General features: G+C 37.8%; 1 protein-coding gene across 3 annotated transcripts; it reads left to right on the top strand.

The window, feature by feature from the left end:
- Positions 1-151,099: 151,099 nt before the first annotated feature.
- Positions 151,100-276,441, top strand: LGR5 (leucine rich repeat containing G protein-coupled receptor 5). Of its 3 annotated transcripts, XM_063075560.1 has the most exons (18): positions 151,100-151,311; positions 209,116-209,187; positions 228,807-228,878; positions 237,946-238,017; positions 251,997-252,212; positions 253,963-254,034; positions 256,782-256,850; positions 258,435-258,506; positions 261,742-261,813; positions 261,969-262,037; positions 262,178-262,249; positions 265,077-265,142; positions 266,117-266,188; positions 270,012-270,083; positions 270,890-271,015; positions 272,032-272,177; positions 274,305-274,388; positions 275,357-276,441. In XM_063075560.1, exons 1-18 carry the CDS (start codon positions 151,100-151,102, stop codon positions 276,439-276,441), a joined length of 2,721 nt encoding a protein of 906 aa, XP_062931630.1. The 3 variants fall into 3 exon arrangements, with proteins under 3 accessions (XP_062931630.1, XP_062931632.1, XP_062931631.1); XM_063075562.1 differs by lacking the exon at positions 251,997-252,212; XM_063075561.1 differs by lacking the exon at positions 258,435-258,506.
- Positions 276,442-288,358: the final 11,917 nt, after the last annotated feature.

The following is a 288,358-nucleotide window of genomic DNA, read 5'->3' as shown; positions in this document are numbered from 1 at the left end:
ATTGCTTACAGTTTCAGAAGCTGGGAAGTCCAAAGTCCAGGGAACACATCTGGTGAAAACCTTGTTGGTGAACAATGATGCAGGGGTCTCACATGGCACAATGGTGCAGAAGAGAGAGAGCTCCTCATGTGTTCTCCTTTTACAGCCCTCAGAACCATGCCCATGACCACCATTAAACCATCAACTTATTATTCCACTTACTAGGAAGTTGTCCTCACAATCTAATCTCCTCTATAAGGCCCCAACTTTCAATTACCATAAAAGGATTTCCCACCCTGTTAACACTGTCACAGTCCATCCTCTTAACATTAAGTTTCTAATACATGGACTTGGGGGGACACAATTCAATCCAAGGCTGGAAGCAATGTAAAAAACAAAACAAACAAACATTGAGTGTAGTTGCAGGGGGCAGACAGTTAGGCAAAAGAAAGGAAAGCAATAAAAGAGAAGGTAGAGCAATGGTGGAATTCAGCAGAAGGGGTTCTGTCTCCTGCACCCCCTCTCCCTTTCCCTCACCCTCTCCTTTTCTCTCTCTCCCTCCCTTTTTCTCTCTCCCCCCACTTCCTCCTTTCTCTCCGCCTCTCTGACTTCCTATATCTTTGTCTCCTTTAAGGCTCCAACCTGTCTCTCCTCTACTTGAGAACCTTGTCTCATGGTGAGCCGTTCTGGTTCTTCTGCTCTTTACTTATGACTCTTGGTGCTATGGGAGTCAGGAAGGGAGGTAGGGTCATTTTACAAAGCAGTATCTTCTCATCTAAATCCTACAATTCCTAACTGATTTCTCTGCCCCCAACCTGGTCCCTTACCAATCTGTTCTCCACACCACTGCCAGAATGGTCTTTCCAAAATACAAATATAATTACATCATGACTATGCTAGAAGTCCTTTGAAATGACTTATGTAGAAGACCCTAAGCAGGGTAGCAAAGTGTCATCAGTGCTATCATATAGCATTAAAGGGTATAAACTCCAATTTCATCACATACCAGTTGTCTGGTAAGTGCTCAGCGTCACATCCCCTACCCTCCCTGCTTCTCAGTTTCTCGTCTGTATAGTTGAAAAAGCCTGGCACATAGTAAACACTCAAGAAATACTTTCTAGTATAATCCACTCAATGATATGTTTGAGTATCTGTGTCTCTATCTATAGCTATATATACACCTATATCTATGAATCTGCCTGGAGCATGGTGGGACCTAGACCCTGTTGTCACTCTTAATGAAGGCTTGTCTGTAGGCCACTCCCTCGAATAGGGCTATATTCTCTCAGAAATATGCTCCAGAAGGCATTTGTAGATAAACTTTTCAAATACTCTTAAAAGTAAATATGTTCAATAGACACACAGAATGTCACAGATTTTAAAAAGGGAGAGAGCCTCAAGCCAAACTTTTTATTTTATTCAACCAGTACATACAAATATAGTTTTACTATTTACCTATGGCTAGTGTGACTATATATCCCAGTTTGTTTGAGATGGCCTCAGTTTATGCCTTTCATTCTGGCATAATTATTAATAGTACACTCTTTCACTTTCAAACGTGTCCCGATTTGGACAATCAATTATTTGGCCACTCTATGTGTGGCTCATGCTCATTCTGATTGGTCACGGTGTTTTTTTTTTTTTTCTGATTGGCTAGTCCCTGTGCAATACCAGTTGTTACATATTTTTTAAATCAGATATGCCTAATGAGGTAATTGAGGCATAGAGAGGTGACATGGTTTCTTCTCTTATACGTTGAATTAAAATCAAATGATTAAGTACCTAGAATAAGAAAAGTGAGAAGGACAATACAAAATACAATCTACTTCACCCCCTACGCACTGACCTGAAAAGAAACAAAGACCTGGGCAATTCTGATTCTCCCTGGTGATACTTTCCTCAGTCCCATTCTCTTTCACCTGGACTCTCTCTTTCCTGGTTTCTTTCAAGTTCAGTCACTTTTGAGAATATTTGTTCATTACTTTCTTCCCTTTCTGAGCCCATAGGAACTTAAGATGCTAAACTAGTTACGCCCAGTTGTCACAGACATTTTCTGTTCAAAAGTGGAAACTTTATTGTCTCCTTCATATGAACATCCTCTACTGATTTGCAGATTATTTAGCTAGAAATGTCTTCTACTTGACCAGCCACAGATTCCTTCAAAGAGCACATTTTCTTGGAAGGCAGGCCATGAAAATGAAGTTCTGTAAGCATCATCCTTGCCATGTCCATAAGGCTGTCCTTCTTAGACTAAAAGGATAGTGAGAATTGTGCCACTTGATCATTTGGTGAAGTGGAAAGGTTTCCTCTGCAGAATATTTAATGAGATTAATGCCAATTGAATTCACATGTAAGAAAAGCTGTGCATACATTCAGGATAAAGTGCTTCCCAAGAATATGATCTTAAAGAAGAGCTTTTTTCATAACTACACTAGGAAGCTTAAAGAGTTAAAAGTCTAGGATCTAGAGCCCTGAGTCCCTGTTGGTGTTTACTTTATGATTTTCTACAGATAAAGATAGAGCTGTGGGGTTCAGATTGGGACTTAACTAAGTCATTTGAGCCCTAAAAAGACTTGTGCTTAAAAGTTTATTCATCTTTTGTCTATTTCTTACCCCCAACACAAAACATATTCTGATGAACACAGCAAAATCTGTGGGGAGTTGAATAGTGATGAACAAACCCAAGTGCAAATAATAATAACTACCATACATTTAACACTAACTGCACATATTGGTAAACCATTTAATTCAATCTCCACGCTAAAACTGGAGCAGAATCTATGGGCTAAAGAGTTGCTTTCTGCTATAGCAAAGTTTGATGTCAGACTATTGACATACTAAGAAGCACATTCTAAAAGATTTTTATTCTGCTTTGAAGTAAACAAATGTCAGACACTGTTATGATTACAAAAGTCTGGAAAACCAAATCACATGTAATAAATTTTTTACTACTATGCTTCCAAGACTAGGGTATTGATATAGGTAAGGTATTTCTTAAAAGAAGACTTCTCAACAACCCCAGTCAATAATCATAGGTTAAGATTTCAAAATGGATTCAATGATTAAATGAAAGAATTTTTGCTTATCCTTCAGTGACAACTCTCTCAAAAGTGCACTTTTAGAGATGTATGTCTTAAATCAGCCACTTAAGATATCACCGTGCAAACTGTTTGCTGCTGGTCCACAATGAAGTAACAAATTTACACCAGAATGTAAATCAACACACTGCTACCTTCATTAAGAACATCTTCCTACCAAAAAAAAAAAAAAGAAAGAAAGAAAATGTTAGTTGAATTAAACTGTGTGCTTAACAAAGAAGTTGATCTACATGCTAGTGCTGGTTCCTGATTTTATTGCAACTAGTAGCAAAGTTTGCAAATTGATAGTAGTTTACACAGCACAGTTAGAGTAGCATGTTGTGAGAAATCGTTTTCTGTATCATTTAGAAATTGTGTTCAGCTGCTAATAACAGAGACCCAGCTATAAAAACTTAAGTGAATTAGGAGATTCTTCTCTCACATAAAAGTTGTGAGAGACCGTATAGGACTTTTATGCCCATCAGAAGCTTTCTGTCAGATCCACCAAGTCATTAGATTGGATGGACCCAGCGGCATTCCATAACAAGATGCCAATGGTACATCTAGGACCAGGTACTTGTGGGGCCTTAAGCAAGCTGACCAGAAGCTGCCCTAGACTGTCATGTCATTAACCACTGTCACACCAGCATCTCTCTCTCAGCTCACACTTATGGCTCCATAGGGTTTTCATTATGATCAACCAGTGTAGGAGGAAAATGGCCAAGCTTGGTTCACAAACTGATCAGCTCAGTATGTGAGTGTCAGCCAAAAATGGATGGCGACCAGTTTATGGCCCCATTCAGGGTGGCCCAGAAAGACAGTAGTGAGGGAAACCCTCCCAGTGCACAGGACTTCCAGTAGTTGACCTGGTCATTCACTTTACTTGGAAAGAGAAGGGGCTGGAGGCAAGAACAAATATGATATAAAGAATAAAGAATAAGACTGAAGACAAGGAGGTCTGAGAAGTATGTGGACAGATCTATGGGAGTGGGCACGAAGTATTACATGTTACCCACCAAGAGCACCTAACACACAGAAGATAATCAAGTAAATAGAACGATTCTGCCAGTGGACATGAGCAACCTCTGTCTTTGGTCATATGGATAGGATAGCCCTGGTGGCAGGAATGATGACAGGAGCCTGACTGCATGAGTTCCCACTCATTAAGGCTGATCTAGATATTGCTTCTGCCTAGTGATCTAACCTGCCAGCAACACAGACCAATGCTGAGCCCCCAGTATGGCACCACCTCTCAAGGAGACCAACTTGGTGGCAGGTTGATTACATTACATTACAGTTCTTTCACACTGAAAAATGCAGTAATTTACCTTAATTAGAATCGACACATATTCCCAGTGTGGGTTTGCCTTTTTTGCGTGCAGTGCATCAGCCAGCATTATTATCCAAGTGCTTACAGAAGTTTGATCTTCTGACTTGGGATCCCACATAATATCACAGGGGACAAAAGGATCCACTTAAAATCAAGGGAAGTTAGACAATAGGCACATGATCATGGGATATTCTGATCTTATCACATATCAGAAGCTACGAGTATGATAAATATGAAGAACGGTGTTTTGAAGGCAAAGTAGAGTTAAGAACTTAAAGAAAATACCCTGCAAGAATGCAATGCTTTTCTGCAGGAGGCAGTATTTATCCTAAACCAACAGCTATTCCATGGTGGTGTGTCCCCATTACATAGACAACATGGAATCACAGGGTGAAATGGAATGGTTCTGCTTGTCATCATTCTTGGTAAATCACTTGAGAAATCTATGCTTCCTATCCCCAGAACTCTAGGGTCAGAGGATCTAAAGCAGGGGTTGGCCAACTATGAACCTCTCAAACCTGGACCACGGGCAATGAATGACTATTAAATTTTAAAAGGGTTTGGAAAAGAAGAAGGAGAAGAAAATCTTATGTGGTCTGAAAAGCTCAAAATATTTTCTATCTGATCCTTTACAGAACTGGTCTAGAGGGCCTAGTTCCCAAAGTAGGAATGCTTCCACTAGGGGAAACACCAAGAGTTCTGACAATTCTAAGTTACAGCAGTTGTCCATGCACTTTGGGCAACTTGTGAGAAGAAACCAGCAGGAAAGAAAAGGAGTCACAATCCTGGCAAGAGTAATTCACCCTAATCATCAGGAGGAAGTAGAGCTACTGTTATACTGTGGGAGCATGGAAAGATAAAATCAGTTCCCAGGGGGCCGGCCCTGTGGCTCACTTGGGAGAGTGCAGTGCTGGTAGCACCGAGGCCGCACGTTCGGATCCTATATAGGGATGGCCGGTGTGCTCACTGGCTGAGTGTGGTGCAGACCACACCGTGCCCAAGGGTTGCCATCCCCTTACCGGTAAAAAAAAAAAAAAAAAATCAGCTCCCAGATTCTAGTGGGGAGTCTTTTGAAATTCCCTGCCTATTTTTATAGTAAATAGACAAGTACAGCAGCCAGAGCCTGGAAAGGACATGGTGACTGGGGGCTCAGACCGCTCAGGGATGAGGATCTTACCTCACCCAAACCAGCAGAGTGCTAATTAAGAGAAGAGGAATCTAGAATGGGTGATAGAAGAGGGAGACATGAGTGTCGTAGTAACCCTGAAACCAGCTTCAAGGGTGAAGGCTGTAATCTTCCTCCTGTAAGTCTCTCCTAGGAAAGAACTGTGAAAGAGCTGTTCCTACATGGGATGAGTTTATAACACAAAACAAGAGCTAAGACACAAAGGGAGGGTGCCTTGGCCAAGCTCCTTCCTATTCAAGAACAACGCTCATATAGACAAGGGTATCTAGCATTTCCACAACTGCCTCTACAGCTCTTCCGTTAGAGTTTTTAAGGACAAAAATAAAGAAAACAACTCTGTGAAATGTTTATATATTTTTTATTGAGGTATGATTTACATACAAGAAAATGCACAAATTTCGAGTGTACAATTTGATGAACTTTGACAGATATATACAATCATGTAACCACACTCATAAGATAAAGAGCATTTTCCTTCACCCCAGAAAGTTCTCTTGTGCCCCTTTTCAGGCAACTCTCATCCTGTAGAAGAAACTGCTCTCCTGATTTCTCTTACTTTAAATTAGATTTCCCTGTTCTACACACTGATATAAATATAGTCACCAACATCCTTTCAGACCAGCAAATGCTACAAGGATGCTTGTGATTGGTTTTATTTGGGTTCCCATTAATCTATCAAGTTAGACCCACCCCGAGAAGTTTTTGCTTGTCCTCCATTGACCCACCGCTGCTTCAACATGAACAGACACAAAAGGTTAATGAACTAAAGCAAATCTTTTGCTTATGTGTACCCCATACAGCAACAACATCTCTTTGTGATCAGAAAAGAATAAATCAGGACATTCAAACCATGAAAGATTGATATTTCAAAAAGTAATGATATTGTTTTAACATGAGCTCTAAAGCAGAAGCCTCCGTCTACATCTTAGTTCTATCCCTTACCATATAGGTGACTTGAGCAAGCTACTTCTTTCTCTGCCTATTTCTCATCTGTAAAATCATCAGTATTATAATGCCACCCTTATAGAGCTGCTACGAGGATTACATCTGTTGGCTTACAGAAAGCATTTACCATAGTGCCTGGCACATAGCAAACACTCAGTACAAGTGTACTTCAAAAAATTCATGGAAAAATAGAATTGAAAGGTAACATGAATCTTTTCATGAACTTTTTGAAGTACCCTCAGACACTTTAGCTATTAATACAGATACAATTAATATGTGATTTTGAACATATCAAATAAACATATTTTACTTTTATATTATATGGAAGTCAGTGTATCCATGGAACATAAAAACAGGTCAAAGATTTAAGAAAAAAGGCAGAAAATCTGCCTGTTGTGATTAGTTATATCACACTAATTCAGCCTCAGTAAAACAGATTTCTAGTGTTAGAAATGGAAAAACCTAAACATTAATGTGTTTAAGCTTTCTGTTATCCACTGGACATCAGGATATCAGATAAAACCTCACCCATTTTGTCTCCACATTTCAGTTTTCTAAAGCCTTTCTCTGACAATTCAGGCCTCAGCCAGGGTGCTTCCCCCAGCAGTCCTCTTTAACTGTCCTTTTCTGAACATAGCTATGGTATCCATTTTCGTTAGCTATTTCTCTCGTTTCATTTGTTATCTTACTTTCATGGAATCTTGCCCTTGCTATATACAATATAATTCTTGGAATCCATGTCCCATAATCAAGTTGCCTGCAGAACTGAGTCATAACAATGTCCTTTTAGATCTTCTGATATCTAAAAATAAAATTAAAAATCAAAAGCATATTAAGACAGATAGTACCTTCTAGCAGGTTAGTGGTTACAAAATAGGAATTAGGTTGATGTATCATTCTTGGAAAAATTTCCCATATCTTATACTCTTCAGTCCCTCTGAATAATTGTTCTGTCTTCAGTTAATAAAAATATTTTATTTTTCCCTTAAGAGATCTTTTATCGGCTTGTACAAAATACAGGCAAGATCAAACTTGGTTACCTTTGATTTTTCCATCTTCTTTTTATTTATGTTTTCTATTAAATATGTTAAAAACCTAGAACAAATACGTTCCTCTTCAAGATTAAGATTTTTATCCCTGCGTTAAATATAGTTTTCTTAATATTTTAACCAGGTGAGCACAACTCAACCAATTCCTCAATATTCACAAATTCACTTGTAACAGAAGGGTTACAAGTGGTTTCATTTATTAGCATTAACTTCTATCTGTTCTCAGAAAAGAATTTTTCTACATCTGGTTTGTTCTAGCTCCCTTTTCTATGCCTCTTATTCATATTTCCATTGTCATACTCTGTTTTATGCAACCAGATTAAAACATCACAGTGCCTCTTTACCATGCAACGTTGTCTTCCCATTTCTGCACTATGCACTTTTTTCTTTTAATAAAATCTTGGCCTGCTGAGCTGTATTCCTGGAGCATCAAGCCAGAAGCTCTTGTTATTTTTTCCAGTTATTTCTTCCAGAATATATCACATGTTATTTTACTCTTGAAGCTGACATCACCCTCTTTCATCCCTAGCAAGGAATGGCTCAAATATGCCTCTTGGAGTCATTCTTAGTTATTTGATAATCAAAATTCCCATAGCATAATCCCCAGACAGCCCATCCTGATTTATCTTTGGAATCTTTTTAGGATGATAAAATGTTGCTGAAATGATTCCATGATGTCTTTGTTTCATGGCTTCCAATACATTTTCCCATTACCATTTTGGCCTTCTCTTTCTTTATCTAGATCTCAGGAGGTATGAGAAGGGACCTGAAGAAAAATAAGCTCTCATGTCCCAGTAAAAGATAAACTTTAAATAGTTCTCTTCACCCATATTGACCTTATTCTTTTCTTTTCTCTCTTTTTTCAAGCATTAATTCCCCCTCTCCTGGATTGTTTTAGTGGATGTGAAGTCTACCCTGACAAATGCCATGAGCCATCCCTCTGTTTTGAAGTCCTTTAGCATTTACATCTAAAATATGGAACACACTGCTGTGTATTTGCCATAACAATATTGCTAGAGTTGCGTGTGTATGCAGATGATCTTTTTGGCTCATTCACTGATGAGTTAGTTCTTCTTTTGCATCTTGCTTACTGCTTATACAAATGCTGGGAATGCAACTACTACCAAATAAAAACTTGAGGTATTGTATTTAATTGATCATTTATCCATTCATCCAACATTTGTTGAGCACCTAGTCAGTGTCATTCACTGTATTAGCTGCTGGGTGTACAGATATCAATCAAGTGGTCCCAGTTCCCAAAAGTTTATAGTCTGGAGAAGAAAAGAAAAACAAGAAAATTAATTGGTAGTCACAACAAAGAATACAAAAACCTATAAGAAGGTATAGAATTATAAAAGAAGAACCCCTAAATCAGTATAGAAATAAGGTGGAAGAAAGAAAGAATGGAAAGAGAAGGACCAGTAAAACTTAACTAGGCAGAATGAAAGGGGGACAAAGTGCTCCAGGCAGAATGCAAAGCAGGTAGGGGCACTAAGGTTTCAATGGAATGATTAGGGTGATACATGTGGTTCCATACAGCTGGAGAGAAGAGTTTGGGGAAATGGTGAAAGATGAATCTAAGAAGATGGCAAGAGCCCGATCACAGGGGCTTTGTATGGCATGTGGAAGACTTCTGTCCTTTGTCCTGCCCCACCACTCGTCTATGGTTGTAGTCACTACATTTCTGACTAGCATCAGGAAAGTGGTTCCAGGTTATGTCTGCTTATCAGGTTTCTGCTCTCCAATATTTGAAACTCCTTTGATTCCAGGATGTACCCTCAATCTCACACTCCATCTCTCAGAATTATCCCAAACAGAGTTGTCAGATTAACTATATTCTTGTATTTTTTCTTTCACCTGCCTGCTTTAAAATCTTCAGTGTCTGATTACCTACCAAATACAGCAGAAATCTTTACCATACGACTGCAAGTGAATCTTCACTATCATTCTTATTTCTCCCTTAACACACTGTTTACAAATGAGTGTATGGTTTCCCAACTCCATTCCCTCGCTCAAGCAGTTCCTCCCACAAGGTCTCTCCCATTTTCCATCCACTCAAAATTTTTGTCTTCCCAATGTGCCTTCAGTGTTAATTTCTCTTCTGAGAATCAGCAGTGCATTTTATTTCTATTATCTTCCACTCTTTATTGTACTCTACTCTGTAGTTTTATGTATTTATTTTATCCATTTGACAAAAATGATTGCTCCTCAATGGTAGAACTGTGTCTTGGCCACCTTTTTTATTTCCCACTGTACATAGCACCATTTCTTAAGCAGGGAGCAAGATAAACATTAAATTGGAACATACTAAATTGATGACTCAGTTAATCTACTCTTTTCCTCCTAAATGATCATAGTAGTTACTTTATTACCTCAAATTCCTTTACTATGTTATTTACAAAGAAGATAGAGGCTGATGATTTATCTCTATTTTATAAAAAAAACAAACATTTGAGTATTAAGGAATTAAGAAATTTACTTAAGTGATTTGGGACTGCAATCCAAGCTCCTGAGACCAATACAGCGTTTAGACTACGCTACATCTAAAACTCTTTTCCTTGAAGAGATTAAAAGATAAACTTTTTAAAAATATATTCAGGATTATTTTTACTACAATCTGTCATCAATACTGGGAGGAAAGACCATGGAAAAGTTGTTAAATGTCAGTAAAACAATAAGTTAGATGGCTTTTAATTTTATAATTCAGAGATATGTAAGCTTCGATTAAAGGGATAGAAAGTTAAAAGGTAGTTTTGAGTGGCCTAGGTTAATTTAAACTGATTTTGGTTAATTTACTGAAAATCAATTTATTCAAAGTCATTTCATCACATGGCAAACCTATCCAAAGACCATCTAGAAGAAAATGTCAGGTTATTTTTCATTCATGATGGTTTCACAGGAAACATTTTTATTTGAATATGCAAATAATTGTCATTTTTTAAGCTTTACAGGATCTAAGTTTTCTGCTTCCAAAGTTACTGCCACTTCCACATGGAAATTCAAACAGCTGCTATTAACATGGATGTAATAGAATATTCTGGGCTGGATTTGAGTTAAGCATCCTTTAGGAGGACTCCAAGAGTCAGGCCACAACACCCCCTAGAGGCTTCGTATGTGCTCTGAGCAGTCCAAACTGTTTCCTGACATGGAATGTCCAGAGACCCTGATCTGCATGGGATCAGGAGCTCTGTGGAAAACAATGCAAACCTGCTGGCAACTGGGGTTCAGGTGTGTTGATTCTATGGAACTGAAGTTCTCTGAAAGAGACCAGACTAGAGAAAGAGATAGTGGAGCATTGAGGAAAACAGGTTCTGAGGACTGTGACTGACCATTGGGTCTGTGCAGGTCAAAGCCTAGGCAAATGGGAACAGAGGTCCAAAGGGCTAACAGCAACCAGCAGAAAGGGTGGCAGCGGATCGATGGTGCTCGCTGGAACAAAGTGTTCATGGAACGTGGCTATAAGAGCAGAGAGCATTGCATAGGGAGGCCGCAGTTCTAATTATTCATGAGACCCTCCTAAGACTTCTCCCTGGGGAAAACTCAATGAGGGGAGAAAGACTGGCTTTCCAACCAATGTTCAGAGAATGGATTTACACACACATACACACACACACCCGCCAGCTAGAGAAAATACAAGTTGCATGAGTGAGAAGCATCAAGCTGAAAGGAAAGGAACAAACCTTTAAAAAATTCAAATCATGTCACCAATTCAGCTCCTACCAGTCTTTTCAACAAAAGTGTGTACTCATGTAAAAATAAAAACAACATATACCGGAAAGTCTGTATATTCTCACACATGGGAGGGAAGGAGAAAGGATGCAGATGTCCTAGCCAGGGTTGGAAACAGAAGCGTGGTGCCGATTGGGCCATGCCAGGAAGCTGTGCTCACCCTCAGGGGATATAATATTTTGGGGTTATTCAGCATGAATTTGTTAAAGGGAAATACCACTGAGAGGAGTGACTTATCAACTCACTTGATGAGAAGTGATGTATCTGAGTTCTGAGATTCAGAGAGGGCAAGATCCAGAGGGTACCAAGTCTGGAGCAACGGGCACAAAGACCCTGAAATAATGACAACAACCACTGGCTGGGTATGCTCTAAGTTCTTTGCATGTACTCATTTACTCATTTAATCCTTACAACAACCCTATGAGGTAAGGATTATTATTATACCCAATTTTACAAATTGAGAATTGAGGCAGAGAAAAGCTGAGTAACTTGCCCAAAGTCACACAGGTAGCATAGTTGAGATTCAGACCCAGAAGGTCAGGCTCCACAGTCCGTGCTCCTTACCCTAATGCCCTCATGCCTCTGAGCCACAATAGAGATCCTGATGTTTAAAATCATAGGATTCTAATGATGAAAACAATAGTGGACTTACATCATTAAGTCATAGAATATTACAGAACAAAGAGAGTGAATAAAAAACAAATAGAGCTAAATGCACCAACCTGAGAAGATCTCAAAAAATAAAAATATTTACTCTTTTCCTCCTAAAAGTGAAAAAAAATCAAGTCGCAAAATGGTACATGCAGTGTAATGCCATTATGCAAAACAATTCTATGTGTTGTTTGGGTAGGTAAAGATATGTGGTAACATTCTAAGGACAGAAATGAGAATGGTAACCACCAGATTCCAAGTGCTGGTGAAGGAAGGAAATTTGAATGGAAGACTACCTAAGGAGAATCAATCTGTTTCTCAATATTTTATTTATTATGTTGGGTGATAGGTACATGACTGTTCTCGCTATATAAACCTTCTTGTATGTCTGAAAATTTCTTAAAATAAAGAAATGATTTAGTCTCAGAATAGATGGTAATGCCATATACATATTATGTACATGTATTTCCATTCAAATAACTACCCTATGTTTCTCTTCTCATGTCTGTCTTTTAGAACGCCTTTCCTTCAATGGAGCAAGAGAAAAAAATCTCTTGAAAAGAAAGCTATAGTTGCATATAATGCATGCGCTGGGTGTCTTCCATTCCACTTGCCATACTCTGTACCCTGCTCTGTGCATCTGAAGGCAGACCTGTATCCACTGCATCAACAGGACTTCCACACCCTCTGGGCTCTAGTTGGGTTCAGCTGAGGGTGAGCCCCCAAGAAATCAAAGGGAAAGGGGAAAATGAGGTGATGGTATTTATTCCCTTTTCTCCCTTCTGCTAGGTTGCCTTAACTTTGTGGGCCCCTCCACCAAAGGTCATTGCTCTGCTCAGCACAATTCAACACAATTCTCTCTGCCTTCTGGTTTCTGCTAGTTTCAGCAACTGCCCTGTGCTTCCCCCATTTATGCCTAATAGTAGTAGAAACAGAGCTGCTGTTAGCCCTTAGTTCCTGTACTATCCCTTGTAAATAGCCCATTTTAAAAATAAACGCTCCTTGAGTTGTTTCTTATATTCTACTACTAGTTCTGTTTTCCTACCTTTAGATATTTTATACTTTACATATTCTTTCACTCCCTCAAAAATAATGAGAATATATAGATATATCTTTATATATTCATGTATGTATGTACTTATGTTTTTTATTTTATTGTGGTAAGAACACTTTACATGAGATCCAGCTTCTTAAATTTTAAGTGTTGATATTGATATTGACACTGTTGATAACTATAAACACAATGTTGCACTGCAGTCTCCAGAACTTATTCATCTAGTATAACTGAAACTGTATACACCTTGAACAGTAACTACCCATTCCCCCCTAACCTGCCCCTGGAAACCACAATTCTATTCTCTGTTTCTACAAGTCTGACTATTTTAGATACCTCATATAAGTAAAATCATGCAGCATTGGTTCTTCTGTGATTGACTTATTTCATTTAGGAGAACGTCCTCCAGAATCATCCATGTTGTTGTATATTGCAGAATTTCTTTCTTGTTTAAACCTTAACAATATTCCATCAATGGATATTGATCCATTGATACATCATTAGATACTTAGGTTGTTTCCATATCTTGGTGATTTTGAATAGTTCTGCAATAAACATGAGAGTACTAATATCTCTTTAAGATCCTGATTTCAATTACTTTGGATACATAACCCAGAAGTGAAATTGCTGGATCGTATGGCAGTTCTATTTTTAATTTTTTGAGGAATCTCCATACTGTTTTCCATTACAGCTGCACCATTTTACATTTTCATCAATAGTATACAAGGGTTCCAACTTTTTCCACATCCTCATCAACACTTGTTCTGTCATTATATATATAAAATAGCCATCCTGACCGCTGTCAGGTGATATCTAATTGTTTTGGGGTTTTTTTTTTTTTTTTTTTTGGCATTTCCCTGATGATTAGTGTCGTTGAGCATCTTTTCATAAACCTGTTGACCATTTTCATGTCTTCTATGGAGAAATTTCTACTCAAGTTCCTTCTAATTTTTAAATCAGATTATTAATTTATTTTCTATTGAGTTGTAAAACTTCCTTATATTTTTCAGATATTAACCCCTTGTCATATATATGGTTTGCAAATATTTTCTCACATTTCTCAGGTTGCCTTTTACTCTGTTGATTGTTTCCTTTGCTGTCTAGCTTTTTAGTTTGATGTAATCCCTCTTGTCTATTTTTGCTTTTGTTGCTCATGCTTTGGTCTCATATGCAAGAAACCATTGCCTAGACTGATGTCAAGAAGCTTCCCCTTTTTGTTATTCTCCAGGCATTTTATAGTTTCAGGTTTACATTTAAATCTTTAATCCATTTTGAGCTGATTTTTGTGTATGACGTAAGAGTCTAATTTCATTTTTTTTGCAAGTGGCAATCCAGTTTTCTGTACACCATTTGTTGAAGAGACTGCCCTTTCTGCATTGTCTATTCTTGGCACCCTTGATGACCAGTTGACTGCATGAGGGTGGGTTTATTTCTGGGTTCTGTTTTATGTTCCATTTGTTTATGTGTCTGTATTATACTGTTTTGATTACTATAGCTCTGTAATATTTGAAATCAGGAAGTATGATGCCTCCAGCTTTGTTCTTCCTACTCAAGATTGCTTTGGCTATTCATGATCTTTTGTGGTACCATCTGAATTTTAGAATCAGTTTTCTATTTCTGTAAAAAATGCCACTGGGATTTTACATGAATTTTATTGAATCTATAAATAGTTTGGAGTATTACGGACACTTTAACAATCCTGAGTCTTCTGATCCATGAACACAGGATGTCCCTCCATTTATTTGTGTGTTCTTTAATTTTTTTATCAGTGTTGTGTAATTATTAATGTACAAGGCTTTTACCTTCTTGATTAAATTCATTCCTAAGTATTTTATTATTCTTTTCATTGCTATTGTAAATGGGATTATTTTCTTAATTTCCTTTTTGCGTAGTTCATTGTTAGTGTATGGAAACACACCTGATCTTTGTATGTTGATTTTGTATCCCTCAACTTTATTGAATTTGTTATTGGTTCTAGCAGGTTTGTTTGTTTTATTTTTCCTGGAGTCATTGTACCCACATGTGTGATCATGTCATCTGCAAACAGAGACAATATTATTTCTTCCTTTCCAATTTGGATGCTTTTAGTTTCTTCTTTATACCTAATTGCTCTGGCTAGAATTTCCAGTACTACATTAAATAGAAGTGACAAGAGTGGGTATCTTTGCCTTGCTCCTGATCTTAAAGGAAAAGCTTCCATTTTTCCATCTTTAGCATGATGTTAGTGTTTGGCTTATCATATATAGTTTTTATTATGTTGAGATAAATTCCTTTTATACCTAGTTTATTGGGAGATTTTATCATGAAAGAGTTTTGAATTTTGTCAAATGCCTTTTCTACATCTATTGATATTATTATATGTTTTTTTAAAATCCTTAGTTCTGTTAATGTGGTATATCACATTAATTGATTACCATATGTTGAACTACCCTTACATCCCAGGCATAAATCCCATTTGATTATGGTGTATAATTCAATTAATGTGCTGTTATATTTGGATTTCTAGTACTTTGTTAAGGATTTTTACATCTATGTTCATCAGGGATATTGGCCTGTAATATTCTTTTCTTATAGCATATTTGTCTGGCTTTGGTACCGATGTAATGCTGGCCTGATACGATGATTTTAGAAGTGTTTTCTTTTCTTAACTAATTGGGATAGCTTAAGAGAGATTGTTGTTAATTCTTCTTTAAATGTTTGTTAGAAGTCACCAGGGAAGCCATTTGTTGAGACGTTTTGATTACTGATTCAATCTCCTTATTCATTGTTATTCTATTCAGATTTTCTATTTCTTCATGATTTAGTCTTGGTATGTTTCTAGGAATGTGTCCATTTCTTCTAGGTTAGGTTATCCAATTTTTTGGCATATAATTATTTATAGTACTCTTTTATACTCCTTTTTATTTATACAGCATCAGTTGTAATGCCTTTAATCTCTGATTTTATTTTAGTCTTTCCTCTTTTTTTCTTAGCCTAGCTAGGCGTTTTTCAATTTTGTTGATCTTTTTAAAAACCAGCTCTGAGTCCATTGATTTTTTTTCTATTGTTTTATAGTCTTTATTTTGTGTTCCAATTTTTATTTCCTCCCTTCTGTTAAATTTGGCTTACTTTATTCTCCTTTTTCTAGTTTCTTGAGGAGAAAGTTAGGTTGTTTATTTGTGAACTTTCTTCTTTTTTAAGGTATGCGTTTATTGCTATGAACATCCTTCTTAGTACTGTTTTTGCTGTATCCTATAGATTTTGATATGTTGCATTTTATTTTTCATTTATGTCAACATATTTTCTAATTTCTCTTTTGACTTTTTCCTGACTCATTCAAGAGTTCAAGAGTATGTTGTTTAATTTTCACATATTTGTGATTTATTTCAGTTTTCCTCCTGTTAGTGATTTCTAGTTTCATTCCATTGTGCTCAGAAAAGGCACTTGGTATGATTTCAATCTTCTTAAATTTGTTAAGCCTTGTTTTGTGACTACATGTGATTGATTCTGGGAAAATTTTCTGCATGCACTTGAAAAGAACATGTATTCTGCTGCTGTTAGTTGGGATATTCTGTATACGTCTGTCACAGTCATTTGGTCTATGGATTGTACAAGTCTGTAGTTCCTGTACTGATTTTTTTTTTTACCTATTGTTGAAAGTGGGGTATTAAATCTCCTACTAATATTGTAATGCAGTCTATTTCTCCCTGCAGTTTTGTCAGTGTTTGCTTTATATGTTTAGGTGATCTGATGTTGGGTGAATATATATTTATAATTGTAATATATTCCTGGAGATTTGACCCTTTAATCACTGTGTAAAATGACCTTCTTTGTCTCATGTGTCCATTCTGAGTTAAAGTCTATTTTGTTTAATATTAATATAGCGACTCCTGCTCTCGTTTGGTTACCATTTGCATGGAATATCTTTCTCCATTGTTTATTTCAGCCTCAGTGTGTCCTCAGATCTAAAGTGAGTCTCTTGTAGATGACATATAGTTTAATATTGTTCTTTATCCATTCAGCCATTCTATGTCTTTTGATTGAAATTTTAATCCATTTACAGTTAAAGTAATTATTGATAGCGAAAGATGTGATATTGTTATTTTGTTAATTTTTCTGTCTTGTATTTCTTTTGTCCCTCTACCTCTTTTGGCAGTCTACCTTAGTGATTTATTTATCTTTTTGTAGTGAGTCTATTCTTTTCCTATTTTCTTTAGTGTATCTTCTATAGGTATTCTTTGTGGTTACCATGAGGCTTATATAAAACATGTTATAACAGTATATTTTATGCTGATAATAGTTTGACTTTAATTATTTACAAAATCTTCAGACTTTTACTCCTCTGCCACACACACACTTATTATGTTATCAATGGCAAAATTTACATCTTTTTATATTGTGTATTTACTGACAAGTTTTTTGTAGTTCTAGTTATTCTTAATATTTTTTTCTTTTAACTTTTATACCAAAATTAAAAGTTATTTACTCACCACCATTATAATATTACAGTATTCTATATTTGATATTTGTCTATAAATTTTATGTTACTACTTAGCATTATTTTGCTTCGACTTGAAAAACTTTCTTTAGCATTTCTTGTAAGACACATCCAGTGGTGATGAACTTCCTCCACTTTTGTTTGTCTGAGAAAGAATCTATCACTCTTTTAGTTTCAAAGAATAGTTTTGCTGGGTATACTATTCTGGTTCACAGTTGCATTTTTGCTTTTGGGTTTTTTTTGTTTTTTTGTTTTTTTGTTTTTTTTTCCCCAGCACTTTGAATATATCATCCCACTCTTTTCTGAACTGTAAGATTTCTACTGAGAAATTTACTGATCATCTAATGAGGGCCCTCTTGTACTTAATGAGTCACTTTGCTCCTGCTGCTTTCAAAATTCTCTCTTTGGCTTTGACTTTTAAAAAATTGTTTATAATGTGTCTTACACATTTCTTTTCATTCATCCTTTGATGAATTCAACTATGGGATCCTTTGGGCTTCATGAATTTGGGTATTCATTCCCCCTTCCCCAGATTTGGGAAGTTTTAGTCCATTATTTTTTTAAATAATCTTTCTGCCTTTTTTTCTCTTTTCCTTCAGAGACTCCCATAATCCTTGTTGGTTCACTTGATGATGTCCCATACTTCCCTTAGTCTTTATTCAGTCTTTCATTTTTTCCCGTTTGCTTTTCTGACTAGATAATTTCATATTACCAATCATCAAGTTCACTGACTATCTTGTGCTTTATCAAGTCTACTATTGAAGCTCTCTAGTGAATTTTTCAGTTCTTGGCTGTTTTCATACTTTCATTCTCTTTGTTTGTATTTGCATTTTGTTCATATATAATTTTCATATATAATTTAATTGTCTGTCTGCATCCTTTTGTAACTCACTGAGCTTTTTAAGACTAATATTTTGAATTCTTTGACAAGCAATTTACAGATCTCCATTTTTATGGTGTTGTTTACTAAATATTTATTTTATTCCTTTGATAGTATCATGTTTCCTTAATTCCTGTGTTTCTTGTTGCTTTGTATTGGTATCTGTACATTTGAAGAAATGATCACTTCTCCCAGTCTATAGACTGGCTTCAACAGGAAAAGACCTTCATCATCCAGCATGGGTAGAGATTCTGGGAGCCTCCAAAACCTTTTGTATGGATGTGTCTCTTATGAACTTCTACATGTAGAATTTTTTTTTTTTTTTTTTTTTTTGTCTTTTTTGTGACCGGCACTCAGCCAGTGAGCACACCGGCCATTCCTATATAGGATCCGAACCTGCAGCAGGAGCGTCACTGCGCTCCCAGCGCTGCACTCTCCCGAGTGCGCCACGGGCTCGGCCCTACATGTAGAATCTTAATAAGAGGTATTTGGGGGTTTTTTCCAGAAGCCCATAATCTCTTGCTCTCACTGTCGCCCAACTGCTGTACTACTAACCAGGATGTTGGAGGCATGTTCCTTTCCTCTTCACACTTACCTGTGGAGAAGCTGCCTTAAATTCTGAACCTCCTTCCAATCTTGTATAGCTGTACTGGGCATAGCAAGCCACTCACTCCTTTTCCTTTGTTTTTAGCTGTCCCTATACCAAACTATGGCAATACTGTCAGCACTTTGGGTGAGGCAAAACAGAAAATGGCCCCTCAGACAGTGCACTTAAAGGCTGAGAAGTTAGAATCATGATCCACTCCTTTTCCTCCCTTGTTGGGAAGAAGTCTCAGATTCTGTGCCTTCTCTCAATCTTGCAGAGCTGTGCTGGCTGCAGTAATCATCCCACACCTTTCTCTTCATCCTTAACTTCCCCCAGGTGTACAATCTGTTCTAGTTTTGTTAGCACTCCATGTGAGGTGAGCCAGAAACCAGCCCCTCAGGAGGCATGCTGAGAGAGAGGGATGTTGAATGCAGGTTCCTCTCTGTCTTTTCTCCCCAGGGCAGAACTCACAGGCAGAGGTGATCTCTCTTCCTGCAGAGCTGTGCCATCTTGCAGGAGCGGCTGATGCAGGTAAAATGAAATTTCTCTTCTTATTCACCTCAGTGTGGTTCTGTTTTGTGCTAGTCTGGAGTACTGCAATGTATTAACTCTCATGAATATATTTTAGTCCATATTTTGTTGTTAAATTGATGTTTCTGTGGGGTTACAAGGGCTGATACTTCATAGTCCATCATTTTGCTGACATCACTCCATTTATTCATTTATTTAACAAATATTTACAATATGCTAATCAGGTGCCTAAAGGCAAATGATTTTTTAAATTGTTATCTTTATTATTATTAGGCCACAGGCTATCTTCAAAGATGTCACAATCAGTGAGAAAGACAGATATAATCAACTAATTCTTTATATTATCATATTATATAGTATATTATTCTTAAATTTAATATCACAGTATATGCAAACTGATATAAAATTCTCAAGAAGGAAACACTAAATTTTAAATTATTATTAAAGTCTTCTGGAGCAGTACTCTTCCAAAAAAGTTAACATACAGCTTCCAAGACTTTCTTGTTACAAAGTTTTCATGCTGTATCAAATATTTTACCAATTTCTGAAGTTTCAATCTAAGAATATGCTGACAGAAGTGAGACACCAGCATACACACAGGAACAGCACAAGGAGACTGTGATTCTTTTCACTTTAGTTTTATAGTCACCTGCTTTAGCTTGTCAATTATACCATAAATATCTCTATTGACATAAAAATGTGACACCTTCCTGACTGGTGCATATCATTATCTTAAAGAAAATAGGCTTTAGTTTAAGGACCAGAAAAAAACTTCTGTAAAATATATCAGTCAGTGTCTAGTCAGGATAACAGAAGCCACTCTGAGCATTTCAAATACAGGGAATTTAATGTAGAAAACTAATTTAAAAGCTTTTGGTAGAGCTACATAAGCCAAAAGAGATAAGTTTACCCAAAGATCAGTAACCATAGGGAGTCACTACCATACCTAAGGCTAGAAGAATGAAAGGGAAAATAATAGTACCAAGGTACTGAGCACACCCTTACTGCCAGTGATGCTGTTGGAGCCTCTGCCACCAGAGCCTGATCAAATATCCACTGCCACTGCTCTTGGGGTCACACTGAATGAGCAAATATCCACAGTTCACACTGGCCAGTGGCCTCAGCTGCCAGAGGCACCTGACAGAAGCCAGGAGAGAAAAAAATGGCTTCTGTCTTCTTCCCAACCCCAATCACCTGCCAATGACTCCTGTCAAAACTTGTCAGGAAGACAAGGGAGTTCAGGGAAAGTAGATTACAGGTTTCAGTCCTAAAAGTGGGGAGGAATAGGAAAGGGCTGGGATAGAACAGAGATATTATTCATCCTCAGCAATTAACTAAAGTGATATTTTACACTTCCAGAAAAAGTTTATTTGCCTTATTAAAAACAAGAAAGGAAAAATTAGTTTAAGAACTATAGTTGCTTTTTAATTACCAAATAACATTGTTTGGTTGATAACAAGATTTTATTCTTTCCTCTATCTCCCATCCAATCACAGAACTAAATATATATATATAGCATATATTGAAATTTATCTTTTATATATATATATGCTATATTTATTCACATTTCAGTATTATCTTTTATCTGAAAGATTAAATTAGGGTCAGAAATAGGGTAATTTATTATCTCCTTATTACCTTGAATTCTCAAAGCCAGACCAAAATGCTGACATATAGTAACAAAAGTTTTACTCTTACAAATACTTCTTAAGTAAACAACAAAGTATACAAATTTAAGAATGCTATAGAACATTTCCTCCACCTAAATAAATTATAAAAATAATATATTTCCAAGTTTAAAAACCTCTGACTTTAGTGGTTACTTTTACAAATTTTTCATATTATCATTAAATGGTAGAAAAATTTTCAAGATCTCTTGTTGACTCTTTAATCTTTCATTCAAGGGATTTTTCATCAAGTCTGAATTGGCATTACATTTCATTTTCTTTCTAAGTAATTTTGGAAATGACTCATGTTTTCTTTCCTCTCTTCTACTTTTATTAAAGGCCTACGATAACCATAATGAGGGGTAATTTAGGAATGACTCTTCAAAGACTATATATAGTCCTTTGCATTGAATGCATCTAAGAGATTGAAAAAGATGAGGCTGAAGACTGGAAAGTATCTTTTGGATATGGAAACAAGAAGGACATTGGTGACCTGCCCAGCTTCAGTGAGTAGCAGAGTGTGATAGTAAGAACTCAGGGTCTGAAGCCAGGCTGCCAGAGTTTGAATCCTGCCTATACCACTTGCAATATCTTTGATATAGTGCAAGTTACTAGTTTCTCTGTGCCTCACTCTTCTTACTGTACAGTAGATATAACAGTACCTGTCTCATAGGGTTGATTAAATGCATTAATTCATTTAAAGCTCTTAGAACGTATAGCAAATAGTAAGCATTCATTAAATTTTTATTGTCACTAGTATTAATGTAGCAGATTTTTAAAAAGTCATACACTGCTGTTAGAAGCACACAGTGAAGGTCAATTTGGCATTTACTTGTTAACTCAGTAATCCTGTACCTGGAAATTTGCCTTACAGATAAACCTGCTCAAGTGCAACATGGCATATACAATATTGTAATCGCAGCATTGTTTGAAATAGATAACAATTAGAAACAAAACAGGGAACCACTTATATACACTAGTGTACATCAGCAAAGAAATACTAAACCACTATATAAAAGGACTAAAGAAGTCTTCAGTGTTCTGATATAGAAGATGTCAAGATATATCATGATGTGTAAAAAGCAAGGGGCTGGTTTCCTGTCTGGCATTTAAAAAGCTGGAAGTTTCCACTCTGTCCTAACATGTAAAAAGCTAAACAAACCAAAAAATTAATAAGTCTGCCTAGGTCCATCAGACATGTGGGGTCATGGGTCAAACCACTGTCCCCAAAATTGTAGAGACTGATAAGTGAATGCAAAGAATCATGGCTTGTTAGAACAGAAACCCATGAACACAAATCCTCATAGGAATCAGTGCTGGGGTAAGAAAACCTGAGCTATAACTGACAAATTGCTGGAGGCTCAGCATTGACAAGATAATAACTCTAGGGGGACCTGGTCATAGGGAGTCCCCACATTTTTGTGAGTTTTTCCTTCAGACACTCAACCAGATATTCACAGTAAATATTGGAGAAAAATCACGTGTGCTTCCAGCAAAGGAAAGAGAAAAGAAATTATTTTGAAATAAGCCATAGAATTCTGTTCTTCTTAACAAGAACTGCCCTAAGGAGAAACTACTTGCCAGATCCTAACCTGCTGGGGTTTTATTAGAGCCTAACTGATCTGGAAGAAGGGAAATATCCAACTCCAGCCCATTCTAGCCAACTTATTCCACCTAAGGGGATGGGGAAGGACTGAGAAGCACTTGTGAAGTTTGCAGTCCACAGGTACAGGCTCATTAAGACTGAGACCTATTCATGGGACTTGAGAATACTTTCCTCCCCCTACACCTTACTACCACTTCACTAAAGGCCTATTTATCAGAGTTTTTTTCACTCATACATCATGCCCAGCTCCCAAGAAAAAAATATATTAAACATACTAAAAGGCAAAAATCACATTTTGAAGTGACACAGTAAGCATCAGAACCAGAATCACATATGTCAGGGATGTTGGAATGATTAGACCAGGAATTTAAAACAACTGTGATTAAGATGCTAAGGGCTCTAACGAATAAAATGGATAGCATGCAAGCACAGATGAGCAATGTAAGCAGAGAGTAGAAATTCTAAGAAAGAACCAAAAATAAATGGCAGGGATCAAAAACACTGTAACATAAATGAAGGATATCTTTGATAAGCTTATCTGTAGCCTCAACACAGCAAAGAAAAGAATCTCCGAGTCTGAAATTATCTTAATAGAAACCACCAAAACTGAAAAAGAGAAAAAAGACTGAAAAAACATAAGACAGTACCCAAGAACTTTGGAACAACTACAAAAGGTATAGCATATACATAATGAGAATTTCAGGAGAAGAAAAAGAGAAACAGTAGAAATATTTGAAACAACAATGACTAAGAATTTTCCCCAAATTAGTGTTAGACACCAAACCACAGATCCTGGAAGCAGGATAAATACGAAAAAACACCTTATACCTAGGCATATCATTTTTAAACTATAGAAAATCAAATATAGGGAGACGGGGGTTTTCAAGATTGCGGTGGCTGCGGCGCTTGGTGCGGAGTAGCTGAGGTGGAAAAGGCAGCCACTGGGCCTCAGGCAGCCGGGAAACTTGTGGACCTTCCTCTTGCCATCTCTTAAGGGAAGACCGCTGCTGGTGGCCGGTCGTGGGGGTGACCGCCACTTTGCCCTTGGCAGGAGAGGCTGCCTCATTTACAGGCAACAGCTTTGAAGTGTGGAGCAGGAAAAGAACTGTTTCTTAGCTGCAAAAGCGAGTCTCGAAACAGGGAACACGGCGCCAGGGCTGCTGTGGATGCAGACAGGATCCCGGAGGCCGGGGCCGCGCTGAAGGCGGCCAGCTGCCCTATTCAGGATTCGAGGTTTCAGGCCACCATTGAAGAAGATTCCTGGGAGCACCCGAGCCGCGCCGCGACTGAACAGCCTGAGGTGGCAGCGGCCGAGAACGGGGAAAGCGGCAAACCAGAGGCACAGAGTGAGCGCCCGACCCGGCACAACCATGTGAGTGACCCCTGGACAAGCCCTGTTTGGGGGGCTTTCCGGAGCCTGCGGGCCAGCCTCCCCTCCCACTCCCTCCGCGGTTCTCTGACGGGTTGGTGGCGTGGGGCATCCCCGGCCAGTGTCGGGAGGGCAAGGAAGTACGAGAGGGCCGACTGTCACTCCACCACACCCTGGACTCCAGCGCCTGGTAAACTTCCTGTTCCTGGGAGGCAGATACCATTTCTGCAGCCACCAGTTCGGAAAAACGCCTAACCAATTTCTGGTTGGGAATAGTGTGGTAGGAGAGTTCCCAGGTCCGCTTGAACCTGCCGGAGAGCTGGCTGCAGGCGGGCGCTAGACTTGGTTTATACCGTGGGGATACAAAGGTGAACAAGTCCCGAGAAAGATCTACACAGTGCTACAAAGGCACCCAGAGCGACCGGTCGTCTGTGCCTAGCAGAAACCTGGTAGAGTTCCTGGGCGAGGCGGTGCCGAGCAGGGTCTGGAAGGCCCAGCTGATAGACGAGGGTTGCAGAAGACATGCCCCAGCCCAGCACAGTGTGCACAGAGTGGGCAGACGTGTGGCCAGGGAGGCGGAGACTCAACAGAAACCACACACCCTGTGGGGTCGCCACTGCACGATCTAACAGCCTGGGCCAGAGCACAAGAACAGGGAGAAGTCCTGCACAGGAAGTGAAAGCTCAACAGTGATCACACACCCTGTGGTACGTGATCCACCAGCCCAGCAGAGTCCAAGCTGACCAGAAAGGTGGCTCCCCGGAGAAGCCCTAGACCCGAGGCAACCACACACACAAGGCACTAGAGGCCAACTGAGCAGCCACAGAGGTAGCCATATGAAATTGGCAACCACAGCAACATCCTAGTTAGTCATTAGTCTCAAACAAGTGGACTGTGAAACCCCCTGCCACAATGAATAAACATCAAAAAAAAGATACCAGAAATACAAAAAATCAAGAAAGTACACCACCAAAAGTTAATAAATCTCAAACTCTAGATCCTATAGAACAAGAAGCCCTTGAAATGACTGACAAGGAATTTCGAGTGATAATTCTAAGGAAACTGAATGAGATACAAGAAAACACAGCTAGACATCATGATGAAATGAGGAAAAGTATACAGGATCTGAAAGAGGAAATGTACAAAGAAATCAATGTCCTGAAAAAAAATGTAGCAGAACTTGTTGAACTGAAGAAGTTATTCAGCGAAATAAAAAACACAACAGAGAGTTTAACCAGCAGGCTTGTCGAAGTTGAAGAGAGAACCTCTGAACTTGAAGATGGGCTGTTTGAAATAACACAAGCAGACAAAAAGAAAGATAAAAGAATCAAGGACATTGAAGAAAATCTGAGAGAGATATCAGATAACCTTAAGCGCTGAAATATCCGAGTCATGGGTATTCCAGAAGGGGAGGAAAATGGAGATTCCATTGAAAACATATTCAACAAAATAGTGGCAGAAAACTTCCCAGGTATAGGAAAAGTCACCGATCTTCATATCCAGGAAGGTCAATGATCTCCAAACGTATTCAACCCAAAAAGGCCTTCTCCAAGACATGACATAGTCAAACTGGCAAAACTCAGAGACAAAGAGAGAATCTTAAAAGCTGCAAGAGAGAAGCGTCAAATCACCTATAACGGAGCCCCAATCAGGCTAACATCAGACTTTTCATCACAAACCCTAAAAGCTAGAAAGGAATGGGATGATATTTTCAAAATACTAAAAGACAAAGATTGCCAGCCAAGAATACTCTACCCTGCAAGGCTATCCTTCCGAAATGAAGGGCAAATAGTAGATTTCTCAGACAAACAAAAACTGCGGGAGTTCACTACCACACGACCACCCTTACAAGAAATCCTCAAGGGAGTAATGGGTTTGGTTCCTGAAAAATAACTACCACTGCCATAAAAACCCAAGAAAAATCAATACCCACTAGTATAATAAAAATGGCATTCATGAAGAGAAAACAAGCAAACAAAAACACTATCTACAACCTAAGGAACCAACAAACACAGAAACCAAACAGTAAATCAGAAAGCAAGGAACAAAAGACACCTAAGACAACCAAACAACCATAAAACGCTAGGAATAAATCAACACCTTTCAATAACAACCCTTAATGTAAAAGGCTTAAATTCCCCAATCAAAAGACACAGACTGGCTAACTGGATCAAAAAGGAGGACCCAACTATATGCTGCCTACAAGAGACCCACCTCACCCATAAAGATTCACACAGACTAAGAGTGAAAGGATGGAAAAAGATTTACCATGCAAACAGAAAAGAAAAACGAGCTGGAGTAGCTATTCTTATATCTGACAAAATAGACTTTAAACTAAAAACCATAAAAAGAGACATGAGGGACACTAATTAATGATAAAAGGACTGATCCATCAAGAAGACATAACAATCATAAATATGTACACACCCAATGTTGGAGCAGCCAGATTTATAAAACAAACTGTATTAGACCTAAAGAAGGAAATAGACACTAATACCATAATAGCAGGGCACCTGAACACCCCACTGTCAATATTAGACAGATCATCTAGGCAAAGAATCAGTAGAGAAACACAAGATCTAAACAAGACTCTAGACCAATTGGAATTGGCAGATATCTACAGAACATTCCACCCAACAACTTCAGAATATTCATTCTTCTCATCAGCACATGGATCACTCTCCAGGATAGATCACATATTAGGTCACAAATCAAGTCTCAATAAATTCAAAAAAATTGGAATTATCCCATGTATCTTCTCAGACCACAATGGATTAAAACTAGAAATTAATAACAAACGAAACTCTGGAAACTATACAAACACATGGAAATTAAACAGCATTCTACTTAATGACATATGGGTCCAAGAAGAAATCAAGCAGGAAATCAAAAAATTTATTGAAACTAATGAAAACAATGATACATCATACCAAAACCTGTGGGATACTGCAAAAGCAGTATTGAGGGGGAAATTTATTGCATTAAACGCTCACTTCAGAAGAATGGAAAGATGGCAAGTGAACAACCTAACACTTCACCTTAAAGAACTAGAAAAACAAGAACAATCCAAACCTAAAGTTAGCAGACGGAAAGAAATCATTAAGATCAGAGCAGAACTGAATGAAATTGAAAACCAAAAAACAATTCAAAAGATCAATGAATCAAAAAGTTGGTTTTTTGAAAAGATAAATAAAATTGACAAACCATTAGCATGGCTAACAAAAAAAAGAAGAGAGAAGACTCAAATAACCAAAATTAGAAATGAAAAAGGCGATATTACAACTGATTCATCTGAAATACAAGGAATCATTCGAGACTACTATAAACAACTATACGCCAACAAATTTGAAAATCTGGAGGAAATGGATAAATTTCTGGACACACACAAGCTCCCAAAACTGAACCGTGAAGACGTAGAAAATTTGAACAGACCAATAACAATAAAGGAGATTGAAGCTGTTATCAGAAGGCTCCCAACAAAGAAAAGCCCAGGACCAGATGGATTCACAGCAGAATTTTACCAAACATTCAAAGAGGAATTGACACCGATTCTTTACAAACTATTCCAAAGGATTGAAACAGACGCAAATCTCCCAAACTCATTCTATGAAGCAAACATCATCCTGATACCAAAACTAGGTAAAGATACAACCAAAAAAGAAAACTACAGGCCGATATCCTTGATGAATATAGATGCAAAAATCCTCACTAAAATACTAGCAAACAGAATACAGCAACACATACGAAAAATTATTCATCACGATCAAGTGGGATTCATCCCAGAGATGCAAGGTTGGTTCAACATACGCAAATCAATAAATGTGATACACCATATTAATAAAATCAAACACAAGGACCATATGATCATCTCTATAGATGCTGACAAAGCATTTGATAAAGTTCAGCACTCATTCATGACAAAGACCCTCTATAAGTTAGGTATAGAGGGAAAGCATCTCAACATAATTAAAGCCATATATGCCAAACCCACTGCCAATATCATCCTGAATGGGGAAAAGCTGAAAGCTTTTCCTTTAAGAACAGGAACTAGACAAGGATGCCCACTCTCACCACTCCTCTTCAACATAGTGTTGGAAGTACTAGCCAGAGCAATCAGAGAAGAGAAGGAAATAAAGGGCATCCAGATTGGAAAAGATGAAGTCAAACTGTCCCTGTTTGAAGATGACATGATCCTATATATCGAACAGCCTAAAACCTCTACAAAAAAATTCTTGGAATTGATAAATGATTTCAGCACAGTAGCAGGATACAAAATCAACACACAAAAATCAGTAGCATTTCTTTTCTCCAATAGTGAACATGCAGAAAGAGAAATCAAGAAAGCCTGCCCATTTACAATAGCCACCAAAAAAATAAAATACTTAGGAATTGAGTTAACCAAGGAGGTCAAAAATCTCTATAATGAGAACTACAAACCACTGCTGAGAGAAATTAGAGAGGATACGAGAAGATGGAAAGATATCCCATGCTCTTGGATTGGAAGAATCAACATAGTGAAAATGTCCATACTACCCAAAGTGATACACAGATTCAATGCATTCCCCATCAAAATTCCAAAGACATTTTTCTCAGAAATGGAAAGAACTATCCAGACATTTATATGGAACAATAAAAGACCACACATAGCCAAAGCAATGCTGAGCAAAAAAAATAAAGCTGGAGGCATAACACTACCTGACTTTAAGCTATACTACAAAGCTATAATAACCAAAACAGTATGGTACTGGCATAAAAACAGATACACTGACCAATGGAATACAATAGAGAATCCAAAAATCAACCCACACACTTACTGCCATCTGATCTTTGACAAAGGCACCAAGCCTATTCACTGGGGAAGGGACTGCCTCTTCAGCAAATGGTGCTGGGATAACTGGATATCCATATGCAGGAGAATGAAACTAGATCCATACCTCTCACCGTATACTAAAATCAACTCAAAATGGATTAAGGATTTAAATATACACCCTGAAACAATAAAACTTCTTAAAGAAAACATAGGAGAAACACTTCAGGAAATAGGACTGGGCACAGACTTCATGAATACAACCCCAAAAGCACGGGCATCCAGAGGAAAAATAAACAAATGGGATTATATCAAACTAAAAAGCTTCTGCACAGCAAAAGAAACAATTAAAAGAGTTAAAAGACAACCAACAGAGTGGGAGAAAATATTTGCAAAATATACATCTGACAAAGGATTAATATCCAGAATATATAAGGAACTCAAACAACTTTACAAGAAGAAAACAAGCAACCCAATTAAAAAATGGGCAAAAGAGCTAAGTAGGCATTTCTCTAAGGAAGATATACAAATGGCCAACAGACATATGAAAAAATGCTCAACATCACTCAGCATCCGGGAAATGCAAATCAAAACCACATTGAGATACCATCTAACCCCAGTTAGGATGGCTAAAATCCAAAAGACTATGAATGATAAATGCTGGCGAGGCTGCGGAGAAAAAGGAACTCTCATACATTGTTGGTGGGACTGCAAAATGGTGCAGCCTCTATGGAAAATGGTATGGAGGTTCCTCAAACAATTGCAGATAGTTCTACCATACGACCCAGCTATCCCACTATTGGGAATATACCCAGAGGAATGGACATCATCAAGTCGAAGGTATACCTGTTCCCCAATGTTTATCGCAGCACTCTTTACAATAGCCAAGTGTTGGAACCAGCCCAAATGCCCATCATCAGATGAGTGGATGCGGAAAATGTGGTACATCTACACAATGGAATACTACTCAGCTACAAAAACGAATGAAATACTGCCATTTGCAACAACATGGATGGACCTTGAGAGAATTATATTAAGTGAAACAAGTCAGGCACAGAAAGAGAAATACCACATGTTCTCACTTATTGGAGGGAGCTAAAAATTAATATATAAATTCATACACACACACACACACACACACAAAAACCGGGGGGGGGGGGAGAAGATATAACAACCACAATTATTTGAAGTTGATACGACAAGCAAACAGAAAGGACATTGTTGGGGGGGAGGGGGGAGGGAGAAGGGAGGGAGGTTTTGGTGATGGGGAGCAATAATCAGCCACAATGTATATTGACAAAATAAAATTAAAATAGAAAAATAAAAAATTAATTAATTAATTAATTAATTAATTTTAAAAAAATTTGTGGGTTACAGCAAAAGCAGTATTTACAGAGAAATTTATAGCATTAAGTGCATATATTAGAAAAGAAGAAAGATCTAAAATCAATCACCTAAGCTTCTAACTTAGGAAACTAGAAAAATAACAGCAAATTAAATAAAAATAAGCAAAAGAAAAGAAATAATGGAAATTAAAGAGGCTTCCAGTCAAGATGGCAGAATAGACAGTCCCCAGTGTCACTCTCTCGCACAAATCAACCAATTTACAACTATTAAAAAGCAATGACAGCCAAGCTGGGGCTGCTAGAACTCAGGGGAAGAGGAGGAAAGACCTATGGAGTGCATGAAGGCGGGAGAAGCCACGATTAGAGAGGAGAAGCCACGATTAGAGAGAAAAAACTGCTCCGACCATTTCAGGCTGCAGCTACTTTAAGGCTGGAGCTGCTGAGTACACAGAGCAGGAGCCAGCACAAAGCCACAGCTGTGCCCTTCCAATGAAGTTGCTTGGAGGCAGCAGGGGAGAAGAGGGCCTTGGTGACCCCCAGGCCAGCAGTACCACCAATAGAGTTCCTGTGGACCAACATAGGACCAAAAAGCCACAACAACTGAAAAAAATAGCTACTCAGAGGCCAGTGAGTCACTGCAAAGGACTGGAGCATGGCCCGTCCAATGGGAAGTGTTTGGAGCATAGGTGGTGGGACAGACGGGCCCACTGAGGGAATGCTGGGGCACAGCAATGATAGCAGATCTGCCCCCCAATCAGTGCAGGACCTCTCAGAGGAGACTGGTCAGGAATACTGAATTACAAGGGGTGTAATTTGATGAAAAGACTCAGGCCCAGTCCAGTGTTTCTATATAACCCAGGTGCATCAGATTTCAGCAGATCCGGAAGTACCTATAAAGTCAACTATTAAAACCTGAGCTGCACAAAAAGCCTTCCCTAGGGAATCAGCACCAAAGCAGCAATTTAGCTAAACCACAGAGCTCAAGTACTGGTCCCCACAGGAAGTTCCCCCATTTTAGAAGTAAGCAAAGGACAACAAATTAATTCCAGTGCAGAGTTTAAGTGGGGGGAACAGAAAATAATCCAATGTAGAACGGAAAGAAAAAACAAAGTACCCACAGCCAGAGAAAAAGTTTGATGACTACTAAAGGTCTCATTTCACCAAAGAACACCTATAACACCTAGAAGGACTGTAAGTTCCCTGGGCTACCAAACCAGGAAGCAAGGAAGGCCAGGGACCTCAGCCATGTCCCTCAGCCATGCCCCCCCAACAAGTGCAATCACCCCAGTTATGACCACTGAGCCACCACAGAAAAAGCCCTGGGCTCTCCTGAGCCAGGGCAGCAGGGGGCCATGGGCCTCATCCACACACCACCGTCCCCCCACACTCAACCAGCGCAAGACAACTAGAAAGCCTCAGCAAGAAGGGCCCTGGGTTCATGAGCTGGGATGGTGGGGGGGCAAGAGCTGTTGCTACACCCTCTTGACATCTGCACCTAGCCCGGCAATGACCAAGCCTCTGCTGGAAGCTCATGGGACTCCCCTGTGGGAATGTGGGGGAGTACCACAAGCCTGAATCCCACCCCTCCTCCTTTCTCCTTCTTCCATTCCATTTCCTTCCCTTTTCCCCTCTCCCTCTCCCTCCCAACTGCTCTACAACATTGTAGAATGTAAAAAAAAAAATTAATAAAATTTTTAAACAAAGAAATTAGAGAAGAAATCAATGAAATTGAAAGCAGGAAATTAATAGAGAAAATTAATAAAAGCAAAAGTTGTTTCTTTAAAAAGATCAGTAAAATTGATAAGCCTCTATCAAAGTTAACTAAGAAAAAAAAGAGAGGACACAAATTATTAATATCAGAAATGAAAGAGGGGATATCACTACAGATCCCAAGGACATTAAAAGTATAATTAAGGAATTCTATGAACAACTCTATGCCCACAAATTTGATAACCTAGACAAAATGGGCAAATTCCTTGAAAGACACAATCTGCCAAAACTCGCACAAAAAGAATTAGACAATCTAAATAGGCTTATATCTATTAAATAAATTGAATTAGTAATTAATAATCTACCAAGACACAAAGCACTAAGTCCAGATGACTTTACTGGTAAATTCTACCAAACATTCAAGAAAGAAATTGTTCCAATTTTGTACAATATTTCTACAAGACAGAAGCAGAGAGCATACATCCTAACTCATTCTATGAGGCCAGCATCACTCTAATGACCAAAACCATAAAAAGACATTGCAAGAAGAGAAAACTACAGACCAGTATCTCTCATGAACATAAATGCAAAAGTTCACAACAAAATAGTAGCAAACTGAATCCAACAATGTATAAAAAGAATTATATATTACAACCAAGTGGAATTTATCTCAGGAATGTAAGGTTGGTTCAACATTTAAAAATCAATTAATGTAGTTCATCACATCAACAGAGTAAAAAAGAAAACTCACATGATCACATCAATAGATACTGGAAAAGCATTTGACAAAATCCAGTAACCATTCAACAGAAAAACTCTCAGCAAACTAGGAGTAGAAGTGAACATTCTCAACTTGATAAAGAATATCTGCGAAAAACCCTACAGCTAACATCATACTTAATGGTGAGAAACTCAAAGCTTTCCCACTAAGATCAGAAACAAGGCAAGGATGTCATTTTCCATCACTCCTTTTCAACATCATACTGGAAGTACTATTTAACACAATATGATAACAAAAGGAAATAAAAGGTATACAGATTGAGAAGAAAAAAATAAAACTGTCTTTGTTCCCAGATGAAATGATCATCTGTGTAGAAAATCCAAAAGAATCAACAAAAAACTTCTGAAACTAATAAGCAATTACAGCAGGGTTGCATTATACAAGGTTAATACCAAAAAAAGTTTAAAAATTGCTTTTTTATATACCAGCAATGAACAAGTGAAATTTGAAATGAGAAACACAATACCATTTACATTAGCACATAAAAAATAAAATATGTAAAACCTAACAAAACATATACAGTATCTATATGAGGAAAACTACAAAATTCTGATGAAAGAAATCAAATAAGTAAATAAATGAAGAGATATTCCATATTCACAGATAAAAAGTCTCAATATTGTCAAGATGTCAGTTCTTACCAACTTGATTTATAGATTCAATATACTCTCAATAAAAATCCCAGAAAGTTGTTTTGCGAATATATACAAAGCAATTCTAAAGTTTATATGGAGAAGTAAATGACCTAGAATAGCCAACACAATATTGGAAAACAAATTTGGAGGACTGATACAATCCTGTTTCAAGACCTACTATAAAGCTACAGTAATCAATACAGTGTGGTATCAGTAAAAGAAAAGACAAGTAAATCAATGGAACAGAATAGAAAGCCCAGAAATAGACCCACATACATGCAGTCAACTCTGACAAAGGAGCAAAGAAAACACAATGGAGAAAAAATAGTTTTTTTTCCACAAATGTTGCTGAAACAACTGGACACCCACTAGCAAAAAAGTTAATCTAGACACGGTCCTTAAAGCCTTCCCAAAAAATTAATTCAAAATGGATCACAGATCTAACAATATAATGCAAAACTGTAAAATTCCTAGAAGATAACAAAGAAGAAAATCTAAATGACCTTGGATTTGGCAGTGACTTTTTAAAATACAATGCCAAAGGCAAGATCCATGAAAGAAGAAATTGATAAGCTAGACTTCATTAAAATTAAAAATTTCTGCTCTGTAAAAGACAGTCAAGAGAATAAAAAGACAAGCCACAGACTAGAAGAAAATGTCTGCAAAAGACATATCTGATGAAGGACTGTTATCCAAAATATTTAAAGAACTCTTTTTTTGGGGGGGGGGGTAGCTGGCAGTGCAGGGTTCCAAACCCTGGACCTTGGTATTATAACACCGCACTCTAACACTGAGCTAACCAGCCAGCCCCCAGAGAACTCCTAAAATATGAAAACAAACAATCCAATTTTAAAAATCGGCCAAAGACATTAACATACATCTCATCAAAGACATACAGATGGAAATTAACATACGAAAAGATGTCCCACATAATAGGTCATCAGGGAAATGCAAATTAAAACAACTAGACACCACTATATATCTACTAGAATAGCCAAAATCCAGAACACTGATAACAAAAAGTCCTTGCAAGGATGTGGAATGACAGGAACTCTCATTCATTGCTAGTGGGAATGCAAAATGGTACAGCCACCTTCAAAGAGAGTTTGGCCGTTTCTTACAAAATTAAATATATTCTTACCATGTGATCCAGCAATCATGCTCCTTGGTATTTACCTAAGGAGCAGAAAACTTACGTCCATATAAAAACCTATACATGGATGTTTATAGCAGCTTTATTCATAATTGCTAAAACTTGAATAAATAAACTGTGTTATATCCAGACCATGGAATATTATTCAGAACTAAACAGAAATGAGCTATCAAGCCATGAAAAGACATGAAGAAAACAAATGCATGTTACTAAGTGAAAGAAGCCAATCTGAAAAAGGCTACATACTGTATGATTACAACTATATGACATTCTGTAAAAGGCCAAACCAGGGAGATAGTAAAGGGATCAGTGGTTGCCAGAGGTCTGAGAGGAGGAAGAGATGAACAGGTAAGAACAAAGGATTTTAAGAGCAGTGAAACTATTCTGTATGATACCACCATGGTGGATACATGTCATTACATATCTGTCTAAACACGTAGAATGTGTACCAAGAGTAGACTACACACTATGGGAGATAATGACGTGTCAATGTAAGTTCATCAGCTGTAACAAATGTACCAGTCTGGCGGGGATTTTTGATGATGGGGGAGGCTATGCATGTGTGGGGGCATGGGAAATCTCTGTACCTTTGACTCAATTTTGCTGTAAAACCAAAACTGCTCCTAAAAAAATAAAGTGTATTTATTAAAACTAAAAAGCAAGAGATGGGGAACTATATAATATGTTACCTTTTTGTTTAATGAAGGAGAAAGAAAAAAAAAGTGATTTCTCCTGGGATTTGTTGTCCCAACATAGATGTTATTTGCTATGGTTTGAATGATGATGTCCCCTCCAAAATTCATGTTGAAACTTAATCCTCAATGCAACAACATTAAGAGGTGTGGCTTTGGGGAGGTGATTAAGTAATGAGGGCTCTGCCCTCATGAAAGGTTTAGGGCTTTATAAAAAAGCTGGAGTAAACTAGCTTAGGCCCTTTCTGCTTATCCACTCTTCTGCTGTGTGAGGACACAACATTCATCCTCCTCTGTCCTTCCATCCCTCTGCCATGTGAGGACACAGCATTCCTCTCCTCTGGAGGATGCAGCAACAAGGCACCATCTGGAAAAAGAAAGCAGCCTTCACTGGACACCAATCCTGCCAGCACCTTGATCTTGGACTTCCCCGTTCCAGAACTACGGAAAATAAATTTCTATTGTTTATAAATTATCCAGTCTGCTGTATTTTGTTATATCAGCACAAACAGACTGAGAGATTATTCAATGATCAAATTAATTCTACCACAACAGTGTTTAGAAAAATTAAACTATGGCATTGGCGTTTGCCTGAGACAACAGTTATTTATTCTCACCATGAAGAGAGCTTTTTTTTTTATTGATCTCCTTTCATTTCATCAATCTAACTTCTTTCCAGATCTACATTCCTCTTTCCATCCTTCCCTCCTCTGCTCTGTTCTCTTAATAATTTTCTCACTGTCCTGTTTTTCCTTTACAACCACCCATCCCTCATGCCCACAGGCATTCCTGAGCCACACGCTTTTTATCTAGAGGATTATAAAAAAGGCTTATATTCAAACTATATACAAATTAATGGGAAGATAGTAAAGTGTGATGGTTGATAATATAGGTTTTGCAATCAGAGTTACTAGCTGTGTCATTATGGGAAAGCATACTCAGTTTTGTCTCAAAATGGTGATAAAAATCATTTTGATCTCCACAGGATTGTTGTGAAGATTATATGAAGAATATGTCAAGTACCTGGCATAGAACCTGGCACATAGAAGACATTTGAAAAAAATCAAACTTGTAGTAAAACATTCACTGAAAAAATAATGATTGTCTCTGATGTCATCATAAACCTTGTTCCTTACTGTCTGGAGAACATCAGACTAATCCTTCTGTAAATGCTTAAACGGTAAAGTTACAACAATAAAAAATAATAATAATAAGGAGAAAATAAAGGAGAAAACCTTCTCCAGAGAGAAGAAAGAGCAAGAGTAAGAGAGCAAGAGAGTAAGTCAATTTAAAATGTCAAAACTGGGAAATAAAAGGAAAAGCAGCTCTGCTGAATATAATCCAGACCCATAAGTGCATTATAGGAAGGAGGAAAGAGATAAACCCCTCAATCAAGCTCAAATCATGCTCCAGCTCTGGCCAGATCATTATGGTCGGCTGATGTGTTTACAAGAAATGTACAAGTCTGCGTTAGTTCCTAATTAGGTTAGGATGGCTGCCAAAGAAAGTAGTAGTATTTTTAAATGTAAAGTTATGGGTACAAATGGATATCAAAAGCCTTGACACTTAAGTGGCCATGACAATAGCTGCCAACTGAAGCTATATAATTGGTCCCCGAAGGTTGAACCAGCAGCTTGTGTTTCATTCTCATGGGAAACTTTTCTCAAAGAATTACAGCCCCTAGAAAATGGTACAATGTCAACTCATTAAATTCACTGACACTATTAACTTGGGTTGGAATGAAGGCAAAAAGTAATTGATTTAAAATAATTGTGGATTTTTTGGTGTGCAATTTATCTCTAGCACTCACCTGCTAAGAAGGCCCTTTGATAGTGGTTTCTTTGCAAATCTCTGATGTCTATTCAGAAAGAAAGAAAATTAACTGCCTTTACACAAAATGTGTACCACTTTTGATAAATAAGCCATTCTGATAAATAAAATAATTGACTGAATTATCCAAATCAAATTAAATCATTCCTTCAGTTTAACTTATTCTCATTAACCAGGTAAATAAGCAATAAGAATAGACCATTTGGAATCATAATCAGTGGCACTGTCATCAGTGAATGCTGCAGAAGGAATTCTCGCAGATCACAAATCTAAACTCAATATGTCTTATATTCCAACAAAATTTCATCAAATGGCTCAAAGAATCCATTTTTACACTACACTGCCAAGGAAAAAATGGGAAATTTTTGAAGTGTCTGGAGAGCAGAGAAATCTTCTTGAACCACTCTTGCCAATTAGCACATTTATTTTATGCGAATATCATTTTTTGGCCATTTATTTTCCCTAGTTCAATGTTTTGCCTTTAATGAGCCCTAAGAATATTTATTGACAGTGGCATTTATTGTTAATGAAAATTCCTTCTTTCCTCCTGCAGAATTCAGTGCTGAATCAAAAGTAGCAAGTAGAATAACATGCAAATGCAAAGCACCATGATTTCCCACTCCAGAATTATACCAGGCAGCCCACTGGAGTACTGCATTTGTTTTAGAAGGGTATATTGTCAGCAATGTAAAAACATCGCTCTCATGTTCAAGGAACATGCCTACTTAAATGAGATACAATCCAGCCCACCAAAGCGAGGGGATTCCTTTAAACTCGATTTCACAGTTCTCAGGAAAGAGAAGAGAAATAAGTGACCCTAGAACTGAAGAAACGGACTTATAATCATTCTTTACCTAGAATAGTGGTTCTCAACCAGGAGCTATTTGCCCTTCACACACATTGGGCAACATCTGAAGACATTTTTGGTTGTCACAATTGGGAGGATAAGAGGTACTACAGGCATCTAGTGGGTATAGGCCATGAATGCTGCTAAGCATTCCGCAATGCACAGCTCCACCACCACCCCACCAAAAGAAAAAAAAAAATCAGCTTGTCCAATATGTCAATACCTTGGAAAGCAACATCCCTGAGACACTCTAGAGGTACAGTACTACAAGATATGGAAATCCAGTGATTTCACTTTTATTTTTATCAGCATCATCATCCAAATCTTTGAAGCATTATCCTAACATCAACAACAAAGTTGCTCATGTGGATTGAGCAGTTTCTTTACACAGTGTGTTAACTAAGCATTTTCATACACTGTTTAATCCTCCCAACAACCCAACGAGGAAAAAACTGTTGATAGTCACTATTTTACAGTTAAGAAAACTGAGGCATAGGGAGATTGGGATCCGCACATTCACAAAGCTGCAAAGGAGTAAGATGCAAACCCAGTTCCATCTACCTTCAGAAGCAAACCCTTCTTCTTCATTGCCTTCCAAATTAGCAACATGAATAGAAACCTGAGGAAAAACTTTACAGGCAAAAAGAGAAAAAGACAAGATTTTTTTTTATGAGCTGCTAGATGAGGTTAAATCATACTTAGCCTTGACACCCCAGTACCAATATTAAGTCCTCAAAAGGAGCTGAGCGCTTTTTTTTTTGTCTTATTTTTTATTTATCTTTGATATGTAATTGTGGTCAAGTTTAATAGGGTCTACTTGTTTATTGAAATACTAAATGTAATATGTAAATGTAAAATATTAAGTGTAATGTGTAGTTTGGCTTCTGTTGGAGTAGTCAGAATTCAGGAGATACGTGTGTTAGAAATAAATATCCTTTAATTCAAGGCATTGTTTCTTTATTCCCAGAACAGAGATTCATTTTAAAAGTGCTAAGGTATAGAAGAAATGATTTAACTAAATAATCAAACATGAATTAAAAGGTGTTGAGAATTACTGAGGCAAACATTATGACCTTTTTTTTTTTTTTTTCTTTTTTAACACATGGAATGACTAGAACAGCCCAAGTTGCATATACTGAATTAGCCCAATTTCCACTGCGGGATTCTCCAAATCTCTCTAACCTAATTTCATAGTAAAGAAAAAAAAAATCCATTTCTAAAAAAATTCAAAACTGACTTGTGTATATAAAAGGCTAATATTTTCCATGGAATCTCGAAGCAGCATTTTTGACTTGAAGATGTTGAATGGGTGGGTAGCAGCAGGCTCACTCTTCTGTTTGGTTTTGTGTAGGAGACCCAATTAGAACTACTCTAAACCAGCTTTGGCATAACTCAAGTTAGGCTAAACAAGACAGTAGGGTGGGACCTTAGAGTGCCAGCATTTAAAGGACACACACAAACACAACTGTGATTTGAAATAGAAACAGAGCTACTTGTGGCCATCTGAAACTGAATGAAGAATCCTTCGTCATAGATATGGGGGCAGAACTGAGGGACTGCGAAGTATGGAAAAGTTATGTAAAAGGAAAAGGGTCAAAAATACTCTTCACAGGAGGGCAATGAGTGGTTGTTTCCAACCAGCTGGTAAGAGCATACAGACAAGATAAAGAGCAGAGTTGATGCACCACACCATCGCTGGGACTTTAACTAAATGGTTAATAAAAACACAGTGATGGTAATTTTTAAAGTGTTGTGTAAGAGTGATGAAAAAGGGCTCGTGAGACTGGAACTGCGAGACAAGCGTTTCTAAACTATGTAGGTCTGCTCGATTCCAAATGAATTTTCATCATTCTGTGATTAGTCTTCCAAAGTCCTGAGTCCACCATTAGCCCTTGTACATCACTCTCTTACAGCCCTTACCACCCAGGATTGCATTTGTGTACTAATTTGTCTGCTTCGTTAGGCTGTAAATCTCTTGAGAGCAGGATCTAGGCCATGTTCATATTTTTATCCCCAGGACATAAGGTGTCATTTGGCAATGTAATATGTGCCCAAGAGAATATTGACAAATGAAGTAATGTCATCTTGAAGGGAGATCCTAGAAAAATGCAACAAGTCTGTTAGTGTTAAATATCTTTTATTAGTAACTTGTATGAGGGTATAGAAGATTTGGTAATGTTTTTAAATGGCACAAGAATGGAAGGGTTAGCAAAATATGTTGGATGACAGAAATAGAATTTTAAAAAATATCTCCACATGCTTGACTATTGGGCCAAAACTAACAAGATGCAATTTAGCAGAGATAAATGTAAAATCCTGCACTTGGGTTCAAATACTGAATTGCAGAAATACAAGCCAAATTTGTCTTAGTTTAGTAGTATTTTATGTGACAAAGCTTCAGGGACTTCACTGAAAGAAATGTTAATATGATCCAAGTGCGTGATTTGGCTGCTAGAAAAGCTAATGTGATCTTCGGCTGCCTTAGCTGAAGTAAGCTATCTACGATATGCAGCCTGGCTATTAGAAAATGGTTTGAGTGGCGGAGTAGCACATAGAACAGAAACGGTAGAGCACCTGCTGCACTCAACATGGTCATGCTACATCAGCGCCCTGTGTTCAGCTCTGGGTACCATATTTTAAGAGACATATTGAAAAACCACAGCATCTGACCAAGATTCCTGCCAATTGGAAAAGGCTCCAGAAACCAAATCTTATGCTCCTATGCTGGACAGCTGAAAAAACTTGGAATGTTTAGGCTGGAGAAGAAACGTCTTTCCTTAAATATTTTGATGGCTGAATGGGGAAAATCTGCCCCATTCCCTGCTTTGAAGTCTTTATGACTAAGATCACCTGGCCACCATTTTTTTTACACCCATTAAATATCTCTAATGTGCACTAGGTGGAGACGTGAATCCTGTTCCCACAAAGGAAAAACTTAAAAACCCTGGTTTAGTAATTTGGTTGTGTCAGTGTCAAATGAAATTGTTGGGGATCCCATACTGATTTTATGGACTCTTACCCCTGTGACCAATCACCAATTTCCCATTTAAATATCTAAGTCCTTTTTTGTTCTCCATGCTCTGATCATCTTCCTGGCAAGGTTACTATCTACCTTCCTCTGACCTGGATATTTATTTTTGATCTTTTCAAAGGCTCTCTGTCACTCTGCTAGGGTAGACATCACCTTTAAGACCTCCTCTTTAGGTCACCATTGACCTTGAGACTGTGTTCCACCTACCAGGCTTGTGAACATATCCAATCTCCAGGTTCTACATGCTCCCTCAATGGCTTTCCCTCTGCCTTCCCATGCTGATAATCTGTGTGACTCAGAAGGCTGAATAGGACACATGGAGAGAAAGTAAAATGAAGTTTGTTTTCATTCAGTTACAGTAAGATGTTTCTAATAACCTGAACTTTTTAGAAAACAGGATGAGCTTCCTTGTGAGAGAGAAAGTTCATTATCATCAGGAAATGTTATGGAGCCTGGTAGTAATTGGTCTACAATGCCACAGAAGGATTTCTGCATTATTAGCAAACTAAACTGAATTGATTCTAAGGCACAGTTTCTCAAGCTTCAGTGTACCAAAATTCAGCTAGGAAGCTTGTTTTGAAAAAATGTAGTAATGCTGTACCCCACAGATATGTACAATCAATTACATTTCAAAAAAGAAGTAAAAATAAAAACTAATTTTAAAAAATGAGGAAAAGTAGAAATCCCAGAATTCAGTAAGTCCAGGTCAGAATCCAAGAATCAGCATTTCTGACAAATCCACTCTTCCCCACCCCGTACCCTAGGTGAGTCCAATGAATGTGAAAATGAGTCACACTTTTTAAAACATTCTTCACAGGAAGGATGCCAGCATTTACTGAAAACCTACTCTGTGAGAAGAACTGTATATGTTTTTTCTTAATTAAATCTTAACCAGTTCCGTGGGAGTTATGGCATAATTATTTAAAAACTGGATTCAAGAACCAAGCTTCCAAGGTTCAAATCTTGGATTCTCTACTCCCTAAGTCTCTCTTTGTCTCAATTTCCGTTTCTGATAAAGGAGGTTTCATATTAGTAACAACCTCATAGAGCTGTTATGAGCATTAAATCAGTCAATTCATGTAAAGTGCTTAGAACAGTGCCTGGCACACAGGGAGCATTCAATTTGCTATGAGGTGCTGCTATAGCTCCCCCATTTTACACTTAAGAAAACTGAGGCTGAAGGAAGTGGAGTTAGTTTCCCCCATATCCCTCAGCTAGTGATTACCTCAGTCTACCTGTCTTCAAAGATTATACGTTAACTGTTTCTCCCAACTCTGTGACTCTATAATCCTATCTGCCAAAGAGATCAGTATTGATAGTTTTGGGTGGAAACTAATTCTAAGACGTCCACATGTATATGGGGAATAGACACATACCTATCTAAAATTCTACCATAAATGATTTTACAGATGACAAAACCAAGGCTCAGAGAGTGAAGTGATGTTGACAAGGATCCACATCAAAAAAATGGCAGAGTCAAAATGTAAACCTATATTTCTTCTGCCACTAAATCAGGGCAAATCTTTTCTCTACTCCACACTACCTACCCTGTGGCTGTAACCTAGAGTGAGTCACTGACCGCCTGGAAAATACTCCTCATTTTAGTAAACACACATGTTTTAGAAACAAAGGTAGGAAAAAAAAGTGGAATGCAGAGTGGAACTAGTTCTTGTATAGAGACACTGCCACCCACAAACATGGTAACAGCATATTTCCTGATAAATATTTATTTGCTGTCACATAGTTGCAGCCTAAGAGATTTATCTAACAATTGACGTCTCAAAAGTAACCAAAAGACAGCAATGGGGGGAGGGGGAGGATGACTCAAAAAACAAGGCAAACAGTAAATTGGCATAGAAAGGACTGGCTTTGAAAACAGGCAGCCTTATGTTTGAGGCCTTGCCTCTGCCATTTACCAGCAGTTTACTTGACCTGTCTGAAATTCAGTTTTCTTATTCACAAAAATGGGGGTGACAATGTCTACCTTGCAGAATGTGAGGATTAAAATGACATCATTTCAGGTAAAACTCCTAGCACAGTATTTGCCACAAGGAAAGTTCTCAGTGATGGTGGCTGCTAATCTAAATCTCCAAGACTGTCATGACAGGGAAAACAGCATCATCTCAAGAAAGCGGGGAACCCATGGAACCATGTGGGCAGGGAAAAGGAAGTTCAGAATGCTGGTGGAGAGGGTATACAGACAAGTTAACAGTCTGCATGCACAGCACCAAACCTTGTGATAGAGCTCTTCTTAGGAAAGAATTTGTAAGACCCAAAATTACTGTGGTTCTCTGCCGAATCAGGCATTTCTTTGTAAAATTTCTTAGTATGATTATCTTAATAGCATGCAATCACTTCATATAATCTCATCTAGAACAAAGAGCTTGTCTTACACATCTCTCTATCCTTAATGCTTGTTCAGTGTCAGTACTCAAGAAAAGTTTTATTGAATATATGAACACAAGGATGAATAAATGAATTAATTAATATCATTCAGCCTACCACAAAAGAAACATAACATATACAGATTCTTACCGAATACATTCAGATTTTCTAACCCAGGAGTCAGCAGACTTCTTCTGTAAAGGGCCAGGTAGTAAACATTTTAGGTTTTGAGGAGCATATATTTTCTGTCATATATATAAGAAAGCAGCCATAGACAATACGAAAATGAATTATAGTGTCTCTATGATTTATGGACACTGACATTTGAATTGCATATAATTTTCATGTGTCATAAAATATTCTTTTTATATTTTCTAACCACTTTAAAATGTAAAAACTATTCTTAGCTCACAGTCCATACAAAAACAGGTGGGCTGTAGTTTTTCTACTCCTAGATTTCAACCTAATCCACAAGCATCAGTGAATGTTTCCACACAAAGCCACTTCCAATTATTTCCAATAGGATTGAATCTAAAGTCATTTCTCCAAAGTTTCCCAATCCTTTTTTACACAGAACCAACTTCAAAATACATACAAATGGTAACTATATACTAGTTTTCAACCTCCTGTTAACCTGCTATGCCTGCATCATGACACAACCATGATGGTCTGTATTGCAAATATTATTGCAAAAGCACACTCTGTTAATTGATTTATTTCCTTAGACTTAAGCATTTTTTTCCTCTAAATGATCTTGTATTGGAAAATCAATGGTATTCCATGAATATGAGGGTCATAAGTACACATCAGTATCTTCCTGACAGAGTTTAACCCTCAATATATTTTTTGTTCATTTTAAACTCATGCACAGAATCTAAAAGAATTAACTATATATGTTTACAGAGTTCAGATAAGCATCCACATTGTTATTTATACTGAATTTCTGTTATCTCTGGCTCTGTCTCCTACAAAATGTCAATGCAGGAAAAAACAGGAAAAGGATATCTGTGAGATTTAAATCTCTGCTAATCTAGTCAAATTATATATTGGCTATTAAAAGCAAACTGAAAACCAAAACTATAAGTAATGAGACAATCTTTAAGTATTTTAAAAATCTAACAAGTACATTCTTATCACATTGTGTTTATTTTTATTTTAAAATAAGGTTATTTATGGTTTGCTAGGGGAAAAGCATAATCTTACAAGGGCTAATCTTAGTATCTAAAATATAGAAGGAGAGAAAGAATTCCACTTAAAATGATTGTCCAGAGCCCATGTCAACATCACTGCTGACTCACCTAAACTCTGGCAACTTGGAACCTCCTGAGTCACAGTTTCCTTTGTTAATTTCTCATAAAAATTATTTTGGTCATGCATTGGTGATTCAGAGAATATTTAAATGCCACATTTGTATAAGGCAGAAAGTACGGATGAAAGCCAAGAAAAAAGAAATAGTCTCATTGACCAGAGGTTGTGTTTTTGACCTGAGTTGGGACTGGCAATTCCAGATTCCTACCATTAGATAAGTCACCAAGAGTCGGTCTTCATGGTTCTTGTTGCCTGGTGCTTGCTCGCTTTCAAATACTAACTCAAGCGACCACAAATAGATAGATAGAAGATATAACAACTAACACCTAATAACCATAGTTATCTAGTGTTATAATAATTTTAGAGCTGTAGCCTCCAGGAACTCCAAAAGTTCATAGAATGGTTATCTTTCTTCTCTTGGTTCCTGAAATCTTAGTGTACCTGTTGGGTTTTAGCATTTATTTTTTTACGTAGAGTTCCTGACTTTCTAAGTCCTAAAATCTTAATGTGTTTTACATGATCTGTTTGCCTTATAAATATTGATGTTTTTTACTAATGTAATTATTTGAAGTAATATTACTCATTATAAAAAGTTAAATAATAGAAAGATAGAAAAACGAAAGTTAATAATTTCCTCTAACCCCCAACCAATCGCATCCTGAGAGATCGCCATTGTTATCTGTTTGGTCATACATCAACATATATCCCCACATATTGAATTTTATTTACTTGATTTCTGACAAAATTCACATTGCTCTTATTAATAATAAGTTACTTTGTAACTTATTTTATTTCACTTAAAAACATATCTTAGGCATGCCTTGTATGAATATATATATATATATGAATTGACCTTATTCTGTTTGGGTGGCTGCATAATATTCCACAAGTATATTAAATATTTTCGATCATTCTTTAAATTGATGGACAGTCACATTTTTCCCCATGTTTTTCACTACAAACATCTATATGCATGTTTCTTTATGTACTTATGCAGATATTTCTTAGGACATAGCTCCAAAAGAGGAATTTGCTGTCAAACAACATTTCTGAAAGGTTAAATTAGCTCACTTCAGGTATATGTGAAAGTTGATGTTATCAAGTTCTTTAATGTTTTCCAATATGAGATAAAAATTTAATTTCAGTTTTGCTTTAGTATGCATTTCCTGAACTACTAGTGAGATTGATCGTATTTTCAAATATTTATTGGCCACTTAATTTATTATTCTTTTTCAATTAGATTGTCTTTTTCTTATCAATGTGTGGTAACATTTTATATGTTTGAGATAGTAACCCTTTCTCTGTTATTAATATCAAAAATATTTTCTCTAAATTTATCATTTGATTTTTTTTTATGATGTAGTTCAACATATAGAAAAATACAATTATTTTCTATAGTAATACATCTATCTCTTTCTTTAAAGTTTCTAGTGTTCTTCCTTTCTTAATTTTTCTTTTACTTTTCCTTTTCACTTTTTTTTAGAACTAGACCTTTAGAATATCTAGTATTTACTTTTGTACAAGACATCACATAAGGATCTAACTTTGTGTTTCCAAACTAGATTGGGAAGTCAATTCTGTCACTATCATTCGTTAAATGTATCCTTCTTCTACTAAATTGAAATGTCATCTTTATAATGAATTAGGCTCCATTCCTTGCATTCCTGGAACAAAACTTACTTCATTTTATTATTCTTTTGATACACTGCTAAATTTGATTTGCTTAAATAGATCTACGTCTGTAATTTTTATACCATCAGTATTGTTTTGATAGTAAGGTTATACTGGCTTAGTAAAATGGTGTGTGTACTTTTTCTGTGATCTTCAATAATTGAATTCTGCATGAATTATCTCTTTTTGAATGCTACCTAGAAACAAATGTAAAACTGTCTAGGTCTAATGTGTTTAAAAATCCTGAGAGATCTATATATGTTATCTTTTATAAATTTATCTTCAAAAATTGTTCTGTTTAGATCTCTATCTTTTCTTGGGTGAAATCTAGCATTTATATTTTGCTTGATAAATCTTTTTGTTTTCTTTTTTAATTTATAACCAGACAGTTTCACATAATAGTCTTAAAATTCTATTAATCTTGATGACATCTATAATTATATTTCCTTTAGCATACGTAATATTATCTTTTTTTTTTTTTCTTCTTAGATCAGAAATTCCAGGAAGGTATCTATTATATTTTTAGTAAACATATAGCAAATAATAACTGGGAAAATAAATAATAAACCTTGTGAAGTTAACAATCCCATATATATGAGCTAGACAACTTGGCGTAGTCACCAAAAATGTTTTTTCTTGATTGATATAGTAAAAACTCAGCCCAAGCAATGAGAGAACGATAAACCAGTTTAATTCCTTAACCCAGTGAGATAGACTTGGATTTTATTTATTTATTTTGGTCAGCTGGGAGGATTCTACATGGTCATTTCCACATCATGTTACAACAGGATTAACACTACAGGTGAGATAGAGCAATCTAAATAAAAGGAAAGGCAGCCTGCCTTTCTAAAATACACTTGGGGAATTGTTTTTTTCTTGCCCAGGCCTGAGAAATCTTGTCATGGTTCTAGAGTGTCTTCTAGGCCCTTCTTATAACATTTCTACATTTATTCTGTCACAATTGTTCAATACCTGTTGCCCATTGTCTTAAATGCTTCTGTATAGCCACTGTCCAAACAGATGATATAACAAATGATTTAAAAACAAAACCAGGAGGAAATCATGCAGATCAAAGACAAAACCTCATCTTCATGAATAAACAACAGTAGTGAAAATCTTGGTAATGTTCCTGCAGCTTTATCTGGATAACAACCAAAATGAGGAAGTGAGAATACAAATGTTCATACAATCTTACGGAAAAAAACGATTGTTTTTAGCCATGATAGCAAGTAGCTCTCAGAACAACTTTTAAATCCGTTCAATTGATCAATGACAGTTTTACCTCAATTAAAATGCTGTTGAAAACCAACCAAACAATAACCATCCCTCACTTCTCAAAGTCAGCCAAAGAGAAACAGACTCACTCCAATAAACGTGCCTCTGAATGCCAACCTATCAACAGCAGTCTAATCCAAGTAATCATGCTTGAACTGAAGATGTCAATCTTCTCATGCCTCTCAAAAATAATCTAGTTCTTGAACCCAACACTGTCCAAAAACACTGATTAGATGAGCAGTCTACTCTTCTCAGCAAGACTGTGCCTGATTGACATAGCTCTCCCTTACTTTAAGCAATAAATTTAGTTTTGTCTTTGTATTTCAGATATTAAGAAGTGATCCACTCTTTGATATTTAATAAAGATTTATTTAATGCTAAATATTGGCATTAAAAGCAAACAAACAAACAAAGATAAGGCAAGTTTGCTGCTCATCTGTGAATCCAGAGAGCAAAATGTACAATATTTTCAAATGCATTTAATGGCCCTGTATATCCCATAAAGCAACAAAGACAAGCATAAAAAAGATAGAGAAGCATAGGAAAAAAATCACTGACTTGATACATAGCTGATTAAAATAATTCTAGGCTCCTGGTCAAGATAGTGGAGTAGACAGTTCCCAGTTTCACACTCATCAACCAATTTACAACTATTAAAAAGCAGCAATAGCCAAACTGAGGCCACTAGAGCTCAGGGGAAGAGGAGGAGATACCTACAGAATTCGTGAAGTCAGGAGAAGCCATGATGAGAGAAAGAAAGGATCACTCCAGCCATTTTGAATCCTGGCCACTTCCAAACTGGAGCTAGTGAGCACACAGAGCAGGAGCTGACAAAAGCCACAGCTGTGCCCTTCAGATGAAGTTGCTTGGAGGCAGCAGGGGAGGAAAGGGCCTTGGTGGCCCCCAGGACAGCAAGACTACTGACAGAGTTCCCGTGGACCCACATAGAAGCGAGGAGCCACAACAACCAAAAAAAGGAGCCACTCAGAGGCCAGTGAGTCATTGCAAGGGACTAGCGCACAGCCTGTCCCATGGGAAGTATTTGGAGCACAGGCAGTGAGGGAGATGGGCCACCAGGGGAACATTGGGGCACATCATGGACAGCTGATCTCCCATCCAATCAGCACAGGACCACTCAGTGGATACAGATCTGCAGGGGGTGCAGTTTTCTGAAAATATTCAGGCCCAGACCAGAGTTTCCACACAACCCAGGTGTACCAGAACTCACAAGACTCAGAAGTCAACAATTAATACCTGAGCTGCACAAAAACTCTTCCCCAGGGAATGAGCAGCAAAGCAGCAGCTTAGCTCAACTACAGGGCTCAAGTGCTGGTCCCCACAGGACGTTCCTCTATTTTAGAAGTAACAAAGGGCAATAAATTAGTTCCAGTGCCAAGTTTAAATGGTGGGAACAGCAAATAATCCAACACAGAACTGAAAGAAAAAACAAAATACCCACAGATCAGAGACAAAGTTTGATACTAACTAGTAAAGGTCTAACACCACCAAAGAGCACCTATAAAACCTAGAAGGACCAGAAACCTCCTGGGCTCCCGAGAAGGAAGGAGGAAGGGCTGGGGGCCTCAGCCATGCCCCACCCCTGACATCCAAAACCAGCCCAGCAATGACCACCACACCATCACAGGAAGCACCCCTGGCTCCCAAGCCAGGGCAGTGGGGGACCGAGGGCTTTGTCCTTGCCCCCTACCAACACTCGCAACCAGCCCAGCAACAACCACCAGGCCACTGAAGGAAGGGTTCAGGAGTGGAGACAGTGGGGGACCGAGGGCTTCAGCCACACCTCCCTGACATCTGCATATTATTTATGGGAAACACAAAGCTTTAACAGATGGATAAACTTGACAAAGTTTTTATTTTTTGTGCTCTTTTTCATTTCCCACATCCTCACTCTAGGCACATGAGGTACTGTTTGTCTGCTCTCTTTGTCTCTTTGTCTTAACTGTGGTCCTAACTTAAAACGTTACTTGACTTTCAACTAATCCCCATAAGAAGGACATAAAGCTTCCAATCAAAAACATTTATTGGGTACTCACAATGTATCAGACCCTATCCCTTTCAGACAGATTCTCAATGACTCAAAGGCACTTAAAGCCCAAAGTAATAAATTCATTCATGAAACATTAAACACTGATGTATCTGGTAGGGAATGTATCTGGAGGCAGGGAAACACACAAATAGCCATAATAGTGTTTGTGAACTTTAGTAAATTACATATGCCTTATTAAATTTCAACCTACTTCTAACCTCTCCAAGAACAAGCTTTTAGGAGGAAGTAAATTATCCCTTTCACATTTCTGTGTGTCTATATGTGGAAGGGGAAGTTAAGGGTGAGGGGGACTTTAAGTTTACCATAGTCATGGCAGAAAACAACAAATTTGGCTGGTATGTCCTTTGGTATCATTATCAGAAACAGGTAAAAGTTAGGGGTCTCTCCGGTCTCATATTATTTTGTGTTTTATGACTGTCATTATTCTCCATGTATAAAAAGGGTTATAACAGTTATCTCCCTTTTGACCTCAAGTTTCTTTGCATAAAGATAAAAAACTCATAATTATGTTAATATAGACATAGTTTTCTAATTCCGTTTGCCAAGTTACTGCTGAATTCAGTCCCATTTGATGGTGAAACTTTCTTCACTATAAAAATGCCAGTTGCCATTATCTTTACTACAAAACTAGCCCTAAAATTTGTTTTTTAAACTGTAAAGGGAAGCAGTTCAACTTGTATGGGCTAGAATTAATTTTTTAATACATTTGATATCTCCTGAGTTGTTAAAATTTATCTCCTTAATAAAAACATTTGCCTTGCAAACCTACATTTATTTACTAAATGATTTTTTAAAGTGTTCCCCCTAATTTTTCAGCAAAATAGACTGTGTGATTCCTTAAAATGGAAAGTCAATGCCTGAATCTCAAAGCTTCTTTCTCCACTTCTGAAGTTTTTCTAAGACAGAAGTTAAGGTCCGCAAAAGAATCTCAGGCATTGCCTGGCATCCATCCCTCCTTCTTTCATTTCCTCCCTTCCTTCCTTTTTGAAGCATTGGCAGAACTGGTTTAATTTCTTCTCATAAAAAAACTGGACCACAGAAAACACTCTGTGTGTGTGTGTGTGTTTGTGCGTGTTATCGGCTTATTATTATATTTTTGTTACTTTTAAATGGAGATAGCTCCATTAGACGAAGATAGCGCCATTGTAAGGGTAATCTAAGGCAGGAGTTGCCATCCCACCAAGTAATTAAGCTGTTCACATAACAATGTTGTTTCGGGTGGAACCAGATCATATTTTTTGAGAATATTTTGTTCTGTTACTCACTATATGGCTCTAGGCAACCACTGAAGTTCTATCAGTCTCAGTTTCTCCATCTGTAAAAAGGAAATAATTTTTCTATGCAATTTGTAATTGTCAGCACCTAATGTGGTCAAACATAACAATGTATGCAAAAACACTTTATAAAGTTTAAAAAAAAAATTTTTTTAAATACAAATGCTCTTTTCCAGCATACATGTGGCAAGCTTTGGCACAAGGTATGTAGAGGAAGGGGATTAAAATTTTAAAGTAAGACAATTAAGATGCACAGTAGTTTCTCTGCTAGATGGCTTAGAAAATAAATTATACTGCTACTATTTTTGTTAACACTATTACTGAAGAAGGATTCAGACTGTGAGTTTAAGAATTCAAAGACAATTTGCAGTAGGTTGATTTGTCACTCCAGACAGATATACACTAAGCAGTTCAGGAAATATATACTGTGTATTCCTGGGTTTCTGATCAAGAGACATTTTAATTTATTTTATACATTCTTTCAACTGGCAGGAGTTTTTTTCATCTCCTTTTTTAAAAATTATGCATACGTGTGGGATACAATGTTGATTTTCAATAATTGTGTAGATTGTATGGTGGTTAGATCAGTATAGTTAGCTTTACCATATTTCAAATTTATTATCACACCAAATTGACCTTTATCAAATTCTTTCTGCAAAATTCTATGACATCTCTCTCAGCTTCCACGGTATGTTTGTACAGTTAAGTCTCTGTCTATGTCAGCACTTTTACTATGTATTTGTGTTTTAGGAGTTTAAAGCTCATCCACACAAATTAACTAAGGCTGAAACTTGGCAGACTGCTTAGAAGCACATTTTGTTTTCACCAACCTTCAAGAAAATCCATATGGCTATTTCTAAATTCCTGTGTATCAGGCTTAAATAAAATAAATCCTGGTCAACATGAGACACTTATTTAGGCTAAATCACTTCAAAAACAGTTTTTTGCTTATTTTTTTAATGCAGTTATTCCATGACTGGCTCTCATCTCTTCTCCAAGTCCCTCGGCCCCCTCCTGGGTGAAGGGCTTGGTCACAGTGGTAGCTGGCCTGGCTGACTCCTGCAGCCCAGCACTTCTGGTCATGAGATGCATAGCTAATGTTTCATGCTGTCGTAGGACCGTAAAGTTTTTTGGGAGCTGCCAGCGGAATCGTCACCCTGGAGATTTCTTTGGCCCAGCACTACTCCTCCTCTGTCCCACCTCAAGGCACATCCCTTTCAGTATTGTGGTCACATCTATAAGCCCCAGAAGGCAGCATGTGAAAAAATTACCGCTCACCCCTAAAGGAAGAATTGACTCTACTCTGACAAATCAGGCCATTGCTTGAACTGTTGGAAAAGAATTCTCCATGGGTCTCTCATGTTTCTGCATATCTTGCAAATAAGGCACTAACTGCTCTTTGTTCCAAACTACTTTTTCAAGGAGTTTGTATTGTGAACAGCCTTAGAAGACAGAGAGATAGTGTCTCCCTCTGTGGGAAAGGGCAGGCATGCTCACTGTCCAGCATAATAAATGTAAGGTCTCCCTCCAAAACAAAGGGCAGGCATACTTACAGACCATTATTAAGGATTCGGGCTCCTAAACTTAAAGCTCCTCTCCTGCATATTCAGGTATCATCTGGCTCTCTTCCTATTCTCCCTGTGAGAATTGAGATTCGGGGAACCTGCACTTAAGTGCTGACTCTCTGGCAACTGCTATTGTTGTAAGTCATAAATTGTCCTTCATCTCCAACCCAGGAGTCTCATCTCTTCAAACAGCATTCATAAAACTGTAGCAGGCTTTGCAAGTAGAGTGAAACTCAGACCCTTCATGGTTCTTGTCATGAACACTGGCTGTCTCTTCTATTAGAATATAAGCTTCAAGCAAGCTGAGGCCATGTCTATTTTATTTATCACTGTATCCCCAACACTTAGACCAATACCAGGTAAATAAATGATGTTTGATAAGGATTTTCTGAATAAGTGTGTGGTAGAGATTAAAATTCAAAAGAGGGAGGGGCAATCTCTGAGGATTCCCTGGGGATAAAAGGCCTAATGAAGGAAGCGAGGCTTCAGCTGGACTCTGATACCTTCCCTGCATCCAGTCCCCCCTTTACTCTGCTGTGAGAAATTGAAAATATCACTGAGACAAAGCCTCTCCCAAAACACGTTTGTCTTTTAGATTGCTAGTGGAAACACACCGTATTATCTTTACCGCTTGGCTTCTAGTAGATGACAGGATGGAGCCTCAGAGATTCTGAATCCTCTAAATTAGCATAAGGTGGGATTTTTCTTCTTCAGACAATCTCTGCATCTTAAATGTTTCTGCTCTCCCTCCCCAGATGGCAGAGTGGGAGCAGCAGTCAAGTAAATGGCAGGTCATTTACACTTTACCTTAAAAATTGTCTGTCAAGGCACAACTAGGTCCTATGGCTTTAAAATACTGAAAGTATTTTTTTCTATATCTTTTTTCCCCCAAATTTAGAAAGAATTCCTTCCCACTGGTTCTTTGGTCTGAATTCAAGACAATGCATAATTTAGTACACTATTTTCAGAGGAAGATATTAAATTCCTATAAAGAATTTAGGGGGGTTGAGGCTAAGCTGGCCATCCTTTTAAAGTGAGAAGGGCCAGTGTTCTATGTTCAAGAGCAGCCACCAAGTTGGACAGAGGCAAAAGAGGATGGTGTAGTTGATGGAGGCCAAAAAAGAAAGGCCTTGTGTGGCCTTGAGCAGGACATTTGGTGTGGAGCAGCAAAAAAGCCCATGTGGGAACTTTCTATCTTTCTTTTTTTTTTTTTTTTTTTCCCCGCAGCTGGCCCTTGACCTTGGTGTTATCAGCACCACACTCTAACCAAGTGAGCTAACCAGCCAGCCAACCATGTGGGAACTTTTATCTCAATTCTCAAATCTTGCTGGATTCCTATTATTATTGAATCAAGAATTTCCTTAGGATTCATGGCATAGAAAGAGCAGAACTTGTCAATATTCCTCAAGCCTTCCACTGTTGCCATTATTTTTAAATTCTCAGATGGAAACCCTTAAACACTCACATCTTGCTCCAAACTTACAAAAAGGTGACAATAATGCACTCGTGGCTAGGGAGTCCATGAATGCCCTGTTTTCAAAAACAGGACTTCATCCCCATCAGCAGTTGTCAGTCTCATGTTTTAAATCTTTACAGATTCCAACCTGAGAATAGCAAATATTTGATGAATTAATTCTAAGTTAAAACAGAAAAGGTTTGACATGGATTCAGTGTTCATAGCAGAGAAGGATTAATAGCACTTGGTGTGAAGAAAGCTCAGGCCCAGGCAGGTGGCGGGCAGGATTCCATTCAGCACAGACAACATACCTCAGCCAGGCCCTGTTTACCCAAACCCTGGCCAGCTCTTCACCAGACACAGCCAGTTGGAGCAAACCAAGCTAAATGGTGTGGTGCTTTTCTAACGAGGGTAATAGGAACAAGAATGAACGAAGTGAATTTTTTCTTGTGGCCAAAGCAAGTCTAAGTTATGAACTCAGACCTCCAGGGGCGAGAGAATTATTTTCTCACCAGCTGCCGCTCCACTGCCCCTCACGCGAAGCCTCATAACGTGGCCATGCATGAAGTGCTGTTAAAAGTGATGCCAGGAGTTCCCTTGAAAATGGTTTTTCATTCTGGGCAGTGGAGCAATCTCTGGGTGTGAAGTCACGTCTGAGGTTTACAAGCTATTGCTGACATCAGTGAAATGCAGCATTTCTTTTGCTTCTTTCAGTGTCCTGTAGGCATATTGGCATTCAATAAATGCTTCCTAAAAATATCATCTGGCAAACACTCATGTCTTGTTCTTAAAGGCTTACGTACATCATTGACAGAGTCATTTTAGAAGGTTGCTATAAAAATGTAAGTGCATGCATTCATCAAATCAAATTGTTTCACTTTAATTAATATGCAGGATTCTTTTCCTCTGTCCTAAAGCATAACTTATATTCCAAAGACTCAATTTTGAAGCTTTCATGTGCCCCTACGTGACTCTACACCTCTCTAAAACTAAGCCCAGGATATGTAGATCTGTGTGTCAGGTTTCCTAAAATAATGATTGAAACATAAAGAGCAGACCACTTAAGAAGTCTTCAGCAGGATATTTTGCCAATTAATTTGTCAGTTAAACAATTAAACTTGCTTATATTCCCATCAGGTGTCAGGAGACTCAAATGCTGTCTTCTTGGGGTATGAGTAGAGTACAAAAATTGACTAGATCTATTATTTGAACCAGGCTAAAGGGTGGTAATGAATACTGTAACGAATGCTAATGTGGATTGTTGAATTGTGCCCCCCAAAGTTCATATATTAGAAGCTTAATTCTCACTGTAACTGCTGAGAGTGGGAAATCCTATTATGGTAATTGAAAGGTGTGGCCTCAAAGAGGTGATTAAATTGTAGGACTGTGCCATAGTGGATGGATTAATAATGGTGGTCAGGAGCATGGTTCTGAGGGCTTTAAAAGGAGAGCGCTTGAGAGTTTCTTGTTCTCTGCTCTGCCATTTTCTGCCATGTGAAACCCCTGCGTTGCTGTAAAGCCTCCACCAAAGAAGACCCTCACCAGATATGTTCTCTGGACTTTGGACTTCCCAACCTCCAAAACTGTAAGCAATAAATTTCATTTTCTTTATAAATCACCCAATTCCAAGTATTGTGTTAAAAGTGACAGAAACGGACTAATACAAATGCCTTATTTAAATGGGGTTAAATGTTTACTAAAGAACATTTGTCATTACAACAGTGGGATCCATAAGAGAAGATATCAGTGGAGGTAAGAGTAATTCCTCATTGCCACGCTCTCTTCCCAGCCGCATCCCAACCCCAGGCAGCCAATAAAGAGAGAACAGGAGTAAGAATAAACAGAATGCCAGTAAGAAGAAAGGAAGAGAGGAAACAAGGTGATTGGCTGAAAAACTGTTTGCAGAATACCTGCACTGGCTGGCTTTCTCACCCTCTCATGCACAGCAGAGACATAGACACCCAAGTTAAAGCAAAAAGTTATGCTGTGAAGAAATGGAGCTATCTGTCTGCTATGGTTTGAATGTTTATCCCTGCCAATGCATATTGAAATTTAAATGCCATTGTAGCAGTATTAAGAGGTGGAACTTTTGAGATTTGATTAAGCTGTAAGGATCCACCATCATGGGTGGGATTAATGCCATCATAAAAGGACAAGTTTTGTCCTTTTTTGTCTCTTTGCCCTTGCCTTCTGCCATGTGAAGATGAAGCCTTCCTCTTCTCTGGAGGACATAGTACTCAAGGTGTCATCTTGGAATCAGAATCACCAAACCTGCCAGCAACTTGATTCTGTACTTCCCAGACTCCTGAACTATGAGCAAATAAATTTCTGTACATTATAAATTAATTACCCATTCTCAGGCATTGTGTTATAGAAACACAAAAAGGATTGAGACTTAAAAGAACTAGGACTTCAAAATAAGGTACTGAAGCCACGGAATAGAGCTCTCATTGTTTTGGCAAGTTTTGTGGGATCAAAGTGAAAGATTTTGCCTTCCTGCCCCAAGACTGTAGTGAGTTTTAACAGTCAACAAGCTGTCCACATTACACAGAGCTCAGTCAACTCTCTCATTCAGGACACAGTCTGGTAAAGTCAGGTAGACAATAAAGCACTTATCTATATAAATCAATCTAATCCTTTATTTGTAAATATGAATAGAAAACCTAGAATCATCAGAAATATGAGAAAAACCATCAACACCAAAGAGAAGAACCATGATTATCAAATAGAAATAATTCCAGAAAAAAACAAAATAATTCGAGTTCAATCAAGAGAATTTTACATTAGAATTACTAAAGATATAAACTACCATGAACAATTAACCATCAACACATTGTATAACCTAGAAGAAACAGACAAATTCCCAGAAACATAGAACCTACCAAATCTAAACCAGGAAAAAAAAAATGACTTAAACAGACCAATAGGAGTAAAGAGATCAAATAAATACTCAAACACCTCCCAACAAAGAAAAACCTAGGGCCAAATGACTTCACTGGTGACTTCTACAAAACATTTAAAGAAGAATTAACTCCAATCTTTCTCAAACTGTTCCAAAATATTGAAGAGGAGGGAAGACTTCCAAACTCGTTTTATGAGTCCAGCATTACCCTGGTACCAAAGCCAGAAAGACAGACTAAAGCAAAGCAAATTACAGTACAGGATACCTGATGAACATAGAGGCAAAAAATCTTCAACAAATACTAGCAAATCAAATTCCACAGTACATTAAAAGCATCATATGCTCTTATCAACTGGGACTTATCTCTGGGATACAAAAATGATTCAACTTACAAAAATCAATGTAATATGCCATATTAATAAAATATGAATAAAATAAAATAAATAAATAAAATAATAGAATAAAATAAAAAATCCTGTTTGTCTCAACATGCACAGAAAAGGTGTTTGACAAAATTCAAAAACCTTTTATGACAAAAACGTTCTACAAACTAGGAATAGAAGGAAATTATCTAAATATATTAAAAACTGTGTATGAAAAGCCCACATCTAACATCATATGGTAAAACACTCAATGGTAAAAAATTGAAAACTTTCCCTCTAAGATGAGGAACAAAATAAGGATGTCCACTCTTCTCACTTTCATTCAACATAGTTCTGGAAGTCCTATCCGGAGTAATTAGGCAAGACCAAAAAAAAGGCATTCAAATCATAAAGGAAGAAATAAAATTGTCCCTGTTTGCAGTTGACAAAATCTTATACATGGAAAACCATAAGACTCCACTAAAAAACTATTAGAGTTAATAAATATACTCAGTAAATTTTCAGGATGTGAAATTAACGTACATGTATCACTTGTGTCTCTATACACTACCAAGGAACTATCTAAAAAAGAAATTAAGAAAAAATTCTGTTTACAATAGCCTCAAAAAGAACAAAATACTTAGGAACACAATTGATCAAGGAAGTAAAAGACCCACACACTAAAAACATTAAAACATTCATCAAAGAAATTAAAGAAGACACAAATAAATGGAAAGATATTCCATGTTCATGGGTAGAAAGAAAAGACCCCAAATAGCCAAAGCAAACTTGAGCAAAAAGAATAAAACTGGAGACATCACACTTCCTGGTTTCAAATTATATTACAAAGTTCTAGTAATCAACACAGTATGGTACTGGCATAAAAACAGGCACATAAACCAATGAAACCGAATAGAAAGCACAGAAATAAACCCATACATATATGGTCAATTAATTTTTGACAAGAGCACCAAGAATACACAATGGGGAGAGGATAGTCTCTTCAATAAATGGTGTTGGAAAAATTGAATATGCACATGGAAAATAATAAAATTGGGGGCCCACCCAGGGTCCTGAGGCATGAAGCCAAGGGCCACCTCCTTCACCCACAACCCAGCACACCACGGAGCCCACCTGAGGTCCTGAGGTTTGGAGCCAAGGGCCGCCCCCTGGCCTGCAACCAGGCAATAAGCCCAACAAAAACACCACTTCCACATAGGGGATTCACCATAGCCACAGCTGCTTCAAAAGAAGCTCAACGTCACAGCAGTAGCCACACAGCCACTGTGCAGATGGCCCACCAGACACTCAAATGCATTAACACAGGAGAGTCACCAGCAGAGACCAAAAAAAGAAGAGGACATCTCTCTCTACAAAGCCCACTCCAGAGTAATAGAAGAAGCATCTGCTCTACGATAAAAGTGGGGAACCTTAACATCCCTCTCTCAGCATTGGACAGATCCATCTAGGCAACAAATCAACACAGAAACTGTTCATCTTTCAGAAGGAGAGAACAAGTCTGGGGTTATTAGGGAGAGAGGGGGAAGGGACATAAAGAATAAGTACAATATGTAATAATGAATATGCTCATAATATTGATTTGATCACATATGCTGTACACAGGTGATGGTAGTCAATATTGTACCCCAAAGTATGCATAATCAATTATGCTTCAATAAAAAAAGAATAAAATTGGACTCTTGTCTGACACCATACACAAAAATCAATTCAAAATGAAATAAATATTTAAACTTAAGACCTGAAACTGTAAAACTTCTAGAAGAAAACATAGGGATAAAACTTCTAAGCATTGGTCTTAGCAATGATTTTTCAGCAAAGTAAACAATCAACAAAATGAAAAGGCAACCTATGACATAAGAGAATATATTTGCAAACCATATGAATTATTTCATTTTCTGTTGCTTATCAGAGAATACCTGAAACTGGGTAATTCATTAGGAAGTGAAATTTATTTCTTACAGTTTTGGAGGCGGGGAAGTACAAGGTCCAGGGGGCACATCTAGCAAGGGCTTTTCTTGGTAGTGGGAACTCTCTACATGGTCCCATGGTGATACAGGCAATCACATGGTAAGAATGACAAGAGTGCTTTCATGTGCTCTCCTCAGAGAGCCAACAGTCTACCCCAAGATAACCCATTAAACCATTCACCCATTACTCCATGAATGGATTAATCCATTCACAAGGACATGGTCCTCAAGATCCCATCACCTCTTAAAGCCCCTATGTTTTAAATACCATACCTGGATTTCCCATCCTCTTAACACTGTTACAGTGAGGATCAAGTTTTCAACGCATGAACTTATGGAGGACACATTCAATCCATAGCACTATCTGATAAGGATTTAATATTTGAAATATATAAGAAACTCAACTCAATAGAAAAAAAAATAAGCTGGTTAAAAAATTGGTGAAGGACATAAATAAAAATTTCTCCAAAGAAGACATACAAATAGCCAATAAATATATGAAAAGGTGTCCAACATCACTCACCATCAGAAAAATGCAAATCCAGCCCAAAATGAGATATCACCTCACTCCTGTTAGAATAGCTATTATCAAAAAAACAAAAGATAGCAAGTGTTGGCGACAATGTAAAGAAAAGGGAACCCTATACTCCACTGCTGGGAATGTAAATTAGTACAGACTGTAAATTAAACAGTCTGAAGATTCCTCAAAAAGTTAAAAATAGAACTGTGATATGATTCAGCAATCCCATATTTGGATATTATATCCAAAGGAATTGAAATCAGGATCCTGAAGAGATGTCTGCACTCCCATGCTCACTGTAGCATTATTTACAATAGCCAAGATATAGAAACAACCTCAATTTCCATCCACTGAACACTGGATAATGAAATTCTAGAACAGACACACAATGGAATATTATTCGGCCTTCAAAAAAAGGGGGGGGGAATCTTACTCAGCCCTAAAAAAGAAGATTTGTGAAAATATGGATCAATCTGAAGGGCATTATGTTAAGTGAAATAAGCCAGACAAAGAAAGATAAATACTGTATGATTTCACTTATATGTGGAATTCAAAATAGTCAGATTAACAGAAGCAGAGAATAGAATGGTCATTGCATATGGCTAGGGGGAGAGGGACGTGTAGACTTTTGGTTAAAGGATATAAAGTTTCAATTATGCAAGATAACTCTTAGAAATCTACTATACAGCACCATACCTATAGCTATATTGTATATTTAAAATTTGCTAAGAGGGTAGAACTTATGATAAGTGTTCGACCAAAAAGAAAATCAGAAACAATAACAATAATCAAGGGAGTGATATATACCTACGGCCTTGATCACAGTGATTGTTTTACAAGTGTATACTTATCCCCAAACTCATCGAGAAGTGTACGTTAAATATGTTTGGCAGGTTTTTTGTATGTCAATCACATCTCAAAAAAATGGATCAAAAAATTTTAAATAAAATAACCAAAAAATAAAATAAAGTAAGAAAATAAAATGGTCCTGAAATCAGAAAGTTTTCTCTGAGGGGTTAGATGAGGATGAAGGTAAAAAAAAAACTTAACTTTCCCATGTGTACACCTTTATATTGTTTAGTTATTTCTATGTGCATATATTACATTTATAATAGCAATTTTTCATACATACACAAGTAAGAAACAGTGGATGGTGCTATCTAGATAAAGTAGGCACAAAAATAGCAACTACACACCAATTATGACCAAAGGAAAGCTAGAATTCTTAGAAAGTAGAAGCAATCTTCCAAACAAAGATTATTACACACAGATCAACCAACAATTTTTACCCATGGAAAGACTTTAAATGAAACCAGTAAGAATTTCTTTGTATACTCTAGGTGTACATCTGGACAAAGGAGAGGACTTAGCTAGACAATTTTGTGAATTCCTTAGAAATGCCAGGATAAAATATTCCTTTGCGTACTAACCTGATACCCTTCATGTTCAATAACATCTATCTAACATCCCTTTGTAAATTTCTTTTTAGCATATTGATGGATGCCATATAAACACATATGCAGATAATAATGCTGGATTTTAATGCCAGTTTCTTTCACGAAGCTCAAATTCCCTTTCAAACATCATCTCAGTCCAATTTCTTATTTAAAAATTATACTAGGCCAGAGGCAGAATATATTCTTCTCTCATGACATGCTCCCTTCTCTCTCTCTCTCTCTCTCTCTCTCTCTCTCTCTCTCTCTCTCTCTCTCTCTCTCTCTCTCTCCACTTTCTTCCTAGGCTTACTCTTTTAGAAGCTTTAAGAAAAACAAATCTTGATTATTTTGAAAATGTCAAAAAATTTTAAGTAAAATCTATTATAACATTTATTGCCCAAGTCCGGGAAGTCAATTAACTACAATTTTACTTTTGGTTTTAAGATGCCATAAACTGTAGCCAAGATTAAATTTCTGCAATCCAAATTAATTTAGCTTTCAGTGGTTGTTCAAAAGGAAAACAAAGAGGACAATATTGGTGACTTTAGCGTGTTATCTTTGTAATACACATCAGGTTACAATTTTTTGTTTTCACATCATTAACAAGCATTGTTCATGCCGTGATCAATGTTTATGTTATTTGTCTTGCTTTTTTAAAAGACCACAGACAAAAGGCAAAAGTGACTATAGTAATACTGAGAAATTATATAACCAAAGATTTTGTGTCATGAGACATAGCTACTCTATTTCCAAAGACATAAAAAAGTTACATGAAAAGCTTGTTTTCCAGCTAATATTTGATATGAAGATCTTAGGACTGGACATGACTACTTAGAAGCTTGAAATAACAACAAGAACAATAACAGTAAGCTCTAACTGCAAACCTACTCTGTGCCGGATACTGTCCTAAGCTCTTTGCTTTCATATCTCATCAGTCTTCACAATCACCCTACATTAGATAAGAAATATTTTCCCCAATTTACATATAAATAAATTGAGGCTTAGAGTAATTTAATAATTTACACAAGGTTTTACAGATAGTATGTGGCAAAGCCAGAACTTAAACCTAGATCTGCTTGATTCCAAAACCCATGCATTAACCACTTTGCTAAACATAAATAGGTCATGAATGGCATCCTATGAATATTAGAAGAGTGATACTTTAATTGCTTATCATCTATTACCTAGAATGAGCACTTTACTCTGAGCTCAAGATATACAACATACAGTATGTCATTTTAAGAAATATTTATTCAGTGTCTACATTGGCAAAGCACTATACTAGGAAGTGTTAAGAGGGGCTATAAAGACAGACAGGTTAGGGGTAGCTGATCTGAATGAGTTTGCAGTCAGTGAGGAAGAAAGTCATTCTGACACAGGTAGAATTAAATACATGGAAAAAGAAGCATGAGGTCTCAGAATGTAGAGGAAGGCTTCACAGTAGAAGTTTAAGCTGGACCTCAAATGGTGTATGGAATTTCTTAACATGCAGGATCAAAGAAAGGCACACAGACTGAGAACAGAACATTATTAGAGGCTAAATACCATTTTTGGCTTTACTCTAAACTCAGTCATTCATTCACCAATAAGCATCTATCAAGCACCTGATGTATACAAGGCTGGAGGCACAGTCATAAGCTGGACAAATCCCTTGCCTACATGGAGCTTACCTTCTAGCAGCCGGAACAAATAACAAATGAATGAATAAATACCTATGCTCCATCTCAGACTCTATGACATAAGCACTCTAATGAAAGGAGATAGTGTGGTCTGCAACCAAGGCTCTCTGAGAAGACAATCGAGCAGCAACTGAATGGAGAGAAGGAAAGAACCAGTCTATAATTTGGAAAAGGAACATTCCTGGCAGAGAGAACAGCAAATTCAAAGCTCCTGCGGCATAGCACAGGATCTTGGCCCATTCAAGGAACAGCAAGTTCTTCTGTCGCTTCAAAGAAAAGTTGAGAAGATGTGAAGAACTCAGAATGTATTAAGTCACAAAGTGCAACACCAGACCCAATTTCTCCAACTTTGCTTTCATGTTTCTCCCTAGCTCTCCTTTCACAAGATGTCAAATTCCTCAGATTTTCTTCCCCAATAAAAATTTTGAAAAAAAGGGATTTTTAGGGGCCTCTCTAGTCTAATTTATTTACCTTAACAAAGTAGAGGGAAAGACTCAGAAACCTCCTCTTTGGGTACCATAAGTACCAGATGATTATATGGCCTCAGTATTAAAATCTAGTAAGAATGATTACAGTTTCCTAGTCTAAGTGGCCATCAATGGACGAATGGATAAAGAAAATGTGGTATATATACACAATGGAATACTATTCTGCTTTTAAAAAAGAAGGAAATTCTGTTATTTTATGACAACATGGATGAACCTGGAGGACATTATGCCAAGTGATGATATAAGCCAGGCACAGCAAAACAAATACCATATGATCTCACTTATATGTGGAATCTAAAAAAGTCAAAATGTGTGGAATCTAAAAAAGTCAAACTCATATCAGTAAAGAATAGAATGATGGTTACAGATGCTGGGAGTGGGAGGAGGGAGGGAGTGGGGCACTGTTGGCCAAAGGGCAGAAAATTTCAGTTAGACAAATGGAATAAGTTTTGAGATCTATTGCATAGCAGAGTGACTGTAGTCAATAATAATGTATCATATATTTCAAAATAACTTAATGCATTTCAAATGTCTCACCAAAAAGAATGGTAAGCAAGTGAGGTGATGGATATGTTAAATTAATTTGACTTAATCATTCCACATTGCATAAATATAGTAAAACATCACATCACATTGTAACACTTAAATGTATACAATTATGATTTGTCAAGACAAATAATATTAAATCTTTTTTTTAATCTTTTAATATTTTTTTAAAATATTAAATCATATTTTTAAAAAGAACTATTCCCATTTTCTTTGAAATGTGCTGGAAAAGTGATGCCATCGGAAGGAGAAGCAATGTTTATTTATCACCTTTGGGACCCTTGGTCCACTCTTGCACAGCTCTGACACTTAATTTCTCTGGCACTGTTCATTTGGTCATGGTTACTTAGCTATGCACATTATATATTCGGGACTGTCTAGAGAACAGCTGACCAGTGACCACTTCAGGCTTCCTTAATGGTTCTATTTGAGAAACTACTGAGAGATGGAAATGAATAATTTAGCACATGTGGTTAAGGCACAATTTGCTACAGATAGTAAACCCAGAAGATGTTCTATTTCTGAATAAAGATAATATGCGATTTATATTTTGTAGGGTGTAGATAACTACCTATACATTGTAAGGCTATGGGGAAATTTATTAACCATTTTGAAAAATGGCCTGGAAATGACATCTTAAGGATGATCATTAGGAAGTAAAATTCACATCCTCCGGTTTTCCCATTGTGCATCTATCAGGTGTGGATCTTTGATAGACAATCCAATTATTTAAGCATGAAAGGGTAGCATGCAATATTGCTAGAGTTAGTAACCAACTTTACTCCCTTACTGGAAATTACCTATCTGTCTGTCTTTCTGTCTATCTATCTGTACATCTATCTATTTTAGACTCAAGGAATAGACTATACATATCCAGATATGTAGATATAAATTGACGTCATAAAAAGGTATTTATGATGTAATTAAAATGTGTCTTTTCTGATTAGAAAAAATTATAAATATAATTATGTATATTAAAAATACTAAATACTAGAAATACTAAAATATTAAAATATATATTTTACAAAAGACCTCCAAAGGAAACAGTAACAGTTCTTTAGCTTTTCTTACCTGATACTGGACATGACATGTAGTTCAACTCTTGTCACCTTTTTATATGAGGGTCTTCCCACTGTTAAAGAATGAAGAACGCAGAGGAGTAGAAGACTGCTGAGGGCATTCAAGCCCTTGATAATGGGCAGCATGGCAAAACAGCCCACAAACTGCACATGAAAATGTACAGCAAATTCTATTATTCAATATATCCACCTATTGGGATCTTCTGCCATATATTAAAACATCTATTTTGATAGTTCCTAGAGAGGTGGACCAGACAGACTTTCTATTTCCTTTCACTTCCTTCAGGAATGAAATAAGCATTTGACACATTTGTTGACCGTCATTCCATGTTCCACCAACAGGAGTAAATGGGCCAGTCGGGTGTGTCCATGCAATGCAACTATCAGTTATAACTCAAGTGAATTAATGTCCTTTTGTGCCTTTGTTATGTTCAATATTATGACCCACTTTACTGCTGCAGGATAAAATGGTTTCTTTGCAACTCAAAGAAGGAAAGCCCGCTTCAGGCCAAAGTTTAAGGGAGGAGGATCTTTTTCCAAGATTGGTCGTTTAAGCTCAAAGTCTCCAGAAATCTGGTAGGTATATTTACCCCATATTCTATGTCTTATTAGAAAAATCTTAAAATATCAAGTGTTTGGGATAGTTCAAGCTCTTTGGAGCTTTGGATTACAGCATTTCACGAGAGGAAGAGCGTCATCTATAAGAGGAAGTCAGCACACATCAAACCAGAGCAGTGGGAAAATAAAAAGGAGTAAGAAGTGTTGACAACAGATTTATTTTTCAGAACTGTAAAACCTGGGTGTCTGATTCTCAGTAAAAACAGTGCATATAATTAACTGCTCAAATTCACAAAGAAGCAGAATATGTTTCATGATCTCTAAAAGTAAGCACCTCAATATAGAAAATAAGCAACTGAAAAATAAACCATTTAAAAATATTTTTATGAAGTTCTTAATCTATAATTTCTTGTGTCTTCTTGAACTAAAACTAAGAAATAATGTAGGGAGGTCACAATAAATTCTGTATTTTGAAAATAGTAAAATCTACTATCTGGGCTAAATACATAAATGGATAAATTATATGTTTTAAAAGCCGGAAATATTCAATCAATTATCTCTTTGTTTACAATGATCAATAACTAAATAAGCAATATTTCAAAGAATAGCTTCAATCCTACTTACAATCCCTTAAAAAATGAAGATCTTCTTGGGAGGTATATTTCATAATTAATTCTGTACTGCTGGGATAGGTATTTTTCATATAATTTTAGCGTATCTTAGTAATACATTAGAATGACAGTTTGCATTGAACTGTCGCATGTTTCAATGAACCCTCAGTCCTGGCCAAACAAGGATAGTTGTTTACCTACAGCTAAAATCTGTATAAAAGAATCCCAATATGATCTCAACAACAACTTTTATAAGACTCCATCTGAAAACTAGATTAACCAAATGTTTGAGGCCTGCATCTCTCTCATAACAAATACGTAGGCTACATCTATGATTGGATAACAGAACTAATGCAAGTTGACAGGAGTTTAAGGTAAACTTGGAGAATAAGAAGGTAGATAATGCACACCAAGGAAAATGAATTTCCACAATAACATTCTTTTCTTCAGTATTCATAAAATATTCTTCAAACTGAGAAAATGTTGGTCCCAGATTTTTTAGCGTAGTACAAACTAGCCTTAACGATATGGAAAGAGTAATGAAAGCACTGAGATTTCCATAGGAATATCAGGTTTTCCTGCATCACATTGATGCATTCAAATGCTTAACGATGGACTTCTAAAATATATTCTTACCACAGGCTATTCCCTAAAGGGAATTACTTGGAAATCAAGGTTATCCATTTTAAATGAATTTGACAATAATAAACTGTTTAGTAGTTTTATGGTTAACATAGACAATAATTTCCAGAGAATTTTTGGACCCCCAGCTAACAAGCATAGCCAATTTTTTGAGAAGTCTAAATAATGTGCAACTCCTTCAGTACCTGATGCCAGCGAATCTATTACTTCTCCGCTTAAAGCCTTTGTTGTATCTGCTTTTCATTTAAGCTCAGGAGAAAACATTTTGTTTCTGGAATTGTTTCTTGGAAAAGGGCATAAGTTGCTCCCTCGACTATTCAGTACATTACCAAAACCTAAAGGCTTTACTTCCTTCGCTTGCTGCAGCACCATGTATCGCTCACTGCCTGAAAATACCTTACGTGTGGCCTTGTCATTTGGCAATGAAAACAACTGATCAAGCAGTGATGAAAGATAGACGTTTAAAAGAAAGCAATCGATCTAATTTCACCACTAACCCTTAAACAGGGTCCAAATAAACTTGACAACACATCCAATATACGTAGTATATTAACAGGGAAAATACTTAGTAACACAGGACACATTTCATCCAAGTACTTTTCAAAATAAGAAGCTTATGCCAATGAAAGTAATGAACCCTTTCTTATATAGGACCAAAGGGAAATCAGGAGTTGATGTGAAGGACACTTACTCAAACACTAATCTGTTTTTGATTATTAATGTGTTGCTCATTGTAAGACAAACAGACGTGGCAAAATTGAGAAAGGAAGAAAAAAGACTTCAAAAATTGAATTCTGTTTTTCCCAGATAGTCTAAAAGATTATTTATTATGTGGTTTTTAAACTAATTTTTTCTGGTACTTCTAAAGTTCCTTATGGAACTTTCAAATACTAGCTGAATACATTTCCATGTGGCTAGCTATCTGGTATACCCAGAAAAACAGACTGGCACTGGGAGCCAAGTATAGATAGGCACATAAAGTTTGTTAAATTTCAACTTCCCTTGTGTTCCAAAAAGAGACATGTGATTTAGTTTTATTACCTACATGTAATGTAAAGTCTGTACCAAAACCTAACAATTGAGAGAAAATACATGTTTTAAATACAGTCCACTGACCACTGTTTTCATTCCAGTAATATAAGTTTCTTACATTATATAGGTTTACAAAACACTCATATATACATTATTTCACTTGATCATCACAAAATCTTTTAAAGTAAAAAATATTATTATCTTTATTTTATAAATGAGGAAATTAAGGCTTACAGCTCCCATAATAGACACTTTTTTATACCTAATTCAACACTCATCCCACTACACCATGCTATCTCTTTAACAAGAATATCATACATTTACTGAGTGTCTAATATGCAATAAGCACTGTGCCAGGGAGCTGGCAACACAGTGAGAAACAAGAAAACTTAAGACCCTGTCCTTAGAAGACTTTTAATAAAAATTATTGAAAGGGGGAAGGATGGTAACGGAGAAATTGATAAAGGGCCATGAAAAATGATACATCATATAATGTTGAATATACTAATTATTCTGATTTGAGCATCACATATTCCATACAGGTATTGATATTCAACACAGCACCCCACAGATATGTACAATCAACTATGTTTCAATAAATAGATAGATAAAAATTATAATGTCTCCTTAGCCAAAAGTAAAGACCTTGGAAAAAACCACTAAGTAAGAAAAAAGAGAGCGAGAAAGATTATGGATAGACCTCTAGAATTTTTGTTTTTGTTTATTTGTTTTCCATTTTAAAACCATTACTGATACCATTTATAAACCAAGGAAATACAGATACATACACGTAGATAGAGAAAATGCCATACAAGGTTCTAAGTAGTCATTTAACCTAAAAACATAAAGTCATACACCAACTACAACCGTGCATATACATGTATATTCTATATGCATAGAGTAATAAGAATCTAGTAATCAGTAGATGGAATTTAGAAGGAACACATGGGAATATAGTCTTATTGACTAACATCAACAGACACATCATTTCACGGAATATAAACAGTTTAGCAAGATTAGGCCAGGGTTCCCCGGGTAAACAAATTACATCTCATAATGGCTGAGGATATGAACTATTAGAAATTTACTAACTAGTTAATTGGTGCTTTTCTTAGTAAATAACCTCATAAGTGAACTAGTCCACTTAATCCATCAAAGGTGTGAATCCTACTGCAGATAAAGGGAAATACCACCTAAAATCAGGTGACCATTGCTAATTCATATTCATTTTAATGGGTTAGCATTTGATCTTATCTGGCACTACCAACACAATGTTACAAATAGGCAGCTATATTCCCAGGTGAACTATCTCCATAGGGCAAATTTACAAACTAGTTGCTGCCAGAGCTTCATTACTAATGAACTTACCACTGAAGAAGTATTTCTTTAAAACACAGTACTGTTCTATTACAAACATTCTATCTCAATTTTTCTGATGATTAAAGGGGATTTTAATTATACAATCAATGAGAAAATAGATAGAAACCATCTGGACATTCCTTCGTTTTCTGCCAAAGAATTTTCTTTTGTTTTACATATCAATGACTTAAGCTAACAAAGGAATTTCAGTGCCAGTCATTTGTCCTTGGCAGGGCTGGATCTTTTTTATGTTATGAAAGATCTTTTAATTTACTGATTAAGAGGCAAATTATCCCACATGGTCAGAGAATTAACCTCAATATTTTCCTACACATAAAGCTAAGAACAAAGAGTATTTTTTAATTACTTGACCTTTAAAGCATACAAACTTTAAATCCTTTTGTGCTGTAATGTTTTTACTAATCAGGGTGGTCAAAACTCAAAAACACTTTTTCTTTTTTAGACCCTGATGGAAAATACTTAATCAGTAAAGTGCTGAAAAAATATTGTTGGTTTTCAACAAAATAAAAGAATGGAGAAGGAGATAGCATTTTTAAAAAACCAAGAAAGCCTCCTAGAAGCCACATTACTATAATATTGGGAGGCCAGTCTGTATAAATTAAACCTTCAGGGAATTCTAGCAGAGAAGGATTCTTAGGAATAACTGTCCAAATTCAAGCTCTGACTGTGAGGAGCAAGGGTGGATGACTCAGGAAAGCAAATCAAATATTAGGACAAAAACCAATGATTAGAAACCAATCTTCACTTACACCACTTGTCCTAGAATGGAAGAAAAGGTGGCATATTTTAGTCATAGACTGCCTAGAACTCGGTTACATTTCTGTGATGAGTACTGTAACTCTGACTTTGAAAGGTGGATCTTGTTTCTTGAATCTATCTGCACTTTTTAAGGAAATGTGAAAAATATAAAATAACTCCCTCTGTGAAGGCAAAGAAGCAATAAGATTTTTTTTAACATTCTATAGAGGTATTTAGTAATAAGCAGGATTTGTTGATTTGACAAATGGGTATAGAAAACCAGTAGCTTCTGGGACTTGGAAATATACTGGCCAAAGAATATTAAAAAATATTCAAGAATACAATAGGGGGAAAAGTCACTAGTATGAAAGTTTGATTCACAGCGATATATTTTAGAGATAATTTATGGGACTGACACATAGAAGTTTTTGAAAGACTAGCTTCTCCAGGTCTTTATCGTCACGCCACTTAACTGGGTCCTGAACATAAAACAAAAGCCATCTTGGACAGTTACAACATCTAAGCCACATTCTTGTTTCCTAGGAAGTAAAGGCTCTGCACTTCCTCCCTGCTCAGCCCTGATGTTCAGGATAAAGCACCCTTACATACCCAGGGGGTGTGAGACTTTAGAGGAACAGAAATTATTCTCACTCAGAATATGCAGAATTCCTCCAAATTAAACATTTAGAACCCCATATTGAGATTTAAACCCATAAACTCTGATTTCTGGCAAGAGGCATACCCCCTCGATTTACAATTAGTGTGGGCAGGGAAAGTTTGTTAAATTTTATTTCAGACATTGTATGATAAAAATGTTTATTTAATACTAGGTGCTAGACATTCTGCAAATTGTTTTACATGTATTGTGTTGTTTAATACTCACAAGAAACCTAGTTCAATATTATAATAATCACTATTTTATAAAAAGAAGAAAAGAAAAATGTCACAAAAAGTATCCTTCCCCCTGATCCTAGGAGGGATGAAAAGTTGGAACCATCCTAATTGTCTACTCAGCCAAATTGGACAGAGAGATGAAGAACATAAGAACTAGCAAGAATTACACTTTGCATTTCACGACTACCTATTAAGTAGGACTGATATTATTGTAGAAATATTTTCTAGGAAAGGAACTCAGTTTCCTAAAATTCCAGTTCCTTTTTTTAAGTAGAAGAAAAAAGAGAGAGCTATACATTTAATATGTTAAAAATTGTTTTGTTTTGTTTTGTTTTGTTTTAAAAAAGCTCTTAAGACAAAGCAAAGGCAGAAAGCTAACCTAGAGTGACACGCAGTGAGCTCATGACGCCCAGATGAAGGCCAAAGTCCTGAAACCAGATAGTTCGCCTAATTACTAAACTTCATCTTATTAATGTTATTTTCTGGGATGTTATTTCTCTCTCTCTAGACATTTTACTGAGTATTGACTTAATTTTTCCTGGATCAAGTGAAGTTATTTGCTTGAATTGGTCACCCCTATTTACTGAAAACCAGACAATTTACATGTTTCACCATGTTTGATATAATAAATCAAATTATGAACGAGTGAAGCTAACTTAATAGAAGAAAATGAGATCTTGCATCCTTTGAAGATATAATGAAATTGAGTTGTTCATTTTCTCACTTTCTCCCCTGACCCAAAGCATTACCACGAGACCATTCCAAGCCACCTGAAAACCAATAACTAGGCATTTTTTATGTGCGGTAAGTTTAAACTCTGTCCATGACATAAGGAGCACAGGAATATCTTTAGCTCCGGTTTCCAGGAGCTGGGAGAACACCAGCATCCCTCCACCAGTCAGAAGTTACAATAAAAAGTTACGATGCCTTGTCTATACCCTTACAGGGTTGGTGGGCTTCAATGGGTTTCCTCAATTAAAATAGCTTTCAAGGAGATAGTAATCTGGCTGTGACATCAGGCACCCCCATTGAGCAGAAAGACTGAGAGATGATGCCATATTGTTTGCCATCTCTTTCTTGTCTGTGCTTACTCTTTCCCAACACTTCTTTTTCAGTCTAACCTAAAAAAGACACTATGAACCCACCATTAGAAAAGGACATACTTTAAGTTATTGGTTTTGCCATGTTGAAAATTTTGCATTGATTAAGTCACACTCTTTCAACCTTATAATAAACATCATGAATTTGTAGCAGTCTCCTGGTGTTGACAGTGGTCTGTGTTCATAGGCTACTTGTAATCACTAGAGAGAAGATAACTGTCCCACACAAGGACCAAGTACATGGCATTGGACTTGTTGACATGGTTTTATAATTATTTGAGCTAGCCAACAAAAGATATATCGTATCCAATTAAAATCCATAGTGTTTATTATCTACTACATGTATGGCATTGTGATTTTTTTTTAATGTATAGGCTTGCTATTTTTGTGTCTGTTTTTAACTTTCTCCATCTTAGACTTACTGCTTCAGAAAGAACCCAGACCACAGTCAGCAATATTTTTCTGTAAAGGGTCAAATAGTAGGTATTTTCAGTTGTGAAGGCAAATCTATTGTTGCAACTACTCACTCCACCATTGCAGCACAAAAGTAGCCCTAGACAATATGTAAACAAGTAAGCATGGCTGCATCCCAATAAAACTTTATTTACAAAAACAGGTGATGGGCCAGATTTGAGCTGTGCACCATAGTTTGCTGAGCCCTGATCTAGGCCAAAAGATTAATGAGGGAAGCAAACTACCTATTTGTATACCCCTAACATTTAGCACACAGTCGGTATTCAAATATGTTAACTAAATGAATAAAAATAAATTTTCAAAGGACCAAGAAACTATTCCAGATTAGTTATAGTAGCAAATACATAATGTTCCACAACTGTCAGTATGGTACAAAGTAGCTTGTACGTAGAGAAGCATTTACTGAATAATTGCAACTCAACTTTACTTCATACCAAAGATCAATCTCGGTCTTTTATTCTTGATTTATCCACTGGATTTTCTTTTGGGAATTTATTCTTGTTTCTAAATATCATTAAAAGATGCATTAAACTTAGACTGTGGCCCTGCATATATTTGCTCCGTTAAAAAGTGCTCCAAGTAGAAACAGGCATATTGAAGAGCTGTTTCTTTTGCGTGTGTTCCCACTCACATGTTTTAATTTTTCAGTTTAATCAAGGCAGGTAGGCTGCCGTATGGTTGATTCTTGACAACTCCTAGTGGTTTGAGCTGAAACTTTGGCTGTGGCTTTTGGGGGGGGGGCGGTAAATGAAGGCAGCCAATGTTTTGGCAAAATTTGACCCTCCATCCCCAGAGAAATTATTGAGTTTTTAGAACTTGTTTTCAGACCAGTTGTTCCCAGAAAGGATTCATAGCTTCCATTCCCTTTCAAGAATTCTCCATTTTTTCAGTCAGCTATCATAGCTGATTGCTTACGGACAGAAGGAAGTTCTTAATTTTCAGTAGGAAATAAATAACATGGCATTGCGAACAAGCCTTATGAAATGATAAGCATAATTCCTTTTAAAAGGAATTTTCACAACTTCCCCTATCAGAAGAAAGATGACCAGATGCCAAAATAAAGGAAATTAGGGTTATAATTACCCAATATAAATGATTTTTCCTCTGGTTAAACAGAGAGATGGTGATTTTAAAGGTTTATAACCAAAATTTGTCATAAGCAGAGGCTTATATAGTTTTTTTATCTTAAAACTCAATTTTGGGGGTGGGGAGGGCAATGTATCTGACTTTCATTCCTTTTTCTAACATATCTTTTTTAAAAATTATTACTATAATGTCTTTTCTTCAAACAATTTTATCCAGAGGCTTCATAAATGGGAAAATTAACACTGCCTTAAAAAAAAAGTTGTAACTACCTTATCCTAATACTCATAACATTCAAGCCCATGCCCGGCTATTGTAATCACCTGGTCAGCTTTTAAAGAATACAGATGAAGGGGCCCCATAATGGGGTCAGGCTGGGGAATCTGTTGGTTTTGATTGGGACACTCTCCAGGTCTTGCTGATTTTAGCATTTCAGATTTTGGACCCCCTGCACCAGAAAACTCTTTCCCAGCAAGACTGTTGCATCTGGTCAAGACTTTAATGATGATCAGAAAGGCCCCAGATTTCTTTCCTCAGCAGTTGATAGATTTTCTTTTTATCCTTTTGATCTTCACCAAAAATGAGGTGCCAGCCACAAAATCCTGTTTACTGCTGCTGTAAGCCCAGCATCTGTCTTAACAACCACAGACCCTCTTTAATTTTGTAGCTTTTCCAGTCTTTGAAGACAGAGGCTGATGTGCACACACAAAAGTGTACTTTTCATAAAGCCACAAAATAAATTGACTATTTCTAGTTCTGATGTTAAAAAAAAAAAAAAAATGAGTCAGTTAAAACATCTCATGCCTTGATTACACACATCAGTATGTGAAAATGTTTATGAAACCTCCTAAGTATGAAATGTAATGCAACAATGTGTAATTCCATCATATTTGTGAAATTCAGATGGATAAGCACTGTGATTAAAATGAGGCAAAACAACAATAAATGTTTACGGAATGTCTGTGTGTGCCAGGCATTGAGGAGATAAACAAAAACTTTTATTTAAAAAAAAAAAAACAGTTTTAGCAAGTACCGTAATTAATTAATCTATTCATTTAATTTCCCAGCAAGTAGTTATGTTCCCCCCAAAAAATATATTAGCAAAGCATATTATTTAGGTGTGGTAATGGTTGTTTTCTCTTTCTTGTATTGCTAAGATTTTAAAGATTTTTTTTATTATTGCAGACTCAATAAAACTGTGACCTGTGTTTCATATTTTAGATAGCTGATCTTATGTACTTTTGATAGTTAAATCAAGTTTTCAACAAGATTGATTTATTATCTCCATGGAAAGTTTAAGAATATGTGCTCTTCTCTTCCCCAGGCTCCTAGGCTTAGCTTATGGGAGACTTTATGCTAATAGAGATCAGTTAGAAAGTTAACATAACTTTTCTGAAGCAAGAGACGAAGGCTGTAACCAAGCTTATGGGAGAGTTTATGCTGAGAGATCAGTCAGAAAGTTAACATGACTTATCTGAAGCAAGAGACTAAGGCTGTAACTAAGACAGCAACAGTGAAGAAAGGGTAGGGAGGCAGCAGAGAAGAGAAAGAAATTAGTACAGCCATGTACCTCACAACAACGTTTCAGTCAACCACAGACTGTACATAAGATGACGGTTATACCATACAGCGTAGGTGTGTAGCAGGCTATACCAACTAGGTTTGTGCCAGCTCACAAAACAATGAAATTCACCTAACCATGCTGTTCTCAAAACATACCTCCATCATTAAGCAATGCATGACTGTATGTCTCCAAAATTTTTTCTGGTTGGCAACGTGGGAGAGTGTGGTTAACAGCTACCAAGGTGGAAAATACATAAGTAGCATCTCTGGTGTGACACAGATGAGGAGAAATGATCACTTCAATCATAAACACATTGTGTAATGCCTTCAGGATCAAATGCTCTCAGGTGAGATGTTGGACTGGTAGAAGAAAATAACACCCCTATTTAAATTCTCAAGGGTAAGGGCAATAAGTATGTATAATTATCATCTGTCAATTACAAATTTTAAGACTAAATAAATTAATTTTTAAAAGAGTAAGGGCAGATCCAAGATAGGTAAAAACGCTCTAAGGAATCTGTATCAGCTATCTGTTTGCCACAATAACGCTGTGTAATGAACAGCTACATAACTCGATGGCTTAAAATGATAGGCACTTACTTAGTTTAAGACTCTGGGGGTGAGTGGATGGTTCCTCTAGTCTTGGCTAGGCTTACTCATACTTCTGTGGTCAGATGCAAGCCTGGTCAGGTTGGCTTTGCTGATCTTGGCTGGGTTTAAAGCTTTAGCTGCAACAACTGGGCTGACTCAGAACTGCTAACGTGGTCTCTTATCCTCCAACAGGCTCATACTCAAGGCAGTGGCAAAGTTTGGTGAGAGAGAGTAAAAACTCATGAGGCCTCTTGAGGCCTGGCTGAGAACTGGGCACAGCTTCACTTCTGCACACTCTATTGACCAAAGCAAATTATAGAGCCAATTCAAATTCAAAGGGTAGGGAAACAGGCTCTACCTGTTGATGGGAGGGAGTTCAAAGCCACATTGCAATGGGCATGGATACAGGGAGGGGTAGAGAATTGGGACCATTTCTGCAATCAGTGTATCATAGACCATAACCCATTTTTTATGATACAAGATGTTTCTGTCTCCTTACCTTAGAAAAAGAGAATCAGAGATCCATAAAAATTTACAGCTGAATAAAATTTTAGTAGCTATGCTTTCAATTCCTTTCATTTCCCAGAACCTGAAGCATAAGTTTTAATGACTCATAATCAAATCCTGAATAGTTATAAAACCAAGATCAAAATATAGATTTTCCAAGTTCTAAAACCATGCTCTTCCATCATACCTTGTCACTGGTTTCTGAGAGAGTCAGCCTCTTAAAATAATTTGTATTAATAACCTTTTGCTCTGCATGTATTTTTTCCAGAACAGTATTTGGAAGTTTATAGTTTTTTAACCCAAATAACAAAACCTTCATTTGCAGGAAATATTATGAATACAAAGAAACTTTTTACAAATAACTCCTTCTATGAATCATTATCCATCATTATTTAACAAGAAATATAAAGATAATCATGATTAAATATAATGACTATATTGAAAGAAAATTATATAAATGGATGTATTGTTACTTATCAGTTTGACTCTGTACCACTTGGGTTAATAATTTTCTACAAGAGTAGAACATAAGCCATTCTAATCACTTATTTAAGAAGGTTTCTAGAAACACTTTCTGACCCATAAATGTGTGCTGATCACGCTATTTCATTTTTCCAGTTTATTTAGTTTTAATAAAAATTAAGGAACTCTTAATCAAGAGTAAAATGTAAGTTAATAGATGATGACAAGTGTCAACCTGACTTCTCATGCATAGAAAACTAAGAATATGGAGTCTTAGTCTTTTCTACCTAAGATGTACTTGACTATATTACATAATCAACTTCTATAAACAAGGCTCAATGAGAATAAAATCTGTTTAGAGTAGCTTTTTCTTCCAACTAAAAATGTGGAAATAACTAAATAACTAAACTATAAAACAAGAAAATTATTAAATTCTAGATATTCCATACAAAGGAATATCAAATTAATGACAAGGGAAAATGCTCTAAAGATAATGTTAAGGTCAAAAAAAAGGAAGGAAGGAAAGAAGGGGGGAAAGAAGGAAGGGAAAGAAGGAAGGAAAGAAGGAGGGAAGGACGGAAAATGTTTACATATAGCATAATCCCAGTTTCTAAAATTTATACAATAAAAATACTGGAAAGATCCATAAAAAAATATGAACAATGATTTCTTTGAGTGAGGGGATATAAGTGATTCATATTAGTACTTTCTTCTTTATACACATGTATTTTTTTAATCAAATCAAAATAAGTAAAAAAAATTACATTATTTTAAAGGTTAGTAATTGAAAAACAAGAATGGAAAGTAAACTACAACATTAAAGTGATTGCAAATATTTAAAATGTAACAAAATCTTTAAAAAATAATATATTTGAATAAAATAATTGCTTAATAAAACATTTCAAATGAACTTTGTTTTTAATCATTATCCTACATACAAAATGAGTCATGAAATCATAATAGAATGCATGACCCAACAATCCTGCCTCACAGATAAGAAGTTGATTCATGCCCAGAAAGAATAAATGACTGACTTACCCAATAATACAGTCAACCCACTTCAGAATCAAGACTCCCAGTCTAGCCACGCTCTATTTTACCGTCTGCCTCTCTAAATATGCCAAAAAAGGGAAAATAAATTAAAATACTGAGAGTTAACATATAATGCAGAACCCAGTTCTTTTCAAATGAGATTGCCTTGCAATATGAGGTGAGCAACCTCTCATTTATCAGTACTGTATTTTTCCAGAAACAGTTATCTCTAAAGTTCAGCGGTTTTGTTTTAAAACACTCTTACTTTTCTAGATTTGCATATTGGCAATATTTTGATATTATTTGACATTTTTCCTTTTGATAACAAATCAGTTTCCTGCAGTGGCCTTACTTTAGGAAGAAAAAGTAACACACAAAGCTAAGAACTGAAACAGCTATTCCTTACTTACTAGTAAAAGAAATACAGTACACACCTTGGGAACAGAGGCCAGGTCTTGTCATTACAGAATTTCTATGCTGTTCAAATAAAAAGATGCATATGACATGGTGCCTGATTTCAAAGGATACAGAGTAGCAAATACATAAGATGAACAAATCTAAATATCTAATGTTCAACATGAAGACTATAATTAGTAATAGTGTATTGTATTCAGAATGTTTGCTAAGCTTCCCTGGTGGTCTAGTGGTTAGGATTCGGCGCTCTCTCTCAGAATGTTTGCTAAATGTTTATAGCCACTCTTGCTATAGGGAGAAAAATGGATTACTAGGTGAGATGATAGATATGTTCATTTACTTCACTGTTGTAACAATACTCCTGTATATATGTATCTCATAACACCACATTGTATACTTTAAGTATACACAATAAAATTTATTTTTTAAAAAATCTGTCTCATGTTCACGTAAAATTCCAGTGTATGTGCTCCTGATCTGAAGGTGGCTTTCCTTTATGTGATGATGCAGGGATACAGGCTCTTTCCTCTTTGCTTGTCTGCCATTCACTGGGGGCCTCACAGTCCTCTGATGTTAACTGGTGAGTGAGGAAAGATAGAATTGAAAAGGTCTGCCACTTCTTAACCTCCTTAGTTAAGACATGATGTAGCTCTTGTCCCCTTACCCACTGGTGAGAACTAATGGCAAAGTCCCAAGGGCTGGCTGAGCACTTCCCAGCAACAACTCAACACTGTGGAAGGTAGAACACACATGTCTGGCAAGCAGCTGGTCATTCCTGCCATAGGATTTTTGGGGTTGGTTGGTTGGTTGGTTTGAGCAAGGAAGGTGAAATGACTTTTCTTTTTCCTTACCGTATTAAAAAAATCTAACTGATTGAAGATCTAATTGATGATCCTCTGGGTGTTAGAAAAACTTGGTATTTACTAATATGTCTCTTCAAACCTTAGATTTCCTACAGAGGTGTATGCTTTTGAAGCTAGAATGCTTTACTGCTATTAATTCGAACAAATTATTCTTACATTTTGCTTCTTAGAGCTACTTCATAGTTAAAACCACCTTGTGTGAAACCATTTGGGCACAAGACTAAGTTAACACCCTTTTGGGGGCTTATCCATTCATACAACAAACATTCATGGAGAATCCACCGTGTTCCAGGACACACACTGCTCCGCAGGAAGCAAACACAAGAGAAGATCTTCCAGGTCTCCAGAGGCAGAAGCTGAATTCTTTAATAAATCTAAACTGAGATTCTTAGATTTGAGACCCCAAACCACAAAAGTATCAACATAGCCAAGCATAAGCTGTAGGGAGAAGAATGGCAGAGAGTGAGGCTGGTGCTGGGAATGAAAGAGAACCAGACATCATACTTACTTCAGATGTAGATTGGACAACACTCTGTTACCAAAACAATGACTCAAAGGGACCCAAGACGGGGAATGGGATGAGTGATGGTGCTCTTAATGGAACTAGAAGTGACCAGCAAATGATAGACTTTTGAGAGAGAACATGAGTTTTATTCGAGTGTGTTGAGATAAATGTCGATTATATAAAAATTCATCTAGATATAAGGAAAGTTATCTACCCAGAAGTAATTAAATGCAGTCTAAATTCAAGTCTTACTATATTTTCCAAGCTTGTTTTCTTAAATTAGTATGTAGAGGGGAAAAGTAGTGATAGAAAATGAAAAAAGAAAAGACAGACAAAGGTAGATAATATCATTGGGTCTTGATATTAGATTTGGCAAGATTCAGTCCTCCTTTTCAGAGGTTCTAACTGCATTTTGCAAATCAGGCTAATATCTTTCTTTTTATAACAAAATCACCTGGCCTGGCCTTAATGCAGACGTTGAAACTATATCAAACATTTTAAAACACTTATCAAAAGGCATACTGCCTTTTAGAGACCACCTACTCTTAAAACAAACCAAACAAAACAAAGGTGCCAGTTTAAAGCAAGCCTGGCTTCATTTTAGGTTTGGTGTAAAACCATCGATATTGTGGTTCTGCTTTATTTCATCTCTGGTTTCAACTCTGATTTCAACTGTACACTGTTTGCAGTTATTCAAACCCACATATCAGAATCAAAATTTAAGGAAAGGAACAAAACAATCTATATTAATGAAATTTTTTAATGAGCCTAATTTAAATTTTTCTCAACTTAGGCAGCCACGTTTTCATTGTTTTATTTTGTAGTCATTAATAATAGCAGTAAACACCTGTGCAGTGCTTACAACATGCTAGACACCATTCCTACGCTTTTCACATATTAATTCATGGAATCTTCACAATACCCCATGAGGCAAAGACTCTAATAACCACCATGTTAAAGATGAAGAAACTGAGGCACAGGCAGGTTAAGTAACTTGCAAAGGGTTTCACATCTAACAAATGGCAGAGAAAGGATTTAAACCCACGTGCTCTGGCTTAAGAACCTGTCCTAATAACCCCTAAGGTATATGGCCTGTCTGTCTTACAAATAGTATTTCTCTTTTGCTGTCCTTTGTATTTGAAGATTTGCCCTAACTGAAACCCTTGGGGCATAAGGTACAAAACGCTTTATTTACATGGTATACTAATCCAAACTGTCCTTACCAACCATCCAGTTAAAGACTAGTGACTGCTGAGAGTTAACTGGACGCCTCTGCTGGGGAGAAAAGGGAAAAGATAATGGAGAGCAGGGACACTCCGCCTCACGCTGCTTCCCCCTCCTTTCCTGTAGCACTAAGCTGGTAATGACTGCCTGCTCGAGAAAGGCAAGAGAAGCTGACAAGAGCCATGCAGTCACCATGCTGGCAGTTTCACACTAAGAATCCCCTTTTCACAGAGAGAAATCTGACTCAAAGCAGATAAGTAACTTGCCCAAAATAATGGAGCCAGAATTTAAACCCAGCTCTGTACAACTCCAAAGCCCATGCTCTTTCCACTCTGTGAAGAAGAGAGCTTGGAAGGCAGGAAGAGAACTCTCCTGGTGATATCTGTATGTCTCACTGAATCTAAGCTTTCCTTCTGCAAAAATAACACAATGAGCAATTTTCAACATTGTTTCCTGGTTGGCAATATATTGAGAAGTGGCTTGTAAAAGGAATCTCTAGGCAAGAGAAATTCAGCAAACTGTAGATAGTTGATACAGCAATGACGGCCATGTGTTTCATTAACTGCTTAGGTTGGCCTAGACTTCTTTTTTTTCTAAGTGTCTCTCAGTGTGAACATAGGTTCATTATTGACAGATATTTTCATTTTAAATATTTTCATTTAAAACAGTCACTTAAAATTTAAAAGGCTATGATTATTATCTCCAGATTAATATATAATGGGAAAGAGTCAGTTGCATTCCTAACAAAAAATAAACAAATAAAAAGCATCAATTTTTAAATTTAACAAAAGGTCTGCATAGGATTGTTGTAAAAATAAATGGGATAATGTGTTTAGAGAGCACTTGGCACAATGCCTGGTGGGTTATAAATAACCAATAAGTGGTAGGGATTTTTGTTAGGAAAACACCATAAAATTCAAATATTAAAAAATTCGAAGCACTACTTACCACAAATTTGTTGCTTCTTAAAATGTTTTGATAATATTTTAACCAATTTAAATTAAAAGTTTTAACTATTTCATGTACAGAGCAAAGTAACAATACTTTTTCCATTTATTTTTACACACAAATACATAAACAAAGTATTTTAACAGATTTTTTATTGCCTATATTTATAAAATAAGAAATTTTTAAAAATTAATCATTGGTACATGGAATAGCCAGATTCTAAAAGTAATAGCAAGTAATTCCAACTGTTCTTCTCAAACTAATATGGCATCACTTTCTGCATTTTTTAAAAATAGCTTCCAGAGATCTCAAAAACATTTTTCTATAGCCTTTTACTGTTCTCCAAGACTATGAATACTTAGAAAATGCTGGTTTAAAAAAAAGAAGGTTCTGAACATATTTGTAAGCAAACATTCTTGTAGTGCAATCATTCGAGTCACAAGAATTACAATGACCACACACATCCATCAAAGCCATAGTGGTTTGCGGGCTGTCTAAAACACTCTTGAAGAAAAGAGAAGGAACAAGATTCTGTCGCATTTGTGACCTCTAGAGGCCAACATGAACGTGATCTATTTTATTCATTCAACAGTGCCTCCAAGTACAATCTTCAAGAGTTTAAGATTTATAGGCATTACAAAATTGAGTAAATTCAAGAGAAGTTCCATGTTAGGTGGACATGTTGCCCTGAGCTTACAACCACAAACCACAAATTAAAGTTTTAAATAATAATGTGAAAGAGCCTCAGACATTTGGAAAACCTTCATGGAAAATGAAAACCTTGCCTTCTTCCCAGTGGAGCTGTCCAAACTAATTATTTAGTGTGAGTAATCACCATATTGAGGAAGAACACAGTGAAAGGCACTCGCTGGATCCTGGGGTCAAACTCAACTCTAATTTTTTGCTGGTTAGGTGCTCTGCAAAGATCATTAACCTCTCTGAGCCTCAACGTCCCCATATATAAACTAAGTAGGCATAATAAACCTACTTTATAGTGTTGTTTGTAGATTAAATGAGATAACATGTGTTCTGAATGTGTTTAGAAAATCGCCACGTACTTAAACAGTGACACAAATTTCATTATCATTATACCACTATTTGTTCAAATGTTTCCTTTTACCTCTAAATTATATACTTTTTTACCACAGTAATAGAACCAAAATAAAATATTGGTCTAATAAAGACTTCTTTGAAAAAAAATTTTAAAGGAAGTCTTGTTGCACTCTCCCTATGTTGGGCGATTGCACAACACCCCTAATAACACCAAGTAGAATCAATCAGGCATGGAGCAGCTGCAGTTTAGCTGCCCAATTAGATTTATTCACCTTTGTCTTAAAGATGGCAGTTACAGTGTTAGGGCATTTCTTCACTTCTCACCATGTTCAGAAATGGTACCCACACACATTGCCATTGTGTTCAGGAGCTTTCTTCAAGGGCCAAACCTTCCAAACCAGCTTCTTTTACAGTGGGAGTGCAGTCTGTATTGTTGCATGTTGGCATGCTCATATAGTCCATCTATCGTGTAGGAAAGGTCTAATAGAAGATGGCTAAACTGTTGCTGCAAAGCCCCCTTGTCCTTTCTTTATTCCCATAATGCAACAGTCTAATGATAGATGCCTCCACTGTGAACCTTCTTTCACCTCACAGAGCACCTTAGGATGTATTCGCTCGACCATTGTAACTATGTAGTCTCTAACTTCAATGCCACTCCCAGTCCCTTAGCTGTCAGCTCTCTCTCCCATGCCTCATAACTTTTTGTTAAATCTTCACTATTCACCTCAAATCTGCTCTACTAAAGCCTCTTCTAGTCTCAATAACTACCGCTTTCATTTTAGAGAGAAAGTCATTGCCTTCCACAGGAACGCTCTACACTTCCCACCATCTACTCACCAGTACGTCTGTATTCTCTCTTATTCCATTCTTCCCTCCCACCTCAATGTTATCTTCAAAGGTTATCTTCCACCTGAAATGAGCCTACACTCCACATCACATCCTAGATTTACTGATGTTTCCATCACAATTAAGTTCAACTGCCAGTGAAAGAATCACAAAATAATAGTGGCTTTAATAAGATAGAGATTTATTTCTCTTTTGCAAAAATTAAGATTCTACATTATTAAATCAGGGTAAATCTAATGACTGCAGTTTTCAGAGATATGGCTTCTTCTGACTTATGTCCCCACTATTCTCATCTTGGTCCAAGATAACTATTGAAGTTACATCCTAAGTGTACATTCCAGTCAACACACAGGACATCTGCCTTCCTCCCATTGACCAGAACCTAATCACAAGGCCCACCTAGCTGCAAGAAAGAGAGAAAATGTGTTCTTTATTATGGAAAATTATAAGCACAGCTAAATATTGGGGGGAGGAGTGAGTGAAAGAATGGATATTGGGGAACAAGTAACAATCTCTACCACACTCTCCTCCTGTTTTCTCATGCTCTTTCTGTTCATATTTTCTCTTCCCTATATCTTCTAACTTCACCTCTCTGTTGGATCTTTACATGAAGCTGTTCAAACAGCTTCCTAAATCTTGTGTCTCTAGCTACTACTCTCTTCTTTCCTCTTCACCACCAAGATTTTTGAAGAATTTTACTCTCATTGTCTTCACCTCCTCACTGTATTCACTTCTTAGACTATAGCAATCTGACTTATGCTGCTGTTGTGGTTTGACTTGTGTTCCCCACAAAAGATATGTTGGGTTCCTAACCCCCTGTTACTGTGAAAGTGACTTTTTGGAAACTGTCTTTGCAGACTTAATCAAGCTGAGCTGAGGCCATGCTGGATAAGATTTGGCCCTAAATCTAGTGACTGGTGTCCTTATAAGAAGACCATGTAAAGACACAGGGATGCAGAGACACAGAGAGACAGTGCTATGTGGCAAAGGAGGTAGAGACTGGAGTGATAAATTTACAAGACAAGGAACATCAAGAATTGCCGGTAAACACCAGAAACTAGGAGAGAGGCAAGGAAGAGAGAGAGAGCACGGTCCTGCCGACACCTTGATTTTAGACTTCTAACCTCCAGAGTTGTGAGATAATAAATTTCTGTTGTTTTAAGCCACTAAGTTTGGAGCACCTTTTTATGGTAGCCTAGGAAACTAATACAACTCCAACTGCTACTCTGAAAAGCCCTTATGAATATAATAATGGTCTCTTCATTGCTAAATACAGTGGGCACTTTTCAGAACTTTTAAAATTTGATCTCTCTCTACAGCGTTTGACAAAATTGTTCACTCCCTGCCTTTGGCTTTTAGGCTTTTAGACACCACTCTACTGGTTTCCTTGTATCTCTCAGGCAATTCCATCTCAACCTTTCTTTTTCTTCTTCTTCTTTTTTTTTGGGGGGGGGGCAGCTTGCCAGTATAGGGATCAAACCCTGGACCTTAGCGTTATCAGCACCGTGCTCTAGCCAACTGAGAAATCAGCCAGCCTCTCCATCTTCCTTTCTAAATCTTCTTCTTTGGCTCATACCATAAATATCCTTGTTACCTTCTCCCAATTTAGCATGTTAATTGAAGTGAAATAAGCCAGTCACAGAAGAGCAAATACTGCATGATTCTATTTATATGAGGTATCTAACATAGTCAAACTCAGAAATGGGGAGTAGAATTGTGGTTGCCAGGGGCTGGGAGGAGGCAGAAACAAGGGGTGCCTGTTCAATGGCTGTAAAGTTTTGGTTATGCAAGATGAGTAAATTCTAGAGACCTGCTGCAAAACATTATGCCTATAGTTAACAACACTGTATTGCACACTTAAAATTTTGTTAAGAGAATAGACTTCATGCTAAGTGTTCTTACCACAATTAAATAACTAAAATGTTAACTGAACCAAAATACATTTCACTTGCCTCATCTTGCTCCCAAATTTCCAGTGAAATTAGTACAATAACATAACATTTTAAAATCTAATTCATTTATTTATTCAGCAAACATTTATTAAGTTTCTATAACGTTCCAGGCACTATGCTAGGTACTGGGGATACAGTGATGAACAAGACAGATTAAGTACCTGACCTCATGGAGCTTAATCTTTGTGGGAATGTAATAAGAAATAGCCAAAAAATACATAAGACAAAGTGTGATATATAACATAAAGAAAACAGATAGGATGATGATATTGTGCAGGGGCCAGCAAATTTTTTTCTGCAAAGAACCATATAGTAAATATTTCAGGTTTGTAGGTCATATGGCCTCTTTTGCAACTATGCAACTCTGCTGTTGTAGCACAAAAACTATAGGCAACATATAAATGCATGTCTGTGGCTCTGTTTCATTTATAAAAACAGGCAATGGACTGGATTTAGTCTGTGGGCTATAGTTTGCCAACACTTGAAAAAGAGAAAAATTGGAATAGGTCAGTTTACACGTAAAAGTCAAAGAAACCTCTCGAAAGGGTGGCATTTGAACTGAGATATGAAAGGGGAAAAGAGCCACTCCTACTTTCCATAACCTACAAATCTTTGGATGGCTAAGAGAAGAAACAATTTTTTTTTTTATTTTTCTGTTGTTTGGATCTCAAAGATGTGAATAACAACCCACATAGTTTATAAAATTCATAACTCCAAATGCTAGACAGACATCAACTCCTGCAACTCCAGAGAGGGAATTCACAAAAAGAGAAAAGTGATTCAATTTATGAAAAAACTTAGTAGTTTTAACAGAGGATAGGATCAATCTAAAGAACTAGATAAAAATTCCCCTTCAAACAGGCTTACTGGAAGAAATGAGAAAAAGGATTACAGAATTTTTTAACCTGTATTCTAAGCAAGAATTGAAAATATACTGAATCTTATAAAAGAAGAATAATTTAAAGTACATAAAGATTATTTTGTATCAGAATCTTTATTAGCATAGAGGCATCAAATTTCATAGTAGGTTACTACAGAAAATTAAATCAGTGTATCTTTTGAAAACAGATGCAAAAAAATAAGCAATATGAAGAACAAGAGATACAATTTACTTACAGTAGAAACCATAGAGAAATATAAGAGATAAAGGTAAAGAAATAATCATTAGAAATTATAGAATAAATGTTCCTTTTAGCTGAGAAGTCTTGTTTCTTCAGCCTAAATGGATCAATGATTACTAGACCAAATTCATGTAAAAAGAAACAAACTTAAACATTCACTGATAAAATTGCTGAATTTTAAGGCTTTAGGAAAATAAACCACTGGACGTACATCTAAACTGGAAAAGGGAATGGGGCATGGAGGTAGAGTAGGGAGAGAGCAGATAATGCCTAAAGAGAAAAATGTTCAGAAACAGACTTCTCCTCTACCACACTAAATACTTTAAAGGACAAAGATTATGACCCAGGGATTCCATATTTATTCAAATTATCGTTGATGTCTATGGGTAAAAGGATCTGCTAAAGGTTCAAGAAGTATGTTACTTTTATAAAATAATTACTGTAAGAAGTACTCCAACCATGTGAGATTTGAACCAATGAATGGGGGAAAAAAATACCAAAAAATAACATTAAAAACATGAGTGAACAACTGTAACAGGTTTCCAAATGTGGGTGCTACATTGTGTCCCTTTGCACAAGACAGTAAATTTTGGGGGTGTTTTGTTGCATAACAATAGATCCCCAAATAGAAATTAATGTAGCAAAACATAAGGTACTGCCTAATTGTAATTAATGTTACAATAAAACTGTTCAAATGTAAAAAAAAAAAAAAAGTCTTAAAAGATATGATAGGATGCTAACAAAATGTATTAATAACATTCTGGATCTAAAACCCCAGATTCTTTCGACAAAAACTCAAAAGTAGGAGGAGACAGAAGGAATTAAAAGTGTAATGCATTTCTCAACTTATATAAGGATGAAAATAGTTACTATTTTATTCTTGACATTGATAGAAAAATTCATATTTGATTTATTTTTAAAAAATAGTTTTATCGTGCTTCTGATTTAAAATAAGTAACTACTGTACTAATTGTAAAATAATCATGTGTTCACAGAATACCAGTCCAATTAGATGCTCTAAAGAGTAAAAGTCTTTCAATAAGTTTAGAAAATCCTATCACAAATGATATTGAAAAGGTTATTTTCATCCATGTCTCCTTGTTCCCCTGCACAAGATTTCCTCTGGAGCATATACCCAGACACAGAATTGCTGATCAACAGGTTTGTGCACACGCCGTTTTCCTAAATACTTTCAAAATGATCTCCAGAATGGCTGCACCAGCTAATTCTTCATTCCGCAGTGATGAAGGGATCCTGATTCCCACAGCCTGATGGTACCCACCTAATATTCTCCAACCTTTTAATCATTGCCATTTTCGTGTATAGAGTTTTAATTTGCCATTATCTGAGCTGAACTTCACTTCATAAGCTTTTTAGTCCTTTTAGTTTTCCCCTTCTTTGAATTCTTTATATTCTTTGCTCATTCTTTTATTGCATTATCTGAGTTTTTTATTGTTGATTTGCAGAATTTTCCTATATATTAATCCTTCATTGGTTGTTCACATCCCAAGTATGTTCTTGCAATCTGTCTGTAGTGTCCTACACAAAACAGAAATACTTAATTTTGATGTCATCAATTCCACCAATTCCTTTTTATGGTCTGTGCTTCTTCTCATTTTCTTTAAGAAATCCTTTCCCACTCTATTGTTAAAAAAAAAAAAAATTCTCAAACATTTTTTATAATAACCTTATAGTTTTTTCTTTTTTTTAGATATTTATTCCAATGGAGGATTATTTTTGTATGTGGTATGACTTTAGGTTTTTGTCTCTAAATATCTTGCCAATTTTCACAATAATGTTTGCTAAATAACCTGCCACTTCTTCAGCGATCTACCAACAATTCACTAAGTTCCATATACACATGAATTTGTTTTAGATTCTATTTTAATATCGATTTGGCATTTTTAGAATCAGTATTACACTGATTAATTATAGTTTGGTAACATAGCTTAATGTATGATAAGGAGTTTTCCCACTTAGCTCTTCTTTTTAAGAATTGTTTTAGTATTTGTGGATTTGTGTGTGTGCCCAATTCACTTCTGTTGGATTTCTTATTTTAATTACATTAAATTTGTGCTTCAATGAGGGAAGAATTTATATTTTTATAATGTTAAATCTTCCCTCCATGACATGGTATTTCTCTCTACCTAATCAGGTCTTCTCTTCTGTCCTTTAGTAACATTTTTAAATGTTTTCCATAGTAATCTTGGCACTTTTAGGTCAATTCCTAGATACTTTATAGATTTTTTTGCTATTAAAAATGATCTATTATATTTTCTAGTTGGCTATTGTTATAAAAGAATTCTATTAATTTTTACTCATTGATTTGTGCTCAGCAAGTACGCTGAACGCTCTTTTTAGCTTTAATAGTTTGTTGATTCTCTTGGGTTTTCTATGTAAGTAATTAAATGATCTGCCATACTGATAGTTTTGTCTCTTCCCTTACACTCTTATTCCTTATTTCTTTTACTTCTCATATTTCATTGGTCAGAACATTCAGTACGTTTTCTCAAACAGAAGGGGCCAAAGCAGGCATCCTTGTTTGTTATTTACCTTAAAGGAAAGGCTTCTTAAGTTTCTCCATTAAGTACGGTGTTTGAAAACTTTTACCAGATTGGCCACTTAGGTAATACAGCATCTAATCATGCGTTTATTAATAAAGAAACTGAAAACATGTTGAGAGACAGAATTTCTTGCCAATATAACTCTAAGCTCCAGATTAAACTAAAAGTCTGAATCCATTTTCCCAACTTAAAAGTTTTAATTGTGCTTTTACCTCCCCCAGGTTTTCTCATTTTCTTTTGCCAAATTTTGGTCAGAAAAATAGTATGTAAGAGTATTAGTAGCCATTTGAAATAGGATTAAAATAATTTATGGTTTGAATTATAGACATACAAGTTCTGTACCACTGCCTATGAGATATATAACTAATGTAACTGGTTTTTACTATAATATATTAAATTGTTACATTTATATTTTGAGGGAAGATCAGTATTTGAATTCTATCTCTACCCAAGAACTAACTAGCTATCTGATTATAGGTAGATTATTTAATCTCACTAAGTTCACTTTCCCTTTCTGTAAAATATGCATTACATACATGTTGGCTCATAAGGTTGTTGTAATAGGAATAATAATAATACTTTCCTTATAAGATTGTTATGAGAATTATATGATCTAGTGATTACAACACTTACAATGCCTAACGTAAAGCTATTGTGCTATTATTTCACAGACTTGTTGAGTCTCACAAAAACTCTGTGAGGCAGACAGAGCATATATTAGTAAGTATTTTTACTCAGTAAAATTAAATTCATAGACAGGGATAACATTCAGTGGACATAAAATGGTGCATTCTTATGAGGTGTTGAAGGGTTGAAATACATACATACGGCATGGAAAATAGTCACTGCCCAAGCACCCCAAGTGGCCACTTCTCCATCTTCTCCCCTGGAATGCATGGACCCTCCATGACCCAGCAACTAAAAGGCTATAGCCTGATTTAGCAGAAATTTAAAGACTGATTAGCAGAAAGGGCAGACAGGTTGGTGACTGTGACTACTAGATTATTAAGTATTTTGAATATCATCTTTGTTTATTGTAAATGTCAAACCTGAGATTCAAACACAGGTTTTTACGACACCAAGTTCATTTTATTTATTTTATTTTATTAAGAATATTCATGGATACGAAGCTAATTGTCACCCCTCCTGCCCATGATGTGAGGGCCAGATTTGCACTGGGGGGGCATACCCACCACCAAAACTTACCAAGTTCTAATTCACATGATGGGCTAAATAATGTGGAAAAACAATGGACTGTAGTTTCAGTGTATAAGCTTCTCCAGTAAAAAATGTGAGAGAATCCAGAAGATGAAAGAGAAGATCACTTATTGCCTTCCTATTGGTAGAATTCAATCAACCAAATAACAAGTTTTAGAAGTTCAATATAATAAAGGCTGAACTTCAATAAAATATGCATATGCCATATTTATTATAAGGTCCTTTTTTATTTTATAGCAAAGTTGAACATTCTACAATAAAATATGAACTTGTTATTCCTTTTATAGTTGCTGTTGTATCAAAGCCATGTAAACATCCTGTAAAGGCAGTTAGGGTCACAGTAACAACGACGTGTTTAGTTGTACATTTTAACTTTGAAGTGTTGCATTTTCAGCATAAATTTTAAAAGAAATTCTGGAATAGAAAAAAAGATGAAGACATATTACCATGTTTTAAACTTCCAGTATTAAAAAGGTTTTAGGTATAAATTACCTGTAGGACAAAGTAGCTAGAGCTAATTCAGAGACCCTCAATTACTACATAACAATAGGAAGCACTAGCCAACCTCTTGTGGATTTTAGGTCAATTCCACTTACTAGAAACTACAGCATTTGTATTATAGAAGTGGAATTTAAAACTAAGTGCCTCATTAAATAAAAATTCTTGTTACATCATTTTCAAAGAGTTTATAATAATAAGTAAAAAGTAACAAGTAAATGTTCACAGGTGGTCTTCAGCTTAACACCACTTTAGGTTTAGAAAACAGTAAACTGGTAACTTGTAATTCAGAATACATTTTCTGGTTTTAATAATTTCTACTTTATTTTCTGGTTCCTTGTATATATGTCATTGCCCACTTAAAATTATAGAACCTTTCAAATCAAGACCAAGATAATATTTTTTACTTTTCCTCAGAGGACCTAGCACACTCTGCTATTAATGCAGGCATCAACTAAAAATAAGTGCATAGATGAATTAATTAACAAGCAACTAGAAAAAAAGAAATTGATTAATGATAAGATCTCTAAGCCAGCCAAATTCAATTTCTCAATTAGTATCAATAAATATTTATTCATCCTCTACTCTGGGCCAGGCAATTTAATGAAAGTATGAAATCTACAGTTAATACAAATTAATACAATCAGCTATGAATAGCGGGGTTTTTTCTGATGCATTTTAAGTTCCCACATCTTTGGAGTAGAAAAACATATCCTTGTTAATTTCTTATTTGATATTTAATATTTGCATAAAACAAAGCACCTTTCCATATGACTAGAGCTACTCTTCAGGAAACACACACACCAAAAACTGAGGGAAAAGTATACAAACCAAAAAGAGACCTTCAAGTTATTCATGCCTACACTTGATGCTCCTTAGTTTACTGCTCAGATACTTGTCTATTTGGCTACAACTTTACTCTCCTCAAAAAAGAAAAGATAGCTTCCAGTCATATTTAAAAATAGGAGGAAAAGATCTTACAAGGAATTTAATACCTTCTTTAACCTACCTCCAAAAGTCAGTTTAAAAATAACAAGCATTTGCCAAGCAACCCAACCAGAAACTGTAACTAAGACCACAACACCATGTGATCAACCATCTGAAATGCTGCTGACAAATCTTCTATTAGAACAGATTACATTGCCATCATTAACAAGTCATCAGTCAGTCCGCTGAGATTCATTTTTGATATAATTTCCGCTCTGTAGGCATGGGGATTACATAGCACCATTGTATTAAACAGCTCTGGGGAATCTGAAAAATGTTTAAGATGGAGAGAATGACATGGTGTATTATTTCCCACTTACAGGTTATTTCGAGTTTTGTACTATCAGACTAGCACACATGGTACTCTCATCATTAGCATCAGAAGTTCCATAAACATATCATAAGTAATACAAGATTCTATGGTTGCAATTTGCCTACAGTCAGATCAAAAAGAAATTTCATGGTAGCTATCTAGTTCCAGGAGTCATTTTTTCTCATTAGAAAACCAAAGCCAGGAAACAAATGCAGGATATGAGAAGAGCTGACAATCACTACTTGGGAGAAACTCAGAACAACTGGGGTGTCACTTGGCTGACGGTTAGTGAATATTAAGGTGGAAATTAGCCTAAACCTGGCTTATCCAAGTGCATCTTTTGAGCTTATTCCAGCAACAGCCTAACTTTTAGGTTATACTTAAAGAGAAACTCTCTACTCTCTCTAAAAATTGTAGTATGTCAACACATGCAGCGGTTTGTGTGGAATTACAACTTTCTAAAAACCTCTATTTGATGCTGTATGAATTTGAGATATTTTTCTTGGGTCTCCAGTTTTATAATCTGTTTCCTGTGAAGCTTACCATGGCCAATTTTTTATGAGAAAGCTTCACTTTCAGGGACTAACAAAGACCAAAGTATTGAATTTAAGTCCAAGGTAAACAATCCACCATAAAAGAATACTGATTAACAGATTCTTGGTCATTTAAAAATTATTAGTGATACAATTTGTTGACCACTTTTGCAGTAGCCACCAGTTTACTACCTGTATTCCTGAAAAATATTATTAATGCAGCTGTTCATAAACTTTTTAGCACCATAAAATTATTTTCATGTTAAAATAAATTATTTGCAAAATAAATATTTAGCATTATTATACCATTACATATAACTTCAAGATGGCATCCAGGAGAGCGTATGCTACTAGGTTTTCTCCTATTTTATCAATTGCTTCTTCTCAGTCTGTTTTGCTGGTTCCTCCTCAATGTCCTGATCTCTTAAAACTTAGCTGGAGTGTTGCAAGGCTCCATCTTCAGACTTCTCTACATATGTTGATCACTTTAACTTTCATGCTTTTAAATACCATCAAAATTCTGACAAAGCCCAAATTTAGTTTTAACAGCTCTCCTAAATTCCAAACTCCTATATCCAACTGCTTACTCAATATCTCTATTTGGATATCTAATATACATCTCAAGATTTACATGTCCAAAATTAAAGGCTTTATATTCTAACCTCCTCCTATCCCCCACAATCTGCTCCTCTCACAGTCTTCCCCATCTCAATTAATGAAAACTACTAGTTATTCAGGCCCAAAACCTTGGAGTTATCTTTAATTCTTCTCTTTCTCTCACATTCTACATGTAATCCATTAAAAACTCTCGTTGGCTCCATCTTCAAAATATAGGCAATGAAATACTACTTGGCAATGAAAAAGGGGACACACATACACTCAGAAAACCATCAAAAATATTACTATGAGCCAAAGAAGCCAAACACAAAAGAGTACATACAGTGTAATTTCATTTATGTGAAGTTCAAGAACCAGCCAACCTAATCCATGGTAATATAGATCAGAAAAGTCATTACCTCTGGAGAGTTGCTTAGGTTATTGACTGAAAATGCACAAAGGAATTTTGGGAAAATTGAAATGTTCTATAATTTGATCTGGATGGTAGCTATAAGGATGCATATACATGTTAAAATCTATCAAACTGTTCACTTAAAATTTATTAATTTTATTGTGTATAAATCATATTTCAAAGAAGTATTATGTATATATGTAGAATGTATATTACTAGTCCTTTGGAAGGATCAAAAGTTCGGAGTATTTAATCACACAAAAAGCTCTTTGAAAAGATTAAAATATGACTCACAGATTCCCCAGCCATCTATGCAAAAGCCACAAGTAGGAAACTTAGGAAAGACCCATGGAAAGCCTCTCAGATGGAGTAAATTCCAGGACACATGCAAGAGAGCACAAGGTTCTTGAGAATTTTATAACAGCAAAACCAGAGGATGAATAAAAGTAGACTGCTGACTCCCAAAATTCTACAGGCAGAAAACAGGCTGTTAAAACTACTCAGCTGCAAGCACATGCTACCCTTCACGACTTGGGGACTTTGAACTGATGGGGATTTTGAGCTGATGAGATGTAGATGAGATTTTTTGACTTTGAATTGCTGCTGAAATGAGTTGAGACTTTTGGGGATGTTGGGATAAGGTAAATGCATTCTGTACTCATATACAGGACAGATGTGAATCTTTGGGAGCTAAAGGGTGGACTGTGGTAGGCAAAAGAATTTCCTCCAAAGATCTTCACATCCTGATCCCTAAACTATGAATAGGTTATATTACATTGTGAAGGGGACTTTGCAGTTGTGATTAAATTAAGGGAAAGAGGGATTTGAAGATGGAGGAAGAAGTCAGAAGACAAGGAATATAGGTGGCCAACAGAAGCTGAAAAAAGGCAAGGAACTGGATTATCCCCAGAGCCTCCAGAAGGAGCACAATCTTGCTGACATTTTGAATTTGGTCCATTTGCACCATATTGTCAGAATTTCTTCTTTTTTTTTTTTTTTTTTTTTTTTGTCTTTTTTGTGACTGGCCGCACCGCGCCACCTGCCATCCCTATATAGGATCCGAACCCGCGGCGGGAGAACTGCTGCACTCCCAGCGCCGCACTCTCCCGAGTGCGCCACGGGGTCAGCCCAGAATTTCTTTCTTTTTTAAGGCTGAATAATATTCCATTGTATGTTTATATCACAATTTGTTTATACATTCATACATTGATGAACACTTGGGTTGCTTCCACCTTTTGGCTATTGTAAATAACGCTGCTATGAACATGCAAGTACAAATAAAAACAAAAGAAAACATTTTTAAAAAATTTTAAAAAGACACCTGCAGGTGTAAAAACAAACAAACAAACAAAAAACATGTAAATACAGATATCTGTTTCAGTCCCTGCTTTCATTTCTTTTGGGTATACACCCAGAAGTGGACTTTCAGGATTATATGGTAATTCTGTGCTTAATTTTTTTGGATTGCCATGCTGTTTTCCATTTGGCTACATCACTTTACACTCCTATCAACAGTGCACAAGGACTGAAATTTCTCTATGTCTTTACCATCACTTGTTATTGTATATTTTGTGGGTTTTTTTCCTTTGATAAAAGACATCCTAATGTGTATGAAGTGGTATCTCATTATGGTTTTAATTTGCGTTTCCGTAATGATTAGTGATGTTGAGCACCTTTTCATGTGCTTATTGCCCATTTGCATATTTTCTTTGGAGAAAAGTCCTTTGCCCATGTTTTAATCTGTTTTGTGTTGTTCCTGAGTTTTAAGAGTTCTTCATATACAAGTATTCTGGATATTGATCCCTTATTAGACATATGATTTGCAAATATTTTCTCCCATTCCATGAGTTGATTTTTCACTCTGTTGATAGTGTCCTTTGATACCCAAAATATTTTAATGTTGTTAAAGTCCAACTTACTATTTTTTTATTGCCAGTGCCTTTTGTGTCATTTCAAAAAAATCATTGCCAATATCATGAAGCTCTTCTCTTTGTTTTCTTCTAAGAATTTTATAGTTGCAGCTCTGTTGTTTGGGCTTTTGATCCATTTTGAGCTAATTTTTAAACATATTTTGTAAGGTAGCAGTCCAACTTCATTATTTTGCATATGGATATCCAAATTTTCCAAGACCATTTGTTGAAAAAACCGACCTTTCCCCATTGAATGGTTTTGACATTCTATTATGTCATTTTAATTAACTCACTTATAATGAATTCTCCTATATAATAAGTATTGTGTAATGAAATTGTAGTTTATTACATGAAATAATAAATTCATTTCTTCTTTTGGGTGGATGCAAGCAGTATACCACTGTGAACAGAAAAGAAAATCACTACACTTGTTGTTTTATGCATTCACTTCTGTAATAATTTGACTCTAAAAGTTGCAGCACACTTTATTATATATTTCCTATGCGTAATAGATGTAAAACACCTTTGAAGAATATAATAGAGTAGAATAAATACTTAAAAAATAAAATCTACCTAGAACAGGTAGAATAAAGAATATTAAAGGTCAGTGGGTCTGAATTCCTAGTATCAGTTATTCTTAGTTCCTCAAGGTCAGGCCAAGAGTTATACTAATTTTGTGTTTTCTTCATTAAATTTTTCTTGCTCCACAACTGATCCCCATGCTTTACCCTTATTATCACCCCAGATTCCATCAGCCTTGTCAATCAAAATTTAATACATTTTAGTCACTGAACTATCTAAAGGGAAGTTGAGAGTCTTAAAAATAAAGCTATGGTAATGAAGCTAGATCCTTAATATTTGTAATTTTTAATATTTTTACTCAATATCTGTATGTGACTTGGCCAAAAATACAGATGAAGTTATAGAAATTAATAGTGGTAATAGTAATAGCAGTAGAAGTAAAGGAATTAAATGCTTACAATGTGCTAAGGACTTAATATTTAATTTCATTTAATTCTCAAAATAACCATATGAGATAGGTACTGTTATTATCTCATTTTAGAGTTGAGGAGACTGAGGCTTAGAGAGCATTTCATGCCCACACAAGTCACACTAAATGGAAGAGACAATCTTAAATGCAAAGCCTGTGCTGTTAACAATTATACTATTTCATAAGTTTTAATTGGTCAGGTACAACTTTTACATATTTAAAATAATAGTACACAGTGTGTATTTCTGTATTATTACTTACTTATATTTTTCTTTAAAATCAACACTTCTTTCTTAAAATATATATATACTTTTTTAAAAGTTTTTTAAAAGATCAAGAAAAAAGTTTTTAATGCTACATAAATACATGCCAAGACTTTGAGTATGAGACCTGTTCTCCTTCTTTAAAATGAGAGATTCAAACTGTTAGAAAGATGTTGTAAATGTAATTAACACCAAACTAAGACTTTCTTTTGAATTAATCAGAAGAACTGAATGAAAATTTAAACGGAATTATTTTAATGATTTAATGCTCTAAGTCATATAGTCATGACAAATAGGAATCAAACAAACAAAAAACATGCAAGTACAGATATCTGTTTCAGTTCCTGCTCTCATTTCTTTTGGGTATACACCCAGAAGTGGACTTTCAGGATTATGTGGTACCTGTCCTTCACCTCGAGAAACATTACATTACCCTGCATTATACCTAGATTTTCTATTACACCAGTAGCAAGCCAACTCTCTCACCAAGCAACTGCGGAAGTGAGGTGTCTACAGCAGGGAGCTTCCCCAAAACCTCGTGTCTACTCTAAACCAACAATAGTTAAGGAAAAGTGTCTGGTGGAGGGAGAGACAAGTTGACTTGCAAAATCACTAATAAGATGTGGTAAACAAATACAATAGAAGGTACACACATCTTTAAAATACAAATAGAATTAAGAATTAAGGTATAATAATGTCCCATTTAACATTTAAATTTAAAAGAAAAAAATATACAAGATATACTGCAATAGGTTTTCATAGATTTCATAAATTATAAAAAACCTATACTATTATAATCACAAAGTATCCCAATCATTAATTTCATAGATGCCATCTCAAGCACTCTAAACATATAACCATGACAAAAATTTTTGACAAAAGGAACCTATAAATGGGTAATTTATTTTAAAATCTTAGGTTAGTACTAGCATAAATACCTGAGAATCTTCTTCCGCCAGACTGACCTGGGTGCCAGGCTGAGAAGAGCATGGCTGGCTCTCTAGCCTGCCCTTGAGGAACTTCACATCTCTGTCCACTGGAGTGCACCACCGAGAGTTGTGCCTTCCCCTGCCATAGGAATATAGTAAGTATATTTGTGAACCTATAAATAAAATTAATTCTGCTATCCAGAATAACTTTGTATTTCTTATTTATAATTTGTCTTGCTTAATTTTGACTATAAATATTAATCAACTTCATTATTAAGTAGCATTTTAAGCACCTATATGTGTTGGAGACATTGTTGAAAAAAATCTGCTTTTAGAAATTGTACCAGCTGATATCAACATGGACAAACCTAGACTTATAGAAAAACAACACTAGCCAATCCTAGAATTTTTTTCTAATAATTCAATGATTATGATAACCCAAGAGCAGGATCAGAGAAATAAATAAAAATAATAATTCAATTTAGCTAAATATAGAACATAGGCATTTACCTGAAACAAATGAGCCAATGGAGAGTTGGGTACATTTAGCATTACAAGAAAGTATATTTGGAGCATTACCCTCAAGATAGGTACCTTGGATGGAAAGGGGAAGGGCCTAAAGGACTGAGAAAGCCCATACTGAGATTTAAGGGACAACTCTAACATGGAAGCCACCCTAAGATCAAGGTACCAAATGGCCACTAGGAATTTATGACACAAAATATTAGCAGTAGTCAAGCAACCCTTTGTTCTGAGGCTATTAAACATGGTACTGACTGAATACTGAGGCTTACTTAGTGAAGGCAGTTGCTATGTACAAAAGGATGCTGTTTGCAAAGTGTTCTCTAGTGGCCAAAAGCTGTCACCACATATCAAAAATAGAACACTTTCTCTTTGACAAGATCAATGATCAGCTGTCTTACTACAGCCTGATACTGTGTAGTCAATCAGGCTATTATTATTTTTCTAATTTCTACATGGTTTTCCACTTCTCATGATATCAATAGACAAAGCAAACAAGCCAATTGAAAGCATCCTGATTTAGTGGCTTGAAGGTGGTAGAGTCTAGCAATTAAGAGCACAGTCTGGGGAGTTCTAGTCAAGATGGCAGAATAGACAGTCCCCAGCCTCACTCTCTCCCACAAATCAACCAATTTACAACTAACTAAGCTGGGGCTCCTGGAGCTCAGGGGAAGAGGAGGAGAGACCTATGGAGTTCATGAAGGTTGGAGAAACCACAATGAGAGAAAGAAAAAACTGCCCTGAGCTTTGCATGCTGCAGCCACTTTAAGGCTGGAACTGCTGAGTGAATGGAGCAGGAGCTGGCAAAAGCCACAGCTGTGCCCTTCAGGTGGAGTTACTTGGAAGTGGCAGGGGGGAAGTGAGCCTTGGAGGACCCCAGGACAGCAAAACAACTAATAGGGTTCCCATGGACCCATGCAGGAGCAAGGAGCCAGAATAGCTGAAAAAGGGGAGCCATTCAGAGGCTGGTGAGTCATTGCAAGGGACCAGTGCAGGGCCTGTCCCATGGGAAGTGTTTGGAGAGGAGCGGTGGGGGAGACAGGCCCACCAGGACAACACTGGGACACAGCAAGGACAGCTGATCAGCCCCACAATCAGCACAGGACCACTCAGAGGAGACTGGTCAGGAATGAAGACCAGAATTGCATGGGGTGCAGTTTGATGAAAAAACTCAGGCCCAGATCAGAGTTTCTATGCAACCCAGATCCACCAGGTCTCTGGAGAGCCAGAAGTACCTATAAGGTCAACCATTAACCCTGAGCTGCACAAAAAGCCTTCCCTAGGGAAACAGCAGCAAAGCAGCAATTTAGCTCAACCACACAGCTCAAGTACTGGTCCCCACAGGAAGCTCCCCCCTTTTAGAAGTAAGCAAAAGACAAAAAATTAGTTCTGGCCCAGGCACACCACCAACACCTTGGGGCCTGCCTGGGAACCAGAGGCTTGGAGCCAGGGACCAGACCCCACTCCCACATCCAGACACACCACACCAGCACCTTGGGGCCCACCTGGTGACCCAAGGCATGGAGAGGGGGACTGGAACCCCCTCCCACAACCAGGCACACCATGCCAGTGCCTCGGGGCCCACCAAGTGACCCAAGGCATGGACTGGACCAGACACACCCCATAACCAGGTGTAGAAGATTCATAAAACAAATGTACCTCACAGGGCCTGGTTTTCCAAAGCCTTGCAATTTCAAATATTGACCTTGCAAAGAACAGGAAATTTTCCCCAGGCTGTTGAGTCTCTGTTGCAAGATAAGAATTGTAACACAGCAAGGTTGCTGGCTCAAAGACAGACAAGTTACTAATTGATATGTAAAGTTACGAAAAAGCTGCTGGAGGGAAAAGGAATGTTTGCTAAATCAAGCCTCTGTTAGTGGATCACTTAATTGACTAACAGAATGTCATCTGACTTGTTTTTACTGAATGTTACCAGCTTCTATTGTAAAACTTGTTAAACTGTACTTAGCAAAACCCCACCTACGTCTCTTCCTGTAACTTCTTGGTCTGAAGAATAAATGCAGGAAGAGAACCCCAATTTGTGGTTAATTTCCCAAATGGAAGAAATGCCTCGTACTTGAGGAAGTTCTGGGATATTAACCCCTTTCTGGGGCTTCTCACTGCTCAGAAGAGATGGGCTTTGAGTAATCTTTGGCAGCTCCATCACCTAGGGGAAAAGGGGTGACAAATTCATGGGAGGCAAAGCAACAACCAGGCACACCACCAGCACCAAGGAGCATGCCAAAAATATCACCTCCATGTGGGTGGCCCACCACAGCCACCATAATAACCATGGCTGCCATAAAAGTGGCTAGACGCCACAACCACCACCCAGATGGTCTGCCAGCCACTGGAGTGCATTGACACAAGGAGAGTCACCAGTAGAGATAAAGAAAAGAAGAGGATGTCTCTCTCCACAAAGCCCATTTCAGAGTGACAGAAGAAGCATTTGCTCTATGATAACACTGGGGGACCTGAACACACCTGTCAGCATTGGACAGATCATCTAGGCAACAAATCAAGAGTAACTATTATTCTTTCAGAAGGAGAGAAGAAATCTAGGGTAATTAGAGGAGGCAGGAAAGAGAGAGAGGGGGATGGGGAGAGATTGAACAAGGGGCATAAAGAATAATTACTATTTGTAATATATATGTTAGTAATATTGATTTGATCAACATATCTCAGTGTTGAACCCCAAAAATATGTATAATCAATTTTGATTCAATAAAAAAAATAAATAAACAAAAAAATAAAAGAACACGGTCTGGGTCAGAACCTATGAGGATAAAATCTTGAGGTGGCACTTACTGGCTTTGTGACTACAGATGAATGAATTAAATTTTCTGCTTCTCTGCTGACACATCTGTAAAATGAGGATAACAATTTTGTTACTTCATAGGATAAGCTTCATAATAATACCATGAAGTAATAAATATTATTAACCAAATCGAGAGCTACCCTAACTCTGAATCTTTTTCTTTTGTTATAATACATTTTTCTCATTTAAAGCCATTTTCAGTGTGTGTTTTCTATTGTTTGCAGCCACTGCCATCCTAGTGATACACTGACTACTATAAATGAGTATTTTAAATTACATTGCATAGTTTTAACACAGGCTGAACTTCTATTGGTACTAAATACCAATAAAAAAACAAGACCCATAGAGGTTAAATGCCTTATCCCAGGCCACACATCTGTCAGAGCTGGGACTATCCCAACACATTTTCCAGATGGGACAACAATTAACTACTTTTTGGAGGCAGGTAATGGATTAACATGACTGCTAAATTATAATAAAAAGATATTGAAAGAACCATTATGAAAGCAAAAGATCAGTGAATTCAATACATGATTGAAACATCATTGATCACACTTTGATATATATGGGAAAATACAGGCAAATGGAGGAACCGTTTTGATGTGCTTACTCCCTAACCACCCAATGAGACCACACCTGCCTGGTTCCCTGCCCCCAGTCCAGCCCTGTGGTTAGGCTCACTCATTTAACATTACCATTTACCCCATGCCTTAGACCCAAAACCTGGAGTCTCCTTATTTTTCTTTCACATCCCATACCCAAACCATTAGCAAACTCTGTTAGATATACCTTAAAATTACATTCCAAATGCCTGTCACTTCTCACCAACTACAAGCTACTACTTTGATCCAATCCTTCATAAACCTTCGCTTTGCTTACTATGACATCTGCCTCATAACCAATACTCTCCTTCCATTCTTTCTGTTATAGATGAAAACACACTAGATCATGTCATTTCTATGTTCAAACTCCCCAATGACGTTTTATTACATTCAAAACAAAACCCAAACTTTTTACCTTGGTTACCAGCCCATCTTAATATGACTCTTGGCTTTCTTTCCAATCCCATCCTATCTCCTTGCTAATTCCACTCTACATGGGCTTCCTTGCTGCTACTTGAAAATGCCACACTTGCTCCCAGCTTAGAGCTTTTGCCTATAGTTTCCTCTACTGAACAACTTCTTCCTCCAGGTATTCCAATAGAAGGCTCTCTCACTTCACTCTGGTCTCTGCTCAAATGTCACCTGTCAGATCTAAATTAGAACACCTATTATTCTACCCACTATTTTATCTAAATTAGAATACCTATCATTCTATCCCCTCATCCTGCTTTTTTTTTTCAGAACACTTATCATCACCTTACATCATATTACATATTTGTTAGCTTTTTAATTGTTTGTCCCTTGCACTAAAATATAAGCTTTTTTGTGACAAAAACTTATTTTGTTTATTGATATTTCCCTAGCTCCTAGAACAGTGTATGGCACATATTAAGTACCTAATAAATATTAGTTAAAGAAATGAATTAATGCCTCCATATTCTACCTCTTAAGTTCTGTGCAACACCTAGTCCTTTCCAGCTTAGAAACATAATACATGTCCTAATGAAGTATTCTTAGATAACTCATCACATTTTGTGGTTCTACCTCTTTCACTTCAAGTACTGAAAGGTATAGTCCAATTTCTGGAGGTTAAATTGATCCAATGGTAGAAACTGCCTCTCAGCCATCTCCAACCATGCGACAATACCTGAAATTCTATAGCAAGCCTCTATAAAATCATTTCAGCCCTCACATCTTGCTTTCACCACACTTGAGATCACCTTACAGGATGGCGGAGGGGAGCACTTTGTGGTCCTAGGTAAAACCATTTGCTTTAAATTCATGATGCCAGAGGATGGGAGAGCCTTCCAGATGCCAGCGCTGATCAGTTTGTCTTGCTATCTGCTGTTAAATATACACACAGAAGATACTGAAGAAATGATTCTATCACAGGTCCAAGCCTCAGAGCCATCTAACAGATTGACATGAGTGTCCTACTGTAATTTAAAGTTGAATTACAGCCAGTGGGCGTCAAAATAAGGTCCATTCAACCATCACAAGCATGTCTTCAGATGCAAATATCCTTGCAAGTGTACAGAAAGCAATTCACGTTCTGCACCATTGGGCTTCCTAATGTAGTATCTCATATGCCACACTCATGGCCCACTTATATTTCCTTCCAGGAGTCATTGCCTCAACAGAACATTTCCAGGCTGTAAGCACATCCAGCACAAGGCATAAAATAAGCAGTCCAATATAAAATATATGAAATCAAAAATTTTTAAACACTACATTTTGAAGTCTAGAGTCATTAAAAAAAAAGTCACTTATTACCACCTCACTTTTTTGAACTGTTTAGAGTTGTTATTTGATACAGAAATGGTAACTGGCAATTACTGAGCCTTGTGCCTGGTACTTTATGTAGGTTACTTCATTTAATTCTTACAACAACAACAACAATCCTGTAAGACAGGTTTTACAACTGGAAAACAGACTTAGAGATCTCAAGAAGGCTGCCCTCCAAGCCTCCATATTTCTCACTTCCCAGTCTCAGTCACTGTCACACCACCACCCTCCGCATTGCTCAAGCTAAAAACCTATGTGTCATCCTAGATGTTTGCACATGTCTTCATCTCCACTGCTCCCAACAGTCCAAACAACTGCAAGGCTATCTGGACTACTGCAAGGGCCTCCTAACTCATCCCTCTACTTCCATATTGCCCACTCCATTCTCTACCCCAGCAGCCAGAGTGATCTTTGTAAAACATAAACCATAAAACAAACTGGCTTAAATACTTCAATGATGCCTCACCGTACTTAAAATATAAACCTGTTTACAAAATCCTGGATGCCCTGCAAAGAACTCTCACATCATGCTCTTCTCTCCCCTCTCTCCAACCATCAGGACCTATTTCTGTTCCTGGAACACTCTAAGCTTCTTTCTACTTTAGGGCTCCTGCTCTGGAATGATCTTCATATGGAAAGTTTGTTATCACCTGGAATGTCACCTCCTTTGATGGGTCTTTTCTCATGACAACCTAAAGCAGTCCCACTCTCATCAGTCCCTATCATATCACCCAATTTTATTTCATCATAGTACTAGTTACTACCTGCTGTTTTCTTTTTTTCACTAATTTTTGTATTTCTTTCTTTCCATCCCCTTCCACTAAAATGCATGCTAGTGGATACCCTGCCTGTCAAATGTTGTGTTGCAACTATAGCACCTGAAACAGTGCCTGGGACGTTACAGGTACCCAGTGAATGTTAGTTGAGGGTTGCCTAAGCTTACACTGTTAGTTCCAGAGCCAAAATTAAAATGCAGGTATCCATCCACAAATTCTTTCTATTATATTCTGATTTCTCCATGACTTTATCTTAAAATATTTTAAATTGCAAAATTTACTATTTGCTTTACATATACTGACCTCGGTCTAACACCTCTTTTAATTAAATTTTCACAATGGTGCTTCTCTTCATACCCTAATCGAGTTTAACCACTCCTTTCTCAATGTTAATATAACATCTTTATTATACTTCATTTCTGAAACTTAGATGCCTTTGTTTTTTAATCTAACTCTCTACCTAGGCTATAAATTGTTTGAAGAGGGGGATCATGTCTAAGTCTCTTTCATTTCTCCCAGTGTTCAGACTGCCTTGAACATAGAAGATATTAAATAAGTTTTTGAAGAATTAAATTATTTTCTCTCTTAATAAAGATCCTGATGATTTCCTGAGATAGAGGGCTGACATAATACAATTTAAAATTACCCAAAGAGGCAAAACAACCTGTTTATTGACAATAATGATAATTCCAGGGAATTTACTGGGTTCAAGGCAATATTCCACACATTATAAAATTAATTCCATGGAGAATAAATAGTGTCTCACTGACTCAGAAGCTATAAATATTTTTCAAGGAATATCGACACAGGATGTTGAATTCCAAAAAACTTTTGAAAACCACTAATCATTCACATTCCTCCCCAAATGTCACACAGTGTAAAACTGATGGATCTTTTGTGACCTGATGACACTTGTCTTCATTCCTAAAGGCATTATAATGGAAATGTGGTCTTCTATCATCCTGCAAAGGTTGGTATAAATCCACTAGATACTTTTTTAAAATATTTTGGGAACACACAGTTATGCAAACCAATGTCTGCCTGTCCCAGCAGGGGATAGTAAAAGACTTTATAAACACCAGATGGGATTTAACAGTGTTAGTAAAACATAAAATGCTCCAAGAGTGCTAAGTCACTTTGCGAACCACTCAAAGAAAATATATTTGATTTCCATTATACATATTTTTCTCTCTTAAGAAATTCTAAAATTTTCCAATAAAAGTTTTATCACAATCCTCTGACATTTAATTTGTCTTAAAATTAAACTGTAATTATTTGCTTTTTGGATACTAGGCATAGACTGTTATTCCTGTGACTATGTTAACAACTTCCTAATTTTACCACAAGTCTAGAACATATCAAGTTTTAAATAAGCATTCAACATGTTAAATGCCTGCTTTACCAGAAATTCAAAATGAATATTTTTGTCCATTGTGACTTTTTTATTTTTGTTGTATATAACTTTAATCTTATAACTATGCGGTGTTGAAATTTTGGTAAATATTTTATAAAATAGTAATTGGTAATCAATAAAATATGACCTAGAAATACACTATTATCTAATTTTATTTATAAGATGATTTTCTAGTACTCTTCCAAGAATATGAGGTTGTGAGCATAAAATAGAGTCAATTTTCTATTCAAAGTGAGCAGAAGCACAGATAATCCCCACACCCTCAAATACATCACTTACACAATTGGATTTAATTGTGTATTTCACTCAAATAATGAGCTGCCAGGTTGGGGACAAGAAGGGGCAGAGTGTCCACAAATGTTCTTTATTGTTGTTTTACTTAGATTAACATCAGAAAATGGTTTGCTTTGCCTAAGTACATGCCAACTCTCAGTAAATGGTTGCAATTCAGAAGAAAGCAGCTGAAAATCAACCTGAGATTAAATTTTAGCTGTATTTGATACATTAAGCGTATTATTCACAAACACACAATAGAGCAACTGAAGAAAAAAAGTATATATTCTTTGGGCTCCACGTATATGAGCAGAGATGCTCCTTTTCTATCTTCTGAACCACGTCCTTTATCTCAGATAAGGAAACAATTCAGAGCAAGAAGAAGTTATAACAGAAAATCAGAGCAGCAAGAGTCAAATACCTGTTAGCTCATTTAATGACAGTCCCCAGACCAAAGAGGTCAAGGTCATAGGTTCGCTCGAACATGGGGTCAAGAAAGACTCTGTTGACATTATCTTTAATCTCAAAGAGAGTGAACATCACAAAAAACAAATTTAATTGTGTCTCTCTCCTATTTAAATGCTTCAATGGCTCCCCTCTGACCTCAGGAAAAAGTACAATCTCCTTAGAACACCACCCAAAGCCCTGAAGAGCTGGGTTTGCTGAGTTCTCTAACCTCATCTCTCAACCTGACCTTGCTCCCTTCGCAGCTGTGCAGCAACATGCAATTCCCCAAGAACACGCTACTCCTTCAACCTGGAACACCCACCTTCACTTTCTCCTGACTTATTCCCATTCACAATTCAAGCTACCACTTAGAAGGCAGCTTCTCCAGGAAATCTTGCATCTTCAAAGTCCGGGTAGGACAGTAAATCCTGCTTTCTGCTGCTCCTAGCACTACACAACTGCTCCTAGCACTACACAACATCCAACACTACATTGCATCCCAGTGATCTCACTTCATTCATATTGCAGAGCAATTTGTCTGTCTTCACTGTTATATTGTGCTATATTATTTAATCCTCACAAAACTCAATGAAGTAGGCCTTATTATGCCATTTAACAGATTAAGAAGCCAAGACTCAAAGAGAAACTTACTTGAGGTTACATAGTTAATTAGCAGTAAAAGAAGAAATAAAACCCTGTACCTTTTTCTAACCATCACATTATGTAGCCAACCGGGTCCAGGATGGATGTATTAATCCAAACCATTATGAATTATATTAAATGAGATCATATATATATATAATATGTGACAACAAATATAGTGCTTAGCATAGGACCTGTAACACATACTATATGCTCAATAAAAATCAGCCATCATCATCATTATTATTATCATCATTAGTATTATCACCATTTGGTCAAAGTTCAATTCTGTCAAGGCAAAATTCCAAGAACCCTGCCAAACTCAGGTCCTTTTCAAACAAAGAGATTAATCACAGGTAATAGTTTTCTCAAACTACTTCCCCTCCTTTCTCTCCTCAGAAATCTTTAAGACCAACTTGTATTATGCTTTCAAAATAGACAAAATGGGATTGCTCTCAAATGAAATTCCTTTTCACCTCCGTTCACCAGTGATTATTCCTTGGTTATTGAGGGCTACATTAAAGAGCTTTTTAAAAGTATGTGTTCCACATTTTTTGGTGTCGTTATTCCTTCACTATTTTAGCATGATATGCATTTTCATCCCTCTGGCTTGACTTAGGCCCATTATATGTGAGGCTAAGGTAGAGTGAATTTTTACAAAACTTTTTATTTCTTTAGGGATGTGAAACTGAATCTTGTCCCAATGGCAGCGACATCTATTTAAAGACAATCTGATTTTGTGGAAACTTAAATGGAAAACAATGAAAACAGGAACTGTCTGCTATTAAATATGTTTCCTGAAACCCAAGCTCAGTAAATTGAGTCTCTTGGTTCTGCTGTTGTTCCACCTCGGGGAGTCCTGTTTAAATCAACAGGGTTTTGTGAGTGCACATCAATAGCAGAATTTTAAGTTTCACAGAGGAACAAAGCTTTCCAGGAGAAAGAATCAGCCAGTGCACAGCAAGTATAGAGTCTTAATTGCAAATACATTTAGAGCTCTAAAGAATTGTGTTAGTTCATTAAATCTGGAATTTGTTCCTCCACTTTAAAAACTAAGTGCACAATTTAACAGACTTGGCATTTTCTTTTCAAGGGCAGTCCAAATATTAAAATGCCTCTTGCATTACAGGTCCAAAGAGCCTTCATGAAATAATAACATAAAATATTTGGTTATTGTCTTAATCACAGTAGCAGATTGGAGTTTCGGTTTATAACTTTCAATTTCCCATAAGTAAACTGAACATATTTAGCCAAAAAAATCCAATTTATAAATGATCATACAACTTTTCAATCAGCTCCTATATTGGAGATTCAGCTTCTTGATTTAGAAATCAGGGTTTTATTTTAAATTTATAGGTGAAAGAGTGAAGAGCTAAAACTTGGTCACATCTCTGGAGTATTATACTAGACACTGAATCCTGTTAGAGCCTCTAGGTATATGTTGAGTAGTACTCAAAATCATAAACACTGAATTGGGAATTTGGGAATGTGGGAAGCAACCAGAAAGGAATTGAGCAGCTAATGGTTTGGTAGTACAGGAAGAGGGCAAAACAGAGGGAAAATCTCTTTTAATTCCTTATCATTTCTTGTCTGATCTCAACCTTACATTGCAAGTTCTAGAGATGAAATATGGATTCTTCAGCAAACAAGGAATGAACCTGAAAGCACCAAACTCTCTCCACCTACTCTGTCCTCGTAGTCTCAAAGAGTTTGACAGAGCTCCAAGATGTGAGAGAAGATTTTGGACTATTCACAGATCTCCAGTCTCCTGGAAACCTCAGAAGAGACCACAGAGCTCTTCTCAGTGCTGTCTACCCCATCCATTTCAGCTGGGGTAAGTCATCACATTCTCTGATTCTCCATGTGCAAAATTCTTGAGGTGTTCATAAACACAGGCCTAGTGTGCTCACAGTTGAGCTCATGAATCTTTACATATATTTGAGCCATGGCATTATTCTCTGAGTATCATTTTTTGTCCCTGTTGTAGCAGATCTCAAAACTCATATATCTGTCCCTGAATTCTATAAGTATAATCTTTTTAAAAAACCATGGGGAACAATGAATTGGTCATTTTAATGGTGCCAGCATAGTGATTTAACACGTTTCCAAGTTTTCTGAGAATGGGAGTAAGCTTTTTTTAAGTAAAAATGAAGAATTCCATAATGCATAAATAGGGAACAACATAAATAATCCTTCATATCTAGCACTGAGTCTCTGGACTCACATGGTCTTCAATGTGTCGGTGTATGTCCACCCTGAAAGTTTATGGAAATTTTGGATGTATACACATATGGGAATTTGTGTAGAAACCATTGCATTTATAAGATTATAAATAGGGTAAGTGCTACCAAAAAAGTTTTTAGGAGAGTTAACAAACAGTTTAAATTTTTATTCCATCTTATTTTTAAGCCCTGTAATGCCACTAAATTTTTGGCAGGATTGAGGACTTTACTTTTGAAGATAGAGATATAGATGTAATATGCTACATATTTAGACATAGGTGTGATAGCAGACACTTTAATTTTCTATTCTTTTCCCCTTCCTTCTCTCTAAAGGAGCTCTTCTGTTAGTAAAGTACTCATTTTCCACCAGGAACTATCTCTATACCGACACACATATTCATGATTCCCCTATCAGGTTCACAGACCTGAGAAAAAATTATGGAGACTTACAATAATAGCCAGCATTTATTGAGAGCTCCCTATATATACACCTGGCACTGTGCAAAGCACTTTGCATCATTTAGTCTCCATAAAAGTCACATTAGATTACTACTATTATTATTCCCACTTTACATATGAGACCTAGAAAATTAAGTTCTTGCCAGAATGATGTAAGCAAGATTACAGAATAGGATTTTCCAGCACATGTTCTTTCCAAAAACATCAATTTGAACAACTATCTATGCACAAAAATACCTTCACAAGAACTAAGGCATCCAGGTCAGAGATTATAGCACCTGGGTACAGCACAGAAATAAGATGCATTAAAGAGGGTAGGAAGGACAGTTTCATATTACCTTTGACACCCCCCATCCCCAATCTTCACAACACAACATGAAGAGAGATATCCTTTGCATGAAGAAAGGGCCATGAAGTGAGCACCCAATTTTACCACAGATCCCAGCACCAGGCCCCCTTAGTGAACCAAGTGTCAGGCCAGCCACCATGACCTAGGCTCCAATCCAGAAACCATAGACCTAGACTTCAAGCTTGCTGCAGTGCTAGGCAAGCCCCCATGGCCCAAAGATTCTGGTCTGCCCTACCACCAGGCCAACCCCCACACTCAAGGCTCTGAGATAACCCCTGAAGCCTCAGGCTCCAGGCTCTATCCCTGCAGTCCAGGTCCCAGGCCCACCCCAGGGCCAGGCTGGCCCCTGAAGACCCAGATCCAGGCCAGCCCCTGAAGACCCAGATCCAGGCCAGCTCCTGTGGCCCCAGGAACAAATTTGTCACCTGTGGACTCAAGCTTTAGACCCTCTCCAGTACCAGGTCAGCCTCCACAGCCACAGGCTCCAATGGCCCATTTATCAGGCCCACTCCAACAGACCCAGATTGCAGGCCCATCCACCCACTCACCTGGGCACCAGGCCAGCTACCCAAGAACTCCAACAGCAAGCCTGCCCACAGACCCCACCAGCTAACCCATTCAAAATCTCTGAAAGGGCTGACTGGTGAAGGGCTTTCCAGGCCAAAGCCAGTCTGCAAAAACTTTAAGATGTGCCTTTACATGCACAGACACCAGTATAGGGTCACAAATATCATGAATCATCAGGGAACCATGGCACCACCAAAAGAACAATATAAAGCATGAGCAATCAACCCTAAAGAAGTGGAGATCTACAAACTGCCTGACAAAGAATTCAAAATAATCATCTTCAAAAAGTTAAGTGACCTATAAGAGAACACAAATAGAAAAGTAAGCAATATCAAGAAAACAATACATCAACAAAATTAGAAGTTCAACAAAGAGAGAGAGACAATTTAAAAAATTCTGAAGCTAAAGAAAGAACACTAGCTAACATGGAAACACATTAAGGTATAAAACTCACTGTGAAAGTAAGAATATATTCAAATTCAGAATACTCTAATACTGAAAGGTGGCTCATAAATCATTGTTAACTCTAGTATAAAAGTTAAAAGACAAAAGTTTTAAAAATAACTATAGCTACAATAATTCATAAGTGGATATGCAATAAATAAAATTCAATTATGTAAATTATGGCATCAATAATATAAAATTTGAAGGAAGGAGAAGTCAAAGCATAGAGAATTTGTATGAAGTCAAGTTAAGTTGTTATCAGCTTAAAACAGACTGCCATAACTACAAGATATTTTATGTAAGCCTCATGGTATTCACAAAAGAAAAACCTGTAGGAGATACAAAAAAGATAAAGAGAATGGAATCAAAGCATACCACTATTAAAAATCATTAAATCACAAAAAAATACAGCAAAAGAAGAATAAAAAGACAAAAGAATTGCAAAACACTTGGAAAACAATTAACTAAATGGCAATAGTAAATCCTTACCTATTAATAATTACTTTATATAAATGGATTAAATTCTCCAAAGTCATAGAGTAATGAAATGGATTTTTTTAAAAATTAAAAACAAGATCCAACCATATTCTGCCTATGAGAGACTCACTTTAGTTTTAAGGACACACAGGCTGAAAGTGAAGGGATGGAAAAAGATATTCTATGCAAACAGCAAGCAAAAAAGATAAAGGGCAGCTATACTTGTATATATAAAGTATATACAAGAACAAAAGTATATAGAACAAAGTAGACTCAAAGTCAAAAATTATTACAAGAGACAAAAGAAGACCATTATATAAAAGGACCAATCCATTGAGACAGTATAATAGTTGTAAATATATATGCATCCAATATTGGGCACATAAATATATAAAGCAAATATTAACAGAACTGAGGAGAGAAATAGAAAGCAATAAATATGTAGAGAACTTTAATACTCTACTTTTGACAATGGATAGATCATCCAGACAGAAAGTCAATAAGAAAACAGCAAACTATAACAGCACTGTAAACCAAATTGACTTAACAAACATGTACAAAGTGTTCCATTCAACAGCATCAGAATACATATTCTTTTTAAGTGCACATGGAACATTCTCCAGGATAGGTTATACATCAGGCCACAAAACAAGTCTTAACTAATTTAAGAAGATTGAAATTATATCAAGTACCATTTCTGACCACAGTGGAACTAGAACTAAATAATAGAAAGAAAAAACTGGAGCTCAATAACAGGAGGAAAATTGAGTTTTCACAAATATGTGGAAGTTAAACAACATATACCTGAACAACCAATGGGTCAAAGAAGAAATCCAAAGAAAAATCAAAAAATAGGGCCAGCCTGTGACTCAGTTGGGAGAGTGTGGTGCTGAGAAAAATCAAAAAATATCTTGAGACACATGAAAATGGAAGCACAATATTCCAAAACTTATGAAATGCAGCAAAAGTAGTTCTTAGAAGAAAGTTTATGGTAATAATGCCTACAATAAGGAAAAAAATCTCAAATAAGCAATCTAACCTTATACCTCAAGGAACTAGCAAAAGAAGAACAAACTAAGAAGATGTTGAACTAAAGGTACCCAGAGCACGTTCTTCCAACAGAAGATCGAAATGGGCCCACCATCACCACCATCACCATCCCAGAGCCACTGTCTGGTCCCAGAACCATCACCCTTTGCAGAGAAGCTCCCTGCAAAGCAGCAGTCTTTCAGGTGGCCTGTTGCTGCAGCTGTGGACACCACAGACCCAAGGGAAAAGGCTGCAATTGCTGCTGCCATTACTGCCACCATAAGTTAACCTTACTGTCACCAAGGACACTACAGATGTGAGGGAGACAGCTGCAGCCACCAGTGCCACTGCTACTGCCATGAGGTAACCTCACTGCCACCAAGACACCACAGATGTGATGAAGACTATTGTAGCCACTCCCTTGAGGCAACCCCACTACCACTGCAGACACCACAAATGCAAAGGATGCTACTGTGCACACCATAGCCAAGTAGGCAGCTGCCGCAGCCACCACTGCTGCAGTTGCCACCACCACCAGCTTCACCAGGAAGCCACCATCGTAGTGCAAGCAGCCCACCAATGCTGTAGCCACCATTGCCAGAGGGTTAGCCTGCCAAAGCCACAGCCACAGCCACCATTACAAAGGTGGCCTGCTACCACAGCAGCTGCTACTGCTGTGCAGGAGAACCACCAACCACTCAGCTGCAATGACACAAGGAGGATCAGCAGCAGAGTCCAGAGAAGGAGAGTAATAGAAGCAGCAACTGCTCTACCAGATGACCAGACATCAATATAGAGATACTAGAAATATGAAAAAACAAAAAATGTGAATCCACCAAAGAAATACAATAACTCTCAAGTACCAGACCCCATAGAGCAAGAAAACATTGAAATCACTGAAAAAGAATTCTGAGTAAAAATCTTAAGGAAACTCAATGAGATACAAGAAGACAGTTAGATGACAGAATGAACTGAGAAAAATTATCCAGGATATGAAAGAGGAAATTACAAAGAAAATAATACTTTTAAAAAGAATGTAACAGAACTCAAGGAACTGAAGGAGTCATTCAACAAAATAAAAAACACAACTGGGAACTTAAGCAGTATGCCAGAGCAAAGAGAGGAAAGAATTTCCGATCTTGGAGACAGCCTCTTCAGAATGATTCAGGTGAACAAAAAAGAAAGAAAGAATTTTTAAAATGAAGAAAATCTGAGAGATAGCAGACAAACTTAAGCACACAGCATCCAAATCATGGGTGTTCCTAGAGAAGAAAGGAAAAGGCATTTAGAACATATTCAACAAAATAATAGTGAAAAATTTCCCAGGTATAGGGAAAGACATGGACCTTCAGATTGGGAGGCTCAAAAATCCATAAACAGATTCAATCCAAAAATGTCCTCTCTGAGACACATAATAGTTAAACTGGAAAAATTCAAAGAAAAAGAGAGAATCCCCAAAACAGCAAGAGAAAAGCATGAAGTCACTTATAAGAAAGTCTCATTAGACTAACAGCAGACTTCTCGACAGAAACTCTACAGGCCAGATGAGAATGTGATGATATATCCAAAAACCAAAAGAAAAAAACTGCCATCCAAGAACACTATACCCAGCAAGGCTATTTTTCAGAAACGGGGAAGAAATAGTGTATTTTCTAAACAAAATCTACAGGAGTTCACCACCACATGACCAGCCCTACAAGAAATCCTCAAGGGAGTTCTGCATGTGTAATCCAAAAAAACAATAATCACTACCATGAGTACACAAGAAAGAACAAAACACACTGGTATAAAAAGAATGCAAATGAGAAAAAGTAACAAACCAAATCTTACCACCTCCAAAAACTACCAAACACTAAAGACAATAAAAAGGAAAGAGAGAAACAAAAGATAATTAAGGCACACAAATGAAAATCGATAAAATGCCAGAAGTAAGACAATACCTTTCAATAACAACTCTGAACGTAAATGGATTAAACTCCCCACTCAAAAGACACAGACTGGCTAATTAGATTAAAAAGTGAGACCCAACTATGTGCTGTCTACAAGAGACTCACTTCACCTTTAAAGACACACACAGACTAGGAATGAAAGGATGGAAAAAGGTATATTCCACACAAATGGAAACCAAAAATGAGCAGCAGTAGCTATTTTTATATCAGACAAAATAGACTTTAAACCAAAAACTATAAAAAGAGACAAATAAGGCCAATATACAATGAAAAAGGGATCTATCCAGCAAGAAGACATAACAATCATAAATATAAATGCACCCAACACACAATGGAATACTACTCTGCCATAAAAAAGAATGAGATACTGCCCTTTGCAGCAACACGGATGAACTTAGAGAAAATTACTTTAAGTAAAATAAGCCAGGAACTAAAAAATACCATAAGTCCTCACTCATAAGTGGGAGCTAAAAAATAAACAAATAAATTTTAAAAAGAAAGAAAGATACAACAATCACAATAATACATTGATTTTTCAAAAGGAGAGAACTGAGGTTACCAGAGGTAGGAGGTGGGTAAAGAAGGAATTGATAAAGGGCCATGAAAAATGATTACATTGTATAATGTCGAATATATTAATTATCCTGACTTGAACATCCCATATTGCACACAAGTATTGATATTCAACTCTGTACCCCACAGATATGTACAATCAACTATGTTTCAATGAAAAATAATAAAAATAAATGGGTTTTTTTTTTTAAAAAGTAAGCCCAAAGTTAGCAGAAGAAGAAAATAGTAAAGATTAGAGAAAAAGAATAAATAGAGACTAGAAAAAATAATAGAAAAATCAATGGAATTAAGAGTTGGTTTTTCGAAAAGATAAATAAAATTGACATACCTTTAGATAGAAAAACTAGAAAAAAAAGAAAGAAGACTCAAATAGATATGCCATCAATTGGAAGAATTAATATTGTTAAAATGTCTTTACTACCCAAAGTGATCTACAGATTTAATATAACCCTATCAAAATTCCAATGGCATTTTTCACAGAAATAGAAAAAAAAATTCTAAAATTCATATAAAACCACAAAAGACCCCAAATAGCTATAGCAGTCTTGAGCAACAAAAGAAAACTGGAGTCATCACACTATCTGTTTTCAACAAAATCTACTTGAATCTTCAACAAAGGTGTGAAGAACACACAATAAGGAAAGGACAGTCGCTTCAATAAATGGTGCTGGAAAAAATGGATATCCATAGTCAAAAGAATGAAATTGGACTCTTATCTCAAGCCATATATAAAAATCAACTAAAATGATAAGAATCAACTGAAATGATAAAACTACTAGGAAGAAAACATAGGGGGAAAGATTTTTGACATTGGTGTGGGCAATAATTTTTTGGATGTGACCCCCAAAATACAGACAACAAAAAGAAAAATAGGCAAATAGTATTGAATTAAGCTAAAATGTTTATGCACAGCAAAGGAAACAGCCAACAGAGTGAAGAGAAAACCTACAGAATAGGAGAAAATGTTTGCAAACTGTACATCTATTGAGGGTTAATATTTATAAGGAATTCAAATAATTCAATAGCAAGAAAATAAATAACCTTAATAAGATATTAGCAAAACTCCAAACAGACATTTATCAAAAGAAGACATGCCAATGGCCAACAGATATATTAAAAAATGTACGAAGTCACTAATCTTCAGGGAAATGCAAATCAAAACCAGACTGAGATACCACCTTAAACCTGTTACTATGGCTACTATCAAAAAGACAAAAGATAGCAAGTGTTGGCAAAGGATGTGAAGAAAAGAAAATCCTTGTACATTGTTGATGGAATGTAAATTGGTACAGACATTATGGAAAACAGTATGTACATTCCTCAAGGTATTAAAAATAGAACCACCATATGATCCAGCAACTAGTATATGATCCAAGAGGATATATACCTCTTCTGGGTATATATCCAATATAATTGAAATCAGGATCTTGAAGAAATAGCTGTGCCCCCATATTTATGCAGCATTATTCATAATAGCCAAAATATGGAATCAACATAAATGTTCATAGACAGATGAATGGATGGCGAATACATTTGTGTGTGTGTGTGTGTGTGTGTGTGTGTGTGTGTGTGTGTGTGTGTGTGTAAGGTACTTTAAAAAGTTCATGGAAAGATTTGTATTGTTTTTTCATTCTATATTTCCACAAAATTTTTAAGTACCCTCATATATACATATATAATGAAATATGTACATAATAAAATATTATGTGTACATAATGAAATATCATTCAGCCTTTAAAAAGAATACAATCCTGTCACTTGCAACAACATAGATGAACCTGGAGGATGTTATGCTAAGTGAAATGAGGCAAGCACAGAAAGATAAAGATTCCGTGATCTCACTTATATGTGGAATCTTTATTTTTTTTATTATTTTTACTTCTCAATATACATTGTAGTCGATTTTCATGCCCCTTTATCCGTTCCTCTCCACCCCTTCCTCTCCCTCCCCCCACATCATATCTGTTCACTTGACTTAAATAGTTCAAGGAATTTTTGTGGTTATTCTGTCTTCTTCCCCCCCCACACACACACACCCTTGATTTGTGTGTGTATGTTTGTTTGGTTGTTTGTTTGTTTTTAGCTCCCACAAATAAGTGAGAACATGTGGTATTTCTCTTTCTGTGTCTGACTTGTTTCACTTAATATAATTTTCTCTAAGTCTATCCATGTTGTTGTGAATGGTAGTATCTTGTTCTTTTTTATAGTATTCCACTGTGTAGATGTACCACAGTTTCCTTTTCCAGTCATCAGATGATGGACATTTGGGCTGGTTCCAACTCTTGACTATTGTAAATAGTGCTGCAATAAACATTGGAGTACAGGTATCCCTTCAGCATGATGATTTCCATTCCTCTGAGTATATTCCCAACAGTGGAATAGCTGGGTCATATGGTAGGTCTATCTGTAATTGTTTGAGGAACCTCCATATCACTTTCTATAAAGGCTGCACCGTTTTGCAGCCCCAACAACAGTGCATGAGAGATCCTTTTTCTCTGCAACCTCTTCAGCACTTATCATTCTCAGTCTTTTGGATGTTAGCCATCCTAACTGGAGTGAGAAGGTACCTCAAAGTGGTTTTGATTTGCATTTCCCGAATGCTGAGTGATGTTGAGCATTTGTTCATGTGTTTGTTGGCCATTCATATATCTTCCTTTGAGAAATGCCTATTCAGCTCCTTTCCCCATTTTTTAGTTGAGTTATTTTATTTTTGCTGTAAATTTGTTTGAGTTCCTTATATATTCTGGATATTAATCCTTTGTCAGATGTATATTTTGCAAATATTTTCTCACACTCAGTTGGTTGTCTTTTTACTCTGTTGATTGTTTCTTTTGCTGTGCAGAAGCTATTTAGTTTGATATAATCCCATTTGTTTATTTTTCCTATAGTTGTCTTGGCTTTTTGGGTCCTATTCATGAAGTCTGTACTCACTCTTACTTCCTGGAGTCTTTCCCCTATGTTTTCTTTGAGGAGTTTTATTGTTTCACGATGTATATTTAATTTTTTAATCCATTTTGAGTTGATTTTGGTATATGGTGAAAGATACAGGTCTAGTTCCATTCTCCTACATATGAGTATCCAATTTTCCCAGCACCACTTGTTGAAAAGGCAGTCTCTTCCCCAGTTTGTAGATTTGCTGCCTTTGTCAAAGGGCAGATGGCTGTAAGCATATGGGTTGATTTCTGGGTTCTCTATTCTATTCCATCATTCTGTGTGTCTGTTTTTATGCCTGTACCATGCTGTTTTGGTTATTATAGCTTTGTAATATAGTTTAAAGTCAGGTAGCATTATGCCTCCAGCTTTTTTTTTTCCCCCCCTCAGGATTGTTTTGGCTATCTGTGGTCTTTTGTTGTTCCATATAAATGTCTGGATAGTTTTTTCCATCTCAGAGAAAAATGTTATTGGAATTTTGATGGGGATTGCATTGAATCTATAGACCACTTTTGGTAATATGGACGTTTTCACAATGTTAATTCTTCCAATCCAAGAGCAAGGGATATCTTTCCATCTTCTTGTGTCCTCTTTAATTTCTTTCAGCAGTGGTTTGTAGTTCTCTTCATAGAGATTTTTGGCATCCTTGGTCAGCTTTATTCCTAAGTATTTAATTTTTTGGTTGCTATTGTAAGTAGGATAGCTTTCTTGATTTATTTTTCTGCATGTTCACTGTTAGAGTGTAGAAATGATACTAATCTTTGTGTGTTGTTTTTGTACCCTGAAACTTTGCTGAAATCGTTTATCAACTCTAGGAGTTTTTTATAGAGGCTTTAGGCTGTTCAATATATAGGATCATATCATCTGCAACCAGGGACAGCTTGACTTCATCCTTTCCAATCTGTATGCCCTTTATTTCCTTCTCTTTTTATATGTGGAATCTTTAAAAGTCAGACTCATAGAAGCAGAGAGTAGAATGTGGTTACCAGGGGCTGTGGAGTAGAGAACAGGGAGATGTTGGTAAAAGGATACAAAATTTCAGTTAGGCAGGATTAATAAGTTCTGGAGATCTAACATGAAGCATAATATCTATAGTTAATAGTACTGTACCATATACTTGAAACTTGCTAAGAGAATAGATCTTAAATATTCTTACCACACACAAAAGAGATAACTATGTGAGGTTACGAATATGTTAATTATCTTGATTATGATAATCATTTCACAATGTATACATATATCAAAACATCACATTGTACATTGTAAATATATAAAATTTTTGTCAATTATACCTCATAAAGTTTTCACCCAATGTTACACAATCACAAAATGGTAAATCAAGGATCTTAACCCAGATAGTCTGACTCCAGAGCCAATGCTCTAAGCCACTGTGATATACTTCTCCTGAAGGAGTTTTACAGCAATGTCATTGAGGAAGCTAGCAATCAACATAATACTCTGTCTTTTCATCTTAACCTGATATCTTCAAGCTGAGTGGGAGCTTGGACATCATCTTATCATCCATCTTTACAAGTGAAAAAACTAAAGAGATTTCACAATAATAATGGAGAAAAAATAAATCAAGCAACGATTTAAACAAAGCAAATGGAACAATATGAAAATACACAAGTAAAATAAAAGAATAAGTGATAAAAGACATTTATTAAGTTTAAATTCTCTTTCTCTTAGGTACTACTTTTTAAACCTATCCAAATGAGCACATGCATAAGAATGTAAAATGGTAAACCCACTTTGGAAAACAATTTGGCAGTTCCTTAGCAACCCCACTCTTAGGTTCCTACCCAAGAGAATTGAAAACATATGTCTATCTAAAAACATACAATAATGTTCATAGCAGCATCATTCATAATAGCCAAAAAGCAGAAACAACCTAACTGCCCATCAAATAATAAGTAGATAAACAAAATGTGGTACATCCATAAAATGGAATACTACTTGGCAATAAAAATTAATAAAGCACTGATACATTCTACAATATGAATGAACCTCAAAAACAGTAGACTAAGTGAAACGGGCAGTCACAAAAGACCAATTTATACAAAATGTCTGTAATAGGTAAACCTACAGGGACAGAAAGTAGATTAGTGGTTACCAGGAGCTAGTGGCAGGGGAGGTTGGGGTTAGGAATGGGAAATGGTGGCTAATATATAAAAGGTTTCTTTTGGGGGTAACGAAAATGTTCTTTAAATTAGATTTTGGTGATGGTTGTGCAAGCCTATAAATATACTAAAAGCTGTCGTACACTTTAAGCAAGTGAATTTTATGATATGTAAATTATCTCAATAAGGCTGTTAAATATTGTTTTAAGAAGAGAATGGTGTTTCTCCCTTGACCGAGGTGTTTTATCTCTATCTTTTAGCAACATGTGCACTCTTTTCATGTCTTCTGCTCAAAGTATTATTCACTACCAGCAGAGGGAGCTAAAACGATAGCTTTAACCAGTCTCTACAACCACACATCCTGTGAGGACAGTAAAAGAATATTTTCAAATTTAGAGAAAATAAGGGACAGATGGGTTTTAAACTCACTCATCCCTACCAAAAGGATTGAAAAGTTGATATGAACAATCAGCTCTTTAAAACAAACCCACTTTGATCCACTAATGCATCTCAGCTTTTTGATTTCACAATAGTCTTCATAACATAAAAAAAATCTAAATATAATATGATAGAATATGACATTGGACCAAATCCTATTGTACTCTTTCCCTGTCACTTGCTTTTAAGGCAGTTAATGAAATTCAGCAGAAGAGCAAACGGTTAGTATCCTGACCATAAAACATCTTCAACATCATGCATTTACCAGTTTTGCTCCAGCTCTAGTGTCAGCTGACTTGTGATGTCATCAAAATGCTTAGGATGTTAGTGCAAAATAAATATTGGCGACTTTTGTTGTACCCTAGGCTGTGAAAACAACTTGTGAAAGAACATTCATTTACTTAAGAAATTTTACTGAACATCTATTTATATGCCAGATTTAAAAAAAAAAAAAAAAGCAGATATAGAAACTGCCCTTGTATGGCTTACATTTATGGTGGGGCCAGCAGGGGGCAGGGTAGGGGGGAAATGATATAAAATAAATTTACAAATAAAATATAATCCCAAATTTTGACAAGTACTTTGAAGGAAAACACAAAGTAATTAAAGAAATGATAACAGGGTGGCCTAATTTAGATTGGGTACTCAAGTAAGGATTCTGAAGAGCTAGCACTTGCACTGAGAATAAAGGAGAAAATATTCCAGGCATAGGAAATAGTATTATGTCAACTTGGAAGAAGGAAAAGACTTAGAGCAGCTTCAGGAAGTCCTGAGAGCTATAGCATAATGAAAAATGGCACTGGCTGAGGTTGGAGGCCAGATCATGTTGAGCCTTGTAGGATATGTTAAGGGATTGGTATTATATCGTAAATGTAATGAGGAGCCATTGCAGAATCCTAAGCACATGAATGGGTTATCACAGTTGCATTTTTAATAGAGAATTCTAGCTACAGAATACAAGCTTCATCAAAGAGGCTCAAAAGTAAAAGTGAGAAGGCCATGCTAGTAAAAAGAAACCAACATTTTTTTGTGAATGAAATGTGATCTTCAGGGACAATGGGAAGTTGAATGAATCATTCTAGAAAAACAATGTCACACTTCCCAGCTTTTTTCATGACAGGGTCCAGAATCCATGGCACAATGTATGTTCACCACAGTTCTCCACCAGCACCAATCCTAGCTATATCCTCAAAAAGGGCCAGCAACTATGAAAAGCATATCAAGCAAACAGTCATGCTGCTTTTCCCTCTCTCAGGTTATGTGGTACAAATCCTAACAACAACAAAAAAATCAACCTACTCACATGCTTCCCAAAGAAAACATGTCTAATTAAAAAAATGTTTGTCTGACAGTGAGCTAAAGGCAAAATGCCCACCTAACTGACAAGGTATCCCAAGCCCAAAAAATGAAGCAGCATTTCCATGCAGTAAAGCAACAATTTTTATTAAAAGAGAAATTACTTATAGGATGATGAATAGGGCAGGCAATGACCCAGTAGTGTACACAAAGTTTCTAAGCACCACCTCCTGGTTGAGCCCAAGTTTATACAGGCAGTTCACACAAAGTAGTGGGAAAAGTCAAGCAATTACTAAGAAACAAGCTAACATCACTACTTATAACAATGGTTATTATCTTTGGTGGTCTTGTGATGCAGGTAGCTGGACTGGCTAACTAGTTCCTGTATAACTTCTGTGGGCAGGGTTCACGCAAAGGACATTGCAAGTGGTACGGGCTTTCAAGATGGAGTAATGTTCACAGTCTCACACCCCACATCCAATACCTTGATGGCCTTACAATCTCGCCACATCATTCTTCCACAAAGACCTTAGAGTAAGATACCGGGAGGTGATTTGCATTGCTAAACTGCAGCAGCAGTAAAGAGAGAAACATGAGAATAGAATTCCTGTGAAGCAAAGAAAGATACTTAGTGCTACAGTCCCCCATTTTCCTGGGAAAGAGATGAGCCATTGAGTAAAAGCATCAACAAAACAATGTGATCTACTTGGTCAATGGCCTTTTTCCTACAGGACAACAGATCAGTAATGTTTGACTCATAACAAGGTATGTAAGTACAAAATTCTTGTACAATTAAAGCATGTGTTCCTCCTTGAGCAGCAGTTGATATATCAAAAGTGATTCTATTTTGTAACATCACTTTTCTCATCTGGGCTGTTTCTTGGTTTAATAGGAAAATGCTCTGGTGGGAGTCATTCAGGGCAGTGGCAGTAAATTTGGCCAATGCCTGGACTTATAATTTTGTAACAATGTCCAATATCTGGGGAGAGAGAAATGGCTACTAGCCATTCTCACCAGTCAGAGCTTTAGCACCATCTAGACTTGACAGCCTGAAGATTATGAAGAATTCCAGGCAGGGTATCATATATCCTTCCCAATAGAGATGCAAAGCCTAAAGTGCATTGGCCAGTTCAAAAACATGGTAAATATGGCCATAGGTTTGTCCCACATATCCAAATACCATTAGGGGGTGCCAAAAAGGTGCCAGACCTAACTGCCATATTTTCTCTCCCAGTTCACTCAGTATCGAATACCTGATACTGCAGGTGGGGGTGGTAACCACCCCATATGTCTATGTATGTGTGTTGGGTATGATTTGTTCTTTCAGTACTAAAAGGAGCTACCAAGCCTCATATCCCATGTTCTGCAAAAAGCCAGCCCAGACCATCCCAAATGTCATCAGCAGTAGGTATCTTGGAGTCACTGGTGTGGTGCTTGACTAATGAGAACACATACTGCTCAGGTGTCATTATAATCAAATAACAGAGTGGGATTCTAAGTTGTATTTAAAGGGCCTAGTGGGTCTTTACTCTCCGTAGTCATCTTCCCCACCCAGAATTCTCATTCTGTCTGGTTGAAGGGCAACACTTTCCACAGCATCCTCTTAGCAATGGACATCAGCAGCAATCTACATACCCATACCCACTTCAGCAAAGGTGGCGGCCCAGAACTGAAAGGCATTTCCTGACGTTATAGGCATGAACCCAAAAAAGAAGTAGCTAAGGACAATAAAGCAAATGTTTTAGATTTTTTTTTTTCTGGCAAGATGGCTGACTAGAGGAAGCCAGCCCTCACTTCTAATGCAAAATAAGTCCAAAGCAACAAATAGATAGCCACCTGCAGAGGAGAGCACCTAGGAGAAAACAACAGAATCCAGATAAACAGTGAGGAAAATCCCCCAAGATGTGGAAACTTGAGACAGCAACATAGAAAGACAGGAGAAGCACCCAACCAGGACTGCTGCAGAGACTGGAGAAACCCTGCACTGCTGGGACAAAGTAGGTAGGGGAGTCAGCAGCCAGTGCACCCACTGCAGACTCCTGCATATCAGATCACAAAGTAATTACATGGCCCTTGTGGACAGTGAGCCAAGCATATAGAGCAGCTAAGAGCCCACATGACTGTATTTTTCCAGAAGGGAACTACATGCAGAGTCAACTTCACCTCCCTCAGTTCCAGACTGCCATTGGACATCACCATTTTGGGATAAGACCCAGGGGATCTCAGAGTCCTGCCAATCCAGCAGCCACACACACCCCAGTGGAGAATATGGGGTAAGTGCACGGGCTTCCTGGATACACACCTTCCTTCCCCCTGGGAGTTCAGAACCCCACCTGACTCTACACCCCCACCCCACCCCAGCAGATAGCAAGTAGGAACTGCACCAGCCCCTTGCACTGGTTGCCTGGAATCACGTCCTCCTTCCCTGGGATCTCAGAGTCCTGCCTGACATAGGGGAACAGCCTGTACCAGCAAGAATGGGGGGAGCATGCTGGCCACTTGGATCTATGCCCTCCCTCCCCCCAGAGTTCATTTCAGCAACTCCCTTTCCCCCCACCCAGTGGACAGTGAGAGGGACTGTGCCACTCCCCTGCACCAGTCACCTGGATCCATGCCCTCCATCCCCAGGAGCTCAGACATCTGTCTGATGCAGCGAGCTCAAACATACCAGTGGAGAGCATGCAGGGGGTATACAAGCTACTTAGATCCACACCCACCTTCCCCAGGAGCCCAGAGTCCTGCCTGACACAGTGGCCTGCCCACACCATCAGAGAAGGTGCAGGGAGCAAGCCAGCACTTACTACCATGCACACCCAGAACCAGACTTACTATGCCCAACCCAACTATCAATATAGAACACTTCTATAGGTAAAAGTATCCCCCCTCAAAAACCACTCCAAAAATTAAACGAATAGATTACACTACCAGATGCCCATATATCAATGCAGAGTGATGAGAAGCCTGAAAAAACAGAGAAGCTTGACTCTCTTAAAAGAAGACTACAACTCTCCAATACTAGACCCCAAAAGACAGGAAACAGGTGAATCACCTTAAAAGGAATCCCAAATGGCAATATTAAGGAAACTAAACATGAGGCAAGAAAAAATAGATAGAAATCACAAAGAAGTCAAAAAAAAAACTATCTTTTTGAATTAAAAGAGTTGGACAAAAAGAATTTTTTTAAATGTCAAAAGCCTAAGAGATCTATCTGACAACCTTAAGCATACAAATATCAGCATTATGGCTATACTGGAAGGGGAAGAGAAAGGAAAAGGCATTGAAAGGCTTTTTAATGAAATAATATCCAAAATTTTCTCAAGTATTGGGAGAGATATGCTGTAACAAAATACATGCAACTGGGTAATTTATAAAGAAAACTAGATTTATTGCTTACAACTTCAGAGGCTAGGAAGTCTAAAATCCAGGGAACACATCTGGTGAGGGTTTTCTTTGTTGGTGGCTTTACAGCAATGCAGGGGTCTCACGTGGTGGAAAATGGTGGAGCAGACAGACCGAGAGACAAACCTCCTCATTCACTCTCCTTTTAAAGCCCTCAGAACCACACCCCTGACCTGAATGCATTTTCTACGCATTCACTGCAGCATGGTCCTACAACCTAATCACCTCTTCAAGGCCCCACCTTTCAATTACCACAATAAGATTTCCCACCCTCAACAGTTACAGTGGGAATTAAGTTTGAGGGGACATTCAACCCAAGGCATATGGTCTCCCAGATCCAAAAAGCTCAAAGATTCCCAAATAGATTCAATCCAAAAAGGACCAAACAGTAACCAAAATAACATGGTACTGGCATAAAAAACAGACACTCAAACAAATGAAACAGAATAGAGAAACCAGAAATCAACCCAGGTTCTTACAGCCTACTGATCTTTGACAAAGCCACCAAGAACATACATTGGGGAAAAGACTACCTCTTCAATAATGGTGCTGGGAAAATTGGACATCCATAAGTAGAAGAAAGAAACTAGACCTGTACCTCTTGCCATATACCAAAATCTACTCAAATCATGTATTAAAGACTTAAATATAAGACCTGAAACTATAAAACTCCTAGAAGAAAACACAGGGGAAACACTTCAGGATGTAGGACTGGACAAAGACTTTAACAATAAGACCTCAAAAACACAGGCAACAAAATAAAAAGTAAATAAATGGGATTATATCAAACTAAACAGCTTCTGCACAGCAAAGGAAACAATCAAAAAAAGTGAAAACAGGCAAGCAACAGAGCACACCCAGGGTCCTGAGGCAGGAGATGAGGGCCAACCCTCCTCCCCCTTGCCTGACTCAACTGTCCCGCCCTGCCTGCAACCTGGCAAGCAAGCAGAACATGCTCAGGGTCCTGAGGCAAGAGCCAAGAGCCACTGCCTCCCCCGTCCCCCCCCAACCAGGCAAGCAATGGAGCATGCCCAAGGTCCTGAGGCAGGAGTGAGGGCTGCTCCCCCCACCGCCCACAACCAGGCAAGGAGCACACCAAAAATACCACTTTTTCATGGGTGGCCTGCCACAGCCACTTCCCTAGCCACAGCTGCCAGAAAAGTGGCTCAACACCACAGCAGTAGCCACAGCCACCATGCAGGTGGCCTGCCAGACACTCAACTGCATTGACACAAGGAGAGTCACCAGTGGAGACCAGAAAAAGAAAAGGATGTCTATTTTTATCTGAAAGTACTCTCTAATTTCCCTGTGATTTTTCTATTATATTTTTATTTAGGAGAGTGTTGTTTAATCTCCACACATTTATGAATTTTTTGTTATTGTGGTCAGAGAACATATTTTCTTTGATCTTAGTCTTTTTAAATGTATTAAGATTTGTTTTATGGCAAAAATAAAAAATAAAGGAAGGAGAGGTGGGTGGGAGGTGGAGGCTCTGGGAAGGTACTGCCCTCTCCCTTCATTATTGGCCTTCACACACATTTATATAGCTGTGTCTTCATGTCTGTCCATGGTCTAGAATTTTCTTTTCAAATTTTCTTTTGAAAGGACATTTTCCATGTCCATTTTCCTTTCCAATTTTTCCTCTTTTTATAGCAAATAAGTTAGATGCATACCCACTTGAATAACTGAAATAGAAACTCTCCTGTAATAGTGGACATTTATTTCCACAAATCCATTTACTTATAAGATTTACAGTACTGGAGGGGTTCTGGTCAAGATGGTGGAATAGACAGTCCCCAGAATCATTCTCTCCCACAGATCAACCAATTTACAACTACTTAAAAGCAACGACAGCCAAACTGGGGTGGCTAGAGCTCAGGGGAAGAAGAGGAGAGACCTACGGAGTTCATAAAGGCAGGAGAAGCCATGATGAGAGAAAGAAAGGATCATTTCTACCATTTTGAGTCCCAACTGCTTCAAGTCTGGAGCTGGTGAGCACATGCAGCAGGAGCTGGCAAAAGGCACAGCTGTGCCCTTTGTACGAAGTTGCTTAGAGGCTGCAGGCGAGAAGGCCTTGGTGGCCCCCAGGCCAGCAAGACCTCTAACAGGGTTGCTGTGGACCCACATAGAAGGGAGGAGCCACAACAACTGAAAAAAGGAGCCACTCAGAGGCTAGTGAGTCATCACAAGGGACTGGCACATGGCCCATCCCATGGGAAGTGTTTGGAGTATGGGCAGTTGGGGGGATGGGCCCACTGGGGGAACACTGGCGCACAGCACGGATAGCTGATTTGTCCCCTAATCAGCATAGGCCCACTCTGCGTAGACTGGTCAGGAATATAGAACTGTAGGAGGTGCAGTTTGCTGAAAAGACTCAGGTCCAGACCAGAGTTTCTATACAGCCCAGGTGTACTGGATCTCACAAGACCTGGAAGTACCTACAAAGTTAACCATTAAAACCTGAGCTGCACAAAGAGCCTTCCCCAGAGAATCAGCAGCAAAGCAGCAATTTAGCTCAACTGCAGAGCTCAAGTGCTGGTCCCCACAGGAAGTTCCCTCATTTTAGAAGTAAGCAAAGGACAACAAATTAGTTCCAGTGCAGAGATTAAGTGGTGGGAACAGCAAGTTATCCAACACAGAACTGAAAGAAGAAACAAAATACCCACAGACCAGAGACAAAGTTTGATATTCACTAGTAAACGTCTCACGTTACCAAAGAACACCTATAAAGCCTAGAAGGACAGGAAGCTTCCTGGGCTCCCAAGCCAGGGATGGGGGAGAGCCGGGGACCTCAGCCATGCCCCCGCCCTGACACTTGCAACCAGCCCAGCAATGACCACTGAGGAGGAGCCACAGGAAGTGCCCTGGGTTCCCAAACTAGGGTGGTGGTGGTCCGAGGGCCTCAGCCACAACCCCCTGACATCTGCAACCAGCCTAGTGTTGACCACTGAACCACCACTGGAAGCCCCCTGGTTCTCCTGAGCTGGGGTGGGGGAGGGCCAAGGTCTTCAGCCACACCTGCCTTACATCTGCATCCAGCCCAGTAAAGACCACTGAGGTACCGCTGGAAGCCCCCTGGTCTCCCCTGCAGGAATGAGGGGGGTGTTATGGGCCTCAGCTATGTCCCCCTCCTTCCTCTTTCTCCCATGGTATTTCCTTTCTCCTTCCCCTGTTCCCCTCCCCCCAACTGCTCTGCAACAACAACTTAGAATTTAAAAAATAATAATATGAATAAATAAACTTATAAAAATAAATAAATAGAAATAAATAAATTTATAATAAAAAAAGATTTACAGTACTGGACAAACTGCCAAACTAAACCTATTTTAAACAAATAATAAGTTGTGAAGACAAAAAATAAAATAAAATAAATATAAACAATCAACAGAAGTAAATCAACAATCAACAGGGTGAAAAGACAAAAGACAAAAGAAACAATTGACAGAGTGAAAAGACAACCAACAGAGTAGGAGAAAATATTTGCAAAATATACATCTGACAAAGGATTAATATCCAGAATATATAAGGAACTCAAACAACTTTACAGCAAAAAAACAAATAACCCAATTAAAAAATGGGCAGAGGAACTGAATAGGCATTTCTCAAAGGAAGATATACAAATGGCCAACAGACACATGAACAAATGCTCAACATCACTCAGCACTTGGGAAATGTAAATCAAAACCACACTGAGATACCATCTCACTCCAGTTAGGATGGCTAATATCCAAAAGACTGAGAATGATAAGTGCTGGAGAGGTTGCAGAGAAAAAGGAACTCTCATTCACTATTGCTAAGGCTGCAAAATGTTGCAGCCTTTATAGAAAATGCTATGGAGGTTCCTCAAACAATTACAGATAGATCTACCATATGACCCAGCTATTCCACTGTTGGGAATATACTCAGAGGAATGGAAATCATCATGTCAAAGGGATACCTGTACTCCAATGTTTATTGCAGCACTATTTACGATAGCCAAGAGTTGGAACCAGCCCAAATGTCCATCATCTGATGACTGGATAAGGAAACTGTGGTATATCTACACAATGGAATACTACTCTGCTATAAAAAAGAACAAGATACTACCATTCTCAACAACATGGATGGACTTAGAGAAAATTATATTAAGTGAAACAAGTCAGACACAGAAAGAGAAATATCACATGTTCTCGCTTATTTGTGGGAGCTAAAAATAAATAAATAAATATACAAACAAGTAAAGGGCAGGGGGGAAGAAACACAACAATCACAACAATTCCTTGAACTTTTTAAGACAATTGAACAAATATGATGTACTGGGGTAGAGTTGTGCAAGGGGGGGGGAAGAGGAATAGGTAAAGGGACACAAAAATCAACTACAATGTATATTGGGAAGTTAAAATAAAAATAAATAAATAAAAATGAAAATGCAAAAAAATAAAATATATACATATACATTAAAAAAAAGAATTCCCAAGGGACACAAGAAAATCAACCACATTGTATATTGATAAAATTAAATTAAATTAAATTTAAAAATAATAATAATAAAAAGAATTTCAATTGATACACATTCTCTCCAAATTTTGGTATTGTCAAATTTCTTATTTTTTGTCTATCTAGTAACATGGTAATTTGTTGTGGTCTTAATTTGCATTCTTTTATTACTAATTATGTTGAACATCATTTTATATACTTATGGTTCATACATGTGTCCTCTTCTGTGAAAAGACAACCCGCATAATGGGAGAAAATATTTGCAAACTATACATCTGACAAAGGATTCATATCCAGAATATGAAAGGAACTCAAACAAGTTCACAGTAAAAAAAAAAAAGTCTGATTAAATATTGGCAAAAGAGCTGAATAAACATTCCTCAAAAGAAGACATAAGCATATGAATAAATGCTCAACATCACTAATCATAGGGAAATGCAAATAAAAACCATATTGAGATATCATCTCACCCCATTTAAACTGGCCAGTATCAAAAAGACAGAGAATAACAAATACTGATGAGGATGTGGAAAAAGGGATGCCTCCTACACTGTTGGTGGGACTGTAAGTTACTACAGTCATTATGGAAAACAATATAGGGGTTTCTCAAACAAATACAGATAGAACTGCCATACGAACCAGCAGTCCTACTACTGGGTATATACCCAAAGAAATGGAAATCATAATGTCAAAGGGATACCTGCACTCCCATGTTTATCACAGCTCTATTTACAATAGCCAAGATATGGAACCAAACTAAATGTCCATTGATGGACAACTGGGTAAAGAAAATGTGGTATATATACACAATGCAATGCTACTCAGCCATAACAAAGAATGAAATTCTGCCATTTGCCGCAACATGGGTGAACTTGGAGAAAATTATAAGCAAAAAGTAAGCAAAGCACAGAAAGAGAAATACCACATGTCCTTGCTAATAAGAAAGAAAGAGAGAGAGAAAGAAAAAGAATGAAAAGAAAGAATGAATGAATCACAATAATACGTTGAACTTTCAGGAGAGAATGGAACTGTGGTTACCAGAGGTGGGAAGGATGGGGAGGGGTTAGCAATAAATTGGTTAATGGACACAAAGAATAAGTAAGTTTTTTAATGATGAATATGCTAATTATCCTGATTTAATCATCACACATTGTACACAGGTATTGATATTCAGTTCTGTGTCCCATAAAAATGTATAATCAAGTATGTTACAATTTTTAAAGAGACAAATGTCTTAAAGGCACTAGATAAGGCCTGACGTCTTTTAATATTAACACAGTTGCTGTCTGATCACCATGGGCTAAAAACACCCCAGGTTCAGGCATTTTCCCAGCTGAACAATACCATACATTCTGACTTGTGACATTACTAGAGGATATTAATATCATATATAGGGAGCTTCAAGAGCACCCATTGTAGTAAACCAACTTCTGTCTCGTGTTTTAGAGCCTCAGGAGAAGTAATAGTAGCTAAAGTAGGCCCCCCTCCCAGGTAGAAAGGGGGGATGAGTGTGACGCCATAGGCAAGACAATCCCCCCATAGAGTAAGAATACCAAGCCATCTGGGAGGGGGAAGCCGTTTTAGTTTCCAGTCTATTGAAGTGTCACCAGGTAAGAGGTCCTGTGGCAAATGCAGGACAAGTCCCTCATCCCGCTGGATGGGCCACAGTCCTTCCTCTTGTACCTGTACCTTTAGAGCTCTGGTTATTGGTGTGCATTCTGCAAGGTGGTCATACACAGACATGTGACTCACAGTGGGGGCAACATTTATTACTTGGATGGCTTCAGTCATTTGGAGGGACCATTCCTTCAAGGGTCCCCTCTAGTGACAGAGTTTTCAATGTGGTTTTCATTGTGCCATTCATCCATTCAATGAGGTCAGTAGGGGTATAAGGCAAATAAAAAGTCAGTATTATGTTGGGGACCTCAGCCCACTCTGTACATAATGTCCTGTAAAATGAGTCCCTTGATCACTGTCTATTTAGGCTGGAGTCCCATACGTGTTTTCTCACTTGGTGAATCCCTTTATTGTCGCAGCTTGACTTGTCCTTTTATAGACAAATGCCTGAACAAGTCTAGTAGCAGTGTCTGCACAAGTTAAAATGTATTTATGTCCCTCTGATACTAGCAAGGGGCTAATGTAGTATATCTGCCATTGAGTGACAGCATGGGTGGAATGCCCAGTATGCCCTGGCATGTGCCTTAATGGGCACCACCTCAAGTGATATTGTGGGCGGTTCTTATCTGCTGCTTGAAGATCTGAATATCTTACAGGCAGATGCAGTCTCTTCACTATCTTCCATGCTGTTTTTGGACCCTGAGGACCAGCCTTACGGTGAACCCATCAGCCACATGAGAGGGTGTTAGCAAGTCTTCTACCAAAACAGCTCAGGCTGTAGTAAGGCAATTGCCTCATGATTGCCTGGCAAGGTGGTTGAGGAGTGAGCTGATACATGCCATACAGACACTTGGGCTGCTGTTGGCTGGGTGCAGACTTCCCATGTGTCCTTCCATAATTGAGCACTCCCCAGCGGCCTACCAAGTATTGTCCAGTCTTCTTGATGCCACTGTGGCATCCAAGTTGTCACTCCTTTCCAGATAGCCCAGCCATCCATAGCTATATTAAGTGGTATCAGTTCCTGGGTCAATTAAATCCACACTGCTCAGAGCTCAGCCCATTGATGACTCTACTTAGTTCCTTCCTCAAACCAAGTAATGTCAGAGTACAACTGGATGGCAGAGGAATGCCAGGCAGACGATTCCCCCAGCTGCTACCATCAGTATGCCAGATGTCAGGGGGAAGAGTACTCACACCCTCTTGTACTTGTGGAAAGGGCAGAGCGATGTCCTATGCTGTTGGAATATGGTCCAGATCCACTTATGTAACTGGCCCCAACAGTGTGTGCAGTTCTTGGGACAATGGGCTAGTGTTACAGGAGCTTCTCTTCTGTAAGTAAGCATGCCATTTTTGCAGGGTGCTGACCTGGGCACAAGCATTCTTTGGTGTCAGAAACATATCTTTGATCCATTCTCCCACTGACAAGTGCATACTTTGACCGGCAAGTCAATCATCAGGTTTTCAATCTGCTGCAATGCCAAATAGACAGCTAAACACTGTTTTTCAATGGTACTGTACATGGTTTCTACACCTCTCCAAAGGTGTGACCAGTGGGATACGTTTCCCACTCTGCCTCTGCCACAGGCCCCATCTGAACCCCTCTGGATAGACACTAACCTCCAATTCACATCCTATGTCTGGCATCAACACTCCTAAGGCTTGTACTTGTTTAACAACTAATTTCATTTTATCAATGCCTCTTGCTGGGGAATATTCCAATCCCATCTAGCTCCCTTTTTTACCATGGCATATAGGTCCAGAGATTTGTGCCATATGAGGAATAAACAGGCACCAATCCTACAAAGTCTGCAAATCTTTCATAGTTTGGGGTATAGAAAAGGCCTGTACTTTATCAATCACAGCTTCTGGCATGACTTTTGTCTTACCTGACTAGATAACTCCCAGGAATTTTACCAACTACCCAGAATCTTATATTTTGTTGGCATTTACCTCCCATCCCCAGGTCTTCAAAGTGTGCCTGTAAGGACACTGCTGCTTGGAAGAGAGAGTGCAAATCATCACTGTTTAATATGACATCACCAGTATAATGATACATTTTTAGGGAGACGTCTGTCTTCCTTTTTTCTAAATCTCTAGCTACTTTGCCGTGACAGATTATGGGGCAATGTAGGTAGCTTTGTAGTAACACTTGGAAAGTCCATTGCCACCCATTCCACATAAAGGCAAACTGATGCTGTGATGATTCATCTCAAGGAGTACTAAAGAAAGCGTTAGCCAAACCCAGTACACAATGATATGTCCTGAGGGATGAGGAAATTTGCCCCAGGAGGGAAGCTATGTTAGGCACAGAAGCATATATGGGTGAAACGACCTTGTTTAATTCCCTTTAGTCCACAGTCATATGCCAGGTGCCATTAGGTTTTCTAACTGGCCACACTGGGCTACTACAGGGGCTCTGGGCTGGTCTTATCACCCTAGCTCTTTCTACTTCTTTAATTGAAGCTGTGATCTCATCATGCCCTTCTGGCAGCTTGTATTGTTTTATAGTGACAACCCAGTGAGGTGTGAATAGCCACACAGGGTCCCATTTTAGATGTCCTACCAAAACTTGATTGCTCAAACATGCAGCCTAAACTCACCCATGATAGTTGCAAGGTCAAAATCTTGTAACACATCCATGCCCAGTATATATTCAGGGATGGCAATGATATATACAAGGAAAGGAGGGAGTAATTGTCCCATTTGCAAATACAAGCTGATCAGTTTTACTTTAATTGTTTGATCCCCATATTCCTCTATGGCTCGAATCTCTCCCCTAAATTTAGAGGGGTTGCCATATATGAGTACATTCTGCTCCAGGATCGACCAGAGCCAACAGTCTGTTCGTTACTGCAGGACCAGTATATAGTCACTCCCACATGGGGCCTCCAGTCACCCCCTACCGCGTGCAACAGAGAGCAACGTTGGCACACCCCCTAGTCTCAAGGAATAGAAGGAATCCACCCTTGGAAATCATCCGGGGGTGGAGGTGCACTGGGCTGTGTCTCTCTCTTTGTTCTTTAATGGCGTAAATTGCTTGCCCTTGGGGAGAGCCTTCCACAGACTCAACAAAACAGAAATGGGTTTCTTAATATCCTCCTACAAGTACTGGCCAATACCAGATCTTGCCATAACTGTTTATGGAACAGCCCAGTTGGGCCCTTTTTATTAACATCTCCTTCTTTGGCATTCTTTTTTCCTCTGCCTACCTTCCTATTCCCTTTAAGTTGAAACCTGTCCATTTAACCTAGATCTGCCCCCACCAATGTTACTGTCTGTATAGGTTGATTTGCCGTTGGTGTTAATACAGAGACCCAAGTACCATCCAAAGCACTAAGGGTAGACTGGAGAATACAGTCCTTCATACCAGGTGTGAACAGTTCTAAATCTGGTCTTCTAAAGTTGTGGGCATAGAGGTCATGTTTCATCCCTAATTCCCTCTCAACTTTCTATAATTCTTCCATGGAGTTCAACCATAGGGGTAGAGATGGAGCCTCCCCTTTATTCAGTCAGGCCATATGAATGCCAGGTCTTACCCATTCTATCAGGGTCGAGATCCTGCCTCGGTTTCCCCCCACCCTGGCAGCATACAGCCTCTGTCAGAATGCTGGCTGAGCAGTCACAGATGCCATCTGAGATATTTCCAGCCCATTTAACATAACAGCATCTCCCCGGTGTCCCACAAACAAAGCAGCCAAGCAGGCACCCCCTCTCTATTCTTCTGTTTAAACCCACTGGTACGCTCCACCAATTCAGTGGAGAAATATACCCTTACTGTTGTTTTTTGACTAGCGGGGATTTCTCTCCTGTTGTCTCCAGGCTCCCCAGTAGCCTGGGTCTTTGTTTGGATTAGAAGATGTGCCTGTGAGATCCTCCTCAGTGATAACGTCCTCATCCTCAGATGAGTCATTATCCTTCGAGTCCCAGTATTTGGGATCCCAATCATCTTGGGAGATTATGGTTCTTACCTTCTCATGAGGCAGCTTTCACTCAGCCCCGCACTCTGGTCACCTTGCAAGCCGTCACCTGAAGGTGTTCTTCTCACTGTTTCCCCTTTTTTGTCAGTAAGTCAGCGTTAGTTGAGCAGGCAGCACTAACATCCTGCTCCAGAGCTAAAGCCTCCCTAACCTTATCCAGGTCTTGCCAGGTTTGTAGTTCCTAGTTTGGGCTGATGGTAAGTGCACAGAGAAGGGGCCAAGCCGCTGGTGCTATAGCCTGTTCACTTTGCCTTTCCCACTTTTTATTTCCAACTGCCTCAGTAAGAATTTTCAACAATGCTCTTGGCATTTTTCAAGGTGTCCCCATGCTCACGCCCAGGTCCGAAGTGTTCGATGAACCTAGCTAAGTCCCCCCCACAGGGAGTTCACTGGCCAGCCTGGGATTTCCCCCATGGACTTCGGGTTTTTCCCTGAAGACACAACTCCTTCACCCTTGCCTGTTTCGTGTTTGGTCTTCTCCTGGCTGGCTTGTCAACTGTCTGACAGTGGACTAAAGGCAAAATTCCCACCTAACTGAGAAGGTATCCCAAGACTGAAAAATGAAGCAGGCACTTCCATTTAGTAAAGCAAAGAATTTTATTAAAAGGGTAATTACTTACAGGATGATGGATTGCGTGGGCAGTGACCCAGTAGTGTACACAAAGTTTCTCTGCATCACCTCCTGGTTGAGCCCAAATTTATACGGGCAGTTCACACAAATTAGTGGAAAAAGCCAAGAAGCAATTATTCACTAAGAAACAAGCTAACGTCATTACTTATGACAACGATTATTATCTTTGGTGGTCTTGTGATACGCGTTGCCGGACTGGCTGCTGCCATACCAGTACTTAATCATTAGGTCCCTTCTTTATAGTCAGCAAGCCATTTCTACCTATTGTTCTACCTCACCCCTAATTACTGTATAACTTCTGTGGGCAGGGTTCACACAAAGGACATAGCAAGTGGTAAGGGCTTTCAGGATGGAGGAAATTATGTTTACAGTCTCACAAACATACACATGCTTCCTAAAACTGTGGGCCCCTGTTGCACCAGCTGTTAGAGTTACAATGGTGTATCAGATGAGAGTAATCAATTTTACACAGATGAGTAAAAATATAATATTTCAAGCTGAGCTTTGGAATTAACTAAATTTACACGCATGCTGTAGTGGAAAGAGCATGGAGTGTCTTTCAGAGGACATGGGATTGATCCTTACTCCACCGCTTACAAGCTCTGTGACTTTGGGCAATTTCCTCAACTTCTCTAAACCTCTGGTTCTCTGTGTGTAAAATGTAGATAATAATAATGTTCACCTCACAGAGAGGTTATGAACATGAAATGAGCATGTTATATGCTCAATAGCTTTTCAATATCATTCTTTTAGGAATGTACTTACAAACCTGTAATTAATTTCCTCAAAATAAATTTCTATTTAAAAATAGATATTATTCTAAAAAACTACATTCTCTTTAATAACATCTTAATGTGATTGGACACATTAATCTATTTCAATGAACTGAAACATTTGGGGTTAATTCTCTGCATCAAGAAAAAAAGACACAACTATTAAATGAATTTGTTATAACTTTTTGATATTATAGAATTGCTAGATACTGAGAAAATAAAGGCACATGAAATAATTGGAATGAACACACTTTAGTTTTTAAAGAATGAAACTATTTATTTCCAAAAGCAACCAATATACCTTGGAAATGAAACCATTGTTCAGCTTAAGAGTATTATAAGAATACTCCCAACACTCATCTCTATCACTTACTTACTATATGACTTTAGAAAACCCCCCTAAAGTCTGCAAACTTCAACTTCCTCATTTTTAAAATAGAGATAATTTTATAATAACTCATGGATTTACTCTGAAGAGTTAAATAAAATTGTGCGTGTAAAGCCCTTTAGCACAGTGCGTGGCACAAGTAGACACTGTTCTGGTTACCACTTTGGAAAGGTGCAGAAACCAGATACAGCCCCATCGTTCAGACTCAGTCCTCGGATCTCTTCCCTTTTCTATCCGCACTCACCCCCTTAGTGATCTCAGAAATTCTTGCAGCTTTTATACAACCTACATTCTGAAAATTATCAATATATATGTCTGAATGACAGACATAAATTCAACTACATATTTAGTGTTTCCGTTTAGACCTATAATGTGTTGTCAAAATTAACATGTCTAATTCCTACCTTCTTTCCTTCTCTCTCAAACCCTTTCTTCCCACAGTCCTCCCCATCTCACTTAATGGTAAATTTATCCTTCCAGTTGCTCAGGTCAAAAACCTTGAATTCTTCCTTGATTCCTCCCTTCATCTCACAAACCAATTCAGTAAATTCTGGCATCTCTATCTAGAACATACCCAGCATCCAACCTCTAATCCAGCCACTTGGCATCACTCCCACTGCAAACACCCTGGCCCAAGCCATCACTTGGATTATAACAGTTTAGCCTTTTCTTTTACCCTTCTTAGTAATTCGTCTATTGCCCACCCCACAGAGTCATTCTTTTAAATGTGAGTTAAACCAAGTTGCTCCTCTGCTCAAACCCTCCAGTGTCTTCCATCTCACTCAAAGTAATATCCAAATTCCTCACAATGACCACTTGAAGATCATGTTGAAGTCTTCCCTCCTCCTCAGTGCACTCCAGACACACTGGCCTCTGCTGTTCCTCAAGCCTGGCAGGCCTGCTCCTGCCTACTCAGGGGCCTTTGTACCTGCTGTTTCTTCCACCTGGAAGCCCCTCTGCATAGATACCTGCATGGCCCACTCTCCTACCTTCTCCTGGTCTGTACTTCAAGATCACCCCTTAGCGAGTCCTCCACTAGTGATTCTACTTAAAACAGCAATCCACCCTCCCTGCCCTCTCACTCCCTACGTCTCCATCTATTTTTTAATTGTCTGACTCTCTAGAATGTAAACTCTCTCTGGAATGTAAAGGGCAGGAATCTTTGTCTGTTCTTTTTGCTTGCTATGTCTCCAGAACCAAGAACAGCATCTTGCCATAGCAAGCATTCAATAACAATTTGTTGAACAAGTGAAAATGATGAAAGAATAGTTTTTCTAGGCCAAGAATAAACGTTAATTAGCCTGCTAAATATAACTAAATCCTTAAGGCTTCTGGTACTTAAGTAGGTCAATTTTAAATTTTAAAAATGTGCTTATGAAATATATATAGCATACATAATAGTTGGTCCCTTAGCATACCATACTGTGTGTGTGCGTATAGACAGATAGATATAACCATTAGGCAACCACATTTATTTTATAGTGCCTCACTAAGTTTAATTTATACATGACACAAGAATTTAAACCTTAGTAATATGATTCCTTTCCTATTCTAAATTGACTCCCTAGGGAACTATTCTTTTTAATATTCTTCCACTATAGACTTTTTTTTATTATTTTCTTTGTCTTACCCACATTATATAAAATAAACAAACATTTTACATTTTAGTGAGAAAAAGTTGCCTATCCCAAGGTTTCTAAGGAAAGACAAATTAATTTTAGGAATTGTATTATACATATAGTATTTTCTATTTATACCTTAGAATAAACTAAGTTGTTTAATTTTTTTCTTTTCAAACTGGTCTTTTCTTCTAAATTTTTCTCCATTTACAAAAAATGTGATATCCACCTTTTTTCTTTATAACTAAAACAACTGTTCCTCTAAAAAAGACTTGCCAGAGTCTTGCTACATATTCTTTCCTGGGCTATAAGCACAGACTCTCAGTGTGAAAGTTGAAAAGCATTTGGGAATAAAATAAAAAGCACTTTGTCAAACATTTTGAATTTCATGGAAAAATGCAACCTCTTCTGACATTTCATATATAGACAAACCAACAGTATAAACCAACATCAGGAGTTAATGTTAGTATTGTTAATAATTGAATGTCCACGGTGACTTGGCACTGGATTGGTAACTCAAGAGGTTTTTTAACACTCTTTAGAAAACACTGATCTTGCTCTTAAAAGGCTCCAACTTAATAAGTATCTAAGGAAGTTCAGCTTTATATAGCCACCTGTCTCTGTGTTGGAGATGACATGCACACCTCCTACAACAGTCAAAGTAGCCTCAAAACTGAGTTGTTAAAGCCCTGTTTGGATCTCACCCCCATTTATCAATATCATTCCTTGATCTATTTTCTTTGTCTGCCACTAGAATAAAACTACAACCAATGAGCTGCCACCACAATTATACACCCTCAGTAGCAAAGGGAAAATAGAGAGAGAAAAATGACTTTAAAAAAAAAGGCAGATGAAAAGTAAAACTGCACCCCACCCCACTAATTGAGAAAAATAATTTTATTAGTGCTTGGAATAATGTTCACTTCTTCTATCTATGAAAAAATTGGTAAACAAATTAATGATATTTAATAAAAGCCATTCTAAGAAATGTGGCTCATTTTTACATGCCACTTTATTTTATTCTCTCATTGGTAAACCTTGTTTCCAAAAAAGATCATTTAGGGATCTCATAGCACAGTTTCTAAAATACGTGCGTGTGCGTGTGCGTGTGCGTGTGTGCGTGTGTGCGTGTGTGTGCGTGCGTGCGTGCGTGCGTGTGTGTGTTTAATCAATGGCTGCCATTTCCATTAGACCATAAGCTCCAAGAGTTCAGGGACAATTTCTGTTGTACTTGTCAGTGTATCCTCTGTGCCAAACACAGTGCGTCACCCAGAGTAAGTTCTCAATAAATATTTAGCCAATTAATAAATAAACATCCATTTTATAGCATTTTCTGCATGTAACATAGTTTAAATCTTTAGTAGCGGTCAATAGATTCTTAATGAATTGTGTAAAGAGGATAGTCTTGAGGAAGGTGGTTTTGGAATTACAACATATTAATTAAACCACTAAAATAATAATTACAAGTCATTTATAACTATTTCTTCAGGCATGTTCTTAATTTGACTCTATTTGTTAAACAACTGATTCATACCAACTTTCTACTGACAAAATCCCTATAGTATTTGACATATGCTCACCCAACCTCCTGGCTGTAGCCTCTCTGGATCTCTTTCTAATACCCTGTTCTCTTTGTTCTCTGCCCCTCTTTGGTCTCTGCTAACTCCTTCCTGATGTCTCCCCTAAGTGTTGATACTTCTCAGGTTTGCCTTCTCTCTTCTGTTGGGGAAGCAGCATAAAGTAGGACTTAACAACGTGGGTTTAGGGCTGATCCCGTGGCGCGCAGTCGGGAGAGTGCGGCGCTGGGAGTGCGGCGACGCTCCCGCGGCGGGTTCGGATCCTATATAGGAATGGCCGGTGCGCTCACTCGCTGAGTGCCGGCCACGAAAAGGACAAAAAGAAGAAAAAAAAAAACATGGGTTTATAGTCAGCCTGCCTAAGGTCAAATCCCAGCTTTGAAACTTTCTAGGTGTGTGATATTGGGCCCCATTCACCTCATTGATAAAATGGGATATCTGTAAAAATGGGGAGGTTAATAGTATCTACCTCATGGGGTTGCTGTGAGGGTTAAATGAGATAATACCTGTAAAATGCCTTGTTAGTGCTTAAGAAATTTTAGGTAAGCACCTATATTCTCTCCCTCCATAATTTGATCAATTCCGACACTACATCCTACATCCGTCACCTCTCAATGCCAATATGAACTATAACCACTTCATTAAATGCAACCTGCTTTCTGCAAGACATACTCCTTCCTGCCTCCAAACTCCTGTGGTCCTTTGAACTTCTCCTAATGAATTTCCCTTATGCCACATTGTAGTATGGTCATTTGTCTAAACTTTGAATCTTCTTTGCCAGATTGAGAAGCTACGTAACGTATAGAACAAAGCCAAATTTACAACATATTTAGGAAGCCTTTCAGTTTCTCTAAGCCTCAGTTATCTTATCTGTAGGATGGGGAGAATAAACTCTCATGAAGAAATAAAAACTGGTATTTAACTGGTTTAAAACTATTTAATAATAGAAAATATTGTACTCACTATAAGAGGAAAATTATCACAATTAGGTAAAAATGTGTGAACACTAGAAAGATTGCAAAGAAATAGATAAAACTTTAAGAGCAGTTATCTCAGGTGGAGGGATTGTGAATAATTTTTGTTTAGTTTTAATTTGATTTTCCAGTTTCTACAACTAACTTGTATTTCTCTTATAACTGATTCGTTAAACAAACATTTATAGAATAAGAAACAGGCAATTTATAAAAGGAAACATCAAAAAAATTACTAGGATAATATATGACTCTCAGTACCATCCAAAGAAAAAGGGGAAAAAGATATGTCTGCCTTCAAAATACATCAAATTTCAGTCATAATGAGAGAGGAGGAGCTCAGTTTCCCTGGGCTTAGGTTACAGGACACGACTTTGGGTTACAAGCCATTCCCCAAGGTTTCAGGCCCCTTTTCTAGGCCCTCCCCTATAGGAAAGTTACTGTTGTTTATTGGACCTGTTTTCAGCACCATCACAAGGAAATTGAGAACTCAGAGGGTTGGCTTATGCAAGTTTAGTGACTGGGCATGTTCTGTAGAAAAGAGTTATATAACCCTGGTAGCTGAATGACCTTCCATTTTGGGTGCTAAAGAGCACAGAATATTACTGAATATGTCTGATGCATGTGATAAGATTTGACCAATGAACATGCTCCAGGAAGAAACCCACTGAGGATGTGCAAGACTATGTCACATAACAGGCAACCCTTAATTGAATATTCACTAGATAGCAAAACTATAAAAGCCGAATTCCAGCAGAAGGTACGGCTGTTGCTCACTCTCCTGGAGCCAGCATGCACTTGGCCTGTGGAGGGTGTATTTTTTTCTTTTTGTATCAAACTTACTTTCAGCAAGTGGCTGCTCACCCTCTTGAGCCAGCTGTATTCTGTATTGAACTTCAAGTATATATTTTTTACTTTTGTATTAAACTTGGTGTGGGCCCTGCTCCATCTCTGGAACTATGCTGCACTCTCTCTGTGAAATCTGTATCTCTTATTCATTGTATTAAACCTGCTCTCATTTTCTACTGTGATTCTGCTCTTGGATTCTTTCCTGTGGTGGAGTCAAGAACACGGTAAGAGGACAGAGTGGGTTGAGGCCAACTATTGCCCCCCCCCCAGCGAACCCTTCCTCTGGCATTAATAATGTGAGTGGGAAAGGCATAAGAAAAACAAAATAAACCTTAGAAATCACCTGCCAAAAATATTTGCCATCACAAGTGGTTAGGATACTGACACAGCTCCTGAGTCTCAATTTTTTAGAGCCCTACATCTGGTCTACCACAGGGAGAAAGCAACATGAACACAGAGATCAAGTCTGTGGTCAAGAATTTATGTCTGGCTCAAATCAAAGAATCCACATCAAGGAAGATTTGAAGCTGCAAAAGGTACATGTTATAGTCAGCGCACTTCATCATTTTGAAAACTTTTCTCAGCTGCAAACTCAACATGTTCAGAGCTAAATTTACTATCTTTTTTTCAAAGCTTGCTCCCCGTCCAGGGCTTGAAAGCATGGCTTTGGACTCCAGTAGACCACAGATTCAATTTCAACTATGCTATTCATTGGCAGAGTAACTTGGGAAAGTTATTTCATTTATTTGAGCCTCATTTTCTTTATTTGTAAAGAAAGGATAATTATATTTACCCTACAGAATTGTCAAGAGGACAAATGGCGGGGGTGTGCTTAAGGCATTTAGCATAGCACTTGGCACAAATAAGAACTCAAAAATGGTGATCATTTTGCAGTGAACAATCACAATTTACCCAATGGAGGTATTAGAGTTGCTCTATCCCCCTCCCCCATACGTACCAAAGTCACCAAGTCCTGACAATTCTGCCCCTGAAATATCTCAGGAATCTTACACCTGCCTCCTCTTCAGGTCCACTGCTACATACTAATGGTAGCATTTCTTACCTCTTGCTCAAATCATTGCATACCCAATCAGTGATACCTCCTTCTCCTGCTCCCAGCACTCATCTCCAACTTCTCCAACAGTTTTCCCCATGCAAACACCAGAAAAAGTTCTCTTTTCCCAGAGATAAAATATGACCATGCCCTCCCGTGCTTAAACACGCTCTGGTCCCCTGTTGCACCCAGGACCAAGTCCAAGCTGAATAACACAGCATGCAACAATCTCTCTGCCTTAGCATATCTTTGCAGCTTCATTTTATGCCAGCCTCCCAAGCCTCATACACATTCACCCTAAGCTGGAACCACACTAATCATTGTCTAAAAATTACATTTTGTCTCCATCCAACTACCAGGAACATCCTTCCATTCCTCTTTATTCCACTCCTGTTGATCTTTCAGGAACTCAATCCAATCACCTTTTCTATGAAGACTTCCTCTGAGACAGAGTTAGAGGAAGGGTAAACATACCCCCAGGTAAACTTACCCTAACAGCATAAGTTTTCATCCCTGTTATTACATTGCATTTTAATGATCTGTTTTCCTTGTCTCTTCTCAAAACTCAATGGCAAATTATTTGAAAGCCGACTCCATATGTTTTGATCCTGTGTTCCCAGCGCTCAGCATCTATTGGATAGGCAATAGATGCCTTTGAATAAATCCATTCTGGCTAAAACTGGAAATTGAGGCTTTATTAAAACTGGAAACTGAGGCCTGATAAACGTAACTCAGTAAGACTGTTTCACCAGCAAATGTTCCCAACCAAGATGGCCCCAAAGTTTTATGACCTACTCTGCTATCATGTGAAACCCTGGTAAACATTCAAAGTACCCAAGTTATTAGCAAAAAAGAAAAGAAAAAGAAAATGAAGTATCTATTTCCTGTTACAATCTTCCTGTTCATATAGGGTCTCCCTTTCTTAAGGGAGAAAACCCTTAGTAAAAGCATAAAAAATTCCTTTTTGCTACCATATATTAAGTCCTTACTGCATGCAAAGCCCTGTAACACATTAGTTCTCACTCTACTAACAGTTCTGCACACTTGGTACAATTATCCTCATTTTGAAGGTGAAGAATCCACTTCAGAGATGAAGTTGCTCCAAGTCCCATAGCTTGAGAATCCAAGACATGTGCTGTGCTGTTATGCCATGCTGCCCTTCTACTAGGTGACAGAGCCAATGACCCTCACACCATCCCACCCACTCCCAGCAATCCTGATGGGAAGTTAGGGAGAAAATAGGAGTGGGAAAAGCAAAGAAGATATGAAAAAAAGGAGAACGAAGGTTGGTAAGAAAATGAAAGGGATTATCCCTTAGAAAATGTACTTTGAATTTTTTTTAAGCTGCAATGAAATTTCTTTCTGCCAATGTCAGATCTATGCAAAAGAATAATCATCAGTGAAACTTAAAATCAACATGTTTTTCCTTATTAAAGAACAATGAAAACAAACAGGTTCATTTTATTAATCCGCAAACCTAATAACACTCAACAAAAGGTTTCTGTAAATTTTAATTGCAGTAACCTGGATAATGTTTTACTATGACTCATTGGCTTGAGCCACAATGTTTGTGCAATATATTTTGCCCTGCTTTATGAGATTGTAATTGCAGTGAAATGCTACTACACATAGTCAATTAAAATATACCAGACTTATCAAAATAAATCATTTTGAGAAATAGCATGTGCTGTACTTATTTATTTTACTTTATAAATCCTGCATGTCTGTGGAAAAAAGAAATCCATAAATTTGTTCTTCTAGGTGAGCTCTACAATTTCTTCTCCTTACTTTTATTCTTTCTGCTCAACATAAAAGATGATGCCTTTTTTTCTCAACAGAAAAGAAAATGTCTTTTTCCTTTCTGGAATATGCTTACTAATTATTATTTATTCTGTAGTGTTTGAGATTGTTAACTCCTAACATAGAGAATGTTTTCTATGAGCCTTTTCACAAATATTTGTCAAGAGTAAGAGAAGAGAAAATTCTGTCCCATCCTCTGCAAAGGGGACCGCGCCTGTTGATGGCCACTGATTTCACCTGAGCTGATAACTTCCTTTTTCCTGTCTCTGGGTTTTGCTCTTAATGATATTTCGCACCCTTTCCTCATTCAAGTAGTTCTACCGCTCCTGTTTTTTTTCTTCTTTTTCTTCTAAAACTTTTGAATGAGATACATATTCCAGGGTTTGCTGATGTTTACAACTCCATAATCCTATAGCCAAAAACGTCAGGGTCACAGATTGGCACAATTCAAAATTTTGAAGAATTTTTAGAATAGAATATATTGAGAGTGATGACCCATATATTATGTAAAATCCTCCATTGAGGTCTGGGGGTGAACCCTACAGTCAAACACACCCATATTTCTGCAGCAACTTGAATGAATTTTTACATCAAATAAGAGAGAAACTATAAATAGACTCAGACTTCACCACCAAAAATGTTTCAGAAAACCTTTCCCTTTTCAGAGCTCTTAGGATTTCAAAACTGCAGATGAGGGATTGTGGATCTGTACATACTCTTGTTATAGGACTTGGGGGAAGCAGCTTTGCAAAGGGCAACTTGTTAGCACTTCATCATTTTGGCGCACAGCCCAAGGCTCTGTGTGAGTCCTGCTATTTATGCATGAGTATGTGGACATGGTAGATGGTTAAAAATCCTAAGATTGTGGTTCCAATGAGGCCAGAAAAAGATTCATCACATTAGGCATATGGAAGACTTTGTCGGTTACTAAGGTGGTAGTTGTCAGAATTAAATAAAGCATGCGAATAAGCAGGAAGACCATTTAATTTTAAGTGTTTTGTTATTTTTTCTCATTAATTTTATTCTTAGTTTGTAAAGAAAATATACCCCTGGTTTACATGCGAGTTTGATTGGACACATGTCCTCAGGAAGCAGGCTACAAACCAGTAGGAGCATATTCATTATCATACATGAAATTAGACAGGGGGATCAAAATGAGCTAAAAAATTGATAATATCATATATCACTGTCCTTTCTTTTAGAACCTTGTGAACATGTGGATATATTTAAAGGTCATCTTTATGTTGGATAAAATCAAAGACAGATCCAATAGATTTTATGTTAGGCTATTTCAAATTAATGAGTTGGCTGAAGTAATGCTTTTTCCCAAAATAAATAATTCTGAAAGAAAATAGATCTTTATTTCTAAATCCTCCTCCTCCTTTCTCAATTAATTAGGCTTTGTTGGTAAAAGGAAGTTAAGAAATTCAGCATAAGCCTGATTATATCATGAATGTAAAATGAACAGAACAAATAATGGGCTCTATACTCTTTCAAGCAAGTTAAATAAGCCCATAATAGCCCACCAGTTGTGTAAACACTATTTCACTATACTTGTAAAAGAAATATTGACTTACCTATTAACTAAAATTATCCTGGCATGCTTCTACTAAGCTTATTAGTAATTCTTATGGTGTATGTGAATGTTTTTAGTTGTAGACTTTTATCAAAGATTAAAGAACTAGAAAAACATCCATTTAGCAAGCCCAGAAGGTAGGCACGTACCAGGCTATGCTTTACCAGAATACATTTTAGCAACTTGCAATCTCAGAGTCTAAAAAATCAAAGTGTGATTTCCATCCTGGCATGAGATATCCCATTACATAGCAGCTCATTAACACTGAGACACCTTCAAAATCATAAATAAGAACATTTCACTCAAACAAAATACTAAAAAGAACCTAACTTTAGCCTACTAACCTTACTCTCATATGTAAGGATATGATATCTCTGACATCTTACCAATACGTATTCAGGTGAATAACATTGTTGAGAGAAACCAGAAATGTGCGTGTATATAGATAGACAGACAGACAGACAGACACAGATAGATAGATAGATAGATAGATAGATAGATAGATAGATAGATAGATAGATAGATAGATACATTTTTCAGGGGAAAAATGTTTAATATATACTTGTCCCTGTTGTTCACATAAAAAACAACCATTCTCTGCTCCAGCTGGTTCCACTACAGTCCAAAAAGACTACATTGTTCTTTATAAAAATATGTAATTTCTTTTTCAATAAAATGATAGTAAGCCCAAGGTCTTATCCAATTTATGTAGATGAGGATAGAATTTCCAAAGGATTTGGAAAGGGTACAGGATTTAAAGTCAAAAGGCTCAGATTAAAATTTTGACTCCGTCACTAACTTGCTGGCTATCATTAGGAAACCACTTGCATTTCCCATTTTTAAATGTGGGGTAAGAATTATTACTACCTCTTCATGAGGACACATTGAGAGACTGTGACTGTGTAAAAAGGCTGAGTCAATGCTGATGGTCATTATCATGTAGTTTGAGAAGCTTATCTTATAAATTAAATGGTATTTGCCACAAAATAGAGATCATTGCTCAAGAGCCTTCCTGAAACTTTTTTTTTTAGTATGCAAGGAATCTGATTTGCTGTCTTTTCATCTTTCTTAGTTAAGATAAAGTGCTTAACATACATCCACTTAAGCAATAAGATCACCATCAGCCAGACCCTTCTTATTTTTAACCCATATGATTTTCTATGTTATAAGGACTACAAAACTTTGAATATTCATCAGGTCACTCGAAATATTCATGTTGTCTGTGCTTTCAGGTTTTTACTGAGCATACTTGATTGCAAGTGATCACAGCTGAAATCTCACTCACTGGCTCAAACAACAAAAGAAAATTAACCGGTTCACCCAACTGGGAGGTGATGAAGTAGAAATGCCTTTAGATTCAGATGTTTAAAAGTTGACCTTAGACAGAATAACCACAAAAATTCCTTGAACTGTTTAAGTCAAGTGAACAAATATGATGTGGGGGGGGAGAGAAGGGGGAAAGGAACACGTAAAGGGGCATGAAAACCAACTACAATGTATATTGAGAAGTAAAATTTAAAAATTAAATAAATAAAAATGAAAGTTGACATTAGGGTTTTGCTTCTCTCCTTGCTAATGCTAATGCTCTGTTCCCAGTGAGCTTTCTCCACAAGGCAGAATGGCAGCCCCACAATTTCCAGGTGTCCTTGTCCTTACAATTCACGAAGCCAGAGAAGACCCTTTCGTACCACGGTCCATAATAATACCTCAAACAAATTTAGAGTGTTCTGCATGGGTCACATTTCTACCCCAGTGGTGGTGGGGTGAGGCCACATGATTGACAGCCTTAAAGTTTGCGAAGGAGTTTCTCAAAGGAAAACTATGGAGAACTCTTACCAAAAGGAAAGGAGAGAACTGTTGGGCATGCAAAGAAAAAAAGTAACAAATGTTCATTACACCTAGCCCCATCCAGCATAGCTGTCTTTCCCATTTAATTGAATAAGAAATCTCTCTGCTTTACATAAATTTGTTAACAAGCTTTGATTCCTAAAAGAAAAGGAAAGAGAATAATAAAGATTAAATCTACTCTGTTTTAGGCCCAGTTCCAGACATTTTAACACTTATAACAACCTAGGGGACTGATACTCCCCTTTTACAGAGACGGTAACTGAGACTTAGATAGGCTCATTCTGTGCCCATGGTCAAACAACCTGAAACTGGCAGAACCTAAATTCAAACACAGCTCTGTCTGATTCATTCCAGACCCAAAATGCTATGCTCCTTTTAGCAACCATGAAGTCAAAGAAAATTTTGCTTACAATCCTTAAACAGATGATGGGCACAACCATACTTGGATGCCTATGTTGATGAATCAATCTGTCAACAAATATTTGTTAAGCTCTCACTCCTATGAGTTCATAGTGTGAGTCCTACAGGTAAAGAAGACAAATGACCTAGTCCCTGTCTCCAAAGTGGTCAGAATAAAGTTGGCAACACAAAACAAACATACATTCAGTAAAACTTTAGCTTTTAACTATGTGGTATATTTAATATACCCTTCTTTGAAATTCATCACCCTTGGGACTGTTCAGAGTCATATCTCCTTTGCAAGCTCCATGAGAAGAGGTAACTCTCTTGGACAGTGCTGCATCCCAGCTGTAGCTGTTCTACAAATATCAGTTGATTGGTGATTAAGGCATTCTATAAATGTGGAAGGAATGGCTGAGAGAATCAAGAACAATGTGAGAATAAGCAAAGGGTAGGAGTGCATGTGGTGTGCCTAGAGACAAGTGAGGGAACGGGCCAGAACTGGGCACCACACTGACTATCCAGAAACTCAGGTTATCTCACAATTTTCAGTGGCACTGTCAAGTTTTCCAAAATCCTGGGCCACAGTTCCTTTATTTGCAAAATGAGGAGGATGGAGTCAGTAATCTTCTCTCCACTCTCTCTCCCTCCATCTAATGCAGAGAATCACAAAGTTGCTGGAGGTTGAATTAACCCAGGAAAAGAGCATGTTCAGAATACAGATGTAGGTCAAGACTATATATTTTTAAAAGTTCCACAGGTGAACAGCCAGTTTTTAGGATCACTCCATAAGTGAACGAGGATAAATACCTCACAGACACAAAGAAACAAATCTTCCCCACTGTAAAATTCACAAGTTAATCTAGGAATTCAGGTGGACAAGCTATGCAGAAGGAGATTAAGAGGGACCTTGAAAATCCCTGCCACCATGAAGCAAGGAGGCATTGCGCCCCGGAGTGAAAATTGTGCATTTTGTGCGTTGGCCTGGCAGGCTTGGGCCGTCACCTTTTTCAGATGCTCATTCAGGTCCGGAGAGGGCAGCTTTATGTCCCCTGCTGAGGTTTTCTCTCCGAGAAGGCCCTGAATCCTTTCCCTCCTTTCTCCTGCAGATTCACTGTAGGACACATTCTGAAGTGTGTAAGAACCCGCGTTTTCCACTAGCGCAACGCAGAGCCTGGTGCCGCTCACCTGGGTGGGGCTGCTCTTGGCTCAGAGAGCCCTGGGACACAGGACAGAAAGTCCCCCGAACAAGAGCAAGCAGTGATCTGTCTGTCCGGCATCGCTTTACTAAAGGTGACTTCCACGGAATTCTAAAACACTTTAACAAAACAATTAGTCGCTTCGACTTCCTCACCCCGGATGGGTAGGAAGGCAGCACTGGAGTGCTCACCCACGAGCTCTGTGTAGTTAGGGGTCAGCCCAGCACTTTGATTTTAGGGCGAAATCAAGCCACACAGTGTGGCTGACGTAAGGATCAAAAAAGCCACCCATCGTTCGCTGAGGACACCTGCCTCCTTACCCTGATAACGTAACTATTTTTCTGAATTAGGATTTTATCTTTTAAGCACTCCATGTATACCATCCGTTATTTGAAGCGCACTCGGAGTAAGCGTGCCGCATCCTCCCGTCCCTGTGCGTCCGCCTGTGTCGCTCTGAAGAGGTCCCTCTCGGCTCTCGGATCCGGGTCGCCAGGACGTAGGAAGGGGTGAGCGCGGGGGTCCCCTGCCCGCGCGCGGCGCTGAGCGCGGGAATCCGTCCGGCGGAGGCGCAGTCGGAGCGCCGAGACCTCTCCAGCACCTCACGCCGCCGGCGGCCTCCCAGTCCAGGACTCGGGAAGGGAGGGAGGGGACTGGAGGAGGGAAAGTGGGGCCGGGCGGGGGGTGCCTGGGAAGTCGGGCTGCGCTGACGTCACTGGGCGCGCAATTTGGGCTGGAGCGCTTTAAAAAACGAGCGTGCGAGCGGAGATGCTGCTCCACACAGCTCAGGCCGCCTGCAGCAGCAACGCGCACCACCGCCGCCGCCGCTGCCGCCGCGAGGGCTGCTCGGGAGGCCGGCTTGGTGGCAACGTGCACCGCCGTCCCCGCCGCGCTTCTCCTCGGCGCCCCTGCCCGGGGGCCGGAGCACGACTCCCTGTGCTGCAGGCGCCCGCTGAGCTGCAGAGACCCGCAGAGCGGCGTCCGGAGCGCCACGGTCCGCAGCAGCCCGGGAGCTGCCCTCCGCCCGCGTCCAGCTCGCGGTTCCTTGCCTCGGCACCATGGACACCTCCCGGGTCGGCGTGCTCCTGTCCTTGCCTGTCCTGCTGCAGCTGGCGGCCGCGGGCGGCTCTCCGAGGCCAGGCGCGCTGCCGCGGGGCTGCCCCACGCACTGTCAGTGCGAGCCCGACGGCAGGATGTTGCTCAGGGTGGACTGCTCGGACCTGGGGCTCGCGGAGCTGCCCTCCAACCTCAGCGTTTTCACCTCCTACCTGTAAGTGCGCCCCCACCTCGCTCCGGGTAGGGGCTTTGGAGGGGCAGGGGGGCTAGTCTAAATCAACGCTGGGGGCTCCTTGGCGCCCGTCTCCTCTGAAGGAGGCGGGCGAGCTTGCTAAGGGCGTCCTGGCCAGACCTGTTTGGGCCCCCAGAGAATGCACGTGTCTCGGGAGCAGCGCGCCCGCACTTTCCGGGCCCGCAGAGAAACGGCTTCAAGTGCAGCCCGGGAAACCGCAGCTACCCGGTCCCGCGCTAGGCACGTCGCAGGGCGAATTCCTCCGAGTGGAGGCATTTGTGTGTGGATTGGGCATTGGTGCCCCGGAGCCTGGAGCCCAAGGACAGGCTGCCGGGCTGGTCCCCGCCTCAACCTCCTCTCTGCGTCCAGTCGCGTTGCACGAAGAGATGGGCTGTAAAAAGTTTCTTCAAACGAGGAACCTAACTTGCCCTGGTCCAGAGGGACTGACTCTCCATCCCTTGCACTGTAGCATAATGAAAACTTTTTCTCTTTCTTTCTTTCTTTTTTTCTTTCTTTTTTTTTTTTTTTTAACGAAGCGATTAAAATGTGGCAACCGCAAACCCCGATTATAGCTGCCAGAACGTTATCTTTACCTTTGGCTGCCCGAGCCGCCCTTTGAAGTGCCCGCGGCCGCCCTGTAATCTTTAACCATCTCCTCCCCCGGGGAAATGGACTGAAGGCGGCCAGGCAGGTAAACAGCGGCGCGACACCCTAGGGGAGACCTGAAGCTCTCTGTCATCTCTTGGGGATCATCCCACCCCTCCTGCCCCCACCACACTGCCCCCTCCGAAGCACTGACGGCGGAGGAGAGGTAGCGGCTTATTTCATAATCTTGCCTCTGAAAAATCCAGGCCTGAGAGTTACAGGTGGTTGGGTGGATGAGGTGACCCAAGAGGAACCCTATTCTCGGGGACCATGGTGACTACTCTCCCCACTTGTGTGTCAGGAATCTGAGGCTCGGTTCCTTTGGGCGAGAGACCAGGGTCAAGGCCAGCCTGGAAATGTGCGCTCGTGACCACAAGATGAAACATTTAGGTTTTATTGGAGACACTGCAGTAAGCCCACCCCAAGCCCTCGCAATCCCAGTTTCGGCTTCTCTGATGTACCTTGGCAGAGCCAGATGGATTGTTTGTGAACTTGGTCTTTCCTCTGTTTAGTTCTTTTCTGGAGGGAAGAAACATGAAGAGGCTTGCACAACGTTTTCCACTAGGTAGTGATTCTTTTTCTGGAGACAGAGAGAGGAAGAAAAAAACATTTTTTTTTTTTTTTTTAACTTGCCTTAATATTGAGTTTAAAGAAAGGGGCCCAAAATTATAAAAGAAAGAAAGGTACCATCCTGCTTGATTTTAGTATTGGTAGATGGCAGTGACTTCATCTACCATAAAACTGTTTTGGCCACTTTTCTTTACCTGAAAGGATTATAAAATTATTTTCCCCACCAGGTTTGCCTTCAGTTGTACTCATCGCATGTGGTAGTGATATTTTTCCAACCATGGAAGTCTGCTTTCCTAAATGATCATTCTCAAAATTCACATTGCCTCCTTCTGAACAGCTGTCCCTACTATAATGCGGAACACTCATCCCCACCTTCTCTGTTACACTACTAAAGGCAGCGTTTCTAGCATCAAGTGTTCCCCAGTATAGTGAATTTCTGAGACCAGTTTGGCAGTTTCACTTAGAGGCCTAGAACTATTCTTCCCCATCGCCCTGCAAAAATTCATTTGTCTACGAGGAAGGTGTGCAATCTCCTAAACGCTTACCTATTATTTAAATCATATATTCACTAAAAAATATGTTCAAGCATACAGAAAATAAATATAGGAATACTGTCAGGGTGTTTTTTTCTCCCACTTGAAAGAATGAACATTTGTTAGGCTTCTCTTACTAAAAGTTGGCATAAAATTCTGCTTTAAACCATTTCCCACATACCTCAAATGCACTTAACTGCATCCTCCATGTGCTCAGGAGAACTTACTGCCACCTACTGCCACTGTTCTCTATCTATTATAGACAACCCCTGGAAGTTAAGATACAATTAGGAAGTTAAATGTCATATTATTATGCTATTTGGTGACAGCCTGTACCCTGGCCTAAGGGGAAATTTTCTCAGTACCCTATAAAATATTAAACTCCGAATGTCTGTGAAAAGTGATACAGTAAATGTTAAATACTTGCTTCTAATGGTAACATTTCAGGGTATGTGAGTGCTGAATGTAGAAATCAGAACTGAAGTAAATAACTGACCTGATACTCTTCATAATGTGTGATTTCACGATTTGGTCTTCTTATAAAGTTCAAAATGCCATTGGCCATAGGATCCCCTTCTTTCTGGGTTGAGGGTTTTGGGGTTTTTTGTTTCATAACGACAGGCACTCTGTGCAGACATTAAGGGTAGATGATGCCCTCTTTTGGTTACACCTAGTATTATCTGACCATTTCTGCCTTCTCTTGTGCAGTCTTAACCTAAAAGAATTTTGATTTACTCATATTCAAGTAAATAAGCATGTATTTCACTGATTTTTTTATTTTAAGGAATAACTTTCATTTGCTCTTGAAAGAGAACACTGAGTTTTGGCTCCATTCCACTGTGGCCCAGTGGTAATTATGCTTTTGTTTGTTTGTTTTTGTTTTGGTGGCTGGGATCCCACCTTAGTGCTATGAGCACCATGCTCTAACCAAGTGAGCTAAACAGCCAGCTTGTGATTAAGCTTTGATGAGAAAGTTGCAGTGTGCGAAGACTGATATGAGTCAAAGGCCAGAGCTACTACTTTTATTGTTTGTAATAGGTTATTGCCATTTATTCAGTCAATGTGTTATCTCCTAACACACACACACACACACACACACACACACACACACACACACACAGAACAAGCATTTCGTTTTCTTCAGACAGATTAACGATAGCAAGTTCCAGCCGGACACATTTGGCAAATAGATTTGCCACAATCTGATACCTGGCTAGTCAGACTTGTAAGTAAAGAAAGTTTCCTAAATCTCTTCATAGAAGGTGAGAGCTGTTTATGTTCCGTTTTATAATCTTTCTTCCCAGAAAAGCTAAATCTTAAGCCAGTCCAAACATTAATGTTAACTCTCTTTTCTTACTAAACTGCATTCCCCAGTACATCTGTAACTGGACCACTGAACATAGTGGAAACACTGGAAAAATCTCAGCCTTAATCTCTTCTGTCTTTCCCTCCCCCCCAGCCCCAATGATTATGGGCTCTGATTTTACTAACAGGGGCTAATAAAGTTCACTCAGCAGAAAATAAGGCACACCAAGGTTGAGATACAAAAGTAGACAATAATTGTTTACAACATTTAATACATCTCCATTTACCAGTAGTGATTTCTCAGAAATAAAATAGTTCTAGCATCTAATCTCATTGTAGATAAATTATTTTAATGCATCAAATGTGAACATTTTTGCTAATAGGGTCTTAAAAGTAAACTTCTCTATGCTACTTTGATGTATCTTTCATCAAGTAAGTATGGCATCCAGGTAGAAAACTAAATCCTAATGAATATCTTAATACTGTAAATATTATTTTCTTTATTGGTCTAGAACAGCTATTTTATTTTAAAATGAAAACCAAATTTTTCTTTGCTGTTGCTTAAATTCATGAACATTTCATCCACAAGCAAATTTATGTTGTATGAACCAAAGTAACTGAGATAAAAGTTGGGATTTTTTAAATTTTATGTAGTTAGATTACTTTTCTATATGTAACTTTGAAATAAAATTTTATTTTATACATAATTAGTAAAACTGATGTTAATAAGAACTGATCAAAAACCTCAATTAGTTGAATTAAGTATGGTCCTGGTATCATATAAGTATTTCAGGCATTTAAAATGCAGTTTCAAAATTAAAGAAAAATTTTAGAATCCTCTTTGAAAATGATTTAATAGATCTCTATTTCCCTTCAAGCAAAGAAAAGTATTTTACGTAAAAGAATATGTTTGTACTTAAATGGTTATAAAAGGGTTACTATTATAACAGCCTTAAAATTTAGATCAGTTGCAAAATTTATATAGTTTACTCTACAACCTACTTTTAAAATTTGTTTAAAATGTAACGATGTCAATAACTTTTCTGCATTATAATGAAGTTCTTTCTTTTTCTCCAGGATTCCCTGTGTAATGTTTTTGTTATGGGAACAATTACTGAAACTAATTGACTAAATTAGTCTGAGTAATTTTTTAAAGTAGTGAGTTTTGATTCAAACAATTTTGTGGCATAAATTTAGAATAAATATTTTGCTGAATATGTCCAGCATATGCATGGCAGAGTTTGTGTGACAAGAATGCGTTTTTACATATAATAAACATGATTTTCAGTTTTTCCTTCCCTCCTTATTCATTTTCTTCAGAGTAAAGGAGTTCGGATGAAGTAACAAAAGGTAGCAATCATAAATGAGTTAGACAACTGGAATCAAGAAATAGCCTGTGTAGTTAAACAAAGTCATGTTTTCATAATGGAACCATTCACACTTAGATGTGTTTAAAGAAGTTCAGAAACATAAAATTGGTCTATGATTTCTCATAGCTAAGTTTATTTTTCTGAACTATTTGTTTTTAATTTCCAAAATATATAGCTGTCAAAGGTATAGAAACAATATCAGAGTAAACAATGAACCCAATAAAGCTATGGTAAAATTAAAGACGTTACAGAATATTTATAGTTTTGTGACTGATACCTAATTTTAACTTACTCAGTGAAGCATTTTTTATATTTCTTCTATCAAATTTATGCATTTAAGTCATTTTAACTATAAATTTAAGTGTGTTCCCAATTAATCCAAATCATATGCCATATGACAGAAATGAAAAACAGTAGTGGGTTCTGCATTGAGCAATTTTGTAAAGTAATTTTTTTGTTTTGTTCAGTTATTTACATAACTTTAACATAAAGCTAAATGGTACATTTCCTTATAAACACCCCTCAAGTAGATATTTCTGGTTCATTGAAGTCTTCATGAGAAGGCAAATTCCTTCCTATAAGATTCAACCTCCTCACACCTATTGCGATGCTTTCCTTTATAGGAAATTTTGAAGTAGGGAGATAAGTCAGACCGGCATTAAGGTCACACTGATATATTACATACCAAACTAAACAAGCTGATTATCTAACCCTGTTGTTCTTTTTGATGTATCTCAGTAGAATGTCATTTGTTAAATTTTCCCATGAGTTCCAATCCACTACAACTCTTCTATTCCCAGATCTGTCAACTTCAATCCACATTTTTATTTAGCTATCGTAGACAACAACTAATGCCCAATTTCACCTGTAGAACTCATTATCTATGGGAAAATGAGACATTTCACAGGCTATCATGTGGAATTTTTCATTAAAATTCTCACAACTCAAAATTAATTTTTTTCTGTAGGTAGGAAGCAGATCCATTCTTAAAATCTGTGACATTTTCTTCTGCCTCTTTCGGTTAATTTTTCTGTTACATTGGTTAAGCCCAATGGAAATGCCTTACTTGATTGAAACTGGAAGGGAGAACATTAATCATTTGATTTCAAGAAATGGAATGACATTTTCTAGTGGCAATGCTAGAAAACTCTTAAAAGCTATTAGCATTAGGGGGAAACTGTCTAAAAGATGCTTCATGAGCAGGAGTGCTTCTTCATACCCTCAGAGATTTCTTCTATTCATATTGTTTAAGTCAAATTGGAGAAGCTAAAACTTACTTTGAGCATGTGCAAAGGAACCTACCCATGACCATGAAAAATCTTCCTTAAAGTCAGATGGAATAATACTCCAGAACGTAGTGATGAGTTTACTTTATTTCAGGATTTTATTCTCCTCACTTGGCTGTAAGCTCCTCAAGGGTAGGATATTTTCCACTTTATATCCCAAGTGCCCACATCAGTGCCTGACTCTTCAGGCATGTTCAGTAAATATTTGCAATGTTGAATAGAATTGGCTGAACCAGCTGCTGAAACCCCAGTGGCTAAAAAGGGTCAGTGAAAGATAGATGAAAACTACTAGTTTACAAGTAACAGAACAACACAGGCTCCTGGTATCACAATTATGGCCCAGGCCCACTTGAAATACAATTGAATTGTGTTCAACTTAAATGATGCAATGAGTTGTTTATTTGAACATGCACCAGTATTTACATATCCAAATTACTTTATTATTTTAATAACAGTAATAATAACAACTGATATTTATATTGTGCTTCCTGGGTGTCAGGCACTATGCTAAATACTTAGTCCTATCCCCACAACAACCTTATGACACAGGTACCATTCCTGGAAGCTTGATGGAGGTCTGTAAGTTTATTCTAGGGATATTTTGATTGCTCAAAATATTTTAGGACCTCTTTGAAGTTATATTCAGGGCCAGTTTACCAGTAGCATAAGGAAACCAGTCTTCTAATTTACAATTATATCCCATAATAATTTTAATTGATGCCGATATATTTCAGAACATTTTTCTTTTCAAAACCACAACGTACAAAGCTCTAATGAGAGAAATATTTCTTCAAGGTTTTAGAGCAAAATGAAGTTTTTAATTTTCAATAAAATAAACATGATGTTATACAAGGGGTCTTCAAAAAGTTCATGGAAATATTCGTATTCTTGTAATTCTATTTTCCACAAACTTTTTGAAGTACATTTGTATAGTTTAGGGCCAATATTTGAAGTTTAGTAGGTATATTTTTATATACCCATTTTCTTACTCCCACAGAAACCATTTTTCTTGTCTCCAGGTTAGATATAGTGTGGTAGCTGCCAGAGTATCGTAAAAAGTGATTAATAGATTTGTAACCTCCTAAGTAAAAATAAAAGATTTTTGTATGACCAGATCTATGTGTCAAATAAAGTAGCTGTATTCTGTGGAAACATTTCTTAATTCAGAGAAACATAAACTTTCTTAACAGACAAGTTTCATTCGAGTTTATGTTCACGTTTAAAATGGATGAGATGAGATGAATCGGTGTCACAAAGGTGTCATAATGTTATTCATTTGATTCAGCATAGAAAATTATTTCAAAGTTTTGTACAATTCCTCCACATATATTTTAAAACTACACATGGTTTAACGATTAGACCAGTGACACAGACTTTGGTATCAATTAGTAATCTGGATAAGTCAGAGAAAAGTCCCCTCCTTGAAAGAACCTTTCCAGAACTGCGTGTTTAATTTCTTCAGTTCTTCAATTCATTTGCTGCTATAAACCTGATACACATTAACCATTTATTGTATTATGAAGTCAACACACAAAAAAATAGGTGCTCAATTAATTATAAATTATATACAGTGTAAAGAGTCCCTCATCAAGTAAGTACTGAAGTTTAGAAAATGTAGGATACACTGGGGTACCATCCCTAAAATCTCTTAAAACAGTACTCTCATACTCTGGTTTCTTATTACCTTAACATTAATAACTTAAAATTGTTCAGCAATCCCTAATTTTCAAGTGTCCTGCTGTTAATTTATGCACCTCTTTTTCTCATGTTTTTGTTATCCTTCTTGCCTTCAGAAGTTTCGCTTTATCTTTAAACAAGGACTGTGGTGATCAAGGCGGAAGAAAAGGATCTCAGGCACACACTAACACACACACCAACACACCAATAAGAAACAATTCTCTTTGTGCCACTTGCTCTGCGGAAATGATCCATACGTTGACAGGACATGGCAGTGGAGGGCCAACCTTTTTAAGGGGAGAGACTAAGGAACTGGCTGTGTGAAGGCACCTTCAGTTCGGTTCAGAAGCTGAAATGCAGAAGACAATTGTCCTGGCAAAGGGAGCCCAACTCCAGCTGAGAACGCATGCACCAAGCTGACCTTCCTTGTCAGCCTGCCAGCTGAGATTAAGCTTTCCTCAAGTGGTCCCTTGTTAGCCCAGCCTTTTCCTCAGTGTCGCTCATCTTTCACAACTGGAAGCCAAGTGTTTCAAACTGTTACTCAATTTTGCAGCCAAATTCCTTTATTTCCTCTTTCCCCCTCCTTGTCTCCCTCATACACACACACACACACACACACACACACACACACACACACACACACACCTGTGGTGGCTAACCTTACATGTGTGCCTTCTTTCCAAAGTCTACACTAAAAACAGAACCTAAGAATTTTGTTTCACTAAAAAACAGGTAAATACTTTTGCCCTTCTTTTTTTACTGAAACCTTGATTAACTAGAGCAGGGACATCTACAAAAGACGTCTATTTGCAAAATAACCTTCCTTTGATCAAAAAAGCCACAAAAGTGTATTTCTCAGGAAAGCAGAAAACCACACATGATCTCAAGTGGAAAAAATATAAAGAATTTGCAGAATTTTTAACCTTAGTACATAGCAAGGATATTATTTTAAAGTTGGTTGGTTAATGTGGGCTATGTTAGGACTTTCATTGTGTTGTGTTTGGGTTTGCCCAATGTTATTTTAATGAGTTTATTGGTTCGACACAAAACACCACATGGTGCTTGAAATTTTTAGGTTATAAATTTTCTTGCAAAGCACTTACTTGAAAGAACTCTGTTACATAATCAATTGGTCCTTAAATCTATCAACACAAAATTAACACAAACCTTTCAGTTTTTGTATACATATACAGTGAAGATTATTTGGGTATGAAAACCAAATAAAATTTTCATGGAAGGAGTTACATTCCTTAATCATCTATTTTGTATACATATAGAGACTTTCGCTTCACAATGTTTGTTGAATGAATCTACAGAATGAGTTAGGAATATTCTAGTAACTACTGAGATAAGAATCTTACCTTTTATTTTCTCTTCATACTTCCTGTCCTTAGAAGACATGCCTGCATTTGGCAATAAACCTCTGTCATAATTGTTATAGTTTTAACTGCACAATAGAGTAAAGCCTAGAAAAGGAACAGCAAGAGAGGTGGAAAGGCTAACAGGAAATCTGCCACCCAAGGGACAGTGCAGGCAGGACTGAGAGACAATGAGTGACTGGACTCCATTAGACACTTGTTCCCAGGTGCTATATTTCTCCCATATCTCTCTTTATCCTTCTCCATCCCTCGCTGCTAGATAATATCAGAGGAGAACTGGGAGGATGCGTTTTCCTTATCTCAGACACTTCCCCTCCAGAATTTCAAATTACAAAATAAAGGGAAGTTTAGAAAGAAGAGTCTTTGGGATTAAAGTATCAACTCTAAGTGCACCAAAATTAGGATCTTTGATTTTAACTTGGAGAAGCTATATCACTATCCCTGTTAACTCCTCCACAGCCCCCGTTCCCCAGCAGCTGTTGTCTCTGGGACTCAGTGCAACAGAGAGTACAGGAAGAAGTTCAATACCCTTTTTCATTGAATCTTCAAGCTCAAGTAGCAAAAGGAAATCCTAGTTAAACCAGATTCTCCCAGGGTGTAAGCATAGCTCATTTGAAGATCTCAAAAGTTTTAGCAACATGATTAACTGACAAGTTTCCACCTTCCACCTTACAGCTGCTAGCCTCCCTGAAAAATGTCCACTTCCTCAAGGTCTTAACAATAGTGAGAAATGCTAGGTGGATATGGTCTGGTCCCAAATGACTATTACATAGTAATTTGAAGCCCCCTTTGCTTTAGCTGTAGGAACTTCTCAGAACATAATTAATTGTGTACTGGGAAGGAGAGGCTAATTTTGGTAGATTTACGTTAATTATAACATGACCAATTCAGAGCTTCAGCTAATAGCTAACTACATTTAGAGTAAGTCCCACTGTAAAGAACTATGAGGATAATCTTTTATCCACAAATTACCAGAGTGACTAAGCTGTATACCTAAGGTCACATTACACAGTGCAAGAATGAAATTTAATCGTGATTATTAGAGCATTACCCAAATTGCCCAAATAAACAGAATTAAAATAGATGGGTTACAGAGGATTTAGATGCATCAAAAGCTATGTCTACCCATGGAATTTAGAATGGAAAGGAACTTGCAAGTCACCGAATCCAACACCTTCGTTTCACAAATGATGAAATTCATATTCATAAGAGGTAAATGACTTTCCCAAAATCACATAGCTGGCAAAGATGGAATTGGAACCCAAGTCTCCTGAAACCCAAGTCTCCTGAAACCCCTTACCTAGTGCTTCTTGTCATCTTTTGCTCCAATGCCAGATACTCAAATGAGTTTTTAACCTCCCAGTTACTTTTCTAGATGTTGGCAAATATCCTGTAGTTTATGCATGTTATATATGTTCATATCTAGGTATGTGACTGGATTTTTACCTTGTCATCTTACTCTGATCTATCATAGATACAGATCAAGTGTCTCTGTATCACCTAAAAACCTTCAGAGTAAAAAGGAACAATCAGATTTAGTTTGAGGAATGTGTAATTAATTTCCCACATTTCTGTTATAGTAGTTAAACATATGTTTGCTGTCATTTAAATTTTATTTGTGACCTAAATTTGACCAAATGTAGGTCACCTTAATGTCTCTTGTATCTGTTCCCTTTCTCCTCTAGCACTGAAATTGCATTTATTTAGGGTCTCCTCATTTTTTGCCTGGATAACTGTGGCAGTCTCTCATGGCCTACATAGACCCCAAACACACACACTCCCTACCACCTCACTAGTCTGTCTAAGTTACTTCTCTGGTCATGCCTCTCCTATATTCGATCCTTTCGTGGTTTCCTGTGGCTTTCATAACATTTAATACCTCGGTTTAGCCCACAAAGCCAACTTTTCTTGCCTCATCCCCCACCTGCAACTCTGCTGCCACTTCCCCTTCCCTACCCACCCCCACGGCGTTCCCTTCTCTCCAGCATATCAAACTGCAGTCTACAGTTTCCCTGTTTCATGCCTCCAGGTATTCGCATGTGTTGGTCCCTGCTTGGATTGCCTTTCTTCTTTTGCATCTTGCTAACTTCATGCATTTTTTCATGCCCAGTTCAAATACCACCTCCTCTGGGAAGCTTTCTCTGATGCACCATTTAGAAACCTGTCTTTGATGCTCCACGTCATGTTGAGCACAGCCCTGTCACAGCTCTCACCACATCTGATCGCCATACTATACCTACTTTGTTTCCACTGCTGGACTATATACCCCTTGAATTGTAGATTTTCTTGGACCAAAGAGGAGAGGAATGGCTCTGGGAATTGGGTCAGAATGCAGAATTCCTGTGCATTAATCATGTTTTGGTTTTGTTTGCTTGTTTTTTCTCTATTTTATGATGCTTTGAGATCCTGGGGGCTTGTGGATCCTAGAGAGATTGGCCTTCCATGGGCTAGCTAATTCTTAGAGATAGCAAATGAGTCTCTGATGATTGTGCCTTTCATATTGTAAGCCAACCAATCCAAAGCCCACACCCTCAACCACCTACGTATCAGGGCCCTCTAGGATAAAGGTCAGTATTCCCCTGTCCTAATCACCCCAGGGCCAGATACCAGACAAGTTGGTATAGCTCCTATACCCAAGAGCCCGCTGAAATTATCTGAAATTATTGAAACTAGCTAATCCTAAACCCACTTACCCCGCCACGTCCACTCCTTCCTGTGGAAACCACAATAATGGTTCTTGCCCATGCTTTTCTCCCTCTCCTTCTGTCCCCTGTGCTTCTTCCCCGTGTGTCCCTGTATGCGTGAGGCACCTCTCCTCTTGGGAACTGTGAGTAACAAGCTATGTTTTCAATGGCAGTTGTCTCCTGGTCTGTGAGCTTCACCATACCTGAATAATATTAAAGCCTATGTTTTAAAACACTCTGTGCTCGTGCATGTCTGTGCCTGGGCAACTTCAAAAGGGGACATGACAAGGGCACATTCAAGGGAGAGTCAGCACTGTTTTCTCTCTCTGGAGGGCACTCCCCTGTTTCCCTAAACTCTATGTAAGACTTGCACTTTGTCCACATCTAAGGTATAAGGTGCTGTTTTTCTGGTCACCAAATGTGCAACAGAGAGTGAGACTAACTGATATAATCTCAGATATAATCTCGTAATGTGATGACAGAGAGGTTCTTTCCTCCAAATTTGGCAGATTGCATTGTTTGTAAATTCCCAAGACAGAGAGGAAAAAAGTCAAAAAGTACTATTAACACTTTACCCCCCATTTCTCATTTCACCTTTATAAAAAACACTAAAATAGTAATTGCTATCCACACCTTAGAGATGAGATATCTGTTAGGAAGATCGCAGCCCTGTCTTGAGTGACCTTGGCAAGTTACTCTGTGCCTCAGTTTTCTCATCTATAAAATGGCAATAATAATGATATCTACCTCACTGGGTTGCTGTGAAGACTGGTAAGATAATGCACATAAAGCACATTGTGTAGCATCTTATAGGTGAAGCATGTGTTCAGTGTTAGGTGCCATTGTTTTTGTTGTTGATGTTACAATTGTTATTACACTAAATCCATGCTCTTCAAATATACCGTTTACCTTTTTACTGTTATTTTCTAAAATAGCTACATTAATTGCCCTGAAACTTTAGAAGTATAAACATAATTTTATTAAACAAGATTTTCTAATGTTGAAAATGAGAGAACAGCAGAGAGGTACCTAGAAGGTAAAGAAGAATACAGGGAGCAAAAAGAGGCAGATTCAAATGAATTGGGCATCACCCAGCATCTGTTATAAATAAAAACATTCTAACTTTTATCTCTGATCCTTGCTATCAAATTCATAAAAGATTCTGTCGTTTGAATCAAGTTCCATATTTGCACATGGATGTGTAATTTAGCTGATGGCTGAGTGAACACTTTGTCACAGAGAACAGGCTAGTGGCCCAATGTTCAAAGTCCATCCCTCAGATACAATTTAATGAATGGCCCACAATTTGTGGTCCTGAACTTGAGTTGTTTTTATCCTCTCATTTTTCATGTCATCCACACCCATGATTTCTCTTGACTGGAGGGAGAATTCAGCTTGTTAGCTTCTTGGGCTCTTAGAAGCTCCAATATCAGCAGTTGACTTGCTACTTGAGAAGATGCATCTCTCGCCTGCTGCTGAGAGAAGGTAGGGAATCCAGGCTTCTCTCAGAGCCAAAGGTGCATTCGGGGAAAAACAAGGATTTCAACACTACAAATATGTGCTTCCTTACTTTTATTTTTTTTTTAATATTAAGAACTGAAAAAATAATTCTCCTCTAAGGACAAAAAGTGGATTTAAGGAATAGGCTTATATTTACCTGAAAGTACATTCAAAAGAGTCGAATTTTCATGAGGAACTTTAGTAGCTGTCTTTGATAAAGAAGCAGTTGGTTCAACAGGATTGCAGAAAGGATCTTTCAGCCCATGATGACAGTGAGACTAAAATTATTCCCTGGGGACTAGTAGGTACGAATGAGGTAAATCTGGGTAGGAGAGGGGATTCAAAGTTACGTAGAGAGTCGAAGTACCACTTGGCCTTGTACTTGAGCAGGAGGCCTCTGAAATTAGGCCTGGTGTTTCCCAGCAAAGGGGAGAGATGGGTCGTTGGTTCTTGGACCAGATAGTCTTTTAATCCTGTTGGATGAACCCTGGGTCACCATCTCTGCATATGCCCCATACCGCTCTGCAAAAGAGGTGGACTGTTTTGTTCATAACCAATAAAATCAAGGGAGCGGGTCTGAAAAGGACAAGGGAAACCTCCTGTGTAGGAGCCCTTTTATAACTCACTACATGTGAAAAGATGATTCTGGAATTCCCAAGTGTCTACTGAATTAGTAAGCCAGGAAGCGGATTTATTTTACGACTCTGAAGCCAAATGGAAGGAACTTTTGGGCAGGCATCTATTATGTGTTATCCAACAGCACAGACTGGAGAAATGGGCTCTGTCAGCCCAGCTTTGTTAAACAGTTTAAATAAGCACCAACCCAAGGGGGAACAGAAGGCAGCTAAAGTCGAATAATTTCAAATGAAGAGTGAAAAAGGTGTCTCTCAGACAAAGGGAAATTCTCCAGGAGGAGAGGAGGTAAGAGGAAAATGGCAGCCTCGAGGAGTCTGTGATCTATTAGAAAAGAACTAAAAAGTGCCCAGGGGGACTCAAGGGTGAGGTGAAGTGCAGGACAGAGGGGAGAGAGGCAAGAGGACAAGCGGCTCAACCAGGTACAGACCTTGGATACTGTCTCCCAACAGGTACAGCTCCGTCCTTCAAGGGGTCCACAAGGCTCACTCCCACATGCACCTACACGCTCCCACACACACTTATACACACTGCCACACACACACACAGGTGCACCCTGTATTCACATGTGGAAGAAACAGGAAAAACACTCATTTTAAAAATAACCAAAAGATCTCAAAATAAAGCTATCCACTTTATCTATAGGATATTGTAGCAACTGGCATACTTCTACAGTGGGAAATAATTAACAGTGTGGTATTGCAAGACAAAACAAAAAACAAAAACAAAAAATGCCACGGAGCAGTGTGCTAGATTAGAAGTCTAGATCTGTGGTTCTCAAACTTGTCAGCACATTAGTTCCTCCCAAGAATTAATTTAACCATCTCAAAGCCCAAATCACACCCCAAACCAACTAAATCAGAATCTCTGGGGGTGGGAGCTAGGCATCAGAATGTTTTTTTAACTTCCCAAGACAAATTCAATATGCATCCAAGTTTGAGATTCACTGATCTAGATCTAGCTACTCCAGTAATCAGCCATAGAATCTCTGGCAAGTTGCATGTCTTCCCTGCTTCAGTTATCACATCTGTAAAATAAGAGAGATGAAGACATGCTCTGAGGTCTCTCCTAATTCAATCGTTCTATGAATCTATCAGCTTGCCATTTGTGGATATTGTAACAGGGCAGGTGTTGCAGGACTGTAGAAAATGGAAGGTTTCTACACACCCACACCCACTCCCATTTTGTGTAGCAAATCTGGAAGCATTGTTTACTCTCCTACAGTGAGCATTACTTAAGATGACTTTATTTGTTTTACAGTTTAGAGGGCCTCCATAGGTAGCCTCAGGAGTCCATTCATTTCATTAACATTAAATCAACAAGCAGACCTTCTTTCTGCCTCTCTCTAGCAGGATTAATGGATTTTGGCATGATTTGTGCATCTAGCAGCAAAACCTCGTGCTGAGAAAGCTAGCAGGCTTGACTAATTCCCAGCAGTGCTAACTTCATAAACTTACTCTAAGCTTTTAACTTTGACTGAAGATTAAAGGTAATGACTTCACGCTGTTATGTTTGAATGCATGATACTCAAGATGCATAAAAAACTATAAAAAATGACAAACTATTTGATAAATTAACATTATATGTTTGTGTATATGTATAAATATATATATATGTTTTTTACTCTTATGAAAATACTCAATTCTGTGAATGTAAAAAAAGGATCTTCTAAAACACTGAGAGAGATTTATGTAATAAATGATCATTATACTAAATAGAGTATTGACAGATGTGTATATAAATTGTAAGTATGAGAACTTGTGGTTAGAATATCGTAAATATACCAATAGAAGACCCGGTTTTGTGTGAAGCTGTAACATTACTGAATATTGAATATGAAAAATTTTCTAAGAAGCAAAATTATCCTACTCTATGAGACCAGTTATCACCTATAAAATAATCCCACACATGACTATGCTTATACCTTTTTATTCCAGACAGCCTAAATTTAATTCAGAATTCAGAGAAGTCTGTATGAAGAAAGGGGAGAAAAGGAAAAAATACAATATTTCCAGCCCATCTGACAAGACTACATAAAAAGCTTGTGATCAAAGGGTCTTAAGTACACTTTACTGGTGTGACAAACAACATTTTTATCCCTTTATTAGATTTATTTTTCTTCTGAAAACTGCAGTGACCAGGGTATGGTTTGTGAAAGAAAGCTGGCAGCGTTGTGTTCTTTGATTCCTAATTAACACCTTCAGTCTCAAAAGAGAACCAACAGAAATACCATAAAATGTTGCAGCTGCATTGTGATTCCGCTTGGTTGGTTTGTTAAAAGTCGGCTGGGCATTGGCAGCTGCAATAAAGGGGAAGCTCAATGGATGTTTTGTATTGTGCCCACTGAAGTGAAAGAAGGCAACCATTTTATTTTTCAAATGGGCAGCTGCAGAGGGAAGTTTAAATGGAGCTAAATGCAAGATTTACTGTTAATTTATAGTAAATAAATAAAGAAAATAAAACCTAACTTTCAAGTTTTTATAGCCACATAACAGAAATTTTAGCAAGAAATTAGTAAGGACAATAATTTTGGAGCTTTTTAGCAACTGACTTGGGGAATTCAGCAACAAGGAATAGCATTCATTTAAAATCAAAATAGCCTTTTAGAAAAAGCTGAGCAAGTCAAAGCAGCCAAAGCTTTAGAAACTGACATTTCCACTTTGAAAGGTAAAGATATATCTTTCATGTCTTTGGTAATGTAATTCCCTCATCCCACTTTATTTAAACCCTAAAATTTGTTCAGATCAGAATTGAATAAGATTCCATACACCCCCACATCCACTTTTTTTTTAAGAGCATGGAGTTGAATTTTGCCTTGGGTAGGGGAATAAAGGAGGCATTTAACTCTGGTCAGATAAATCTCACTCACATTCAAAAATGCAATTAAGGAAATATGTAAATCTAGATGTTTCATCAAATGCTAGCTAAGGGGTTACTAGTTCTTTTTGAACACAATGACTGAACTAAAGAACTTTAGTGTCTGTGTAAGAACCATTGTCCAAGCTGCAGTCCCTGTTGGAAACAGAGTCCGGCCTGGCCGTGGGAAATACCTACATATTTGACACAGGCCCTATTTCTGAGAGAAAGGGGATGGAAGAGAAAGTATGGAGATTTTACTGTTGCATTCTAATCAACCATGATCTGCCTAATTTGCTTTGATCAGGAAGATAAACTAATTTTTCTATTGGCTGGATAAAAGTAATTAGCAAGCCAAAGCTTTCATGTTATTTCAAAAGAGCTAAAGTAAAGGGGATCAGAAATTGTAATAGCGGGAGCTAAATACATCTTTTCGGCTCATCTGAGAGCATTGTTCATTCAAAATAGGATACTGACACAGAAGAAGAACTCTGGCTAAAGATAGTTTCACGGGCTGCACAACCATTGTAAATCTATAGATCTATAGTGCTATGTAACTAAACAAAATTACCAAAGGTGATTTATAATTGGTGTCTGCATCATATAGTCCTGTTCTTTTGAGGGGACACTTTTACCTTCATATGAAAAGGTACCATTATTGCCTAGTCATAAAATATTGTTGGTTTTTCCTGAAGCTCAGCTTTTACATTTAAGTTGTTGGGGTAGTTGGCTATGTTTATGTGAACCCTTAGCTGCTGCTCCTCTGAAGCACACACACCCAGCCAGCTTGGGATCCTACAATCCTGGATATACTAGAATGGGATCTGAGATCAAACCGAGAAGCTAATCAGGAAACTGACTCCTCGGATCCTTCAGTTTCACAGCCTGGTTCACTGTTTTTGTTCCAGTTACCAACTTCAGTGATGCCGCTTCCTCCTCTCTTGTTTATTCTAAACTCCCAAACACTTGTAGTTATTAGATGAGAAGGAAAGATTTTGAAATATGGGATTTTGTTTCTTTAAAAAAAAATCTACTATTTAGTATACTTTTTTTCTTGTTGATATGACCTTTGTGTTACTTCCTTTTCCAAACTGTTGTACTAGATACGGTATCTGTAACCTTACTGTAAACTTAATTGCTTTTTTGGCTACTAATCTCTTTTGTTAGGGTTCTTAGATACGAAAGTGTGCATTTCAAGTCAGACTAAATGTGTCTTATAAAATAAGTGGATCTTTTAAAAGGGTCTCTCTGTGAGGTTGGAGTTCACCAAGTTTCAAGGCTATAGAGAAACTATTATTGTGGAGTAATTCCAAAGGAAACTAGAACATATGATTTTAAGATCACTATTCTTCCTTGTTTTTAAAATTGTTTAAAGTAATTTGATTTCCTTTACTCGTGTTTTTTCCTCTTTGTGGAAACCTGTAGTCAACAAATATTTTAACTCTTTTATTATTGTCTTAAAAGTTATTTTTAATAACAGTGTTTCTATTGCAAATAAGTCTGTTTTCACTTTCTTCCCAGCTTTCATAAAGTCTAGAAAAGATGGCAACTGTAAGGAATAAGAAGTCAGTCTGTGGCTGTGGAGGAGATCATTAACAGTGTCAACGTTATGCTCCTGCATATTTATTCACTCATTGTTCCATTCGTTCATTCACACAATTAATATTTATTGATTACCTGCTTTGTGCAAGATGCTCAGAGTATAACCGTGCATAAGACAAGGACAATCCCTGCCTTTGCAGGGAAAACAGACATTAAGCAAATGCTTATTTAAATTTAGATTATTAGGATTATGAAAGAGCTCTGATGGAGAACAAGAGTGCAGTAAAAGAGAACCTGCCTTGTCTTGGTGGTTGGGGAAGATTTCCCTTAGGAAGTGACATTTAATCTGAAACTTGAAGGATGAGTTGGTGTTGGCCAAGGAAAGGAGAGGGAAAGAGTGTACTATGCAGAATTTTCCACTTAAGTCTGAGCACTGGCTGAATTCTCATCTATGCATTCTGCAGCTTTAACATACAGCATGATACCTAGGACACAGTTACCCCTAAGGGACAGGATCGTCCTCTGAGATCTGACCTGTAATCACTAGGAATATATAGGAATACCTTACAAAGATCTATTTAGCAAAGGGCTCTACCATTGTGTTCCAATCTCATAATGAACCTTCTACTTTATTAGCTTGTAGTTTTACCGGGCATACATTATTCATTTTCAATTCTTCTGAAATTCATTTATTTGCACCCTGAATAATAACCTGAAAAGGGGAGGCTCTTGTTGTGTGAGCCTGTACATATTCGCTACATTAGGGGAAGCCAAGAACTGGGTGCCAGGGACATACTAAGCACACTCCCCACCACAAGTAGAAGGCAAGAATTTCCCTCTGTCCTCCTCTCATTCACAGTAAATTCTCCCAATTTTTGTTCATAAAGGAGAGCTTGTCAGACCTAAGCATGCACATTTATGCGTTCATTCAATTATTTACTTAACGTTTACACACCACCTACTATCAGGCAGATTACAGAGTAGGCACAGAAACAAAGTTGAATTAAGGAATAGCCTCTGCTTTCTGGAGTTCATAATTTAACTGAGGAAGTCAGACAAGGTAATAAAAGCAGTAAAGTATAATAGTTAAGAGTCTTACTCTGGGGTCAGTCACTCGATATTAGAATCCTGGCACTGACCCTTATTAGCTTCAGCAAATTATTTAACTTCTCTGTGGCTTTAGTTTCCTCATCTGTAAAAGAGAACAGTTCTCCAAGGATTGTTCATGAGAGTTATTATTTGCAGAGCACTAAGAACAATGCCTAGCAGGTAGTAAATACAAGGTAAGTTTAGCTATTATTACTAACAGAGATTGATATAAAGTCCTGTAGAAACAGAGAAGAAAACCGTTCACTCTACTTGGGCTTGAAATAATTCAGAGAAGGTCAAGTTTGCTCTGCTCTTGAAGGATGGGAAGGTTTTCACCATGTGGATGGGACATGTCCTCCAGAAGGCAGGACCCACACTGGCAGAGGCACAGGAGTGTGAAAGTATGTGGGAGGAAATTTTCAGGTTAGCTGAATGTCAGGCAACAGTGACTGGAAATGAGACAGCTATAAAGAGAGAAAATACAAAAAGCATCTTAATGACCACAAGAACTCATGTGAAGACATGGGGTTTAGTGTGGAGAAACTGGCTAAACTTGCCAAAGCTCAGTTCCAATCATGACCGCTCCCTGCCAAATAACGTCACAGGTCCTTATTCAAGTTTTCCTTCAAATAACTGGACCCTCCACAGTACACCAAGCTTTTGAGCTTAGGACTTTCATCTTGCTCTGCCATTGATTAATTATATGACTGATGAATACCATTTACCCTTTTTGATCTGTTGTGTCACCTGCTAAGTGAGGTGTTTAGTACAAACATTGCCCTGAATTAACTTTAAGTACAGCAAGGAATGCTTAACTTGTAAATTAAGCATGTCCCCAGCCATGTTTAACACACAAGCATTGCATGTCCAGGAACCCACGGAAAAGTGGAGGTGGAATCAGATTGGGAGTTTCCTCCATAACTGGCTTGTTTTCTCAGGAGTCCTCCAGCTCCAATTCTTCCTCCTCCCTTACATAGTGACTTCCACTTCATCCTGCCTTAGAGTCCACTTCCATTTTCTGTTGTAAAGTAGGGTTAATTTTCTTCCTTCTCCAGACCATTCCCTGCCTCTAATCCCACCCCCTGCCCCCCAGAAAGTGAATGAATGAATGGTTTCTGGATGGTACTCTCAACTCCACTGTTACCTTGAAACTCAATCTCACTTCTGAGGGCCCTTGGCCATCACTGCATCTGCTGAAACAGAATCATGACAGATCTTCCCCAGGAATTGCTCCTTATCCATTCTCATTGCCAGAGCATGTGCATTTGGGGGCCGTAACCTCTCGCACCTTTTCTGGTCATAAGCACTGCAGCTAGAATGCACAGTTTAGTTTTATCTAGACCTCTACCCATCTGATGACCTATGGATCTACCCCACCCCTTTACCTTATGTCCCAGAAGGAACATGTCCTGCCTCTTTTTTGGTTAACCCCTATCTTGGATTTGTCATTTCATTTTCTTTTATCTCCTGGGATCTATGGTTTATTCATCAGCAAATGTGCATTGAGAGTATGCTATGCGATGTGCTCTGGAGGATGCACAGGAAGACAACATCAGTCAATTCTGTTCTAGAAGTTCGGAAACTAACAGGTTGGTGTCATTCCACACTGTATTAAATTTGGCAATTTGTCATGTTACCAATAAAGGGATTTCCATTTAAAGACGGCATCACCATAGCATCCTCTGTTTCCTCCTCTTTAGTATACTTCTCATCCTGTCCCCCACTACCTAGCATAGTACCTGGCACATATAAGTGTTACATAAATACTTTCTTTGGGTGGAAAAAGGGATTCCTCAATTCAAAAAACAAAAAGGCTTCCCTCTGCTCTGCAATTTCCTCTACTTTTCCCTTCTTTCTCCTTCCTCTCACTGCCAACATTCCTGAAAGAGGAGGCTACATTCACTGCCGCTATTTCATTACCACCCACTCATTCTTCCATCCCTTTTGATATCAGCCTGCCACCCCCACCATTCAACAGAATTCACTCTCTCTTGAACACCACCCATGGCCTCCTATTGCCAAACCCAAATGGTCTTTTCTCAGCCCTCACCCTTGCTGGATCACTGTGCAGCACCGGACTCTGCTGAGCGTCCCCCCCGTCCCTCCCTAAGCAGGTACTCCAAGACTCCAGCCTCAAAATGCACAAGTATTGGGATCTGCCAGGCCTGGCTTTGGCCACAGTCCAAAGCTTAGTCTTCTTATCTGCAAAACGGGGTCAGTGAAGCCTATCACCTATGCCTGGTCAGCCTCCTAATTGCCCTCCTTACCTCCCTCATATCTCACACGTGCACTGCTGTGAAATTCATCTTCCTAGACTTGGTGATGATCATGTCATTTCCCTGCTCGGAAAGCTTCAGCAACAGCCAGGGACTGGAAATCTCCAAACCCGCAGCCCTGCATGCAGGGTCTCCACAATTAGCTCAAATCACACGCAGCTGTCCTCCAACAACAGGAATCGTGTAGGACTGAGAGTCCAGAGACCACTCCCTACGTCAGCATGACCTCTGGCTGGCTGCCATTTAATATTTCTTTATCTCTAGCATCTTCATTAGCAGATTGAAATACTAGGTTAATTTAAAGCTAGAGCTCCTCTAAGCTCTAAAATTTTATGATTTGACCTTTCTGACCTTATTTTTCCACACTCTGTCTTCAAGTTTTTTGTATATTCTTCAGGCAAATTGGACTGGACCCCATTTCACTGCTTTTCTCCCTCTGTGTCTCTGCTCTCACCAGCCTCGCTGGCTGGACTGGCTCCTTTTCCATCTTCATATGTAAAACTCCTTCCTTCAGGCTCTTCTCAAGTGCCACCTTCTCATCCAGGAATAATCATCCCATCCGATGAATGCCAATCATCCTCTTTTATCGTGCATCCTATCAGACAGCCTCGTTTTCTCTTCACTCTTTCCCCTTTCCCCCCAGTTTAACCTTTGCATTTTAGCCAATTCTGTCTTCCTCTTGCCAGCTTTGGATGTGCCACACATTACTTAAAGATCCACTGTGACTTAATATTGTCCAGTGACTCAAATCCAACGTCTTTCTTTAGCCACGATTTCAAAACACTTTCCTAAAATGTCCCAGATAACATTCGTTCTCCTATCTGTTGACCACTCTTAGGCCAATGTTGCTGACATCATACACAGAAGAGGCTGTAAGGGGCTTGGATTTTTAATAATAATTCTGTCACTAACTAGGTTAATGCCTTCACAAGTTAGTATGAAATCTGCAAACAAGCAAAATTGTACTTAAAAAGACTTCTGCTTTGTTTGTATTTTATTTAAAAATCTATTGTTTATAGTACATTTAGCCACTTAACAACAGAGTAAGTAAAATTTCATAAATGTTTGAGTGCATTTATACTCTAATTCAATAATTCATAACTCAGGCAAAAATCAGAATCACTCATGGGGGTTTTTTTAAAGTCCACATTCCTGGGTACTACCCCAGAGATTCTGATTTGGTAGGTCTGGAAATAAACCTGGACATCCGTTCTTGAATGTTGCCACAGGTGATCTAGGAATTGTGCGGTGCTCCGATGCACAGCTCCAGGAAGCAACCCAGAGTAGATTCAGTTGCATATTCTCTTAGCCTCTGTCAAGAGGTTTATCCTGGCTTCAGCATCAGAAACATTTGGGTTAGGATCTTGGTTTTGTCACTTGCTGGATGTGTGACTTTGAGAAATTTACTTAGTCTGTCTAAACCTCAATGTCCACATCTGTGAAATGGGATAATGATAGTAGTTACTGTAGGGAAGGAAAGAATGAGATGGAATCTACAAAGTACTCAGCACAGCACCTAGCACATAGCAAGCAATTAATAAATGTCAGCTATTACAATGACAGTGATCATTATTTAGGTCCCTCTCTTCAAATTCCAAATTGGCTAACTAGCTTCAGGACCAATTTACAATAGTACTGAAGAAACTATTAACACAAAATAATTGTTTACTCTACTCGTATACTTATAAAGATTAGTATCTCAGCAACAAATGTCTCTCTTGCATTTATTATTATCTCTCTGCCAGTTATTGGAATACACTTTAGCGTATATGAATTATAATAGTATGTATATGTAATACATGTATGTGTAGGTGTATGTGTGTATAATCTCCAATACATCGAGTGACCACAGAAAAGGTCTTGACTGTCTGTCTTTTAAACCAAAAGTGCTTAGAGGCCTTTGTCAGCATAGGCAAAAACAGAGCACTGTCTCATCGGTTAGGTGATGGCGCTTCCATGTGTCAATTTTTGGCCAAAGTTACATAGAAGTCTCCACCAGATTACATTATTATGTGATGGACTTAAATGCTTATTTAAGAAAAGCTTCTTTAAGTCATGTTTGTTGTATCAAAATACATTTTATTTTCCTTCACAGCAGTTAAAATTATAATTAAACAATTATTTGCATTGTGATCAGTCTGTGTTCGTGACAAATATCTCAAAGGAAGAATCTAGAAAGACAGTAATTATGTCTGTCTTGTTCACTGTTGAATCTCCTGAGCCTAGCACCATGCCTGCCATATAGTAAGTGATAAGTAAATATTTGTCGAGTGAGAGGAAGAAAGGAAGATGAGAAGGAGGACTGAATCTATGTGCTTCCACATATTTATCCCAGAGCCAGGAGCAGTGCACAGAATAAACTTTGCACTGCATATGAAGTATACAAAAAACTAAGACAACATCAGCCCACCAAAGCTCACAATCTAGCTAGAGGTATCTGACATATTCAGATATATGTGACATGCAGTACACTTAAGTGTTTTAGGAAGATGATGACTGTCTAGAGGGGTTACCATAAATAGAGCGGACATAGGGTCTCAGACTGATGCAGAAGATGGACTGAAAGAGACAGAAAAATGAACAAACAAGTTGAAAAAAATAAGAATTATATCACATAAGCTACAATTACAGCCCCAGAGTCGACAGAGGGAAGTGGTCCTAAGTCCATATTAAAGTGAGTTTCAACAGGCTAGAGGGTAGGAGACAGAAGGATCCTTCAAAAAGTTCATGGAAAGATTCGTATTATCTTTTAATTCTATTTTTCCGAGAACTTTTTGAAGTACCCTTGTATGTATGTTATTTGAATAAGTACATTCAATATCATAATTGTTTTGATTTATTTCGGTAGTGATATTTAATTTGAAATTTCTTTGAACATAAAAAGTTGGTGTGAGATTTTTATGTTCAGAAAACAAGGACATAAGTTAGAAAAGAAACATTTGCCTGGATAACAGACTTGGAGATTTGGGTACAGAAAGTTTCCTGGGGCGTACCCTCAGGATCAGACATGCAGGGAGATCAGGGACTGAAGGAGGCAGGATTGGACAGAGGGAGAAGTTGAACTGAGATGAGGTCTAAGAAAGCCCTAACCAATTACTGGATGCAGGTCCCCCTTCCCGTGCCCTCCCCAGAGTATGACCTCAGGCAAGGAGCCTCTCTTCCCAAATGCAGCAGCCCAACTCAGCCAGAGCTCCAGCTGTGGGAGTGAGAGATTCAGTCCTGAGGCAGGCAGTCGGGCAGCAGGCGATAGCATCTCCTGCAACTGGTCTAGAAAGATTTTGTGTGGAAGAGGGAGGGAACAGGCAAGACTGCCGTATTTCTTAGGAAAATCATCAGAGAGTTGACTTACCACAATGAGGCAGCACTGCTCTGAAAATGGCCAGCCCTCAGTAGGATCCCGAAAGTTATTTCAGACTTTAATCCTCTTCCTCCTTCATTTGCTTCCTCTTCTGTAACTTTCTAGCCAGTTTCTTTTCTGTCTTTATCAAATGTGTATGTTCGTGCATTTCTGTGGTCCTGAAGAATGTTTATGCTCCTTGGCTTTCTCCCCTTGTCTTTTAAACAAAACTGACTCCTAGGATTCCTTGGGGAATTACAAACAGCCTCAGAATACCACCATACCAGTCAATGCCATCTCCCATCCAGCTGCATACACTTCCTCTCTTCTCATGTTTATATTCTTCTTGTCCATCAGGTAAACCTCCTGCTATTTAATACCTGGAAAAAAGTATTTTTCTCAATTTCTCTATTAGAAACTTACCTCAGGACTCCCTCTTCAAGTTATATAAACTGATTAGCTAGAAATGAGAAAACAAGCAATCTCTGGTAATCCACAATACAGAGGTTATCGAATTCCTAACAGGTTACCACTTCCTAACCACTCAGAAAGAAGCTAACTAAAATTAATTCAGCGAAACAACAGCAGCAAGGATGTTTTGGTCTTCAGCTATGAACTCTTAAAAGGCACCAATTGCACCTGCTCTGTGCTCCTTTCCATTGCACAATGTCTAGCACACTGTTAGAACTCAATAGAATGAGATAATGTTTTATCCAGCACTGCACCTGGGAAGACTGGCAGGCTGCCACCAACTAGATGGCTGGTATACTTCAGTGATTCCTATGCCTTTATGGAGAAGCAGAAAGTCATGAATTACAGCATCTAGACAGACAGCTATAAGGATTATCCATTGAATAGAAGTTTTTTTGTTTGTATTTTTTAATAAGAACAAAATATACTAGTATAATCCTTCTTTATGAATCAAGAAAAAAACGGAAGGAGTAGGGAGGATTATGAAATTATGTTACTTCTGTATCATCAACCCTGAAAGGGCTTAACATTCCTTCATTTCATCTTAGCAAAGATTTTCTTTTATTAAATAGAGTTCAAAAACTTTTAAGCACTCTTACTAAACTTGCAATAATTCAGGATTCTTTGCTTGGTAAAATATTAACGTGGAATAGAGGATATGGTGCAGATAAAAGTCATCTTGCATTGGCACCTTTAAATCAAGTGGAAAAAGATGGAGAAATGCAATGTAAATGTAGCAGATTAAATAAAAATCATCCACTTGTTCAGCAGATAAAAAGAAAGTAACACAAAAATATTTTCAGCATCTATGATTCTTCATGATCATACTGTTTTGCAGTTGGGCTCCCTGCCGAAAAATGGATTCTACGTGTGATTAATAATTTCCCCTGTCTTCCCTGGCCTTTTACGTGTGGTATCTAAGGAAGATCTGGGAAATTACAAGGAGTTGAAAACTTAAAAGTATTTCTTTGGTATCTAAGGTCTGGTTTTCATTTTCAGTTTCCCAAATTTAAGGAAACTGAGGATATAGGAACATAACTATGGCTCTTTGGGGAGATATTTATTTAGTGAAATTAGCAACATGTCCTCTTCAGAAACTAGAAAAATGCAAAGGACTTTAAAGTTGCAGTGACTCTTGAGTGATAATGAGAGTTACCAGGATAGTTATTTGAGGTAGGGTCTGAACATTCAGAGGATGAGGAAACAAAAAGGAAAATAATGTGGACCAGACTTCCCCCCCACCCCCCACAGCAAAAACAGCCACCATTTATAATGTACCAGATTTCCCATATGTTAACTTATTTATTTCTGACATTAAACCAGTGAGATTTGTTTCTATTCCATAAATAAAGAAATCAGAGAAGTTAAGGAATTTTCCAAGGTCACAAACCTAATAAATAATGGAGAGAGAGAATTTGAAGAGATCTGTCCGATTCCAAAGCCTATGTTTTCCCAGGACTCCAAAAAGAATTTCCAAATGTGGACTTTGCCTTAATATTAGCCATGATGGCCATTTTAACTTGTTTCCAGAAGGCTGAAGTTTTAAAGTTACTTTAAGCAGTGATAAAGGTAATTGCACATTTGAGAGAGACTTGTTCAAGATTTCACTGGTGTGGAAGTACCTTGAGAGTAAATTTGGCCTGAAGAACTGGGGGCTTGATAAGTGCCAGGGGACTCGGTACTGAAGATACTGGTTTTGTAGGTTTATTTGGTTTTTTGCCAGTTAATAGTGTTGTTTGCTAAGGAGAGTGCTATCTGCACATGACTTCGATGATAATTAATAACATCAAAAAATATCCTGGAATGATGGCAGAGATCAAAGCTGATATTTTCAGTGGACCTGCAAAACCAGGACAATTGATGGCAATTTGGCAGGTTGCATGAAAGTGACATGGACAGTAATTTTAGTTGCCATAGTTCTGAATATTGTGCCTCAAAACTATTTGTTTTATTCAAGTCACTTCCACAGAAATGCTGTAAACTCTAGAGATCATTCTCAGGTGAAATCCCGAAATGGAAGTACTTTAACCTCATGAAAATACAAAGTATTTTATTGTTTAAACTTGTAAAGCATACCACGTCCAAAGATTTTACAGAGCCTTATCTAAACTCTTATTAATTCTCACAGTATTTCCATAAAGTTGAGAGAAATGTTCTTAAAAATATTACATAGACCAAGGAATATTATGTAATATTAATGAGTGATAAGCAGATTAATTTTCACTAAACATCGTGAAAGTTTAAAATGACAGTCAAAGATGTGTAATGCTTTAGCTTCATCCATTTTACTTTGTTTCTAAGTTTTGATTGCCAGAAGCTGTGCTGTAAATAATGAACTGGTAAGCACAACACTACCCAGACAGGTACATGTGGTTTGAGCAGGACTACTGGTACACTTGGAAAAATAAAATAAAATGTCTGTTTTAAATAGTAACAATTGTGAAGTTGTCAGTCTAAGACTCCTATTTGAACTAATTACACTTGATAAAAAATAACAAGCTGTGACAAATAGAAGGACAAGTTTTCAGTAATTCACTAAAGAATGTCTCTACGCAAAGCTTTGTGACAAAAAAAAAGTCTTGTTTGGGGCACAATTGCGGAGTTGAAATAACAGCCTATGAATACCCTGGAGAAATGACTATGTACCCAAGGTGAATGCTAAAGCCTTCCCTCTTGAATGAGCCTTTTAATCAAGGCATTATCTGGACTCTGAAAAAGTCTTCAGTGGTCCTACCTAAAGATTAATGGGAAAAGCCGAAACTCTGAGTTGGCCTATTTGCAGAAACAATTTTAAAGATTTACTGATGGTTGACAAATGCCATTTAAGCTTTCAAAGCCAGCCATATGCTTTTGAAAAGGATTTAAAGGAAATCCTCCCACTATAGAAGACGACTTTGAAGGATCTCTGTGGTAGTCTCTGGTTTTTAGGTGTGTAAACCATTTGCTGAGTTTTCTCTTTCCTGCCCTTTTTTCCCCCCCACATCTTTGCTGAATTTCTAAAACATAGGGCTCAGAAAATGAGGACAGTAAGCCTTTCTATAATATATTTCTATGTTCAGAAGGTACCCATATACTTTTGTCTGTAAGAATTAGAAACACTTTTGCCGGACAACTGTGCATATAGAGAATATCTTTCTCAACACCTTTCTATTAACACAGGAGCTGTAAATAGCCCCCCAATATCAAAAGTGGAATGTAACATTGCTCAAATAAATATTTAATGCCTTTTAAAGGTGTTTGGATTTTTTTATTTGAATGTTTTAGTTTAGTTTTTGTTTATGTTTGGTTTTCATATATAGATTATTTTAGACTTCTAGAATGTCACAACCATGTAAACATTATACAATGGATTTTAATGACTGCGGTCAGCATTTTCCTTCCACGTTCATTCTTCTGTGCATTTTGCCATTGGTTTTTGACCCAGGTAAAATTTATTCAGCCTGAAAAGTAATACATTTTCAAAGAGATTATATTAAAAATGTTTTCTCATAAGGTAAAAACCCCAAACCAGAATTAAAATACCACCCAGTTGTAATGTGGATTAGAATTGCCACCACTTCATACTTTGTCATCGCCGCCTTCTACTCCCTTTAGTGAGACCTCGAGGTGAGTTCATAAACAGGACAACTCTTCGCATCTTCTTGCCCACTCTCCAGAGAGGCATGAGATGAGTCACTTTGTGCTGGGTGGACATGTCACTCCAGTCACCCTGTTGTGGCCCGGGTGCTGCCTGGAGTCAGCGCGGTACAAGAGCAGCACGCTCTGGCCTTGTTTACCCATTTCCCTGGGCTGCTGACAGTGATCTGACAGAAAGCGACACTGACACAAAGAAGCCGAGAGGGGCAGGAGATGGGGGTGAGGTCAAAGCAGAGAAACTGAGAAAATCCAGTGAAGTGGAAGTTGAAAGGATAAACACATGAAGGCTTAGAGCCGCTTCTCGGCCCACTTCAGTTGGCCCCACCTCCCCCAAACCCTGGAAGAAATGCTCCCACTTAACTGCCTTGGTAACAATCAAAGGCAAAGCGCCATGTAGGAGGGAAGGGTTTTTACACAAGCACCTCAAATCCCTCCCCATGACAGCTAGAAAGACTAGTAGTCAGATTCCTGCTCTTTCCTTTAAAAGCTGGGACCTAATAAAGGCTGACCCCTAACCAGAGTAGCGTCGCACAACACACCTACCAGCCAACAGGGCCCGCTCCTGATCCTCTTTCTCACCTGGATTATTGGAATGGCCCTCTATGAGCTGTCTGTCCTCCAATTCATTCTCCAGAACACAACCAGGGGGACATTTCTGCCTCTGCTAAAAAACCTCAGTGACTCCCATACCACCAGAGGTACCCATACCACCAGCAGCATCCAAGGTGGTCTTAGTTGGTAACGGGTCATGAAACCTAAAACATTTCATTGCACAGAGGGAAAGTTACTCCTTTTCCAATTCCCTTTCAACCCTTCTGGCTTCATCAATGCGAAAATCTCAGTGAGGGCTGGTTTGTCTTCAACACCTCTCTGTGCTCACCTAACTCTCTTCTTATCAAAGGGAGAACAGCCTACACGTTCAGTTTGCCTTGGCAGATCTAACTAGGAATCTGACTAGAGTTTAATAACATTGTTTGGTTTTTATTGTATATACTTCAATAGTTTCCTTCTATTTATGACAGATGATACTGGTTTTTTACTTATAGAAATTTTCCATTTTTATTAAAATTCCCTAGGTAATTTGAGTCAATATGTATCTAGGTAGGTAGGTAGGTAGGTAGATAGATAGATAGATAGATAGATAGATAGATAGATAGATAGATAGATAGATAGATAGACAGACAGACATATCTCTATATGTATACATGCACACATCTACATACATGCATCCATATATGTCTTTATGTATGTACATGTATATATATAAATATATTTTTTAAACTATAAAATAGTAATTCAGGTACTGCCCATGTACAGCAAAATAATGAGTTTGAGAAACACCTAGCTATGAGATAAAGTCTAGACTCCTTACACAGCCTATAACTCCCGCTACCATCTCACTTCCACCGCTAACTCCAGGCAGGCTCAGCTCTCTCCACTGCCTCAAGTACACCTCGTAGCAAACCATAACAAACCATGCGTGTTCCCAGCACACACTGGGCTCCCTGATACAGCTGTCTAGACTGTCTTCCTCACTCTTATCCACCTAGATCATTCCTCTTTATCCCTCAAGATTCAGCCCAGGCCCCTCCTTGAGGGAGCCTTTCTGCCCCATTATTTTACCCATCCTAGCCATGCGTCCCGTGGCTGAAGTAGGGTCCACTTCATTGAGCTCCCACAGCATCCTGGTTACATCTTTACTAAAGCACTTATCATTTCTCTAAACTGTTTATCTGTCTCCCCACCTATTCTGAAATCCCCATGAGGACTGGTCCCTGACACACCTGTCTGGTATACAATATTTGTTCAGTAAATGTTTGGTGAATCAACAAATTCTTTTTTTATCTGGAAGGCAAATGATCAGAGATATCTAATAACTAAAATTTTAATAACAGTACAGCAAATGATTTATAAATAATGCAGCTGATGCTAACAGGTAAGACTGAGGGCTCTACCAAAAAGTGGAAACAACCCAAAAGTCCATCAACTGATGAATAAATACAATGTGATAGATCCATACAGTGGAAGATTATTCATCCATAAAAAGGAATTAAGTACCAATACATCATACAATATGAATGAACTTTGTGTGTGATTCTGTTTATATGAAATGTTCAAAATATGTGAATCTACAGAGAAAGAATGTAGATTAGTGTTGTTTAGGGTTGAGAGGGTGGGAGGGTATTGATTAATGATTGCTAATGGACATGGGTTCCTTTTTGGGGTGATAAAAGTGTTTTAAAATTAGATTTTGGTGATGGTCAAAATACGCTGTAGATATACTAAAAATTATTGAGTTGTATACTTCAAATAGGTGAATTATATGATATGTGAATTATATCTCAATAAAGCTATTGGGGGTCTGTTTTCGTTTTTTAAAAAAATAAGTAAATAAATAAAAGAGTGGGGACTCTAAGATTGCCTGATTTTGAATCCTCCATAACCTACCAGCTAGTGATCATGGACAAGATATTTAGCTTCTCTGTGACTCAGTTTCTCTTCTGTAAAATATGGGTAATAATAGTGCCCACCACAAAGCACCACTGTGGTAGTTGAATATGCCTAGTATAGTGCCTGTGAAATAGTAGCACTCAGTAAATGTTAGCTATTGTATTACTAAAAGATTGTGTAGTATATTCTGAATCATGAGGGAAAAAAGTGACATATTCTAGTATACTTGTAGTATTAACTGTCTTAGTTTTCTTCAAAAATGGTGCTATGCCTACAGCACATTAAACATTATTGGTTAACAAGCCATCCTGTATATACTATGTATAATTCATAATAAAATTCATGCACATACATATATTGAAATGCCATTTAATCCTCAGAACAACCTTATGAGATAACCATTATCCCTATTTTATAGACAAAGAAACGGAGGCACAGAAAGCATAACTTGCTCCAGTTTCTGTGCCTCATATGCAGCAGAACAGAAGATGAATGACCCCCCAGGTCAGTGTCCTTTCCAGTACCCCAGGCTCTGCCATATGCAAGTGTGCCCCCATATATATACAACAAATAGGGTAATCACCTCTGGAGACAACTGCCTGAATGGATCTGAGGGTTCCACAATGCTTTCCTTAGTCAAACACATCTCCCATTTCCACAGCAAGCCCTTCTGTCTTGTCTGAGATTTTACAATAAGAAATATTCTTTTGAAATGGAAACTAGGCAGAGCCTTTGTCTCAAGAATGCTGTTAAACAAATATAACCTGAGAAAGGATAGGCCTGGGGGGTCTGTAGCACAAGAGTGTGATTCTTGTCTCTCAACACCAACATTATAACACTATTAAGAATACTGGCTCAACAAGATCTTATAACATCTGACTTCAATCATTGTAGTCAGTAGCAAAATATGTGCTACACATGGCTTGTGCATACCACAGCACAAGTTGATTGTGTGAAGCACATCCTATGATCAAAAAAGACGATGCAAAACTAATCCTAAGTAGATAGCAGAATTCACTTGGAACATCTGGGTGCAAACTTTATGGCTTCAGATCAAATTCTTTCTCCCCAGGAGTATTCAATGAGATTATAGATTGAAGCTTCAGCCACATAAACTGTAATATAAATAATTCATATATGAGCGTAATCAGATTTTTATTTTATTTTATTTTATTTTATCAATATACAATGTAGTTGATTTTCTTGTACTTAATTCTCACTAAATCTCTGCCCTCAAAGAAATTACAATCTAGTCTGAAAGATTTAAACAGTAACCATATCTTATTGGATCTTGCATTCCCAGCATTTATCATGTGTCTGGCACATAGAAGATTCTCAGTAAATGTTGACTGAGTGAATAAATGAGTGAATGAATTATGATTTGGGGGGAAGTTACATAACATGTTTATGTATTAACATATTTTCAACACTTTTTAAAATGTTCATTATTAATTTATTGAATGATGAATGAATGGACTTTAAATGAGTTAATATGACAAGCTGAGTTTACAAAAAGGGACTGAAAAATGAATAGGGTTTTTATTAATTTTCACTGTCCTGTTTATTTAATTCATTTAAAAATGTTTTTAAGGTTGAAAAAGAAGGGTAAATTTGACGTGATAACTTGTAACATCCTTAATTTTCAGAATTTAATTGATTAATATACCAGATTACTGGTGCCTTTTTAGTACATAGGAAACAAATGAAGTTATGAAAGTTATCTATATATCCTCAGATCCTGAAGTGATACACTCTGTATTCATCTGCAACCATTAAAAAGTCAGAGTTAGTTTACCAGGCGAGTAAATAACAATGACTCTCTTTCCCTGAGGTCAGTCTTCTGGAGACTTCAGCTTTTTAAAACCAAGCCAAAAGATGAAGTAGGACTCTGAGTGTCAAACATTACTATACAAATCCCATACACTAAATTCTCTTCAAAAGGGGGCCCTTGGCTCTCTTTCACATCTTATTTGTTTTCTTTTACATATAATCCTGATAGCTGGATTCTTTGGCCTCTGAATATATGTTGAGTATATATTGCAATTCTATAAGACCTAAATAGAAAAAAAAAAAAAAAAACTTTAACTTTTCATTGGTAACTGTGAGACTTATCAACTAATAACCTGATCAATAGAGGACAAAGAATTTCCAAATTAGAACCAAAATATAAATCAAAGCTATCTACCATAATTTGATATGTGGACAAGGAATTCTAACACACTTCACTCAGTAGTTTCAAAAGATACTCCAGAGCAGATACTGCTGTTTATATGATGGTGACCAGGAATGATCAAGAAATAATTTAAACTTTTTTTAAGAAGACAGTAAAGTATGGACTAAAATTTTTAAGTATTTCTATATGAACTTTTAACATTGAAAATGTTTTGGCATTGTAAAGGATGAGCTTTAGTTTCGGTGTGAAATCCATGTTTATGGAACATTTATTTTAAAATAGACCCAGTAAATTAGGGGAAATTGTTTATCTTAGCATTTATGGTTTATAAGTGGGTGGTTTACTTCCAAAATCTTTTAAAATACTAACATTAGTAAAAATATTACAAAATAACATATGTTAATACACTCCTGATTATGTCTTTGCCTGTATTCAATTTCACATGACAATGTGTGGAAAAATCAGTTCACCTAACTTCAAGCTTGTAAGGTTTCTTTTAGATGTTGTTAAAAACAATAAACAATGTGGCAACTGATCATCTACAAGAATGAGGCTGATAAAAAGTAAATTATATAATGCTTGAACTTGGAAAAGAAGGAAAAATACATCATAGCATAGAGTTACTTTAAAGCTTTAATGTTGGCCAAGGGAGATTAAATTGCCTTTGGGGTGTACAGATGCAGAAGATTCCGTTGGTGTGCTTTTCAAAGCAAAGACAGATGATATTAGGAAATAAAGCATGAGGGCTTCTGCTTTAATCTGTCCACATTAATGTTCTGATCTATGACTAATTGGAATTGCAAGTAAGGCTCAGGAAGATTCTCACAGCCAGTCTGAGGCTAGCAGACATGTAACTCTCCTAAAAATGCATCTAGAAAGATTGTTTGACCACAAAAGAAAGAAAGTGTGAAGAATTGTTCTAATTTAAGACTGTTAGTATGTCTAATTCAAAAATAATATGGAATAAGCACAAAAGTGACCAAAGAATCCAATGATCACTATCAAGAAGGAGAAAAAATAAACTAAAATACAGTACATAATCTCCAAAATTAAAACATTACTCCTTTTTAGGTCTTTATTTAAAAACATAAGAAAATAAACTACCACTCAAGAGATTTACTAAATCCAAAGATGATGTCATTTCCCTGCTTAAAATCCTAGAGTAGCTCCCTGAGCCTCCAGGGTAGTCTGAGCTCCTCAACATGATATACAAGGCCAACTTGATCTGGCTCTGGCCCTTGATGCTTTTTGGGCCTTGTAATGGTTCAAGTTGCAACACAAGCACTCCATTCAACTATGCCAACCTGGTTGTAGTTTCTGGAAAACAGTCTGCTCTCTTAAGCCTCGACGCTCTTGTCCATGCTGTTCTCCTACTAGAAATGCTCTTCCCTATTTCACCCCTCCCTTTATCTTAGCTGACACATCTCTTCAAGACTCGGTTTAAGTGTCAGTGCCTCTGAGAACACTAACAGTAGAAAGGTTGTGATTAACTGTTTAATATAAGTAAAGAAAAAATTCTTTGAGAGTTTGGCTGAGGAAGAGATTCATTCCCAATCAAGATCTGGGAGATATTTTATGGGGAGATGGGTTTTATATTAGATCCGGTAGGACTAGGGAACTTTTACCATTTTTATCTCACTTAGAAAATGAAGACTTTTATTCTATATATCTCATTTCCTCTTTAGACATTTTACTCCCCAAAATGAACAAACCTTGACAGTTAGCTAGGAGATTCTATTAGAATAGAAAGATCACTGGTACATTGATGATTGACACTCAGGATTCCTCTATTTAGGAAGGTTGTCCTCTATAAGCAGAAGGTCAAATGGGACTCAGATATTAATGAAAGAACATTAGGACACTGTCCAACCAGCCAGATCAGTAGGTGGACAGAAAAGTCATCCAAACATACTGGAATCCCTTCCCCTTCAAGAAGCCCTCCGTAAATGGAAAATGTGCTGACAGTGTTCTGGACATGCAGTAGTTAAAGATATGTTCTTCAGGATCATACAAACTTATAAGCAGGATCACTCTGGGTAAATTACATGATTTTCACCCAAAGTTTGTCTGCTGTGGGATTCAAGACTGACAGAGGAAGGGTCCATATAAATAGAGGAACCCAGAACCCTTTTAGGAAGTATCTAAAAGGAATTGTGCCTGACTGGAGAAGTGTGAGTCAAGGCCAGTGGCACTGGCCATCATGGGAGCATTGGTGATGATGGAGCCAATAGAATCCTGGACACATTTTGGTCTCAGGTAGAAAATGCCTGAGTTAATCATCTGGGACAGTTGACTAGTGGATCATTGACAGTATCCTGACACACTACCACCACAGCAAGTCAGGGCAGAAGGGGTAAAGAATAAACACCACACTATGATCAAAAGAACCAGTTCTTGGCATGCAGATGAGTTATCCCAGCCAAGGCTGGAACTTCCAGAGTGATTTTGGGAAGGAAATTTGTTGGGAACTAAAGTTCCTGAGTGTGACTAGGGGCAAAGTTGTACAAATAATATATTATTGCTATTTTTAATCATGCTGGCATAGACTAGAAAAATAAAACATCATACCTAAAATAAGCATACATTCGAATAACTGGTATGTGGTTGAAGCTTAAGAAAAATATCAGAAAAATATAGCAGATTAAACACATGTTTATATCAACTGACAGAAAATAATTTAAAAACATAAACCTAAAAAAGCAAAGAGAAAAGAAGAGAAAATTATAATAGATAGGATGTGTTAACAAATTTACAAAATGACTTAGCAGAGAAAATGACATGGAAGAAGTCAGGAAACAAGCTAACCCCTGCCATAAAGCCCTAGAAAGGGGTACTTTTGAAGGTCAGAGTATTATGAAAAACAGAAAGACCAATTGAAAGTCTTAATAATAACAGTTAAACACACCTCTTAGCTCACACAAGCCAGGCAACTGTCCCCTCACTACCCACATCCCCAGCCCAGACAATAACTCTGTTGGAAGACTGAAGATTTACAGTCTGAAGACAGTGACCCCTAAGAGACTCTGGACTAAGAGGTGCCAATGGTGGCCTCTTGGAAATGGGAATCAGAAGTGGAAAGGGGAATACAGGGGACCCGTAGCTTTGTTTTTGGTTTTTGTTTTTTTTTTCATAATAAGGCTTGTAGTTCTTTAAAAAGCATAAAACAAATACGTATGATAATATAATACATATTATATGTGTGATAGTATAATATATATTAAATAATATGTGATACACATATATATGAGGGTACTTTTTAAAGTTTAGAAAAATACAACTAAAAGATAAAATTAATCTTTCCATGAACTTTTTTAAGTACTCTCATATGTGATGATATAATTCATATTATATTGTATATTATATATATCAGTCTAACCAAGTAAAATTTTAATTTAAAGAAAAATAATTACCTTTGTTGCCTGTGCTCTTGGTGTCATATCCAATAAATCATTGCAAAGGAAAAAAAAAAAGAAGGTAAAATAAAATAAAAGGAATAAAAATTTCATACTCATGGAACACATATTTAAAACTACACACTATTTTGTTAATGGATAAAATCCTTATCTTATTACTGATAATTTATTCCACTAAGTGCCCTGAGAATTTTTCTTTTTAATAATGGTCTCCTTTCATGACACTGCCCGGGACATAGTCGGATGGTCACAGACAGCCACATAGGTTGTGCATGCCCCAAATCTAGGTGGCTGGAGCTGGCAATGTCACAACTAATGGTAAATTTCCATGAGTGTTAGTCCTCCACTTCTTACTGTTGAATTTGTAGTAAGATCTGTAAACTCCCTTTCTCATGATAGATTCTTTTAGCTTAATCATCAGTATGTACTTGCTGAGTGCACACGTCTCAGTTTGCTTAACAAGATTCACTATAAAGATACAAGCATGGGTTTGCCCTTTTTGAGGTTTCCCCATGTTTCTTCTCTTCCACCTTTTCTCAGTTAAGAATTAATTATACATTTGACATAGATTACACTGACATTTTGAATTTCTAATAGTCAGACTTGGTCTAAAAGACTTTAAATATTATACTTATTTTTACATTTTCTTGATCTTTGTAACTTATTAACCAATAACAATGAATGATTACACCTTTGATTGCTTTTAAAAGCACATCAGTGACTTGTTGGCTCTTGAGGCCCTTGTCAACAAATAAATGAATGTTCCATAGCAGATGTTAAAGACGGGCAGATAACTGCCTTCATGACAGTACTTTGGAAAGTGGGTAAATAAGCCATGTGACTGGCAGCTAAAATATAGTCTAACATATTTCTCAGATTAATTCAGCATTTGGTCATTTCACTGTTAAGTACCTGAGTTTTAAAATACTCTCTTCTCTAACTGTTGACTCTGCTCCCTCTACTGGTTAAATTGAATGAAATAAAAGTTTGCCTGAAATTTAATACTGTCTCTTCAGAATTGGTCCATCAGTACCAGTCTGAAACAAAGACAAATATTAAGCTAGAAAATTATTCCCGTAGCATAATTGAAAAGCACCACTACGACATGGAGAAATTTTTTGTCTCTCATCTTTCTAATGCAAGCCAGTACTCATAGGATTATTTTAATTTAAAGAAAAGGAATGTTTAAATCAAACTCTTAGGTAGTTCAGTACAATTCAGGGCCCATCTTGCAGCATTTTGTCCTTTTGAAGAATTACATTTCTTCAAAATGTTTTGAGTTTAAAATGTTTAAAAGCATTGCAAAAGTAACAAGAGCTTATTAAGTATATGTGTGCACTTCAAAGAAGCTCTGAATAAATATTGAGAACAAATATAAAGAAGTCATGTATATTGCATTCAATTTCCACATATCACTGAGATAAGAACAGTCAAGATTCTTCCATTTTGTGGGGGACATTTTTCAGTTTACGGAGAAGCTTATGTGTTTATGTAGGCTCACACACTATTCAGCAGCAAAACAGGCATAGAATCTATGCCCTCTCTGTTTGATTTTAAATACAGTCATGTTTCCACATCTTCTATATTCAACCAGAAACTAACTCAAAAATTAATCAGTGAGCTTTATTGGATACCCTTTATTTTTTATCAGTTGTTCATTAATATATAGATAGATAAATAGATTAACATTTGTAGTAGAGTTAGTTTTTAAAAGTACATTTTAACCAACTGTTTAAAGGAAACACAAGGTAGAAATAGCATACTTTAACCTGGTTACTATACTATCCTCCCAGACCCATAAAAACATACTTGTTTAAAATTACCTTCCTAGAAGAGGCAGTGTGAAGGGGAGAAAAACATGGGAGCCTAACCTTAGCCTGTAGCCCACAGGCCCTAGACAGAGCCCTAATGCTAACCCTAACCCTAAACCCTCAACCTAACCCTAGCCCCTAACCTTAACCCCAGACCCCAAAACCCTTAACTCTCATCCTTACCCTCTAACCCTCTAAAAAATAATAATAAAGTAACCCTCCGAGAAATAATAAAGGAAGGGCATAATGCCAGAGAATGCAGCATTCATTCAGCTGGTCAGTCACTCAACAAGTGTATTTACTGCCAATCATGTGCCAGATGCTGTGCTAAAAGCTGATGCTTTAGTACACCCCTGCCCCTCTGGCATTTAAGAAAGGAAGATAGGAAGTGAAGAAAGTGACCTCACACTATTCTAAGTAAGAAGAATGTGGGGTGGGGGTGGGGAGGGGTGGGGCGAGCAGGTGGAGGCAGGAAGAAGAGCACGGAGCGGTGGGAAAGGACTTGTTCTAGATCGGAAGGTCATGAGGACTCAACTGAAAAGGCGACATGTACGAATGAAGAGGAGCCATTCGTTTGGAAGGGAGGGCGGGGTGCAGATGAGCATTGCGGGCAGCGGTAAATGTGTAGACCAAGCCCGGAGAAAGGAAAGGACCGGGTGCAGGAGGAGCGGCGCGGTGGTGGGTACAACCAGGGCGGCGACAGTGCGGGCCGGTGACTCCGGCTGAGGATGAGGTAGGCCCGCGCAGTGCTCGGGGATTTGGATTTCATCTGAGCGAACAGGAATCCGCTGGAGGGTTTTAGGCGGTGCCGGGGAATTATCTAATTCTTCTCGGGAAGGCTAAGTTTGGCTGCGGTATGGAGTATCGTGTGGAGCGGGTGGGGAGTGGAGGCGCATCTAGGAACGAGGAACGCGTGGTACATGTGCCGGGGGGTGGGGGGGGAGGGGGTGACGAATGCCCCGTCTGGATGACGCCGTGCTCATCCAGGCACTCCAGCTGCAGAGTCTCCAGTCTGCACAACTCCAGCAAAGCCTGGGCGCAGGAAATCACAGGACGAGGGTTCTCCAGAGTCCTTCCCTTGAAGAGAAAGTTCCCTGCAAATGTACTTCTTGTTGCAATCCGAAGGACAAAACCTCGGGACCCATTGGGAGGATAAAGGGCATTCTGGTTTGACTGGAACAGAGACTGTCTGGAAAGGTCTAGAGAGCGATAAACCTAATTCAGTGGATTAGGACTGCGCCATGGAGACTTCAGCCAACAGCCGGTGGTGAGACCCTTTCAAATGCTGGACGCTGCGCTAAAGGCGTCACTGCATTATTTTATTTAATCCTTAGCGCGACAGCACGACATAGGTGTCACAATACAACATTAGGAAGTTGAGACCGTGAAAGCATGAAAGTGACCAAGATCGAACAGCGACTTGGAGGCAGAACCGTCATTTAAGACCCTGGTCTCTCATGTACTCCGTTTTCCTTTCCTCATAGGATAGATAGATCACATTTAGGCTTCATTCTTCAGATGATGGGCAACCAGCAGAGGCTTTTTGAACCTGTGAGATGGGGTAGGATGATAGGTCAGATCGGCCTTTTCTAATAATAACTCAGCGCCTTTGTAGGTGCTTGGGGATATGAGGTGGAATGTGGGGGGAAGAGGAAATTTCCTCCCATTGACGTGGAAGCATCCCGGAGTCATACCATGTTAACTGCAAGATATTTAAGCTTCTTGGTTATTGCACAGGGTAGGGGAAAACAATGGGAATTTCTGCCTGAGAGAAATAAAATAGACCTGGTCCTTTTAATAAAAGCTTCTGGTAGGTTTTCTTTGAAATGTTGCATTCGATTTTGTTTTTGTTTTTGTTTTTGTCCTGTGTAGTTATTATGCAACCATCAGGTGCAGCCCCAGCACCAGAAGTATTGAACAGAGACTCAATGATGCAGCTTCAGAATCACTCCCTGGATTATATATGCACTGTATCTTTGTAGCCTTTTGGTCTGCGTTTTATTTTATATTTTCATTGTCCAACTATAAAATGTAATGAAATTATCTGCTAAAAGGGATTTAATGGTATAAAAGGGGAGTGGGGAGGGTAGATCCTTCTAAATTTCCTCTTTTGAAGAAAAAAGTCATTAGAAATTTACTTTTTCTGTCATTGAAAAGGCAAATGTTAATAGTTTCCTGGGTGTAATTCATGTGTGCTAATTCAGCGATTCTCAACCAGGGTTGATTTGATCCTAGGGGACATTTATTTGGCAATGACTGTGTATTAGTTTGCTAGGGCTGCCATAACAAAATACCACAGTCTGGGTGGCTTAAACAACACAAATTTATTTCATCACAGTTCTGGAGGCTATAAGTTCAAGATCAAGGTGTCAGCAGGGTCGGTTCCTTCTGAGGCCTCTCTCCTTGCCTTGTAGATGGCTGTCATCTCTGTGTGTCTTCACACAGTCTTCCCTTTGTACCTGTCTATGTCCAAATTTTCTCTTCTTATAAGGACAACAGTTATATAGGATTAGAGCCCACGCTAAAGACCTCATTTTAACTTAATTACCTTCTTAAAGATCCAATCCCCAAATACAGTCATAGTTTGAGTTACTGGGGGTTAGAACTTCCACCTACAAATTTTGAAGAGACACAATTTAGCCTATAACAGTCTAGAAAAGTTCTTGGTTATCACAACTGGGAGGGGAGCAGTACTACTGGCATCTAGTGGGTAGAGCCAGGTAGGCTGCTAAACACCTTGCAATGCAAAGGACAGCCCCCCACAACAAAGAATCCTCCAGCCCAAAATATCAAGAGTGCCAAGGCTGAGAAATCCTGCCCTCATTCCAAAGCCAGTTGTTTAATATTTTTTATGCATATAAAACAGAATATATTACTCAAGTGAATATTACTATTATGAATTATAGCACAATCTTAGTGAGGACTCTGCAAATATCCATGTTCAAATATCACATACAGAAACAATTACTTTTCAACAGGTTTCAAAGCAGCTTCCTGGAAATAGAGATTGTATAAATTAGGTTCTGACATTACTGCACCCCTAAGACAAACTTGGAAGAATTTGTGGGCATAAAAGTGTTTTGTAAACTGTAAAGTTCTAGACAAATAAATGGAATTATTGTTACAAGAAAAAAAAATGAAGCATAATATAAAATATTAGCTTTTTAATGCTTCACTTAAAAAATCTCTTAAGATGATTCCAGATGGACCAGGAAAGGGGAAAGACTGCAGGCAGAAGAGACCATTAGGAGCCTATTCCAAGTGCTTATCTTCGTCTCCCAAAGGTGTGGATTCTGACTGGAGTTCAGGAATCTGGGCTGGAAGAGAGATGGACCAGTGGCTGCTGACCATGAAGTCAAGAAGGACCCAAAAGATGATGTCTAAAAGCTAAGTGGAAGCAGAGTAGATTGTCCAGAGAGATGGTCAGAATAAGAATTCACTCCAAAGGGACTGGTAAAGAGGCAAGGGCAGACAGAAATGCCACTAAGGCATGAAGAATTTCAGAAAAATGGAGAGGAGACTTTCCCTGAGGCACCTCCTTATGTGCATGATACTTCTTAAGCATGTAAAAGATCAAGCTAACATGAGGACCTGAATTTAAGCTATGAAAGCAAAAATGGGAAATTAGACCATGAATTCCAATGTACAGTATAGCAGCAAAGGGGCTGTCACCACAAGCTTTGGAGTCAGACAGACTGGACTCTGCCACTCACTGCTCGTGTCATCTTGGGGAATCTACTTAAGTTCTACCTGCCTCTGTTTCTTCATCTTAAAATGGGTTGTTGTCTAGAGATTTATTAGATTGTGTGTGAGTGCGTGTATGTACGTCGTGTGTGAAGTGCTTGGCACAAATAATGTTAGTTATTATTATTCAAGATATACTTCAGAGATATAATAAATAAGATTGATGGCCATTTAGATGAGAGTGTGGATGAATGATAGGATGATGTAAAAAAATTTAACCCGAGGTTTCTAGCTTGGTTGACTGAAAGAATGAGGATTCATTAATCAAGATGAGGAAACACAAAGGGAAAAGATGGTTTGGAGAAAAGAGAAAACACTGAGTGCAGTGTGAGATGAGTTGAGCTTTAGGGAAGTGATCGGTTAACCACATGGAGAAGTTTAAGAAGCTGTTGGAAATAAAGATCTGTAGCTCAGGTGAAAGTTCAAGGCTAGACATTCTTCACAGTGTTGAGAGAAAAGTAGAGAGACAGAACCTTAGGGTATCGGTAGATGCTTAAACTTTTCTGATGATTTTGATGATTGTACAGTCGTTTAGAGTTTATAAAACACTACGCTCTCTTGGGGAGGGTGGTACCCTTGAGAGCTTTTGAGATATTTAGACTATTATGCGAACTGATCAAACAACTATGTGTTTGATATCATTATTATTGTTATTTTAGTTAATAAGTCTGCTTTCTCACATCATTGCCAGCCTTGTTGAGTTTGCCTCCCACTGGTAATTTGTTGCTATGGATTTAAAAATGAAACAAAACAAACAAACAAACATTAAGATTGCCCAAATAAAGAATACTTCCCTTCTGCTTGGGACCTTTTCCTCTGAAGTAAGTGCATAAACATTTGTGCCTGGTTTTGTGGGCTTCTGATTCTAGCTTTTCAAAAAAGGTCTGGTTTGCTGTTGCTGTTTTTCTTTATTTGTTTGATTTGGTTTGGTTTGGTCATGTTGCTTACTGACTTATTTCTCCATTTGGGGGTGTGATCTGAGTACATAAGTTTCCTAGAAAAGTGATCTCCGCACAAATATCTACCTCTATCTCTTCCTTTGTTGTTGACATAACACAAGTAAGGCAGATGAATGCCCAGTCACATTAACTATTTCTGTCTATTAAGATTAGAATGATAATGTAAAAAAATTCTAATAAGCTTGGGTTTAAGTCTCTTTCTTTTGAAGCTTTCATTAAAAAATTAATATTAGTACAGCCATTTAATAAGGGACCAGTAAAACATAAGTCAGCTATCTCTGGACATTTTTTAGAGTTATTATATAATTTTTAAAAATTTTTTCTGAAATACTGCCATTTGCAACAACATGGATGGACCTCGAGAGAATTATATTAAGTGAAACAAGTCAGGCACAGAAAGAGAAATACCACATGTTCTCACTTATTGGTGGGAGCTAAAAATTAATATATAAATTCACACACACACACAAAACCGGGGGTGGGGAAGAAGATATAACAACCACAATTACTTGAAGTTGATACAACAAGCAAACAGAAAGGACACTGTTGGGGGGAAGGGGGGGAGGGAGAAGGGAGGGAGGTTTTGGTGATGGGGAGCAATAATCAGCCACAATGTATATCGAGAAAATAAAATTTTAAAAAAAAATTTTTTTTTCAAGATAACTATAAACATCAATAAACTAGCATTACTCTATTCTTGATACATCCAGGCAAGAGCTGTAATTTAGAAAAACATTAAGCGATTCTATTATTATAATAATAACGTTAGCAAAATATATAGTGTTTATAATGTGCCAGGTACTGCTGTAGGTATTTGCCATATGTTAGCTCAATTATTCTCACAACAATTTTATGAATTGGATACTATTATTATCTCCATTTCACAGATGATACAGATGAGGAAACTGAAGCACAGGGATGTTAAACAACATGTTCAAGGTCAGAAATAGCAAAGCCAGGACTCAAACAAGGGCAGAATAGCTCCAGAATACACACTCTTAACTATTACAGTATAAACTCTTTCAAAGAATACCTTTGAAACCCCAGGAGGAGTAAAATTAGAGGAGGAGAGATTATTAGCCTTTACACATCAATGCATAGTTTCGCTTTTTACAATAAGTATGTTTTACTTCTAATTTGAAGGTCTTCAAATAAGATAAAATTTTCTGCTGGCACTTTGCAAAAAAACTATATCCTGATGGTCAAAATTTATATAAAAAGGTGGTCGATTATATTAGACATGAGGAAAATGCAAATTAAAACCACTATGAGATACCATTGTACACCTGCCAAAAAGACTGAAATAAAAAGAGAAATAATTCCAATTTTGTGACTACAAATGGAAACAATTGGATATGAAACAATTGGTATTCTCATAGACTAATGGTGAAAATATAAATCAGTATTACCACTGTAGAAAACTATTTGGCAGTATATATTACAATGAAATACTATATTGAATTGAGCAATAATAAATTATTACTACATGCAACATATGGATAAATCTAATAAACATAATAAGCAATGAAGCTAGAGACACACAACAAACTATGCACTGTACGCTTCCATTTATAGAAAGACCAAAAACAAGCAAAATTAATATAAAGTGTTAAAAGTCAGGTGACTGGTTACTTTTGGTGGGGAGCAGTGAGCAGAAGGAACCATGAGAGGGCTTTGGAGGCAATGGCAATATTCTATTTCTTGATTTGTTTTGGTTTATGACGTGTGTTCACACTGTGAAAATTCAACAGACTGGTCATTTAGGATTTATGCATTTTCCTATGTATTTCATACTTCAATAAAAAAAATTTTAAAGGATATATTGTTTTGGAGTTAAAATAATAATGTAAGAATATTACCTGGAAATAACATTATTTGTATATTTTCCAGAGTTTCGTTTGTTATTAATTTCTAGTTTTAATCCATTGTGGTCTGAGAAGATACATGGGATAATTGCAATTTTTTTGAATTTATTGAGACTTGATTTGTGACCTAATATGTGATCTATCCTGGAGAATGATCCATGTGCTGCTAAGAAGAATGAATATTCTGAGGTTGTTGGGTGGAATGTTCTGTAGATATCTGCCAATTCCAATTGGTCTAGAGTCTTGTTTAGATCTTGTGTTTCTCTACTGATTCTTTGCCTAGATGATCTGTCTAATATTGACAGTGGAGTGTTCAGGTCCCCTGCTATTATGGTATTAGTGTCTATTTCCTTCTTTAGGTCTAATAGAGTTTGTTTTATAAATCTTGCTGCTCCAACATTGGGTGCATACATATTTATGATTGTTATGTCTTCTTGATGGATCAGTCCTTTTATCATTAAGTAGTGTCCCTCATTGTCTCTTTTTATGGTTTTTAGTTTAAAGTCTATTTTGTCAGATATAAGAATAGCTACTCCAGCTCGTTTTTCTTTTCTGTTTGCATGGTAAATCTGTTTCCATCCTTTCACTCTTAGTCTGTGTGAATCTTTATGGGTGAGGTGGGTCTCTTGTAGGCAGCATATAGTTGGGTCCTGCTTTTTGATCCAGTCAGCCAGTCTGTGTCTTTTAATTGGGGAATTTAAGCCTTTAACATTAAGAGTTGTTATTGAAAGGTGTTGATTTATTCCTAGCATTTTATTGGTTGTTTGGTTGTCTTAGGTGTCTTTTGTTCCTTGCTTTCTGATTTACTGTTTGTTTTCTGTGTTTGTTGGTTCCTTAGGTTGTACATAGTGTTTTTGTTAGCTTGTTTTCTCTTCATGAATGCCATTTTTATTACACTAGCGGGTTTAGATTTTTCTTGGGTTTTTATGGCAGTGGTAGTTATTTTTCAGGAACCAAACCCAGTACTCCCTTGAGGATTTCTTGTAAGGGTGGTCTTGTGGTAGTGAACTCCCGCAGTTTTTGTTTGTCTGAGAAATATACTATTTGCCCCTCATTTCGGAAGGATAGCCTTGCAGGGTAGAATATTCTTGGCTGGCAATCTTTGTCTTTTAGTATTTTGAAAATATCATCCCATTCCTTTCTAGCTTTTAGGGTTTGTGATGAAAAGTCTGATGTTAACCTGATTGGGGCTCCCTTATAGGTGATTTGACGCTTCTCTCTTGCAGCTTTTAAGATTCTCTCTTTGTCTCTGAGTTTTGCCAATTTGACTATGACATGTCTTGGAGAAGGCCTTTTTGGGTTGAATACGTTTGGAGATCGTTGAGCTTCCTGGATCTGAAGATCTGTGATTTTTCCTATACCTGGGAAGTTTTCTGCCACTATTTTGTTGAATATGTTTTCAATGGAATCTCCATTTTCCTCCCCTTCTGGAATACCCATGACTCGGATATTTGATCACTTATGGTTGTCTGATATCTCTCTCAGATTTTCTTCAATGTCCTTGATTCTTTTTTCTTTCTTTTTGTCTGCTTGTGTTATTTCAAACAGCCCATCTTCAAGTTCAGAGGTTCTCTCTTCAACTTCGACAAGCCTGCTGGTTAAACTCTCCGTTGCGTTTTTTATTTCGCTGAATAACTTCTTCAGTTCAGCAAGTTCTGCTACATTTTTTTTCAGGACATTGATTTCCTTGTACATTTCCTCTTTCAGATCCTGTATACTTTTCCTCATTTCATCATGATGTCTAGCTGAGTTTTCTTGTATCTCATTCAGTTTCCTTAGAATTATCACTCGAAATTCCTTGTCAGTCATTTCAAGGGCTTCTTGTTCTATAGGATCTAGAGTTTGAGATTTATTAACTTTTGGTGGTGTACTTTCTTGATTTTTTGTATTTCTGGTATCTTTTTTTTGGTGTTTATTCATTGTGGCCGGGGGTTTCACAGTTCACTGGTTTGAGACTAATGACTAACTAGGATGTTGCTATGGTTGCCAATTTCATATGGCTCCCTCCGTGACTGCTCAGTTGGCCTCTAGTGCCTTGTGTGTGTGGTTGCCTCGGGTCTTGGGCTTCTCCGGGGAGCCACCTTTCTGGTCAGCTTGGACTCTGCTGGGCTGGTGGATCACATACCACAGGGTGTGTGATCTCTGTTGAGCTTTCACTTCCTGTGCAGGACTTCTCCCTGTTCCGTGTGCTCTGGCCCAGGCTGTTAGATCGTGCAGTGGCGACCCCACAGGGTGTGTGGTTTCTGTCGAGTCTCCGCCTCCCTGGCCGCACGTCTCCCCACTCTGTGCACACTGTGCTGGGCTGGGGCGTGTCTTCTGCACCCCTCGTCTATCAGCTGGGCCTTCAAGACCCTGCTCGGCACCACCTCGCCCAGAAAGTCTACCAGGTTTCTGCTGGGCACAGACAACCGGTCTCTCTGGGTGCCTTTGTAGCACTATGTAGATCTTTCTCGGGTCTTGTTCACCTTTGTATCCCCCCAGTATAAACCGAGTCTAGCGCCCACCTGCAGCCTGGTCTCCGGCAGGTTCAAGCGGACCTGGGAACTCTCCTACCACACTATTCCCAACCAGAAATTCGTTAGGCTTTTTTCCAAACTGGTGGCCGCAGAGATGGTATCTGCCTCCCTGAAACAGGGAGTTTACCTGGGGCCGGAGTCCAGGGTATGGTGGAGTGACAGTCGGCCCGCCCGGACTTCCTTGCCCTCCCGACACTGGCCCGGGACACCCCCCGCCACCAGCCCCACCAGAGAACCGCGGAGGGAGTGGGAGCGGAGGCCAGTCTGCAGGCTCCGGAAAGCCCGGCGCCAGGCCAAGCAAGTGGGAAGGCTCAGTGATGGCCGAGCAGGGCGGAGCTGCCCGCACCTGGGAAAATGGAGGCAGCACCGGGAGGTGAGTGGCCTGGTGGTGCAGGCGGGAGCCGTGTGGGCATCCACCCCCCGAACAGAGCTGTGCCAGGGGTCACTCACAGTGCTGTGCCAGGTCGGGTGCTCGCTCTCTGTCTCTGGTTTGCCGCCTTTCCCAGTTCTCGGCCGCTGCCGCCTCGGGCTGTTCAGTCGCGGCGCCGCTCGGGCGCTCCCAGGAATCTTCTTTAATGCCGGCCTGAAACCTCGAATCCTGAATAGGGCAGCTGGCCGCCTTCAGCGCGGCCCCGGCCTCCGGGATCCTGGCTGCATCCACAGCAGCCCTGGCGCCGTGTTCCCTGTTTCGAGACTTGCTTTTGCAGCTAAGAAACAGTTCTTTTCCTGCTCCACACTTCAAAGCTGTTGCCTGTAAATGAGGCAGCCTCTCCTGCCGGGGGCAAAGTGGCGGTCACCCCCCACGACCAGCCAGCAGCAGCGGTCCTCCCTTAAGAGATGGCAAGAGGAAGGTCCACAAGTTTCCCGGCTGCCTGAGGCCCAGTGGCCACCTTTTCCACCTCAGCTACTCCGTGCCAGCTGCCGCAGCCGCCGCCATCTTGAAAAGCCCCGGAAATAACATTATTTATGTCATCATGAAATGCTACTCAAGCCTGCACCTTTCCTTTTGAAGTTCACAAGAAGGTTTATCTCTAGAAGCGTATTTGAAAGGTGATAAATTAAAAAGTTCTGGAATGGCTCCAGCCTGGATTCATTGTTAACAAAGGTATCTGGCAGAGAGCTAAATGCTACTGGGTCTCCCAAGACAAATTTAAAATGATTGTACTTAAAAGAAATAAGAACAGCACTGTGCTGCCAAAGAAGAAAATATTGGCCTTCAGCAGTGGCAGAGATTAAAGAAAGATCCCCATTATTTTGTTTTCTTAATTTGTTTAATAGTAACACTGCAAGAAAGGCCTCCCTGTTTGTTGGTTCATGTGCCAAGTCTCAAATATAGGCAGCATGGCTGATTTTAAGATGGTGGGCTAAGTACCTACTGTAGTCATCCTTCCCCCAGCAAATCCATAGAAATGATAGGAAAGATACTTTAGCAGAGGAAGGAGGAGAAAAGGAAAAGAAGAAGTGGGGGGCAGAGTGAGGGGGAGGAGGAGAAACAGCAGCAACAGTAGCGTAATAATACTCGGGCATGCAGTAGAAGGGGACCTTTCGATGAATGAGAATCTTTGAGGAATCCTAGGACAGAAAGCAAATAGAATCAACTGAAGAGGGAAACTTAATTACAAGCAAAAAATCATTGTGGGAGATTTTACAATCACATGGTGGAAGATTGTAGGCAATTTCAGGTAAGTGGGCCAGAGATAGCGAGGGCCTACAACAGGGAGAGAGAAAAAGGGATAGTTAAGAATGTCAAAAAAAAGAAAGAAGGCTTAGATAGTATCCAAGATTTGGACTCCATTGATGGGAAGATGGCGGTGGCATTGACTAGAAACTATAGAAAAAGAAACAGCTTGGAAGAGAAAATAATTATTTCTGTTGTTGACATAGTACCTTCCTATAAGATTGCTAAGTGGACTTATCCAAAAGAAAACTGGATACATGATTCTAATTTAGGAGAGAAGTTACAACTAGGACTGTGGATTTAGGGGTATTATGGGCATCTGAGTGATACTTAAACCCATGAGATTAAGTAATTGCCTCCAAGAAACAAGGGTGGATATTGAAGAGTGTTAGGCCAAGGGTAGAACTCCAGAGAACACTGACATTATGGGGTAGACAGAAGAAAATCCCATAAAGTAGTCCACAAAGTGGAAAGGTTGGTGTAGTAGGGAAAGAATCCTGAAAGAGTGATGACTTGGAAACAACAGAGTATTGCGTTTCCAGAAAGAGCAAGTCTAATGCAGGAGAGAGGCTCAGTAAGTCAAGAGCTCATTAGATTTGACAATATGGAGGTCGCTGTTCCTTGGCAAGAGCAGTTTCACTGGGTGGTAGAGATGGAAGCCTGTGTGCTGTGGGGCTGGAGAGGGAATGGGGAATGGAGACTGCAAACGCAGACTAGAAACGATTCCAAAGGAACTGAGAGAGATTGGATCACAGCTGAAGGAGGACATAGGATCAAATGATCCTGGGTTTTTTCTGTTTCTTTTAATAGTGGAAAAGACTTGACAATATTTATACACTGAAAGGGAATAAGAGGTCAAAAATATAGGAAACAGAAATCGTTCATGGAGTTTCTTAGTCAATTCATGCTGCTATAACAAATTAGCATAGACTGCGTGGCTTAAACAGCAAACATTTATTTCTCACAGTTCTTGAGGTGGGAAAGTCTAAGATCAAGAAATCAGCAGATTCAGTGTCTGGTGAGGCTCTACTTCATCAGTTTTCAGATGACCATCTTCTTCTTGTATCCCCTCATGGCAAACAGCAGAGATCTCTCGTGTCTCTTATAATAGCACTAATTCCAACACGAGGTCTACTCCATCACAACCTCATTACCTCCCAAAGGTCCCATCTCCAAAGACCACCACTCTGAGGATTAGGGGTTTAACATATAAATTTTGGTGTGACAACAGCATTCAGTCTGTAGCATGGAGTAATGTGCTGTAGCATACTAAGGGGGCCCATGAGCAAAGCTGAGAAAGGAAAAACGATGCGTATGGTAAGCAGGGGACAAAGGAGAACAAGAATTTGGCCTGTTCCTTCTTTGGTGGTCCAAAGGATCCCAGTTATTTTCATAAAGTAAGAAGGAAGGTGCCCCATGAGCATGATGGGAGTGGTTGTTGATTAAAAGGTTGAGGCAAGTGGTAAAGGTTGGCAACAGTTCCCGTGGGAGTAAGTTGTGCAATAACAAATAACAGGATTGTGCAGCAGTGTTGAGAAGCCACAAAGACCATGAATTTATAGTCACTAATCTACACATTTGTGAGTTTTTCTTTTCTAGTAGCACTCAGTACCCTGGAATAGTAACAGAGAAGATGAATTATGGTGTTTTTCCAGAGCTGGTGGTTTGCCAGGAGAGTGAAACAAGAGACAGGGGCTAGGGAGTTGAGGGCATTGGTGAGAAGGTGATCCAGGCTGGTTTGTTAGGCTGACACAAGGCTTTAATACTGAAAGCAGCAAAGGACTGGAGGTTAAAATAGAGAACAACTTAGATGGAAAGATAGGAGGTTGTGTCAGACACACCGGATCTGTTAAACTAGATCTTGAATGGCAGGGGGTTGAACATGGGGGAGTGCAGGAGTAGTGACTTGGAAAAGGAGAGGATAAAGCATTCCAGGGAAAGAGAATCACACACCTAAAAACAGATGCAAAGGGGGGAACAGCAAGAATCTCCGTGTAACTGGAGCACACGTTACATGGAGGAAAATCATGTACGATCAAGATAGAAACATACATTAAGCCAGATGGTGAAGAGCCTAAGGAGTTTGGGCACCATTTCCTCTGAGAGGCTGGGAGCCAGCAGAAGTTCTGACAGGGAAATCAGGGTTATCCCACATGGCTATGGTTGGGCAGGTTGTGTCCTGCACAGAAGTTCCTCCAGGGGGACTGAACTACCAAGCCATTTGCCCTGCTCTGTGGCCACTTCAGCAAGAGGAGGAGAATCCTTTCCGTAATTCTTCAGACACACACACACACACACACACACACACACACACACACACACACACACACACACACACACGTGCACACACGCACACACACACAGGTGCACACATGCACGCACACACACGCACACACATGCAGACACCTGGGAGGGAGAGCCCTTTTCTAACTCATCCACCTGAGAGATGCATTTTTACTCACTGGCAGTGGCTCTGAGTGGAGTAACGATTAGATGAACTTTCCAGGGTGACTTCTCTGGCCGTGGTGTAGAAGATGCCCTAGAGTGAGGAAACACAGTAAGCATGGACAGCAGAGCAGTTATCAGCATGACAGAGACCTGATCACAGGCAGTAAGAAGAAAGCAGAGAGGCCAGATCCAGAAGCGAGCTTGGTAGTAGAATTAACAGTGGGATTAACTGGATGCAGGGGTGGTGGGAAAGGGAAATGTTGAAGATGATAAGATATATTCCCTAGAATAAAACCTAACCGCAATTAATGCTTGATAAACATTTGTCAAATGAAAGAAAAATAGAGCTGTAAGTAACAAAAACATTTCAAAGAAAGATACTGTCTTCTGGGATGTAACCCATAGGAACTTGTAGGAAACATTCCTTCAATCATCTTAAGCCTTTTAAACTTTGAGTGAGTGGTAGAATTCAGAGAACTCAGAAATTTAGAATTACTCTTATGCAGTGGTTTTCAGCCTTGGCTGAACATTCAAATCACCTCAGAAGCTTTTAAAAATCTCAATGCCCAAGCTGGATCAGTTAACTCAAAATTCTGGAGATGAGACCCAGGCATTGACATTTTTTAAATCTCCTGAGATGATCCCAGTATATAGCCACTGCTCCCATAGAACTTTGCAATGTCTGTTATAGATTTCTAGATGTGCTCATTAACACAGCATAGATAAGAGCTGGGTCAGAAATGGGGCAGGATGGTTTACCTATTTGATGGTCTTGTCATAACCGAATCCTCCATATCTTATTAAGTCATTTTACATAGTGACCAGTTCTTCAGCACTAATTCCTACATCTTGGCAAAAGATGAAAAAGTTTAAGAAATCTATTTTATGGCTTTACTGATTTTAGAAAACTGAATTATGGGCAAGATGTGGTAAAAAAAAAAAATAGAGAAATCTTAAAATAATAACTTAAAGAGTAAATAATGCACAGGCTTGGAAATTACTTTAAGATCCTTCATTTGCTGCTAAGGTTATATGTGTTCTAGGGATCAAAAAGACCAAATATTATAGGAAAAAAAAAAAGGAAAAGTTTAAAAATAAGTTAAGGGTCAGAATGAAGATATTTTGTAAGGAGTAGAAAAGTTGCTCAAAAAAAAAAGAAAAGCAAACAAAACTAGGGCAAGTAGAGACCTAGGTTCTAGCCTGAGGCTTTCTCTGTGAGCCTCATGTCCCCATTTGTACTGAGGATCTTCACTCCGGTGAGAGCCAGTCCTCTCTAGTAGCTGAACATTCTCTCATTCTATCATTTTTAACTGAAATTTGAGCAGGCTGAAAGTAACTTAGGCCTTGCCTTTCTTGATATGAAGGCAAGAAGAGCATTGCTAATCAAAGAGTGGTCTGACATATCGAAGGCCATGGCTGTTTTTTACAACAGATAAGAATTTGAAAATAAAGGTTTAGAAACTTGTAGTGATTTAACAATCTCTACTGAATCACATAATAAAATATTGGGACCTGTATTCTGTATATATTTGTATTTTTATTTCACACTTCTAGTAATCAATTTTTATTACATTTTATAAAAGTGTAAGTCCACAGCAAATTAGAAATTTTACAAAATCAGTCTTTCATCATGGGTAGTTTGGGACACACTGAGCTGGAGAACCACAATTACACTTTAACCTCAATGCAAAAGTACACACAGAAGGGAAACCGTGAATGCAGACAAATTAATTTTTACCTTGCCCTCTTCAAATTTTGTCTTAAAGTCTCATTTCATTTGATCTTAGATTGTTTTTATTAAAAGTTATTTTCTGCTATGAGTTTATATGAACTGACAGAATCTCTTTAAAAGAAACAGCCTGTATTAGAAAACAGGTGGTAAAGGGTTGATTTAGTGCTACTAGCTCATCTTCTAAGAGGAACCACAATGTAATATGTCATGTAACACAGAGAAGTTATTCATTCCTGTGGGTTGGTACTTTCCTTTTTAAGAAGAGAATTCCCTTTTGATTGGAAATAGCTAATCATAGGGTTTTAAACTGTTAATATAGAGACACCCTTTTTTAAATATGAGGATGCTGGAGGAGTAATGTCATGAAGATAGGAGAATAGACAATTCCAGCATTGCTCATCCTCACAAGTAACCAATTCACAACTATTAAAAAGTAAGGACTGCCAACTTGGGACTGCTGGAGCTGGGGGAAGAGGAGGAGAGACCTGCAGGGTTTCTGAAGGTGTGAGAGGCCATGGCAAGAGGGTATGGGGATGGCACCTATCTTTCTGTCCCTGGCCATTTCTGAGCCATTCTGATAGGTAGTGGGAGGTGGCTGATGCACACTGATTGAAGCATGAGAAAAGCTACAGTGGCACCCTTCACATAAACCTGCTTGAAGTCTGCAGAGGAGAGGAGGGCTTCAGAGTGCACCATACCAGCCCACAAGCCATAAAGACCACTGGCAGGACTCCCCTGGGCTTGCATAGGAGCAAGTGACCACAGCCAAGTAGAGAAAGGAGCTGTCTAGAGAACAGTTAGTTATCGTGAGGGCCACGTACATGGCCTGCCCCACAAGAAGCAGTACAGGGAAAAGGCTGGCCCACCAGGGGAACATTGGGTACAGCAAGGGTAGCTGGTCTCAGTGGAGATTGGTCAGGGCAATAGAACTGCAGGGGGTGCAATCTGGAGGAAAGACTTAGTCCCAGACCAGACTTTCCACATAGCCCAGACCCAGATGTGATTAACGATCTGCACAAAAAGCCTTCCCCAAAGAATTAGCAACAAAGCAGTGATTTAGCTCCAGCACAGAGCTCAAGATCTGGTTCCCACAGGAAGTTCCCCCAACTTGGGAACTAACCACAGAACAGCACATTAGTTCTTGTGCAGAGTCTAAGTGGTAGCGGTAGCTATCAATCCACCACAGAATGAAAAAAAAAAAAAAAAAAGCAGATCAGAGATAAAGCTCTGATAATCACCTATAAAAGCTAAAAGAAGTAGCAGTCTCCTCAAATGCCAAGACACCAATGTAAAGACACAAAGATTAAGAAAGAACAGAGAAACATATCTTCATCAAAGGAAACAAACCAAGCACCAACCGTGGAAGCAGAGGAACAGCAGATCTATGAAATTTTTGACAGAGAATTCAGAATAACCTTCTTAAGGATGTTCAGAGAGCCACAAGAAAATATAGATAGAAAATTGAATGATATATGGAAAAAATTCAGGAGCACAATGAGAAATTTGACAAAGGAATTGAATCAATTAAAAAAAGAGAAATTCTAGAAATAAAGAATACATTATCTGAATTGAAAAACTTGATAGAAAGCTCCAACAGCACACTTAATCAGATGAAAGAATCACTCAGCTCAAAGATAAAACAGACAAAATTATCCCATCAGAGGAGCAAAAAGAAAAAACAAAAAGAGAAAATGAAACATAAATACAGCAGATATGGGCCTCCCTCAAGCAAAATAACCTCCCCACAATTGGCATACCTGAAAGAGAAAAAAAGAGAGAGACCTAGAAAACATATTCAAGGAAATAATGACTGAAAATTCCCCAAGTGTGGAGAAAGATGACAGCATCCAGATACAGGAAGCTCAGAGATCGCCACTCAAATTCAATTCAAAGAGGAATACTCCAAGACACACTATAATCAAATTATTAAAAACCAAAGTCAAAGAGAGAACACTGAAAGCAGCAAGAGAAAAGAAAAATATAACATTCAACAGAAAGCAAGTGAGAAGGTTAGCATTCTCTTGCTCATCCCAGTCTTTCCATGTGATACCCTGCATTGCTGCAGAGGGTCACCACACCAAGATGAAGGACCTCACCAGATGTGCCCCCTGGTCCATGACTTCCCAGCCTTGGAAACTGTAATGAATAAATTCCTTTTTTTATCTTAAATAATTTTTGATAAATACATTCGAGGATGCTTGTACAAGGAGGGTAATTTTCCCAAGATCGTGCAGCTAATAAATGGGAAAGCCCAGATTTAAACCAGAGACACTCTTCTTGGCGTTTGCCTGTGCTGTTTCTGCTGCCCCATGCTCCTTCACCATAGAAAGTATTCCAGTGGGAACCAGAGTGAATGCTTACATAAGCTTCACTTCCAGGTGCCTGAAATAGGGCAACAAATATTAAAATAATGTGGAGTGCTTATGAATCTCTTAAATATGTAAATGCTCCTCTTCTAGTTAGAGCTCTGGGCATGAAAACAAGATTAACATTTGTCCCAAACTGATTTGCACATCACAAAGAAAAATAGAAGAGAAAAGAGTCAGCACTATTCACACCAGCTGTCTTGATGTTGAGACTGTTTTGATCTTGGATACTAATAAACATGCTCCAAAAGCAAACCACCTTAATCCTTTCAAGAAATAATTGGTAGATCAGTTAAAAATAAGTGAATATTCCTGAGAAATATCAAGTCTTTGCAGAGATTATATGTCACTGTGAGGAATCCAGAAACTGAACTGAGCAGTTTAATACATGGCTGTTCAGTGAATGAAACAACTTTGCTACTTCAGAGAAGTATTTACACACGCAAAAATGCAATTGTTTATCAATCATTTGGCTCTCTTATATAGGCAATAGCAGAAAAACTCACATTTTTTAAAATATGGACAAAACAATTTTTTGGTCTCTGTTTATGGCATTGCTTAGTTTTAGCCTAAGAATATAATATTTACTTGGCTTCATTATTGTTCACTAACATATATTAAAATTACTAATTCTGGGTTGGTTTTTTGTGGTTTTTTGCCATCCTCTGAAACAATTAACAAAATATTTTATCTTCTTTACACACACTTGTGACTTTTTAAAGGCAGAGAGTGAATGATTCATCAAATCTTAGCATCACTGACTAAAAGTTAATATTTAAAAAAGGAACCAAGCTATTGATACTGAAATCGGTTGATTAGGGAAAATGGATATGTTCACTATAATAACAGGAATAATTCAGATTGAAAAGAAGTTCATTATCTCATTTCAAGATAAATATTAAGTATAGAAATCTGGTCTGATATTATAATGGTATTAGTTCTGAATCTTCGGGTTTGAGCAACAAGTCATTTCTTAAGTGAACCTTCATCTGACTTTATAAAGTCTGAATTGGTCTTGATTAGAATCTGTCCAGCCATCAGTCTTTTGGCCTCTGAGATACAGATGGCATATACCAGTGATGCTGTAGGATTATGTGTGAGACAGTAAAGAAATAGAAAAATAAAAACAGAATAAAATCTAATTACATGGAGTTTTGCTTAAAACAAAAATTGATTGAGTTCTGCCTAAAGTGGCTTGTTGTTTCCTGTGCCAGGAACTACTGTGCAGGCCCAGCAGGAAGTGTGCTACAGAGCAGGATCACCTTACACCCTCGTTTTATGGTTCATTTCACTTATTTAATGCAATCCGAGAACCTGCAAAAGGAACATGTTAGGAGGAGGGAATAGGTTTTCTGTCTTGTTTTGTTTTGTTTTTTGAGTTTCTTTGAATCAAAACATTTGTTTTTACAAGGTGCTTTAAGTCCCAGAGAAACAGGACTTCTAGAGTTGCATGGTGAAGACATTTCTCTTTGTCACAAAATTTAAAGCAAGACACAAAGTTGAGTAATGTCTAGAGTTATGTCTGTTTCCTTTGCTGTCCTACTCATACAATCTTAAACATGAAGAATTACTACCATGCCCGTGAATGGACTAAATCATTTTGAATTCTATTTAAGCTCCTCCTAGGGTCTCTAATTTGATAGAGAGCCTATGATCTCAGGAGGATAGGAGGGGAAGAAAGGAATATATTTAGATATATAAGATTCAAAGTAGTGATGCATTTGTCAAGTGGAGAAATGAGTTCATTTTACTGTATTGCTTGGAAATTTGTGAATTGAACAGCTGGATTTCTCTGTGGTGGCCTGCATTGCTCCTCACACGCTGTCTGTTTTCCCCTCCAGAGACCTCAGCATGAACAACATCAGTCAGCTGCCTCCAAGTCCCCTGCACAGTCTCCGCTTCCTAGAAGAGTTGTAAGTATCACTGTAGTCTTGATGCATCTAGTCAACACTGAACACATTCTTGTGTTTGTCTCTCGTACTTACTGTGGGAACCAGATAAAACAAGGCAGAAAAGCTGTCAGCACCAACAATTTTGGCACATGAGGAAACACTTAGTTGGGAGGGGAAAAAAAAAGAATTGCTTATGATTCTGGAAATCAACTTATAAAAGAGTTTACCATAAGGCTACAGCTTTCTAAGGTGAGATCGAGCCAAACAAATTAAAATTTTAAAACAAAGGCTGTTTAAAAGAGCTGGATAGCTCTTTGGAAATAGTTAAGCAGCAGGATATTAAAAGTTTGAATACTGGTTCATGTTTATTAAAATAGCAAGTAAAGCTATAATCAAAACCAAAAACTGCTGCTTGGTTCAGCTTATGACAGGGAGAATTGAGTCCACATTGCATAGCCCCAAAATTTCTTGTCTTAATCACTTTTAATTACTATTTTCCTACTTTTAAATTTAGCTTCCCTCAAGGCTTCAACAGAAAAACATGAAATCTACATAGGACTTAAAACTGGGCTCTTCCAAACTCACTGTAAAAAAATAAAATAAAAAAGTAAGAAAGGAGGAAGCTAAAATTAGTTAATGATACACAGAGTAATCTTGATTAGTCTAGTAATTATTTTCCAGAAGATGAAAAAGAACTGTATAAACCAAAAATCTGCATTTAAAATTCATTTGATCCTCTTACCCTTTTGAGTGATGGGGACCAAGGAAGTTATATACCATTGTAGTCCTTGTGAAGAATGTTTGGCACCATCAGTTGAATAAATCCTCTCACTGTTGATTAAAGAAATTGTTTAGGCAATGACCTCTTTTGAAAATACTTTCTTAATAAATCCTAAAGTCAGGGTTCAATCTGGGGAGTAATTTATATTGTTAATATACCACACAATCCACCAGGGGAGGTGGAAAGAATGTTCCATCACAATCAAATTACACTGATCATTCTTTCAAGAGGATAATATTCTCAACTTTCTACCCACTTGAATTTTATCTGTATTTGTCTTTGTTGACAGTATATATTAAGAAATGCCATTGTTTTACTACTGAAATCAGCTGAACATGCCTGTGAAGGGGTGCGGTAGGGATTCAGATGATCTGATTGCACATCAAGTTTTTATCATTCAAGCAACAAATTTCCACTCTAGGTTTCAGGCCCCTCTTTTTCCCTCTTTTCTCTCTGGCCATTTCCATTTCTAGGACCTAATCTTCATAAGACCATTTCTGTCTTAGTCACAGCTTGTACATAATAAATAATCAATAAATTTTTGATGAATAAACTAACAAGAAAGCAAAACGTGTAAAAGAAGCTTCTTATACATGTTAACTGCCTTAGAAAAAAAGTAACAGATTTAATTGACGTTCGTCCATAATTTTAAAGATTATTTTAAGTAAATTTCAAACATTAGGATTTTTTCTTAATTACATCCTTCTCATTCTCCCTCCCCCACCATGATTAATATACAATACTTAGCCCTGTTTACCCCCATATTTCTAAGGTGTACATTTCCCATCCTTTTCTCTTTAATTTCCTTATTAATAACCCACGGCAAAATGCTTCCCTTCTCCTTCAACACACACCTCAACTTTAGACTACAGACTGAGGCAATAAATAATTCACTGCCCCAAGCACTTTGTTTAACAGAGTTCCTCTCTTGGTGACCCAACTCATTCAAAATAACTCCTCTTTCTTCATGAAGTGAATGTTAATTCTGTTCTAAAGCCAACTTTTCAAAAGACAATTGAGAAAAATCACAAAAAAAGTGGGCAGGAATGGGGAAGGGAGAACTACCATTGGGAAATGCTATTTTTCTGTATTGTCTTATTTTTTCTCTCTGGAAACTCCATCAAGTATCTTAACCAAAGAATCATAGAATTTCAGAAATGGAGGGGACCCTTTAATAACTATTCATTCTATTTCTCATTCTGTTCTGGAACTCCTTCTGCTGAGCTGGCTGACTTGCTGAGTTTAAAATCAACCACTTTCCCATATATAATTCTGTGTTACATCTAACTGATGTTTTGAAGACATCATTATTCATTTAGTGGTAAAAGGGGGATAGTATTTATAGAACCTGGAAAAATGATCAACTCTGCTTGGTTTATTCCTTTGTTCCCAAGACTAAATGTAGGGGAAAAAACACTTTTGCAGAGCATTTTGATTATTTCTTTATTATGCTGCTGATTGTTTTTATTAGACTTAGCTATGTTTAAGTCTATATTCTCTTTTATAGTGTAACATCTTCAAAAGTAATAATATAATTATAATATCAACAATAATAGCATGCCCTGTGCCAGTCACTTTTCTAAGAGCTTCATACATATCATCCCACTCAATCCTCTTAATAGCCCCACACAGGTAGATGTTATTATAGTTATTACCGGTTACCATATAAAAAACTGAAGTGCAAGGAAAATAAGGAACTTGCCCAAGATAATGGAGTTGGTATGTGTCAAAGCTCAGATTCAAAATGACTTTCAAGGTCATGCTTGGAAAGTGGAGGAAGGGTTAGGAACAGTGCATAGTTTATCTGTGCTTTTCTTTTCCCCAACAGTACCTAGTACAGTGGTTTACACAGGTGAATACGTTTAAATATGTTTAAACTGAGCTGTGTTATGATAGGTGTGTATGTATGTGTCTGTGTCTGTGTCTGTGTCTGTGTGGGAGAATGAAAAAGAGAGAATGAGAGAGAATTCTGCAAGAAATGAGATGTCTACCTAGGAGGGAGAAATTGGATATTCAGGTTATTAACACACTACCGTTATATATTGGCTATGAGAAAAGTATCATCAGAATTTTTAGGTGTAGAATTTCACCAATTAACTAAGGTACAAAACCTTAGTTAATATTTTACATATAAATACAAATACCTAAGCATCACGTTTTATATAATATTTTACTTGAACTAACAAGTGACCATCTATACAACTAGATGTAGACATTTAGGTATCTGTCAGTGTGTATGTGCGTGCACGCGTGTGTGTGTGTGTGTGTCTTTTGCTATGACAATTAGGGCACTGTTTGAAAGTGTAAACTCTAATTCAGCTTATTCAGCTCATCACTATGCTTTATCTTTTTAGACATTAAACAGGAAACTGCTACTGACATTATCAATAATATTAATAAAACCCTCACCACAAAACTCAGTCATTAAAAATCACTATTAAGAAAGCTAAGTTACCACTCTTCCCCTTAGCTCTAATTACCTGATGTGTCATTTCCCTAGTTCAATTCATTTAACTATGTTATAAACTGTGTGGACAGCCATGGTTCAGCTCTCTTCCATAGCTAGAGCTTAAAAAATGTACCATAGTTCAAAATTCTTTAAGAATCAATAAGGTCCTAGAGATATTCACTGACAATGCTTTAAAAATCATGTAACTGTGGACAGACTACCTGGAGCAAATATTTAAGAATAAAAGCCATCACAGTAAATGGTCTCCCTCTCTCCCTCCTGACATTCTGGAACACTTGCTACCTATGCCTCAAGCTTTGGCACATTCAGGTCTTGTTCATTATCTTTTATAATTTTTTTTTATGTCTCTACAAGGTAACCAGACCTGCGCAGGCCAGTCATCCTGCTGGTGGTGATGTGTTAGCACAAGGAGGAGAGCCTTTTTCTATTGCAAAAAAAAAAAAAAAAAGAGTCTTTTTCTAAATGTAGGGAGGCTGTGCTGCATGGAGAGAAAAGCGCAGTCTCGATAACAAGAAGCCTTGGATTCCTGTCCTGGCTCTGCCACTTACTCGCTGATAATCCACTTAACCTCGCTGGGCCTCAGAGGATAGTAGAGCATGTCTTTTAAGATGTTTCTGAGGAGCAAATGAAATGATGATGAAAGAACTTTGATATAAAAGGGTAGAAAATGAATATAGGCAGCATTATATAGAATATATCTTATAGGACAGCAGACTGTGGACAGAGGTGATTAAGATTTCACAAAGGAGCTGAAATTGAACTTGATAGGCTATAATTTACATATTGAGTTGTATTAGTAAAATGAAAACCCCTCCAGAAAGATTCTAACCTCCTCATTTCCTATTTCATGAGCGTGATTTTGAAGGAATCCTGAGGATTCAGGACTTGTGAAGGAAAAGCTGTTTACACCTCTGAGCTTTAATGGATACAGGCAACAATTGCAGATAGTTCTTTACCACATTTTAACAACCTGAGCAATTACTGCATTTCGCTCCAATAGTACTTCTCCCAGTTCTACAAAGGATTTCGTGCTGATACTTGCTATGTGGACAAATAAATGATCCTCCATCAGAGTGCACTTCAGACGTTAGGATCTTATGGCAGATGATGCCTATTGCTGGCATCTACAAGTTACATTAAATTTAGATTAGTAGTCTGATTAATCCGTGAGGGGAAATGGATTGTTACCATTTTAAACAGTCTACGTTAAAGGCATTTATTTCTGAGTAACATTTTAAAATCTTCCCAGATTCTAGTACTATTGGAATCAAATACACAATTTAGAAAAGAAACATGAGAAGCTCTAGGGAGGTCTGTTTTTAAGTTACTTTTGTTCCCTGGAACTGTTTGCTCATATTATGTTTGGCCTTGAAGATTCTCTATGTAAATAGTAGATATCTATTATTACAGATGAAATTTGTAATGAGACACCACCAAACTTCCTGAAAACATAATCTATGCTTGTTACTTCTACTTCCTCACCATACTGGAAATGGTGAGAGCTGTCCTGCCTGTCTTTTGAGACTTTTTTCTGAGAATCAAGTGAAATGATGATGAAGGAGCTTCCGTAAACTATAGTTTTACATACTGGTTTGTGTTCATAAAATGAAAACACCTTCATGCCCATGAATAATCTTCATGTCCCTTGGCCTTATCACAGTGATCAGTCTCCTGTCTTCAAAGATCTGGAAATTGATTATAAATGCTGCTTCCTTGAAGCTCTATTGACATCTCATCGCAATTATTTTGGTTCTTTTCCGTATGACTATCCACACAGCTAGATATAGACATTTACACATCTGTCATTGTACGAAATTATTTCAAAACATTTATGGAAAGGTTTGTGTTATCTTTTAATTCTATTTTTCCACAAACTTTTTGAAGTATCCTCATAGATATTCCCCAAATTTCTCCACTTGATTTTGTTGTCTCCTTTCTCGGTCCTCTTTACTTCCTCCACTCAACACCTACTTATGGAGCCACGGGGAACATAAAAGTGACTATGACTTGCTACGTTTGTTTCTTTCATTCATTCATTTATTCATAAGCTCCTGCCCTTGGAAAGCTTACGATGGAGAGAAGGGGACAGACAACAAGCAAGGAAACAAGTTCTTATATTTGCTAATTGTGACAAGAGCAAAGAACACAAATGGTTTAAAGAATAAATGACAAGGGAGGAAAGTCTCTATAAGGATGTGACATCTAAACTGAGATCAGGAGGTAGAGGGGGAGTTGGTGTTCCTAAGAGCTGGTAGAGTGTTTCAGGCAGAAGAACAGTGTGAGCACAGACCCTGAGGCAGGAAAGAAAATGATGTATTTATGGATCTGAAAGAAGATCAGTGTGGCTGGAGCAGAGTAAGAGAGAGAAGTGATGTGGAATGAGGTTGGAGAGGAAGGCAAAGACCAGATCATTCAGGGCCAATCAGGCTATGTATGGAATTCAAATAAGAGCAATGGGAAGCTACTGGAGCATTGTGTGCAGCTAGTGAAACAATAGGACTTATAATTTTTAAATATTTCTCTGATTTCTGTATGCAAAATAGATTGGGGAATTGTGGGAGCAGAGAGACCCATTAGGAAGCTGCTATAGTTGTCTGGGCAAAATCCCAAGACTTGGACTATTTCTGCTATATAGATGTCTCCCAAATCTATGTTTCTAGTACAGGTCTCTTTTGTCTTTGATTGCTAGACCAGTGGTTCTCAATGTGTGGTCCCTCGATAGCAGCGTGGGCACCATCTTGTTATTCTTTATCTAAACTTATTCTTTACCTGGGCTTGTTAGAAATGCAAATTCATGTGCACTACCCCTAGTAAATTGAAAACTGTGGGGACTGACCCAGGAAACTGGCTTTACCAAGCTCTCCAGGTGATTCTGATGCACAGTAAAGTTTTAGGACCACTACTCTAGGCCAGTGGTTCTCGAAATTTAGTGGTGTCAGAATCATCTGGAATGCTTGTTAAACCATTGACTGTTGGGACCCACCACAGAGTTTCTTCAGCAGGATGGGGTTGAAAGGAGAACGTCAAGAATTTGCATTTATAAGAAATTCCCAGGTGTTGCCAAAACCACTAGTTTAGTGACCACTTTGAGAATCCCCAACTCCTAAGTAACACCTCCATCAACTACCTCACCAATACTTTAAAATTCAACATGTTCAGAACCAGATTCATTCATGCATCACCCCCGGCAATCTTTTTTTCCTGTCTTTCCTGCTTGCCACCAGCAGTCTTATTATCCCAACTTGTGCCTGCTGTGTCTGTCACTCCTTTTGTGTCTGTCATCGTATCTCTCTTACATCCTATATCCAGCCAGTTTCCAGGTCCTAAAGCTCTTAATTCCACATTGTGTTTCCCATTTGTTCACTCTATTTCATCCCCACCTACTTAAGGTTCTTATTGTCTCATCTAGATAACGGTTAAAATCCATTAACTAATTGCCTCTTCTGATTCTCTCAATAATTAATGAATGAATCATTGTCTCTGGGAATGGAGATCATGAAGGTCTTCAGGTGATCTTATAAATATTAAACACCGAGAACGATTTCAAAGTTTCCCATCCTTGAATGTGTGTTAGAATCGACTGGAACACTTTTTAAAACTACCGACGACTAGGGTTTATCTCCAGAGATTTTTATTTAATGGGTCCTAGTGGGGACCCAGACTTTTTTTAAAAGCTCTGCAGGTGATCTGAGAACCAATGGAATATATGGAAGCATCACAGCAGAGGAAGACCGAGACTTATCAGTTTCTTGAATGTAGGTACTAAAGGGGAAGTCCAAAGGTGAGGGATGACTCTGAGTAAGATTCTGAGATTAGGTGCTAGGAGACTAAAGAGGCACAATTAATAAAAACAGGGAATTCAAGGGGAACAAGTGATTTTAGAGGCAAGAAGATGTCTGGTACTGAATATACTAAGTGTAAGGTGTGAGCAGGACATACAATGAGAATGTCAAAAGCATATTTGGATATAAGTCTGGGGCATGAATCTGGTCTAGAGATAATGAATGGGGAGTAGTTTACAAAGAGGTGATGGTTGAAGGTGCTGGGAGAGAGACTATAGGCTCTGTGTTTCACAATGTGGCTCTCTACATACGATAAAATCACTGGGACTGCTTATTAAAAATACAAATTCCCAAATCCCTCCTCAAGAAATTCTGATTCACTAGGTCTGGGTTGGGGCCTGGAGATGTGAACGTTTTATGGCTCCTAAGATGATGGCAATGCACACTAAAATGTGAGGCAGAAGGAAAAACAGAAAAGGTATAAGGAAAGAAACTTGAAGAACATCTATGTTTGGAGCATGAAAATTAAAAGAGGGGCTAGCAAGGAGAAGAGAGAAAACCAGTCGTAGTGGTTCGAGTGGTAAGATTGTGTTAGATTTGGAAGGCAATGGCAGGAGTTTAAATAAGCAGTGAGCGATGGATGTTTTTTAGCAGCCAATGTCTCAAGTGATGCAGCCATGTGTCCTTACATTTTTCCTTTTTTCAGTTGTTTGCTCCTGACCAACCTATCTTTAACCAAAGTAATGGTTAAAAATGCATGTTTGGGGCCGAGCCTGTGGCGCACTTGGTAGAGTGCTGCGCTGGGAGCGCGGCGACGCTCCCGCCGCGGGTTCGGATCCCATATAGGAATGGCCAGTGCGCTCACTGGCTGAGTGCTGGTCACGAAAAAGACAAAAAAAAAAAAAAAATTTTAAAAAATGCATGTTTGGAGCCAAAATGCTACATTTGAACCAAATTCTGTTATGTGAACTTTTTTGTGAAAGTGTAAGCAGATAACCCTCCTTGGGCCCACTTTCCCATCTTTAAAAGGGGAATAATGTTATTTGTTTAATATGATTGTTATAATAATCAACAAGCACCAAGTATATAAAGCACTTAACATTGTGCCTAGCGTTTATGGATTGTTTAATAAATGGTAGCTATTTGTATGCCCAGAAACACTGTACATGGATATTGAAAGTGCTCAAAGAAATTGCTGAATTTAAAATTGATGTGTAATGAAGAAGGAATATTCTTCAGCTGTTTCTAATCTGGTTATATAATGACTAGTCATCTTGGAACAGTTATGCCAGACCTGAAGCAACTGTAGCACTATGGCCAGCTGTCTTTGGAAACAAGATCAAATGGGTCAATCAATAAATATTGACTGAGCTCCCTGTTCTGGGCAGGCAATAAGATTCTTGACCTTAGGAGTCTATAATTAGGTAGAAAACATATAAAAGGGTAGAAAATGAATCTTTATAGGCAACATTATATAGAATATATCTTATAGGACAGCAGACTGTGGACAGAGGTGATTAAGATTTCACAAAGGAGCTGAAATTGATCTTCATTAGTCTGTGGTTAAAGACACCACAGGGCCTTATGCCCATTAAATAATCTCCCTGAAAGAGTTTATTTACTCGATCCAGTGGTCTTAGCCCTTAACAGTTCTTAGCCCTTGAGCTTGAAATCTGAATATTTTGTCCTATCAAATAATGAAAGCAAAATTCAGAACTCATGAACACAGTTTAAGAAAGAAAGCTTTTGGCTGGGAGTGGGCTTGAAGGGAGAGTTGGGGGCACTGGACACCACAGTTTTTGAAAATTACAATTTCTCAAGGCATAGTAGAAAGGACATTTGTTCCTCCAATGAAAAGAATACCAGTTGATGGAATGTCACAATCCTTGTATCTAAGGCTACTGAATTGGCTTCAGCAAACCTTACCAAAGCCAAAAGGTTAAACTCTTAGGTATCTGGGCCCTTCTGACTAGCATGGGCATCTTACAAAAGAAAGCCTACCATGGTGGGGTTGGTCAATTACAGTGTTGATCCAATACTGATGGGTGAGGCAAGATTAGTAGATTATATTTGACTATATGATTCATCCTATTTTTTTCTAACTCTTCATATGACCCAGAGCCTTGGCTCCTGTATGAATTAACCCAAAGCCAAACCTGTGAATGTGGTGGCCCCAAAAGCAGGAAGAGCAAATTAATCAATTGATTTGAATCATGAATATCAACTATAATTGACTATTGTACTGGCTTTATCTTGCTTCTTTTGAAAGTCACTAATTATAATATTATCATATTGTAGTTTATTAACTTATAAAATTATAACTTTGTTTTTAGGACAATTTTTTTCAAATAATAATATTTTGACACTTTTTACATTTAAATATAAAATTTTAAAATGCACATTTTGACACTTTTTACACTTTTACATTTAAATGTAAAATTTCAGAAAACTCTCTTGTTCTCTTATTCATAAAGGAATAAGATTCATAAAGGAATAAGAATATCATTTAAATGATAGATTAACAGCAATTATTCAGATGAATTATACCTCAGAAGAGTGGAAAAATTCAGAAATAATAATAGAACCACTGAAATCAACATTGGAAAATCACAGAGAAAGAAAATAGTACCAGAAAACTGGAAATAGGCAAGTGTCAGCCAGATCTTCAAAATGGGAAAAGGGGGAAAACTACTACCTTTAAGACTGGTGTTAGCTCTCATCCAATTTATACAACAAATTAATTTAGCATTTATAGACTGTGTGCCCTCTAGGTCTCATCTACTTTGTAAAAGTTGGAAAATAAAGCGGCAATTTCTAAGAGCCGGCCTGAATTTTTCAGGTAGTTTGAAATGTCTTCCTTTACATCACAAGAATTATCGTACCCAAGTTCATTCTGCTCTGATTAATAAGTAGCACTGCTATCGCATAGTTTCCATGCTTCAGAAGAAAAGACTAGATTACGTTTAAATGAAATTGGGAAAGGGACAACGTTTCTCACTTTACACAAAACCTTTCTCAGTTTTGGTGTCTTCATCTACAAAATGGGACAATAATAATCCCTGACCTATCTCCTGATATAATATATGGGGGGAAAGTGCCTTTTAAATTGATAGTGACGTGTTCTAATAAAGAAATCTTACAATAAATGAGAAGCAGAAAGGGGGGAGGGGAAAATGAGGGAGGAAAGATTGAGGATAGGCAGGAAATGCAAGTGTGATATAAAATCATTTTAGGGCAGAAAAAGACCTTCATGGAAGAACCCTACCATTTTTTTAAAATAAGGGAAGTGAGGCCTAGGGAAGTAGAGTGACTTGTGTTGTCTCATAGCAAGTTAATGGTGAGAAAAAAGAAAACCAAGAAGGAAAAGGAAAAAAATAACTAAATTAGAAGTCAAGGGGTTCACACAGGAAGTGACCCAGGAGACATGCTAGTCCTAGCCAGGCCCTCCCGCTGAGATCTGAAAATGCTTCTCAGCTGAGTGGACCTATGTTGGATCATGTTTCCCTGCACAGTGATTTCCCGAGGCTCCCAGAGAGCAGAGTCAAATGCCCCCTTCCACCCTAAGCACTCATCCCATTTTATACACACCCCTCTCCCTCTCCAGGCCAATGTACAGAGAGGAAAAATCAGACCTACAAATGATTGCGTGCTCTCATCCCTCCGTTTTATGAAATAAAGCTATTTTTAAAAATCCTTTAGATTACTTTAAAAATTCAGTAAAGAAATTTATGCATCCTCAAAAATATTTTAGTTGGTTGTTATAGCACCAAAGCATCTACTTATTTGGTTTATTGGAAGACGAGTGTTTCTATTGTAACTGAATGAGTTTTTCATGGCAATTAAGTCAGTAAAGCTAACAATGGTGGGTCAATATAAGTCTTCTATACAGAGCAGTGTCTTTCTGGATGAAAACTTTAAAAAATATCTTATGTAAAAACGTATACAAGTTTTTCTTATTAAGGATGATGAAAGCGATATTCCCATGAAATGATAATTCTAGAAAGAGGGTTTAAAAAACAAAAACCTCTCAGCCAAATGGTATGATGGAAAACAGTTTCTAGAGTTAGAGAACAGTTGCCCAGAGATCTGTTAGTTCAAATCATCACAGAAAAGATTTGTGTGCAGTTCTTACTATCTGTGTACTGCGTACACATTTGAAAGACTGTTTTTTTCCCTACAGTTTATATCTATCTAGGTTTTAAAATTACTAAAACCACCCCACAAGGTAAAGAAATAAGGGGAATGATTTCCTTAAATCGTTATTTTTGTCAGTGAGACAGTTCTACCACCAGCCCAGCAAACAGCTAATAGCACATCATAAATTCCTTTGCTTTAAGACAGACTCCCCTGATAACACAGATCAGTGGTTCCACATATTAGTTCTGAATACATACTGGGGACTGAAAGTCCAGCCCACAAAACAAAAACAATTTGGGTGAAGTGAGTTTCAGGAACAATAATTTAAACTAATTTAAATAAATAAATAAAAAGTTTTTACTTTCTCCTTTTCATTTCCAATGTCAGTATCTCAAAAACCATCAAGCTACTTGATAGTACTGTAGCAGCGGTAAGAGTTGATAAGCACCTATTTGAATGCTATGTTCTAGAACTCAAAAATGCACTGTTGAAGTAGTGACTGAGCAGGATAGTTAGGGACATTTTGACTGAAACAACAATTACTAGTCAGTTTAGTCTGATCAGTTAAGCCATCTGTGATGGTCAACCAAACCTGAGTCTGTCTTAATTCAATAAGCAACTCTTTTATATCACGTTATACACCGTTCATTTACTTCAGTTTTATATACAGTACTTTGCATAACTAATCAAAGCATGTGGCTTATACATAATATCACCATAAGTGTGAAATGTTGCTCCTTTTAAACTGCTTACATTCCACCCTGACCCAAGTGGTTTATCAGGTTGAATTTTTCTTTTTTGCTGTTTTTTTATTTATTATTTTACTTTATCAATATACAATGTAGTTGATTTTCATGTCCCTTTACCAATTCCTTCTTTCTCCCCCCTCCCCCCATCAAAACCATACCTGTTCACTTGTCTTAACAAGTTCAAGAAATTGTGATCGCTGGGTCTTCCTTGCGCATCCCCCCCATTTGTTTGTTTGTTTTTAGCTCCCACAAATAAGTGAGAACATGTGGTATTTCTCTTTCTGTGCCTGGCTTATTTCACTTAATATAATTTTCTCTAAGTCTGTCCATGTTCTACACCAAATCCTGCCACTGCTGTGCGACAACAGTATTTCGCATCTGAATACTCTTGTCCCAATAGTCTATTCTCCCCTTTCAAGAGTCCCATCTGAAGGATCTTTTTAAAACACAGATCTGATTGCAACACTCTCCAGCTCAAAGTCCTTCACATGGCTTCCAAAGCCCTTCGCGGAGGGGCCCTGGACACCTCTCCAAACTCAACTCCTGTCATCCTTGCCTTTGGTCATTTCACTCCAGCCACTTAGCCTCCTTGCAGCTTTTAGACCACACCAGGCACACACCACCTCAGAGCTTTTGCTCTGCTGTTTTCTTCACATCGATACCTGCATGGCTCAGACCTCTGCTGAAATGCCCTCTCAGCAGAGAGGTTTCCCTGCTCATCTTATGTGAAATAATATCCTATCACCCTCCACACCCACCACCCACTTCTTCCTATCCCTCTGCCTTCATTTTTCTCTGAAAACAGAATTTTTCGTGTTATATTTTTGTTCATTCTTTTTATTCAATGGCTATCTCCCCACATTTGAATGTAAGCTCCTTGAGGTCAGGGGCTTTATCAGTCTAGTAATCACTGCTGTATCAATGACATCTACAGCAGTACCAGCACAGAGCAGGCTTTCCATACATACTTCCTGTATATAAAAAGTTAACTTGAAAGAATGAAAAAGTACATTTCTTTCCAACTTAGAGTGACCATTAGGAAAACAGCAACATGTGATGCCTGTGATAGCTTAGGTGTGCCAACTGCAAGCTAACATTACAAAGATGAAAGGGAAATAAAGTGAAAACAGTGAGTGTCAAAGATTGCAACAGCTTTGCAAGTATAATTCCTGGAGGCCAGCATCTGCACAGGCAGGATATGGTGTCCCTTTTTTTTATGGCAATGGAGGTTTACTAGTCCTGCCAGCTTCAGTCCTTCAATCCTCCAATCACCGACTTGTCTGCAGAGGATAACACAGGGATCCATACTGATAGTTATTCACAAAACAGACTTCAGAATATTGATTTCATTTCCTTTGGGTAGGTACCCAGTGGGATAGGTAGGTTGTAGGGTAGATCTATATTTAGTTCTCTGAGGAAACTCCATACTGTTTTCCACAATGGCTGTACCAATTGACATTTCCACCAACGGTGTAGGAGGGTTCCCTTTTCCGTGCATCCTCACCAACACTTGTTATTTTCTGTCTTGTTAATAATAGCCTTTCTAACTGGGGTGAGGTGATACCTCATTGTGGTTTTAATTTGCATTTCCCTGATAAGTAATGATGTTGAGCATTTTTTCATGTGCCTGTTGGCCATTTGTATGTCTTCTTTTGAGAAATGTCTGTTCGGGTCTTTTGCCCATTTTTAAATTGGATTATCTTTTTTTTTTTTTCTGTTGTGTTGCTTGAGTTCCTTACATATTATACGTAGCAGCCCCTTGTCTGATGTGTAGTTTGCGAACACTTTCTCCCATTCTGTAGGTCGTCTCTTCACTTTGTTTATTGTGTCCTTTACTATGTAAAAGCTTTTTAGTTTCATGTGGTCCCATTTGTCTATTTTTGCTTTCGTTGTCTGTGCCTTTGTTGTCTTGTTCAGAAAAACACTCCCCACTCCCATTTTATGTAGCATTTCCCCTGTGTTTTCTTCTAGTTGTTTCCTAGTTTCAGGTCTTAAATTTAGGTCTTTGATACATTTTGAGTTGATTTTTGTGTGTGGTGAAAAATAGGGGTCTAGTTTTAATCTTTGCATGTGGATATCCAGTTTTCCCAGCACCATTTATTGAAGAGGATGTCCTTTCCCCAGTGTATATTTTTGGCACCTTAGTCAAAAATCAGTTGGCTATAAATATGTGGGTTTGTTTCTGGGCTCTCTAGTCTGTTCTATGGGCCTATTTGTCTGTTTTTATGCCATTACCTTGCTGGTTTTGGTTGCTGTAGCTTTATAATATGTTTTGAAGTCAGGTAGTGTGATGCTTCCAACTTTTTTTTGTTTAAGATTGCTGAAGTTATATAGGGCCTTTTGTGGTTCCATACAAATTTTAAGAGCATTTTTTCTATTTCTGTGAAGAATGTCATTGGTATTTTGATAGAGATTGAATTGACTCTGTAGATTACTTTGGATAATATGGACATTTTGATGATATTAATTCTTCCAACTCATGAATGGGGAATATCTTTCTGTTTATCTGTGCTTCTTCAGTTTCTTTCACCAATGTTTTATAGTTTTTGTTGTGGAGGTCTTTCACCTCCTTGGTTAAATTTACTCCTAGGTATTTCATTTTTTTGATAGCTATTGTGAATGGGATTACTTTCTTAATTTCTTCTTCAGATATTTTGTTATTGGTGTATAGGAACACTTGATTTTTTGTGTGTTGATTTTGTATCCTACCACTTTACTGAATTCATTTATTAGTTCTAGTAATTTTTCAGTGAAGTCTTTAGAGTTTGCTATGTATATGATCATGTCATGTGCAAATAAAGAATAGTTTGACTTCCTCCTTTCTAATTTAGATGCCCTTTATTTCTTTTTCTTGCCTTCTTGCACTGGCTAGAACTTTTAGTACTATGTTGAGTAAGAGTAGAGAAAGTGAGCATCCTTGTCTGTTCCAGATCTTGGAGGACAAGCCTTTGACATTTGTTCATTTAGTATGATATTAGCTGTGGGTTTGTCATATAGGGACTTTATTGTGCTGAGGTACATTCCTTCTGTACCTATTTTGTTGAGTATTTTTATCATGAAGGGGTGTTGGATTTTATCAAATATTTTTCCTTCCTTTATTGAAACAATCAGATGGTTTTTTCCTTCATTCTGTTGATGTGATGTATCACATTTATTGATTTGTGTATGTTGAACCTACCTCACATTGCTGGGATAAATTCCACTTGATCGTGATGAATGATCTTTTTAATGTGCTGTTGAATTCGGTTTGCTAGTATTTTGTTGAGGATCTTTGAATCTGTGTTGGTTAAAGATATTGGTGTGTGCTTTCCTTTTTTTGTTGTGTCTTTTTATGGTTTGGGCATGAGGGTAATGCTGGCTTCATAGAATGGCTTTGGAAAGATTTTTGCCTCTTCAATTTTGGGGGAGAGTTTGAGAAGAATTGGTATTAGTTCTTTAAATATTTGGTAGAATTCAGTAGTAAAGCTGTCTAGTACTGCTTTTTCTTTGTTGGGAGACTTTTTATTAGTGCTTCAATCTCATTACTCATTACTAATCTGTTTAGGTTTTCTAATTCTTGACAATTGGACTTTGGTAAGTCATATATGTCCAGGAATTTAACTGTTTCTTCTAGATTTTCCAGTTTGTTAGAGTATAGTTGTTTGTAGTAGTCTGTTATGATCCTTCAAAGAGACACCTGCACTCCCATGTTCATTGCAACACTATTCATAGTAGCCAAGAGATGGACTCAATCTAAATGCCCAACAACAGTTGAATAGATTTTTTTTTAAATTGTTTTATATATACACAATTGGAATACTATTTAACTATTTTTAAAAAATGAAATACTGTCATTTGCAGCAACGTGGATGGAACTGGAGAACATCATGTTAAGCAAAGCAAGCCAGGCTCAGAAAGATGAATACTGCATGATTCATTCATATCTGGAAGCTAAAAAAAAAAAAAAAGTTATTCTCATAGAAGTAGAATAATGGGTACCAGGGGCTGGGAGGGAATGCGATGAGGCAGAGGCAAACTGGTAGAGGGTACAAAGCTATGATATCTACCCTAAGTGTATCAATATATAGTATATCCATGTGTTGAAACAACATGCTGTATACCACAAATATGTACAAATAAATGTTAAAAAAAAAATTAAAAACAGACTTCAGGGCTGTGGGACAGCTTGGCTCCACAGAGTCATCCAGGGGCCCAGGTTCCTTCTGTCTTTTTGTTGTTCACATTTTGCCTTTAGTGGAGTCTTCTCCACACCAGAATTGTTGATGCTCTCTTACCAGTACCACTTCTGCAGGAAATGGGAAATAGAGGAAACTGGAGACAAGCAATTTCCTTTTAAGGAGGTGACAGAAGTTTCACACAGCACTTTTGATCACACTCAAACTTAGTCATGTAAGCATGTTTAGATGCAAGGAAGACTGGGAAATGAGACTCTAGTGGGTGGCCTTGTTCTCTGCTAAAACTCTGGGTAGGGTAAATTATTTTACAAGAAGGGGGAATGGATACTGGGGGACAGTCAGTAGTCTCTACTTAATTAGTTGGGTGCTACTGGGCAACTTACTATGTTTCAGACACTAGTCAAAGCCCTATAATGGAAACAAACAGAAACCCCAGGTTCAAGGAGTTCCCAGTCTTTTATGTATAATAAGACAGGCACACACTATAATGTAAACTACAAAATCTATAAGCAAGACACAGAGTGCTACCAAAGGGATTCAAAGTAGAGAAACTGCCCATCAGTTTGGAAGGCTCAGAAATGAGGTTGCTCTGAGACACAGAAGGGAGTGGAAGGAAAGCATTTCAGATGGAACAAAGGGCTAGAAGGGAGAAAGTAGAGGGCATGTCTAAGAAAACCACGCCTCATATCTGATTTAGCTCCAGGGTAGAGTACTGATCAGAGAATTATGGGAGAAGAGGCTAAGAGCTTCTTTTCATTTCTTTTCACCTGGCATGAGAACTGACAGGGTTTATGAACAAGACAATAGTATCATCAGAACTGGCTTCCCTTTTTTTTTTTTTTTTTTTTTTAAGATGATGGGTAAGAGGATCTTAACCCTTGACTTGGTGTTGTCAGCACCACGCCCTCCCAAGTGAGCCACAGGCTGGCCCTAGAACTGGCTTTACAAAGATACTCAGTGAATACAGGATGAGTAGGCATAAGTAGAGACTGAATATAGGGAGACCAGGTGGAAAGTCAGAGTTAAAGTCTAAAGAGGATTTTCTGATAAGACAATTTTGTAGAAAATAAAGAAATAAAACACCTCTGAAGTCACCCTAGTCAAATATTAAGCCGAATTGCATTTTATTAACATATATTTATTGAATGCCTACCATGCTTAGGGTAGTGTCTGTCTACTTTTTCTGACCATGTACAGGAAGAAACAAATTTCTTCCCTTCAATCAATTTTCACAAACATATTTGGAAACAAAGGTATCATAAAACAATACTTCAGTCAGTGCATTCTGCTATTTTTCTACTCTTATCTTTTTTCCTAAATGCTAGACTGAGCCACAAGTTTATTTATTGTTTGAAAAACACTTTCCACCGTGAGGAAAGCAAAATAAATACAGTATAAGGGCTATCCAAGTCTTTAAAAAGATGGTATCTGTTAAGGTAAGGAAAAAATGCGTACAAACAAAAATAACACAAGACAAGGTAGGGTAATCATGGAGTGCTGGAGCTGGAAAAGACCTGAAAAGCCATCGTATCTCAACATGTTAATTAGTAAGAAAATGAAGCTCAGAAATGTTAACTAACTTACTTAAGAGCACAAAGCAAGTTAGTGCTGTAGATGCAAGATAAAAAGCAGGATTACAAAAATTGTCATATACTGTATTTTCATTTTTATTCAATTTGTATTGAGTAAATAATGCTTTTAATACACATACCACAAATGCAATTTAGAAATTCTATTCATAAAATAATTTCAGTATTTATTTAAATATTCACTTATGGTATATTATCAGTGCTGTGAACTGGCAATAGGACCCATATTTAAAGTAGTGTGGTGAATGACTTATGTCAGTCCTGTCAGTAGATCTCTGTGACTGAATTATCTCCCATTTGAAGATAATATCAAAGGTATAAATCTGAGGCTGTTAGGCCCTTCAGGAATAAGCATTAGTCAATGGACCAACTCCACCCTTATCCCCAAACCACCATCTCCATCAAGAAAAGACAGTGGTGTCTTGATTCCCAGTTCTGACCACCATTCCAAGATGGAATCAGCTTCTCAAAAAATTCTGTGCTCTTCTGAGTCACATTGTTGTTCTCGGGTTTTCCATTTTATGGGACCATCTAACCTCTGAGGTTATGCCTTTGACGTGGCTGCTGATAAAGTACTGAACCAGGTGTTTCAGATACCACATTTTGTTGATCTTTTTTGCGTATTTTCTCTCCTTGACTGTCTCCCACTTAGAAAAATATTATAGAATGAACTTTTTAAAAAATGTTTTTCAGTTCCAGTGCTTTATTTATTTTAATGCTTATTTTATTTGTTTCATTGTACATGTTTATGAGGTACAATTTGTTGTTTCAATATATGCTTATATTGTACAATGATCTAATCAGAATAGTTAGCATATCTATCACCTTAACATTTATCATTTCTCTGTGGCTATAACACTCAAGATCCTCTTTTCTGGCTACCTTGGAATGCACAATATAATATCATTAGCTGTTGTCACCATAGAGCACCAGAATTTATCCTTCCCATCTAACTGTAACTTTGTACCAGTCTACCAAGCTTTCCCCATCCCCTCCCCTTTCTTTCCCTGCCTCTGCTAATCACTATTCTTCTATTTCTCTCTTTTTAATTTACTTTTCTTAATTGACCCATGATAATTGTATATATTTATGGAGTACAATATGCTAACTGGGTGCATTCATACTGTGTGCAGTGATCATATCAGAGTGCTTAGTATATCTATCAGCTCAAACATTTGTCACTTCTTTGTGTTAGGAACATCCAACATCAATTTGATTAGCTATTCAAAGACATAGTACTTTGTTGTTAACTGTAGTCTCCCTGTATTACTATAGAACACTAGATCCCTTTCTTCCTATCTCTTTACTATATTGTATTCACTTTTACCAGTTAATGATGTCAGAACTTTTTATTAAATAACCCATGTTCATGTCTTCCATTCTAAACTCTTTGTTTTCAATTTTTTAAAGAATTGCTCAATTAAAACATGTTAAATTAAGGTACTCTATCCTTTTCTGATAGAGCTTAGAAAACATTGATTGTGATAGTCTTCATTCTTATTTGACAACTTAAATAAGAAAGTTGGGTATTTTATGGTATAATTGCAGCAGAAATATTCTTATGTTTGATTATCTAATTTATTCATGCTTATAAAGAATAGTTGCAAAAATCATGTTACAGTCACATTTTGACATTACAATTTTTTGCCAATTATAATGTGGCATTAGCTTTTGTTTAAAAATTTTTTTGAAGAACAGTTATATATACATATGTAGTGTAAGCTATTAAATGATTTATTGTAAGACAGATAATTTACATTTTTCTTTAGGCACTTCTGCCAACATTTTGATTAGAAATTTATAGAATTTTTTACAAAAATAAAACAAGCAAGGTTTTTTATAGCTGCTTTTGACATTTGTGGTTTGAACACAGTTGTACTCAATTTTTTAACAACTAAATGAATACCACATGAAGACAGCAATGCTCACTTTCTCTCCTCTTCATTGAAACCCACAGACGTCTTGCTGGAAACGCTTTGACATACATTCCCAAGGGAGCATTTGCCGGCCTTCACAGTCTTAAAGTTCTGTAAGTAAACATTGGTTTTAGTGTCAAATGGCTGCTAACTAACTTGCAAAGCTTGAGTCCTTCTAATAAACTACTTAGATCCATGGGATAATTCACCCAAATTCAAGTCTACCTTCATTGGTGCCATAGAATTATATTATACTTGGCTAAATTTGTGTGTGAAAAAATTTGTCTCTCCTTTTCTAACTTTAATATCTAAAATTGTTTGCCTCTAAGTCATTGCCTTACCAACTCCAACTTTTAAGAGTATTTCCCTTTTTCTTTGTGCTATGAAGTTGGGAAGCATGTCTTGAATTATTTTGATCACTGAATGAAGAAATCACTATGATGCTGATAGAACGAGATCATAGCTTCAAACTAGTTTCGAAACTTGTTTCCTTATGATGCACTGAATAAGGATCAGCTAACAAATACCAAGTTTGTGTTCCATCTGTGAATAGATGTGGAAAAGCCTAGTGCAAAGAAGATATACTGAGAAGTTGTTTAATTAATAAATGTTAATTCATTGAGAATTTTAAGTATGAGTTTTCTTATTATTTAATGTCCAACTTTTCAATTTGTTTATCAGAAGATTTATTATTATTGAATAACCCCTTCATCCAGTACCCATTGCTTAATTTTCTTCCAATTTGTTCTGTGTAGGAAAAAAAAGGCACCTAGGTAGAGAAAATAGATAATGTAAGTTGAAAGTCATACTAGGAAAATTTTATTTCAGAAAAAACGTCCTGATTTTATTTCCTTCCTTTAAGATAAAAGTTATTAACTATAAAAAAATCACTTTATAAATTTCCACAAAATGAAAATTGCATTTTAGTGGCCTGAGAAATATACAGGTCAAAAAGAGCAATTTAATTAAATTTAATATTTTGTTAAAAGTTCGATTCAACAGCAGAACCGTTGTTTGGTCTGCTTAGGTGTTTGGGTTTGGTTTCCCTTTCCCTCTTTGGATTTATTTTTTTGGCTATTGAGCAGAAATATTTTTAAGTTGTCAGGTTGCCAAACCCTAATGTCAATTTATTATGTGGCAAAAATTCTGAGTTGTAGCACTAGTTCCAATGCATCTACATCTCTGTGAAGCCAGAAAAATATTTGAAACCATTCAAAATGCATCACGAAAGTCAAGTTTAGATAAGACAACTATAGTGATTTTTCCCTTGGTCAAGCTATGTACCACTAAGTATTTTGGATATTTATTAAATAAATTATACTTGAATCAATTATTTTAAGCCACTTAACAAAATGTATATTGGATATATGGCTAGTGTGTATGTGAGTGTGTATGTGTAAGTATATCTCCAGCTATCATAATTTGAATTATGAATATACAAGTACAATATGAATAGATATAAATTATACTATATGAATATATATTAATTATACATAAACTAGCTATGAAAATTGTATAGAATTATAATTGGTATTTTGGGTTTGTTTTTTTTTTTTTTTTGGCGGCTGCCTGGTATGAGGATCCGAACCCGTGACTTTGGTATTATAAAGCTGTGCTCTAACAAACTGAGCTAACCAGCAAGCCGCAGTTATAGTTTTAAATCCTTGAATTCTTAAGTTTGAACTACTCAAGTTTTGTATGAACTTTTCCATCATAACATTTTTAAATGTTCTTGCTATACCATTATCTATTTCTAATTGCATTGTACAAGTATTGCAATTGGATGTTTGCTTTCCACAATACACTAAAGGTCCATGAAATTAGAGATGTTATCTGTCTGGGTCCCTGGTATATCCCCAGCTCCTAGAACAGTATCTGACTTATAGTAGACATTCAATAAATATTTGTTGAATGGATAATTTAGACTGATGATACAGAGAGAACAGGGAGTTCTAGACTTGTCAGCTCTGTCTTCATTTGTATGGTATTGCCCCATACTCTGTATTTATTAATGGAATATCTATTATATACTAAACAAAAACATTGTGCTTTCATATCTGATATGGGTATTTACCTGCAAGCAGGTTTTATATACCCAGAATGCTTCTGCACACCCTTTGCTGCTTCCTATGGTGCATTTTGTCTGAACACTCCAGATAGCATTAGATTAATCTGATTTAAAAATGAAAATCATAGGTTATCTCTCAAGCTTACCATTTAAATGTATCATTTCCACCAGAAAAAAATAAAATGTGGCATTTAGATCCTCTCTTTATGTACTCCTAACTTAACCAATGTTTCCTGTCTCCTGTACAATCAGGAATTCAGCAAATCTGGTGAGTGTGATACTCAAAGTAGCATTAAACAAATAATTGCTGGAAATGCAAAAATCAATAAATACTGTTAATGCCCTTGAAAAGCTTATAATCTAGTGACAGATTGCGGGACCAGGGCAAAGGGACCAAGACAGATAAACAGATCACCTGTGATTCTTGTGGAAGATGTGTCTAGAAATGTGTGTAGGGCACTGTGGAGCTGTAGAGGTTGGGGAGCATTTAGTCCAGTCCAGTGGTTCAGATCTGGCTTCCTAAGAGAGAGGTTTTCCCAGACAGATGACCCAAGAGCTGGATCTTGAAGCACTACTAGGGATTAGCCACCCCAATAAGGTGGCCAACTGAGAGGACAACGTGCACAGAGACACAGAGGCAGGAAGGACCCACGATGAACAAGTAACTCCAAGCAGGTTAGCACTCGAACATAAAGGAAAAGATCGCCACAATTCTCTATTTGTCTTTGTACTTGTGGAAGGGCCTGAAGAGACAGGGATCCCATATGTCATTTCCGAAAACATGGACATTACTATGTTCTAGACATGTTGAGGAGACAAGGAAAGATATAAGCAAGGGAGTGGCATGTTCAGACTTTGCTGTTTAGCTAGATCACTGTCAATGTGGGGAGGATTCAAGGGAACCCAGACCTTTCCAGGAACTATGTTTACTCTTCTCTTTGCTAACTTAAGGATTTATACTCAACGAGTGGACTCAAATTGTCAAATATTTTGCAAGTATTTTGGTGTTTGTCTCAGTCCATTTGGCTGCTATAACAGAATACCACAGACTGGGTAATTTATAAGCAACAGAAATATTTCTCACAGTTCTGGAAGCTGGGAAGCCTAAGATCAAGGTGCCAGCATCTGGTGAGGGCTGCCCTCTGCTTCCACTATGGCACCTTGAACACTGTGTCCTTATATGGCAAAAGGCAGAAGGGCAAAAGGGGATCAAACTCCCTCTGTCAAGCCCTGTCATTAATCCATTTCTTATGATTGTGTTCCAAAAATTTTTAAAGGCAATAATACAAAATATTTATAAAGCAAACTTTGTTAATGAAATTCAGTGAGATCTCTGTGTTTCTTGTTTCCCTACTAATTTAATAATACCTCCTGAAAGGCCCCACTTTCTAAATGGTCCCACCCAACACCTCCCAAATAGCCCCATCACCCAATAATGTTACATTGGGGATTAAGATTCAACATGAATTTTTGGAGGGGATGAAAACATTCAAACCATTGCAGTGTTAGAGCAATGGTTCTCAACCATGGTAGTTTTGCCTGCTATGGAGTCTTGGAAATTTGTGGGAGCATCTTTGGTTGTGCAAATGATTGACATGTAGTAAACTGTCATGTAATGTGCTGCACAGCCCAGGATGAAGAAGAATTCTCCCACATCCTACCTGACTTCTGACTGTCTGTCCATATCAAATATAAATCAATAATACTTTAATGTATTATTATACTAAAGATTTTACAAGAAGTTCTGCATAAGTCTAATAATATTCACCCAAACTCATTGAATAATTAACTTCAGTTTGTGCATACTGTGTATTCCTGGCATTGTAGGATTTCTAACAACGTATTTAGTTTAAAATGGTGCTAATGCAGTAAAAAAAAATTACCTCCAAAGCCACAAAACAAATTTAAAATATATAACTGTGGAAATGTGAAACTTCTTAAAAATAACTATCATTAAATTAGCAGAGAAACAAGAAACAAAGGGATTTTATTGAATTTCATTAACAAAGTTTGCTTTATAAATATTTTGCATTGTTGCCTTTTAAAATTTTTGGAACACAATCATACAAAATTTATGGTGTGACAATTATATAATGATTTATTTATTTGGGGGTGGTTTGTTGCTTTTTTAATATTACTCTTCCACTACTTAGCAGGGTCTACTGCCCAGCTTCTATGAAGGCAGTTTTGTGACTTTCTTTTTCCAATTCAATCTCGATTCCTCATTGCCTATAAAGGAATATGCTCTTCAGGGCCTTTTGAAATGCCAAAGAATGAATGCTCACCTCAGCATGTTATGGAATTTTGAGACAGGACGAATGTTCTCTGTGATGTTTCAACACTATCTTGTCCTAAAATGTAGGAAATTATTTTGACACTACTCTTATCTATAAGAAACACTCATTTGTGAGAGTATCCATGCTCATCTATGAGTGTCACACTTCCTCACTGTCTCAACTACAACATTTGTAATTCATCTTGGCATGTTATCTTTATTTCATCTTTTTTTTTTTTTTTTTTTTTGTGACCGGTAAGGGGATCGCAACCCTTGGCTTGGTGTCTCCCGCACCGCGCTCAGCCTGTGAGCGCACCGGCCATCCTATATAGGATCCGAACCTGGGGCGGGAGCGCCACACTCTCCCGAGTGCGCCACGGGGTCGGCCCATGTTATCTTTATTTTAATAATGGTTATTTCCTTTTCTCTGTTATAGTGTATAAGCATGGTCTGTTACTACATATCTTAACTAGTTTTTATTCTAGTATACATCTAGACCTCTACTTTTATGTTCGTATTCTTGTACAGAGTAGATTTTGATCATGTTATTTTTCTCACACCCAACCTTATTAATTAAAAGGAGAGGGAAATTCATAGAAATGTCTCCTAGGGTAGTCACATATGAGCATAACGTATATAGTGATACATATATCATTTTACTATAAATTACTTTTTTATATTTTTCCTTTTATAATACATTAGGGCAGTGCATTATATTGATTTTTTTCTTTGAAATTATTGTGTAGATAGGCTACATTTTTACGAATTTCACTTACATATGGTAGAAGAGGCATTACAGTATATTTGGTATTAAAGGGACCATAGATCCAATAGGGTTGAGAACCACAGAGATAGAGGTAAAATGCTGAACAAGCTAGAACTGTCTCTATCCTCACGGAAATTCTCTCAAATGTTTTATAAAGTCCAAAAGTGGCTTGGGAAAAAGAAATAAATAATTGTATTGTAGCAAGGTGAGAAAGATAATATTCATTTGGGGCCCTGACCTGAATAGGGAGGGTAAGTAGGCCATATGGTAAAAGAAGAGAAAGATAATAGTGATCCAGTTCATCAAGATGGAACGTGAAGATAGCAGTAGCCGTCCTGGAGTAGGGCTGTTTTATATATGAACTCTTATTACTGTGAGCTCTGAAAGATCACGAATATTTAAGATTATTTTCCTGTAAATATTGGCCTTAATAAAAATAAGTTACTTGTTCTGTATTGCAAAATACCCAGTCCAGTGGAACTCTGAACCAGGCTATCCTCAACGATGATTTGTTTTCTTGTGTAAGCAACTTAGTCCAGGAATGGCTCATCCTACTGCTGCTCATCACCAAAACCAAAGCCACATGGAGGTGATAGGTAAAACTAACCACAGAAAAGTCACAATTAGCCAGAATTCCCCCACTCCCATGTAGACTCTGAACAGAGCCCTGAGAGTTACCTGATATCTACACATAGGACAATTAGGCAGAGGGAATACCTAAGAATTAGGCCATCAATTGTCACTAAGTCCCCATTCAACAAGTCATTTTATCTCCCTTTGTTTCACTGTACCTGTTCTTATTTAGTCTTGTTGGCAAAAAAAAAAAAAAAAATCATCAAAAAATTGTATAGGTAGAGTAGTACAGGGATGCTATATGAAAGAGTGAATATTTTAAAGTTCCTCAGGGAAAGAAGTTAAGAAAATATGAAGTCATCCTTTGTCTCTAGAGAAAGTGTTTTAGTTTCTTTTTTTACCCATATTTGAATGATAAAAATGAAGTTATAAGTGCCTATACCCATATTCAATACACGGTGTATTCTGCTGACGTTCAATGTATTTAGTAAGGAGTATTTGCAAAGGAAATCGGCAGCCATGTTGTGAATGCTTTCTATTTTAATTGCACTCTGTAGTGCTATAAACCCTTTAATTGTTTTGTCTTCCACTGGAAAATCGTAAACAAAAACAGAATTTTCTAATTAACTCACTGGAGACTTATAAGGCTATAATAGAGATAACTTGCTCTTGTTTTGTCATTTGAAAGTAATTAAACAGAAGTTCATTCTTTAGGGAGAGAGCAGGGCTTGAATTGATGTTTTTAAAAGTTATATCTTTGGTGTTTTACGGGAAGGTTGAAAAATTACATCTCTGGGAGTAGCTTGGGGGTGGCTTTAAAAGTTATTATTAAGCCCATTTAAGTTCCATTTTTCTGAAGAAAGATATATAAAGTTGCAACTATTTGATGAAGGAAAGCTACCTAAAATCTTTTGTCTTCTACTCCAGTTTTCCAGGTATGTTAGGAAAACCACATTTTAGGAGTTTCACTGTTTAGTTAGCAAAGCATAGAAGGACTATTCAATACATACATTGCACTGGTAATATATTACCTACAAAGTTTGGACATCAGTTAAGTCTATTATCTGTATCTTATCACTTCAATTTATCACAAAATTAATGAGTGATGGAAAATGTTTTTATGAACTTAAAATTAGATCATGAATTGAAACTGTCTGGAAAAGTATAAGATAATGTAAAAATCTAAACTTTCAATATTCAGGTAAATTATGCAAAATATGGAATTCAAGTTGCAATTCTCCTAATTCCCTAACTGGTAAGTGAAGTGTGAGATCTCCCTAAACTCAACTTTGTTCATAAGGAACCAATACATTTGAGACTCTTGGTTTATAAAATTTCAGTTGAATCCAAGTTTAACATAACGAAATTAGTTAAGTAGAACTACTGGAATACAAGTGACATAATTATTTTCCTTAGAAAACAGAATCTCAAGCATAGTAAGAAAAGCACAAATTTTATGATATTCAAGTATTTTTCCTGTCTTATTCATATATAGGCACATATCTGTATATATGAAAGTACTATAAATGCTTTCGTATTTTAATCCTCAAACATCTTTTCAATCAGATGATATTATTCAGATAATATCATAATACAGATAGAAGACATTGGGTCAGGGAAGTTAAATGAATTTGCTCTCCAAGACTCAAAACTTAGGCCTTATCTCCAAGCCTGATGCAGCCTCAAGTTCAGGTGAAAATATTCTATTAGAAATGCTTATCATAGCACAAGGTGGTTCTCAGTGCATGGTGCTGGACTCAGCAGTACTATCATCACCTGGAAGCTTGTTAGAACTACAAATTTTCTGGCCCCTAGCCAGACCCAGATGGGGGTGGGGCCTGGCAATCTGTTTTCACAAGGGTTCCAGTGGATTCTGATGAACCCTAAAGTTTGAGAACCAATGACAGAGATTTCTTTCTTTGACTTAATTAAAATGACACATCCACTACAATCTCCCTATATTGTTAGTTTTGAGAAAGGGTTTATTAATGTACATAAAAAGGGCCAACCTTTATTGAATGCTTACCCTAGCAGGTATTGTTCTATATACTTTCACTCACTAACTCATCACAATAAGCCCTGCGAAGTGGGCATTATTACGTTCACTGAAGCATGGAGAATTTGGGTGATTCACCTGAGGCTACGTTACTGGTGGCGGGGAAGAGGTAGGTGGATTAGAGAACCCATGGTCTTAAGTATATCACACACCATACAACCTGAGAACGTGCATGGTACGCTGGAAAGAACACCAAGCTTTGGAGTTAGACATACCTGGGGTTGAATCCCAGCTAGTTACCTAATGAAAAGAAACTTCCAGTTGTACAGGTCGGAGACCCAGGCAAATGGTTTCTGAAATCTAAATATAAGTTTGTGACTTAATAAATAGAAATATTCCTTTTAAGATTTCTGCTTTTCTAAAATATTCTTCTGCCTCAGGCTTACATGAACCATGACTGGGAGAAAAAAGAAATGTGCTGCAAAATTCTTGTTATAAACGTTTATGAATAAGATAGCAAAATATAAGGAATCTAATAGGAATTTTTTTCCATGCTATTTCCCCACTAGTAATGATATATATTTCATTGCTGCCAGGTATTTCCATTTTGTAGTCCCCATGGTTTGTGTTGTTGTTGTTTGCTTTTTTTGGCAGCTGGCCAGCATGGTGATCTGAACCTTTGACCTTGCTGTTAAAGCACTGCTCTCTAACCCCCTGAGCTAAAAGGCCAGCCCCAACATGTTCTGAAAAAAACTGTTCAATCTAAGAGAGCAAAAGTACAAATACTTCACAAAAAGAATTTAGTTTATATCAAAATACAGCCATGCACAGGAAGGATCTTTCATAGCCTCCTACTGTTATCATTATTTCCATTTAGTCTAATCTGTACAACCACCAGAATGATCCTTTAAAAACATACATAAGATCATGTCATTTCCCTACTTAAACCTTTTATCAACAGGGGTTTCTCATCACACTTAAAACCTTATCCTGGCCTGCAAGGCCCTCCATGAAATGGGCTCATGTTCTCTCTCCCAACCACTTGCGCGTAGTCATTCCTCATCAGTCATGCATGATCATTTGCTGCTCCTTTAACGAGTCCAGCAAGCTCCAGCCTCTGGCCCTTTGCACTTGCTCTTCCCTCTTCCTTAGTAATTCTTCCCAGTTGTTCAAGTGATCTGCTCCCTGACTCCATTCTGGTCTCTCCTTGGAGAGACCTTCCCTGATCATCTTCAAAATAAAAATCTCACCCCCTATTACTATCTATCCCAAATCCATGTTTTATTTTTTATTCATAGTACTTATCACTTGTCTTATGTTACATATTCATTTGTTCATTTTAACTTTTTGCAATCCCCACAGGAATTAAAGCTCCCCGCGAGCTGAGACTTTATCTGATGTTCTACTGCTTTTCTGACTCCTGATACAGTGCCTGGCACAGTTATTTATAGTCAGTAATTCGTAATTTCTTTAATGTTTTTCTTCTTTGTTTTAACGTACAGCATGCTGCAGAATAACCAACTAAGACAGGTACCCTCAGAAGCGCTACAGAATTTGGGAAGTCTTCAATCCCTGTAAGTATAGTTGAAATTGCAAAATGTATTTAAGATTGATTTGGGAAGGTGATACTAGCATACCTACCTTAGATTCACACCCACACACAGACACACACACCACCACATACAAACACATACAGACACACAAACAAACCCAGCAGTGGTGTTGGTGTTCCCCACTCTGAATCCACAACTTTTCCACCAGGAATTTCCTACCCTCTGCTTCCCCACACACTGATTTAAAACCTCTGAATAGATAAAAATTAGTTATTTCTCACAAAAAAGAACGTTCTCACCAGCTAGATATTTTGGAACTTGGGTTGTAAGCAATTGTTTATAGTGACTACTTGGCAAGTCTGCGCCACAACTATTTTGTCAGTAACTCTTCCTCTCATCAGAATGTATGTGTTTACAGTATATGGCATGATTTCTGATATAAATGTGTGTAATATATGCTCTAATTTTACTCACAATGGAGGGCCTCATCTGTCAAGCAAAACACTGGTTTCTGGTCTTGAATGATGAAGGAGATAAATCCATAAAAAAGACAAATATTGCAGACTCTAGCTAAAAAACGTTGTAAAGAATTTGTTGGTTAATAATTACATATAGTTTGCTTAATGCCTTTCACTGAGGTGACACAAGAGAAGGAGGAATGTAAGATTTGGAGATGATACTTTCCTTTGATCTTTTCTTTCTTTTTTTTTTTTTTTTTTTTTTAATGAAAGGAAATCTGTGCTTGAGATCATTTTAAGCTCTTTATTCCAGACAAACAAAGTGACTTCCTAGGTTTTCACCAGCCTATAGATAAACAAGCCCACAAGGGCCCCTTTGTGCCATGGGACAGGTCTGTTGCATTTTCAGGAGCTCCTCCTTTGTTGTACAGACTTTTCCTGAAGGAAAGAAGCAGCAGCCAGAGAAGCCAAACAGCTTCAAGTTGGGTTGTCTGTGTCAGGACAGAGGGATCTGGTGGCTAAATTGAAATTGAGATAATGGCAGTGGCCAATAGGAACTTTAAACAGCTGCAAGGCAGGCAGTAGATAGAAGGATAAGAGTTTGTAACCAAAAGCCACTCTCAGCTCAAAAAAGATCACAAACAGAAGTAAACTCTTTGAGAAAGAGAAAACCATGAATCTTTTGTTCAATCAAACTGGGTGGTGCCCCTCTGATAAAGGTGTTCAGATTTAGTTTCTTACAGTCTAGATATTTACTGTTCACCAGGTGTCTCTTGCATTTGGGTTCTGGTTCACAAAAAGAATTACATTTTGAAACCTTATAAGTATGTGTTTCCTGTGAAAAGATCAGGGACTAACTTTCTAGTATGGCACCACATCCACACTGAAGCATCTAGATAGATGCTTGGCCCCCAGTTCACACTGGATTGTATCAGCTGGGTTACATAATGTTTGTCAGGGGTCCCTTTGCCCATAGCGCAGAGAGACCAATGTGAGGTGTTAAATGTTGGCAACGTGTGCTGGTGTGCCATTTTCTCACTGATATTTTTTGTATTGCTTTGATACAAGAATTAAGATTTGTCAAAAAGCCTGATAAACATAGGCTTAACCACCCACCCTGCAAGACATCATATTGTACCAACTGAAGGAGCCCCCAACCCTGAGCACACACCAGGCTAGTCTGGAGGTTTGAGGCACAGTAAGACCTTTAAATTTTACTATTGTCCTGGGTTTAAAGTGTTTAATTGAATTTCTCCTGCTTCCTTTAAGCAGTTCCAAAAATAAAAACATTAGATTTGATTTTAATGGTTATTACAAACATGCATTCCCTATCCATTCTCCATTCATTTTCCAGGCCATAGTTTAGCCTTTGTGCTATTCCCATATCAATAAGAGTAATGATGAGGGTGAAACTCTGACCCATGCTGCCAGTACCTGGAAAGCCTCCAGTCAGTTGCCCTTCTCTTCTTGGACTGTAGTCAACCCGTAGATCCTCACTTAGCCTTGTTTCTACATGGTTTCTCTTGTTTTCCCACTCTCTTGAATTCACTTAATTTTTATCCACCTTCTTATTTTCCTTGTATTAGACATTCATCCTCTGAGACGCACTCTGCACGCAACAAAGGCTGTGTGCCCATCAACCCCCTACATGCCTGGCTTTGTGACTTCTGTGATGGGGCTTCTCAACACTGGCTGCAAATAGGAAGCATCTGGAGAGTCCCAAAGCCTTGCCTGTACCCCAGAACAATTAAAATCAGAATCTCTGAGGATGGGACCTAAGCATCAGTGTTCTCTAACTGGCCTAACTGTATAGTTGTTTATTTAAGTGAAGATAAGAAAAACTGATGTTCTACAGCTTTCCCTGTAGAAGATGATCTGCAAACTATTCTGAACTCTTTTCAAACCTGAAATAGTAACAAAATCCATACTTTGCATTTCAGTATGAGCCAGTGATGTACTTAGAATATAAAAAGTCAGGCATTGCCTTTTTTTGTATTTAATATAAATGTGTTTTAGATGTTTTAAAAAAATGGTTCACATCTGCCTATTAATTCTACTGATAACCTAGGGCAGATAAAGTTCAGAGGCCACACGCTATATCACCCTGCTATTCAAATGTGGTCCATGAACTAGCAGCATCAGCACCACCTGAGATATGCAGAACTTTGGACCTCAACTAGTTCTTACTTAATAAGAGTCTTCATTTTAACAAAATCCTAGGAGATTTGTATGCAAAATGCATTTAAGAAATTCAAAATTTTAGTGTTATATTACACTAACAAAGTGGTCTACAAACCAAAGATGGTTGTGAACTACTAAAATAGATCATTTACATATTTTGCTCCACCCATGTAGACTTGGCTTCATTGAAAAAAGTTTGAGAAACTTGATATATTGAAATTGGTGACATTGCTGTGAGGAAGAAACAAATTGTACTCATGTTTCAAGGAATGTAATTTTCCATTTATTCCACATATACAAAAGATATTTTGTTTTGTTCACAATGAAAACAAATACATAGGTTCATTTGTGCTCTTTTAACTCTTTCCTGATGCTTACAAATCACTCTGCTAAAGAATAAGAATGCAGGTCCCCTGTACAATATGTACATTTGGCTTTTGACATTGCAATGACTGCCCAGACACCAATTGGATTTTTGTAATGTAATCAAATATAACCTAATTTCCTTTCTGTTTTTTTGGAAGGGAATAGGAAATGTAATCAGAATTCACAGTGAGTTGTATTTCACCAAGAAACTTTTGGCATTATAGACATTTGAGGACTAGGGTTAGATTACAGTGATTTGATAGAAACTCAAAACTTAACCCTCCCATACCCTTACACCTTTGTATTAATAGCTGAGAAATTGATTTATGAAAAAATCATTGCTTCATCTGTGACGGTCATTAATGAATTTCAAGCAACTCTCTGTCATTAGTGAAGTTCAAGATGATCAAAGAGAATTACATATTCACGTCTTTATTTTCCAGTTAGCTAATAAACATCTTCAGAGTACAAGACTATATTTTAAAACCCAAGAATAATGTATAATTTCTACCTGGAACATGATCTGCTTGTATATCTGATTGTGGTAACATCTTCAGGGCTACCGACCCCATCCCTGAAACCTGTGAAATGTCAATAACTTTACCCAGACTCTTCATAGTAGGTTTTTGCTAATAATAGTAAAAAAAAAAAGAAAAAAGAAAAGAAAAAGAAAAAAAGACTAAGGAGGAGGAATAAGTGAAGAGGAAGGGGTGAGGTTTATGGTGCTGACCAGAAAAAGGCAAGCCTAGAACCAGCAGCAGTTTTATCCTATTAATATTCAGAAGCCTATTGGGTTTCAGACCCAGGATATAGAATGGAAAAGAAGTAACAGATGACGAGGAAGTGTATGCGGACAAAAGAAAGGAAGGTGAGGTAACCAAGAGGATGAGATTAAAAGATCAAAGGGATTTTTTTAAAAAACAAACAGTGGTTTCAGTATTAGCGACATTATTCCTTCCACTAAAATAGTCTCCAGAAAGTCACAAGCCTACACAATAAAAACACACTGTGGTTTTATTTTTCACAAAAGTGCCAGCATATTAGGTACAGATTGGGATGGAGGTGGACTTAGAAGTTCTAGAAACCAAAGAGTTTGTCTACCACACCCTTAAGAGTTCATTTCATAAAACTATATGCAAATCAGCACCCAGTGAATTCTTATGAAGTTTTGCCCTGCCCTCTCCCAACTTAAATATTAGGGGAAAATAATTTTTAGAGGCGAACTCTTTCTACACAGCGTTTACAAGAAGAGAGAGCTAAGAGTGGAGCATGGTCCTCAGAATCATAAATAGAAAGAAAAGTTAGCACTTTATGCAAGACTCCATGCATGAAAGATACTTGCATCAGGTTATCTGCCAGTGCTGTGATAAGTCACATACATAGTAGTCATATCGGATCGATAAATAAAGAGAACATGGGTGGTATGGAATGAAAAGTAGAATAAAGCTTTTTTAACCTCGTGATGTAAAATGAAGGTTAACTTTGGAAAGTAGATCGAACTCTCTCAAGAAGCTAAAGGGACGATGGCTATGGGAAGGCACATCACAGGTGGGGCAGCATGTTTCAGTATGGGTGGGGTCTGTAACAGATTGTGAAGAGACACAGGAAGAAAGCGGTAGAGAATGGGAGCATTGCAAAGACAAAACCAGAACAGAGAACTGGTTAAGCGCCCATGGTTACAAAAGCAGCAGCTGCCGGTATTTATGACTTTTACAGTCATCATCTCACTTCATCCTTTCAGCAACCTTATGAGGTAGGTGCTGAGATTTTCCTCTCCTTAGTGATGAGAAAGAAAAAGCTCAGAGAGGTTAACTGACCTTCGCAAAGTCAGATGGCTGGTAATGGAGTCAGGCTAGAGGGGTGACTGGGATAAGAACTCTGGTCTGTCAGACTCCGAAATCTACCCATTTCACCACCACATTCACTTGCCTCCCTCAGAGAATCCCCTGCAGAGAATGAGCACTGAGGCGAGGAAGAGAAGGCTTGACAGAAACACATGTTACCTGCCGACTTATGACTGTGAAGGTTCACAAAAAGAAAGTTCTAATGCTGCAGGACAGAAATAAATAAATTGAGGAGGGGAAGGGAACGGTATTAAAGCATGAACCAGTCGGCCTTTCTTAGTGTTTCTCTGTGCATGAGGTTGTCCAATCCCTCATTATCTGTGAGGTAGAAATTGTCTCCACTGTCCTAGTGAGGAAACTATATGTGCAATACCTTGTAATGGAGGGCAACAAACTGATACATCAAGGAACAGAGAGAAGGTGAGTGCGTCTGAAACAGGAGGAGCAAGGTGGAGAGAAGTACACATAGAGCCTAGTAAGGTAGGTGGGGACCAGACCCCTCAAAAGCCATTTGGGACATGTCGAGGATTTCTGTCTTTATTACAAAGCAATGGGATTCGACTGGAGGGTTTTAAGCAGGAGGAGGTGTCATCAGATCTGTGTTGCTGAAGTAGTCTTAGAAGAGAAAGAAGAACTTTGTCAGGGTTGGGGCAGTGCAGATGGGAAAAGGGAGATGGATTTGAAAAATATTTAGGAGATAAAATTACCAGTGTTTGGTAATAAATTGTCTATGAAAAATGAAAGAGGGGGCTGCCTGATTAGCTCACACCAAGTTCCAGAGTTTGATCCCTGTACCCACCAGCCACCAAAACAAGAAAGAATGAAAGAGAAGGAGGTGTCAAGAATTCTAAGTATCTGGATTATACAACCATGTGCTTAAGGAAGCCAATCACTGAGACGAAAAACACTGGCAGAGGACTATATTTGGGGAGTATGGGGGTGGGAAATCATGAGTTTGGTCTTGAACACTTGCGTTTGAAGAAGAACAATTAAGTAGAGAGGTCACATAGTTTGAAATCTAGACCTGAACTTAAAAAAAAAATGTAAAATCTAGATTAGATCCCCATACTGTGCATTTCTCTTCACCTAACACTTCATTATAATGATTCATTTGTCTAACTACTCTTTAGAAGAAGTGCTCTGTAAGGGATGGGACCTTGTCTGTCTGGTTTACATCTAGATCTCTAGCACCAGGTACAGTGCCTGGGACAAAGAAGGCACTCAGGAAATACCTGTTGAACTGACCTGAAGCCTCAAACTCTAAGTAGTGCTCTAGATGTGTACTCAAGGTCATCTCCCAGTTTGACTGTAACCTGCATTCACTCACCTCCCTGGCTGCGAACTCTTATCTCCGTACCCTAGCTTTTCCCAAGTGCCTTTCCTGGTCTGCGAGTTGGGCCTAGTGGTTCCTGCAGGAATTTTAGAGTTGATAAATCTACCAAAATAATTTGTCTCAGTTGAGGACTCCCCACTGCAAGAGTAGGGTTCAGGCAAGAACCATGACATTAAGTCTTAGAAGGTTGATGAGATTTGGAGAGGCAAAGGATAGGGGTTGCTCATGAACAGGAGGCCCAGAATTACTGTGGGAAAGAGCTAGAAAAGAGACTTGACTAAGATAGAGGAATAAGAGAAAAGTTTGCCAGGTAAGGTAGATGGAGAGCCTTGAATATCAGAATGGGAAGTTTTGGTTTGAAAAGAATGGCAATGTGGAAGAACTGTAGAATCCTAACAGGGGAATGACACAGAGTGCAATTTTAGGGAGATTAATCTGGCAGCAGCCTACAGGATTAATTGAAGAGATAAGAGATCAAAGGCAAAAGGGCCAGCTCAGAGGCTGTTGCACTAACGCAGGTGTGAAGAGATAAGAGACTTAACAAGACAGTGGAAATGGAGAGTCTCGGAGATGAAGATAAATGGAAAGAAGTTGGTGAATGACTGGCTGGAAGGCACTGGAAGATTCAAAAATGACCCCTAGATTTCAAACCCTGATGGTAACTGGGAGACTAATGGTGCCCCAACAAAAAGGGGATCTTTGTTTTCTTTGGCAACAAATGAAACTGAAGAAGTTACTACTCATGTTACTTTGGTTATAGATCATCTCCTTGGTACAAAATTCATGGTGGTGGTGATCTCTGAGAAACTGACAACTTAATATAATTTGACTTTAAAATATATTCCTCATTGGAGTCTCATTCTCCTCAGCGATGCTGGAGAGAGAGGTATTTGTTTCCTTTACACACTTTTCATCCAGCTCCTAGTCGAGATAGCTGACTAGTCTTGAAATTATTGCACTTCAGTGAACCTGTAGACTTAATCTCTCCTCAAACTGGATAGGTAGAAAAAGTGGTTTTTTACCTTTTCAGAAGTAAAGCTAAAGGAATGATTTTCTTCCCAGTGGCCACATTAAATTTACCAGTAAATAAGATGGAGAACAGAAAGACAAGTAGAAATTTCCCAAATAGCAATCAAAGTGTTTACATGAATTCATACGGTTAATATTTTCCTAGATATCAATGTGGAATCCCACATTGTGGTCACTCCATAAATATCTAGAAACAACAACCACAACAATAAAAGTGACTCTGATGTTATTGTGAAGAATCCATATGATTCAATCTATAAGGGTTTATATAAAAAAAATTATCCTGATAGTGTTATTATAATGATCTTGTGACAAATTTAGCTCCAGTGATCCACTGATTCCTGTGAAATAAAATTTCAAAGCACTAAAATTTCACCATAACAAAGAATTTATAGTAGTTCATAGTTGAATTGTATTATATATAAACTTGGTACTACATGATTTCGACTTCACTGAAAAAGTCAAATAATAATTGAGAATGCTTTCATTTCATAAAATTTAAAAATGAACTAAATCACTGTGGTCCTTTGACTATTCATGACTTATTCAAAATGATCTTACAAAACGTACAAATGTATGTACTTGTATGAGAGCATTGGTCATTTCCTTAAAACTTATGAAGGAAAAATGCTCATCCAAATATAAAACAGCAATGTCAGTTATGAAGATGCCATGCTTTATAATTCTGTTTATTATGAGAATACCCATAAGCTGTATTATGCAGCTGCAACATTCTTCACACTTTTGGCTTTTTTTTCCTCCAAGTTATCCATGTTAATAATTGACATTATTACAGTCATCTCAGATAAGGAATTAGCCAAGATCAATGGCTTATCTTTTGACTAACGCTTTCTTCCTGGTAGTTATGGCTCATCAAAGACATTCTCAAACAAAGATATAAGTTTATGTGATACATTGGCAAGGTATCATATACAAGATATATATAAAGGGCCATTTTCTGCAACAACAATAGCAGGAGTGATCTCATAGATTCTCTCATCTCTACAATAATGCCGTTTATAAACTGAAAATTCCTTTCAGGAGAGGGAATTAGATTGACAAAATGTTTCTTTTAAAAGAGAAAATGTCCACAGTTCACCTTCTATAAAAACATTAGGGAAAAAACTTTAAACAGAAAGTAAATGAGCTTTTGTTTTGCCACAGCCTATACATAAAAGTTTAATTTTTTGCCTGTTACCTTCTAGCTCTTTGCCACACAGAATACACTGATAGAACTACATTCACAGTGAACACGCAGTTCTGTTTTGTTTTTATTTTACATAATACTGTGTAACATTCATCCCTGTTCTTGCATGGTCTCCATCTGCCCAGTGGCCCAGACCAGAACGCTGAATCACCATAGCTTCCTCACCCCTCTCTCTGGCCAAATCTGGTGAGTCACCAAGTGCCATCAGGTCCATCCCTGCTATTAGGCCTTTCCTCTCCACTTCTCACGCTTCTCTAAGGCACTCGCCTTCTCATCCTGATGACTGCAACTGCCTTGTTCATTTACAAACATACTTCAAAAAGTTCATGGCAAGATTCGTATTATCTTTTAATTTTATTTTTCCACTAAATTTTTGAAGTACCCTCGTACTTTCCCGCTATCCCCTCCTGCACAATGCTATCAGAGTGATCTTTCTACAGCATGCCTATTTTTAGAGCAGCTGGTTAAGAGGCAGTATGACCCACCTGCTTCAGAGGTACATTTGTATGCAGATCTTGTAGATAGCTTGGAGAGAGGGTAAGACATTTCACATAGGCAGGTAGCCCAGAAACCTTTTGGGAGTGAAGTTACCCAGACTCAAAACACTTACTTTGGATACTCAAAGTTGTTGAAACCTGTCAGAGTGAGCTGGATGGTCTTAACTAGGTCCCAGTGGTGAGGAGAGATAACCAAGGTCTACAAGAGACAGTCCCGTTGGCCAACCAGCTTGAGTAGCAATTGTGGAGTTTTCCAACCTTAAGTCCTCTCTCCAGAGTAGGAGTTATTTCAACACAAGTCCCAAAGTCAGGTCAAAACTATTTCTCAGACTGGCCAGTTAGCTCATATGGTCAGAGTGTGGTTTTACAACACCGTAGTCAAGGGTTCAGATCCCTGTACTGCCAGCCACACATAAAAAAAAATTCTCATCAGTTATATCCCTCTAAGTAACAGTGTGGAGACTCATACTTAAAAATTCTGTTCCTGCACCAGGTGATGTCATATTTTTCCTCTGCCATTTTAGCTGTTTGGACCTCAGTTGTACTTTTACTGGCTTAACACGGGAGATGTATGCATCTTCTTTCCTCTGTGATGGGAGCCTTCCTATAACACTAATCAAAATATGCAGTGTACCTACTGAATATATAGATTAGAGGATGAATGCTGAGTAGAGAATCAGCCATTCTGCCAGCCAATATGGAAAAAAAAAAAAAGGCAATCTCCTATAGAGAGATGTGAAATTACAGAGGGTTAGGTAACTTCAGGAAGAATGAAAGAAATTTTTAGAAGGAAAATATGATACCACTCACTAAATGTGAAGACTTCCCTCAAATAATAAAGCTTATAATTTGTAGAATGCTTTACTGTTTACAAAACACATCCATGTACATTTTCTCGTTTAATTCCCACAGTAATTCTGCGACATGTTGTAATTCTGCTTTATAGATGTGAAAATTGACCCTCTGAGAGATTAATCAACATGCCCCCCATATCTTGGAATTAATAAGTAGCAGAGTCTTGACTTAAATTTGTGTCTTAATTCTCCTTATTAACTCAGTACACTTTTTAGTTTACCAGATGCCCACTATGTAAGTGGTTGTAGATGACAAAGGAAATAGGGTAAAATTTTATCCATGGCTTCACTATAAATTATAAGTAACAGACCCTCCCCCCACCAAGGAGCATAATATTGGTGCCATTTTCCACACAGTGATGACTTTTCAGATTGCATCTTAAGATTGTAATTAAGAGGTTTTATTTGTCTGAAGGAAGATGAGGTCACTCCCATTGTTAAAGTGTTTCATTTTGCTCTACATAACTGCTTAGAGGTTTTGTGCTGCCTCTGTCACATTTCTGATGGATGCTTAAATGCCAGGATCACTTTTAAAAACTTTCTCTGAGAACATGTCGTCTCATATGTCACTACTTCTTGGCCTTCAGCATGTAGATGTTATATTCACTAATGTATGAGGAACAAAACTTTTTGCCCTGTTGCGTGGTGTGTGTGCGTGTGTGTATACATATATATTTACACACACACAAGTATATGTAACAATAAAACTAAAGGCTGAAAAGTAAGGGTGGCTTCTATTAAGTCTAATTGCAGACACCTCTTAATTGTTTCTGTTATGAAGATAGAAAGAAATAGACTGCATTTCTCAGAAACAAAATTCATTAACAATCTAGCCCTCATTTTAGCCAACTTTTGTTTAAGCAAAATTAGGTTTACCTCTTTTTTTTCCGAATGTTTTCAATGGTCAAACAACAAAAACACAAATTGTTAACCAGCATCAGATAATAATAATTAAAAATCATTAAGGTGCTTTATATTGACAAAGTCCTGTTCTGTTAATTCCTTCAATCATAAAGCAACCCTGTAAGAAAGAAAGAAGTTATCCCCAATTTATAGATGTGAAAGCTGAGATCTATTGACTTGGCCATGGTCACAAGGCTTCTATAGTTGGCTTGAACCCAGGACTTCCCATCCCAAATCTCTACACACACACACATGCACACACACACCCTTTGTGACTTGCAGGAAACAGAAATAACAAAGAAACGCTTCAAAACCAGCATTATATGATGTTATTTTTATTGCTCCTGATAATAAATATATTATAGAACCACATTTTATGTATGTGTTTTCTGTACTCAATAGTGGTGTTTATCTTACACCCCACAGCTTAAATATTGCATTTTCCAAGCATATGAATACAGAGTGTCCAGCTGCCTGAAAAGACTAGACTGACATAATATGAACTCTTTGTTTACCCACTGAATAGGCACAACTTGTGCCCTGCCGGCTGCTTTGTCCACGGTCTTAACCTTGTTCTGTAAGAACCACCTGTATGTGTGACTGGATAATTAATTTCATACTCCGCTTTAGTCTTGGGATCTTCTGTTAAGATTAAATCAGATATAGAAGCAGAGAGTAGAATGGTGGTTTTCAGGGGCTGGAGGGTTGGGTTGGGGTGGGGTGTGGTGGAGGGAGCAGGGAATGGAGAGTTGTTGGTTAAAGGGTACAAAGTTTCTGTTAGACAAGATAAATTCTGATGATCTATTGTACAGCATGGTGAATATAGTTAATAATAAGGTATTATATTTTTGAAAGTTGCCAAGAGACTAGTTCTTAAATGTTCTCACCACAAATAAGTATGTGACGTGATAGATATGTGAATTAGCTTGATTTAATCATTTTGCAATGTATACATATATCAAAATATCATGTTATATGCTGTAAATATATACAATTTTATTTGTCAACTGTACCTTAACAAAGCTGGGGGGGTGGATTAAATCAGATAATGCTGGAGATAACCAGAGTGCATACAACACTCATATACCACTCTCTGAATCTGTTTTGGACCACTGAGACCAAGTGGATATGGACTCTAAAACACTGCATTTAGAAGGAGTATCGTTTACTGGGAGCTTTTATATGAAGAAAATGTTTAGTAGAGAGACATTTTAATGCTGTACTCAGGACCTTGGAAGACCTGTGCTGTTGAGTACTACTTCTGAGAGTAGTATTAGTATTTTCAGTGTTAGGATTCTGAAGAATTGCCCTTTCTTATTCATTCATTTCAAATTGTTATAATAGTGTGGACACCAGATTACATCCTTTTTTTCTGGGGGAAAAAAAAGTGGTTCATAAAAGGTATCTGTCCAGAGAAATGGACTTATTAACATAAGGAACTAATATCAAGGTCACTTCAAGATACAGCAGAAACTTTGGTAGCAACTTAAAATATCAAAGAAGACAAGCCTATAACAATACTGAGACTGTTCTATAAACGTACCCCAATGTTTGCACTGAACTTTAACGTCTGTCTGTCATTTTTCTGGACTTTTAGAAGCCACTTGTAGTTTCAATGCAAAAGCAACTGGCAATAATCAGACAACATGTCAATTAAGATATGGAAGCTCATATTATAAAGTCTGCATTATTTAATCAGTGCAATAGGTAGTGAGCATTTACATACATGCTTTACTTCTAGTCAATTGAAAACAATCACTGCCTCATCCCCTGATGAAATTATATCTTATTGAAACATGGGCCGAGCACATTGTTGCTGGAGAAAGGAGGAAGAGATGGTATTGAGTTTTCCTGAACATTTTCAGCTCCATTTGTTGACAGAACCTTGAGAAGTTTGGAAGCTGTGTTTCTGCAACACGATAGTTGTTCTACTAAAAATTTAATTACGAGTGGGCTTCGACACCCAACTTAGAATTTGTTCCAAGTGACTTTATCTTGGTTGTTATCACAACTTGGCACAGGGCCCTTAAGGTGTCACTTGTTCCCATTCAGTTGGTAGAAGTAGGAACCAGAGGACGATTGGAGTGACAAATGTGACCAAAAGAGAGGAAGCCACTTTCCATAGAGATTGGCTCCCTACCACAGAGAATTCTATTTCTAAATTGTTTAAATTTGGTTTGCAGAGGATTATTTTGTGATCCTGGTATGCTTCCTGCATCTGTTTAGTCTTAAATGCTTCTGAAAACATTTTTCAAAATCCACGCATGATTTTCTAATCCTTCCTAATACACTGACTGCTTAAAATGCAACTCTTCTTTTTTTTAAATCCTAGCTTTAAAAAAATGCAAACAAATGTGTGAGTCTCAAAATCAGATTGGAAAAAAATGAGTGAGGACTGTTGGAAGCATAGCCAAGTGATGGTGGTCCTATTGTTCACATACCTTAGAGAAAATTTCAAACTATGTGAGTTTTGTCACTCCCGTAAGAAAAGTTAAGGCATTTTAATTACAGCCACTGTTTCCACTGGGTTGGGGCAAAATAGATGTATTGCACTCCCTCTGCTGGCAACAGCTCATTAACCAGGCCTATTTTTAGATGGATTTCCCCATTTAAAAAAAGAAAAATAAAAAATAAAAAATGGAGTGTGGAGAAAGGAAGCAAAAGCCAGAAAGATGTTAATTTTATTTTTTGTTTAAAATGTCAGAAAAACAAACATCTGCCTGATGCCAATGGTTAGGATGAGTAAGAGAGTTTTAGTTTTTAGGCATTTCAGCACTGTGCTAAGAAAAAGTGAGGGGCTGCCTCTCCTCTTCCTGAGGCGTATTTACAACAATCTTTAAAAATTACTCATTTTCTTTCAAATACTGAAATAATCTTTTCCCAGAGCTTAATGAACAAACTAGTAGATTAGTATGTTTAATATGTTCAAAACAGTCCAGGAAAGCAAAGGCATCATTCAGCTTGGGATCAAGGTAGGAGAGAGGGTGTCTATCTGCTGGTGTCAAAATGGAAAGCTAAAAGATCATCAGGCTGAAATCTTATACCTCAGGGGAAGCCACTTCCATGCATGAAAGCATATTACCCACAAGCCTAGAAGAGAATTATAGCACCATGGAATTTTAGAGCCAGAGAGACCTAAGAAGCAATGGATCTACCCATGAATGAGAAGGAAAGCCTACCAGGAGAGGAAAATGCTCCAGACGCGCAGGACCTTGAGCACCCCAGGCTATTTCCCTCTTGTTAATTAGCATAGGGAGGGTTTTCCTGCAAAGTCGATCCTCTGCCTGGGCTTTGCTCTCTTTTCCATCTTGCTTTCTTTTTTCCACAGGCGTCTGGACGCCAACCACATCAGCTACGTGCCCCCCAGTTGTTTCAGTGGCCTGCATTCCCTGAGGCACCTGTGGCTGGATGACAACGCTTTGACAGAAATCCCTGTCCAAGCTTTCAGAAGTTTATCAGCATTGCAGGCCATGACCTTGGCCCTGAACAAAATACACCACATACCAGACTATGCCTTTGGAAACCTCTCCAGCTTGGTAGTTCTGTAAGTCTTATTGATTTTGATCTCTCTTTTAATAGTTTCTAAATTCACTGTAAGACCTTGGCCTTAAAATATTGGCCCTTCAAAGCTTGAATGGAGACATTTTAAGGGAGGAAAACCCCTAAACCCTTCCCCCAAATGACTCATAAATGTTCTAAACTAGTAAATTACTTAACATTTATCAAGGACCTGTTAAGTGCCAAGCACTGCTGGGCATACAAAGGTAATAAAATACGACCTCTGCCTTAGGGAAGCCCATTATATATGTACAAGTAATCACCACACTGTATAATTAGTACAGTGATCAAAGTTAATAAAAATTCCTTATTTTTGATAATAATGGATAATTCTGCTCAAACTGAAAGATGCCCTTCTTATTATTTGATAAGTATTTCTTGAATCCCTACCAAGGAAAGAGAAGTGAGAAAAAAACCCTTGACAGTGAGCTATGCATTTGTAAAGCCTTTTCCCCTTGATAATGTCTAGATTTCATTATTTTAATAAATCAAGAGGACTCTCAAATAATACTTTGAAAAATAGTCAGTCTTCTTTAAGAGTGTAGCAATGTGCCCCCATAATATAATAGCCAATCAATGATGCTATAGGAAAATAGCTTCTTGAAAGGCTATAAGATCAGATTGCATAAGGACTTTGAGAAAGGCTGCTTTTGCACTCTCCCTTGGCTTCATGTCCACCCACCCACCCACCACTGCCTTCAGTCATTCCACTTCATTACTTGATCACATGTCTATCTCTTGCACTATAGTATATACTCCTTTGAGGATTGGCCAGTATCTTATCCATCTTTTTAGATTCCTCTCAATCCTCTTCCTCATATGTTGCGTGTAGAACATCCTCAGTGAATTTCACATAGATCTCACATGAAACCAAAATTTATTTATTCAGAAAAAAATCTTAATCTGAAAGGAAAATAAGTTTTTGGTGATATTTCTATACTGAATTTCACATATAAAGATGGTGCTATTGACCCAGCAAAAGCTGGGTATGTGCTTTAGTTTTTTACCTCCACTAGAAGGAATGGATTTACAGAGATCTATCTATTCTTCTTCATCATCCTCTTTAAGCACATTTTCGAAAATCCCTTTGGGAGCTGGTCCAGTTTTCAGTTATGCACACAGTTGTTCTCACTGGTTCTGACCTAACTGACTTACCAAATGAGCCAAAGATGATAATTATACACATTAATGCTTTGTCAAGATGACTAATCTCCTCTGGCAGCAGAAAAATCTGATCACCATTCCCTGTGGCTGAAATTTTTGCTTTCTGTTAACCTGTGGCCCTACCCTGGGTATGTAGCCATTATATGCCTTCAGCTTTAATAGAAAATGAGCTTAGTACACCTAGGACCACCCCTCTGAGATGATCTAACCTGAGATGATCTTCTCTCTGTCAGCAATGGTCGCTATCTCAGTTCAACAGCCTACATCCCAAAGCCATGCTGAATAACCTATGCTGAAAAATATGCTGTAAAATCTGAATGTATTTATATTAATCATGTTGCTTATATTATTATACACTCCCTAATGTCTCAAACCCAAAAGACAAAACTGTGACTGTCTTTTAAATTCTATGGTATGAGTGAACGGGGCATATAGTTTTTAAAAAAAGTTTATTTTTAAAAATTAGTTCATACTTTCGTATAAGTTTCTTTGGATTTAAGTAATCAAAATGTCGTGCCTAAGTTTGTCATGGGCAATGTGCCTTCATGATTATCTGTAATGTTTTCCTGCAGGCATCTCCATAACAATAGAATCCTCTCCCTGGGAAAGAAATGCTTTGATGGGCTCCACAGCCTAGAGACTTTGTGAGTTGACCTTTTATTTGTTTCCCTTTTTTCAGTGTTTTCATGAATATTCTAAAGCAATCAAAATAGCCTTAAAGCCAAACTTGCTATTTAGTTTGGTTAATTGCCTAATCTTTAAACAGATATTTACAGTAACTTTGTTTTACACACACACACACACACACACACACACACAGCCCCACCATGGAGCTAAACAATAAAACTGAGATTATTTTTTTTTTAGTCTAATGAAAGTGACAAATTTGTTAGAGTCATTATAAGTTAAATGAGATGTTCTCTACTGCTCTGTGACGGTTTGCTTAGGAATGTGTATTCTCTGTCAAGGATCAATTCACTATTGTCACTCAGGCTCACTATTCATGAGTCTGGTACTCCCTGTTGAATGAAAGGATGCAGACTCAGCAAAAGCCTGAGATGATGAGATGATCAGACATCTCATTAGGAAACAGTGAGGGCTCATGCTAAAGCAATTCAAAATACTAAAGAGTAATAGCAGCTACATTTATTGAGTGTATCTATAATCAAATATTGCACTGAGCACTTGGCATACATTGTTTCAATTACTTCTTACAACCATCATATGAGAACAGCTCTTACTATCCCATTTTAGGCTCTAGTGAGGTTAAGTTATTTTACCAACATTACATGTCCAGCCAGCAGTAGAACTGAGATTTGCTTCCTTCTCTAGTCTGATTCTAAAATCCATGCTTACCACTATATACTTCTTCCAAAGAACAGGTCGAAAGTTCAGCTTTTAATTGGTACCTATAGTAAAAATAGAGTCCAACCAGCTGACCATGCCACAGACACTCTCCCAGAGCCAAGGTGGAGGTTCTCATAGGCAACACTCAGGCCCCAGCCTTATTTCAGAGGAGAGATTCATTGCCCTGTTGAGTGAGAGGAGTATAATGAGTGTGGGGTTATAGTCAGTGAGGGTAATGAATGTGCTGAGAGAAGGGGGTGGTTGCAGCCATGCCCCCAACCCTACCCCAATATTTTGAATACACAGACACGATAAACCTCATAGTGCCACTGAATCTACAGTGTTGGCTCTGACCAGCACTGCAGAAGGAGATGACCGAAGACCACTTCTCCTGTGACCATGAGGCCCATTGTTCATTTGCATACAGAGCTTACCAATTTCTACATAGTCAATTTAGCTTCTAACCAGCCTGGGTCCACTAATTTCCTGAGGGACCATCTGTTGTCGGTGGTCTTCTTACAGCTCTCCTTCCAGGGCTCAGTCACCCTGTGTTTCCTCTTAAGTGCCCAAAATGAACTTGTCCAGGCAGGACTTTGGTGTCAATGTAATGGCATAGGCAACGAGTTCCCATCAGCTGCTAGAAAAAAAATTAGAACTTCTCTCTTATCTACACAGGGCTGGGCTGGGGAATTTTAGCAGTGGAAATCACCTTCCAGTCCTTTTGAACACAATGATAAAAATTAAAAACAAGATGGGCTTTGATAGATATTTGCATAAATAGTCTTTCTTTTCTCCCCCTGTTTGGCGTGAGGACCTAGGATTGCATATAAATACCATAGAGAAAAAAATCCCAGGGCAGAATTTATGGGTCTTATATCTCCCCTCCCCCACCTTGCCCAGGGCTACAGAGGATCAGTAAATTGGTTATTCCCAACCTCTTCCTTTCCCTCACTAGAAATCCATGTAATTTATAAGGGTCCAATCCTTGTTTAATCAAAACAGAGCATCTGGAGAGATTTACAAACAGGAAGAAAATTTATGTCCACAAAAGACACGAGTTTCCTGCCTGGAGTATAGCTTAAGGATGGTTTGTGCCAGACAAGTAGGATACATGTTTAACTCAGTCAAATTATCTCTCTTAAAATTAAATAGCAATTCTTCTCCACAGAGGAGAATCTAACCACATCTGATTGCCTGACCAAAAGGTTTTTCTGCACCATCTGGGAAATCTGCCATTCCCAGAGACCAGGAGGCAATTACTTTTTCATAGGAAGATGTAGATATAGGTGAAGTAAGTCTATACAGTGCTTGCAAGTAATGGAACTGAAAAGCCATTTGTGTCATAACAGATAAAGAAATTAATGATTTGTTTAGCCATTCCATCTCTGTGCACAAGGGATAATATAGAGCTTCGCCTCACAGAACAATGAAAACATCATACTTCTGATCTGAATCATTATTTGTGACCGTGAGGAAATTCTAGACCAGAATCACATAAACCTCACCAACGTACCTTGTATCACATAAACCTCTCCAGAAACAGGTCTCATCAGACATGCAGGGACCCCATGGGAGTCAGGGACAAAGTAGCCCTCCAAGATGTCCTGTCTCCTAGTGGATGAAGAAGGGAACAGGAAGGGGAATGTGACTGAGGAGACTGAGGAATGCAAATACAATCTGGCAACTCAGTGAGCTGGGTTCAGATGAAGAGCCCCATCAGCCAGCTGTCAACACTGGCCACATGTCCCTCCTAGTTGGAAGACAGTGCTACTGCACGTCCCCTCTATTTTTTAAATGCCCCAGTGCCATTGAGCCTTGATTCAGAAATTTCTCATAATCAATCAGTCTAATGACCATTTTAAGGCAGATACTTGTGGAATGTTGGTGGTCAGTAAGCCAAGAAAACCTCTCTCCATAAAGAGAAGGAATGAGAACTTTTGTCAGTGATGTGGGTCCACTGGAATAGCATGTTAACCTTCCTTGTAAATACAGTATACATGAACTCTTAAATGAAAAACCAAAAATACTATTTACTCATTTTCAGAGATTTAAATTACAATAACCTTGATGAATTCCCCACTGCAATCAAGACACTCTCCAACCTTAAAGAACTGTAAGTATTTAGGACAATTTCAATGGGCGAATTTTATTCTTTGTGAATTTATTTTAAAATGTGTATGATTATCGTAAGTCGTATTGTAATATAACTTACCAAAACCTGTTAAAATTCATATAAATAATGGTTAAGTGCACTTGAAATGTATTTAAATTGATTCTATCTCCAGCAAACATCAGATAATATTTTTTAAATTTATAATGGGTTTCTTTTATATACATATATTAAATAAATTTAAATATTGCTTTAAGCTATACTCTTTTATCTTTTCCTAAACTATACATACTCCCTAAACATGTGTATACTTTATAGATTTGTAGTAGATCTATAATGAAATTCAGTTACTTGCTGAGCGTTTCTAAAATCCTAAATACTTTTAGGTTGCATAAATCTAGAACTGGATACATAAAATTGTATGTGCCTAGTACAATAATAGGTACTTTTACATACATTATTTCATATTCTTTGAATGCTTCATGAATCTTATTTATTTAAAAGAAACCACAATTTTACTAAAGTATAGCCGACTTTTAGCCATTTTATGTAATATATTGCATATATTGTCTTTTAGATGATAATATTTAATTAGCTTTTCTTTGTACCTAAAAAGATGAATAACCCATATAAGTAATGTTCTAACACTTGGAAAGGAAAAATAAACTTAGAATTTCATTTCCCTGGCAGTGAGAAATAAGACACATAGTCAAAGAGGTAGATAGGAGAGCTTGTTTATAAGAAAAAGCCTTTAGGTGTTCTGTCTCAGGAAACCCCACATGTGGCTTAACTGAGCAGTCTTCATGTACATGGTCATGCAGCCCAAGGACCGCCACTCACTTCATACAACCACAGGCTCACGTAAAACCAAAGATAACTGACTCTGCCCCTATGCCATCTATACAACATTAGTGTCAACAGATGAGAATCAATCTTTTACTACAGACTCACTGAGCCGAGGCAGTGAGTTTCATGTCAGGAAATTTTGTCCTCATAAGGAGATTACTTAAATCTCTACTCCACTGAAGCTTAAGGCAATTTTCTTTTTTTTTTTTTTTTTTTTTTTGTCTTTTTCGTGACCGGCACTCAGCCAGTGAGTGCACCGGCCAGTCCTATATGGGATCCGAACCCGCGGCGGGAGCATCGCTGCGCTCCCAGCGCCGCACTCTCCCGAGTGCGCCCCGGGCTCGGCCCCTTAAGGCAATTTTCTGTTCTCCTAACTTCAAATGGGGTCAGGAGGAGTGATCATAGTCCTCTCTCCAAAGATGGTTCCCACTTTCTCAGGCTTTTATACAGTGGTGCTCTATTGGATATTAACAGGTGGATTTTCTTTTTATTACATTAGATTGTAGGTTTCTATAAAGCACAATTATTATTTTCAAATTCTTTATTCCTGTTTCATGATGATAATCTGTGATTTCTTTTTCTCCTAGAGAATAAATGAGGGTACATAAGTTTCAGAATTCATAGAGAAATTTAACCTTGTCCCCTAGTTAACAAACATGATGACTGTTGCCATGGGGGGTAGCGGGGAAACTATTAAATAATTTTACCCTACACATGATAACTTGTTTTTTCTCTTTCTAGAGGATTTCATAGCAACAATATCAGGTCTATACCTGAGAAAGCATTTGTGGGCAACCCTTCTCTTATTACAATGTAAGTGACCATAGTGCATTTTGGAATGCACTGAAATGTATCCATTCTGAAATGTAGCGTTTAAATACAATACAAAGAATGTTCTATATTTGCCTGAGTTTTGTCTCAGTCAATGTAAGAATTTATACAGAGAACTGTATATGAAGGTGTTCTGCTAGGTTTTAGCCGAACACTGAAATGATGTAAAAGATTCTTTTTCTAGGATCTGTGATGTGCATCACATTATGCTCGGTATCTTCAGATGCCTTGTCTCATTTCACAATAATCTGGTGAAATGCTTTTGATTATCTCTACTTTCTAAGGAATAAACTGATTTTTAGAGCATCAATGCCAAGGCCACATAGTCATTCATAACTTGAACTCAAGTGTACTAGAAATATAAATTATTATACAAGTAGGGGTCCTTTACAGCAATAGACTCCAGCCTAAATTGGTGGGGGAGAGGGGAATACTGTTTTATGCTAAGTCTCTATATCCATTTATTATCAAGGCCAACCATTGAGTAACATTTATACAAACTGGGACATAATTCAGAAAGGTATATTTGTTCTAGAAAGGTGAATGTGAGGATTTATATACCATAAAAGAATAAAATAGAGTACAACTACAGAGTATAACTAATTTTACGTTTCTCATTTAGCACAGATAGCAGATTGATGATGTAAAGATATACTCGTATAAGTATTAGGCTGGCTCTTAGTTAAAAGACACCTGTCTGAGGGAGGTTTGGGGATCATGGGTGAGGGGTCTCAAATCTGGAGGAGGAGAGTAAGGACAACTATTGAACATGACTCTAGGAGCACTTTTTGGCAGATGGTTGTCCTGTGCCAGCTTGATTTGAGAGGCTTTTAGGAACCATGTGACATCTGTCACAAATGCGCTAGAGTCCCAATTAGCCCTGAAAACTGAAAAACAAAACAAAGCCATTCATCGTTTCTAAAATGTTCTGGCAATATTTAGGCAAACTAAGGGTTTTTAAGCATATTGACCAATAAACATTAGTCCTCATTAGAGAGTATTTACATATTAAAAGGTTGGCAAATTGCATTGTCTTTGCTGCTCTTTCCTTGCAGCCACAGGACTGGGTTTTAATCACTCTTTTGATATGCTAATACCCCTGAGGAGGACTAACAGCCCCCCATATTTATTAGAGCTTCTGTCCACTAGTTGACAGTGTTGACACTTTCTCCCTGGAACTCTCCTCTCCTTGCTTTTACATGTTTCCATCTCTTGTCAGCACTAGCCTGTTCTGACTCCCCTGTTTCTGTGAGTGCTTCCCACGGCCAGCTGGCTACCCAGTCCCCATTCCTATCTCTGTAGTTCCCTCTTTCTATCTCCACTGCACCAGCCTCTCTGCTAGCCATTGCTTCTAGATGTTAACTAGTCTAGATGAGGCCAGTCTCCCTTCCTCCACCTTTGGCTGAGTCATCTCCCTTGAAGCACAGCAACTATCTTGTCACTCTCTTGCTGTGAAACATACAGACATTTAGGATTATCTGTACATTAAATGCAGCAGCGTGAAATTATCCTGAAATTCACAGCCCTCCACAACACGGCCTGAGCCAACCCTCCCAACCAGTTCTCCAAAGTTCTCCTCAATTACTCTGTGCCATAAACCAAACCAACTAAGCTATGTGCATAAAACAAAGTTCTTTTCTTATTTCCTTGGCTCATAGAATTCCATCCCCTCACTTCGCTTACTGAAATTCTGTTTTCCAGGGCCTATTTCAAATGCCATTTCATGAAGTTTTTTAAATCTCTCTCTAATGCACGAAAGAGCTCCCTCCTGAGAATCCCAAAGCTTCTTATTTGTATTTGTGATACTTCCACCTTATGCATACAAGACATGTATATTCATACCTGCCAGTGTACATATATACATTCATGTATGTGAACACATATATGCATACAAGCATATAGTGTAGCTAAGGGATAAAGTGATATTATGAGGAAAACAATTTTTTAATCATAAGGCCTACATTCCAGCTCTAGTTCTTTCCCTTTCTTACTGATTGCCTAATCTCAAGGGAAAAGAAGAGATCAGAGGGTAGGAAGATGGAAGAGAACTTAGGTTTGTTGGGTAACAACTCTATCCCAGGTACTATGACAGATGTTACACATGCATTAGTTCTTTTCATTCTTATGTAAACCCTACAAGCAAGTATTATTATCTCAGTTTAACAAATTAGAAAATTGAGGCTCTGGGAGGTAATGAGCTTGCCAAAATATCTGCATGTCAATGTCCTCCTCTGAAAGTGAAGAAAATAGTATTTACACTATGCACCGTATAAAGTTGTTGGGTAGATCAATTGAGCTACGTGTATGAAGTGCTTTGTCAACTACGAAGTGATATACTGCTATTTATTTGTTTTATCCCAACTGATTCCAAGCTCCTTCAGGACAGGAATATTTTATCACTCCTCTTCAAACCCCGAGCATCTAGCATAATGCCAGGCACAAAACAGATACTCAATGACAGCTTCTTCAATGAATCAGTCTTTAAATACCCTAAGTAGCTACCCTCATACTTTAGCATAGTAGTAAACACCAATAAATATTTGTTGAATTTAATTGAACTAGAATGATGACTCAGCTAAGAAGTATGTGTGGGGCTCCATTGAGCAGGCAGTTCAAATACATTACATTGAAAACATCTGTAAGGAAAATTTTTTTAAGTTTTAATAATGTATCACCTTTTAGAACAATAATTAATTCAAGAAAATTCTAATGTTAGAAAAACCCTAGAGTATCTCATTTCCTCTCAAATAATTTGAAGATCCCTTGTGTGTATTATGGAAAGATTTGACCAGCAGATATAACCTTCAATAGCTATAGATATATAGACTTTGTCTTTCTTTAATTAATGATACAATTGCCAGCACTTTGAATTACCTTTTAGCCACTCAATGGGTAGTCCACAGATATTAGAAGCAGAGGAAAATTTTAAGTGTAACTACAGTCAGTTCACTTGCTTTTCCCTTAGTAACTATCACTCATATCTGCCTTGCTGTTGGAAATTTCCAATTTTATATAATATGGATTTCTTACTAAAGGTCTCCTAATGTGAATCAAAATGTTATTGAGGTTTCCCTGAAACCAAGAAAATCGGAATGCCAGGTAATACAGTGTAATCAACATTACATGAATACATTTAACGTATTTGTTGAAATTTTGAACAGATATTCATTTGTCATTCAAGTTTTACATTAAGACATTGGTGTTTGGGTTTTTTTAGACATTTCTATGACAACCCCATCCAGTTTGTTGGAAGATCTGCTTTTCAACATTTACCTGAACTAAGAACATTGTAAGTTTCTATTTCTCTTATAGATCACTTTCTCCCTTCAGGGTTGCTGTGAAGATCAAATAAATATTATAGGTTGAAGTACTTTGAAAATGGCAATAAGAATTATCTCTATCTAAAACCTTCTCCCAATAATACTCATGTACTCTTCCTTCCAGGACTTTAAATGGTGCCTCACAAATAACTGAATTTCCTGATTTAACTGGAACTGGGAGCCTGGAGAGTCTGTAAGTACTTGAGTAGGTTCCTGACTTTGGCCGAACATACACTGCCCTCAGAGCCTGATCAGTTTTAACATTGGTGAATCAAAATATGTCACTGTGTGATGCCTGAATGAAAGAATTATGTCTGGTTTGTGTTTTCACAGAACTTTAACTGGAGCACAGATCTCATCTCTTCCTCAATCCGTCTGCGATCAGTTACCTAATCTCCAAGTGCTGTGCGTATCAGTAAGGCAACAATGTTGTGTCAATAGGCAACTTACATTTAGGGGTGAAATGGCAGACATTATTTCAACAATCCTTTAAAAAGAGAGAAAGTTCTTGCCTTGCAGGTCTTCAGGGGGTCAGGTCTCCTTTGGCCTCTGTGGTCCAGGCTCTCTGACAAGACCCTGGTAATGACGGTAGTATACCCTTTGTTTCTAAGTTTCAAACAGTCTCCTGTTAGAGTTTCAATTGGCACACATTTCTGTTCAGAAAATGGATATGAACAAGCCAGAATAACTTTATCTCTCCTTCTAAAGGTTTTACAGAGCAGATAAAATAACATAATGTATCAACAACCCAATATGGATGCCAAAATTAAAAATTGAGTTATCAGACCAGCACAAACCTTGATAAAGGTGACCACACATTCTTCCGGTATAGTTGTGGGTGTGTCCATCCAATGATTAAACAACTTGCATGTGTTATTTCTGTTGGTGCTTTTCCCCCATGTCTTTCCCATGTTTTATGAAAAGTAGTTTATAGAAATTGGAAGCACCTTATTTTAACCTTCCATTTTCAGCCTTCTCCCTCAACTCCCATTCAACGTGATTATTGTCCTTTCAAGCATTGATGAGACTTAATGAAAGGACCCTTAGTCTTTTGTCATGACTCCGTTCTCACAGAGTAGACACTGAAAGAAAGTGAGCTGAGATGCCGGGTACCATTCAAGCTTTATTAAAGGAAGAAAATCTGCTGGGCTGTGCTCAAAGTAGCAGGCAGCCCAGGGCTACCCTGAAAATGGGACAGCACCAGGTATGGGGGTGGTAGAGCTTATATAGTGCACCAAGGGCTGGCTGATACCATCAAGGAGGGTCATTATGCTAATGTGGATTGGGGTGGAGAATTGTGTCCTTGCAGAAGCAAAAGGGGTTTCTGTTTAAGTTAGGAGGCTTCTCGTAAAGGGAAGGGGGATGGAGAGGGGCAGGGGTGGGTGGCACCATTTTGTATTTGGGCTTGGTTACGTTGCAGATCTATTAGACACCTGTCATTCCACCATAGGCTTTACCTAGTAGCAGAACTACGAGCAGCATTGCAAATGTGAGGTAGAAGAATGTGAATGTCTGCCACAGTGATTCTTCCTTCCCCCATCCCCAGCCTGCTCTGTCACTTCCGACCTGAGTTGCTTAGTGACATAGGGATGCAATAATACCACATGGTAGCCTTGGAGTCAGTCATTCACTTCTCTAAGAGGGGGGTATAGAGCAAGTCTCCTCTTCTTCACCCCATACCACCCCTTGAGGTGTAGATATAGGTGAGAAAACTGAGAATTAAGGAAGTTTAATACATTTGTCAAAGTCACACTGCAAGAAAGTAGCAGAATTCAAATTGAAATGCAGTCAGTTTGACAGAGTAACTGGGAGACAGCATGTGTACACCAGGTGGTAGAAATTTGGGGGGCCATCTTAGAATTCTGCCTACCACACCCAGAATAGGTATAATTATCCCATTTCTTGAGGAACCTGGCTGAGGAACACAACTGGGATTTCACATACTTTAACTAGTGTCTCCTTTACAAGGTGGCCACAAGGATTAAATGAGATAATTCAAGTAAAGCTATAAACATGGTGCCTTTATATAACAAGTGCTTGGTCAGCATTACCTCTGAAAATCATTAGGTAGAAGATAACACTATGCCTTTATAAGAAGAAGGTTTCATGTACCCTCTGCTAAGAGGTATACAAGGAAAGATTTGCCCCCTCTACAGCCTGTAGCGATGAATAAACCAAATGGTTATCAGCTTTGATAATATGTGTGTATTTATTTTTTCAAAAATAATACCATATTATTAATCAGGTGTATTTGTGCATAGGTGTGGGGCTTTTTGTTTTTTCTTTGGTGGGGGGATGGTGTCTTTCAAATCTCTAGTATCAACTACAAACTTGTGCTTGCAAACAGCTTCATATGAACTAATTATGTGTAGTAAAAGTTCAAATGAAGCTGTTTAATAAATAAAATGAAGCTGTTAAATAAACCCTATTTATTCAATAAATATAAAGTGATCAATTATAAGAATAATTTAAAAGCCTCTTAGAAAACAATATGGATTGTTCCATTGCATACATTTTTCAGTGGTGATCTGGTTTTAAGAATTAGAATCAGGCATGAAAATGTGTTAGTTGATGAGATGATAACTTTTAAAACATGAGACAAGATATTTTTATATACCTATGTTATTTTATCTACCAGCTTTCTTTTTTTAATCTTTCTGCAAATTACCATGTTTTGTTTTAGATTAGTTATATTATACTATAAATATGTCCAGATGTTTTAGTTATTCTGTAATTTGTTGAGTTTTGACTGAAAACTTTCTTAGATTATTTTTCCCCCCTTGTAGTGATTGATTTCAAAGTTATTGCTTTGTTTTAAATTGCTGAGTTTTTTTAAAAAGTTGATTAGAAAAGAACCAATGGTGATTTCTCTTAGCTGTGGCAATGTAGCAGCTCTAAGAGACAGAAGCACAATTATTTAATTTAATTTGAACTCATTTTAGTAAGATAATAGTCAAAACATTATAGGTCATTACTAAAAAATATATAAATAAATTCATTAAGTAAACTACTTAAATCAATTAAACAAGTATAACAGTTACATTTCAGTAAACATTTGAATCTACTGCTTAATCCAATAATGCCTGTGACTACCTGCTCCCTGTCTGGACTGTGGAAATGTACAGCCGGCCTTTGGGAGATGTAACATCTTGGAGGGAAAAGGAGATCAAAGCATGTTTCCTTACAATTCATATGTAACAGATTTTCCTTTTTTGCACTTTCTGTTTTTCAGAGATCTGTCTTACAATCTGTTAGAAGATGTACCCAGTTTTTCAGTCTGCCAAAAGCTTCAGAAAATGTACGTCTATAAGAGTCTCTAAATCACCTAGCAGAAAACAAGAGCCAAAACATTTTTCAGGGGCATTGGTTCGTTTACCCTGTGGGTCACTGGCAAGACATTTGATGCTTTTCCTTCTTATACACACAAGGTGTGACTGTGTAGGCTAACTGGAAAGTTGGGAAGCATAGATAATATTATTTTATCATGCATTGTACTATAATATGTGTAAAGCATTTATTATGTATCTGCTTTTTTGTGTGTCCTAACTCAGTGTAATAGTGAACTGGATCTGTTTGAGCTTCAGAGTTTTTCTTCTTTTACATGTACAACCAAACTGACATGTTCGATGAGTGGTGTCATTTTTGAATATGGGGGGACTTGCGTTTGTTGGTATGTTTGTTTCACAATAGCCATCTTTAGACGAGGTGCCATATTTGTCATATTTCAGGTGCCATAGATGCCACTTATCCATGAAATATTTTGGAATTCGTCTCTTAAAATTGCCTCCCCCACAAAACATCAGCCTTATTGCTTTATAGTCAAACTTAGTTTTGATCAAAACAATATTAATCATCTATCCTTTCACACTTAGTTTCTCTCTGAATGCCTTTGGATGACTAGGGGAGAAAAACAAAGCAAATCCGTCCTTAAAATGTAAAAATGTGATACTCCTGAAGACCCTCAAAGAATATAAGAAAGTCTCAGAAGGCAGTGCCAAGAAGAGGAGTCCTCAAATGTTTTGAATGATGATGCCATGTTTGGAATACGGCTTTATATCTTCCCAAGGGAACTAGCTGCTTTGAAAGAGAGGCATTACTTATTTAAGTGTATAAATTGTAATGTTCTTTTTAAAACAAACAAAAACCAGTCACTTGATAGTCGCACTTCATGTGTTCCTTTGATTAAGGGCAAGAACTGTAAAAGTTCTCTGAAGTCTGTAATCTTTGAAACCAGTAACTTTGAAATCAGTCTTTGGAACTCTGTCATTTCAGTGACCTACGACATAATGAAATCTATGAAATTAAAGCTGACGCTTTCCAGCATTTGCTTAGCCTACGATCTCTGTGAGTACCACCTCCCAGCACCTTCCCCAACACAGAGCACTTTCTTTCTCTTTTGGGCCTTTTCCTAACATTCCGTTCACTGTATAATGAATACAATCAAGTGTGTTGTTGGGCCTCTGTGCATATATTTGCTATGAAAAGACAAGTATTTTTGCTCCTGATAATTTCCAGAAATAAATTTAAAAGTAGTAAATTTTTAATTACACTACCAGTCAGCAGACATGAAACTCTGATGAAGAGGAACCGAGGCCAAGCTGCTGAATAGCTTAACAAAATGTGTTTCTGTCCACAACTGGAATTGGCAGGGATCATTCTGCATACAAAAAATAGGATGATCACACAACTCTTCCTGCATTTTGCATACAAAAAACAGGATGATCACACAACTCTTCCTGCCTGCCTTTCTTTCCTGGTTAAGCAGAGTTTTTCAGCATGTGTCTCAATGTGCTTAAGAATCACCTGGGGAAGACTGAAAAATGCAGACACCACGTCCTTGCCTGCCTCACAAGTTAGAATCTCTGGAGTGAGGCCTGAGAATCTGCATTTTAACACGTACACTAAGGTTTGCATACAGCTTTCATCAAAATGCTTCTGTTGCTCAGGCAACTAGGATAGGATTTGTGAATATTTAATTCCATTTTATGATTAAATATGCCATATATTAATTGTAAATTTTAAAAAAAGAAAACTTGCTAACATTATTTTATGAAATGGCAGTTCAAACTTCTATACTGAAATTGGATTTCAACATGATTTTGGTAAATGGTAATGATATCTAATGTTTAAATGGAAGAGAAGAACCAGAAGTCAGCAAAAGAAAACTTCTCTTTTTTTGCTGACTTCTTGTTCTTCTTAATACTTAAGAGACTATACCCTTGGTAAAATAATGCCATTCCTCAAAACATTTTAAATTTATCTTTAAGAATCACTTCTTTTGAAAGTTTACCTTGAGAACCATCTTGTTTTGAATTTAGTTGTGTTGCCCTTTCCTTACTTTTGGTTTAAATCTGCTTGTGTATTCCTTTACTTTTTAAAAAAAATAAATGTTAAAAAATATATATATTTATATAATATATATATACATACATATAACTTAATTTCATTACTTGTCTTGTTCACTAGGTTTGAGTTCTGGCTGTTTCCAAAAGTCAGTTCTATTTTTAAAGGCTGATCTCTAAAGATACCAAAAGAATGTGACACAGACTCTGAAGGTTAAATGTCTGCGCTCCCCTGAATTCCCGCTTCCCTTTGGACCTCGTATTCAGTCACTCACCGAACTCTGCCATCCGCAGTTCATCCACTCCTCTCTTCTGCCACAGGCCCATATAATTACTTGCTTAGATCACCATCATCCTGCTCCCCCACCATCCTCCTGTTATCAGTCTCTGTCCATTCATCTCATTCTCCAAAGAGACGGAAAAGCAATCTTTCTTAAAGAGAAATTTAATCAGTTTACTTCCCTGCTTCAAAAACTTTCTGCTATTCCCCTACTGTGTTCAAGATCAAACCAAACTTCCCAGCACCACTCTTCAAAATCTGATTCTAGCTTCCTGGTACAGCCTCACCTGTCTCCCACACATTCTACTCCGACACACAGGCCACTGTTTCTCCTGTTCCCACTGCCTGTTGGATTCCTCCCCACCCTTAACTTGTCCCCCTGCCCATCCCATAAGAACAAATCTGTCTTTGAGCCCACTCCACTCTGATGCACTTTGCACAGCACTGTTATTAGGTAGAGTGTGCCCCACCTGAAAACAATAAGAACTTCTTCATCTTTTTGTCTCCAAGGTCTATTGCAGTGGCTCTCTCACTATTTAAGAATTAAAACATGTTCTTAGCAAAAGATCAGGTACTCTAAAGCCAGTGCGCCTGGGTTTAAATCCCAGCTCCTGAAATTACTCTGTGATCTGTGATATGGGCAAGTGACTTATCACACTATGTGTTTGTTTCCTCATCAGTAGAATAGGGTTAATGATAATGCCTACCTCTTAGGGTTGCTTTGAGGGTTATGAGATAATACATGTAAAAAATTCATAACTGTACCTGGCACGTAGTAAATATGCAACAATGTTATTATTATTATTAGAATAAGTGTATAGCCTTTTAGGGTGTATCAGTGAGGGTCCTGGCAGGAAACAGAATTCACCCCAGGTGGTTCAATTGAAGGAACACTTACATAGGTGTCAGCAGGAAGTAAACAAAGGATGAGTGTGCAGAAACTAGCAACATCATGAAGACTGGCTAAAAAGACAGGGAGCAAAGGGTGTTTCCAGAATGCAGAAAGCATTTAAGCATGGAGAGGGGATGTAGTGGTTGAGAAGGTGTGTAGTTGCCATCAGAGATATGATTCCAAAACAGGGAAGGAGCCCTACTGGGGCTTCTACTAGGAATCCTACTGAGGCCCACAGGGAGCTCTGGGGATGCAGCCCACAGGATCAGCCCCAGGCACAAAACATGGTAGGACAATGGAAAGTGACTCCTCCAGGGCTTCTGGGAGGATTCCAGCACACAGGCTGATAAATTGAAATGGAATTATAGTCCTTTGGACATATAAATTCTCACATATTTACTTAAAACCCAGTCAAATCATGATAATGCCCCATGGCAGGACTTAGCCTACATTCCAGATATTCCACTCTGTGAAGCTCACCCAGGGCACCATGTTCTATTTAAAGCTGCCAAAGCCAACTCTGGCAGATGGTATCACTTGCTCACTTCAGTGGACATATTCTCTGAGCAGCTCAATAGTAGATAATCTCCTCACTTAATTACCCACAGCCCAACCACCATTTGTAGCTTTCCCACCTCCTGTACTTTTTCTCCTCTTGTTAGTTGCAATTCTCTCCTGTTCTGGAATCAATGAAAAGAGCAAAATGAAAAGACTTCCAGTTCCCTCTGGGAAAGGAGGAAAGATCCCCAAGGAATCTTTCAAATATCATTTTCTAGGAATACCATTTATTCGAGGTAACTCAGGGGCCCAATATTGTAAACTTATCTGCATCTGAGAAAAGTTGACTTTAATCACTTTCGAGTTTCCCAAATGCCAACATCTTAGTCACTCTTATTTTTTAGGCATTTTATGAATAAAGATATTAAATTCATAATTCCTTTTTTAAACTGTAGAAGCTCTTGTTTCTGATGAATTATCTACAGAAGTTCTTGCAAAAGGTTTTATTTCTGCTAAATTATCCACATTTCATTACGTGTGTGTAGCAAGCGAATTTTATTTCCCCATAAACTTTTTTGTTTGTTTGTTTTTTGCTATCAAAGGATTTTATTTCTCACATGATATCCCCTGTTTTATTCATACCTAGTTAAGAATTTACTGTTGGTATCTTTTCTTGAAAGTATCTTTGTGTTTCTCTCAAGGACTGACATATACGGGTGATGTGCATAGATATTTTTGTTGAATTTCGTTACATATCTAGGGACATTTTATAATTTAAAACTTACTTGCTTGTCATAAGAAGAGCCTCAGAAGTTTCTCCTCTTTCCTATTCCCACCCCCACTCATTTTAGAAATGCCCTAATAAAATTTTACAACCATGTTAAAGTCTACCTTTTAACTAGAAGAGAGTAAAAACTAAAATATCTACCTGGTTTTACCTTGAATGCTTTAAACAAGGTTGATTTAAAGGTCTCTCTTTAGTCATTTTATGCCACCAATATCTTTATCTGAAGGATAATTTGATGGGCTAATTGTTCCTGGTCTGAATGGAAGTTAAATTTTGTAGAAGACTGAATGCATATGGTAAAACTTCACATGTTCTTTTTCTTTTTTTATATATAATTCCCTTATTTGCCTTTTTTTTTTTTTTAATAGGAATTTAGCTTGGAACAAAATTGCCATCATTCACCCCAATGCATTTTCCACTTTACCATCCCTAATAAAGCTGTGAGTATTTCATTATTTGTTTATGACATGCCTTCTAATAATTGGGGAGCATCTAGTTAATGAAAACACTGGTTTTACTGAAGAAGCTGAAATGCACAGATTGCTCGCCCTCTGCATTCTCTGCATTTAGAGCTGTGCCAGAGCCAGGTTGGGGAGGCTGGGGGGACTCCCCTGCCCTTCCAAGACCATATGGGCTCTTAAGTGGATAACTGAAGATCTGGATGACAGCTGGTTCTGGTTATTCAGGTGAAATCTTCTATTTGTGCTGAGTAATCAGGTGGAATTGAATAAGATGTCATTCCAGTTCTGAAGTGCTTCCATTTTATCTTTTGCCACCTTGACTGACAGAAAACTTTCCTGTCCTTTTTAATTTTCCTCTTCCCTTTCCATTTCATGCTCCTTCCCGTCCCCCTCCCTTATCTAATGGAGAAAGAATTGGTCACACAGAAGTTAGTAGAAGGAAATAATAAACCCCTGCACTTTCTATCTCTCACTCCTTATTCAGTCAGCATCACTTTTCAAATTAAATGTAGCACCCTGCCCTTGATTTTAGATGTCCCCACCTGGCAAAATGATACTGAACATTGAACAATTTGGATGTGATTTAAAAATTTTCTCCCTGCAGTTCTGATTGTAAATAGAAAAGTGACCAGGAACTAAAACCAAAATGCTTACTTTTACCATTAAGGGTAAGGACACTGCTTAGAAGTTTTTATTGAGCAGTTTAATAATCTTTAGATTGCTTTTTTAACATAAACATTTTATGCTAACACACTAAAAGCCAATTGTTGTTTGATGTTTTGCAGGGACCTATCCTCCAACCTCCTGTCGTCTTTTCCTGTAACTGGGTTACATGGTTTAACTCACTTAAAATTAACAGGAAATCGTGCCTTACAGAGCTTGATATCATCTGAAAATTTCCCAGAACTCAAGTGAGTTTGTCATTAAAACTAATAAGATACGTTTGTGGTCATGTGAAATAATAGATGTGTTATAGTGGTTTTCTAAATTTATGAGGTCATGAAACCCTTTTGAATTGCATTTCATGCTCTCAAGTCCTCCACCCCTGGAGCATCGTTAGGACAAGCCCTGACGGGGAAGAATGTGTCTTCCTGATCACATTTGCTTTCCTTCCCAAAGATGCCTCCAAGAATCATAGGGTTTATGGAAGGAGTTTGAAAAACCATTGATCCATGGTATATAACCTAAGACATGTAATTAAATAACATTATGACATTATCAAACTCTTGTTTACAATTTTTAATTCATTCAGCTTGTGCATATGTTCTAGTAAAATGTACTAAATTAATATTTGTTTGAGGAGGTAATGTTCTTAAAATTTGTTATGCTTAGTACCGTAAAGAAATACCTTTAAAGATTTTATATATATGTATATATTTTTTTTTTTTTTTCTTTAACCACAGTGCTTTTTACATACTTTTAATTACCAAGAAAGTAATATAACCCCAAAAGAGAGTTTGGAAAATAGAAAAGAGGAAAAAAATTCTAAAAAATGCCCCCTAAACAACCTTTTAAGTTACTTCTTTCCAGACTTTGTTTCCAGTGTATTTTTAGTTGTTAGAATCAAAGTGTACATACAAATTTATATCAGTTTTAGTCACTTAACATTATATCATAAGCACTTTTCGATGTTGCTAGCAGTCATTTTTTAGCCTTTTTATTATAGAAATTTTCCATCATTTGAGTGATGGAAGTTGCATTACTCAACTTCAGCAATTATCACATTTCATAGTGATAATTTGTAATAAGTAACAAATTCTCCATTGTTGTTGTAAGTAGCACTGTAGTGGACATCTTTATGCTCATAACTTACATTTTGGATTATTTATTTAGAGGTAGAATGATTGGGTGAAAGCAGATGAACACTATATTAGATGACCTTTAAGTGTGTGGGGTTTTTTTTTGTTTTGCTTTTGTCCCTTTAAAGGGTTATAGAAATGCCTTATGCTTACCAGTGCTGTGCATTTGGAGTGTGTGAGAACATCTATAAAATTTCTAATCAATGGAATAAAGGTGACAACAGCAGTATGGACGACCCTCATAGGAAGGATGCTGGAATGTTTCAAGTTCAAGGTAAGACATGGTGATGAAATTATGACTGGAAGCATCTTGAAAAATCATCAAACAGATCATCTGAACTCTAGACAAGTCCCTATGTAATCACCCTAGAAAGCCGAGAATCGATCCCACTTTTTAAAACCTCCCTGAGAAATAGGAAGTTCCCTCGGGATTCATTCTAAAATTTCATCTGTTCTGTAAGTGCATTCTTAATATTTATATTTAGAATTAGATTCCCTTAGCATATATTGTCCTCAGGAGTGATTACTGATATCATTATTTCCATAAACTTTTTAAAGGGTCTTATCCCTGTGGATACTTTTTTCAGACATGCTTCTGAACATTTTTCTCCAGAAAACAAAATCCATTTTTATTCTTATGGCCTGAGGGGAGTGGAGGATATAGGCAATTTAGATTCCTCCATATTTCAGCAGAAGGGCTTAAGAATCCAACTTTTTATCCAACTAATTCTAAATCATTCTCCCCTCCTACCCCCCACAGGAGTATCTGTCAGGAAGGTGAAATGAGATAATGTCTGTAAAGCACTTGGCTTTCCTTGAAGTAAGACGTTACTTAAACAGACAGCAATGCATCTCAAACCACACCTGTGGTGATGAGGAGGCACTCTGGGCAGCTCCCCCTCCTTTCCCTGCCAACCTTGCGAGTTTGCACAGAGTCTAAACAGACGGGCTTCTCATCCTTTGGGCCTTAATGATTTGTTGATTCCAAAGCAAGTGTGATTCAGTCTGTCTGCAGATTACCCTAACATTTCTTCCTGCATGCATATCAGTTTAAGGAGCTGATATCTTGGCCCTTGGCTTTTTTGTTTTATGACTGGGCATGTGTCTTGCTTTTGTTCTTGCTTTAGTTTTTGCTCTTCCTGCCTGGCCCACTCTAATTTCTACTATATTTATTCATTCAAAAACAAACAAACAAAAAAAACCCAATCAGAAAGCCTACTGTGTGCCAGGTACTGTTCTAGGCCCTGAAAGTACAGATGTTCCTCAACTTCAATGGGGTTACATCCCAATAAGCCCATCATCAGTTGAAAATACCGTAAGTCAAAAATCCATTTAATACACCTAATCTACCGAATGTCATAGCTTAGCTCAGCCTACCTTAACCATGCTCAGAACACTTACATTAGCCAACAGTTGGGCAAAATCATCTGGCAACATAGTACACTGTAGAGAATCAGTTGTTTACCCTGGTGATAGTATGGCTGCCTGGGAGCTGTGCTCACTGCTGCCGCCCAGCACCCTGCAAGAGAGCATCGTACAGCATATCACTAGTCTAGGAAAAGATCAAAATTCAAAATTCAAAGTATGGTTTCTACTTAATAAATGTGTATCACTTTCACACAATGGTAAATTTGAAAAATAGTTAAATTGAACCATCATAAATCGGGGACCGTCTGTATACAATGAACAAGAGACATAGGTCCTTCACAGAGTTTATTTCCAAGGGCAGTGATTCTCAATCCTAGGCCACATATTAGAACCACACATTAGCTTTTAAAAAACACTGATACCCAAGTTCCACATAAGACCAATTAAAGCCTCAGCTTTGGGAAAATTTGTTAGATCACAAAACTATTTCATGGACAGCTAAACCAAGCACCAAGTAGTTATTTGATTTGTCCTCTGTTATGTAGAATTCCCTAGGGGAGACTGAAGCCTACTGTACCTGATTCGCTCTCTAGTGCTCAAAGAACACAGCCTAGAACATTTGCACTATAGCTATTATGGTGTTAGAAAACTGGGTAAAATGGTTTCTGCACTGAATGGAGAGGCCCACAGCCTCTCTCTAATTTAGGTCTGTAATTTGGGGACCTGGAGAGCTCCAGGAAACAAGCACAGAATAAATGAGCTTAGATGTTACAGCCTGAGGTCTGGGGTCATTGTCTCTTACTCCTACTTGTGCTGGAAAAGTATGTCATAGTAGCTTGAGCCGAACATCCAAAGGCAACTTTATAATAAACTTTCAAGAAAGCCAGAGCCCAGGGAAAAGCAGGATATTTTGCTTTCAGTTCCTTCTGTTACATTTCATGTCTTGAGAACAACCCAGGACTCTTCTCTCTGGGATTTGATCCCTTGAAAAGAGAAACAGAACTAATCATTCCAGGGCTTCTCATTTCTGCAGATGAGCGTGACCTTGAAGATTTCCTGCTTGACTTTGAGGAAGACCTGAAAGCCCTTCATTCAGTGCAGTGTTCACCTTCCCCAGGTGAGAAAGCATCAAAACTGCCTCAGCAGCAGTATCTACCATTGACTCTGAAGCCATCAATCACATAGTGGGTACACTTCAAAACTAAATCTGTGCTACCTTTGCAGCTCCTCAGTACCCCTCCCCATGAAGACCTGTAAAATACAAATATTCATTCCCGGGAATTGTGCTCCATTCGCAAATAGGATTTTTGTGGGGGTCTTTTGATTCAAGTTAATGGAAACTAAAGAATCAAGCATGTTGTTAGAGGCATTTATAATTTTTTAATGATATTAGCAATTCAGCCTGAAATAGTGTGCTATAGTCTTGCATTTATGTAGCCACTGATTTTTTGAAAGTGATTTATTTTAAGTCTTCTCTATAAATAACCACTTGGCAAAAACAAATAATCATTTGTGCAGATAAGTTTTAAAAAAGAAACAAACAAACAATATTGAATTTACTTGTTTGTCCCATTCCCAGAAACAGATGGGCCAGTTGAAAAAAGACAGCTAGGAAGGGCTGATATTTTATCTTGAGCAATTACATTGTTCCTTGCTCCCTAACATCAAATGTCAATCTAAAACTAAGATGAGATTTTCATGAAATGCACGTTCGTTCTACCCATGTTTCCTTTTCTAATATTATGGAGTATTTCCTAGAATTCTCCTTCTCTGTCTATGGAACCTTATTGAAGCAGTCTGAAAAAATGTAATAAACAGTCCAGGAAATCTGGCTTTTTACCTGGCCCCAACACAGCTGCATCTTGGGAGCACCTGGCATGCTCACCCAGCCAGTGCTGAGGAAGATCCCAGGTGACAACCACTGTGGATTGAGAAAGTGGAGCAGGCCACATGGTCTCTATGTGTTACTGTGGCTGTTATTGGGCTCTATCTCTTGGTATCCCAATTAGAGAAACAAAAGGGTAATTTGGCAAAAGTTGTAAACTTTAATTTGATACACAGTCTTTCTCTTCCTTGAACTTCTAGGCCCATTCAAGCCCTGCGAGCACCTGTTCGGTAGTTGGCTGATCAGAATCGGAGTGTGGACCATAGCAGTTCTGGCACTTACTTGTAATGCCTTAGTGACTTCAACAGTGTTCAGACCCCCTCTGTACATGTTCCCCATAAAACTGGTAATTGGGATCATCGCAGTAGTGAACATGCTCATGGGGATCTCCAGTGCTGTGCTGGCTGGTGTGGATGCATTTACTTTTGGCAGCTTTGCACAACATGGTGCATGGTGGGAGAATGGGGTCGGTTGCCAAGTCATCGGTTTTTTGTCCATTTTTGCTTCGGAGTCATGTGTTTTCCTGCTTACTCTGGCAGCCCTGGAGCGTGGGTTCTCTGTGAAATGTTCTGCAAGATTTGAAACAAAAACTTTTTCCGGCCTGAAAGCAATCATTTTGCTCTGCGCCCTGCTGGCCCTGACTATTGCCACAGTTCCCCTGCTGGGCGGCAGTGAGTATGGTGCCTCCCCACTGTGCCTGCCCCTGCCCTTTGGGGAGCCCAGCACCACGGGCTACATGGTTGCTCTTGTCTTGCTCAACTCCCTTTGCTTCCTTGTGATGACCATTGCTTACACCAAGCTCTACTGCAATTTGGAAAAGGGAGAGCTGGAGAATATTTGGGACTGTTCCATGGTGAAGCACATTGCCCTGTTGCTCTTCACCAACTGTATCCTTTACTGCCCTGTGGCTTTCTTGTCCTTCTCCTCTTTACTAAACCTAACATTTATCAGTCCTGAAGTAATTAAGTTTATCCTCCTGGTAATTGTCCCACTTCCTGCATGTCTCAATCCCCTTCTCTACATCCTCTTCAATCCCCATTTTAAGGAGGATCTGGGGAGCCTGGGAAAGCAAACCCACATCTGGACAAGATCAAAACACCAAAGCCTGATGTCTATTAACTCTGATGATGTTGAGAAACAGTCCTGTGACTCAACTCAAGCTTTGGTAACCTTCACCAGCGCCAGCATAGCCTATGACCTACCTTCCAATTCTGTATCATCACCAGCATATCAAATGACTGAAAGCTGTCATCTTTCATCTGTGGCATTTGTCCCATGTCTGTGATTAATATAGGAAAGAAAAAGTTTTCAGAAGTTGAAAACCTAAAAATGTGAGACTGAGTTCATCAGAGCAGTAGCTAAGAATAGCTGAGTTGAAACTTGGTTTAAAAACTGAAAAAAAAGAAAAAAAAAAACCCTCTCGGTGTGAAAAAACAGAAAATCTATTGATACTTGAGAGTGAACTATGTCTAAATGCTGCTTGTATAATTTGTTCAGCTAAGGGGTAGATCAGGCACACTATTTAGTTGAACCCAGATCAAAAAAGCAGATTGAAATGTTCTTCAAAAAAGATTCTCCATGATTTTAATTGCCTGTCTTTAAACTTACCAACATAATCTTTGTGGCGGGGGACAGGGGACGCACTTGCTTACCAAATGGGTTTATTTAAACCCAAAGTCTCCAAAGATGACTGGAGGTATTAGGAAAATAAGGATTTTAAATGGCCTACATTACTAACTACAGGTTGTTATCCATAGGATTTCATTTTAATGAACACATGGAGATGTTTTAGTCCTCCTTTGTCTTTCCTCAGAAAGGATCCTACCAAGTCACCAATTCTTTGGATGGATAATCTGACATTATTAACTCACTTGTATTCAGACCATTTTTAGAGAAACTGGGTTTTATGTATCAGCACTAGATGGTTCCACCCTCAATGCACTAAAACTGCCTACAAATATTTTGAAAGGAAAATTAACTGAAATTCCTAAATTCCTATTAAGGCAATCATGTACAGGTGAAGTTTGTCTTGTCTAATTCATTTTCACTCCTTGGTGTCCAAAGCTCAGAAGGAAAGTCCATTGCCAGCAATGGACATACTTAAAAAAAATATTAAGCAAGCTGGGATTTTTTTCAGGGTGAGTGCACATTTTTTGCAAGAGATTTTATCAGTTGATTCAAACCAATGTGCATCTTAAGATAATGATCAAATGCAGACACAACATAAATTAAGTTCACTAATATAACTTCTCACACATGTGCTCTAGTAGCTCTAGCAATGATGTCTGACACCATTTTGGACTTAGCAGAGACTTGGTAACATACTACCCTGTTTATTTACCTTGGTTTTAGCTGTATTTTCTCTGGATCAACCTATTTGATGTCAGGAACATTACTTCTATTCTTACTCCATATTAAAACACGTGTTAGGTATTTTAAGAGGCAAATTGCTAAATATTAAAAGTCAAACAATTAATTCTTAACTTCTATTATCCTAATAGCTTCAATACATCCACACCAAAAGGCTGTTAGGAAGATTTATTTTTATATAAGCATGTTTATTTTGATCAGATGTTTTAACTTGGAATTGAAAAAATACATTTATGAGAGGTTTTATAAGATGTGTAAATATAGAACTGTATTTATTACTATAGTAAAGATTCAATAACATTAAGGACCATGATAATAAACCATGTACAGTGGCATATTCTTCCATATATATTGTGTTTCTCTGCCTGTTTTCTTTAAATTCATTAATTGTATATAATATATGTAAATATATAGAACTTGTAAATAGATTCTAAATTTCCTTTTCTATTGGGTATGAAATAAATTTGTAATAAAATGTGTGAGTATAAAACAAAATATTTTCAAGTCTATTTATTGAACCCACAGGAAGTTATAAAGTCTTCTAAGTGTTTTAAATTTTTGGTGTATAAGTACATTTGCTGTGTAAGTATTTGTACTTTAATTCTTTAGGTATATTGAACTTATCTTAAGAAATAAATCTTTCACAAGAACAAATTAAAATATCTTTACCAATTCCTAGATTGTTTTAACTATAACCAACAAGCCATTTTGTCAAGTCATTGGTGAAGTTTACTGTCCCCAGTAATAGATAGTTTGGATTTTATAGCCAGAACCTACAGTAGTCCCAAGCTTCTTTTGCAATGTAAGAAAAAAAAAAAAAAAAAAAACACAATTAGAAAGAAATGTATGAATAACAAATCAATATTAAATTATTCATCATGGACACTAGTTTCTTATAAATTCTTCCTATAAAGCAAACACATATCATGACCACGTCCAGGCCAAACTAAAAGGACATGAGATTCCTAAGGCACAAAGAATACACTCTTTCTCTTCAGTTCCCATGCCCCAAAACATAAGAAATGGAATTATTTTTCTAGACACCTTGTCCCAGACCCTATCAGCTTCAGTGGTGATTCCTGCTTTCTCTGTATGGGTTGCAAAATGAAACCATCAAGTACTGGTTGGAGGCCTAGCAATATTTCTAACATCAATCCATGTTTATAAAGCACCTCCAGCGTACCTGGCACTCACTTTCCCACCTGTCCATAAGACTTAACCACATGCTTTAGCCTAAATCTAGTTAACCAAGCACCCAATGGGACCCTACTATGCAGTCCACACTTGCCTTATCTTCACCTGAAACAAAGGCTCATTCCTGTCCATCTCACTCCTCTTAGACCAGGAAGCAGGTATAAAAGTTGCCTCTAGAGGAATGCATCTCAGTCTCTCTTCCCAACATACTTGCTTTCAGGTCCCCAAGGTTAAGAACAAGTCCTGGCAGCCCGCCCCTTTCTCTTCCACTCAAGATAGCACATCAGAAATGTAATTTAAAAACAAAAAACAGAACACTGAAATCCACTCTAATTTATTTCTTTAAAAACAAATCCATATGCTTTTTTTAGTTTTTTAGCAAAACACTAGTTATAATACACCTCACACAAAACACTGCTCTATTAGGTGTCTGATAAATGCTCTCTATTATAATGCAGCATGATCAGAAAGAATTGAAATTACATCCACAAATAATCTACAGTGAGAAGGGGGAAAAGACATAATAAAGAATAACAGGTTGAACAACAGCAAAAGCTGACAATGAAACAAATCAAAAGAACATTAACTAGTGAGCAGGCCCAGAGTAACTGGTTAACAATTTGTTTTCAAAAATATATTCCCTCATTCAATAAATATTGTGTGCCGACTATGTGCAGTGTTCTATACACTGGGGATAATAAAACAAGGTCTGGAATTTGCATTCCAGCAGGGGGAAGATATACAATATGCAAATATAAACAAGGAAATATCCAATAGAAACATAAATGAAGGCAATACAGCTATTCTGAATAGCATGGTGGGAGTGACTGGCATGCTACTTTTAAAAAGTTCTCTCTGGAGAGGCAACTTTTAAACTGAGACCTTATTGCCAAAATGGAACTGCTTTTGCTTTTGCATTTAACTGGTAACATCAATAAAACTCATCAGTTTTAGTCTCTCTGTTCCTGACCTATGATCTACTGTTTTTAATGACATTTTAATAAAAAAATATATTAGGTGGCTATTACTGCACATAATTTTTTTCTCAACTCTTATTGAAGAGAAAATCATTCTTATATGAAATAGGAAACATCTTTTCATTTAGTCTTGGCCAAAAATAGAAAAAACCAAGGTAGTAAAAGGAAATAAAATTAGCAACACCTTGTTCATTCCGAACCAGAAAAGCTCTAACATCTGAAAAAACAACAATATCTTCTTCTTTTGTTAATTGTATCATTACATTTAGCTCAGGGGCCCATTAGTCAGCATGAAAATAAGTCCTGGAAAATAGACCAAGCTCGCTGTGACCAAACTAGTTCCACTTATGCTCTTCAGCATTTGGAAATTTTATTTTATAGTTCAACTATGCAGATAAAAGAGACCACCACCTCCCTCCAGGCCACTAAGCACTGACAATTTCTCTCAGGCCACAGAGGCCCTAAAATACAGTTACATGACAGCTTTTCCTTGCAAGTGAAGTGGTCAGGAACTATGTAACCATACCCCCATTTCAATGCCCTCCTTTTGAACATTTCTAAAGATGTTGAACTCAGATTCTACACTGACTCATTCATCTAACACAAATTCCAGCAAGTCTGACCCCTGAATCCTACTGGCTAGGATAGTAAGACTTTAGGTTGTCTGGATTCAGAAACTGGTAGAAAATACATATAATGAGCTGGAAAAGCATTGTGGAATACAGGTTTTCCAGTGACTGTCCACAGTCTTTGTGGACATGGCTTTCTGCTCTAGTTACTTTAAGTTACTTTTGCTCTAGTCCTTTAAGAAGGACTTTGAAACATGCTACTCCATGAGAAGAGTGAACCGAATGGTATGGGATAGGGAATAATATCCCATCAAAGAATAGCTGGAAGAAAAAAATGGAGATTGCTTCATCTGGAGAAAAGAGGCTAAAGAAAAACATTTGAAACATCTGAATAATTAAAATTTATTAAGGGCTTTTAAGTAAAAGCTCATATAGCAGGCTAAATAGTAAAGTGGTTAAGCCCAGAAGCAGACAGACCTGAGTTTAAGTCCTAGTTTTTTTTACTATGTGTGTGACCCTTAGGCAAGGTATTTAATCATTCTCAGCCTCAATTTTCTCCTCAGTAAAATGGGAATAATACCACCAGTCTCAAAGGGCTGGGAGTATTAATAACTCAGTGTATACAAATTTCTCATCACAGTACCTGCAAAGTAGTAAATATTTAATGAATGGTTTCTGTCCTTTTCCCCCTTCCCAACAACCCTGTGGAATGAGCAAAGTAGGTCTTGTCATTTTTCAGAGGAAGAAACTGAGAGTCAGAGGGATAAGTGACTTTCCAAGGCCAAAGATAAAGAGCTAGGACTAAAACATGGGTCTTATTTAATAGAACTGAAAAAGTCATATAGTAAGCCAACTTACTGTTTCAGAGAACAAAAACCAATGGTGAACAATTCAGGGAGACAGAATTGGGCTTACCTAAGTAAGATTCATTCATCGGGTATCTTGGATACCAAAGGAATTTTATCATCTTGAGTGAGAAGCTAGATCAACTAACAACTATCTTCCAACATTTTAGATAAATTCTTGTGTTAGTCTTCTTGGAAGGAATGTCAGTTTCAGGAGCTTGCTGGGGAAGGCAGTGAGACCTGAAATCAACATCTTGAAACTAGAGGGAATAGTTCTGTGTTATGAGTGGGTGGGCATTCGGTCAGTTCATTCAGGATGGTGAAGGACAAAGACTTGGGATTTATACTCTCTTGTTAGAGACCTGCTGTGGAAAACTAGGCAAATCCCTTAATTTTTCCAGCTCTTGACACTCTGATCTTTGCCCTTAAACTACTGATGAAACAATATCACCTCTCTAAACTTGTAACAGGTTTGAAAACTATTCTTTTTGCTGCTCTCACCTGGTTGTTAGAAAGGACAGATTAAAAAGTCAAGCCGGAGTCACAGCCCAGAGTCAGAGAAATATTAGCACCAAAGAGCAATAGATAGCAAAGGTGAGTCACCACACACCAGACTTTCTCTTCAGCTGTGTCGAGTCCTTACATGTCTGCCTCTCACTCCACATTATCCCTGCCTTTCTCCTTCTTTCCCCCCCACTTTTGATCCCAGGCTGTAAATATTAGAATACTGAGGTAAAATATTCAATAATGGTTGTCCCCTTAAATTTATGGATCTTTTATCAATGTGGTGACCCAGTTGTTGGGTTTTTTTGGTTTTTTTGTCTTCAGCCACCCGTTGCTTTCAATTGATCATCTCTATTCTGCAGTGTTTCTCTGTGGCATAGCCTTTTTTGTTCACTTGTCCTTACTAGTGACTTCAGCCCATTCCCCAATCCCTTTCCCCACAAGGTTCCCCTCAGGACATCCACCTCCTGCTAATTGCCTTGCCTCACTTCACATCTTACATTCCTACTCTAGAAGGGAAAGAATCTGGTTGTTCACTGTTGTCTCTGTGGGGCACGGGTTGGAGGAAGAGCCAGTGCTCAGACACTACATAGGCTCCATCTGCATCACAGGACCCCTTCCGATCCAATTAGTCATGATGGTGACAGAGGGACATCAGGATCACATGGTCAACACTCTGATTAGCCAAACATTCTTCTCACTATCTTCTGCGGGAGACTGTGGACAAGTAGTTTTTAGAAGGTTCTGGGGGTAGCAGAGTCTTTACTGGCCTCTTCTGTACATGTGCCTTTCTATAGACTGTTTATGTCCCTCCAAAACTTGTATGTTGAAACCTAATTCTCAGTGTGATGGTATTTGGAGGTGGAACCTTTGGGAGGTGATTATGAGGGCAGAGTTCTCATAAATGGGATTAGTTCCCTTATAAAAAAAGAACCCAGACAGTGTCTTTTCTTAGTATTGTAAAATGTGGCTTAAATATCTTGGCAAGTGAACTTTCCAGTTAGCCATCTTCTTTTCCCAGTCACAGGCATCCCTGGATGACCACAGCCTTCCCACATGGAGACCAGGCTCTCTATAGTTAATCCACGGTGCAGCAGAATTTATGGTTCCTACGGACAGCTTAGTTCTAAATTTTAAAAAAAGGAAGGGGCTTACCCAAACTCTCCAATAAAATTGATCATTCTTGCTTGCCTAGGAGAAGGCAGTGAGTGTACTGAGAGGCCAGGATAGTGACATTAGTAGAAGAACTCCTCTACAGAGAATAAAGTGTCAGGAATGAGGAATATCATTTTACTGCTAATAGCTTTTATTTTATTATTATTAAATACATTTTAAGTAGATGATTTGTCTGGAAAAGCCAGTCCATCATAATAGTTGTTATAATAATTTGCTCCATGCCAGGTGGTGTGTGAGGTGCTTTATGTATGACACAGCTAATTTGATTAGGACCCAAGCCTATGAGATGGATCCTGTTATCATTCCCATTTTTTTAGATGAGGAAGCCTTAGCACAAAAGTTTAACTTACCTAAGACCATTCACCTAGTACATAGTGAAGATGGGTCTCAGAGACATTTTTTTAATAGCTACACTAGTAATTAGAAAAAGACTGTATAGCCGATTTTGCCTGCGATAATCTCTAGAATATTCATTTTTTCCTCTGAATACCTGTGTAATGAGAAGAAAACTTTAAATATTTTTCATATGTGACTGGAGGTATCTATACCAGCAAAGATTAAGTGGAGACAGACAACAATAACTGAAATAATTTAATTTTTTAGTTTTTAATTGTTTATGGACCAGTGGATGTAAAATGTGTTGGTTTGGTTATATGCCTGGCTCAGTGTGGGAGATTGCATAGGGTAAAGATGCACAGAGCTGATTAAGAAGCAGGTGGTATCACTTGAAGCAAGTCTCATTTCAAAGGGAAATGGTATCAAAGTGATGGAAGTTTATTTCACTATTTTCAGACCTATTGATAAGAGGACTTGCAAAAGTTTTCCCAACATTTGGTTATACTTGCCATTCATTGCTCCTTTGGTTCGAAATCAAAAAGATCAAGATTTTATATAGGAAGGTCAGTGTGCGCAGCAGATAAGCTAGTTTAGAGGCATCAGTTTGACTATTTTCATGTAAAATACCCTTCCCTGTTTTTTAATATAACGATGAATTAAAGAACTGCTGAGACTGCTCTGAATTCAAATGTTTGGAATGTAAGGGCGGTCTCCATTTAAAAGGTGTACTTTGCTTCCATACTCTGTTTTCCTCATCCAATTAGGACTAAAATCCATTTCTGCTTGGATCAGTAGTCCTAGAAGTAGTTTGCACATGGGCGTGAGATCTGCAAGTCATTCATAGTTTCAACTCCCTCTTCTCCATAGAGACTATATAAACTCCCAGATGTATAAGCTGCATCTGGAGCTATTAAGGAGGGTGGTTAGAGGAAAGCACTTCTTCCAGCATGGTAGTAGCTAGGCTCCAAAATGGCCTCTCAATGATCTCCACCCACTGGTATTCACACATTTGTGTAATCCTCTCATATTGTACTAGGGTTAACCAGTGTGACCAATAGCACATGGCAGAAGTTATGGTATTTCATTTCCAAGATTAGGTTATGAAGGACTGAAACTTCTGTTTTTGGTTCTCTCTCTCAGCTTACTTGCCCGGGGGGAAGCCTGCTAGCTGCCCTGTCATGAAGTCAATCAGGCAGCCTATAAAAACATCCATGTAGTGAGAAACTGAAGCCTGCAAACAACTACATGAGCTAGCTTGGAAGTAGATCCTTCAGCCCTAGTTGAACCTCAGATGACTGTCACCCTAGACAACAGATGATACAACTTCATAACAGATCCTGAGCTAAACTACCCAGCTAAATCATTCCTGGGTTCCTGAGCTGCAGAGACTATGATATAATAAAATATTTGTTGCTTTAAGTGCTGTTTTGGGGTAATTTGCCATGCAGCAATAGATAACTAATACAACCCTCCTGTGAATAAGCAGTTAGGTTCATTTACATTTCAAGAGCACTTTAATATTTAAAACTTGGGGAGCCAGAATAATTCTTTAGCATCAGTTTTAGAGTAAAGAGCATTGATGAGGATTAGTAGCTAGTTTTGTTTTTCTGAAATCTGGGAGTCCCACACCTCATAGTGAGATACATGAAACTAAAAAGAAAACTAAAGAAAACTGTAACTTGTAGCTATCGTATTATAGATGTTAAAACAGATGTCCCAGTGACTTGGACCCACATTTTCATTTTCCTGTATTTTGAACAATAGAAATCCATGCATTTCTATCCTCAAGCAGTGCTTCTCAAATTTTAATGTGCATCAAATCACCTAGAGATCTTATTATAGATTCTGACTCAGTAGGTCTGGGGTGGGGCCCGAGATTCTGCTATTCTAACAAGCTTCCAGATGTCCCTAATGCTATATAGGTCCAGAACCACACTGAGGAGCAAAGGCCTAGATCACTGTAATCTTTTTGGCACATTACCCGCACTGGAAAATCTCCAACTGAAAAAGTCGTGTTTTCTTCTCATCTCTTCGCAAGTGTGATCCCTACCCATCCACGCTATTTTGTTTTTAAACCTTCATTAGAGCTTCTTTTTGCCAAATAAATATAGGTCCAAATTAAATCTTATTTGATTACTCCACTTTCTTTGTCTCTACTTGTTCTTCAGGTTTTCCTTCCTCTAGTGAAAAGTTTTATCAAGTAATTAGACCCTACCACCACCAGTGTTCTCTTATTGTACTGAAACACTACCACAACCCGAATTTTCAAGCCTTCTTTTCTCAGTTTCTACAATCTCACATTTGCTATGGCTAGCTAATACTGCAGTTTACAATGTTCCAGGCACCGTTCTAAGCCCTTTACCTGTATGCGCTTATTTTATCCTCACAACCCCAAGTGAAATTAATCCCACCTTGCAAGTGAAGAAATGTTGGCTTACAATTAAGTGAACTTTCCTATAGATATAGCCAAGCTTTGAATCCAAAGGGAACTCAAAGAGAACTTAAGCACTATGGCTATACTTGCCTCTCCTAAACCTTCTGCCTTCTCCCTGTCGTTTACATATCTAAATACATAACTCTCACTGACCATTCTTCCGTACCTCTCAACTTCAACAAAAAGTTACTACTTTAATCTCTTAATTCGTGTTACTGTAAATTTATTCCATTTTCTGTTCTCAGAGTTAAATGACCTAATCAGTGATGTTACATTCTTCAGGCATAGGCCCACAAATTTTCAGCTGAATTTAGTTAACCTACTGTTTTCAGAGGACAAGTACCTCTACTAAAACTCAGAAGCTCAATTTTTAAAAGGCGTGGGAGCAGAGGTAATTGATGACAAAGTCTTTAAATATCTGGAAAATCCTGTGGTATCTGATTTCAGACACTGTGAACCCTCCTGTTTCCACGAATATGTCTCTCTTCACCTCTCAGCTCTGATTTCCTCTTGGGAGCCACCTCCAGCAGGCTCTGGAGTGCCGTATCATGGTAGCTACCACAGTTCCAAGCTTACATTCTCCTAGCTTAATAACAAAAAGAGCCTCTTTCTTACTAATTCCCTCAAAGGCCTCAGGATTGCTTCTCAGTGAACCAAATTCACACTAGGGGTTTTAAGTTGCCAACTAAGGGCATGCACTCAAGAGTCAACTTCCTGGGTTTGTCATTTATTATCTTTATGACTTGGTTGAGTTACTGCATTTCTTGTGACTGAGTTTACATCTATAAAATGGAGATTACAACAATCTCTCTTAGGATTATTGTGAGAATTTAAATGAGTTAATAAACCTCAAGCACTTAGAAGAGTGTCTGATACAGAATAAAAAGCCTCAGTAAAGTGTTAGTTCTTATTAAATGCCCATTGCTGAACCTACATTGACCAGCTAAGTCTGGGAAATGTGCTTTCAACTTTCCTATTCCATACTAAAGATTGTAGAGCATAATTATAGAACTGGAAGCAATTTTAGTGGTTCACTATTAACACATTTTTTTTCCAAGTCAGAACAAGTTATGTTCTAGCCACTAACCTCACTCTACTTGATGGTGGTATGGAGAGATACTTGGTTGTCCCCAAAATACGTATTCTCTTTCATACTTGAATTTTTGCTGTACACAAGGCTACCCCCAAAAAGACTACATTTCCCAGCTTTCCCTGCAGTAGCCAAGTGCCTATTCTGAATAGGACAAAAGCAGATGTGGTTATGTTCATCTTCTGTGAAGTACTCTTAAGAAAGGGTGTTGTCATGCTTCCCTTCGTTTTTCCTTCCTGTGAAATAGAATGTGAACAAAGGGCTGGGACTGGAGAAGCCACCTAGAATAACCAGAAACATCAACCTACATGGTGCTATTGTGCAATTTAGAAAAAGGCCCCCCCTTCCTCCAGTGCTGACTCAACCAGTACCATAGGGTGCTTGATGAGCTGATCATGCACTTAATTTCAGCCTTTTGACCATGTGCAGGACATGACTAGCACAACCAGATGTAGCAGCCTTCTTGGGAATGGTGGTCACACAGGACAGAGCAACAAACAGAAGGTGTCTAAGTCTCTGTCATCATGGAATGCCATACCAGTCAGCCCCTGGTCCACCTATTTGAACGTTTACTTAAAGGGAAAAATTTTTAAGCAACTGTTATTTCCATTTTTGTCAGTCTAATATAGAAGGCTCATTCACAATTGGGCCCCCAATTAATTAAACAATTAATTGGCTATTTTGACTCATACTCCTCCCTCATCCCAAATTAGATCATATTGCTTTTATTTAGAAACACATTAATCACCCAAAGTGAATACTGCCAATTACCCTCTGCTCGGCATTCTGTGATTTTTCTCTCTTTTCACCACTGGGACCAGAGCTTCAGCCAGGTTTGGGCTAATAAGAGTAAAACAATGTTTTTTTTTTTTTTTTAAGAGGCAATTCTCTTAAAAGTTATGTTGGGGGATGGTATCTTCCATGCAAATTTTATGCAAGTCTTCTTGCCTTATTAGGTCATTATAACATCTGTCTGCAAAATTAAGTTTAAATTGGTTAATACAGCCTGCTCTTCATAAGTAACTCCAATAAAAAGTGTGGAAAGTGGCTTGGATTAGTGGCTGTTTTCTGTACTTAAATTCTGAGTACTGAATTACGGGGTAGTCTTTATTCTCTATTACATCATAAAAGGACTCTATCTAACATGCTGAGAATCCTCAGAATTGAAAATAGGAGTACACAGGATTTTCACATTGATCCCTTTTGACTTGAAAAATTAAAGTCAAGACCACCCTGTAACAGATATTTTCACCTGTTATTTTGGAGATAATGCCAGGAATGAGACACTGAATCCAGATGGCAGTTTTCTCTGTGTTTAATTAGAGACAGGGATTAACTCAAGAGCATTGGTAGGGTCATATGCTCTTCATCAACTGACAGTAATGAAATTATGTCCAGAGAAAGAACACTTACTTCATAGCATCTCTGCCCTCAAAACTCTGGAAAATGATCCCAAACTCAAAATACTATTCGTTTTTTAAAAATAATTTATATTATATGATCTCAACACCCCTCAGGTAAGTGCACATATTTTCTTAGTTTGTAGATGTGGAAAAAGGGACAAGGAGCAATGGAATGGACTGTCATGATTATACAGCTAGTTAATGGTAGAGCTAAATCTAACACCCCAATCTTTTAGATATGTGCTTTTTCATTACTCATATTGGTTCACTCCTCCATTTCCTGAAATTATTTCTTTGTAGTTTC

This window comes from Cynocephalus volans, chromosome 12 (genome assembly GCF_027409185.1).
Source record: "Cynocephalus volans isolate mCynVol1 chromosome 12, mCynVol1.pri, whole genome shotgun sequence".
Lineage (NCBI taxonomy): Eukaryota > Metazoa > Chordata > Mammalia > Dermoptera > Cynocephalidae > Cynocephalus > Cynocephalus volans.
The sequence above is the reverse complement of the archived record's forward strand: the minus strand, read 5'-3'. Positions and strand labels throughout refer to the sequence as shown.

Bases quoted from the DNA above. Each gene is read 5' to 3' on its own strand.
- LGR5 (XM_063075560.1), top strand. From the start codon at position 151,100: ATGGACACCTCCCGGGTCGGCGTGCTCCTGTCCTTGCCTGTCCTGCTG. The intron at 151,312-209,115 runs GTAAGTGCGCCC...TTTCCCCTCCAG, and splicing joins AGCGTTTTCACCTCCTACCT to AGACCTCAGCATGAACAACA. The intron at 262,250-265,076 runs GTGCGTATCAGT...TCTGTTTTTCAG, and splicing joins TTACCTAATCTCCAAGTGCT to AGATCTGTCTTACAATCTGT.